Source organism: Sphaerodactylus townsendi, linkage group LG08 (genome assembly GCF_021028975.2).
Source record: "Sphaerodactylus townsendi isolate TG3544 linkage group LG08, MPM_Stown_v2.3, whole genome shotgun sequence".
Taxonomy (NCBI): domain Eukaryota; kingdom Metazoa; phylum Chordata; class Lepidosauria; order Squamata; family Sphaerodactylidae; genus Sphaerodactylus; species Sphaerodactylus townsendi.
This window is the reverse complement of record NC_059432.1, coordinates 28,935,734-29,186,589: the sequence shown is the minus strand read 5'-3', so window position 1 is coordinate 29,186,589 and position 250,856 is coordinate 28,935,734. Positions and strand designations below refer to the sequence as shown.

Here is a 250,856-nt window from a genome sequence, read left to right as displayed (position 1 = left end):
TATCAAAAATACATTTTTGCTTCCCCCCCCCCCCAGGAGTGCGCCTGGTGCGACACGCACCCCCTTCCCCGTGGTAGCTACACCACTGCTTAGTCTGCCTTGGCTTTTGGGGGGTGGGAGAGGCTGGACGGTGGGAGGAGGTAGCAGGAAGGGTATGTTTGGGACCAGGGTGGTCACTGTGTGTGAGGGGAGGCCAGGAGGGCTTGTTGGGGGTGATGCGGAGGGCTTACTTGACTGGCAGATCAGCTGATCCACGGGCTGGGAGGCTGGTTGGGGGGAGGCCAGGAGAACTTGCTGGAAGTGGAGTGGGGCAAGAGGGCTTGTGTAGCCCGGAGCAGCGGTGCCTGTAAAGAGACTCAGGCTTGCAAACTCCTTTTTTCTTCCTCTCCCCACAACAGATACTGTTGGCTAAAGTTGTCGTGGAGTGGGTGCTCCATTGGCTGTTTCTGAAGACACTTTTATTACATTGTTTTTTGCTGAAATGTTTCCAAGCCAGCTTCCATCACAGTGCAGTCATGTTTGAAACATTTTATCATTCCCAGCAAAAAAAATCTGGCCATGTTGCACACCTGTTTTCCATTGCCCAGCTCCCCCTCCACACCTGGTCTGCCATTTTTTTGTGTTCCTCTCCTCACTCCTTTCCCTTTTGCCTGTTTATTTTCATCATTTCATGTGGGGGGGTCTGGTTTGGATGAATCAATGAAGCATCCATTAAATGGATCTACAGACCATCGAAGCAATGAATCAACGAAGCATCATTTCAGTGAATAAGCAAATAACCTCATGGCAGCCATGAAACATTTGGAGGACGTGGGTGGACAAACAATGTGGTACGGGGGGAGGGGATCGAAAATGTTCTAACTGACTTGTGTGGAAAAGGCCATAAATAAATAAATACGAAGGAAACTTCACCATGAAGCAGCCCCAAAAGGCCAATCATTGGTCTATCTGGCTCAATGTTGTTTAATCTGACAACAGCTCTGGGCTGTCAAGCAGAGAAAGGTCTTGCACAGCATCTGCTGCTTGAGGCCTCTGAACTGAAGATGCCTTGGACCGAATCCAGGACTTCCCTCATTCGTGACATAGGATGGAGCCTCTGCATTTGGCAAGCCTCTCCCGCAAGCCCTGTTTCCATTTCATTCTCAGGATGAGTTAAAAGCATGATCCAAAATAATACTGAGTGACTGAGTTTATTGCAGCTGGTTTAAAATATAAAACCATCTGATTTCTCCGTAAGCAGCAGGAAAGGACTGTCCTGAATGATATCACGCGCTTGCACTGAAACATGAAGGCGCATCACATCGCTGCCTCAGAAATGATAGTCTGGTGAATTCAAGGACATATGAAAGAGATGAAGTTGCGCCTGCCAAGCCAGCAGAGGGAAGTGGCGGGCTGTGGTTTTCAGTTTTAATTCGCTGCATTTTATCAGCAGCAGAGCTGTGGACTTTGGTGAACGCATCTTTGAATTCTTAGAAGGCAATTGTCAGTCAGCTTGGTTTTAGAGCATGCAGTATATCTGCATAATTCTCCTGTCTGAGTAACCTATGTGTAAATCTTATTTACCTTTGACTTCCCAGGCCAGAAGGGGGAAAAAGTCTTATGTGCATGCAGGCAGCTCCTGCTATGATCCATACACAATGAGCAAGAAGAAGCAGCAGCAATTATATTTCTATTGCTTGTTCTTGACTAGTCTGATACTGTCTCCTGGAGACTCGATGGAATTCTTCAGCCATGTTAACAAGTTTAGTAAAATTAGGTAATCTGCATGTTCGCCGGTTACTGCTGTTGTAAATGGTCTCCGTCCTTTTCTCGTTCTAACTGATGCACACATAATTACACCTGTCGGATCCTGCCTTTCTTTGCCACATCAAATATAAATGTCTGTCAAGTAAGGACCCAGCTCTTACATCTGCTAAAGTGGACTGGAGGCCAAGACGTATTACGCTAGAATAAAAACTGATTTAAAATACTACAGCTGTTTATTTTTACTGGGTACATTCATTCCACTGTTTACATCGCAGCATTTTAAAAGTTGCTTAACATCCAGCTCCATTTATTTATTGGAGAAAAATATGGCTTTATGGTTGATTGCTTTCTCTTAGCAATGGTCCAAGAAGTTAGTTTGGTCAAGAACATATGCGTCGAAATTATTTTCTTTCACCAAGATTAACTGACCAGTTCAAATAAACTGTGTCCTATTCCTCATTTGCCAAAAATTCAAAGGTTATAACATCCAAAGAAAGATTCATGATGTAGATGCTGAATTCAAGAAGTGGCTATTAGAGGTCATTTACAGTTTGCTAGCAGAACATGGTTGAAAGGAGTCATAGTCAGATAATTATCAAATGTTTTGAAAGTGGCAGAACTCCAAATCTAATGTCCTCACTCTTCTCTAGCACGATTCAAGCCGAGGTCTCAGAGAAGACTCCCTCACATTAGCCATCATTTCTGTGCTATGGACTCTTCTGCACCTTGTACCCCCTGTTTTTTGGTTTGAAAGGTTTCCTCCTTTTTGCTTTTGGTTAATTTATCCCAGACATCTGTGAGCTCTTTTGTAGTGCTGTCTTCCCATTTAATTTGCAGTGGTCAAGCCCAATACATAAAGTTCCCAGATAAAGCCTTCATCTAGGAAAATGTTACCAGTCTTTCGTTCTATGCCAGGGGTCTGCAACCTGTGGCTCTCCAGATGTTCATGGACTACAATTCCCATCAGCCCCTGCCAGCATGGCCAATTGGCCATGCTGGCAGGGGTTGGTGGGAATTGTAGTCTATGAACATCTGGAGAGCCACAGGTTGCAGACCCCTGTTCTATGCTGTCCTAAGCAAATTAAATAACTTCTTAAAAAACAAATCCTGCTCCTTTTCCTTTCCAGAGAGAAAGGCACAGAATGAAGAGCTTTCAGCCACCTGAGTCATAAAGCAGATTTTGCCACAAATAAATGATTTCTCATTTCTGAAAGGCCAATCAGAAGCAAGGTTTGATACAGCTATTTTTCTGACATCCAATAATTCTATTTTTCAAGATTGACAGTCAGACCCAGTCACAGTAAGTGCATGAAGTATGGCAGGCTGTAATCCAAGTTACATTTAATTAAAGCCAGCCTACTTGAACTCAATTTAGAATCCTTTCCAAATTAACACCAATAGCATTGGGATGCACAGTTCTAACATCTGTAATCCTGAACGTGCTTAAAAGTTGAAAATAAATTCCAGTCATCCATTTTCCAAGTTTGCACCAATTCCCAAATCTGCTTTTCTACAATCCTTCCAGAAAGGTCACTCTGAAGCAAGTTTGCATGCTGCGTGGACAAGAATGGAAGCCTGTCCATACCTCCTGCCCTCACGGCACTGTTTTAATATTAGTCTTCTCACAACCATCACTGTTCCTGCTGCAACGTTGGAGACTTTTTGCAGGCTTAAAAATATTTGTTGTAACTTTATAGCAACTGCCTTAAAAAAAATCGCCCTCCAATGGCAAGGCAGGCATAGTTCAAGGGGATAGTTACCAAATAAAACTCATCGGAAATTTCTGAGCGGCCACTTCATTACCAGCGCCAAGGCCTTTGCATTTATAGCAGTAATTAAATGACTCTTGGGTGCTGTGTGGTTTCCGGGCTGTATGGCCGTGTTCTAGCAGCATTCTCTCCTGACGTTTCGCCTGCGTCTGTGGCTGGCATCTTCAGAGGATCTGATGTTGGGAAAGCAAGTGGAGTATATATCTGTTGGAGTGTCCAGGGTGGGTGGGGAAACCTTGTCTGTGAGTAACAAAGGCGGCAACCAGGTCAATAGTTGAGGGCATCTGAATAGAAGTATGAGTAACAATGAAGACTACAGGGTTACTCCCAGGCTATAGTCTTCATTGTTACTCATACTTCTATTCAGATGCCCTCAACTATTGACCTGGTTGCCGCCTTTGTTACTCACAGAAAAGGTTTCCCCACCCACCCTGGACACTCCAACAGATATATACTCCACTTGCTTTCCCAACATCAGATCCTCTGAAGATGCCAGCCACAGACGCAGGCGAAACGTCAGGAGAGAATGCTGCTAGAACATGGCCATACAGCCCGGAAACCACACAGCACCCAAGTGATTCCGGCCGTGAAAGCCTTCGACAATAAATGACTCTTGTTCCTTAGTCAGAGTACTTATGTTAAGGAATGAGTAAAAATCTCATATAAGCCAATTAATAACCAAAGAAAGACCTTCCTTCCTTCCTTCCTTCCTTCCTTCCTTCCTTCCTTCCTTCCTTCCAACTACTATAATTTTGAACTCTGTCTATATGAGTACGTGTCCCACATTCAATGGAAGAGAGCTGCCAAAGACAAAGTCCAATTTCTTGCCTTGTTTGACCACCTGACCAGCAAATCAATTCAGGATTCCCAGGACTGACTGATAATGGAAAATCTTGCTTACTATCAGGGCCCCATCATCAACAAAAGAGATGTGTGCCCCTTGCCAGCACCTTGAAATTTATATGTGGATGGAATAATAAGTGGTGCCTAGGGAAAGCACTGAAATTGCTCCTCTGTCCAAACATTTGACACCCATCTTTTAGATAATGTTACCATTATATCAGCTCAAAAATACAAGTCAAGCTCATTAATTTTTTAATTAACAAACTATGGCACTACATTAACATTGTAACTGCACCTTCTTTGCTTTCACTGATGCAAACTGGGCTATGATGTGATCAAAGTCAGTTTTGTTCTCTTTCTACACTCAGCAGAGCAAGATCACAGAATCTGCCTCGACCCATTGAGGCTATCAAATATGAAAGCATTAGTTTTAACTTGCTGAGTGATCTCTCATGATAATATACACCAGAAAGTGCACACACAGTGAGTGATGGAAACTGTGATGGCTAGCATTATCTGAGAAGATCTAGCAAGGCAGAAAAAGAGAAAGGCTCATTCCGCACATGCAGAATAATGCACTTTCAAACTGCTTTCAGTGCTCTTTGAAGCTGTGCGGAATAGCAAAATCCGCTTGCAAACAGTTGTGAAAGTGGTTTGAAAACGCATTATTTTGCGTGTGCGGAAGGGGCCAAAGATCCAGAACCTACTTCCAAGATGGTCTCTTCTGAGCTGTCTATTTCTCTTTTCTTAAGTCAAACAGAAAACAAAACACACCTTAAACATAGCTTCAAAAATAACTCATCAAGAAGTTGGCAATTTCTCTGATTACAACTGTTGGAGGAAGCATAACAAAATGCACCAGGGTGCTGCTGTGGGAAGGAGATTTTGTGCAGAAAAATATGCAAGAAACAGATCACAAATTGGCTGGACACATTAATGGAAGAAAGGGAGCTTTTTTCTCTCTGGTCCGAAAGGCAATAAAATCAAATGAAAATGCACATCATAAAATGATAGGAGCAATTCCCCATGACTCTAACGCAACCCATGTTTTAAAACATTCACACAGCAATTCAGAATTTGCTTGTTCCAGAATGAAATATTTTGTTGTATAATGATAAAGACGGGGTTGGGTGGGTGCGTATGTTCTCGTCCTCCACCGCTGCACAGAGATTTTTAAAAATACATATTATCTCCATCCAAACAATCGCTTTATACTTTGCTGGAAACTCCCAAAATTAGAGTACCGAAGTAGCATTTATTTTAATATTCTCACATTCAGACCATCCTCTATACAGCCTAACACCCATGTGAAAAATACTGGCCCCCTCCCAAAGCACAACATTATTTGGTTTCATATTTACAATTGCTATCACAGCTGCAAGTGGTCATGGGAAAACTGGTTCAAGGATTTTAAGGCATAACTAAGGAACATTAGGAAAAGGCCATGCTATATGGCTCAACAAAAGGTGCAGAAATAGATCCCAGGAAAACACCATACTTCTCTGACCTCAGAGGCTCCGTGCTTGGATATTATGGTGCTTGGATATTATGCCAAACTCACTTAAAAAGATACATGCCTTACTCAAGGAGATAAATCTTCTGTTTGTGATTTTTCCAAATCTTAAGTTTATTTTTAAGCTAGTGTCTTTATTTTTAAGCTCGTTTATTTTTAAACTAGTTCCAGTTTGAACACAGAGGGAAAGAGACACCCACCTGAGATCCACACAGAGTGCTTCAATAGGGGAAGAGGCCAGCAGTTGGAGAGTAATAACCCACCATTCCTGTGACTAATCATGGAGATGGAGTGGGCTAGACAAGCTTAGGAGGTACCAAAGTACTCTCCAACCTTCACAGTTCTGTACTGAAGCTCTGGAAAGCAGCTCATTGTTCCTCCAGCCTATGTCCTGTTCCAAAACATTCCTTCCTACACTGTGTATTTAATCTCTTCTGCATTCAAATTCAAATTCAAAGACCTTTATTAGGCATCAAGAGAAAATACAGATAAAACTGTGCAGTAGTATGATCCAGAGTTTGACAGAGTAAAACAACTGCTCATAGTTCATGTAGTACAAACTTCAAGAAAATAAGTGAATAAAAGGAGAGCCAGAAACTTATTTCATAATATCGAGCAGGAACTTGGCCACCATTTTCAACTGCCTGGGATCCTCATTGTTCAAGAGGTGGTTCAATTTGGAATATGGAGGGCACAAGTAAGTCGGTGTTGAAAAAAACAAACTAGGTCTGAGATCTATGAATTTTGGGCAGACTAATAGAACATGCTCCAATGATTCCTCAGAGGTTGAGCAATATGGACATGTACACTTTTTCTGTGAGTATGCCATGAATCTCTCCGGGGAAAAGGTAAGAGGGAATGTGTTTGTTCTGGCTCTGGTGAATAACCTCCTAGACTTAGGGTCGAGCAAGGTGTTTAAGTAAGCAGCTGTCCTGCAGTTCCCAGGCATGATTTCAAAGTGAAGGGGGGAAAACAGGCTTTGCTAACTAGGAGTTGATGTTCCTGGTCAAATAGCCGTTCCTTAATATGGTGGCGCAGATCACTGGAGGGAAGCATAAGGAGCTGGTCCCAAGTGAAACCCAGGGAGGAGATCTTAAGCTTGATATGGGCCCACCAGGCAGATGATTGGAGTTTGGAAAGGGAGCAGTGAATGAGACTGTTAGGATCACTGAAAAATCAAAGCCGGATCCAGAATTTAAGGGTGATCCACCATGCCCTTGTTTCCAAGAGATGTTGTCCTGCCTCTAGGCAGAGGGCCGCATAGGGTACACAGTGGGGGACCCTGAAAAGCTTGTATAGAAATTTGGATTGTATTTGGTCCAGAGATATATGCCAAGCTTCAATCCACAGGGGAACCCCGTAGAGAAGTTGTTGGGACACCTTAGCATTAAATACCCTTAGGGCAGCTGGAATAAACTTGCCACCCTTGGAGAAAAAAAAACCTTTCCATGGCTGTGGAAGTAATCTGGCAGCCCTTAACAACAGTTTCCCTATGCTTGGTCCAGCTGGCTTTGTGATGGAGATGAATGCCCAGGTATTTATAGAACTTCACTATCTAGGTACCAGTTGGAGATCTTGAAGGTGCTTGAAAAGACCAGGATCTTAGACTTGAGAGCTCTTCTGCATTCATTGTTCAGTCCCACTGTAGTGTCATTCTAAGGAAAAGAGTTTTGAACTGGAAGCAGTTCTGTAGGAAATAGTGCCTTCCTAGTTTAAAAAAATGAAATAATATTATACAAACTTAAACATGAAAGCATTATATTGGTTGATTTTTTGAATAATACTTTTAATTTTTTTCTCACATAAAAAACGCATATATGGATGCCAACAACAATAGCAACAAAAAACAAGTTAAAACAAACTAAACACCACCCATTACAAACCCTACTCTAAATTCATACATATAATTAAGATAAAAAGTTTTGATATTTTTTGTTTTACTAATATTCTAATACATTCTGCTGTTTTCTTTTAGATTTCAAATCCTGCTTTTGTTTCTCTATTTGAATAGGTTTTCAAAAGGTTAAGCTTTCCCATTTTCTAAAAAGATAAAAAAGCTTTCCTATTTTCTAAAAGTTGTCCAGATTATTGTCCCTGAATAGAGATGTCAGTTTTGCCATTTCTGAATATTCTTTGACTTTCAAAATCCAGTTCTCTTTTGTTGGTATTTCATTGTCTCCATTTTTGTGCAAATAGAGTCCTTGCTGCGGTAGTCATATACATAAAGAGCTGTCTGCATTGATTGGGAATACCATCTCCCATGAGCCCCAACAAAAAAGCCTCAGTTTTTATATTGGTTGATTTTTTTAAAAAAAGAAAAGCTGGAACAACTTGAATTTGATTTGCAATGGATATTGGAACTGGGACTGTTCACATACTGTGTTTATACATGGAAATGTAGCTGGGTTTGTTGAGCTATTTTATCATGTTGCTTTACCAAACTATTTTTTTAAACTCCATAATTTTAAGCAAAATATTGGCCAACGAACTATTTTCTAATATGGTTTACACCTCAAACCTGTGCATATTTGTTTCTTCAAAAGTCAGTCTAACTATGTCCAAGTGCATAGTTGCATAGGATTGCAGGCAGAGCTAATTCGTATAAACAAATAACTTTGAATTTTTATGTAATTGCTGGTGTGTAAAGAAGTCAACATCAGTTCAGTTTCATCAGGGGCAACCTCTATTGCTCCAAAATGAAAAGAGAAGCAATAGAAGACAGGCTTGTCTTCCAGGACTACAGTCATTTTTAGCTTATTGTGGAAACATTTTAGAAATCAGGCTGTTGGGAAAAAAGATCTCAGAGGCTGTTTTTGCATGCCGAAATTGCCCCTCTGTTGGCACGGGGAGTGCCCCAATGCAATCAGGAGTTCCCCACAGCCCTCGGTGCCACAGTATGGTCGCCAGGTTTCTGTCCTGGAGCTGCCCCGTGGCAATGGCTTTGCTCTGCGAATTTCCAGAACCGCAAAGGTTGAGGTCCTTTTGAAATGCCCCTTTGTTGTTCCGGAGGCTTCCACCGACATGTCAAAGTCCTCTGTAGCATAAAAAGGGCCAGTTTTCCTGCCTCGGCGCTCTGGCCCACCCCACCAGTGGACAGGTGCTAAGAAGTGGTGCCCTCCCCCCCTTGCAGGAAAAACCCAGAGGGAGAAACCTTGTGTTTTTATAAAGGAGGGAGAAACGTTGGACAGAAAAGCGGCATGTGCAGGCGCCGCAAACAGGAGAGCAGCGATTCTCTCTCACACACAAGGATTCCAGATTTACATTTTAGACGGGGTGGGGGGTGGGGGTGGAGGACAGCGATCCCGTCACACGTGTAAGACTTTTAAACTGGGTGGTGGTGGTGGTGGTGATTCTTAGTGCCTGATTTGTCATGTGCAATTAAATAGTGAAAGTGAGTGGGGGAATGGGGCGAGATTCAGCCAATCAGAATGCAGGAAACAGAGGCTGCCAGTGCATGCATGAAAGAGAATCTGGAAGAGCTTGCGGTGCTTAAGCTGTGCTTATGGGAAAGCCCTGAGCTTGTGGGAAACCATTCGGGGCTTCTCTCACCAGCCCTGACTTGAGCGAAGGACAGAGCGGGGCAGAAGTGGGGAACTACAAGCAGGGTGAGAATCCCCACAGCAGGTATGCTCCCCGGCTAAGCCACGGAGCATTAGAAAGTGCAAAAACACCCAGAAAATGCCATCCAGAGAATGCTAGGTGTGTCTATATAATACTGGAATTCAAGAGATTGTATTGCTTAATTATGCCTTGAAGTCCAGCTAAGATTAAATACAGCTGGCTGAACTCTAAGATTGTTTATAACTTTGTGTCCTTCAGACTGCAAAACAGCTTCATCGCATTGTGAAGTGCAAGTTTCTGTTACTACATTGCTATGAGGTTGATTTTCCACTTCCAAGAAAAGATACATGCTTCCTTCTGACATCCAAGGGAATGTGTTGTGGGAGAAAGGCTGCCTGTTTCCTATTGCAAGCTAGTAAATGTCATCCTGTTAATGACGGGTCTGAGGTCCAAACCTCAGATGGTAATTTAGCAGCTGGATACAAAACAATTTGCTCAGTATGCTAAGCTAGCTTACAATGGATGGGGTGTCTCAAGCTTTTCTGGGACAGTTATCACTCACAGACTGTGGTCGATGCCCCACAAGCAATTTATCACGTGATACTCACACGAAAAAAACACAGTTTAAGCAAGAACTCCCACTGTTTAAGTGCTGAACACGGATTCATCCCGGTTCTGGCACACGCTCCTCACCTATCCCGTGGTTTTTGCATTGAAGTGCACCTTTTTTTCCCAATCACGCTCCAAAGCCGGATCGGTAGGGAGAAACAGGGGACAAACACAGCTTATTCTTCCCACCTTCGAACCTTCCAGCCAATCAGACCGCAGTGGGTTGTGCGCAGAACACATGCAGCCTTTTTATTTATGTCGCGCTGGGAATGGCTACGAAGGAACATAAATTGGAAGCTATGGTACAATGATTTTGATAAATTGTTTATGCGTAGCTATGTTCAAACGTAAAAACGAGAAGAATAACATGAATTTTCAATCAGGGGCAGAGTAGTGTTTCTGCTCCAGTACAATAGCCAATCAGAAGGTGGGGAAATTCTGCCTATGCATCTACGTGGTGATGTAATTGCGTGAAAAAAAAGTTTTAAAAAGTTCCCGCCCCAACACAACAGCCAATTAGGATGAGGAAGAACAAACCTGCCAAGCAGATTGTGTGTTCATGGGGAGTGTTACATTGTTGGAATCCACGATAGATATCAAGGACTTCACTAGGCACGTGCTGCAGTGGGGAGGGAGAAACCGCAATGAAAGAGTATAGCAAGCAAAGAAATCAGCTGAGTACATGTGAAGACTCTTTGGCCATAGTTTAGCTGGGACTTTTGAACTTGGTCAGGATAATGCATTAAAGTGCATCTCTCTCTCTCTCTCTCTCTCTCTCTCTCTCTCTCTCTCTCTCTCTGTCTGTCTGGTGGATTCTGCACAACACAAATATAGTGGGCTGATGAAGGAAAATATCCCATTTTGGAGAAGAACTTCACACAGGTCTCTTCCCAAAAATGGGCTCAGCCTGTTATATTTATTTCAACCTAAGTTTTACAAAAATTGCGAAACTAGTCATCATTTTGCAAAATCCCGGGTTTCAAACACTTCCTGCTTGCCTCTGTGAACTGCAGTAGCAGGAAGCATCCACTTTCCCCCCTTCTGTCCATCATTTGAGTGGATTCTCTAGAGTCAACTCAAATAGCAGCTCGAGAGAATCCACTCAAATGGCAGCTGCCATGTTCAGATGCGGGGAGATTCTCAGTGTGTGGAGGGGAGATTCTCGGTTGTGGGGGGGATCTCTTGCTGCCCACTATTCAAAGGTCCCAAATACAGGGAGGGGGAAAAATGCTTCCCCGCTTTTTTTCTCGTCTTGTCTGGGTACTGTGTGGCCACAGAGGTCCCCTCGAGGTCTCTGTATCTGGGAAGGGGAAAAAATGGTCTCTGTGCAAAGGAGCTGCAGCGTTTGCTGCTGCTTCTTGAATGGGTAAGCTTCTCATGTGTGACGGGGGAGGAGGGAAATGACTTGAGCATTACACTTGTTATACTTGTTATGAATGAGCTGTGCGGAATGCACCTCCCTCTCACTTTTTGCTGTCAAGTCACACTTGACTTATGGCAACCCTGATTGAATTTTTGATGCAAAAGACGTTCAGAGGTGGTTTGCCAGTTGCCTTCCTCTGCATAGTGACCATGGTATTCTGTGATGGCCTCCCATCCAATTGCTAAGTAGAGCTGACCCTCAGAGGCGGAGCTTCAATGGGGACAGCTGAGGTGGCTCGACCTGGGTGCCACCATTGCAGTTATGGAGCGGAGGAGGGTGTCGGAGCGTGTCGGGCCATTTTGGGGGTGTTGTGGGGCGGGAGGTGGCACAGGGCAGTTCATATCCCAGGCGCAGTTTCCCCTCCCTTTGTCACTGCTGACCCTGCTTAGGTTCCAAGATCTGACAAGATTGGGCAACTTGGGATATCCAGTTCAGGGCGTCTGTAGGAGGATTTTGGATGAGGATCTGTATAAGGATTTATGCAGGATTTGTATAAAGATAAAGTGGTGCAGCTGCTACTTGGTCTGTTGTGCAGGGAGATGGTTCAGCAAACATGTAGTATGACTCTTGAACCTGATTTCCTTGGTCTCAGCATTTGCTGATAATGGATCTTCTGAATAGAAGACGGAGGGCAAGGACCAGAGGCACGCCCTTCTCTGCTGTGCTCAAAGGGATATGATAACTTTTAAAACAGCTGTACGTAACTCCTAGGGATTTTGCACAACACATATAAAAAGGAATGCTTTCACCAGGACACCTCTGCTTTTGTGTTTTCATGAACAAAGTTGAAAGCAAGCTCAAGCAAGTCTATTAAATGATATAATCTTGGTCTGTTCCTGCTTATATATATATATAACTATAAAGGGAGGGTTACTATAACTATAAAGGGAGGGTTACATGGAGATAAAATAACATGGAGATAAAATAACTATATAGGGAGGGTTACATGGAGATAAAATCCTTTCTTTCCTGTTACACATCTACATTACTGTACATTTGGTTACATCTTGGTACCTATCTGTTGTTTCGTGCTCGTGCTTGTGGTGGTGTGCTGGTGGTCTCAAACAAAGAAACAGCGAACATTATAACTTCAGATGTACGGGCTCACTAACATGTAAGCAATAGCTATCTCACTGACCAATAGCTAATCAATAGAGCAGGTCATAAACAGTGACTTCAGCAAATTGTTTACATACAAACAGTTAACCCTTTTATGAATGAGTTGCGACAGACACTTACAAAATCCCAATAGTTCTGCCTGGCTCCTGTTGAAAAGGAGAGCTGCAGAGAAGCAGCCCAGGAGGCCTTATGAGACAGAGATAGGAACCTGATTTTTGTACTACGTTCAAGGGTAGCTAGGGGTGGGCAGGGGGAATCTAGTGCCGTAGCTGGGCAGTAGTGTGCCCATGTTTCTGAGTGTATGCTGAGTGTGTTGTACTTCCTGTTAATATTCACGTGCCCATTCCTCACAACACAAATAAAACACCTTCAGAACATTAACAAAAGCGGGTGGGATGCTGCAGTCCCCTCCCACCCCAATATTTGGAAGATGTTTTATTTTTCTTCCAAGCTTTTTATTTCGAAAACGCTAAATTAGTGACTTTTTTCCTGAAGTTTGTTTTGAAAAAGTTTCCTGCTTGCTTTGTGGAGAGCAGGAGATGTTTTATTTCCCCCATCTTTTGGAAGCTCTTACTTTCATTTTGGCCACAGCTCACACCTACCATTTTCTACGGCTGCAAGATTCTCCATGCTTCTCTCCTTTTGCAGAAGATTCCCAAGGAAGTTTTCTCTGCTTGCAGCTCATTCACCCACAATTTCCATCTAAAAAGTATACAAATAAAATTTGTTTTCATTGCTGATTCGGCTCATGAGTTGTTTTTTCTTTTCTTTTTGCTTTGAGGGAGGTGTCCATATCGTTTCTTTATAGCTTCGAGAACACCTCTATTTCTGGACTCAATTTAGGGTCTCCAAAGCAGTGAATAATTAAAACATTAAAACAAACTTTAAAACGATAAAAAAACAAATAAGCATCCATCTGTGGGATGGGCTGGCCCTTGGAGCAAATAAACTAGCCCTCAAGATTGGGCAACAATCTCAGCTCTTTGAGCTCTGCATGGACCAAAACACCTGAACTTTGAGCTTCCTAAGAGAGGTGATCTCATCCTGTTACCCAAGCAGTGTATAAAGTCCATCAGAGACTTTCAAAACAGCTCTGTCCTTACTGTCCTCTCAGTCTCTCTCCAGAGTTCTTACCTTGACATTCTCAAGGCCTGGATTTTGTTTGGTCTCATCTCAGAATGAAGTCAATAGCCAAGACACTGATTCTGTGCTTGGCCTTGACTATAGCTCAGTGCTTTCAAGGGACACCGCAAGACAATACTATTCCCCCAGCAGCCGAACCAGAGGAAGGCTCTTCTGATTGGGGAATAGGGACCATCCGGGATGGCTTTGAAGCAGTGAATAGCTATTTCGATTCCTTCTTGGAGCTGCTTGGAGGGAAAAATGGAGTCTGTCAATACCGGTGTAGATATGGTAAGCTCTTCTAGTTTTCCTTCCAGTTAGGGCCAACTGAAATGTTTGACCCACCTCCAGGTAAACCAAAATGTTATTCCTTCTCATTTGTGTGTTATTATGTCAGTATTAAAATGAGAATTGATAGTAATGTTCTTACTGTAATTGTAATAGCCACATCACTGTTGTGTTGTGCATTAGTGAATCCAGACTAAGTACGATCCACACCAGTGGCTAACATGTCTTAAAGACTACTTTTGATATACAATCTACCTTTTGAATGCACTATGTTCGTTTCAAATTCAGTTTGCCAAAGTTAGCTGAACACCAAAATGGAAACGGTCAGCTTGACTCTTTGATTAAATATGGATGGGGAGATACAAGGATGCCAGTAATGCAGGGGTATCATCCAGCCAATATTATGTAAACTGTTCTTTCTCCCAAAGTGCAAGCAAAAGCCTTTTCTTTCTTTCTTTCTTTCTTTCTTTCTTTCTTTCTTTCTTTCTTTCTTTCTTTCTTTCTTTCTTTCTTTCTTTCTTTCTTTCTTTCTTTCTTTCTTTCTTTCTTTCTTTCTTTCTTTCTTTCTTTCTTTGACTAGAAATCGTATGTACCAACTAATGCACATCCCATGCCTCTGGGCTGTACATATAGTTTAATGAAACAGGAGTCTAATGGAGATTGACAGATTCTAGCACAGGTTTTCATGAGTCAGAGCTAGGGTCACCAGCTCTAGGTTGGGAACACTGGAGATTTGGGGGGGGGGGTGTCTGGGAAAAGTGGGGGTTGGAGAGGGGAGGGTCTTCAGCAGGGTATAATACCATTGATTCCACCCTGCAGAGCAACCATTTTCTCCAGAAGAACTGCTCTGGATCAGCTGGGAGATCTCCAGGCACCACCTGGAATTTGGCAATCCTTGTCAGAGCTCCCTTCATCCATGTGCACATCCATCAGGTCAATCTATGTCTATCTACCACAGAAGGCGGGGGTGGGGCAAATGTTACAAAGAGAGGTAGGTCTTATCTCTGGATTGGGACTCAGTGACCTAATTTTCAATCAAGAAAGCTGGTGCTGTGAACTTTGCTCCTTTATACAGGGTCAGAGGGACTGATTCCCAGAATTCCTTTCTGAAACCTTCCACTGATATAACTGGGCAGTCTCTCTCTTCTTAATCAACCGAGCAGCGCTATTCAACAGCTCCCTCGGTGTATGGCTAGTTTGGAGCCATTAATCCTTTCTTGTCATGATTTCTGTCTGGCATAGATGAGATGGAGAAAGGAAATGCCGCAAACGCTCCGTTAGGATCCTAAGTCATCCGTGTGTCTTTTAGTTTCTTTTTCAGACTTATGACTATACATTTTGCTCTTGCAATGCAACAGATGCTCGATTAACTCCTAAATTGGTACTAATGAAGTCCCAAGGAGCTGTTCATCAGCTCTCTGCTTATTTTGTCAGATGAGTTTGTTGTTATTTGCCCAGACTCTCTTTTGCAAGTTCCAATAGCTTTGAAGCTTTCAAAACACATTCAAAAACCTGGTATTTTATTACCACAAATACAAAGTGTTACATGTCGTTCAGAGTTCATTCATGTTTTGACTTTTATAGCATGAAACTAAAATACTGACTAAGCAAACAAATGTTTGGAAACATTGGAATTATGTATCCAGAGAACCAGCAGAGATGTCAATCAGAGCAAATTCAAACAGAAATCCAGTGGATCCTTAAAGATTAATGAAATGTATTCATTTTTTTGTGAGTCAAAATACTTCATCAGATGCAAGGAGAGAACAGTGATAGGAAACATATTTATATTTAAAGTTACCTATGACAGAAAGGTGGGAGCGGGGAAATGGCACGAAGAGAGCCCCATTAGCTGTGAGCTTTGACTCATAAATATTTGTGCTGGAATAAATGTTGTTAGAATTTATGTGACCACTAGACTTCTGTTCGGTTAAGTTAAACTGCGCAAGTACATTAATCAGACTGCCATAATTATCTACAGCTTCTTGTACGATTATCCACAGACCTGGGGGTGGGGGAAAGATCCAGTTCCTTTAGTAGAGGTTTAATGTCTGGAAGTGGGCCAATGTAGCTTCTCGTGGAGTGGAGGTCAAAACAATCACCTGATTTACTAACATCCCATGAAGGACAATATTGTGGGGGGTTTTTCTCCAGGCAGTTGGCAACCTGAGCTACTGGTCAAGTGTCCACTCAGTAACAGACCTGGTTTTATTGCCATGTAGTGTGGTGGACATCCACAAGAGCAACATGCAGGTGGAAGGACATATGCCAGCCAAAGGGGGGAGGGGTTGAACCTGCTATGACACAATTCCTGGCACTGTAACAAGGATGAGGTCACCGTGTTCCTCACAATGCTAACAGTGAGCAGGACAATCATTGGAGCTTCTGACTATACTAAAGGGACTTCAGCAGTCTTTTAAGCTTGAGGTCTAGAGCTCTCCCAGGGTTACAACTGATCTCCAGGTTATAGAGATCACTTCCCCCACAGAAAATGGAAGTTTCAGAGTATGAACTGTGGAATAACATTCCCACTGACAGTTCTCCTCTACCCAAACTCTGCCCTCCCCAGGCTGTACCCCAAATTTCCAGGAATTTCCCAACCCAGAGTTGGTAACCCTCGTTAAGCTATTGCAGGTTAAGGTGGCCCCTCCACCCTTCATTCAGCCCCTAGATCTTCACACACAGTAGAATGAGGTGGGAGAATGCGCTGAGATGGTGGAACAGGCTTCCCACAAGATAGCAGGTAGCAAGTATTATTTTTAGATGCTGTCAGTGCTTAAAAAGACATCTTTCCTGCACCCAGAAAACTAGCACCTTTGTCCCTCCCAGCTATGCTACTATTACATGAGGGAATAATTTAAAATGGCGTCCCCATTTGAAGTCTTAAGACCACCTGAGGTCTTAACTGTCACATTTTGTGACATGTAGACCAAGCCTGTGTAAGTCTCCACCAGAGGGGGAATATAGACAATCATTGGCCAACCAATACCTTGCCATGGTGTACAGGTAATCACATGGGCTGTTTAAAGCAGGTTGCAGTTGGGGTAAAGTAACCAACTTTCCCGTCGATATGTTTGTATGCCTCCGTGCAGGAGGTGATCGGAGCCCGCGGAATCAATGTGGGTTGTCGTTGTACCTTCGCATGGAGGCATATCTTATTTTTTATTTACCTCCCACCAGAGGTGTAGCTTGGGGAAATGGAGCCTGGTGCAAAATCTGAGTTTTGCTGCCCCCTTCCCATGTTCGTTTTTGTTTTTTGTATTTTTAGTGTTTTTTCAGTTTTCAGCCTGCAAGGGGCGCAGTTTTTAGGTTAGCAGCATCAACATTTCAGGGTATCTTTAAGAGACTATCCTGATGATGCCATCCAGGTTTGGTGAAGTTTGGTTCAGGGAGTCCAAAGTTATGGACTCTCAAAGGTGTAGCCCCCATCTCCCATTAGCTTCCATTGGAAACAATGGGGAATGGGGCATCCCTTTTGGGAGTCCATAACTTTGGACCCCTTGAACCAAACCTCACCTAACTTGGGTGGTATCATCAGGAGAGTCTCCCAAAAAGTCTCTGAAATTTTGGTGCTGCTAGCCTAAAAACTGCACCCCCTGCAGGCCCCAAACTGAAAAACACTAAAAAATACAAAAAAAACAACCCTGAAATTTTTGCTGCCCCCCTCGGTCCCCTTGTAGCTCTGCCTTTGCCTTCCACCAATGCGTAGCTATGCAGGCATGCACGAGTGAACTCCCATAGCCATCTTGTCTAATAATATGACTCTTTGCACCTGTGTGGCTATGCAGATATCATCCAGGAATTTTATAAAAAATGAATGCACAGCTGAATAAAGGGCCTCCCTGCCCAGCTGTTTGCTCGCAAGCGGCTGCAACCCGGGCTTTAAAAAAAGACCTGTGGATAGCGCGATTCTTGAATATCCTGTTTTGGGGAAAATAACACAGGGCAGACACCTGTGAGGGGCAGGATCTGTGCAAAGTTTCCCCCCAAAATGTGTTTTATACCATTCTTAACCCGCGTTTATTAGCCCACGCAAAAGGGGCCTCAGCACTCTGAGTTAAAGTTAGGATGTGATGAAAATCCTTTCAACTGTCAACTCCTGACCAGAAATCCAAGGATAATTCTCTTCATTATTCGACAAGGTATCATATGTGACCACTTAGCCAGAGGTTGTATGTATATATATTTGTTTATACTCTCCTTTTTATTCCCGTGGGGAGGCAAAGTAGCTTACAACAATCTCCCCATCTCCATTTTGTCCTCTCAACAACCCTGGCCCAAGGTCAACCAGCAAGCTTCCGTAACAGTGGGGATTCATACCTTGGTCTCCCAGATCCTTGTCTGACACTAACTACTGTACACACTGGCTTCCTGGAAAGAATACTGAAGAGACTTACTACTTGATAGATGATCTTTGCTGGTAACCTGATGTCTGAAAGAGCATTTGTTACCTGCTTGTAGATCTCTTTTTTTAAAGGACCAAATGTGACTGATAAGCCCTACCTGTCAAAAAAATTGTGATCACAAAAGAAAAGGGTGCACCTTCAACAGCGAGGAGCAACTGGAAATATAGCAGGAGTAGAAATATCCCTGGATAATATTAAGAGAGGCTTATTCTACCAGCAGATAAATATTGTATTTTTGAAAGCTAGGTGAAGCTCTGCTGGGAATGCCTCCTGTCAGGCTCAAAAGCTGCGACTGTGACAAAGAAAGCCCATTGAAGCATTGAGGGCTCCTTGAATGCTGTATTTCCCTGTCAGGTTTCGGTGCTGGTTTTGATTAATGTACACCCCATAGCTGTGGAAGGAGCCAGTTCTAGGCACCTACCCCTTGCAAGTAGGAATCCATTATTGGCTGCCTCACTTGTATTTTTTTAATTAATAGGCCTTGACCATGCCGTGGTCAAGATTTTATGTGGGAAATCCATTGCCCAGTGTGAGCCTATGTACCCTGTAATTTTTGGAAGTGTCCTGTGCAAATGAGATTCTGAGGCACAGACACCCAGGTAAGCCTGGGGGATAAACAACATGGGGTCAACATGGCCTTGACTTCTTTGCCTCGTTGTGCATATCTGCTGTGGCTCTATTAAAAATTTTATAGCATTCTATTAAATTGAAAATAGATTGTGACCAGTGCAGGCCCATTTGGATGCAGGCCCTTCTCCTCTGCTTCTGGAAACCATGGTTGTTTTCCTCCTTAGCGGTTCTTTCCTGGACATCACTTCAAGACTGGTAACTGTCACCCTTTCCTGAATACCCTATCCATTTTCCTCACAGTCAGCTCTTGTATGCCTGTGTGTGTATGTTCATTGCCTGAAATATATTTCTTGTGTTTATTATTTTTATTGCTTTTATTGTTTCCTAAAGCCTGTTTCAGTTGGGACAACCGCCTGCTCATTTGAGAGTTCTCACCGGGGACGATCATGGCAAACATAGTTTATCGATCCCAGTTACCCCCTCTCGATCTCTATCTCCAGTTCCGCCTGCTCATGAATACATACTTCACAGATGCAAGATTCTGAGGGAAATGAATGATTTCTTGAAACGAAATATTCTTGTTTCTTAATAAACCATTTGTTTATAGTTGCCAGTCTCCCCGGCAGACCTTTGATACTGCCAACCAGAAAAGGCTATCCAGAGCCCATGATAAAGAGATTTCATTTTTAAAATAATGAACAAAAGCTTCACCTACTGACAACCCTGTCAAAAATTACACGTCTGATCTGTGAGTTCCAGCGTGCATGCCAGCTGTATAGTTCCATTTTAAAATTGCCAGATAAATATGGATAAAAGCTAGTTTCACTGACATGAGGCAATTAGCCAATTTAACCCAAATAATAAAGTCTCTTCTGCCTGTCACAAGAATTTCCCCTCTCCACGCTTTTCATTTTGGCCTGTACTTTAGCTGAATCCTTAAAAACTGTGAAGGCAAAACAAAAAAAGATTAAAATGTTCTTTGTCCTTCCATTCCCAGTAGCAAGTGTAGAATATTATCTTCCTTTCTGCCGTGTCAGTGGCACTCTCTCCCCCACCCCTTCCTGTAACCTTCCATGCTTCATACAATCGTGCCCTGCAGGTCAGTGGACCCAAAGGAACAATGTGGGCAGAGCATTAGGAACCTGCAGCAGAAGGAAGGACTCATCAAAAATCTTTCTCCCTTCATCTACAGACAGAGAAGCTATTCTGGTGGAGAAGTTGTTACGTACACATGCATACACACACATATCTCTCTGGTGGAAGTCAGGGGAGATGGGGACTCATGATGCGAAAGGGCATGACTGGCATCACTGACTGAATGACCTAGAAGTGGCATCATCACAATATAGTATTCACCCAAAATTCTACAGTTTGACCCAGAGTTTTGAACAAATGCTAGAGCAGAGGTGTCCAACTCTGGTGCTTCAGATGTTCATGGACTACAGTTCCCATCAACCTCTGCTGGCATGGCCAATTGGGAATTGTAGTCCATGAACATCTGAAGCACCAGAGGATGGACACCCCTGTGCGAGAGCATTGCCCGATGACCCCTCTGGCCCACTTCATTGTGCTCTGGCTGCTACAGGCATTTACAGCACAGAACATTAAGTGCCGGCCACCTGATAGCAAATGACTAGGTGGGAGAGCCATTAACTCTTCTCCATTGGCCTGCCACTTATTGACGGGAAAATATTTTAAAACCAGTTTGCAGCTCAAACCATTCAAATATTAAGGTGAACCACTGAATGGAGGGTATTTTTCTACTTTTTCCCACAGGGACAATATGATGATTCTCATTCCTGTGCGTCCCTAGCTCCTAAACTGTGGTACAGAAATAGTACCCATGCATGACAAGACAAAAAGGGGGGGAAAGGGTGGTTGATGCTGTGAGGTCATTGAGGACAACATTACCCTCATTCTAAAATCCTAATTTTTAAGCCACTTGCTGTTCAGCACCTGCCTAAAGGGCTTTGTGCAATGTTATTCTTTCCATGTAAAACTGTTCATTACTCTGGTCCCCAAGTAAAACTGTTTCCGGTGCCTTGTGTTTGGCCAGAGCAGAGTGGGAGAGTCACAAACAAGGTTTAACAGTTCAAATAAAAGGTTTATTGTTTAGAAGAATGGAGACCCTAACTCCTCCCAAGGTCTGTCTAAAATAAAGTACTTGCTTGACTGGAACAAACTTGAAGCTGTAGATTTTATTCTTTCTTGGCTCCTTTCAAGAAAGTCCACTTTGTCTTTGCTTTCTTTAGGTTCCTTGAGTTTTTTATCTGTATACTAATCTCTGTTAACCTTAACTTTATGCTCTCTATACACCTTGGACGTGACAAATATTGCTGCCTTCCAATTCCATAGGCACCTTGAACTGATTGCCTGGCTGAACAGGGGGATTACTGGGGTAATAAAGGAAGACTGCCTCTTCGGAAACTTCTTAAAGGGACAGGGGCTAACTAAAATTCCCTCACTTAGAAGACTATACAGAGAACGAAACCATTCTAGCTATAGGGGTAACTGGTACTTAATAGGGAAAATAATAAAAGCTTCTGTGGGGGCATGACACTTCATACTAATTTTGTTCTCCCTTGCTTACGTTACAGGAAAAGCACCACTGCCCAGACCAGATTACAAGGCTCCAGAGCCTAATGGTTGCAGTTCCTATTTCCTGGGTCTCAAGGTACCCGAAAGCGTATGTACTGCTAACATCCACTTTTCTGATGAAATAATTTACTAACCAAACAATCAGTGAGAGATAAGCCTTTGACTTTATTAGCAGTTTCCAGATTCTTTTTACCCTCTGGCTTTTGGAAGGGGATAGTAGAGTAGACTACTTCTGCCTTGACAGCCGTTCATGTCATGTTAATAAGTGCCAGCTGTCTGCCTGGGTGTGCCAGAGGTGACTGCTGGCCAATAACGGGAAGCCAAAGGACAATGTATAATCAGATGGCTGTCCATTTCATTTGCGATTTGATTGGCTAGTCACAACTGATTTGATTGGCTAGCTCCCAACTGTTGGTGGCAACCGCAGAAAGCAAGAAAATAATCCTCAGGATGGGAACTGCATTTGAAAGATGCAGAATACAAACTGAGAATTACCTAAATTGGAAAAGGGTTCTTCTAGGGTTCACAGCATTATTTAATTCCCTGCTATGAAAATACGGCCTCTGTGAACGCAGAGGCATTTCCAGTAGAGTGTCTATTCCAGTTCCCCTGACATCTGACATTTTACCCACCCCTGCACTACTAGAGAACTTTTTTGCCGGATTGTAAAAAAAAATAATTATAGTGATTAGAGCATTGGGCTAAAATCTGGGAGACCCAGATTACCATTCTCAAATCTTGCTCTTTTTTTTCATCAGGCTTACTTGTTAACTTGTACTAGTTGTTGGGATTGTTTTTGCAATTGACTATCCTTTGAAGGCTTCTTGTCTGATGCCCTGCTCTGAGAGCCAGCAAGGTGCAGTGTTTAAGAGCAGGTGGACTCTTATCTGGTGGACTTTGATTCCCCATTCCTCCACATGAGCTGCAGACTCTTACCTGGTGGACTGGATTTGTTTTCCCAGTTCTACACATGAATCCTGGTAACCTTGGGCTACTCACAGTCCTTCAGATCTCTCAGAACTCCACCTACCTGACAACAAGGTGTTAATTGTGGGGAAAGGAAGGGAAAAGAGTTTGTAAGCCACCTTGGGACTCCTTACAGAAGAGAAAGACGGGGTATTGATCCAAACTCTTCTTCTTGTCTTCTGAGCGGAGTTCATTAATGTCTAGTTCAGCTAGAGTGGATCCCATTCGTCCTGCAATTTCTATAGCTAGAGAACAGAGGAGTGTAATGTCACAACAATATCAATTTGATCCATTTTCACATGCTAAATTGACATTATGGACCAATTCAGATCTAAAAATTGGGAAGAAATCTTTTTTTACGGATGGCTTGGACCAAGTGTTCTTTTTCCTCTGGACCAGTAGATAGACTCTGATGATGACTTTTTGTCATTTTCTCAGCTGAGGTCTAGCTACGACTTATCAACTTCTGTTAAATGGCAATGTTTACAACTGCGACATCTGTTGGTATCTAAATATGGCCGTGTTGCATTAAATGCCTCAGCATTACCTTGGCTGCTAGAAACTCTAATTGAATCAGTGAAGATCCATTCAATATTTGTCTATAAATATTTGATGTCAATTAGTACCTATGATATTTAGAGTTTCAGGTATAAATGGAATAAGAAGCTGGATTGCAATGACTTTACTGTTTATACCTGGGGTCTCCATGGCAGATCGGGGGGAGGGGGTGGAGGGCAGGGGGCAGATGCCCCAAGCAGCAGGCAGAGGGAGTGTGGCAGCAGGAAGTGATGGAGGCTCGATTGCTTGGAAGAGATGGCTCGTTCTGCAGTGCATGTGCACGCATTCTCCCAGATAGGCTGCAACTACGAGGTGGGAGTGGATGAATTGCCTAGCAGAGTTTGCTCATTCTCCAGCATGCGTGGCTGGTTTCCTTGATGTGGCTTCTCGGAGGTGGGGGAGGCTGAGTTGCCCAGAAGAGATAGCTTGTTCTGCAGCCCCCATTCCCCCAACTAGGCTGATGCTAGGAGGTGAGGGGGAAGGGAGAGAGAGGCCCCAGTATCAGAGGAGAGTCACAGCCCTTGGTAAGCCAGAAGCTGTGGCTGTTAGTCAGACAAGACCATGGCAAATGAAGAGGAGTAGCTAAAGGTTCCTGAGATGTTCAAAGATGTACTGTGCAATGGGAGACATAGAACTTCCAGATAATTTTCCTTGGCCTCGCTAATCTCCCTCCTTCCCCTGCCAAGGCACTTGTTGCTCTTCCACCTGCAGAACCCTCCAATTTCTTGTCTTCCCACTGCCTTTTCAAGGACTGGGTACTAACAGTGGTAGTCTTTGGACAGGCCAGACTTCTGGGAGCGGGGGCTTAGAGAGGGCGTTCTAAACTCTCACAGGGGAGAGGAGTTAGGGGGACTGGTGACCGTTAATAGGCAGCCACCATATTGGGCTGGTAGGTGGGGCTATTCTCAGGTGTGGGGATCCTCAGCTGTGTGGTTCGCACAGAAACACTGAGCTTCCAGTGTGAACTGTGCTGCCTCCTGCCACTGGGACCCCAGCAATCCTGGCTGGCCTCTGCACCCTCTGTGCAAACGGTGGCACAGGCAACATGGGTTCATGTAACCCATTTAAGTTGCTTGTGCAGAATCAGTTGCCGATGCTCTGAAAAACACAATGTTGTAAGTTGAGACGTAAAATGAAGCAGAAGAACCCCCAGGTCACAGGAATTCCGAAGGAGCTGCGTGTTGCTATGGAGAGGGAATCCAAAAAAGCTACATCAGCATTTGGATATTATCCAGCTTAGAACTCATTAATAGGTACCTGGCTTAATGCCAAAGGGTGCTCTTACTGAAGAACAAAGGCAGTATCTGGCTGTTTCAGAGAATATATACATAACAATGCCCCCAATGTTCCTGCAAATTTCTTTCCAAGTGTGCATTGCTGCTGGCCTGCAGAAGCCACTCTCTACGCAGCCTTATGCTTGCGGTGTGCTGCTTCGTCTGTCTTTTATATTGGGCAGTCAGTTAAAAGGATCACTGTCGTTTGGGCATTGCTCCTTAGTTCTGGACTCTTCAAAATGATTAGTCAAAGGAAAGTTGCACAAAGATGTTTCCTGAAGAGTTTTGCAGAGTGTTGGGCTGCCTGCTTCTTTGACACATTCAGGTCAGCGGTAACTAGGAAGGGGCTGGTGGATAATGGGCAATAGATTCTTCTTGTTTAGTTACTGCAGCAGTTAAAAGCCAGAGACACACAAGGGATATTGAGCTTGGTTCATTACCAGGAGCGATGTACGGATAGGCTTACCAAGTGATTAAACTCTCAGTGCAATATACTGTTGCCATCTCATACGCTATGTTTTCTAGAGAAATACAAAATGCTTGCTTATCCTGGCCTGGAGCCTGATTATTGAGTTCTTATAGTTCTTATAGTTCTTATAGAGCTCTGGGTGCTTATAGAGCTCTGGGTGCTTAATTCTGAAAAGAAAAGGGGTTCAAGCCTGTTGCTGCTGACCTGGATAGCTCCAATGAACAAGTCAACCATATGCTTAAATATGAAAACTTGAAACTGCCTCATACCGAGTCAGACCAAGGCCAATATTTTATTTATTTATTTATTTATTTATTTATTTATTCCACTTTTATACCGCCCTCCCCCAAAGGGCTCAGGGCGGTTTACAACATAATTACAGGCAAGTGGATAAACAGGATAAAATGCTAAAAATTAATACCAGTTAAAATGCAGCGCTCCAAATCCATAAATATTTAAAACAGATGGCATTCAACCATTAACTCCTCTAACTCTGAGAGGGGAACAGCGGATCTCAGTTGTTAATGGGCAGCACCTATCAGCCCCAGCCGGCCTCCCCAAAAGCCCGGTGGAATAACCTGCGGTCTTACAGGCCCTGCGAGGAATTCATTTAGGTCCCGGTGAGGGTGTCCTGGACAGCTGGGAGGGAAAGCAGCATTCACACCAGAGCAGGGGGCCAGGGCCTGTGAAAAGCCCTGGCAGCCTGAGTGGCTGACCCAGCCCATCATAGCAGAGGCTGAGGGGATCTCCAGTAGATTGGCCTCTGCCGAGCGCAGAGACCGACGTGGGACATATTGTGTTCTCTGACTACCAGAAGTTGTCCAGGCCTCAAGCAAGTATCTTTCACAGCAACTAGTACCTGATCTGTATAAATGGAGATGCAGGGGTTTGAAACTGGGACATTGCTATTGCCAAGCAGAGGTGCTAAGAAGAGTGTTTATTCTTCTTGTTTAATGTGCAATGCATTGCAGTGGTTAGAGTGTAGGAATAGAATCTGGGAGGCCCAGATTTGCATTCCCACTCCACCGTACCAGCTTGAGGAAGTCATACATTCTCACTCTAACTTACCTCGCAAGGTTGTTGTGGTGATAAAATGGGGAAGGGGAGAATGTTGTAAGTCACCTTGGATCCCCAATTGGGGAGAAAAGTAGGCTATAAATGAAATAAACAAGCAAGCAAACAAACAAACATATTCTGAAAAACTGTGATTTCTGACATCTCTTTGTAATAACAAATCCTTCCTTCTGCTGTTTGCCCTTTTGATGTGTGTGTGCATGTGTACTTATCTGTATCTTAATGTACTTCATTATGCATCAGATGAAGTGGGCTGTGGCTTACAAAAACTTATGCCCCCATACATTTTTCTAGCCTTTAAAGTGACACAAGACTCTTTGGCTGCAGCTAACGAATGTGGCTATCCCTGGAGAATGTGCCCAGCTGAAAGATCTTGGAAAGACTCTTGCCTGAATCCTTGGATAGCCTAAAGGTCTGATTCAGTATAAGGCAACTTCATACGCTGCAGAATGGAATACTTTCAGGGTGGAATTTTGTGTGCAGCATTTAGAACACAGAAGTGAAACATGCAAGAATGCCCTGGGTCTGAATCCTCTTTTCCCTTTCCTCCCCCCTCTGCAGCTGGATCTGGGCATCCCAGCCATGACCAAATGCTGCAACCAGCTGGATATCTGTTATGACACTTGCGGCGCCAATAAATACCGGTGCGACGCCAAATTTCGCTGGTGTTTGCATTCAATCTGCTCTGACCTCAAGCGTAGCCTTGGCTTCGTCTCCAAAGTGGAAGGTGAGTTTTCCATTCAAGCAGACAATGCATAGGTAAATGTGTAGGGCATTCTGAGCACAAGTGGCAAGGATCCTTTCTAGGGCCAACTAGTTATGCCTGGGTGATGTTGTGTTTTGAAAGCAAGCCAGATTAATCTTTTCACCTCCAAATGGCTGTTTTTTTGTCAGCTTATTCCCATCTAGAGCCCTTTTATTTCAGGGGTTCCCTGCTCTGCAAGGAAGGAAAAATCCTGGTGTGAAAATAGGCCAACCGATATATTCAGTACAGAAAAAGTGTCAGAAACTGGCTCACTGGCATTATAAAAAACAAAGCATTAATTTTCCAGCGAGATCTGTAGTATGGAGTGGTTAAGAGCTGCAGTTGGACAAAAAAATTATCTCACAGGTGACCAGTTGGTTTTTTCCCCAGCATAGATCTTAATGAGGAGTCTATATATTTCAATACCCTTTTTTTCCAATAGGAAATTAACCCTAGAAAGGCTGCACTGAACTTCCTTGGGAAGTGATGCCAGCACACTCCTTTTAAAGAAAGCAAACGTGTAAGATAAAGGGACTTTTTCAATGTAATCTTTAAGCATCGTTATTTAAGGCGATAACTTACTTTGATCGGGCATCTCATGCTCAACATGTTCCTTGGAAAGATGTTGTGGAATTCAGCTTCTCTCTCCCAAGTACCACTTAGGTTCAGCCTCTGACAATTAGATGGCTAAGAGGTCACTAAATTACTTTCCAAGAGCAACAATTAAGATAAATGGAGAAGTTCACCCTTCAGTGCTACCCTTCAAGTAGTGTCTGCCGTCACTGGCTTCTTGTCTCATTAGGATGATTAAACATGCGTAGATTTTAGTGCTTATAATTGTATTGGAAAGAGAAAAGATAGCAGCAGCAAGCTCAGATGGTTTATGCTCTAAAAGTATCTGAACCAAGTTGCTCATCCACTCCCCCAAACTCTTTATAATGACTATGTTTCAGTCTCTGCTGCTCATAACAGGGGTGAAAAGGCTGGTTTTCTGCCAGGATTTGTGCTAATATGGTGTCATTAGGGTCCAGTTAATTGGCACCAAGGGCTACCTTCTCAGTGCTCAGTCTCCCATTTGGCTGGAATGGATTTTGTGATGGGCAAGGGAAGAGTGGATCGTCTGTAATATGAGGGAAGGGTTATTTCAGGGCAGTTTGTTCAGTACTGTGTCAGCAGCAGCGGCTCAAGGGCATTTTCTCCCTCATACTGCTTCACTCTGTAAGAACAATATGGCTTCCTGAACTCACACAAGATTACTTACTCTTTCTAGAGTCTGGCCACCATTTTGGTTGCCCTGGTGGCTGAACTCTGGAGAGGAGAAGGAGTATTGGGATCTGGCATGGATGGCTTGCCATGCTCTTCTTGGAGAGGCCAGAAAAAACAGGAAGTGAGGAGAATTGGATGTGGGTAGCAACTGGGCTTTTTTTGGCAGGTAGTGCTCGTGGCAGATGAGATGGGAGGTTGATTTGCTGGTGGCATGTGAAATGGAAAATTGCTACCTACCAAAATCTTCTATCCAGGGTGATTATATCAAGTTGCCTATTGTACTAACCTTTCCCCTTTAATATTATAAATGGTTAATGTGTGATAGACATGTGAGATAGACGGCCACAGTATATTGTATCCCCCCCCCCCCATCTTAAGAACATAAGAACAAGCCTGCTGGATCAGACCAGAGTCCATCTTGTCCAGCACTCTGCTACTCACAGTGGCCCACCAGGTGCCTTTGGGAGCTCACATGCAGGATGTGGAAGCAATGGCCTGCTGCTGCTTAGGCAAGCTATGCTGACTGCAAGGGCCAACTGAATCATATGGCAAATAAGCATTCATTTTCTCCATATGCTTAGTAAAGTTTTGGATTCATACTTCTTTAAATAGCAGCCCCCCCCAACCTTCCCTCCCCCCAACAAATACACAGTTCACAATATACTTCACGTATACATGTTGCCATTAGGCATGGAAAATTGCTGTTAAAAAAAAAAAGAATCCAGTTTAATTGGATGCACGTTGTGGTGTAGTTGGCCCATTCCGCACAAATCTCCTAAAACATTTGTAAATAATTTGTAAAGTGTTTTCATCCCTTCCCTTTTGTTCGTACTCACCCCCTTGAAATGATTCCTGGCTGTCATTTTCTGTTTTTCTCTGTTTTTTTCCCAGTCCGTTGTCAAATTGGTGCTTCTATGCTTCAGTCTTGTACTGCAATTCCCTGAGTCCTCTGTAGTTGATGCTGTGAAATTAAGCCCCCCCCCCCCGCTTAAATCTCAAAAATGTTCTAAAATGCTCCAAAAACAGGGCAAGGGGCTTCTGCAGGCAAAGAGTGAGGTCACAAAATGGTATCTTACAGGGGGCCTTTCCCCACTTACCTTAAGCCCTGTGCTACTCTCCTCAAGTAGCGCGGGGTCCCCCTGCACTCCCCACGACAGGGGCGGTGACAGCGAAGCCGCCCCGACGCTGCCGCTGTCGCGCCTCCTCAGCGCACGGCATCCCTGGCGCTGGAGAAAACGGCGCCTTTTGACAACCCAGCGCCATGAGCACGGAGGTGCCGTGGGAAGACGCAGCCAGGCACGCACCAAGGGATGCTGTAGCGCTGAGAGCCAGTCTTGGCGGCATAGGGGGGATCCTTGTGAGTGGGGAAACGTCCAGGGACAGCACAGGCAAATGAAGCCCTTTTAAAAACACTTCAGCCAAAAGCATCGTTAGAAAAAAGGATGCTTTTAAAATATTTTGAGGCTGGGGAAAAAAACAATGATGGAGACCTTGCAGGAAATGTTTTATTTCCTGCCCCAAAATGTTTTTAAAAGTCTATGCAGAAAGGGCCATAGCTGGAGTAGAATCTGGGAGAGCCAGCTTCAAATCCCCACTCTGCCATGAACCTCACTGAATGACCTCGGACAAGTCAGTCACTCCTGGCCTCACAGGGACTGGTTGTGAGGATAACAAAGAAAAGGGGAGAATGAGATTGTAAGTTGTTTTGTATGCCAGCTGTGGAGGAAAATGGCGTATAAATGTCCTAATAAACAGTAACATGCCAAAGCATTTGTGTGATGGAATATAATTTTAAAACAAACAGAACTGGCACAATTTTTCCAGGAACATCAAATGAGTACTGATGAGACTTGCCATTACTTCTCTTACTGACTCACCCCGACATGAGTCCAAGCAAGGTCTTCGCTTGGACAATTCAAAAGCGTTCGCTAGGTGGTTGGCATCATCACTATTTTAACCTATGAAATGAAAATAGCAAATCACAGTTTGTGTGTAACCCCACTTTGCCTGGGTTTTTCCCCTCTCTTTCCTGCCTTCTAGCTTCCTTGCTTTCTCCTTATCCCAGTGATTCTGGGCCACTACCCACTTACCTCACTAAACTGCAACGCCGCTGCGACCCCACAATGAAAAGCCTCCGTGGCTTCTGACCACGGAGACATTTGTTCCCCACACGTTTGCACGGAACACGGGCAGCAAAGAGCGGGAGTTCAAGGTAATGAGGGGAATGAGCCCGATTGGTCATTTAACGTAAAGGCCATGAGTTACGAAAGTGGGCGGCCAGCGGGTCTCCAGTGTGATTGGCTGGGAAGAGGTGCCAGCTTATGATAGGTTCGCACGAAGCCGCGAGTGCTTAACGCCATCAAAGAGGCGCTTAACAGCTCTATTAAGATCGCCGGGCATTACGCCGGACGCCAGCAGTAAATCGTTGGCTGGCGCTTTTCTGTGGAGACATCGCCACGCAGTGTTTGAAGTGAAAGCAGAAGCCAGCTTCGACGCGACGCCTCTTTGTACTTCCTCATTTACCGGGCAACACATTTTCCCATTTGCTCGGCATCGGCTTTGATCAAGCTGAGACGCGGAAGACGCGGACTTCTCGACCGGATGTCGACATCGTCTAATACGCCATCACTACGCTGCACTTTTAGACGGGGACACCCCACTTAACAAGATGGCGCCCTGTTCTCTGATTGTCGCGGAGCCAAGCGCCAGCCACAGCCAATCAGCCGCGAACAGCCGAGGTTCTCTACTAACCCGCCGCACCCGCTGTTTTAAATAGTTGCTCTTTTAGCGGAGCTAATTTTCCAGCAGCCAGAGGCGGAGAGAGGTAAATCCCGGCAGTCAAGAGTGAGCCGGAGATGGGAGCCCTGCACTGGCTTTTAAAGAGGTGACCCCGCGGCTTATGGTGAGTGGATAGTGACCCTCTGTGGCAGTGGTTTAAGAACTGAGACATCGTAACGAACTGTTGATAACAAATTAGTTGTAAAGCCTAGTTTAAAATAAATTTCCTGTTTACGTCATCCTTCACTTTTGGCTTCTGCAAGGAAAGGGGAGGGAGGGAGGGAGGGAAGGGAGGGGTGGCATGCAAGGCAAGGGGAAAAGGCCCGGCATCTAGATATGGCTCACATACCCTAGCAGAGGGAGGGAGAGGAGGGAGGAGTGGCAGAGAAGGGGAGGGAGGGAGGGGTGGCATGCAAGGGAAGCGGAGAGGTAGATGGGAATCTATTTTATTCCAGAAGACAGTCAGTGGTTCCCTTGATTCTATGCCCTTGGATCAGATTGTTGCAGTGGTAAAATTTAGCAGGTTTGCACTACTTCGGCAGAACTGGTTGTTAAAATGGTGCTTGTATGCAACCAGTTGTTAAATTATTTGAATCCCACCATCAGAACCGATTGTTAAATTATCTGAATCTCATCACTGGATTATTGTTTTATTTATGTTGTCCTGATCATTTTTAATTAGCAGCTATTGTACGCATTTTTTCTAATGCCTGTTGGGTGATCTACATTTGGATGCCACAACTCAACCAAGTTACATAGATCCAATCTGGCTGATTACTGTATTGCCTGAATGCATTCCCCTACCTGCTTCCCTTCTCTTGAATTACTCTCTTCTTGAGTGTCTTTCTTTAAGTATGCCTCCAGTAGTAAATGGCCTCTCTTCCTCTAAGAACCATGCAAATTTATGGCACTACATAGTTCCTCATCCTCATACCCCGAGTCCCCTTTTTCCAGACTCCTTCTAATCATTCTAATACTTAATAAATGTCATGATGGTTGTAAATATTGGCTAGGAAGTTCAGAAGGGAGGAATAGGGAGAAAGGGAGGTGTTCTTCATGGATCATTGCAGGCAGGGCTAAAACACAGTGAAGAAAACCCCACACTTTTCCAAGGGCTGAGGGTTTTAGGGGATTAATCAAAAGCTCATCATCACTCAGTAGGAGGGAGCAGATTGGGCTGTGCTGTTCCTGGGATAGGACCAATGAGCTGCTGTGAAACATTGTACAAATGTCCCATGACAACTGAGCTGCAGCACATTTTTTCACACTGGGCTTCCCCCTGACTTTGCAATCGAAACAGCAATTGAACCCTCGTCTTGTCTCTCTCCAGCTTTTTATTTTTAAGCGCATCAAATATGTTTATGGAGTTAAATGTGCATATATATCCCTTTTTTAAAAAAAAAATAACCAATTGTTTACAAGTGGGGAACTAGTTCCTGGGGGAGAAGAGGTAGCATCATGACTCATGAGTCACAGATTCCAGTCAATCAATGGTATGCACTGATGGCTTCCACATCAAAGACACAGAACCTGCTTCCCCCAAATGTGATCATGGCCAAAGATTTTAGTACTGAACACAAGCTCTTCTGCAGTAGTCCCAGAACTCACATTATATATCTTTGCATGCATTCTTTCCTTTCTTTTTATTTCCTTAGAAGCTTATTGAGTTACAGCAGAAAAAAATATGTCTTCTTCCTTTTTTTTAAACACAAGGGATAGAAGTACTGAGACAATTTTTGCTACCATCAAAGTAATTTTAGGATCATTATTTCTAAGCAAATAAAACAGAAATTCCAAAGTAAGGGTGGTGTCTGGCCCATAACAGGAGGCTCAATATAGTAATTCCTAATAATCTCAATTAAACAGCAACTGAGCCGAACATGGAACAATATGTCAGTCTTATTAAGGCCACAAGAAAAATTCTATCAGAACAAAGACCTGTTCAAAAGATTCCAAATGTATCTGACCAAATTTCACCCATAGAATGGCATTTGAGACACAACATAGTACATTCAACAGTTCTCTTAAAAAATTAAGTGAGGGGTTAATTGATTTTATCTGAGATTGTTTTAATCTGAATAGCTGATCCATAAAGAATATGGGAAACCGCTTTCATTTGCAGGTATCATTATTGCATTAATACTGATGTTCACCATATCCTGTGCCTAGGGGAATAATGCTTAAAGTATGATCAAACTTGTATGACGAATTCTATTTAACCTAAGAGAGCAACCCTTTAACATGAAGAAATCACCTCGTTATAATTAAAGTGTTTTGAAGGTGGCAGAAAGGGACATCTACTTGTGTTTCAGACCATATGTGACAATCTGATGCATCTCTTTCCAGCTTTCTGGCTCCACACTTTGAGTAACTATTAAAATAAATGCCCCCAATGGTTCTCAACCTGTGGGTCGGGACCCCTTTGGGGGGGTCGAATGACCCTTTCACAGGGGTTGCCTAAGACTCTCTGCATCACTGTTCTCCATCTGTAAAATGGATAAATGTTAGGTTGGGGGTCACCACAACATGAGGAACTGTATTAAAGGGTCGCGGCATTAGGAAGGTTGAGAACCATTGCTAGGCTAACATTTTGAAGGCAGAGCTTTCTTTGCTTCAGAAATGGGTGAATCTTTGCCCTGTATCAGTCACATTGCTGCAGCTATTATAAGGTAACCAAAACACTTTTACGATATAGACTCTTTATTTTTACAATTTACTTTTGGATATATCCTAGGAAGTTTTTGAAGAGGAGATGCAAGAGATGTTCTTGTTTCTGGGATGGCAGAGTTATGTTTGTTGTGTGTAGCAGGAAAGAATAACACTACCAGCTAGTAGACAGAAGATCTCTCTCCCCTTTTTTCTCTCTCTTATGATCTGGGGACATATGCTTGTCTATTTATACAATTTTTAAAAATTCTATTCCACCTCTCCAGAGACAAGCTTGAGATGGCTCACAAAGTAAAAAAATACTAAAATCAGAAAAATGACAAGATAATCCAACAGGAATAAAAATAATCCATCAGCATAAAAACAGCATAATACAACAGCAGGAGACTGAGTGGAGTGGGAACATGAGAAGGGCATCAGCAATAGTGTGATGTCACTTCCAGGAAAACTCAAACATGATGTCTGTCCTCTCTAGGAATCACCAGGAATTCAATGGTTTTACTGGGAACCCGATCATGGCACATGATCACTGATGGCTGCCCCCATGTTCCCTATGGGTTTGGCAGCCCTATATGTCTGCCATTAACTGGTTGGCTTGCATCACCGTGTGTCAGAATTACAAAGGTACCTGCAGAGTCAAAAAGTCTGGGGGGAAAAGCAGAACAGTGAATAATTGTGCTAATCCTCCTTTTCCTTTTGCTACAGCATGTGAATCAGTAGCTGACACAGTATTCAACACTGTCTGGACTCTGGGCTGCCGCCCCTTCATGAACAGCCAGAGAAGTGCCTGCATTTGTAACGAAGACGAACGGGATGAACTGTGAGATGAGTCCCCTAAGCTGTCCAGCTGGGAGGATGCTGGCTTCTTGTGTCTCTTGCTCTGAAGAAGCTTGCTCATCTAGTCACTGAACATGGACATAGTTGATTGCAGAGTGGTTAGGGAAGCAGATCATTGCAACCAGCAGATGCATTAATTGCAGCTTGTAGGGCAGGACTGACTGAGAGGGGAAGGCAGAGCTGGATGCTGCTGCGGCCCAACAGTCTGATAATTTCCATCTCTCTCTCAGCATATCTAGACTTAACAGCCCTGTATGAAAAGGTGTGTGTGTGTGTGTGTGAACATTTCATACATGAGAACAGATTAAGACACTGCAGTGCAGTCAGATCCCATAGTCAACGTGTACAGTAAACCTCTTGCCATCACAAGGCACTTATGCCACTACAACTTTTCAAGTGGTGCCAGACCACTCAAGTTTCCCTCACTTCCTGTGCCAGTTTGGGGAAGGGGTTGTGGCTCGGTGGTAGAGCAGTTTCGTGGCATACAGAAGGTCCCAGGTTCAATCCCTGGTTGCTCCAGTTAAGGGTATCAGGTAGTAGGAGATGTTTAAAACCACTGCTTCAGACTCTGAATAGACCATACTGGCTTTGATGGACCAGTGTTCTGATCCAGTATAACGTGGCTTCATGAGTTCAAACCCTGGATCACAAGGTGGGGAACAGTGTCACCAGTCCTGGACTTCAGATGCACAGCAGCCCATTGGTTGAGGGAGTTTACTTTGGTACAAAGAGGGAAAGAACAATAGTACCACAATCCATATTAGTTTTTGGCATTGCCCTTAGTTTTATTCCCAATAAGTTTTTACTCCACTGTGAAAGAAACAACAGATATATCACCTAAGAAAGGAGGAGAGAAAGAAGCAAACAGAGCGGAAGAAGAATTTATAATGCAGGTGGTTATGAAACCTACTTTTATTAAGTTCAAAACAACATCAGAGGTTGCTGGAGAAACATTTTTTACTCTCTGTTCTAGCTATGAAGAGTTACTATTATTGTACAGTGTGAGGAGTTACATAAAGTATATCGATTTTTATAATCCTTCTTCCGAGGTATAATATTCTCCAGATCTTTGTTTCAAAAAGTTGCTCATCCAAATCTCAAGGTCTGCAAACATTTTGCCTGGTGTCATCTTATGAAAAAAACAACAACAACAACGGGATACCATTCCTAAACAGGACCTGCTGCAAATCTTTGTTATCTGACTCCTGGTTATCAGAAATTCTGCTTATTGCACTGCAGTAACATTTTGTGTTTCCCAACCATTTGCATTATATGTGCCTGGTAATGTTGGTATTTTGCTACTTCTCTGTGTTGATACTTCTGTGTTCCCATAAAATAAACACATCTCCCTTTTTTCACGTGGTACATTATCCTCAGGAGCAGAGTTTGCTGGTCCTTCAATTGCCCTCTGATGCTACTGTATTATAAATTTCTCATTCATTGCTTATGATCCCCTGTCAAGATCACAGCTAAGCCAACTAACCAGCAAACTAATCATGGGATAATAGGGCAAAAAGAGAACTACAAGATCAGAACTCATCTTCAGCCTCATCAAAGTTCATAGGAGTTGATACTGAACAGATATTCAATAGATATTGAACATTTGTAGTGAGATCCAGCATAGTGTAATGATTAAGATCAGTGGACTCTGATGGAGTTTTAAATTCAATTTTCCACTTCTCCACATGAAGCCTGCTGGGTGACCTTGGGCCAGCCAGAGTTCTCTCCAAACTCGCGCAGATCATTGGGAGGGAGGCAATGACAAACCACCTCCAAAGTCTCTTGCCTTGAAACCCCTATGAGAGTCATCATAAGTCAGCTGTGACTTGAAGACCCTGTCCATCACCATTGATATAATAAACAATTGATATAATACACGCTTATCAAGCTAAAATCACTACTGTATTGTCGAAGGCTTTCACGGCCGGAATCACTTGGGTGCTGTGTGATTTCCGGGCTGTATGACCGTGTTCTAGCAGCATTCTCTCCTGACGTTTCGCCTGCATCTGTGGCTGGCATCTTCAGAGGATCCTCTGAAGATGCCAGCCACAGATGCAGGCAAAACGTCAGGAGATAATGCTGCTAGAACATGGCCATACAGCCCGGAAACCACACAGCACCCAAATAAAATCACTACTGTTTTCAGCTCTGTAGCTACTGAATCAACACCTGCTTCCAGTGGTTTTTCTTGTCATTCAGGTGCTAGCAGATTGATGCATGTGGCAGATTCCTTAAATAAGCATCCACTTAAGTGCTGAATGATCCCAGCAAATAAAGAGCAATGCTGGAGAATGGAAAGAGAATCAGTATAAAAATAGTTCTGGCACATGTTCTTTGTGGATTGTAGATTAAGATCTCCAGTTTCCACACTGGTGAAATCCATGCAATTTACTCAAGAGGGAAGAGTGGCCTTTAAACTTGAGTTAGCTCTTTCAGCTTCAGTGCTGTGGTCAGTGAAGTCACACAACCATCTTTTTGCAGAATGAAGTTAGCACAATATGACATTTGGGTTTGTATGGGTTAATCAGGTATTGTGAAGGCTTCAGTGTTTGTCAGATGGCAAGTTACCATGCCACTGATTCACATCCAATTTGGGAGATTTTCTAGACATGATGATTTATGACCTGAGCGTGCATTGAAGTACTAACCAGTCTGGCTCCATGTGCTTTCATCCACTGTGGGGAAAAGAAGGAACCTTATGTTGACTATAATGCTTGTAAAATGATCAGATGTGTTCCTTTAAAATGACTGGGACAGGGTAGTAGATATCCCTTCCCCACTTTATTCCATGTCAGTATAGCTTTGTGAGAATAGAATTTAGCTGGATTACCTAGATGTCTTAGATATCATTTGTATAAACACATTGGTGCCATTTTGATCCTGTGCATCAGCAGTGTCTATTAAGGATGATATAAGGATTCATTTGCTGTTAAGCAAGAAGCATTTTAGATGCACATTGTAGGTCTTTGTACACGGAGGTTTTCCCATGGTTTAGGTGCCAACTTGTAGCATTTCTTTTCTCTGAACTTCCTCATGTCCATTTGTTGTCTTACCATGTTTCCTTTGTCATTTTTTCCATACTTTCTCAAACACCTTTGATCCAACTTGAGAAAGCGTGGAGAAACTACCAAGAAACTACAGAATGTGCAGAAGTTTGGTAGGAATAAACATCGCATGTCAACATACAAACCACAGAAAAACTTGGGCATGAAAAGATCCTGAATCTAATTTGGCCTCACTAAAGAACATCACAGGTCATCAGTTTAAAAAAACAGTTTTGGCAGAATATCTACAACTACTTGTTATCACAGGCATATCGGAGCAAGCGCCAGTGAAACAGCACATTTATCTATTCCTCCATATCAATCCTAATGGGACCTCCGGTCAGGATATGGTGAGCCACATGACTGGCTTCCTCTTCCTCCTCTGTCTCAGCCCATCTGCGCATCCGTCGGTGGCAGCCCTGGGCACAGCGAGACCTCTCATCCATCACTCCGCAGACAAGGACACGGCAGTGCAGGAACACTTCCTGAATACAAAGAGAGATGTATATGAAATCTTGCAGTGATGAGGTGAAACCACTCATGCATACTATCAGGAGAACATTTCCTGTTCAGAGTTCTAACCATGAAGTTAATTAAGGGAGTGAGGAACATAGCACTAGGAATAGGAGGCAGTGGTTTGGCAGTAGAGAATCTGCTTGGCATTCCGAAGGGCCCAGGTCCAATCCCTGACATCTTCCCTGAAAAGGATCAGGTAGCGGGCAATCTGAAAGACTTCTGCCTGAGACCAGTGGTCTGATCCAGCTTTGTTGTGTTCAAGGTGATCATGGCACTTGCAGTGAAACCAGAAACTGTTCTATCCGGCTCAGCCAGTTCCCTGGAAGTAACATTTTTGGCTGCTGATGGCAGCTGAGAGAAAAGTAGTAGGTTTTTGGCTTCGTCGCAAATGCCTCTGCATCCACACTGGTTATTAGAGGTATCATTTCATGACTGCAGCATTAAGTGGCAACTTGCACATAGCAGATCAGACATCACAGGCAGAGCTTGGATATCACCAGACATAAGTTCAGACATAATATGTATTAATGTAGAACTAGAACTTGTTCACAAATTCATCTATGAAAGTTACTGAGTGTTAGCAAGACAGTGCAGGACACCAAGATGCAATCAGCCTTCAAATGGCATGTCTTACTGCTTGAAGGTCACTCCAGGGTCAAAAGAATGTGATGGGGCAGAGTATCAGAGAAAGAAAGCAGGGCCCTTCGGGGATAGAGCAGTCTATTAAATCGAATTAATGATAATGATAATAATGATAATGATAACAACAATGACGACAACAACAACAACAACAACAACAACTATGATGATGAGGAGGAGGAGGAGGAGGAGGAGGAGGTGGAGGAGGAGGAGGATGAGGATGATGAGGATGATAATAGGCACAGACCAAGTGAAAATAGAGATAGCGATAAATAAGGAGTACAGACAGGAAGGCTGAGCAAGAGGATAAAGGAGAAAATGAGGGGGAAAACAATGCAAAGAATACATTGGTATCAACCAATAGGATATGGTACCATACATACTCAGGCATAGGGTTGGAGCCAAATGTACAAGCACAAGGGGAGGCCCTACAATATCTACAATGTCCCCTCTTGAGTTGCAGCCCACATGCCATATCCAACACTATTTCTACACAGCTCCCATCCCATAGAAGACTCTGGAGGAGCATGAGGGACACAACAAGAAGGAGAAGGTGAAAAAGACCCCAAATATTGCTCATGAATTTTCTGAATCCAACTGTGTACATAATGATGACCATCCATTGCTGTATCCTTTTGTCACTCAAGCAATATGATGTTAAATTATGACATGACAAAGAAGGAAGTCTCCAATCTATTTTTTCTTGCCTCCTGTTCCCAGCTCCACTTGACAAGTTGTTCATGAGGAAAGGGGAGGAAGAAAACATCCGCGCTCTGATTTACTTCTGCCTCTCTCTCTGGGTATCTTTAAAACATCCAAGGCCTGCACACTACAGCTGCTGCCCATAAATGTGACAGGTGTTTCACTAGTAAACTGTAAAGGGCCAGCTGCTTTATATTTATTTGCTCACCTTGTTGACTTTACCCACAAACTTGAAGACTGAGACCTGGAAGTGTTTGGCAAGATGATCCTTGGATGAATACTGCTTCACTGATTCATCAGAAACACATCTGGCGAAGCAAAGAGTGGGGAAAAGTTAATGGTTTTCACAGCTCTAGGGCCCAGGTTCCAACATATTTGTGTCAGAAGAGGGCAGGGAGTCTGACTTCTCTGGCTTAATAATTATATTCGGATCTTTGGCCGTAACAGCATCCGAGAAGGGCGGGAAAAACAGCAGTGGAGATTGAGGGCATGGCCAGAAACACCAGGCAGCCCAGAGAATGCACAGCGCTAATCTCTCTTTATACACAGTCCTGTGACCCTGGGGGCTTGCTGACATAGCACAATCAAGTCTATCCTCAGGTCACCTTTTGGAGCAATAGAAACTGTGACAGACATAGGTAGTGCTGACTTCAGCATATACTGTCATCGTTCTTTCAAATTATTCTGACAATTCAGAACTAAAGACACCACTTAAAATTATCACAGGGAAATCTGCCCCTCCTGTCTCTGGCTACACAAATATATAGAACTGGAGTGAAACGAAAACAAGTTTGTTTTCCATTATTTATGTTGGAGGGGTCTTTTTTTCCACATTTCTTCAGCTTGAAACTCTGTTTCTCCAGAGTGTCAAAGAGGTTTTGGAAGAAGCATTGTTGCTGTCGACGTTTACACATTTATTTTTTGTCTCTAATAAAGAGGTTTAGCAGGTTTCTGAATTAGTTCACAAACCTGTACAGTCCGACCAGAAGCAACAGCCAGGCAAATGAAACATGTATTGTGCGCACCACGTGAACCAGAACCTCTCTCATACCACCTTCATCTCTTTTGCAAATGATTAAACTCCCGGTTTGCATATACCTCTGAGGTTTCTGGGTTTGGAACACCAAGGAAAGAATTATTCATATCACCATTCTGCAGAGTTTTCATTTGAATATCAACTCAAGCAGGGCCTGTGAGATGCAAACCACTTAGTCAAATGATATTGAAGCTACTGGAACTAATCTGAAGGGAGCAGGCAGAGGGCTGCAAGCATTTTCCCTCCGAAAAGTTCAAGAGGATTCTAAGGACACTAATAGGGCCGCCACGGAGGATTTTGGTGGTAGATGCTCATGGTTTCAGCCATCTGTCCTTTCAAAGAGGAAAACAAAACTTCAGGTTTTGTGCTGACTTATGAAGCAACACAGTGTATTTCTCTCCAACTATCTACTCTCAGGAATGCGGACTTTGGATGCTCTAAAAGCAGCAGTGGTAGGGAAAAGGAAAGGGGAAAGTTGCAGAACGTACAGATCAAGCGCTGGATACGAGCAGAGTTGCCAACCCTGGCTTGGGACATTTCTGGAGAATTGGTGGGAGAGCCTCAGAAGGGTGGGATTTGGGGAAAGGTGGACTTCCGTGGGGTATAATACCATACAGTCCACCTTCCAAAGCATGCATTTACTCCAGGGGAGCTGATCTCTGCAGTTTGGAAACCAGTTGTAATTCCAGGCCCTAGGGTTAGCAGTCCTAAATATGAGTATTTTGAATTTATGGACATGTCCTGAATAGCAAATTAGGGGTGAGCATAACTGAGCTCATTGGACAGGGTGAGAGAGAAAGGAGTGCAGATGCAAACTCATCCCACGACCCATCCACTTTCCCCCTTAATGTAGTTGGTGAACTGTCCACAGCCAGCGTTGTGTAGTGGTTAAGAGCAGGAGGATTCTAATCTGGAGAACCAGGTTTGATTCCCTGCTCCTATACATGAGTGGCAGAGGCTTATCTGGTGAACCAGACGTGTTTCCACACTCCTACATTCCTGCAGGGTGACCTTGGGCTAGTCACAGTTCTCTCAGGACTCTCTCAGCCCAACCCACCTCACAGAGTGTCTGTTGTGGGGAGAGGAAGGAAAAGGAGCTTGCAAGCCACCTTAAGGAGAGAAAGGTGAGATATAAATCCAAAACTTTTCTTCTCTTCTTCTCTTCACAGTACCTCACCCAAAAAATGAAATAGCTTTACAAAATGGCTATGTAAGAATGAGTGAAGGAAAGATCCTTTAGCAGCAGTGGCGTAAGAGGTTAAGAGCTCGTGTATCTAATCTGGAGGAACTGGGTTTGATTCTCTGCTCTGCCACCTGAGCTGTGGAGGCTTATCTGGGGAATTCAGATTAGCCTGTACACTCCCACACACGCCAGCTGGGTGACCTTGGGCTAGTCACAGCTTCTCGGAGCTCTCTCAGCCCCACCTACCTCACGGTGTTTGTTGTGAGGGGGGGAAGGCAAGGAGATTGTAAGCCCCTTTGAGTCTCCTGCAGGAGAGAAAGGGGGATATAAATCCAAACTCTTCTCTTCTTCTCTTCTTTTAGTTGAAACAATGACTTACACCAACGATGACAGCCTGTGATCAGATATCCACCTTAAGAAATTTAACTTGACCCTAGTAATGTGGCTAACAATGTTTTGAAGCAATAAGAAATAGAGAATCTATTCTTTGATATTACATCTCTCTTTGGAGTTTGTAATATGGAAATGTGTACTGAATGTAATGCCTCAACACCACAGCCACTCCTAATAGTTCCAAGTTAATGTTGGAGTCTACAGAATATAATCATGTCATGTTTGAGTGTACAAGCCAACATGTCTGCATGAAGTGACAATGTTCATTAAAAGTGCAGGGATTGCCTCAAGAGCATCCATTTGCATGGATGATCTGATAAAGTTATGGACAGAGGAATGAGAGACACAGAAGTGTAGCACCACTTCTACAGGATTCCTACAGGAGAGAAAGGGGGGATATAAATCCAAACTCCTCCTCCTCCTCCTCCTCCTCCTCCTCCTCCTCTTCTTCTTCTTCTTCTTCTTTACATAGTACTAAAATGATCTATGAACTACTCATCATGAATTTTTCATTTTTAAAATACAATCTTCTAGCAAACTGAGCTTTCTAAAGGCAAAACACAGCTCAGCACAGCTAACACAGCATAAAGTATGTGTGCTTATCGACAACATTTTTGTAGAAATGTCCTACTTGGTGGCTGTTACATCAAATCCAGTGAAGAAATCTGTATTAAAGTGTTATAAGCCATAGACTATGTGTCTGGCAAGTTTCTCATTTATCAAAGAAGTCTTAAGGAGAGCCATTTCTGGAGCTGGAGGCAGCAGGCACTTAAAAAGATCTCTAGGGGGAAATTTACAAATTTATGAGTGGTGCAATACCACCTGTCTTAGTAGACAAGGTAAGCGCCAGATGTTACCGAGGTGTTCATCATCAGGGTCCCTTTGAAGGGACAGCTCTTAATTGATTGCAAAAGATACAATTTAAAGCCATTATCATTAACTGCTTCCAATGAAAGTATCTTGTGTTTCAGACTGATTAAACCAGACACCCCAGGGACAATTCAGTTGATAGAGTTTTGAGTATGAACCACTTTCTTTTTCGTTCCACCACCAGTGTGTAATTTTCATATTTCTGGGTAAATATTTCTTTGGTACATATTTCTTGGTTCCTATTTCTTTAGGAATACCATATCCACTCAGGAGAAAAACACACCATTGAAAGCTTCAGATATTGTTTCTGGTCTACTCCAGGCTGACGAAGGGGATGGTTCTGTGCTGAATGTTTCTGTGCTACTAGACAGGATCCGTGAATTCAGAAAACAAGCATGTCAGAGAAAGGCTGGGCTATTAAGGCAGAAGAGTATGATACACAAGACCAATGGAGAGGACTTTCATCTCTGGGCCTTTCCCCACTTACCTTAAGCCCTGCGCTACTCTCCTCAAGTAGCGTGGGGTCCCAGGGCACTCCCCACGACAGGGGCGGCGACAGTGTAGCCGCCCTGACGCTGCCGCTGTCACGCCCCCTCAGCGCGCGACATCCCTGGCGCTCTTGTAAATGGCGCCTTTTGATGACCCCAAGCAGAGCCAGGGAGTTGTGCTTCCTCTGCCCATTGGCACTATGCCACCGACCTCTAGCATCCTGTTTTAAAGGGTCTAGGCTGGGCCAATCTTGTCGGAAGCTAGGCAGAGTTGGCCCTGGTTAGTACTTGGATGGGAAACTCCTAAGGAAGTCCAGCGTTTCCAGGAAGAAGCAAGCAAGGGCAAACCATCTCTGTCAGTCTTTTGTCTAGAAAACCCTGCAGGGTCACCATAAATCAGTTGCAACTTGATGGCACTTTTCATACTCCCTACCCTCTTATGAAGCTTCCCCACAGGTTTGTGACCCACTAGACCAATATACCCTATTAGTGAAACACATTGTGCCTTTCCAAAAAACCAGTCATCAGATAGGTACAAGTTATTTCACCCCATTTTTGTTCCATAACGTTATTCATTTTCACTTCATTTGTGATTTGTTTGTAACTTTTTAAATCTTTGATTCAGCATCTTTGAGAATAATGCTACTGTTGTTGCTGCCTTTTTCCAACTGATCTCCTCCCCGCCCTTCTCTGGCCTTCCCATGTTTTGAGCTGGACCTGCTGAGGTTGCTTGTGCTGGCTGGTGGCCAGGCAGACAGGTGGGAAAATAATGATAGATCGGCACCCTCAGGTCAATGTTCCACAGAGTGCCCTGAACTTCAGTGCTTCAAATATACCAGAAACAAAGTCCAAGGCATATGTGGAGGCAAAGTGAAGACCAGCCTATTATGGAAAATGGTCAGCTTCAGGGTCAGTGTATCTTCCTGTCAGGGCAATTTTTTTTGTGTGCAGATGTATTTTTGCAACATTGTTTCCCTGCTCCTATACATGAAACCTGCTGGATGACCTTGGGCTAATCACAGTTCTTTAACTTCTCTCAGCCCCACCTACCTCACAAGGTATCTACTGCGGGAAGAGGAAGGGAAGGAGTTTGTAAGCTGCTTTGAGACTCCTTAGGGGAGAGAAAGGCAGAGAATAAACCCAAACTCTTCTTTTTCCTCCTCCATATCTGTCGTTCCTGTTCTTATTTGTAGTGTCCAAATCTAGAACTGCAGAAGACTGGAGACCAAAAGATTGAGTGACCAGTGATATTTAAAAGACAAACATGTCCTGCAGTCCTTTTGCCAAGCTGAAATAAGCTGTGATTTAGTAATGCTGGCAGACCATTAACTGGTTCAGTAAGAGTTTGATCAAAAGCCATTAAACTCATTGCCGCAAATGTACTCTTTGCTTATTCAAAAGAGCTTCTGCAATGTAGTACATCATAGCACTGGACGGTGAACATTTAAAGGTCTTCAGTGGCTGATACTTCAGACTGATGCTATTTGTATTGCACTCTGCTTGCTTGGATGGAGGATTGAAAGACAGAGGTTCTACATTTTTTAGAATAAGAGAGGAAATCTGAGGTTACCATTTGATGGGAAAGGTGTTTCTGGGTCTCATAGATCAAGGAGCTGGACACTGGGGAGTTGGATTTCTTGGCGCGTTTTTCTTAGGGACAGCAACAGCCTGTAGAGAGGTCTGCTTTCCATCTGTTCTGAGGTACTTTTGCCAAGACTCTAACATTCCAGTATATTCTCTCAAGAAAATTAATGCTAAAAAGACTGCCCTGGAACTTCTTCTTTGGAAAGTGGGGTGGGAAATTTGACAATTGTAGGGGTGCAAACTCTTTCTGTTGCCCTTATCAGCTCCACAGAGACTTGTTTTTTTGGCAATCACTGGGATAAAGATTATGAAGCATGGAATGGCCCCAAGTTATAATGAGAATAAAAGTTATAATGAGAACAAAGGCCTGACAAAGAGGATCGAGAAAATAAAGTAACAGATTTGTATAGACTAACCAAGTTGGATGGGTGTCAAAAGACATGTCAGGTCAGTGGGAATCCATTTCACAAGTATCCAGGGTGCAGTCTGGATCAGGACCATTGTGTGTAAAGGAGAAGGGACTTTGCAGTCTCCACTGTACCATTTTCCTAAGCTAAAAAGGACTCTGAGGTATTATTTGCTCCATTGGAGAGGGTGCATTCATACTGATGGGCTACACAGGCAATAGAGCAAATAGCACCCTCTCAGAGCTATTTGGAGTTGGGCGAAATGGTGCGGTGGGAAGACTAAAACCCTTTCTCCCTGCCACACTGTGGTACCAATCCCAATTCCCTAATGTGGTACTTTGGAAATGAGTTCTCTTACAGCTGAAATCCAACTGTGACTAAGCCAAGGTCTGGTTGGAGGCACCTGAACATGCTACACATTGGAAGATGAAGTTTGACCCGGAGTATCAAAGATCAAGAGACGTGGGAAAGATTGTGCTTGGAAACCTCTGACTACCATGATGGTTATTGTGATAAAAATGTAATTATTCAGGTCTACTGAACTTGAGAAGCCTGCTTGCCTAGTTAATCACGGATTTATATATTTGGCCCAAGCATATTGGCCCTTTTCTATGAGGAATTTTTTTTTAACACATGCATATGTTAATACACACATATGCTTTTAAAGGGGCCTGAAAGAAGAGAAGGTTATTTTTGTAGCTCTAGTCATAATGCTTGACCTATTAAAAATGCTGTACACATGCAGAAGTTCTAGGCTTTACCTGAAGCCACATAAGACTTCCTACCTGGGTAAAGCAACCAGTGAAGAGCGCAATTGTGCTAATTGCCTAAACAAGCTCCAATAGTGGGTCACCAGCTGGCCAACACAGAAGACCACATGGCTTTTAGTATGGAAGCCAAATTAATTATCAGCTGTTATAATCAGAGGGTGAGCTACCCTCCTGAAAATGTTGGTGCTTGAGTCACTGATTTACTCCCCCAATGGATACCTCTAGGTCATTTAAAATGAAGTGGGTAGTTCTGCCTGGGTAACTCTGACAGTTGGTGATTGTTGTGACTGGCATCCAATCCTTTCCCTGACTGCCAAAACCTATTTGGCTCTGAGAAAGAGTTGGCACTTTGTGAATCCTCTGTATGTTGGGTGACCCAAACAGCAACAAAACCTGGCTTTTAAATTTCAGATAAATGAAGGGGAACAACCGTGACACTTACCCATCTCGAATTAAATAGTACTTCAAGATTTCATCAATCCTGGATGTAGGGGTTGCATAGCAGCTCTCCACCAATGTCTCAAGACCATTCACATGGACCACCGGCTCAATCCCAAAATACAAAGAATCTCGAAGTTTAAGAGTGGGCAGGGTATCCCTGTAGGGTTCTTCAAATTCTTTGTCTTTGAAAATTTCAAGGGTGAAGGGGAAGACACCCCTGTTGCGACCCATGATCTCCAGTGGTGAGTTCTTAGCATTGGGGACGTAGCCTTCTGAGATGGTGTACCAGCGAGGGTATTCGCAAGTGACAGGGATCAACAGTTTGCCGGTGCGGACGATAATGTCTCCATTGCTACCTGTAGTTTGCTTGGGCAAGCCAGTTACCAAATTGGTGGCAATAATTTTGTCATTCACTACCTGTATCATACAATGAGGAAGAAGAAGGAAACATTGTGACAACAAAGGGACAGAGAAGGCAAAAATGTGTCACATCATTCTTTTCTCTTCCATTTTCTCTTCAAAAGTAGGATAAGCTGTGAGTGAGTGAGTGAGTGAGTGAGTGAGTGTGTGTGTGTGTGTGTGTGTGTGTGTGTGTGTGTGTGTGTGTGTGTGAGGGAGGGAGGGAGGGAGGGAGGGAGGGAGGAAGTGGCCCCAAAGCACCCAGAAAGCTTCCCCAGCAGACTGTGATTCAAAGCTGGGACTCCTAGATACTTGACACCACAGAGTTATAGAATAAGGAACAGGGAACCCCAGCTTTGATTTTCCAGTCTGTCAGGAAACTCACGGTCCACTCTGTTCATCCAACTTGCCTCATGGGGTATTGTGAGGGCAAGTTAGTGGAAGGGAGAACACTCTGAACTCCTTGGGAGAAGCTCAAAAAACGGCAGAAGATAGCCAACTATAGAATAAATTATGCAGGATAGCGCAAACAACATGCATTAGCTCAGTTTGCATAATTCATACGTAGGTCACAGAATCTAGTTCTTTTTGTAGCAAAATGTGGCTTGCCTGGGTAAAGAATTTCAATATTCTGAAGCACAGATCACACAGTCAGTGCTACAACCCAAGCCTGTGTGTGTGTGTGTGTGTGTGTGTGTGTGCACGCGTGCATTTTTATGTTATGTCTTTCTAAGTGAAAGAGACAAGAGAAGACCACTACCATAATGGAAACTAGAGTGTAGAATATTACATCAAATTATAATGTATTGTCAAAGGCTTTCAGGGCCAGAATCACTAGGATGTTGTGGGTTTTCCGGGCTCCAGTAGTATTTTCTCCGGACGTTTCACCTGCATCCTTTGCTGAATGTAACATTTGTTTAATTTTCTTGGTGGGTCTGAAGATTGTTTGGAGGTTTTGTTTCTTCATCAGTTTCCCTATTCGATCAGTGATTCTCTTGATATATGGGAATCATTGTTCAAATAGGGAAACTGATGGAACATAACCTCCAAACAATCTTCAGACCCACCAAGAAAATTCAGCAAATGCTACGTTCAGCAAAGGATAAGAGAGATCCTCTAACTTCTGCAGGGGTTTACCACATACCTTGTAGATGGACAAATCTAAATAGGGACCACGAAACGCAGCATCCAGACATGAATCAAAGAACATGAAAGACATGAAAGACTAATTCAGCCGGAAAAATCAGCAGTAGCAGAGCACGTTATAAACCAAGCTGGTCACAGATTGTTATTTGAAAACACAGAAATTCTGGACCGCTCTGACAGTCACTACTTCAGACTACACAGAGAAGCTATTGAAATCCACAAGCACATGGACAAATTCAACAGAAAGGAAGAAACTATGAACATTGACAAAATTTGGCTGCCAGTATTTAAAAACGCTAGAATCAAGACAATGGTTAATGAACACAACCCAGACTCAGGATGTCTCTCTGCAGGAAGCAATTAAATGGATTGTAAATGAGTACCTACAAGCACAGGCAAACTGCTATGCAAATTTCCTTACTAATTGATTATGCAACTTCAGTGTTTCATACAAATGCTAAAATGGGGGAATTCCACTTAACACATGCAAATTGCACCAGCAAAACTACACCTTTAACAATTTTAACAAATGCAAAGGGTTCTTTCACCCACCCTGGGAGTTTCACAGGTATATAGACTCCACTTTTTTATTACCACCAGATCCTCTGAAGATGCCAGCCACAGATGCAGGTGAAACATCAGGAGAAAATACTACTGGAACATGGCCATGCAGCCTGGAAAACTCACAACATCCTATAACATGATAACATTATTATTTCAAACCCTGGATGTATGGAATGGCACATTCTCACTTATTATGTACCAGTTGCTAAGACCCATTCCTGTGTACTATGGAGTGTGTATTCTTTTACTGATCTTATGGAATACAGACTTCCAGCCGTTTGGCATTGCAGCTTTCTAGTGCTTATCATTTGGAAAATGTAGCATTCTAGGAGGACTGCAGCCACACTCATTTCCTGAATGCACTGCCTTCTTCTCCAATTTCATTGTTCCCTATGAAGACAGAAGGCTAGATATGTTGTTGTACATCAGAATTGGCTCTTGCTTCAGCTGGCTTTAAGTCATACAGATTTAAAACCTACTTTGGGCACCAGAATGTTAAGTCCCATCACTGATGGCATTCCTTCACTCTTTCTTCTGCATGAACAACACACTAATCACACTAGTTCAAGTATGAAAATAGTCTTGGAAATGTGGGTTGAGATTAACACCTGGCTACTGTGAAATGAGGCATTAAAACCAAGCAGAAACAAGGACAGTGAGGGGACTTTGCCAAGCTAATGCAAAGCAGGCTTGCCTTCGAGACAGGATTGGCATGGCCTGCCCAGCTAGAGCACCCTCGCCATCCCTCCCCCTGCTGGATACCTGTAACTGCATCCCACAAGGATCATGATTCAACAAGCCTGTTGCCTCCCAAGGTCAGGGCTGTAAAGCCAGTTCTCAGAGCTGCCAGAAACCCTTATTTGAAATATGCCATTTGCTCTTGCCCAAGACAGTAGCATCTCAACAGCCTGGTGTCATGTATTACCCTAGTCCTGCTCATGTCTTTCCTTTTCCAGCTTTCATCCTCAAGAATAGGAAGGGTTCAACCATGCATTATGAATGCAGTTATGTGGTGGCTTATGGTAGGAGAAACACTGTATACCAAAATCAGAATTCATTAGTAACTCCCTTACCCCAGGGAAGGTTGGGAATTGTAGTTTGGGGCAGGCGGGCCCATTAGGGCTCTCCAAGAAAGAGTGAGAGTGAGTGAGTGAGTGAGTGAGTGAGTGAGTGAGTGAGTGAGTGAGTGAGTGAGTGAGTGAGTGAGTGAGTGAGTGAGTGAGTGAGTGAGTGAGTGAGTGAGTGAGTGAGTGAGTGAGTGAGTGAGTGAGTGAGTGAGTGAGTGGGTGGGTGGGTGGGTGGGTGAGTGAGAGAGAGAGAGAGAGAGAGAGAGAAAGAGAGAGAGAGAGAGATGTTTGCTGCAGATAAGAAACGCTAATAATAGTGCCTACATCTATGGTGGTACCACAGGTCTTCAGGGAGAACTTGATGTTGACATGAGTGCCATTGGACAATCCTTTGCAGGAGCCATTGATGAGTGACAGATCCAACCCTCCAACAAGATCCTTAGGGATGTTCACTTCTATGGAGGTAGATTTGCAGAGAACTGGGACTACAAGAAAAAGTAAATACATTAAGTGAGCTGGACATGTAAATGCATAGCTTTATGAGGAACATCATAGTAGTGAGATGAGTACTCCTTTGATGTTCATATTTCATCAGCTAAAGCTCACCTTGCCTTATGGAAACTTTGATCTGCCCACCTATAAAAGGCTTTGCTTATTTCAGTTTCGAGATTCAACTTCATTTATTCCACAAAGAGCTGTCCTTGCTGTTACATTCCCAGCCCTCAAGATGTGAGCTTACTCTGCTTGCATTGTGCTCTTGGGCTCCAGCAGCTGCCCTAGTATTTTTTTAAAATGATGATGTGTAGTGTTAGAGCAGTGGTTCTCAACCTTCCTAATGCTGCGACCCTTTAAAACAGTTCCTCATGTTGTGGTGACCCCCAACCCTAACATTAATCCACTTTACAGATGGAGAACACTGATGCAGAGAGTCTTAGGCGACCCCTGTGAAAGGGTCGTTCGACCCCCAAAGGGGTCCCAACCCACAGGTTGAGAACCACTGTGTAAGAGCTTTACAAAATCCTAAACTGCTGCAAACTAAGGGCTTTTCCAGATGAGAAGGCTCTAACCATGGCAGCAATTGCCTAGAAAGTTAACACATTATTAACAGAGATATCAAGTCTGGAAGAGCTTGAAGCATGCTGAACATAGAAATCCGAGGCATTTGAGAAAATAATTTCAGGAGGTGTGCGGTTTGCACTGCTCTGCAACAGAGGCAAATCCATGTCTTTCATATGTGGAAAAATACAGATATGGTACTTGGATGTGGACTGGAATATCCAAAAGGACAGAGAGACTTACAGTTAGACATACATCACAGTGCCATCCAGTTCATGACACAGGATGCAATCCAAAGGGACAGCCTCCTGAAAGAAAACCCCATTGACTAAAATGACACGTGGTTCTGAGTAGTGGAACTGTGCCCTGATCTCCTGAAATGTGTAGCATTCACAGTCAACTGCAATTCACCCCAGAATGAGCTTTATAATCAGGCTAGCTCAACTATGAATTTATTCGTTTGTCCACAAAATTATTTACAAAATTTGTATCCTGCCTTTCTGCTCTCACAAGAGCAACCAAGGCAGGTAACAATTTAAAACATACATGAGCGAGCCACATTTTAAAACTATTAAACTCAAACCTCCCCAAAATACATATCATGAAAACAATAAAAAGCAATGAAAATGCATATGTAGCATAAAAATGCATACATAACAATTAAACATGTATAAACCTCCTGTTTTACAAACCTGTTGGAAAGAGCTACCTGCATCAGCTTTTCACTCAGGGTAATGGCTGAACCACTGTATTTCCCAGCTAGAGTGCATCTTATTCTGTTCCCTACCCTTTCTATGCCCCATACCTCTTATTTGATCAATGTTTGCACCCTTTGAGAAAATGAGAACACATTTGAAGATGAAGTCTAATTTCTAATTCTTGAACCTCAAATTGAACCACATACAATACTGTAGGTAAACAAATTGAACTTAAAACAAGTTTAATTCAGTGCATAAAATACAAATCAAGCAACTAGATTCTAATTTATTCAGGAAAAAAATGTAAAGAGTAAAATCCCAACTGTGAACATAAATTTCAATGACATCTTTGCTCTTACTTCTCATTCATGCTGACTGTGATTTGCAGGACTGCCTAGAAGTTACAAAGTTTCTTGCTGTCTCCAGTGAAAAGTCCCTTCCAATCAAGGGGTGACTTTGGTTAGAATTTGCATCAGGGCCTTTTGAGCTGTAACCCGACAGAATCAGCTACCCTCTTACATCTGATGTTGTACACCATGTACAGCCAACACAAAAATTTAACCTTCATATGCTGTTAAAATGTAGCTGATGTAGTTCTGATGCACTGTTTTGGTGACACTGACAGAGACCAGTTCAGCTTGTTATACACTGTGAAAATGTTTAAAGCAAAATAGGGGCCCCTGGGGTGTTAATGTTTGAAAATGGCTGAGCTGGAGGGGATTTTCCAATTCAAACAGGCATTATAGAGACATTTGTAGAAAAAAATCACCAAGCAATCTTGTCATATTTACCCATTTGAATTCAATTAATGAGATTTTTTGCCTCCATGACTATTCAGTGGAGACACATTTCAGTGAAAAAGAGCAGCATTAAAAGTCATATTTAGGGAATTTTCTGGAACACAGCTCCGACTGTCACATAATTTTCAAGCGTGAGGAACAGAAGAGCAATAAACAATTTTTAACGGAGAAAGGTATACTTTTATGATTTCTGTTATCAAGGAAACATTTAGCAAAAGTTCATTTCATGAGGTTATTCAGAACTACGGAAAAAGGTGCTTCTGAGTCTAAACAAAGAGGACTCTTGAGACTGGGGAAAATATGTCGTGTGGTCATAATTTTCTTTTCTCCTGAATGTTACTGTTTGAGTTTAACTCCTTTCAAAATCCACCTGTCTACCCGCAATAACAGTTCTGGAAAGAAAATATCATGGAGTTATAAAATATACCTCCAACCTTAATATCCTAGGAAAGTGTTTCCCCACTCACTTTGCCAAGGGCGCTGTTTAATCAAAAGCAGCAAATAAAGGCAAATGCTGTTTCTTAACTTCTGCTCTGGTAGACACATGAGAGAGAAGGAATCAATGTATATCAAATAAACCCAGGTAGGAGACAGCAACCGTTTCTTGGGGCAATTTGGAAATAACTTCCACGAATGTTTGGAAGATGATAACATTGCGTAGCTGAACTGATCAGCACACAGCCCTTATTTAAGGCATTTATTACGTTGCTCCATTAACTTTTTAATGAACAAGGATTGACGGAGCCATCCATCTTTCCAGGGTCGATAAAATGAGTACCCAGCTTGCAGGAGGTAAAGTGTAGATGACTGGGGAAGGCAATGACAAACCATCTTGTAAACAAAGTCTGCCTTGTAAACAGCATGATGTGATGTCACTGCGTGGGTCAGTAATGAGTGACACGGTGCTTTACCTTTATCTTTTCCAGTAATGCCCAGAACCATTACCTTTATCTTTTTGATTAATCAAGTGAACATGTATGCAATTAGAATTAATTTTTAAAGTTGTGTTCATTCAGTGGGAGACAGGGAGAGGCTTTATGGATGTTTGGGACTACTGTAGGTAGCCATAAATTTTATTTGTATTAATACAAAAGAATGGCTGTTTCTTTCAGATAGTCCCACATAATATCTCTTCATTCCTCTATATACTATTGAGACACTCTTGATTACATGGATAATCCACCCAAACAGGACAGTTGCCTCATACAATACCCTTACAAAGAGAACTGCTTAGAATGAACTTACAGATTCCCTGTAACAGATGTGGGGTAACCTTCTTCACAAGCAACTATTTTGAAGTGGTAATAGAGTGTGGGATAGCATGGTTGTCTACCAATATGGTAGCTTGGACATTAACAAAATGTCTTTCCCGGGGATATTATGATATAGAAGGAGAAGAATTGGCTGATAGAAGGTAACTGTGGCATGAATGTGCAGTTAAGAAAACAGGTGAAGGAAATTTAGACAAATCCCAAATGTCTCCATCAATTTCCTGATCTGAAATGGATTAGTCAGTGAATAAACATCAGATTTTAGTTACTTTACCTTTCACAAGCATCTTCTTCAGAACCTATACTAATTCTTATGAGACAGGAAAGCAAGAGATGCATTTATTCCACAGCTATATTACCATAGACTCCCTGTAAAGTACTAATCGCTCTTACAGATGTTGATTATCTTACCTTGGCAAGTGTGGTTGTCATTGGACAAAACAAGCCCTCGTGGGCACTCACAACGGTAGGTGTTCCCCACTGTGGTGCAAGTATGGCTGCAGCCTCCGTTATTGTTGTGACACCCACCAATTTCTAGGACAGAAAGAACAATCAGATACACCCACCCACACAAAGAACTTTGTTTCTAGTGAATGGATGAACTGGGAATGAATCTGAGAAAATCTCTACCAGCCCAAACAATATCGTATTGGCGCCTTCATTGTGACAGCCAGAAAGGGACATGAACTGTATAGCACTTAGTATAGCACTTAGTCAACAGTCTGCATGTTTGCTATGTGGACTTCATAAGGCACAGTTTGGTCCTCCTTTAAAATGGCTCTGTACATTTCTGTAGCAGCCAGATGAGCCAGATCTCATCAGACTTCAGAAGCTAAGCAGGGTCAGTACTTGGATGGGTGATCACCAGGGAAGACTGGGGCTATCTATGCAGAGGAAGGATATGGCAAACAACCTCTGCTCATCTCTTGTCTTGAAAACTCTATTAGGTGGAACTTCCTGGGGTCACCATGAGCTGGATGTAACTCAGCAGTGGCGTAACTCTGGATGTAACTCAGCAGGAGGTTAAGAGCTCCTATCTAATCTGGAGGAACCGGGTTTGATTCCCAGCTCTGCCGCCTGAGCTGTGGAGGCTTATCTGGGGAATTCAGATTAGCCTGTACACTCCCACACACGCCAGCTGGGTGACCTTGGGCTAGTCACAGCTTCTTGGAGCTCTCTCAGCCCCACCTACCTCACAGGATGTTTGTTGTGAGGGGGGAAGGGAAAGGAGATTGTAAGCCCCTTTGAGTCTCTTACAGGAGAGAAAGGGGGGATATAAATCCAAACTCCTCCTCCTCCTCCTCCTCCTCCTCCTCCTCCTCCTCCTTCTTCTTCTTCTTCTTCTTCTTCTTCTTCTTCTTCTTCTTCTTCTTCTTCTTCTTCTTCTTCTTCTTCTTCTTCTTCTTCAATGGTACTCTTTACCGTTCAAGTTTCAGCATTTACACGTGCACAAAAATGAGGTCAAGGGTAACCTAGTATCTCTGCTTCAGAACCAGTAAAACTGGATGACAATTTGAGGAGGCCTTTGTATGTACTGAGAAACATGAAAGTTCAGAAAAGATTTTCAAAATATTTCACTATCTTTGATGAATGGTCTCTCATTGACTCAAATGAGCTTTAAACTGGTGATCATGCGCTGTGCCTGAACATTCCACTTTTCTGAGATCGTAATGATTCTATCCCATCACCATCCCTTAAGATTTTGCCGTTATGCACTGGGTATTGGGGAGGCCACAAAGTGAATTACTTCCTTCCTGACATGCCTCATAAACTCCGTGAGATATCAATAAATATGAAACCAACCAACCTGATTATATATTGCTTAATAAATTCCCTAGAAAGCATTACGTTTATGAAAAATGTCACCTATTATCTCAGGCCTTCAAAAACATCTATATAACACATATAATCTTCCCATTTGCAGAAGAAGGAACAATTACTCTTCCTAATAAAACAAAATGATTGGAATGAATACCAGCCCTTTCCTCAAAAAGAGCAGAATTTGGGAATAAGAAGTGCCAAGATTAAGCAAGAATAAAATACTTCTGACTGATGTGCATGGGATGGGCATGTATATCTTTTCGTTTATGAAGGACTACCTTCCTTGGTTATGGCAGCCCATTGTTTATTTATTTATTATTAGATTTATACCCCGCCCTTCCCCTCAAGGGCTCAGCATAAATGGAGGAAATACAAGTTAGAGATTCACACTTGCCCACCAATACTGTGTCAGAAAAACTTCACACAACTGAACTTCACACAATTGGGAGGGGGCGTCTCCATTTTCTTGATGCATATTGTCCCTTTTTGGACAAGATAAATGAGACGGGATATCAATCTAACCATTCATTCCAGCTTTCAGTCACTGTGATAGGCAGCCTTCATGAGAAAAGAGACAAGGGAACTAAAATCCTGTTGATTCCCCTGGGTTTCTTTCAGTACTTCTGGAGATAAAATCCTTCTGAGATGGTTGGCTGAAATAGTTGTCAGGGACACTCTGCTCCACATCTGTCTAGCTGAACTCTGCTCAAGGTAGTGCTGCAGGGGGAGAGGAATACTTGATTTCTCATCTCTTGTGCTTGAGAATCCCACTGAGCTCCATCTTGTCTCCTTCCCATATTATTTAACATCCACATAGAATGCTGGAAGACAGCACTGTGTAGACAGCATTCAGGGACTCAAATGTAGGTCTCTGAGATCCGACTCTGACGCTCCAGTCAGTACGATGACCAGACATGTTTCGACCTTAAGGCTCTCCTCAGTGATCTCAAAAAATATATACCCACATACACTAATAAATATACAGATTTTTTTCAAACTAGAACAGGTAACATGTTGAATTTGGGGGTATAAAGCCAAAAAGCAAATAATATGATATTGTCAATTAGCTGATTTGAATAGCAAGTCACTTAAATACACATAAATGGTTTGGCCCTAAGGCTTTCCTCAGTGGTCTCAGAAAATGTATATACGCACATACACCAATAAATGTACAGATTTTTTTCCCCCAAAAATTTATCATGCTTCAATTTGTCTAGGAGCCCTTACCAATCCCCACCTTTTTCACTGCTATGTTAGCTCGGTATAATCTTCTAGTTTCACTCTGTTGCTGGTTTATGCATAGACACCCACCCTAAATAGAATTACAGTGATGATCTATATGTTGTAATATTGGATATTTATTTGGAGGGGGGCTCAGTTACATGTGGAAGACCAACAGCCCAAACGGGGGGGTGGGGGGGAGGTAGTTTGGCTGCGCCCCGGAACAGTACCACTGTGGCAAAGATGTACCATCTCAATGGAGTACTGGGTGGTGCAGCAAACAGTGAGGAAAAAGGTAACCTGCTGCCACCCAGAAAACTCTGTAGGAAAAAGTTACTTATGCCACATGTTTTTGTGGTATGAGTTAGAGGGCTGGGTTGGGGACATTCCTGAGCCAAAAGGCCATTGGAAGCCTTTGGTGCCTCCCCCAGGAACGCCCCTAGCCTACCCCAGCTGTGCTGGTGTCCCCTATTACGCCAGCATAGCTCCAGTGTGGTAGCCTCTTCCGAGTCAGGCGCTGTGGAGCTGTGTGCCATCCGTCCACCAGCATTTTTGTTCTCTCCACCAGTGTAGTGGCCACTTGTGCCGTTGGGGTGGATAAACTTGTCAGCATTGACCCGCGCCATTTCCACAACTCCTTTTGCCGTTCCCTCTGTGGTTTGGGCTGTTAGTACTTAAAAACTGTTTTATTGCTTTTAGTATGGTTGTGGCCTATATCTATGAGATTGATGGGAGCTCCTAGACAAGTCCAGGCCTGATAATTTTTGGGAGCCTTTAATATAAGGTAAGGAGCAACTATTTCTTTCCATTTAAGTGATGTGCTATTCAACCCAGTTAATTTATAACAACATTTTATTTACTTTTTGTTTTATACCCTCAGATTTAACATGTTATCTGTCCTGGATTGGTAAACATCTGTATATATATACATATATACTGTATATATATACTGTATATATATATTGGTGTATGCTTGTATATATCTTCTGAAATCTCTAACAAAGGCTTTAGGGAAGAAGCACATTTGGTCACAATGGTTTATGTGCAAAACTGTATTTTCCCATATGGTGGTTTTAATACTTCTATGAGGCTTTAGTTATTAAACCTTTATGAATTTGTACACATAATAAAGAAACTTCTATTTTGTTATTTTATGTTGGCTCAACTTTTTTGGTTTTTAACCTGCTTTTTGGGGTTGGGTTTGGTTTCTTTCCTTCTTGTTTGACTCTGACTGCTACAACATATTGGCTTTTCTCCTTATTATGAGAATCAAGTGGGATGGAAGATGTCTGGGAGCAGTAATAAACTGGATCAGGGTCAATAAGCTAAAGTTTTATCTAAACAACATTGAAGTGTTGTTGTTTGACCAGTTTAGCCAAGAGCCTTGTGATGGAATGAATGAACAAGATGAATGCTCATCTGTGAAGCCCCTGCCTTGCAACCATAAAAAAAACTAATAGGGCTGTCACTGGACTGAAGAAAAAAATGAAAAGGCACACACATACACATAGGTCACAAAATAATCATAAAATGCGAAATCTCCTGTTATTAAAAACATATTGGTTGTATAAATAGCAAATGTGTCTTTCAGATCTTTTTCTTATTTTTTTGGCTTTGATTTTGGGGATGTGAATTATTCCCCCTTTTTTTCTGTGCCAAATTTTGTACAAATTAACTGTTCCAGAATGCCAATGATGCAACCTGGGATCAGCTCTGCCCAGCACAATTTTATGTATTTCAAATCGGCACATATTCAACAAAGGACATGGACAGAAAGACTTAAGATCGGGGCCTGAAGCCCATCAGCTCCCACCAATGGGTTGTGTGTGTGGGGGTGGGGGGAGACTAACATTCAGACCGATGAAGAGTTCTGAAGAACTTGCCAACTCACAAATTGATTTGTGTTATTTTGGTTGGTCTTAATTAAAAGCATATGGCGGTTGGTGGAATGTTTTGGACCCATCTGCGACCTCTGTGAGCCACATGAGTGGTGGACTCATATCTTGGTGAACTGAATTTGTTTTCCTACTTCTACACATGAAGCCTGCTGGGTGACCTTGGGCTAGTCACAGTTCTTCAGAACTCTCTCAGCCACACCTACCTCACAAGATGTCTACTGTGGGGAGGGGAAGGAAAAAGGAGTTTGTAAGCTACCTTGAGCCTCCCTACAGGAGAGAAAGGAGGGGTTATAAATCCAAACTCTTCTTCTTTCCATCTAAGCCCAACACTCTCATCCCAGCACCTGACTGGCCCTCCACTAACTAGCATCAACATATGAATCATTGTATGCAGGGATTCTAAATCAGTTGCGTCCTTACCCACCCTCACAGGTCTTTCCGTCGTTCCCCAGAACACGCCCCACTCCACATTCACAACGATAGGAATTTTTCAGGTTTATGCAGAACTCACTGCAGCCACCGTTATTCTGTTCACATTCATCGTCATCTGTAGAGGAAGAAAGCAATGGTTTGTTCATAACAGCTAATAAGAAGGACCTGATACCTGTAAACCAACAGACAACAGTTTTATGATCTGAATTAGGGACTCAAAAGGTCATTTTCTCTTCTGGGACGCATAATCAGCTGCTAGTCATGACTTATTGTGATTTATAGAAGAATATCCAGGAGTTTGGTTCCAGTGACAAGACCTGCTCTCACTGTATAAATCTTACATAGACACACATATGCGCATGACTGAAATGAAGACGTATAGGAACCAGATTCCTGGGCCATCTGTAGGTATGTACTGAGATTAAAGTTTTTTGGGCACAGCAGCATCTAGGTGATATTGAGTGCCTCCGAGCTCCAGCCCTGCAGTTAGCGAAAATCGAATGTTCCATTTGGTCTGGCTGCCTGGACGACAATTTCCGTTGTGTAATCACATTGGCAATATCTGTTTATTGCACAAAACACAAGACTGCTCTAAACAACAGACTATCATAACCTTCCAATTGATCCAAGGCTGGAATTGGAATGCAGGAAAGGACAGGGCAAACCAGGCAATAGCTGTAAGGAGCAAACTGTCATAAAAAATACTGTAAAAAGAACCATAAGAAAAAGTTGAACAAGAGCGACTCTTTCATGAATTCTGGAGGTAGGGAGGGGTAGGAAATTCCATGTGATACTGTCTGTTCTACTAGTCTCCCACTGCAGACCCCCGCTTGCTCCTCCCCATGGCTCCCAGGAAAACATAATTCCTTCATGTTTGCCAACCTCACTCTATAGAAAAGATTCTGAATTAGATATTCTCCTGCACATCCCATCTCTCCGCACAGTGATGTCCCAGGGGAGGGAGAAAGTACTGGCATTTCATAGTGTCTTTCTAGTATTTTTGATTGGCTTATGAATATACAGCACCATAGAGCAGACACAGCACATTTATGCAGGTAGTACTATCCCCCTCCGCTGTTTGCTTTGCAGTGGGGTTTTCTTATGATTTTTTTGTTTACACAGGGATCCTTCTTCTGCAAAGTGTCCCTAACTGAGCTGATCCACCATTTTGCCCACCAGTCGCTTGCTTGTTCTTTTCAAACAACCTGCATTTGAGGAGGTTGCCTGCCAATTTTTAAACCATCTTTCATTTAGTGTTACAAGAAACGTAGCTATAGATTTTTAATGGGGTGGATTTGGAGGGTGGGGCCATGCCCCCACCCGCCCCTGGGGGGCAGGGCGATGCCTCCCCAAGCCACGCCCCCAGTTTCAGTGCTTATAAAACAGGGGTAGGGAACCTGCGGCTCTCTAGATGTTCAAGAACTACAATTCCCATCAGCCCCTACCAGCATGGCCAATTGGCCATGCTGACAGAGGCTGATGGGAATTGTAGTTCCTGAACATCTGGAGAGCCACAGGTTCCCTACCCCTGTTATAAAAGCAGCTCTCCTAGGCCAGGGATGGCAGACTCCCCTGCCCCGCCCCCCCACCCCCCCAATCAGCTGGGCTCCCAGCCAGCAGCTGGCAGTCCCTTCTGCCCTTTGCTCCGGGAAGAGGTGTAGCTAGGGAAAATGGAGCCCGGTGAAAAATCTGAATTTTGCGTGCCCCCCCCCCCCCGCCATGGGCGGCCACTGTGATGCTGGAATCCACCCCCAAACAGCATAACTTTCAATGGTGTTTAAACTAGGGAGCCCAGATACTCCTTTTAAATCCACCTTAGAGAATCTGAGGTCCCCAGTTAAAACAACATTGAAAATGATGCTGTTTTGGGGTGGATTATCCCCCACCCTGAAACAGCATCACTTTCAATGTTTAAACTGGGGACCTCAGATTCTCCCTTTAAATCCATGCTGAAATGGGTGGATTTAAAAGGAGAATCTGGGGAAATTTGGGGAGGGTGCCTGCTGTCAGGGGTGCAATTGTTAATCTAGCAGCACCAAACGTTCAGGGTATCTTTAGGAGACTTGCTTGATGATTTCACCCAGGTTTGGTGAAGTTTGGTTCAGGGGGTCCAAAGTTATGGACCCTCAAAGGTGTAGCCCCCATGTTGCATTTGCACCCATTGGAAACAATGGGGGATGGGGCACCCCGTTTGGGAGTCCATAACTTTGGACCCTCTGAACCAAACCTCACCAAACTTGGAATTGTATGGAATTGTATCAGGACCATCTCCCAAACAATCCCTGAAATTGTGGTGCTGCTAGACTAAAAACTGTTCCCCCTGCAGGCTAGAGACTGAAAAACACTTTAAAATACAAAAAACCCACAAACGGGTGGAGCTTCAGACATGCAATGGGGGAGATGAACCCAAGAACCCCCTCCCTTACCTACGTCCTTGAGTGTTACTTTGCTATGGCATGTCAATTGCACAGGGTCTAATGCTCCAGTGATGTTCTAACAATAATTTTTAAAAAGCCCTCCTGCTTGTTCACAACTGATTGACAGAGCTGAAAGACAAACTGATGTGGAGAAGGTTCCCCTAGCAGGAACTCAAAAACCATTTCCCAGCAAGTTATAGAAGCTAGGTGTGTGTTTTACAGACACTCTAATCAAATCTTTTAAAACTGTAGCCTGAGGAGAAAAAGAAAAGAAAAACTGCAGAGAAAGAATGGAACAGAAAGCCACATGCTCCAACCAAGGGATTTCTGTGCCTCTGATAAGGAAATAGAAACAGCATTTATTTATTTATTTATTTATTTATTTATTTATTTATTTATTTATTTATTTATTTATTTATTTATTTATTTATTTATTTATTTAGGGTTTTTTATACCGCCCTACCCCCGAAGGGCTCTGGGCGGTGAACAACAGTTTAAAACATACAATCAAGTCGATTTAAAATAGATACAGCGTTTAAACATATAAAACATATAAAACAGCGTCAGCAACAAAATCCAACTTTAAAAACCTCCGCAAAGGAGGGGGGAGGGGTCCCATAGATGGTGTAGGGACCCTAGAACAAGAACTAGAGTAGAAGGGGGGAGGGAGGGGGGCACATGAGATTATGAGATTATTTAAGCAGGTATTAAGAAATGGGCTGTTTCATCTCCTTCATTTTTCACGAGAAAAGGAAGAAATACTTCCTGAACTTCAAATTAGCAAGGGTTCTTTACATAGAAGAATTATCAAGATTGCCCCCCCCCCAAAAAATCAAGGGAAAAAATGTTTTGTCCTTTCAAATAATGTCAGACTATATGAAACAAAATCTAGGACTAGATGGGACAATGTTATGCACCAGCAGGATTCTTGTTATGCTGTTATAGTCTAAAGTTCAGAAAAAATTGTTAATTTTTTAGAGGTAGCTTACAGGCATGGACTAGGAGGTCAAAATGGCCTGGGAAAGGGGCCATGCAAAAAAGGGGGAATGGGCTTTTACTTTCAAGTGATCTCCTTTGCATAAAAAGAATGTTACTTTTGGGATTGATTCTCAGTTATGCACACATTTTGTCCACTACAGCGGTCACCCTACCCTCTGATTAGAAAATCCCCACGGTTTCTGAAAACTGTTTCAGTGTGAATGTTTCTCTTCCTTTGTAGGGAAAGCAAAGGAGATCCATGTGCACTAGGCTTTCACCTCACTCCTCCCCACCTTCCCATGTCCACACCGCAGCAGTTTCTTCCCACTGTACAGGCCACCATTTCAAAATCATCAGAAGGGCTTTAAAAAAATGTTTAAGGCTGAAACTGACACGATCTTGACATGTTCTGGTGAAGAAAGGCTAGATCAAAGATGCTCCCCCCCTCCCCAAGTATCGGCACCCTCCCCAAATGGATGTTGAATGGAAAGTACATGGAAGTGACAGGGAGCAAAATAGCAGACCGGCTTGCCCAGGGACACTTGGCGGGAAAACAATCCCTGTGTAAAAAAAAAAGGCGGAAAATTCCCTGCAAAGCAGTCATGGGGTAAGTAGTGCATACCTAAATAATAAAAGAAAAACAGGTCCCTTTGGTTTAAGAGGTTTTTGCATTTCTTTTTTTATTGACAATAGGAGACATAGGAATAGCCCTGTTGTAAATCCTTACTATTTTTATGATTAATTTGTTAACGTACTAACCCCTATTGAGTTGCTTAATGGACTTTTGCCTGAGTAATTAAGGCGAGAGAGAGAAAAGGTCGCTGAAACCATAGGCTTCTGAATTGCTTTCATTTTCACTAGGAGCAAAGTACAATTCAATGCTTGACAATGCCAGGGATTAACAGTGGGATGTGTGAACTTTCTATGTTAATTCCAAAGTACAAGGGATAAAAGCCAGCATTCGTGCTGTCTCATGATGTTTGAATGTGAGTTTCCCCTCCTCCTGGATATGACTGTGGGGAAAGAGGTACAGCTGTAGGACCCCCCATTCATGCGCCAGTGAGTTGCACCTGTGATTCTTAATGGTATTGGAAATTCCCTTGAAAACATTCTCTGGTATCCAGTGCTGGGAATTCAGAGGTCATGAGATTTCCATAATGCATCACTGTGTCTCAAACCACCAACTGGGACTCACTCTATCCTTATCAGTTGAAATCCAAGACAGCTGTTAATCACAGAGTTGCACTGACATTATTTACCAACCTCTTCAAATAAGGATTGTTCAGACACCCAGGGGTTCAGCTCATGTCCGGGCCATGAGCAGAGAGATGATTTTTGGTTGAGCAGTTTGCCTGTTTCAAGTAGCTGGAACCTAACTGGTGAGTTATTTTCCACAGATACATACAGTGAAGTGCAGCACAATCAGAAGTATGTTTAGAATTGCAAACCTTCCGGTGTGACCTTGAGATGTACCATAAATGCAACAGATCTCCAGAATACAGATATCAGTACCCTTGGACATAGCAGCTGCTTTGGAGGGTGGACTCTATTGCATAATACTCCAACAAGATCCCTCCCCTTCCCCAAATCCTACCTTCCACAGGTTCCACACTCACAAGGCCAGAAATTTCCCATGCTTAAGTTGACAACCCAAACTATATAATGCATTAATCCCCCTCCCCCACTGACTTTCTTACAATTTGGTGTTTATTTAAAGTTCCAATATATATGTTTTTCTATTTGTTTGTTGGTTTGTTTGTTTGTTTGTTTGTTTGTTTGACTTGTATCCCGCTCATCCACAAAAGGGGTCAGGGCGGCAAACAACAGCTTAAAAACAGATAAAATAGCACAATATAAAACCAAATCCTCTGTACAAGAAATCTTATGGCGTTGGAAATCTATGAGTTGGTTTGGGAGGTGGAGGACTTTTAGATCAGGAAAGCATCCCAAGGGAAACAAATGAAGCCTCAGCTTCCTGAAGCTCCCTCCATGCCATAGTCCCCAACTGAATCGAGGCCCAGCGTACTTGAGAATGTATTTCCTAGCAGCTGCCAATCTGTCTGCGAGAGAAAGGCCAATTACACACAAGGCATCTGCTGTGCGATGGGGGCAACTGTGCATCACCATAAGATTTCTTGTACAGAGCTTTGAGACTTCAGCAAGCTGTGCAGAAGGCACTGGGCTGCCTTCTCAGGTGTAAACAGAGAAATGTGAAAACTCTCTGCAAGCCCACTGTACAAAGAAGAGTCCCAAGGTAAGCGGTCCCTGCATAATCAGCTGAAGAGAATCAGGTTGGGGAAGCTTAAGCCAATTTGGGGCAAAGCATACCATCTAGGTTGGATATAAGCTCATGCAATCAATAAACAGTTTAAATATGTGCATTTTCCCTTCTAAGTAGTCAGTTAATTCAGCTAACTCTGCTCTACCATTCTGAACATAAGCTACTAACAGATTTAGGAACAGGTTAGGGAGGTTGGCTAGGCCTGTGAGGAGACAGAATACCTGTCCTCAATTCTCTTTGTTTAGTGGGTTTTTTTTAAAAAAAAGAACAGATAAATGGTTGCAACATTTGTCTTTGGAATTGTTCCAGTATTAAAACTGATTAACCTAGTTTGCTTTTGTTCTCTCTGAGGCTTTCTAATCCATCCTAAAGCTTGCTGGAGAGATGAAAATTAGATGCTGGGAAGACCCCTCATTCAGTAACAGAAAAAATAGATGCTGAGAAGACCCCTCATCCCAACTTCCACATGGGAAAGCATGACAAAAGAAAACTCTCAGCCCCAATCGAAGCAATAGCACACAGTGTGGGAACAGGCAGGAATGCAACAGGACACTCATGAAAGCATTTTATACTGAATCAGACCATTGGTCAATCAAGGTCAGTATTGTCCACTCAGGCTAGCAGCTGATCTCTAGGGACTCAGAAGGAGTTCTTTCATGTCACCTACAGCCTGGTCCTTTTAAAACCGGAAATGCTAGAATTTGCACCTGCGACCTTCTGCAAGCAAAGCTAAGTCTCTTCCACTGAGTGACAGCCCCTCCCATTCCTGAGGCACTCGCTACTACACCTTCACTTTTTTCAGTTGCAGCAGTGATTTTGCTGAGGCTCCCGGCAGCCCAGAATGTCCCAGCTTCTCACAACTCCTTTTCGTAACAAGACATGCAGTGTGACATCACAGTGTGGCTTGGCAGGGAAAGGGGAAAGAGCCCCTTAAAGAGCTAAGAAGGGTAGTGGTGGGATGAATTTAGCTCTACCCTCTTTTCATGCTGACTGTGGGGAATTGCCTAAATTAGAGTTCCCCAAGCTTTTTGAGCATGCAGGCATCTTTGGAATCCTGACACGACCATGGTAGGTGAAGCAGCCACAACATGATTGCCCCAGCTTAACTTCAGTCACACAGTGAAGATTTTCGTGCAGTGGCAGCAACTGCCATCTGAGGAATATTTTTTTAAAATAATGTGCACAGCCAACCAAATCTATAGCCATTCAAACCTTTCCTGGGCAAAAGGCTCTATCTGGTCCCACCTATGTCCTGAAAACACTTGATGGACTCCAGAAACAGTGTTGGTGAGCCCCACCACACTGGGGATCTCACCCACAACAATCCGACAGATTCCCCTAACTTCAAAGACTTCCCCCACCCTGAGCCTGGTGGTGGGGTGGGAGGAACAAGAGATAGACAAGTTGTGCACACATTGGCTTCCTGATGACCATGCAGCGAAAAGTCCTTATGTGGAAGCAGGCGAAAAGTCTTTATTTAGACACTGATAATTGAATGTGTTCTCCTTTCACTACAATAAACATCTCTGATGTACAATTATAATCACAAATCAACTTACATGCAATTGCTGGGATCTATGGAAAGATAAGAGGGTGTTTTGAAACAGCTTTCCCTATTCTCGGATAGTCAGGTTCTTTTTATCATTTCTGTTTTTCTACAGTCCTTTGAAACCATTCCACCTACTTTTTCATAGCCTTATTATCTGTTTCAGCTTTTATCTCTGCTAGGAAAGGGCAACCACATTCGTGGAAAGGTCGGCCTAAGACTGTAAGAACTAATAACGAGTAAGAAAAGACCCACATGTTGTAATAGCTCCGGGGAAAGGAGAGGAAGAGTGTATCAATAAATAAGTTGCTCCCCCCACCCCTTCCTACTTCCCGTACTTCACGTGCTCTTTCTTTAAGGTCCTTACCAAGGCAGGTCTGCCCATCTGGTCCCAACGTTGTCCCCAAAGAGCAGATGCAGCTTCCAGGCTCCAAACATGAAATGCCACAATCGACCCTGTCACAGATGTCATAGAAATCTGCAGGATGACAACAACTGATTTATTAGAACATAGTATACCCATGGTTTCCACATTCTTAGTCAGGATCCCCAGACCTTTTGATCCTGTAGACTTGTTTGGAATTCGGACATGGCATGGAAGATACAGCTTACAAGAAACGGACCGCAAAGAAAACGTGACGCACGTATGCTGCTCAGTGGCTTCCGTGTATTGTACAATCTAACCAATCGTACAACTGTACTTAAAATGCAATGCTAAATAACATGTTTACATTTACATAACAGGCAACCCCGTCGGGAGGTATTAGCGATATCAGTTCATTCAGTTTGGCACATTCTCTCATTGTTATTTAGTGCATTCCATTCACTTGTACTCTCTCCTCCGGAGTTCACTCAAGACTGTCATTTAAAGGAGCCTTGTCCTCGTTTTTTAAGATTCGTCAAGCCACGAGGTTTTACTTTACTTAGAAGTGTTCTTTGAAGCAGAAGCTATACGCGTTAATGTAGCTTTTCGTATGCCTTCCTCAGTGCTCCATCATAATGTTGTTCTCACAGTGTCTTACAGTCTCTCTTCATGTATTAACAAAATTGTTTCTTTGCGGTCTGTTTCTTGTAAGCTCTTAAAGGGCGCATGTGACCCTTTCATTCATTATGGAAGATACAGCCACAAAATGGCTGGTCCTGAAGGTGAAGCTAGCCACAAAAATGGCTGCCACAGGTTGTGTTCAGTCACATAGTGAAGATCCTTGTGCGGTGATGACAGCTGCTGTCAAAGCAACACTTTTAAAAAATCTGCACAGCCAATCAAATCTCCAATGCTCAATCTAGGAGGCCTGCTGGGCAAAAGCCTCATCGGACCTTGCCCATTTTCTAAAAACACTTGGCAGGCACCAGGAAAGGTGCCAGCACATGCCAAAGCACCCACTGCCACCACACTGGGGATCCCTGCTCTCCATTAGGAACCAAGAGGCAGCAGGCCTAACTATTAGGATGGGTCACTGCTGAATTCCTGTAACAGTGAAAGGTGAAGGAAAGCATTGCAGAGTTTAGTGGGAGAAATGTGTTGAACTCTCCCTGCACCTTTGCTCCTCAAATCTACTTGCCCTGTTTTTGTTTTGTGCCTTTTTTTTTAGTTGAGCTCCAATACTGAAATAATCCCTACCTAGGTTTGTGAACTTTGAGTTTGGAAATACTTAGATATTTGGGGGTGGAGCCTGATGAGGATGGAGTTTGGGGAGGGGAGGGATTTCAGTGGGGTGTAATACCGTAGTACCATAATACCGTAGTACCGTAATACCTATGGAGTGCTTACCTCAAGGCTGTTCGTTGTGCACTGGGCTTGCAGAGGGCTCTCCTCACACTTCTCCGTTTACATGCGAGAAGCAGCCCAGTGCCTACCCTGCAGCTACTTGCTGAAGTTTCAAACAGGCTCTGGTCCTTCTAGTTCTCTTAACCACCTATCAGCTGCTTTAAAGGCACAAAACTCATCATAAGGGGTAGTCTCAGCACTAGAGCTGATATTCTCCTTCCCACTTTCTCTCTCTGGCTGATGCTACCATAAAAGAAGAGAAGAGAAGAGATAAGCTTGTCTGAAATAATGTTTAAAAGCCCCCCCAATCATTGTGAGCGCAGAAGCTGACTGGAAGAGGTGGAGTGGAGCCCTGCTTGTACTGTACCTTGCAAAAGCCCTCTCTGATGATATTTTATAGTAAGAGATTGAGAGATGGATCTCTGGATATGTGCACTTATGCGCACTTAAAGAAGCAGGAAGAAGCAGTAGCGTATCTAGAGGGCGGATGGGGGGTGTCTTAACTACCATGTGCCATTTCTTGCCCCATCCCCATCTCCACATGGAGTTGGGTGTGCCACAGTCAATCTCCACATGGAGATGGGAGTAGCAAAGGCCTGTTTGAGCCATGTGGAGAAGGGCCGGAGTGAGTTGGCTCACCCCATTTGCAGTCTCCACATGGAGGTTGCCAGCCTTTAACTGCGCCAACCTGGCAGGGGTGTGTGTGTGGGGGGGTGGAGCCTGGGTTTGCCCTGGGCACCATTTTAAGTAGGTATGCCCCTGGGAAGGAGCCAGCAGCATAAAGGGGGAGCAAGGGGAAAGGTAAGCAAAGCATGCAAAGCAATGCAAGGGTGTGAGAGACCTGGTTGTGGGTGGAAGGAACATGTCTGGGGCAAAGCTGTGCTGACTGGCATATATTCAGTCTCTGGCAGAGAAGCAAAAATAAATTTGTGCTAGAAGTGGTCTCACTAGCCTTGGGGAGAATGAAAAGTGAAAGCAGGCCTTGAAGAAATATGCTCGTACAAAAACCTTGTTGCAATGAACATTCACCCCCACCACACAGCAAACATGTTGTGCATAATTGGCCATAGAGTCCATCTTCCCAAGTGTTCATTTTCTCTACACAACTTGATCTCTGTCATTTAGTGTTGCCAACCTCCATGTGGTGGCTGGAGATCTCCTGCTATTACATCTGATCTCCAGGCAACAAAGATCAGTTTACCTGGATAAAATGGCTGCTTTGGAAGGTTGACTCTATGGCATTATTCAGCACTGAAGCCTCTACCCTCTCCAAACCCTCCCCTCCTTGGCCCCCATCCCCCAAAATCTCCAAGTATTGTCCAACCAAGAGCTGGCAACCCTAGTGTCACCTGGAGATCAGTTGTAATCCCTGAAGATCTCAAGTCACCACCCGGCGGCTGGCAAACCTACTGCCAGGAAACAAACTGGGAAGATGTGGGCAAGGGGACAAATTCATCCAAGTTTCACCCAAGTTTCATCTTCTCCTTTGCAGGAATTTGACAGCCATAATATTCATCACATGTTCGTTAGTAAATTACAGTAAGATTAACAGGATTAGAAATAAAGCATTAAGACTTTCATTATCTAAGAGGACAGTCACCAGATCATTTACTGTGAGGGATGTCAACTAATTAAAGAATCTGGAACTGTGTAATCATCTGTCCTTCAACTGATAGATTACATTTGCATTTAAGCCTCAATGAGTATGTTTTTCCCAGATCAAATGAAGAGCAAGGCTATTAATTTAATGAACTAACAAAGGCCCCCATTGGCTTGATTTCTGTGGATGAAAGTGTATGTGGGTATTTTTGCGTAGCCTTTCGTGCAATGAGCGATTCCCCATTACATTTCCCCAGGATCAGAATTTGGGGGGATGTTTGCATTGCCGTGGAAGGGAGGTAACAGCCTCCTTGCCCTGTACAAATCCAAGCAGGAATCAACGAAATGTTAGAAGAAATGTCTTTAGTATCTGCTTTTGTACCCTTCATTACAGCTAAAAATAAACAAAAACAAAATCCTAACCAAAATAAGCCTAAGCAAAAGACTGCAAGACTGCATCCACTCAGTTAGCAGAGTGGAATAAAAGATTCTGATTAATATAGGGTTGTAAGGTGTCCCTTATATTTACTGAAAGACCATATACCTCCAGTGGTATGGTATCCTGTTGCCAGCCACTTCCCAAATTGTGACTGATTTAGCACTTTTTGGACAGCTCCTGTAAACATCAGAAAAAAATAGTCCTTGTAGCCTCTGCCCATATGGGGAGTGCCAATCAAAGGTTCTAAAGCAGCTATTGTAGGGAAGATTCAACACTGGAGAGTTTGTACCAATCAGAATAGACATTAAAGGGCTATGCAGATGACAGATGCCTACCTATATTTAGTAGCTACTTATCCATTCTGTTATTAGGTAGAGTTTGCCTCAATGGCAGAGCACCTGCATTGCAAGAAGAAGTCCCTGTTCAATATCTGATATCCAGTTAAAAGGATCAGGTAACAGGTGATATGAAAGAGACCCTGGAGAACTGCTGTCCATCAGAGTAAACAATGTTGACTTTGATGGACCAAAAGGTCTAAAAGGAATAATGTGTGCATATAAGCCACTTATCATGGTTAAGGATGGGGAGAAAGAAGAGTAATGGGAAGGGACAGTACCCTTCACCTAGAGTGGAATTACGCCAGGAGACCTGGGTCTAGGTAAGCAGCTTCCTATTTGCCAACTATTGCAGTGCTGAGGGCTGATAGCCGCAGTAGCACTGAGTCTGTTGTAAAGAAGAATGTTTTTAAAAATATCAAGGATAGTAAATTCTCATCAAGGCAATTGTACCTGTACTCACTGGGCTTTGTATTTACTAGAGGAAAGTTTTACAGGCGCCATGGACTGCCAAAAAGACAAGAAAGGGGGGTTCTAGATCAATTCAAGCCTAAAATTCTTCCTAGAAGTTAAAATGACGGGCAGCCCAATCCAGAGGGAGGGGCAACAGGATTTTGGAGCCAATAGAGAAATGCACCAGGATGTTTGCCCACCTCACTGGTATAAGTGCTACTTACGTTGGCAGGGAGGGCAAACAGGGCGGTAGCTGGGCAATGCTCAGCTCGGCAGCACTTGCTCAGTTCAGCGGTGCCTGATCTGGGAAAGCCTGCTGCCTGAAGAGCCATGCTAGCCTGAAGTTGGACACTGGTGTAGCTGTGGGCAGGCTTGAGGGATTCTACCAGACATTCAGCCTGGGAACACCCCCTGGGTTTATGCTACCCAAAAGGGTGACGTAAATCCATTTTGGGCTATTGAAGGCTTTCAGGCAGTTGGGATTTTCCTGATTTTTGCTGCCTCCTTGTGCCACCTGAAAACCCTCTCCCCAGCGGCCTCCAGATTGGGCTGTAAGGCTATCATACTTTGGTCACATTATGAGAAGAGTCACTGGAAAAGACAGTGGTGCTAAGCAAGGTTGGAAGCAGCAAGAAAAGGGAAGACCCAATATGAGATGGATTGATTCTCTAAAGAAAACCATGATCCTCAGTTTGCCAAACCTGAGCAAGGCTGTTAAGGTTTGGGAGCTCATTAATCAATAGGGTTACCATAAACTGGGAGTAACTTAACAGCATTTTAACACACCCACAATTGCAATGCTACCAATTAGACCGATACCAGAAGTTGAATCCCCTTCCCAGCTTATCATGTGGACAAATTCTGATCCAACTCTGTTGCCTAAATCTTATGTTTTTGTAATGTAATACAGCTATACAATGTTTAATAAGGTATTCTATAAGAAGGTATGTTGCAAAGAATCTTTCAAATTCATTGTGATTAATTCTCTCCCCTCCCCTTCAATCTAGGATGATTTCTCAATATCTGGAACAGATGAGATTGGAAAACCTCCACCTGCAGAATTCTTCCTCTCTTTGGCTATTAGATGCAGACCCTGAACACTGTGAGGCTAAGCCATCCCAGTGCTACTGAACCTCTATTGATTTGGCATACTTGCAGAGGCAAGTCCCTAATCTGTGCAGCCAAAGGTTTGATAAGACTTTTTTAGCAAGAAAAGAAAAAAAATCAATAAATTTATCTTGCAAGGAAGGGAAAAGCATTTTCCAAGGTCAGACATTTATAAAGGTGATATATAGTCGGTGTCTATTTTCCTGCATAGAATCCTGCATAGTTTCTGCTACTAGCTCAATGTATATTTATTTGTATTAAAATAATGCAATTCTCAGTGACTGAGGATGTTAACAAGTTACAGACTTTTTGCATTTTTTTATTGGTACTGTTATTGTTGTTCCGTTTTTATTCCACCATTCCTGAAAATGAATTGGAGCACCGCACATGGTCTCTCTGCTCCATCCAAGCTTATCTGTTCAACGACCTAGTGGTGTAGGTTAGGCTGACAGAGTGATCGGGATAAGGATCATCTGTCTCAGCAGGGATTTGAATTTGGGTCTTCCTGTCATGTGCTACCATCTCTACATTCTCAGTGTTTTTGGAATGACCTTCACTTTCTAAAAAGGTTTGCCATGCAGCTACGATTACCAAGGAGTTCTTTTAGAATTACTGTTGTTATTCATACTACATAGAAGAAATGGCAGCGGAAGGAAATGGCAGCCTTGGAAGGCAAACTTAGTAGTATGTTGTGGAGTCTAGGCAAAATGAAAGTCCACGAGGGGCTACAGAGGGTGGACCCTCTGGGAGTTCTGCCTCTTTTATGGTGTATAATAAATGCATGGAGAAACTGGTTGATGATTAACTATAAAAATACACTAAAGACCTGAGGGTGTTGGCATGCAAGCCTATAGCCAGACTTGGGTGGGGGTGGGGGGGAGGGAGGCATTTCTAAGACCCTACCACTCATTGTTTTGGTATCCTAGCCTGGAATTAATGGAGCAGTGTAAAGGTAGGATGGACACCAATATTAATTCAATGGCTTTAGTATCAAGAAGGTTTTCCTGATACATGTTTCCCCCCTGCCAACTCAAGTATGCACAACAGCAAACAATGCCTTCTCTGAAGGCTCAGCCACTGGAATCTGGATGAAAGCAGCAAAGCCTTGAGAAAGCACCCCGTGTCCGATCTCATAAAGAACTTGTGAATGCCCACACCCTGATTCCCTCAGCAGCCTGGCTAGATCATCTGCACCCCTTCTCTCAAATGTTAATTTAGTCTTAAACCTCCTGTCCAGCCATTAGAGAGCTGTCAACCTTCCAGTGTTCCTTTGTTTTAGCATGCCAAGCTCATCCAGACTCGGAAATGTCCCTGGTCTTAATTTTATCAGCACAGCCCAAAACTCATCAAGATTTGGGTACTCCCAGGTATTAAACCAATCAAGACTTTTTCCACATGCTCGGGAATGGAATTTTGCTTTGTTCAAGAAGATTGCCCCTCTTTTTCCTGTAAGTAGACCCCAAAGGTCAATGGCTGTTGGCACTTGGATTGTTCTTGCACCTGAGAGCAGTGCTGGTATTGTCTCTTGCTCCTTCGGATCTCTTTTGGATCAGTAAATATTGCCCTTCCTTCAATGTCCTCTTCTGTTACCTGTGTTGAGCACCTCTCTATATATTTTGGGCTTTTCAAAACTCTGTGTGTGTTTGCAACCTGTGTGTGTATTTCAAAAAAACTTTAAGAAAACTGTAAACCTCCTTAATTCTGGTTTTGGCACAGATTTCTAAAGGGAGTGACCTCTTTATAAATAAGTGTAGATCTCATTACCCAACTCTTGCATCACCGGTCTGTTCCTAGCTAATTCCGCAATCAAAAAGCAAACAGGCCAGACTAATTTGGGTAACAAGGGGATTGGAAGAATAATGAGACAAGTTTTGGCTTGTGTCCTGGTGTGTCTTCAGGGTGGGTTTTTCTCCTTAACAGTGAGAAAAAAACCTGATGATGATTTTAAGAGGTCCCCCCCACATTTTTTGCTAAAGTGGAATAAAACATAACTGGTTTCTATCTCATACTAACTTAGATATTTAGGGTCAAAAGGTAAGTATGATATACAGAACATCTACATAGAGAAATCTACACGTGATGTCAGGTGGGATAGGAAGGCAGGGGAGAGCGATATGAGGCAGGAAATGTAAATTTGGGATCTCAATTTTGGTAGGTGATGGTGATGACCACATAGGAAAGGGACGAGTTGGAGGAGCTGGATGTGCTATCCCAAGATGTGACATCACATCCTTCCTCTCCCCAAACACCACCCTTTCCAGGCCCTATCATCAAACCTCCAGGAATTTCCCAAGCTAAAGCTGACAGCCCTACATGCAGCATTAGGTACAAGTGCCCACAAAATACAAAATCAAAGCTTCCTTTGAGAGGGTGGAATTAACCGCATGGTCTTTTGGATCCATGCCACGAGGTTCCTTTTTACCTGCATTTGATATCTTATGGTTGCAATGTACGGGGCCCAACATGGTGTTGTGGTTAAGAGCGGTGGACTCTAATCTGGAGAACTGGGTTCGATTCCACCCTCCTCCACATGGGCTCTAATCTGGTGAGCTGGTGTGTTTCCCTGCTCCTACACATGAAGCCTGTGGGGGTGACCTTGGACTAGTCACAGTTCTCTCAGAACTCTCTCAGTCCCACCTATCTCACAAGGTGTTTGTTGTGGGAAGTGCAAGGGAAAAGAATTTGTAAGTCACCTTGAGTCTTTTTCTAGGAGAGAAAGGTGGAGGTGTTTAAATCCAAACTCTTCCTCTTTCTTGAAAGCTTTCCGTAAAGGTATTCTCAAAGGAAAATTATTGGTTTCTATCCCACCAGCTCAGGACACCTGGCTCTCACAGCAGCTTATAAAATCATGCAATTGAAATAAAACCAAGTAAAATCAGATTAAAAGAATGTGTTACTTCACTGAATGGCTTAAGAACAGTCTGCATAAGGTGGCACAGAAAAGAACCTTAGACAGTGACTTAGATGACTTAAAATGGAGATTTATCTTCACTTATGGCACGACCTTTACAGTTTGCCTCCCCTTTACAGCAAATCTGCTGAAAATATTTGATAGACTGCATTTGACTCCCTTAAGGTTGGCTAAGATCTATAAGGCTGAAACTGTAGGGAAAAAAACCGAGGCAGATTTATTTCATATGTGGTGGACCCGTATGCACTAGCTGTACAGCCACTAGCTATTGGAAACAAGTTGTGAAAATTATTTTAGCTTGGCTGAGAAAACAGATATGCAACAAGCCAGAGATACTACTGTTAAATGATCTACTTAATATGCCTAGCAACCTGTTAACAGTTATCTTTCACTGTTTCACATGATTACTGTTGCCAGGTTGGACTTTGGAAAAATGCAATGGGAAAAAAATCCTGAATTACAAGACTTGGTATTGAAAATAAAGCAGATCTGTACCATTGTGAAATTAATTTAACAGCATCCCAGAAAAACAGAGGTGCACTCGGATTAGACCTGCTATAGTCAGTGGCTATATTGATGATGGAACAGGAATAGAATAGAATGAATGAATGAACACCAGAGTTGCCCTGTGCTGATAAAGGATGTCTATGTCCGTGGTTATAAAGCAGAAAGGGATGGGTGTGTATTTTATCTATCTTTGTATTCTATATTTCTTTTCATTGTTGGATTGTCTTAATAGATTAAAATATTTTTTAAAAAATAACAGTCAGCAATGAACCTGGGGCTGTGGTGGCGAACCTTTGGCACTCCAGATGTTATGGACTACAATTCCCATCAGCCCCTGCCAGCATGGCCATGCAAAAGCCTTCCTAAAAAAGAATATCTTGGCTGCCCTCCAGCCATTTCTGGAGGGGATTTCTGAACCAGGTTGCTAACCCTTTCCAGGTGACCTGCCACTTCCATTTTCATCTGAGCAAAGAGAAAAAGAACAGTTTGGACTTATACCCCACCTTTCTCTCCTATAAGGAGACTCAAAGCGGCTTCCAAATTCATTTCCCTTTCCACTTCCCACAACAGATACCTTGTGAGGCAGGTGGTGCTGAGACTGTTCAGAGAGAATTGTGACTTGCCCAAGGACACCCAACAGGTTTCCTGTGTAGGAGTGGGGAAACAAATCTAGTTCACCAGATAAGAGTCTGCCACCCACGTGGAGGAGGGGGGAATCAAACCTGGTTCTCCCGATCAGAGTCCACTACTCTTAGCCACTACACCCCACTGGGAGATCTTAAGAGATCCTGAGCTGAAAGGAAGACACTGTTTCCCAAAGGAAGATAAATTACATTTCTCACATATAAATATACATCCCAATTAGTAGCACAAGAGGAAGCTATTAATTAGATTGCCTGGAGATGCAGAGCTGGATGGGAGAATGGCTTAAAATTAGTTGAAGGATTCAGGGTAAGGGTTTTCTTTTTTCTTTTCCTAATCATATCAGAAAACCTCCCACTGTGAGCTCCTGAAGGCTTTCCTGTGAAGTCAGTAAGGGGCCGCAGGCATTTTTCATTCATGATGTCCAAAGCATCTTTGAATTTTTCACACTCGGTGTGTGTTTGTGAACCTTAATACAGGAAAGAAAATGGATTACAGCTGGATAAAAGCTGCATGTATATTCCATTCTCTGGCCACTTGCACACAAATTGCTTACTCTGTCTTGTATTCCCTTGGCAAGCAGTTTTTCCTCCCACTTCCTCATTGATTTATGGTATTTCTGTGAACCTCCTGGGGTTTTCCTAGATTTTTCTGCAATGTTGCCCACACGTGCTTTGCTGAGATGTTTTGGGAAAGACCGCAGCTAAGCCAGGGGGACTGGCACCCCTGACAATGGAAAAGGCCAGATCTTCTCAACTCTGCACCGTGGTCCAGACCCCAATCTCTCACAATCACTATTCCCCACCCCCACAACCACTAGCAGATTTAAAAAATTGGTAATGAATATATTGTTATAACATTATGAAACAACTTGAAGGACCTGCAAGGACTTGCAGGGAGCATCTCATCATCCCTTGTATCCCCCCCAAAAAAACTCCTGGGATATATATATCACACACACACACATACACACAGACATATATGCACACACATATTTCTTTATATTACCTGGTGCTACCGCAGCTCCCCTCTGTGTGCTGCCCAGGGCAGACACTCCCTTTGCCCCCACCCCGGAATCTGGCCCAGGACCTACCTATTTGCTCTTGCTCAAACGCTCCCCTGGCAGTGTCTGGCAGTGTCTCCTTGGCCAAGTCTGTCTAAGTCATTTGGTGGTTGCTGTCACTTGTGCTGAACTAGACCGAGTTGTGTGATGATCACCACGAGAGTGAACTGGGCCCAGCTGTACAGTGGTTGCATGAGAGGCAGGCCCAGTGATGAGATTCAAATAATTTAACAACTGGTTCAGTTGGTGGGATTCAAATAATTTAACAACTGGCTGTTTAACAAGCACCATTTTAACAACCAGTTCTGCCAGAGTGGTATAAATCTGCTGAATCCCACCCCTGGGCAGGCCCATTTGCTTGGTGGCACTGGGCTGGATCCAGTTGCACAGTGACCATTACTGGGCCCAGTTGTATGATTAGGATTGCCAACCTCCAGGTGGTGGCTGGAGATCTCCCAGAATTACAACTGATCACTAGGCAAAACAGATTAGTTCATCTGGAGAAAATGGCCACCTTGCAAGGTGGACTCTATGATATTATATCCTATTGAAGCCCCTCCCTCTCCAAGCTCTGGCTTCACCCCTAAAATCTCCAGGTATTTTCCAACCCAGAGCTGGCAACTCTAGTGGCTGCCACCACCAGGTGGGCCTAGCTGCTTATTGGCCTCCACTGCTGGGCCAGACCAAGTGATGGGAGTAGTGAATTTCTGATGGTTGATGCTGGGTCGGTCCCTGGTGAGTCCTATCCATCAAGGGACATGACAGGGGAGAAGGAAGGGGCCCTTTCCAGGGCAAGGGATGCCAGGTCTGGCTTGGGAAATTCCTGGGGATTTGGAGCAATGTTTGGAGAGAACATGATTTGGGGAGGAAATGAACTAAATGTGATCCAGTACAGTTCACCCTCTGAAGCTGCCATTTCCTTCAGCTGTACAGCAAACAGTTGTAATTCTATGAGAATTTCACATATATGTTGACAACTATATCCAGGGTAATTTTGCCCTTTAAGTTCACCTTTGCTTGCTCCATGGCTTGGCTTTGCAGAAACCAAGGCTTAGAAGGCTCAGCAATATTGTGTGGTTGCCTAGCAACTTCCAAAGAGGTGACAGAGGGCTCACTAGACATTCTTTTCTTAGAACCACTGGTGTTGTTTGTGTTACTGTTTTAATCCCCCGATGCATTTTTAAAATTTCAGATTTTTCAGCAAACTTGAGACTTCTTTCAGGTTTGTAAAACAATTTCCCCTATCTGTTCCTGGCTCCATTTTTTTGCCAATCTATTAATCCACCTCCTATTGTGTGTTTTATAATTAGATATATCATAGGAATACATGCCTCAGGTTCTCTGAAATTGCATCATTAATTTAAAAAAACCTAGCCCCTTTCATTGCAGTGATATGCATTTCCCCTTGTATGTGAATTGTCTACTGGGTGTGCACTTTCATTCTGAAAGAATACATGCAACAGAAAGGGAGCACTTCCCCTCCTCAGTATGTTCTTTGCTCAGAGAAGTGGCTGTAAAAGAAATAAGGTTGGCTGGTGGTCACTTACGCCCACAGTAAACATGGTAGCAGACACTGGGCCTTGTAAGGCGATAGATGTAATAGCCCTCTGGGCATGCTTTGACATCAATTGTGGTGTTCCAGAGGCAGCAGTTCCCATTGAAAGTAGCACAGCCTTGCCTTTGAACAATGCCATCTGATTCTTGAGGGTGGCTACCATTCAGCCAGATTGGGGCATGGGTCCCACAGTGGTTCTCCGGGATGCAGAAGGTGGGCATAGCATCACCAGCCATTCCAGTGAAGCGGTACCATTCCCCATCAAAAGCACTGTCACACTCTGGTTGGTCGTAAGAGCTGTTGAAATGGTGCTCCGTGTTCCTCCACGGCTCATTCAGAGTGAGGTAGGCCGAGCAAGGGTCAAGAACTGAAACACATGAAAGAGACAGAACTCAGTGACCGCCCTTGAAACAGAAGAGAGAAACATGAGAAACTAAAATCAACAGCGAAAGACAATTGAGACAAACTTTGTGTTATTCTAGTGCACCCACAACCCAGTTTAAGGCTGGAGGTGTATTTTGTTTAAACTGGCTTCTCTTCTGTGGTCAGGGTTAATAGCAGAATTGTTAGTCATTTGGAACCAGTTGCGAGGCACACACACTCAGTCATTGATGTTACATCTTTGCTGCATATAAAATCCACAAGAAATATGACAGATGTTGAGAACTAGACACATATTTAGAACTGCTAGAACATGGCCATACAGCCCAGAAACCACACACCACCCCAATATGACACATACATACATTTCCCCTTTCCATAGGATTGAAACTACTGATATTCGTTTCCCTATATGTGGGTTAAAATTTAGTCAAGAGTTTAGGGCAGGAGTCCCCAGTTATGCCTCTACTCTCAGTTTCACCCGTGATCCCTTAATGGCGGGGCGGGGGGGGATCCATAGGTTATACTTGTGCAGCAAACTGAACCTTATGAGATGGGTCTTCAAAGACAGCTCCCTCCCTTCTCTCTTTCTTTGATTACCTCTCCTCTTGAAACCCAGTAAGAGGATGTTATGTGACACCTCATTTGTGCAATGACCATGTCTTGATCGCCTGTCTCCTGTACTGGGAATTGTGTATATTCTTGAAGGGCATCTTAGGAGACCTATTTCTAACAGAGTTTAATAACATTCTGGAAGGCTTTCAGGATTGAAACCACCAGAGAGATGAATATAATAAAAATATTTATTTCACCTTTCATCTGGACTGCACTTCAACTTCCTTCAGCAGCTTCTGCGGTGGAAGTTTGCAGCTTAAATCTTTGCATACATTTAACACCCGATTAAGCACCAGTTAACTGTGGATGGCTGTGCCCACCATTAAAATCAGATTTATGCTAATATATTTTTTCAGAGGAAGGCAAATTCATTACGTTTCACTGTCATTACAGTAAAGCAGCCAATTGTTCTGATTAAACACATCAAAAGCAAACCAAAAAAAACCCCTTCTCTTCCCTTTAGAGATCTGATTTCCCTCTGGGTTGCTTCTGCCACTGGGCATTGTTAGCATCTCACTTAAATTTTATGCAGTATCTGATGCTGCCTCTATTTGAAAACGAAAATGCATTGCAGTCTGATGAGAAAATAACTGGCTACGGCTGCTGATGATTTGTTGATTCATGCTTCTGTGATTACTGATGCTTTGGCTGCGAACTATATACCTCTTTGCAGGCTAAACTCTTATGTTGGATGCAGATCTGTAACTGATCTGACAGTTTTATTTCTCCTGAAATGTGCCTATGAGGAGCTGCTAATTTGTTTGGAGCAACAAAGAGAACAATGGGCATTTAACCCTTGCTATTTTCTCAAACATTAGTATCCTCAAGCTGCTGCTTGCCTCACAGTAGGGAAAATATACTAACAAAAGTGATGCAGACAATGTAGTGCAGTGGCTAGAACGTTGCTGTTTTCCACAGTGCTTTGGTATTATTTATAGAATGTATGCTCTGCCTTTTTGTTCCATCAGCAGAACTAACAATTTAAAGCAAAATGTTATAAAACTACCATAAAACCCATTCAAAACACACACACCCTGCCAAGTCCAGCAATTAAAATACAGGGCAGGAAGGAGGGGTTGCTGAGGCAGTGCCATACAAAACAAAACAGTCTTCACTCCCTGACACAAGAACTGATTTTAAAAAAGGACAGACATATATTCCTGGAGAGGGAGTTCCAAATTCTGGTAACTATGAGGAGAAGGCCTCTCTTGGGTTGTTATCCATCCAACCTCAACAGGCAGGGGGACTCAAAGCAGGGTCTCAGACCTCAGTGGCTGGATAGATTTCTTTTGGAGGAGGCAGTTCTTAAGGTATGCTGGTCAATATATCATATAGAAGAAGAAGAAGAAGAAGAAGAAGAAGAAGAAGAAGAAGAAGAAGAAGAAGAAGAAGAAGAAGAAGAAGAAGAAGAAGAAGAGTTTGGATTTATATCCCCCCTTTCTCTCCTGCAGGAGACTCAAAGGGGCTGACAATCTCCTTGCCCTTCCCCCCTCACAACAAACACCCTGTGAGGTAGGTGGGACTAAGAGAGCTCCGAGAAGCTGTGACTAGCCCAAGGTCACCCAGCTGGCATGTGTGGGAGTGTACAGGCTAATCTGAATTCCCCAGATAAGCCTCCACAACTCAAGCGGCAGAGCTGGGAATCAAACCCGGTTCCTCCAGATTAGATACATGAGCTCTTAACCTCCTACGCCACTGCTGCTCCTTAAAGGTCAATATCAGCACCTTGAGTTGAGTTGGGACCCACATTGCAACAAAAGCTCTAACGCCCCCCCCCCTCCATTTTTAAGTTTTTATATTTTTGTGCAAACCTGGGGCTTTTCTCAAATTTGCAGAAATATCTGTCTTGTCTGTTCATGGCATCAGTCTCTTGGATTTAAGTATCCAGAATTGGGATGTGTTGAGAATTGTATATATATCGGTCAACTAATCAAAAGAACTCCCCAATGGTCTAATGAGGAATGAAAATGCTCTAGAGGGGATGGAATGTTGAGGGCATCTGACTGTCAGTTCAAGGGAAGGGAACAAGGTGGGCTGGGGGTGCAGAAACCAGCCTGCTCTAGCCTCTGAGTATTTAGAGAATTTTTGGCAGTGGGATTTCCTAATCTGCCCTCCAGAGTTCCCTGACATGTTCATAATATTATGGAACATTAAGGGAAGTTGTTGTTATTATTATTATTATTATTATTATTATTATTATTATTATTATTATTATTATTATTATTATTATTATTATTATTATTTATATTTATAAACCGCCCTCCCCCGAAGGGCTCAGGGTTGCTTGTGTATGTCACTTCAAAGACCTCATGGAAGTTTTTGTGATGGAATGGCACAATGCATGCATGCATGCATGTGTGTGTGTAAGACAGGATGGTTTTATTTAACCCACAAGCATAAGTCACCAAATGGCAAGAACACATCATCAGTAGACTTATAGATAATATCTATTAAGTGCCTGTGACATTTGCACAATCTTAAACATCTTGGAAACTACCAGAACGAGAGATATATTATCTGGGGAAATAAAGACACTCTTTCCGAGAGGCAAGATACAATATTGAATGCTGGGAAAAAAAACACATCTTTGAGTGTCTGGGCTACACAGAGCACATAAGTGACTGTGCTACAAATAGGATTTGTCCAGAAGGAATGCAGAAAGCCACTTTCCAAACTATCTCTCTCCCCACAAAAGGTTTTTACATCTACTTACCCACAGTATTCTCTTGTATGGGCTGGGCTGTGCTGTTCAAGAAGACAGGCAAAACCAGAAACCAGACTATTCCTATTGGCTTTTGCCCCAAGTACCTCAAAGCATCAAAAGAAACCCTCTTAGCACACACCATGGTTTCAACTGGAGGCTCTCCCAATTTCTTAGTTACCCTATTGAATGTTGGAGTTTTGAAGCAAGCTCATGTGATGAGTAACTGGAGGTTTTATCAGAGGAAGCGGCTGAGGGGATACCAAACCCAGCTTTAGCCTTGACCTGCCCACACAAGCTCTGTCTAGCAGAGAGACCAAAGCTATTTTTTCATGCATTTGTGCTGTTTTTGAATCTATACTCCCATTGTTTTGTTGCACACTTGCCCTACAGTGACACCTCAGCTATCTTATCCAGAAGGGACCTCTGAGCAAAGGAATACATGGACATCCTGTGGAGAGGGGGCAGAAGGAAAAATGGCTCCAAGCTATTGTCTTGGTCTTCTATTTCCCCACAACAAATCAGAGAATCTTAATCAGAGGAAATAGTGGGGTGAGGGATGACAAACCTTCATTCCTAAATGTCTAAAATAGGGGAAAATATTCAAATAGTGGGTATCTTTGTGGAGAACTTTTTTTTAAAGTCAAATAAATTTTCATTTTTTTGTGCAGTTCTTTAATTCTGCTTAGTGTTCTGTGAGCTTTTGAAAGCTTATGAGCCAGGGATTCACATGCAGGTTCAACAATGACAAGTAATAGCACACCAGGGGCTTCTGGGGATTTAAGGGAGCTTTTTAAAAGCACACTCCACTCTTTGATTCTTATGGATACTATGATCACGACCAGCTGTTTTTCACATCAATGCAAGTTGTCTCTGGATGGGTCTCTGTAGGAACTGCATCTTCAGTGGGGTTCCCAATGCCACCAAGATTATTAGGCAGGAAAGGAAAATACTGGTAGTTCCAGTTGGTACATTCATACACCATCCTATAATCTTCTTGGCCTAGGAAGTCACATGACATTCGGAGGGACAATCTAGTGCCACTGACTGATAAAAAGGCTCTCTTCGTCTTCTCTTCGTCTAGCTGGTATGAGAGATGCCACCAAGTCCTTCCTCTTGAGTGTACTGCTGTAGGAGGACGTAGTGAAATACCCAACAAACCCCACCTTATCTTTTAAAGCAATACTTGGTGCCGAAACAAATGTTTTGGAAAAATCCATGAGTGTAGATCAGATACTGTAGATCAGGGGTCCCCAAACTACGGCCCGGGGGCCTGATTTGCCATTTATCCGGCCCGCTGGGCAGAAGCGGATCTCCCCCTTCTCTATCTTCCCCAGGTTTACAAACAGCATTAAGCGCGGGCAACTCGCTGCTCATTCCAAGCGGCCGGAGGGGACCGTACCAATGCAGCAAGGGGGAGAGAGAGAAAGGCGGCAGAGCTGCCTTTCTCCTCCTCCCCCCCCTTGCCGCATTGGTATGGTCCCCTCCGACGCAGCTAAATAACAGCGAGTACTTCCAGCGCTTTACCCCAATAAACCTAAGCTTCGAAAAGGCAAACTCCAAGAGGCGGCCCCTGGAGCTTCAGCACCCCAACCCCAGGTTTACAAACAGCCTCAAAGCAGGCGACTCACTGCTCCATTTAAAAGCTGACGGAGGACCAGCCACCAATCGCGGCAAAGGGGGGGGGGAGAGAAAGGCGGTGGAGCTTCAGGGGCTGGATTGGAAGGGGACGGCGAGGGTGGGGGGCTCGGCTTTCAGGGCCGGGTCGAATTGGCGGATGAATGGGTGCCCCAGCGGGCGAAATGCTTGAGGTCCGGCCCCCGGCTGGGCTCTGGCCATGCGTGAACTGGCCCCCTGTTTAAAAAGTTTGGGGACCCCTGCTGTAGATATTTATATTCTGCTGCAGATTTAATAGCAGCTTCCAAGGGATGGAGCTTTAGATCGGGGGTGAACATCCAGCATTGTTACTCTGATCAAAGAAAATGTGGGAAATTTGATCCAGGTTGTCCCATATCATATGGACACCCACACACACTCATACACAAAGACTATGGCCCCTGCACCGGCAGGAATTCTGCTGGTGGAAGGGTGGGGGCCGTTTGCACAGCAGCGTGCGAGCGGCCCCTGGTGAGGCCGGTGCGGGAGAGGCGACTCCGCACGGAGCTGCCTCTTCCCTGTCCCTCTCCCACTCACCTCGTCGCCTTCGTCGCTCTGCTGGCCTCCTAAGACCCGCTCACGCTGCCCTCCGGCCTCCTAAGACCCGTTCACACTGCGCCGGCGGGAACGCGCTGTTTTCCAAAAACCTCTCTCCAGTGCCGCCTGTGCGAACAGCTCCCTGGGGACTGCGTTTTTGCCATCCCCAGGGGGAAGCGCCCGTGCAAATGGCCCGTGCGGAAAGGGCCTATGTGAGAGAGCTGCTTCATGCTGAGAGCCAACGTGGTGTAGTGGTTACGAGCAGAAGGATTCTAATCTGGACAACCAGGTTTGATTTCTATTCCTCCACCTTAGTTTCAGAGGCTCATCTGGTGAACCAGATGTGTTTCCACAGTCTTACATTCCTGCTGGGTGACCTTGGGCTAGTCACAGTTCTTTGGAACTCTCTCAGCCCCACCTACCTCACAAGGTGTCCATTGTGGGGAGAGGAAGGGAAAGGAGTTTGCAAGCCACCTTGAGTCTCCTTACAGAAGAGGAAACTGGGGTATAAATCCAAAATCATCCTCCTCCTCCTCTTCTTATTGAAGCAGATCCTTGGTCCATCAAGTGTAGTGTAGTTTACTCAGATTGGCAGGGGTTTTCCAGGATCTCAGGCGGAGGTCTTTCACATAGCCTACTGTCTTGTTCTTTTCAATTGGAGATGCTGGGATTGAACCTAGGGCCTTCTGCACGCCAAGCAGATGCTCTTTCTCTGAGCCACATGCCTCCCATCACATCTGCCTCACTTCTAAGGAAGGCCGTCTGAAAAAAGACCTGAAGGAGATTGGGTGTGTGGGAAGCAATCGGTCAAGACACTGGTGACTGACTGCCCAGCCAATATGCTAAAAATCATTTTAAAATTGCCTGTTTGTTGTCCAGGGCATGAAAAAACTTTTGGGATGACATAAGGGATATTGTTTAAAAAACTGTATACAAGTGCAAAGGCCTCTACTCATACCTGTTATATGGGTTACACTAAAGGGCAATTACAATGTTATATACAGAGAGGCTAAGAACATTTTTGTTGTGGCTCCCAAGTTCAGGTTCTTTTCCATCTAGTGAAATAGAAAGCAAAAAGCAACATCGTAAAGGCTGAAATATGTCAGACGGGAGATTTAAAAACAACAACAAAGTCCCATTTTCACTGCTTAGCCATTAGAGACTACCAGCCCCACAGAAGACAAACTGCAGCATAAGGGCGGTAAAGAGTCCAGCAAGTCAAGAGAAGTTATGTGTTTGTTGTTCATACCCACTCAGAGGCTGATGCAGTCTTTGATGCAGGATCAAATAAAAAAAGGGACAGGCTTCAGATCAGATGGATTTTCCGATCTGAAGTCCAAGCACACATAATACGTTATTTTTTTGCATTACTTCCAATTTTACTGCCTGCTTCTGTTCATGGCTGCTAGCTGGCATTATTCACTTTGACTCCAGTTGTTTCGTTGTAGTTGAAAAATAGGAAACCATTCTCTCCTTTGGCCTAGCAACTTGGTGCAATTTGAAAACCAAACAAGAACCCTCTAAAATTTGAATAGTCTCCTGCTGATCTGGTTTCGTTTTAAGGCTACACCCGCAAACTTTGGGCTTTGCCTTTGTCTTGAAACAACTTATTCTGCTGCCCTTTCATTTTGTAGCATAGAGCATCCAGCCTGATGCAAAGGTGGAAGATCTGTGACGAACTGATCTGCTCGGCATATACAAGGTTACAGGCAAGCACGTAGGTAAGGGGGGGTTCTCGGGTTTGAAAAAAAACCCCCCATTCATGTCCGAAGCTCCGCCCACCCGTTTGTGGGTTTTTAAAACACTTTTAGTGTTTTTCGGTTTTTGGCCTGCAGGGGGCGCGTTGTTTGGGCTAGCACAGGGGTAGGGAACCTGCAGCTCTCCAGATGTTCAGGAACTACAATTCCCATCAGCCCCTACCAGCATGGCCAATTGTAGCCATGCTGACAGAAAACTGATAGGAATTATGGTTCCTAGTATCTGGAAAGCCTGGAGATTCCACCTGGAAGCTAACAACATAAACTTTTCAGGGATTGTTTGGTGGACTCTCCTGATGATTACTACCCAGGTGTGGTGAGGTTTGGTTAAGGGGGTCCCAAAGTTATGGACTCCCAAAGGGGGTGCCCCATCCTCCATTGTTTAAATGGGAGCTAATAGAAAGTGGGGGCTACACCTTTGAGGGGCCATATAGCTTTGGACACCCTGAACTAAATTTCACCAAACCTGGGAATGCTAACTTATCAGGAGAGTCTCTTACTGATACCACCCAGGTTTTGTGAAGTTTGGTCCAGGGGGGGCCAAAGCTATAGACTTCCAAAGGGAGTGCCCCATCCCCATTGTTTCCAGTAGTGGGAGGTAATAGGAGATGGGGCTACACCTTTGAGGGTCCATAACTTTGGATCCCCTGAACACAACTTCACCAAAACTGGGTGGGATCATTAGGAGAGCCTCCTAAAGATACCCTAAAAGCTTGGTGCTGGTAGCTTAACAATTGCACCCCTGACAGCAGGCACTCCCCAAATTTCCTTTTATAAATCCACCCAGCCCAGGCATGGATTTAAAGGGAGAATCCTGAGGTCCTCAGTTTAGAAGAAGAAAAAAGAAGAGTTTGGTTATATCCTCCCTTTCTCTCCTGTAGGAGACTCAAAGGAGTTTACAATCTCCTTGCCCTTCCCCCCCCTCATAACAAACACCCTGTGAGGTAGGTGGGGCTGAGAGAGCTCCGAAAAGCTGTGACTAGCTCAAGGTCACCCAACTCAGGTGTGTGTGGGAGTGTACCAGGCTAATCTGAATTCCCAGAAGGCCTCCCACAGCTCAAGCGGCAAGAGCGGGGAATCAAACCGGTTCCTCCAGATTAGAAAGCACCTGGTCTTAACCACTACGCATACATTAGAAAGTGATGCTTGTTTCCGCGGTGGGGATAATCCACCCCAAAACAGCATCACTTTCAATTTTATTTAACTGGGGACCCCAGATTCTCCCTTTAAGGTGGATTTAAAAGGAGAATTTGGGCTCTCTAGTTTAAACACCATTGAAAGTGATGCTGTTTGGGGGTGGATTCTAGCACCACAGCGGCTGCCCGGGGGGCGGGGCTCAGATTTTGCACCGGGCTCCATTTTCCCTCTACGCCTCTTCCCAGAGGGGAGGGCAGAAGGAACTGCCAGCTGCTGGCTGGGAGCCCAGCTGGTGGGGGGCAGGGGAGGGCAGGGCGGCGGAGTCTGTTGTCCCTGGCCTTGGAGAGCTGCTTTTATAAGCGCTAGGCCGGGGGCGGGGCTTGGGGAGGCATGGCCACGCCCTAGGGGTGGGGGGGTGGCCCCACCCCGAACCCACCCCATAAAAAATCTATACCTACGTCCCTGGTTACAGGTTCTAATCTGCAAAGAACTCAAGTTAAAAGGATCAGGTAGCTGGTGATGTGAAAGACTTCTGGGTTAGTCACAGTCCTTCTGAACTCTCTCAGCCCCACCTACCTCACAAGGTGTTTGTTATGGGGAGAGGAAGGGAAAGGAGCTTGTAACCCACCTTGAGTCTCCTTACAGGAGGCCCCTTCCGCACATGCAAAATAAAGCGTTTTCAAACCACTTTCACAACTGTTTGCAAGTGGATTTTGCTATTCCGCACAGCTTCAAAGAGCACTGAAAGCAGTTTGAAAGTGCATTGTTCTGCATGTGCGGAATGAGCCAGAGAGAAAAGTGGGGTATAAATCAAAACTCTTCTTCTGCTGCTCTTTAGGATTCAAGATTGTGATTTCTGAACTACTTCTTCCTATTTTAAAGAGTGAAAATGGACTAAACATATTGTTTCCAGTGGGCACTCATGGGTATCATGTTAAAGACTACAGCTTTGGAGCATTTAAACACACATTTTTAGTTCCTGGCGTAAGTTGTCATGTAACTTTCTGTGTGCTTTGTAATAGTCCTTTTGCCCAGTATATATTTTTGTTTTTAGAGAAACTGTTGTTGCAGGGATGGCTGAGCCAGCAGGTATTTTTCTAAATGCGTTGGCCAAAGGAATTGATTTTAAAAGCACCTGCTTGCATGATTCTTCCTCCCGCCCCCAAAACTTTATTCTATTTCCATTCTTTGCCACTAACAAAAAAACTGGAGAAAGCAATGTTTGTTTTACAAAGATAATGCATCTCCCAGAGAAGAAAAAAAAACCTAAATTGAGAATAGAGGTAACGGGGGGTGGGGTGGGCACAGTACTGCCCTCTATTCAAAGAAAATAACTCCTGATCTTTTTGGTTAAATTAATATTTAGACCAATTCAGTTTGCTTGCTTGATAAAGTGTGGCAGAAAGAGGGGGGTGGTGGAAGGGCTGGAAGTGGGGGGGGGGGAAGCACACAGACATCAACTATTTCACCTTGATGAAAGTCTCAATACAGCTATGGAAAGCTTAAGTATTCTTTTACATCACACTGGGTGCTGGCTGCAAAAAAAAAGTATTCACTTCAGGCACAACTTTTTAATTTTTTTTAATCAGTAAAATAAACTGGGTTTAGAAGCTGCAGCATTCTAAGCAGCAGCAAAGTTGTGCATTGTTTTAAAAGTTACCACACTGATGGCACACCTCATGAAATGGCACACCTGCATGACACATGCTGATTGCAGGTAACTAAAACTGTATCTACTCTGGAAGATACTTTCAATGAGCTCTAGAAGAAGTTTGCTTGCTAATTGGAGTCAAGTTTAAGTGAGACATTATTTTTTTAAATATTCGGCCATCAACTAAAGGAACTTGTTTCATACAGGATTTTATATAAAAAGTTACAATATTCATTCTCAAATAGTCCTCAGAACTGGAGAAGAATGAAGAGGAAATTATCCTCCCCTATTTTTGAGAGGGTAAAGTAACTGAGACCTAAGGCATAAGACCTTGGCAAGAAGTAAACTGAGGGAAAAATATATCTTTTCAGTGCAGAATTTCATAAGGTCTACCAGAGTAGAACATTCAATAATGTTTACTTAAAGAGACAAAGTAGAGTTACAGTTACCAGTTGCGTTAAATGCACCATTCAAAAAGCTACAAAAATATGATACTATTAAGGCGCCACCTTAGGTTCTCCAGGATGCAACTGTGCATATTTTAAAACTGTTTCATTAATTTATTTTTAAACATAACATGAGGAAGGTGTTAAAACTGGTGTAATAGCTCCTTCCCATTTGGAAGGGATGAATACAGGAATATTCAATACCCTTCACCAGATCCCACCACTTGCTCATATGTAGTTATTTGCTTTGTGACCAGTTAGTTGATAACACCAGCTTGACAAATCTTTCTCTCTGCAACAAATCCCTTTGAATTATCCAGTCCCCCTGGCTGACGAAGAACAGTTGAGGATGGCTGAAAACTCATCTTCATCCCCAGCCTGCAGTTCCACTCCATCTTGAACTTCTTTCACGTGCTTTCATGATTCTTTACAACAAATTGAATCTTCTCAGGCAATGTAGAAATAGAGGTATTATTCATGTGCAGTCTGACATAGTTGTGTGTTGTTCCAACTAGAAGCAGAGAGGTAATGGTAGCTGGGATCTAGCTCTGGTGACCCCCACCACATACAGTTCAATGTATGGTAATATTGGGCCCCCGGCGCAATATAATATAATGCAACCATGTTGTAGGAATGCAGCACCCGCACAGCACTTTCTAGTTCATCTTACCTGGGGGCTTTCCCCACTTACCATTTGCGGCGCGCTCCTCCCAGCGCGCTCCCGGCACGAGTGATTTATGCCGCGGGGTTGTGTTTCCCACTGCCCCACGCTCTGCGCGGGGCAGTCAGAAGGTGCCGTTCCTTCAGCGCCAAAAATGACACGCGCTGAAGGGGCGGGAGAGCGGCAGCATCGGGGCGGCTGCGTGGTTGCTGCCCTTGCAAGTGGGGAGCGCCGCTGGACCCCACGCTACTTTCCTGGAGTAGCGCGCAGCAAATGGTAAGTGGGGAAAGCCCCCAGCTCACCCTCAGACTCTTGCTTCTGCTTTTGGATCTACCCTCAAAAAAGGGGACTTTGTTTCTACAAGGACCTACACACACACACATCCTCTGTTTTTCTTTGGCTCTCTCCTTTGGAAGAAGCCTGTGTAAATCCTTTAGTGCAGGAAAGGCATTTGAGAGATGGCCTTTCCTACTCACAAATGTAGAAAACTTTTTTTTTCTCCTCTGACCCAGCGACTTCTTTTTTTGCACCTACCAATCTCTAAGCTAGTGGTTCCCATATGTTCTGGTATGGTGAACACCGAGTCCAAATGTATGCAGTGTAAGGACCCACTTAAAAACCAGAGCATTCACAAATCATTAAAACTCCAAAAGTCAGAGATTTGCTTTCACAGTCAGTACCCACAAATTGGGAAATGCTGCTCTAAAGTAATCTAACTTAGGCTGATTCCTCATGGGCCAAAAACAGCAGTGTGAAAACGGTGTGAAAGGGTTTAAAAAGGTGTAAAAGGGTTTATACTGTTTTCACACCATTTTCACACCACTGTTTTTGGCCCATGCGGAATCAGCCTTAGTCTGCAGTGCTTCAGTTCCCCATTTTAAGTCTACAGCTTCAGATTTGGGGCCAGCTCGATACAACTTGTTCTTTCCCCCAATTCTACTTTTCCGTAATGACCATTCAGTGAAACAAACCATCCTGAGACCTTCAAGTTCTAAATATTTTGTGACGAACACTACAATATTTTTGAGGGGGTCATTTTGATTAGCTGGCTCTGATAAAAAGTAATTGTGCAACTTCTGTTTTATTTTTCATCAGAAAAGGTCGATAGGCATTAATTTCCCTAATTATATGTACATACATATTCATTTATATGAACGCAAATTAGGCCAAACCACCATTCTTGACAGGAGCGTGAAATGCTCCGACGGATGGATTGCAATGGTTTCCTTCTTTTCCACTGACTTCTGCATTTTAAGGGCAATGCAGAAAGGGAACACAAGTTATTTTATTCACAACTTTGCATTTTATTTCAGGGACTGAATGCTATGGAGGATTAGATCCATGCATAATGCTGCAGATAGCTACACCTAGGAAAGCTGCTTATGGTACAAGAGTTAGATATGCTGCATCCACACAAATAATCAAATTGTAACACCTTGTAATGGTCTCTCTGCTTAAATGCAAATCCATCGCAAATGCCTTAAAATCGATGAACCATAACAAATCTCCCGGCACCAGATATCTTGAGATTACTGTTAAGAAACTAAATATCCTTCCGAGTCTTATCTCAACAAAGCAGCTCTATAGAGGAAAAATATCAGCAATGGAATACAGCTATAGACACGCTAACATATATAACCTTGCTGTAAATAATCTCATAAAGGGTATAGTTGTTCCTTGGATGGTAAAACAGTTTCTGGGCTCTACCACTGTAGATGACATTCGGGGTTCATATGAACTTTCTTTTATGCAAAAAAAAAATCCCTTCACAAAGAAAACTATATTAAGGGGAAGAGACCAAACTTATCTCCTAATCTGATTTTTCTATAGAAAAAAGCTTATGTAAACCCTCATCTATTAGATTGAAGGGGTTACTCAGACAAAAGGCTTACTTTAACTGAGAACAAGTTAGAGCCTGCCAATCATTTTTAGTCATTTAGCCGATCCCCTTTCTTGTTATAACTCCTGTTCTCCATGGCTGTTGTCCACTCAGGTCCTGAGTATCCTTTTTCACCAGCTGAAAAGCTGATTGGATCCAACCTTTAATAAGCGTTTAGTGTTGCCAGATCTCAGTTGGCAATTCCCAGGAAACTGGGGTGGTGAAGATTTACTGGAAAAGCATCCCATCCCACTCACTGACTCATGCACAGAACTCAAAAACCACTGAAGCCACACATATGAAATTTGGTACACCAGTTCCTTATGTACTCCAGGTGCTCACTAAGAAAGGATTTTTCAAAATATTCAGTTTTACTCGAGTTATTACACATTTACTGTTTTCACTGCTCATCTCTGGTCATCTGCACGAACATTCTAAGGGCAAACCAACCGCTCAGTCCACAGACATGCTGCACGAACATTCTAAGGGTGACAGTTAAACACTACCAGCTTCATGTCTTTCACCAAGGTGCGCCAGATGCACTCTAACACTGCCCTCCACAACGCATGTGAACCTATCCCTTCTACTGAAACCGCTACAGGGAGAAGAGGAATTAAATGCAGAAAGCGCTTTACACACTGCATTATAAAAAGACAACTACAGGAAGCTACTGCAAAATATGCGAAAACAAACCCATCAGTCCACAGACAGGCTGTGAGGAAATATGCTGCATGTCACCCCAAAGTTCACAAACAAGCTGTGAAAAAGTACTCCTCCACCCACCTTCACGTTAACAACACCGCTACAGCCAAATACTAACAACATACATTACAAACCACACTATCCCCTTGGACTACTAAACATTTGTCAGGTTTTGCATATGGACATCAGATTTACTACTGCGGAGACAAGTTTACTGCTCTCAGCCTCCGGTCACCCTGTGCTTGGTGTTGTGCTCTGAAGTGGTGGGATGAGTCCCCAGGAATGTGCTGCAGTGGCAGTACAGTCCAGCTTCCTGCCATTCAATCCTACCCTGAACCTCTTCACAGCCTTCTCACTCATCAGCATCCAATGGCAGAACACTTCCTTTCTGCATCCCGATAATACAACGGCTGCTTCCACATGACGTCTTTTGGAGCCCACCAGGTGAAAGAGAGCAATAACACATTGCATTAGAAAAAGACAACTACAGAAAGCTGCTGCAAAATATGTGAAAACAAACCCATCAGTCCACAGAAAGGCTGTGAGGAAATATGTTGCATGTCACCCCAAAGTGCACAAACAGGCTGTAAAGAAGTATGTTGAATGTCACCCCGAAATTCATAGAGAGCCTGTGATGAAGTATGCGTAGCGAAGCATGGGTGCCCTGCTAGTTGTAAGATATATCTTAGGTGGGAGAGGGTGACTACTAGATTTGGCACAGGAACATCTGAATTTTCAACCATCCAGTACTTAAGAATGACATGACACACCTCTGTAGGTCTTGGATGCAAGATTAGATAAACAGGGAAGGTGAGGGAGAATTCCGGGGACTGAGAGATTGGCAGAGAAGATGAGGGTATCAGATGGTAATAAAAGCAAGAGGTAGCTTTTGACAAAATTGCTATAAATATGTATTTTCAGGGCAAAGTATGTTTAAAGGGACTAATTCCATTTTATATGTACAAGTTGTTAGAAGAAGAAGAGTTGGTTTTTATACACTGTTTTCCTCAACCTTTACGGAATCTCTAAGTGGCTTCCCTTTACAATCGCCTTCCCTTCCCCTCCCCACAAAAGACACCTTGTGTGGCAAATGGAGTTGAGAGCTTTGGGAGAGAACTGTGACCATCCTAAGGTCACCCAGCAGGCTTTATGTGGAGGAGAGGGGAAACAAACCTGGTTTACCAGATTAGAGTCCACTGCTCTTAATCACTACACCATGCTGGCAAAGCCAATCTTTCCAGAGAAGCATTTGCCCATCCATCTGACCCATGAACTCCCATTGGAAAGGCAAGGAGATTTGTGAGTCTCCTCAGTTGCTTGTCTCCATGCAAGCAGATGGATGGTTCAGATGTTACAATACTCTTGCACAAAGGAAATACCAGTCAAGTACACGGTCAGTCATCAGGAACATGCATCATGCCTTTCAAGGCACATGTGCAAGGTGCACAGCTTTATAGATGCACAGTCTAAAAAGTTACACAGTATGACTATCACATATGATTTCCAACACAGGTTGAAGTTCAAAGGACACTTGCCTGGGAGTAAGGCCCACTGAACAACATGGGGTGTACTTCTGAGTAAACCAGCTTAGGATTGCTCCCATTGTGTCTTCAATTTTTTTTTAAATGTATTGAGTGCCCCCAAGATGACTTGATTTGATCTTGATTAACTGGGGAGGTTCAGACATGTTTATTTCTTTATTGTATGTGTGGACAGTTCCCATGTTGAAGCCTGAGAGCTCACTGATCTTACATCTGCTCCCGTTCATGAGGGACAGAGCAATTTCAACACACCAGTTCAAAAACTGAATAGTTATTTATTGTTCCAGAAGTACATTGCTCTTTTATACATATTTAATAAATGATACAGGATTTTACACATGTTCAGTATTTTATTTTTAAGGACTTTTCTCCATGCCCCCTCCCCTCACCCAAACACACGCCAATGATTCTGCTAACAAGACTGTTCATTTTCATTCTTTTAAAATGCTGCATACAACAAGGACCAAACGGATCATTAAAAAAAAAGAATAAAAAGAAAAAAAATCCAAAACAACTTAAAATGGGGGGGGGGAGGAGGAAGAAAGGTGGGGAGAGAAAAACACCTTGGAACATGCATCCATTCGATCCAACATGCCATTGAGGGAGAGGCGGCGGCAACGATCCCGTCTTGTGTTTCCACAGCTGCAAGGCACCTGGCGTCTGGTTTATATTTATTTTGTACACTTTAAAACATGGTTGGGAGCCTCTCGCCTTGACACAGTGAGAAGTAGCAAACTGAAAAGGAAACACCCAACCTTTCTGCAAATCAAGCTTCTCCAGCCTCCATCCTGTCCTTGCAGGCTTTTATCAAACAGGATGGTCAAACGCTGATTCCACTTACTGCAGGATGTGAGACCCACATGGGAAAAAAATCAGCTGGTTTGCCAGAGGTGGAGGGCGAGGAGAGCCATTTCTTTAATTGTTCAAATAAGAAAAGAGTTTGCTATCTCTGTCACCCTACTGAAACCCTGACCCTTGAAGCATCAGAGTGTTCTTTAAAGCTACTTAAAGAGGGCTTGAGAAGCAACATGGAATCCTTCATTTGTCTTCTGCCTCAGGCTTTCGACAAAGGCCAGGCAATCTCAAGACACATAATGCATTCCGCTATACAAACATCAAATTTAATTATCCCTGTTCTACACTGCTGGGTTAGAAAGACATGATTTTGAGCCAATAAAAATATTCCATCCACCCCACCCACCCCGCCCCCATCAAAAAAGCACCCTTTTAATTTGGCAATCCAAGTAGCTATCAGATTTGGGGTGGAATGGGTGGCCAGGGGGCAGGGGCAGAAGTTTGCTCCCTTAAGACTGAATAAGAAATCGTTTCATGCAACATCACCATTTATATCTAGAAGTAGATCCAGGGCAGTGTGATCTACTGAAGTTATTTAAGAGTAATGCAAAGTGTCAATTATCAAACGTTCAGAATAAGAGTCATTCAGTTTATGATTCTGATCAAACTGATCAATGTTGTAATCGTCTAGTAAAAGGAGGGAATCTGGCTGCCAGTAAGTGAACAGAGAGTGGAAAGCTACTCATACTTCCAAAATAAAAAGGGTGTTTCAAATTAATTTTTTTAATAAAAAGACGATGTAGACCCAAACTAGAGTGCATGTTGAGGAAGACAACGAAACACAGTCTGGAGCAGGTGGTAAATGAAGGCAGCGCTCTAGTTCCGATCACCAGTCACAGCTTCTTAAGACAGCTTGATTTTTCTCTTCACTTTTTTTGGTGCACTATTATTATTGATTTTTCAAATAGGGTTGCTCTTTTTTTTTCTGCCCCCCCCAAAAGCTGAGCAGTCTGCTGGTGTATCATCAAGAGGCAGACACTGAACAGCTGGAAAAATATGCCCCTCCTAACATTTGGTTCACGAAATGCCCAACCTTGAAATATATTTTTTCATCTAGAAACAAAGAACGTTTGAATGTGACAATATTCGCCAAGCCCTTTGAAAAGACTTAACGTCCCACAGTGCCTGATCTTTTGATTGAATGCAGTGGCCCCCTCCCCAGCCAAAGATCCTTGTTCTGTTTTACTGGTAAAAAAAGTCCTCTGCCCCCAGGAGATCTCCCAACTTCCACCTGCAATGCTTTACTTGAAGAGGTGAGAGATATGAACAGGTTTGCCATTTCTGCCAGGGATCTGAGGTCCTCAGGTAATCAGTCTTTAGCGCTGATCTGTTGGACAGGCAAATGTACCTGCAAAGGGTCTCGAAGCCTCTTAAGATCCAATTCTGCCTGGAAGTTAAGAAAGACAGAGTTATGAGAACCATCTTGCCCGGTCAATGTTCTACAATTGCTTTGGGACTGAGGCCCTAATTAGTGAAAAATTTAAAACAAATTCTGAGCACAACACATTAGAACCAACTGTATTAAGAAGATACAAACTCAGATGTCCTTTATGTACACTCATTTGAAGCAAAGGCAAGCACATACATTTTCCAACAAACTGCACAGCTTTTCCCTTAATGGAGGCTTTCCTCTGAACTACTTTTAAAAAAGCCACCATTCCCTGGCTGCTAGATATAAACCACCTCAAGGGTCTCGTGCAACTGATCTAATGAAACAAAAAGTGCAAATCAGTTCAGTAAAGTGCAAAGTGAGCCATACATTAAATACAAAGAATACAGCATAAATACCCAAGAGTCATCACTAAATACAACTAGAAATTTCAATACAAACAATTCTGGGGTCTATTAAATATAAGTCCCTCATAAATTACAGTCCAATGGTGTTTGAAGGACTCTGGTTCAATCATATAAATTTTGGTGTGTCACAACCATCAGGTCAGGAGAAGCAATCCAGTATGTGCAGATATTTCAAGTGGCTGGCATGAAACCTACATTATAAACCATTTTTGCAAATACAAGAATTCACTGCTTTAGGTCTCCCCAAAGCACAACTAAGGTTGTGTCTTCTCACACTAAACCCATACAGGTTTCAACACCATTCCAACTTTTTACTGGTGATAAAAGTTAACATGCAATATCTTTAATAAATGTTTAGCTAGTGGGAAAGGACATTCATACTTTCCTTTTCTTGCTGCAAGTGCAACAACCAGCTTTGAGCGGGGGTGGGGGGTGGGGATATCTCCACCCCCACCCCCAGCTGAGAAACAGCTTTCTTTACCTGAGCAATAGCATTCTTGAGTTGATTGTATTTTTCTAGGTCAAAACGTGTCTTTTTGGCTCCTTTATGGAAAAATAATAAGTACTGCCTGTCTCTGGCATCTGGGTATACATACTCCTGTAGAATGTAAGAACGACAGTAGATAAATGATCAGGAAAGAAATTAACAATTATTAAGTACTGTGAGAGGCCTGGGAGGAACAGGGACCATTAGTTTCTCTGCTGACTAAGAATAGAATGGATGACTGTCCCCATCACAGAACATCAGACCTGATCTATAGTGCAGACTTCAGCACAAGTCTACAGTCATTAGCCTAACAGAGCTTCTTTTAGTATGTCTCCAGTGAAGAGACTGTAGGAATCACCAAGTCATAATCTCATCCATACTTGAATTGAAACTGAAGGGCTGAATTATGGTATTTTATTCGCACCACACACAATTGCTTTGCCTCCTCTAGCATGCAGTGGCAAGCAACGTTTTGACAGCTTAGCCGCCTGGAAGAGGGATTTCACGCAGTAGCTCATTAGAGTCACAATAGTCAGGTCATCAAACTCTTTGGTTATGAAAATTATCTGCTCAGTTCAATTAGAGCTCAGTAAGCCTTTGCAAGGGAAACAGCGGGAGACAAAAGAATGGAAGACTGTTTAAGTCCATGTCATCTCCTATCAGAATTATTGCTTAATACTCTATACCAACCATGGGAATCAAAACCCAATCCAAACTGCCCCAGTCATTATGGTTGCTGCCAAGAAGATGAAAAGTTAATGCTGCCAACAAGGCACTGCAATACATATTAGCTAGAATGACAAACAAAAGACGATGTGTCACATGGGGTCACCACAAGTGATACAATAGTGTAGAATCCCAATCGATCTCACTACTGCATTCAAAACTGGGCAGTGGCAATCTACAGGCAGTACAGAAGATGGCAATCCTCCTGCAATGCTCTTATACTAAAAAAATGGTTTATGGCCTCTTAGCTGCTTAGGAAAGTCAAAAGGCAGCTGTAGAAGAGGTGACACAGAGATCTCGATTGAACTTATTTTCTAACCTGATGACATATCTACAATCCTAAGACGGTGATCCTAGAAAAATGTTGAGATTCCTTGGGAATGAATAATATCCTCCCAAATACGTTGGTGACTGCAGCTAAAAGCTTCGGTTCAGAGAGGTTAAAGACTGGTCTCAAAAGAGCAGGATTCCTGTTGTCGGTTGAGATTTCCACTGCAAAAAACCTAGACAACTGCTAAAGTGCTAAAACCACACACAATCACAGATGCCTTACACAGGGAGCCTCTGCAATCCTGAGAAGCATGAAGGAAACAGAAAGGAAACCACCTAAACCTTAAGGGAGGAAATTATCACTGCTATCTTGGAAGGGGATTTGTCAAGAACAGGAAATTGCATCTGAGATGAAATTAAAGTTCTATCTATCCATGCAAGTCACTGCTTGACGTTGCGTTCTCCAAACAACCAAACACACACTTGTAAATCAGGCCAAAGGCCACTATGTGGCTTGCCAGTAATAAGGATGATAAATAATATTTAAGATAGTGGTTTTGAGGAAGGGAAGGAAAAAACAATAAACAAGTCTTACCTGGCGTGTTACTACGAAGTATGCGTACATTGCCATGGCACTACCATATGTGATGAAGTAGGTAACAGGTTCCATAATGTCCCAAGAGTACTCCCACCAGGTGAGTCGGGCCAGAATTCCAAACTGAGTGGCCATGTAAGCCAGCCCACCCCACAGCACCCAGGTGGTCCTCTTTTCCGCTTTTCTGCAGATATCCATTCTAACCTGCACAATGAAAATAGTCAGAGCTAGTATGGTATACTTCTATCACATGTTATTGAAAGTTTTTTTTAAATAAAAAGGTCCAACATAAAAGGAAACAGGCAAATTAAAACAGGTGTTTTCAATACTGACATGATGTGTTGTTAATTTACTCAATGACTGGTATTTTAAGTTTATGTGCAACTTCCATTCTCTCTATGCAGCAATCATTTCTGTTAAATTTCAAAGCAGTTACTTGCAAGTAAGCTCCCGAGCTCATTATGCAAAAGAGAAGCTGGAGGTGCTTACTCATGGGAAGTAGTTCAGTTGGGAAGGGCCGTAGCCTGTTCTGTCAAATTAGAGGCTAAACGGACTTTCCCCAACCAAACGATCTGTCCTAAGAGCAATCTTCAGCTTTCCCTTCTTCTTCAAGCAGAAACTGCTGGCTGGGAAGGGGTTCAGCCTGTCATTTCAAGCACCGGCCTACACCATTTTGCAATTAGGAAACCTGCCCTCAAAGCAATAACCAATGTTCTTCAAACATTGCAAAATCAGAGGGACACTTCCAAACCTTTCCAGCAATAATGCCTGCAATAGAGCCACTCTACCTAGAATGAGGTAAAATACTGTAATTTGAATGAATCCTCTTGACCAATTGAGATTTATCTGAATGGCAACACAGCTGGACCTGTTTACCCAGCTGCTGCTCTCTCATCACAGGAGCTTGGACAACAGGTACTCTTTTGGCAATCTACTAGAGATCATTCCCAAATGCAATCATTCTGAATTGGCTCAACCTCCAAGAAGTTGGGATATGTGAATGTTACCAGGGGAGGAGGGGTGTTGAAGTTATATCACACATTTATTTAGGAAATAACTGACATTAGTCTGGGAAATGCATTTCACACATGACTGTATTATTTCCCCTCTGAACACAGCACCAACACTTGGAACGCACTGAATGTGAATTTTCACTGACAGAATGACATATACTCTTCGGCTCTAAATCCTACTATCAACAAGGCATTACACTCTTATTTTTTGTCAATTGTATTCACTGTTAGCTAACAATCCAATGTACATCCTTGCATCTATTTACTCACTTGTCGGAGCAAATCTGAATGTAACGCAATGAAATAGAGGTCCCAACCTTCTCCAGGGGAGCTAGCTGCTGCTTGAGGTCTTCTAGCCGTCCAACGAGTTCCTTCTCCTTATTCAGCTGGTGTTCCTCAATGCACAGTGTAGTGTACAGCTGTTGAACCAGCGTCTTTACATCGTTCAGCGTGGTTGCATCTTCGTGGCTTAAAAGGTCTAAAGAAGCAGAAGGAACCTTCAGAGCACCGCTTCCTTAAGGAGTTCTCCTTCCAACAACTTATCAGAACTCAAATGACAAACCTGTTCCACACCACGCTGAAATTTACTGTGTCAAGTGAGCAGGAGAGTTGCACTCCCACCCCCGCCCCCGTTTCCAAACGAAGGTGTCCCAAAAGGATCATGGGATATGTTTTATTGTGTCACCTATCATGGAGAACCTTGCTCTCTCAAGTTGCACACAATCAAACACGGAGCTTAGTCATCTCCTTGTACTTACATCCTCTGTGATTAAAAATGAATGAATACTTTCAGTTTAAAATACTTCAGCAGGTCAGTTTTCATCAACAATAGTGAGAGAGACAGGAAGACCAAGGGCCACCGTTCAGTCTTCCATCTCACTATTGGGCCAAGCTTGGATATGACATTCTTCTTTGCTCCACAGGCAAAAATATTTTGCAGCAGAGCTCAAGAAGAAGGGAAAATATAGTAGGCCAATATAGGAAGAATTTGAGCTGCCAGTGCTAAGTACCTGCTGCTTGTGATATCAGATCAATCGCTGTTTGGCCTAAATTGACTTAGCCCAGCAGTACCTGCACTAATCCATTATGCATAAATACATCAGCATAATCAAAAAGAATAAAATATCCCAGTACAAAACACGAGGATGCACTTACAAGTTCAGCAAGGTAGTGAAAAATACAAGGGTACATGCACCTACAGCGACTCTACCGGTTCAATATTACAATGTACACACACTTAGGAATTAGAAAGGAACAAGCAAAAGCTACAGTGACTAAGACTACAGTAAATTCTCTGTCGAGCTACTATCTTAAAGAGGTATTACACACATTTTGTCAAGACAATGCAAACTAAAATATAAAGAACCTTGCATGCAGTAATTTGCAGCACACAATCTTCAGGCTTAGCTTGCCTTTGTAAGTTTCAGTGTAATCTACAAAACAAGCCAAGTTTGACAGACATCAGTTTAGCAGTTACACAACACTAGGCAATGCTCAAGAGATGGAGACAGCACAACATTTGAGCCACACCAATGCCTTCAAGCGCCAGTGCTCTATTTCACAATGTTGAAATAAATGGCAGTGCTTTAATGCAGTTTATATAAAAAGGCTTCATAACACTTGAGAGTCATTCGACATATTTAAAAACATTTAATGATTAAATGGCTGCGTGTTAACCCTTTCTTACCAGAATCAGGTATTTGAGAGACATTCTATAAAGAAGTGTAATGTTGAGATTTCTACTGCTGCTACTTTGCACTGCTGCTGTTCAAATACAGCTGTGATAATATAACCCTATGAAAGATACTCCAGCCTAAGCCCATGGGAGTACCAACAGGCATAGACTGCAGTATCTCTGCCTAGGATTGCAGTGCTATCCCCTTGGAAGAAAGCCAATAAACACTTCTTTTGCTCTTCTACAGAGTCGTCTGCCAATTTAAATACAGCTGACAAACAAACCACATGAAATTAATGGCTTTCATTCGTTCCAAAATAATTTTCATGTAACGTTTAGATTGTGTCTGTATTACAAGATTATAGATTCACAGGCTACTGTGCCAAATATGTGGATTTAATATACATCAGTTCTTCTGTGTGCATCTCATTCTTTGCACACATTTTATAATCTCACATAGGAAAATAATTAAACTTTTGGAGCTGTACAAGGATCTCAAAGTACTATTTTATTCCATAGGACATAATGTCAATGCTTTTTCTTACTGGGTACTTCCTATCCTTTCTACTGAACCCTACTATACGCATTTAGAAGATGAGGAATTCCCTGAGATTTCACTGCCAGTGGACAATTAAACTAACAGTATAATGAGAAAAAAACACCAATAACCTATTTTTATTTCCACTTGTGCAACGTCCCACTTGCAAGGTCCTGAGCCTCTTTAATATTTGTATTTTGGCTTTCTTGCAAAGACATTCCAGAAAGAAACGCAGAACTTACTATAGCTACAAAAAGTCCCACTTTTCAGTCATCTTACACTTAATCCTACACTGAGCCTCTCAAAGATTTCTACTCATACCATTACTCTTTTGGAAGATGAGATTCCCCACTTATAACATCACAAGCATGGGAATGTAGTAACATGGTTCCATCACTGTGGAATAGTAATCAGAATGTTTATACACTGTTAATGGTCTCTACCTAAACCACTTCTAATGAAGCCAAGCTTATCAGATCATATATGAAACTGCAAAACACAACAGCTTCCCTTTTAGGATGAAATGAATGTGCAGCTGTGAACTGCTATCGAGTGCACTTTACATATTGGTATTTTGAAGAATGAGTTTCCTGGTTAAAATGAAGGAAAAGACTACTTAAGAACGTTGTCTTAAATTCAAAGCAGACAAGATGAAGGTAGAAGGATTGTCGATCTTTCCTGTGCTCTCCAACAGTCCTTTCTGACTTCAGGAAAACAAATTCCCAGGAGTTATACTGGGCCGGGGAGGGGAATAGGGGAAAGATCTGCAACCATCAGCACCGTCAGCTGACAGACCATCATTCAACCCTAAATTAATAGTCCAGGTTAGTTTGAGAGTATGAAGGAATGTATACTCACTAAAATAAACCTCAAGATATACAGCTACCATCATTTGCTTGCACAGGTTTTTAGTTAACGCAAGTATTTGACCAAAACTGTCAAAAGCATATATCTGGCTGTGTGTGTGTGAGGCACGGGTGGGAGGTATGTTTCTGTGCCATCAAGTCACAGGCGAATTATGACTACCTTGTCGTTTTCAAGACCAGAGACATTCAGAAGTGATTTGCCATTACCTGCCTCCAAGTCTAGTAGCAATTAAACCTAGTGTTGATCACTATATTGTTGAGATAATTTTCCAAGCCCAAAAGGTACTCATAAACTGTATCAACTTTTTTCCTTGTTGAAATGTGTCCATAAAATGCTGAAACTTGGAAGGAAGAGTTCGAAGCAGAAGCTGCTTTGAGTGCCACAACTCAAACCTTATGGCAGTGAGGGTGAAATGAATAGAAGACTGGACCACTACTAGTAACAGTGGCCAGCTAGATCTGGTCCAGATCATCTTAATACTTTTTTCTTAAATCCTCACTTTAGTTAATATAAGGCAAGATTTAACAGGCCCCCTCTAAGTGAAAGTTAAAACATTTTTTTTTGTTTGAGCCAGGACCTGGTGTGATCTCTGCCTAGTGAAGTTCAACACAGCTTGAAACATTTTATTTCCCAAAAGTTACTATTTAGTTTTGGCTGTTCTAATGATCCCCTCTTGCAATCATTTGTGGACACAGCAAAAGTTCTGTGTCTCTTCAAGGACCTACATGGAGACATTTCAAACAGCTCAACAGAACATTAAAAGTGCATTACAACAGGTTTGTTTGACTGCTGCTGTCGGACTTCTACAGCCAAATCTGCTAAGCGAAACTGTCCATCAATACCTTCCCTCTTCTGTTTATGTTGTTCAAATTACACTTTAGTCAACAGCATGAACACCTAGCTAACATCACTCTTGTTTTTGCTCTGGTAAGCCAATGTGAGGCTAGTTTTTTAAAAAAAGTTTCTCTACTTTTTACCTACTTGTGGTGTTAACAATCTCTGCAACAGGCAGTCAGTTCATCATGACACCAATAAATCTGTTACATACCCAGTGATCTTTGTTCACTACTCTTGGAGTGGATATCCCCATAAGGCATTCTTCTACCAATATATCACATGTCAGAGACCAACAATTTACCACCAGGAGTTCCTTCTACCAGATTGTTTACTAATTCTTCAATATGAAGCTCTTCTTACAGAATTTTTGAAAGATGAAGAATGAGAAGTAGAAGTGAAATAGAGGGCAGCAGGGGGACATATATGGAAGCAGAAGCCATGATTGAAGACTTAGGGTGGGGAAATGGGGTTATATATCTTTGCAACAAACAGTTCCTCTGCCTTTGGAGCCTCGGATACATTGCTCGAACACGTTCCTTTCCTCATTGTAAGGGTCAAAGATAGCATGATCTGTGCAGAATTTTGTACACCTGGGTTAGCAGAAGATGCATTATCAACTTTGTCATCACAGATAAATCATCTTTTTTTCTATATAAAAAAACCTGCTAGATGGAAGGTCTTCCCAAATATGACTTCAGGTTACCTCTCTTTGGTGGACGAACATGATAAGTCAAGTCATTAATTACTAGTTTGAAATCATCAAGGAGTAGAAGATCTATGCCTGTTGAAGAGGCTACTCGTGTGCCATCTGTAAAAAGAAAGTAAGAATGGGTTGTATTGAGAACTGGGAGTCTCTTACAACAATTAACAGTAATACAGCATTTCCTATGAAACTCAGTTTCAGAGGGCAGCCATGTTGGTAAACAAAGCTTCCTCCACCAAATAGTATCTCAAAGCTCACACTCTGAAAAACCTAGCTGGTCACTAAGGTCCTACTAGGCTTGAATCTAGCTATTTCAATTAAACCCAGTGTATGATAGATATATATATATTAGCATCGCTTACATTGCTATATTATACTTCAGCATAAAAGCTTGGGGTTCTGGGTTTCCATTCCATCTAATGCTCTAACGTACTGCCTCAAAACTTTCATCTCCAACTTGGACTTGGCCAGCACAACATATATTTTTTTGCAAAATATTTCATAGTGGCTTAAAATATTTTTCCTGGAATCTGAGCTGCCCTTTTCATACAAGGTGATATGGGTTCAAATCACCTGGCTGTTATATTGGATCAGGGGTAGGGAACCTGCGGCTCTCCAGATGTTCAGGAACTACAATTCCCATCAGCCTCTGTCAGCATGGCCAATTGGCCATGCTGGTAGGGGCTGATGGGAATTGTAGTTCCTGAACATCTGGAGAGCCGCAGGTTCCCTACCCCTGTATTGGATGGATATTTTTGAAAGAAAACAGGCCTAACCCACAGACCAGGTAGGGATCTCTGCATCCCTGAAAAACTTTTAAGGCATGCAGAAAAATAATGCAGAGAGGACTGAATATAATTCAGGAGTAAACAATGTTAAAAGCAGCTGAAAATCTTTGGCTGGAGGGAGGAAAGAAGAGGAAATTAAAAGCTGCTTAAGTCCCTCAATGGTTAGAGAGTCCTAGAGGGGAAGGTTTTGTTTGGTAGAAAAGGATTTCCAAATTGTTTCCCCACCCTCAACAATTTATGACAAGGCCCACCTTCTCTTCACATGCTGCCATCAAATGCAGTAAACATCTCCAGTGGCTATCCTACTTGGCAATCACAGTTTGTGGTGAAAAAAATATGTAGGGTTCTCACATTCTTCAGAAAGCAAAGTAGGTTATTGCTCTGAATGAAGTTCTGTAAGGCCCTTTCCCCACTTACCGTTTGCTGCGCGCTACTCTCCCCAAATAGCACGGGGTCCAGCGGCGCTCCCCACAAGTCCGGCCGGCGACAACACAGCCGCCGTGACTCTGCCGCTTTTGCGTCCCCCCAGCGCGCGTCATTTCTGGCGCTGAAAAAATGGCACCTTTTGAATGGCAGTGGGGAACACGACCCCGCGCCAGAAATGACTCGCGCTGAGAGTGGCGCGCCACAAACGGTAAGTGGGGAAAGGGCCTAAGTCTAACTGTAAGCAAACACTTGACATGCATAGAACTCTTCACTGATGGAAGTGAAACTTTAATCTACATTTCAGTTTTAGTGAGACTGACTCACTAATGTTTAAAACTGTAATCAGTTTAGGTACAAAGCAGTCCAAGATCAGAACACACTTACTACTATCCCTCACCCAACGATTAACCAGCAACAGGTTGTAGTGAGAAAAACACCACAAACTCAAGGCTTGCTCCTATCCTAAGCATGGCTATTTAAAAGTAGATGAAAAGGTTAGAACTTTCCAAGACTGAACTTTATCCTCCTCTTCCATTTCAACATCAGCACTTATTCACAAGACTAGTGCCATACTTTTAACTTGACATGCCATGATGAAAAATGACTTTGCATTAACTTTCTTAACATAAGAAACCGTATCATAGTGATAGTTAACATGCAGAATTTAACTTTGTATTGAAGACATTCCATTGGGTTAGTAATATTAAACAGCACCTGGTGAATAGATGGCAACTCGATCAATTCCCCGGTCCTCTGCTTGTAGCTGTCGTAAGAATACCCCAACAGAGTCTGAGATTGGCTTAAGTGTAAACTGGCAACGCTCGCGGCGGGATGGAAGATTCACAGAAATCACAGGTAACCCGTTTTGATAAACCACTGTTACATCTAGGCAGAAAGAAGGTCAACAGCTAAGACAAATTCTATTCTACAGATGATAGAATTTATGACAAACAAAAAACATGAAGCATGATGTTTCTGAATTTATGAAACAGGAAAGATCCTAGTCTGCATAGATGGTAGAATCTACTGCATCTTCAGTAGGACTAAAACATTGGGTTGGTCTGAGGAGTACATGACTGCAGTAAGCTTCTTTTGAAACAATGCTGATATGGTCACCAGTATGGTCAACAAAGTCTTGGGCAGCAAGGGAAAAATCTCTCTCTGGAACTTGGAGAATGTCTTGCTTTACCAGTTCTCAAAGAGAGACTTCTCAGGCCAAATATTTACTTATCTCCAGTCTCTAGTAATTCGTTCTGGGGCTCATTAGAGGAACGAAAAGTTATGGACTGATGAAGTTAAAGCTAAAAAGCAAAGGCTGCCTTAAAATCACTAATCTACAAAACACAGTTATTTAGCATTAAAAACTTGATCTTTCCTTATCAAGAGATGCTTTCTTTGCACTTGATGTTTTTAGAATTTCTACCTACCAAGGAAGGTGATTTCAACCTTTTTTCTTTCGTAGGAAATCTCTTTTAGTGCCAAAACACACAAAACACACTCCTCAAACCAAAAGCGAACAACTTGCCACCATCTGGTAGAACAGCTGCAGTATTTTTTTTAAAAAAATCTGCTCACTTATCAAAGTCTTCAGTTTCTAGAGGTTGTTCTTTTTTTTTTTTTAATGGTGTCTGCATACTACAAACCCAGTGTTGAAAAGACAGTTTGAGCCTCCAGTACATTTTAGGGAGGATGATGGGCCTACTGAAAAATGCATGAGCGAGCAGTGAAAAGAAATTTCAGGTGTCTGTTCATTAAATCAAGACAACAAGAATACATTTACCTTTATTGAATTTATACACTGCCCTTCAACATCAGTGTTCTAGGGCCGAATGTTACCCTTACATCTAAGTTTCATTTAAAATATTAACATCCTGCTTCCCCTTGAAGGACCAAAAGCAGCTCACAACAAATATGAAAATAAAGCACTAACAGTCACATTCAGTGGCGTAGCGCCAACGGGGGGGACGCGACACCCTGGGCGCGTGCTGCAGGGGGCGTGGCCAGGGCATAGAGGGGGTGGCGCTGGGGGGGGGGCGCAGGGAGCACGTGTGCCCTGGGCACAGTTCCCCCTTGCTCCACCCCGGTCACATTATTAGTCAAGTCAAGTAGTATTTTTTGTTTGAGCCATTGGCTATAACCGTGGTGGCGAACCTTTGGCACTCCAGATGTTATGGACTACAATGCCCATCAGTCCCTGCCAGCATGGTCAACTGGCCATGCTGACAGGGGCTGATGGGAATTGTAGTCCATAACATCTGGAGTGCCAAAGGTTCACCACCACTGGGCTATAACATCCAAAAATACATACAGTTAAAACATTCAGATTAAAATAATAAACTTATCTTTAGGTTAAAATATAAATGAATTACATTCACTATATCCAAATTAAAATGCCCCATCAAATACTTTCCATGTCAGGTGTTTTTACAGCTTCTTCATACTAAACTAAGTTGACCACAAGCTCATTGAGTCATCAGTTCAAACAGTGTTTTAAATACTCTGCTCACATTTTCCTAGCCGCCAGAGCAAGGTCACATTATTATATCTAGCTGGCTGGCCACTGTGTGGACACGGAAAGCAGAACTTCTGGGCAACACACAGGAAAGGGAGGAATTTCTGCTTGCTTGGGGAATACTTCAGATATGCAGGAAAAACATGATTTTACAAATTAACAGAAATACCTCCTCCAATAAGACTCCCAATGAAAACTAACTATACTCTGGCTCAAATAAAGATGTTAATATGGTCGGTTGAAGTGCAGAGGTTGAGAAAATTGTATGCTCCTGCATTAGGATATAGTCCTAATGAGAATTATCATTCACTTTTATGCACTGCCTTTGTCAAAATCATTATTTTGTGCATTACTGAACATGATGCTTTGACACAAGAGCATTTATAGTCCACTGAACTACTCTCATCAGACTTTGAAAAGGAAGGGGGAAGCAGGGCTAGGTAGGCACTAGGACCCAGGTGGGGAATTCTACAATCAAGAATGTCCCACATATTGAATTCTGTGGCAGAGGAATATATAATCCCCCCATCATCTTTTCATGAGACAGAGTACAGGCACTGAATGTGGGCAAGAGCTGAATGTCAGTTAAAGTGGAGAAATTGGTGTGCTCAGTGCCTAACAGTTTACAGCATTTCAAAAAGGCAATTTTTGAGGATTTCTCTGTTCATATCAGCACAACACAGACATTACTAAAGTTGAATGGCAGTTCCTGTAGAGCAGTGGTTCTCAACCCTCCTAATGCCACGACCCTTTACTACAGTTCCTCAGGTTGTGGTGACCCTCAACCATAAAATTATGTTCGTTGCTACTTCATAACTGTAATTTTGCTACTGTTACGATGGTCTTAGGCACCCCCTGTGAAAGGGTTGTTCGACCCCCAAAGGGGTCGCAACCCACAGGTTGAGAACTGCTGCTGTAGAGGGTAGGCTACCCAAAGAAGTGACCCTGATTCTTTAGGAGGGGTGCAAAGTCCTGATGCCAATTTTATCTAGAATGCCAAAATGTTTCTGGAGATATCCATCCTACATTGTGTCCTCTTGACCTAAGCTATCCTGGGTTGGCAACAGACCTTTCAAGAGCATCTCTCAGAACTACTGTTCACCACTCTGCAGAAGTTCCATCTTTCCCATGAGACACCATCCAGAAAATGGTGCTGTGAAAGAATTGCTTTTCTTTGGGGTTATTCAGGTTTCTGTTTGTTTCCCATGACAATATCTCCACGGAACTCCTGGAAGAGGTACTCCAAAGAGACAGAAAGAGTATATAGGGTCACTTCAGTATATAGATGAATCTACTCAGTACCATTTCCCCTTTTCATCAGATCAGAAGAGAAGCAGTGAGATCCTTGAAAGAATTCCTGGAACCATTAAGGACTTGATGAAGATGAAGAACATGTAAATCAATCCAGTAAGATGAAGAAGATGGTAATGTGGAGCTCAGTAGTCCATTCCACTCCATGGACTACTGTATATAATCCATATACACAACCCACATTAAGTTTATCTGAGCAGATGGCCCTATCTTATCATGGCTCAAACAATGAGGCAACATTTTTGACACTGGAGTACATGACAACTACATGATGGGGGGATAATGTTGTTCTTTTGAGTCTGTGATTTTAAAAAATCTGGTGGTTGGAATTTTTTCAGTTGTGCAACCTATTCACTGGCTTTTAATCAAACACAATGTTTGAACACAATTTTACTGAAATGACAGGAGTGAAATCTGTAATCTCATTTCTAATTTTGCCTGAATATGGGCTGCCCTTCAAAATCCTCCCCATTATTAAAAAAATTCAGCCCCCCCCCCCCCCCAAAACCACACACAAATAATTACAGAGGAAGACATAGTTAACAAGTCATTTTGAGAAAGTACAATCGCTGATAAGGGCAAACCAGTAGCAAATGGAAAGTGATGCCATCAAGTATGCCTCTTAGTTAGGATTACATACCCTGCAAATAAATGGCAGAGGAAGCCCAACAGTGCCTGTTCAAAATCACACAAGTTTAAAATCACACATTTAAAATAAGATGCAGAAGATACAAAAACGGCTTTTCACATCAGTTGTGGAACTTTCCTGACAAATTTTCTCTTGCAAACCTAAATAAAGTGTAAGGGTGAGACTACATATTTCTTTTTTTAAAAAAATGTAAACTGCTTTGAGATATTCAACAGTTTCTGCAGGAAAGAATATGACTGTCCTTCAAATACAAGACTGACCTTGAAAAACCAGCCGTAAACCAGGCTGTTAAAATTAATTTTTGAATGCAGAAAGGAAGCAAAAAATAATAATAGCCCATTATTTCTTTCAGCTTTTTGAATCAAGGTTTGTTTTCTTTCAGCCATACCTTTCAGAAGTCATGACATATGAGACAATGACTGAGTTTCCTCACAGATTAAAACCCAAAAAGAAAACTCTTGGAATGGAAATCTTACTAACCAATTTATTTTTGTACTTACCATCAGAGGGCACTATGGTACTGCAATAGACCACTTTCATGCTTTGCCATGGAAGAAGCCTTTGGTGCACCTAGAGGAAAAAACACAGCTAGGTAAGATTTACTAATAAAACAGTAAATGCTGAGATATTTCAGATGACCCATGCAGAGATGCCAATCTAGCCACATCCTACTAGCCGTAACAGGGGAGACAGCAACTCAAGAGAACCTTTTATGAACAGCATTTCTTGCGGCCATCTGTCATTCAGTATGGATATTCTTTATGAGCCAAATGTCATGCTTTGCAAATCCTTCACTACCAAATTTAGAAGCAAAAAAAGGAAATCATTTAAAAGTCATAAAATCTCTAAGCAGCACTTTAGCCAAGCAATAGTTTGGATACCGATCCACAAAGATCAAGGGGGGCAGGGTTGCATTAACCCGTGAAAAAAGATTTGAGCAGAAAATACACTTAGGAAAGAATGACATTAAGAAATGGGTTACCAGCACGTGGAAGTGCTGCATTTTTTTAGAATTCCAGCCAGCACCACTAACCATACTGCTTACTGTGGTATGTTTTGTACCAGCAGTTTGCAGAAGGAGTTATCAGCCACAGGGCTGAAAGATTAATCAGGGAAAGTGTAAAAGGGGGGTTAGCTGGAAGTATGGATTACTTCAGCTTCCAACTAGTCCCGTACATTAATCGCACGAATTCATTTCTGCCTCGAATGGTTTAGACTCGCAATCCACTTTTCTCTCCAAAAGAGCTAAAATCATCTGATCAGAGTCACACGTGACGAATGCATTAACAAGCAATTGAACACCACTTTCACTTATCTGGTAATGAATTTTACTTTTGCCCATGGAAGATAAGAACAGTTTCCTAACTACATCCTTAGATTCCTAGCAAAGGTGTGTTTAGCAGTCAAGATGTGCAAGTGTTTATTTCCCATCTCCCAGATAAAACATTCAGATGAAATCCTTTTTACGGTGCGCGTTGCCTATCTTACGGTTGCAGAATGCAAAGTCAGCCATTGCTAAACCTTACCATCAGCAACAAGAACCTAAATCTCCTGAAATTTTAAAAAGCTAACAAAACTGCTTGAAACTCACAATTGCACAGTGAACTTAAACACATTTATATGGCAATTAGAACTGCTGATTTTTTTAAAAAAATGGCCATTAGAAGCACTTTTTGTATTTCTGACACATAAAACGAAAAAAGGTGGAGCTCGGTTGGTTTTTCAGTACCAACTTAAAGGATCAAAGATGTCTGCACTGACTTGTCAAATCCACATTTGCACCTAACTTTTTCCAAAGGCGAAGGTGTTACTGTGACTGAAAGAGAATGCCACTAAATCCCATAGCTGATATTTACTCAGATTTGGAAAGATTTTTCTTTCTTGCACCTATGGACTCATAATGGCTACTTCTGCAATTAAGAAGGAAATCTAATTTTTCTAATCATTCAGGTAGCCACAGGAACGTTCCAAGAGTCCCTATTTCAAATGGTACATCACCAGCCCCCCAAATAAGAGCAGGTTATTTGCAAAAGCAGTTACAAGGACTAGCCAGTTGCAGCAACATCTAACCCAACTGACTGGAAATTCCTAAAAATGCTCATTACTTGAGATGCCAAATCCTGTAGTTAAAGCAGGGGTCTGCAACCTGTGGCTCTCCAGATGTTCATGGACTACAATTCCAACTGGCCATGCTGGCAGGGGCTGATGGGAATTGTAGTCCATGAACATCTGGAGAGCCACAGGTTGCAGATCCCTGAGTTAGTGTTGGACCAGGATCTGGGAGACCCAGGTTCAAATTCCCATTCTGCCATAAATGCTTGCTGGGTGACCGTGGGCCAGTAACTCTGATGATATGTTCACTGGCAAGAAAAGGGATGAGGGCTGATAATGGATATACTTTAGAAGTTCAGGAACTCAGTGATGGGGTTTTACAGAAAGAGGGAGATTGACAGTCAAAAGCAAGAAGCCTGGACGTGCCTTAAGCTCCCAACCCCACCTCCTCACCCATTTAACGCAGCCGGCCAATAGCAATTATGCTATTATATAGTAAGGCTTCACCAACAGTCTAGAAAACAAAGAAGTCTGAGAATGTTATTACGCAGGTGGGAATGAAGGCAAGTAAGTAGATCAGATGGATTTATGAACAATCTAATCTGGTAGGGTAACAAACCACAGTTCATCATGATGTCTGGATAAGTCCAATGCTGACCTTAATATCTTTCATGCTTCTGCTACACCACATAATCTGGAACATACATGTGCAGGCATGATTCAGCCTTGCAGTTTGCCACGGTACTTCCCAAAACCGGTATTTCAAAAAGCTGGCAAAGCAATTCTGTGTTTTGCTTCTTTAAAAACAGTGCACTGCAACCCCAACTTATACACATGTTTATCTTGACTGACATGCAGATATTTCCCTAAGGAAATATGCTATCAGCCAGGTGCTGGGCAGCTGATATTTGGACTTGTACCTTGAGTTATCATAAAGAGCAGTAAATTATTTGGTTTGGGAATCAGGGGCAACAGTGACAATCTCTCATAGGTAACAGTTTCCTGCAAGTCATATTGGTTCCCAAACAGCATTAGACACAAGCGATCAGTGCTGTCATCTGTATTTTCGGAACAATTGACAGGTTTAAGAAATATCGAAATATTGGAAGAAAATAGCAATTCAGATGGGAAAGGTACTAAAGACAAAAGTACAGTTAAAACCAGAAACCCTTTTGTTGGGATTGACTAAAGACAGAAACATATTAAGGAATGATATTCTTTTTCTTTATGTGATAACGGTGGCTAGGATCGAAATCGCTAAATGTTGGAAAAAGAAAGAAGTACCATCTGTGAGAAATTGGGAAGAAAAACTGCAAGAAACAATGAATTTGGATTTATTAACCTGGAGGCTGAAAGACAATATTGAGAGACTTGAAGAAATTTGGAAGCCATTTAAACAATATTATAAATTATAGTATCTGTTTAAGAATTAGGAAATGGAATGTTTAGAGCTATAGGGACAGGAGTAATAACTTCTGAGAAAAAGTTTTCTTTTTTTTCCCGCCATGCGACTCCATGTTTTACTTTTTAGAGAGAATGGAATAATAATGAGTAAAATGTAGATGAAAGTCTAGTTTACTATATGTATAAATGGAGAGAAATATGTAAATGTGGAGGGGAAAGATTCTTTTTTTAGTTGTCATCTAAAATAGTACAGAAGGTAATAAACAAAGAGAAAGGAGACGTATATATTTTTTTCTTTTTTGAAGTTAACTAATTTATTGAATGAGATATGTTTTGTATTGATTATTGAAATGAACATAAATTGTCTGTTATTTAAAAAAAGAAATATCGACAGCAACGGCTTCTTCTTCAGTGGTTCACTACAATTTCAGGCTTTCAGTAGGAAAACATTCAACTCCAGCCACCATCAAGCAATTTCTTTACAATACTACCATGACCCCACTCGAACCTAGGTTTATTTTTATCCCCTGGAAAAAGAAATGAGATGGTTCTGGGCCCACCCAAAGAAGTGGAATGGCATCCCAAGCTACCCAACCCTAAGGACCTGAAATGGCACAGATTCCTCTTTTCAGCTCCTTTGAGCAGGTTTTAGTTTATGAGCAGCGCAAGCGTTATAGGTTTACACATTCTTCTCTGCAAAGGAATAGATTCCACTCAACCCCCCTCTACTTTCTCTAATTAACATGTATTCTAAGACACCCACATTCTATCCTCTTATATTCCAGTAACTGTCCTTGCCACACTCACAATGTGAGAAAATAACCCTTCCCGGTCAGTCTGAAGCGACCTAACTGGGGTCTTGGCTCTCTGCAGCTGTTGTCCTGACTCACTGGCCCAGAGCTTCAATTCAGCTGTGTATGTTTGCCTATAGGAGCAGGGAGACAGGATCATCAATCCACACTCTGCCTGGCTGCATAGATTCTTAAGGCTGAGACACCTGCTTCACATAACATGTTTGTGAGAACAGAATGGATATACTTTATCAGGAGGTCAGCACACAGCTGCTTGGCCACTTACTGAAAGGCATTTGAAAAGTACTGGTTTTTGAAACAACTGTACAAGACAGTGTAATCGAGAAGCTGTGGCTGGCTGTCACATGCCTTTATCATTGGATCAAGTCTGGAATTTTGATTTTTGGAATGGATCTGATCTATACTTTTCTTTCCTGAAACAAATGTTATGTACTATCAGTAGGGCTTGCCATTGGAGTTAGGGAATGGTTTTCATCGCTATTTCTCACATTATTTTGATTGGACACGTATTAACATTCAAGGCACATTATACAATTCTACTGTAGTGACTAAGCGAGTAAGATATCGTAAGACCAAAAATCACCTCCGCAATGTATAAAAAAGGAGAGTGTAAGTCAACTGTTTTGCATGGTAAGTTCATTTAGACAGTAATAGTACTTTTAGAATTCCCTGATCGTCATACTTGCATACCAGTTCCAGAAGGGCTGAAAAATATGCATGTGTGAATTCAGCCTAAAGCAACTTATTTATAAGAAACATGCAGCCTAATCTGGGTGTTGGGGGGGGGGGGGGACACACAAACTGGCTTGTGGAAGGGATGTGAGCTCACGCCAGGATGTTTGCCCACCCCACTAGAATAAGGGGCACCTAGACCAGTGAAGAGAGCAAACATGCTGACGAGTGGGTGCTGCACAGAAAGCCAAGAGTGCCTGCGGTCCAGGAGCTACACTGTAGGAGAACATGATGGCACAGAAGGGGGTGGGCTGGGGCGTTCCCAGGAGTGGAGCTAACTTTAGTTGGCTTCCATTGGAGTTTCAGCCTGGGGCCACCCCCCTCCCTGGCCAGACTTATGCCATGGAAAATCATGGCGTGAGTGGTTTTTCCAATGGGACTGTCCTGGGTGACTGAGATTTTCATTTTGTGTGTGTGTTTTGCACTGCCTTTACTGCCCCATCCCCAGCTGCTGTGGAGCTCCCATTCCAGTGTGGTGTAGTGGTTAAGAGCAGGTGGATTCTAATCTGGACAACTGGGTTTGATTCCCCACTCCTCCACCTGAGTGGCGGAGGCTTATCTGGTGAACCAGATGTGTTTCCACACTGCCACATTCCTGCTGGGTGACCTTGGGCTAGTCACAGTTCTCTGAGAACTCTCTCAGCCCCACCTACCTCACAAGGTGTCTGTTGTGGGGAGAGGAGGGGAAAGGGCTTGTAAGCCACCTTGAGTCTCCTTACAGGAGAGAAAAGTGGGATATAAATCCAAACTCTTCTTCTTCTGGATTGGGCTGTTAAACAAATCTAATTTTCTGTACTGACAAATAAAAAGGGTATCTCTCCCATCCAAGGTGCGACAGTGCTACATGAAAGAGTGCAGGAACTGCCGTGCCAAATCAGACCCAATGGTCTATGCAATTAATATTTATTTGTTTGTTTGTTTGATGGATCAATTTATTATACCGCCCACCCTCAAAGGGCTCTGGGTGGTGTACAGATAAAACACTTAAAAGTAATAAAAACAATTAAAACAGACAATTTAAAAAATAGAGGCAATATAACTAAAAAAATCTAATGTTGGATGGCAACCCGTAAAACCCCCCAAACTTTCTGGAATCATAAACCGTGGCACGCAAAGATGGTATGACTTCCATTGTAGCTGAACAGAAGCCCACAAGCAGGACATGATAAACCCCCTTCTTCATCCCCAGCGTCTATCAATCATGCAGCTTCTTCCTATGGAAGTTCCTTTATGCTGGAGTTGTAAACCACTTTATTGCTATAAATGTAAGTTAAATACACATACAGGCACACATGAGCAAATCCCAGGGTCACTATATACTGGAATCTTAACTTGGCTCCTCACCAAACTGATCCTTTCCTTCAGAAAGAACTGGGGCAAACATGAGTGGAACCGACAGGTGCTTATAGAAACATACTGAAGGACTCAAAACACAGCAAGGACAATTTGAATCAATGTACTCTTCAGCCTCAAAACCATTCTGATACCCAGCAGAATCTGATTTGGCCAGCATATGTGATCAGCACCTGTGCTTCATCCCTGAGGGCTGTAAGCTAGGTGACCTTCAGGTAAATCCCAGTTTTGTGACTACCTGAGGCTTACAATACTGCTCCAATGACTGTTAAATGAGTGAAATTAGGCCAAGTATCATATTTGTGAGGCACTGCTAATGGATGTCAGATAAGCTTAATAGCGCAGTGACTAAAAACAGTGAGATAAATGAATTCCCAACCCTTCAGTGCTTTTCCTTGTTCTCTCCCCGCCCTTCAATGCCACACAAAAGCAGGCTCCAGCTTATGAAAGTATCAATCCTCTTTGGCCTGAAGGGTGTAGAGTGATTTTACATTCTGATCTTAAAAGACAGAGAACATAACATGTGCTGCCCAAGACTGCAGAAGAATAATGAAGTTTTGAACTCAATAAACCTCTATGATTATTCCAGACTCCATTGATTATATTTCACAACCAATCATTCGATGACATTTAACTAATAAGCAGAACCTTCCAGCATTAGTCCAGGAAGCAATGCAAAATAATTACATCCAGGTTTGAACTGAAGGCATCTATTTACCTTTAGGAACACGGGCCGACAGAAAACTGAAAGGAAACAAAGGTCTTTCCCACATAAGTTGCTTCGAATGTTTCAGGAATGTTTTAAAAATAAAAACCCTTTACCACAATGTTCATCTGTACTCGTTACACAACTAGTGTTTCCCCCCCGCCCCCGTTCATTTTTTAGCCTCTTTGTTGTAGCTTTGTTGCTTAGTTGATGTATCCAAAAACAAACACGCAAACAAACAAAACGAGGAAATGAGGTGAGGGGAAAACTTGAGTGATGGCACAGGGGCTTGGGAAACGGGCCAGCCTTTTGGTGGGTTTGACCGCAATGCAAGGGAAGCTGACTCGGAAACATTTCAGGAAAAAAAGATTTGTTCTTAAGGGGGTTTCAGAAATAACAGCTTAAAAGAAAACCAAAACCAAAAGGGGAAACAACAGTGTGTAACTCCATGGAGGAAATGTTTTATTTCCTTCCTGAAAGTGTTTTAAATAGTGTATGCGGAAAAGGCCACAGACTTATGAGGATTATCATGCTGCTAGAATTGGAAGGTTAAGGAATGAACATTCTGAAACATCCAACTGTTTGGGGGGAAGGGGAGGGGTAATTTGTTCCTCTTTCCTTTCACTTCTTTGTCATTAGGTCTAAAACATGTTTAGTTAATCAGTCAAATATTGGTACTCTGGAGATGATTGGTTCTTAATGCTAACATAGGGAAATTTAAATGTTTCAATGAAAAATTAAAAATATTTTGCTGCATAGTGCCTGAAGTCCCTAAGAATGAAGGCTGTCACACCTGAGCTGAAGTAGAACCAATTAGCTGTCCATCGCTGGGAAGACAAATCTTGCTTCTAGCTCTGCACTTGTGCAGTAAAAATCCATTTTTGGCTCTGACAAACAAGTATCTCAAAACCTCTTGGCCACAGTCCCAGTAACATTACAGGATTGCTGCAAGCTTTCCTAAAGCAATCTCAATTCCTTTGAGTGGGCTAAACTGCATGCCCCCTCTTGGTTCCGAGTTCTTTTTTTTCTTTTCTGCATTCCACTGTTCTTTCGAAAACAGATCCCAGGATATCTTTTAACAAATAGCGCAGAGGTTTTCACAAGTGCAAATATGATGAGCAATTAAGCCACACTGACATAAAGCAGCTGAAAAATAGGAAGGACTACACACGCTAAAGGTGCTTTGCTTTTTCAACTTCATGCAAGGTGGCTCGCTGTGGAATTATTCCCATTAAGAACTAGCATGTGACAATGCGGTGGTATTAAGAATTTAAACAGTTCTTTCCCCTTTTGAACACCGATTAGGGTGGAAAATGAGCTCACTGCAATGGTGGTAGCAGCTCTTCCAAGCACAAAAGGACAAGGAATTCCTTCCTCTTGTGAAAGAAAGAGGTTGAAATTTATTGTCAAAAGCTTTCATGACCGGAATCACTGGGGTGATGTGGTTTCTGGGCTGTATGGCCATGTTCTAGCAGCATTCTCTCCTGACATTTCGCCTGCATCTGTGGCTGGCATCTTCAAAGGATCTGATCCTCTGAATATGCCAGCCACAGATGCAGGCAAAACATCAGGAGAGAATGCTGCTAGAACATGGCCATACAGCCCAGAAACCACACAGCACCCCAGGTTAAAAATTCATGCAAGCAGAGAATGGTTAGCTGTTTATATACACATTGTCCCATTCCTAGGAGAGGCCAGTCCACAAGCCAAATGACATAGAGTCTAGTTTTTTTAAAAAATCATGCAACAAGCTGAGTAAGTCCTTAAGCGCCCACCCTTGAGTATGTATCCCAGACACCTGGGGCATGTTTAGTCTTGATATCAAACTCTATGATGATTCCATTTGGCCCTCAAACTGTAGCTCTGCATGCATGCATTTAGTTAAGATGTTTCTGATAAACCACAGTAAACCTAAAACAACTATTCTTATTTAAAATATATTAGATTTTAAGTATCTCTTACCACCTTTAATTGCCTGGACTCTGGGATGATGGGCAGTACAATCCTGGGGGGGGGTGGGGGGAGGTAATTGTGTTGCAGCCAGGGATGGCTTAGCTGCCCTGCCACCTAAGGGGCAGCCAATAAGCCTACAGTGACGCTGCTTCTTCCCCAGTGAACAGGGCCTATGCAGCTCAATAAGATGCCCCACTGATGGGGGCTCTGATGGGCTGAAATGGCTCAGGAAGCTGACTAAAATTGCCCCTGCCTAGCAGAACGGCCCCTTCGGTGCCAGCATGGGCTCGTTCCAGAGAAATGCTGCCACCCTGGCTGCGCCGGGATACAGGCATTGCACTGTTGCACAGCTCCCCAACACTGGCATAAGCGCCTCTGCACTGGCATAAATGCCCCTTATGCTGACACAAGTGGCACTGGCATTTACACTGGGAACAGGGTTGTGCTGCCTTCTATGCAGCCCCCCCCCCCATTGTACTGTTATCTGTTCAGTTATCTATTTTACCACTTGTTGAGTTGAACTCAACTGGGTGAAAAACTAGTGTTTTTTACTTAAGGGGTTGAAGGACCTGCTTAATGAAGAAGTGAGCAAGAGGTGCTTGGTGTTCCCGTACACCCACTTCTGCAAAGTGAGTTGGAGAGTAAGGGAGAAGATCTTCTTCCACAAAGTGTTATATTTCTTATAACAAATTCCAGAGGTGCACCATTATTAGCCCACCATAGCAAAGGTAATGGATCCCCTGTGATGCCAATATGGTAGCAGTGACACTAACCTAGGAATTGTAATGAGCCTCAGTGCTATCTTTGCCAATTTATTTGCTCACTTAACTGAATTCCAGCACCTGCCATCAGGAGCTCACTCAGTGCAATAGCACCGGTACTAATGCCATTCTGGTTGTATGAACAGAACCCCCCGCCCCCCCACACACACGCATTTCCATGAAGGAAAATGATCACACAAATCTGACACCTAAAATGGCATGCAGTGGCTAGCTAGCAGAGCATACACACCTCTTGCTACAGACCCGAAAGTCACCACTCTAAAACAAAAAGGTGTCTGCAGATGCAAATGGGACCATGCATTTCTCTTCTGCTGCAGATATGAAATTAGCTTGGAAGATTGTGTTACTGTGATAACTTAGTATCTGCCATGGTATAGAAACACATGTTCACTGTGCTTAGAGTACATGCATGAGAGATACACAGAAGTATCACAGGCCTTATTGTAACTCCTGCATTTATGGCCATTTTGGGTACAAACTCCAACCTTTTAGAGTCTGTGGGCACTTCTGCAATTCTGACACAGGGCAAGGAGCCAACCACCACAAAATGTCAGCCAGTGAGGTTATGTAGAACTCGAATGTATACCTCTACAGCATTTCAGGCAGAAGCTCTGCTTAACATGACGCCTTCTAAAGTAAACACATTTTAAAAATATTTTATTTCCCATACACAGATTACTTTCAGCAGCTCAATAATGATCCTAGTGTTCTGGAGGCAGCTGCTGCACAGCAATGTTGTTTTGAATCTGCGCTGTCCATCAGATCTCCAATCAGAAGCCCTCGTGGGCAAAACCCCTATTAGCCCCACCCACTTTCTAAAAACACCGGTTGGGCACCAGGAAAGGTGTTAGTGGGAACCATGGTGGCCATGAGTGCCATGTTTGGGACCCTGTGGTTTAGAGTTTCCAGCCCATAATTTCCTTTAATTATTTTGCTACAGAATCTTTAATTACTGTTAAGGGGAAAAACATTATTCAAGGAAGACAGGGACAAATTGCACACACGTTTTCTTCATACACGAGAGCTTTCAGGACTGGTTTCTAAGCTGGAATACTACTCCAAGTCTTTCACTTGGTTGCAAATGTTTTTAGTTTTTTTTAAAAGGGAGGCAGACTTTTTTTTCTAATTGGGAAAGGGCTGCAGGGCCAACAAACAAGGGAGCATCAGAGCTACTAATCCACAGAGGTCCAGTCAAGGTTCTGCTGTTATCTGCTGTACTCTGAAGACTCAGGCAAATAGAAACTCACAGCCAGCATGCATAAAAGGAGAACTCTGACAGAGAGACTCGCTCTTGCAAAATGATGAAGAGCCATTTTATTGCTACACACATCTGACACATTACTCTGGCAGCCTGGAAAAGAAGGCTCCTATGTGGTTTTGCCTCAGCCCACAGTAAGATATGGAAGCTCCAATCACACCTTTGCCATCCATATTGTTCTTCATCCCCCACTGGGTCTAGTATGTAAGTAATTAATATTCTAGTAGCCCTATTTCCACATCACATGGGACCATATCCAGCATATACTCAACTTTTCTTTGTACACTTGTTGAATAATTCTTCAGTCATACTCAATGCAAGCATAGCTGAATATGTGATTTAAATTCCACATTTTATCCTGGTACTGATCCATAGTTTTATTTTTCATGTGCATGCATGTTGGCTTTTTTCCTCATGAAGAGATGTATGCATGTACATTCAAGCTCTACACGGATTCACTGCAAGGGGTGTGAACTTGACTAGTGATCTGATGCATTTTGTGCATCTGTGGGAATGTAGACAAAAATCACAGTGAGATTTTTCTCAGCAAGTGCTTCTAAGTAAGCTGTTTAAGTGTCTAGAAGGACAGCTCTGTACAAGTCAGGCATTTCATTTTTCTTAAGTAATTTCATCCAGATGTAATGCCTGCACAGAGGCCGCAACATAGCATGTCTTCTTAGCAGGTCTCTCAGCCACAGAGCCTCTTCTTTTCTGGTAGGTGCCTGTCCCTCTGCCAAGAAGAATACTAGGAAAGTATATCATGCCTTTCTGGCTTGTTTCAAATTACGATTGTCGCTTCACACACAGCAGTTTGCATGTGCAGATGAGACACAGACATGTGTCAAGGCCAACTTCTAAACCAGACTGGGGAGGGTAATTGCCCTCTCCAAGAGGAAAGAACGTTAGCTGAGCGGTAGAGCAAATGATTTCATGCAGAAGGTATCAACTTGAATCACTGACTGAAGTGGTGTTTGGAAAGAGTTGTAAGGGCCTTGGGGAACTACCACCAAGGTAGGCAGCACTAGGTTAGACAGATCTATGTTCTGACTCATGATAAGTGAGCTTCACAGAACCTGCAATTGGAGAAGCCATCCACTCACAATCAGGGATGCAACAGCAGCTGTAACACTGGGCACACAGCACCTTTTTAGTAGCCTCCAGAACAGAGTGTGACTGAGCGTTTCCAGTTCTAGCCTACTCATAAATTCTGCCTAGTTAACTAGAGCAATGAAAAATAGTGGATTGCCTTATGTGTCATGACATCATGCTTTAACAGAATTACAGTTTGGGGTGATTTATCGTACTTGTCTTGTTTTCCTGACAAGGGGAGACACTAATTTCTCTCTTTCAAAAGCAAACTCGGTTATTCAGTGGTATAACAAGGGGAAGGCGATTCTTATTTTTAGATGAGTCAGGGAGCAGAGAAAATTCCAGCAAGGGATGCCAAAATCATAAGATACATGACCTAAATATTAGGCCGCTCCTATTATTCCCGGTTAGAGAACAGGAGGCCTCTGTTTGGCACCATGACTATGTTTTAAATGTGATTGTTCTGCAAGATGCAATAGTCATACTGCAAAGTAACCATATGGTATTTTAAACACTTTAATAAACTTTAATATTGACTGGAGTTAATGAGTCAAATTCATTGTTCTAATCTACAAATAGTTCAGATAGGAATTAAAGGGACATGTGTTTCTACACCTAATGTCATAATGAAACTAATTCCAAAGACATCTGTATTGTAAGTTCAGCAAAATTTCAAGGTATATCTCAACTTGCTTTTAAAAATAACTCTTTTATATTTGTAAACTTTGTAAAATTTGTAAACAGAGCCCCTAGGGGATGGGGCGGTATAAAAATGTAAACAATAAATAAATAAATAAACACTATGTCATCACAAAAGCATAATGAATAAGGTTTTAGCCATTTCTTAATGAAGAGAAATAGGAGTAAGAGACCCAAAAGAAAGAGGGAATGTGGTGACAGTGGCATATCTAAGGTATGGCAGGTATGGCACGTACCCTGGGTGCCACTTGAAGCTGGGCACGATCCCCCACCTGGGATCCAGACCCGGTCAGACCTAGGCAGCGGCTATTTCCCCTTGTGCCTGACTTGCTTTGCACCTGAGACCATCGACAGATGCACCGCTCAACCTACTCAATGCCATGAAGTGAACTTGAGACACAGGGTCAGCCAGGGACTTGCTGGGCCCCAAAATGGACCCAAGGCTCAGCTTCACAAAAGCATGGAGGAGGGAAGCCTGCTGTTCCAGGTGTGGTTGGCAGAGTGCTGATGAGGCTGCGAGATCAAGACTCCACGTCAAGCCAGGAAGGAGGAGGAGGGGAGTAGGGCAGACGCCAAAGTCATCTCCTATACACATGTAAGGGGCAAGAATTGCCCTCCCTCTTCCGACTGGGTGCCTCTCCAGCAAAGCAGGGCTTGTAAAGAAGGCATGGGGGGATGGGGGAGATGTCAATCACCGCTTTTGTGGTGCTCCCCCCATTATGCTCCCTCTCTCCTTTTCTCTCTCCCCTCACTCTGGTGGCAGCATAATTACAGCAACTGAGTAAGGTGCCTCTTCCGCCACTGTTGTCTCCAGGAGTTCCATCGGGTGGGCAAGGTTGCACACCTGTCCTTACCACACTGTGCTACTTCCCCAGAGGCCCACTCGGCAGCCCCTCCTCCTGCCATTCCAGTCAACAGAGTGGGGCAGAGTGAGGCATGCATTGAAAGGCCATCCTACCTTGCCTGCTGGCAAAGGTGTGAATGTGTGAAAATGCCTGTAAGCTGGGCTGAGCAACAGCCTGGCTGCCCCCTGGCTTGCCCTCCCTGTTCCAGCCTAGTTGCTGGTTGCTTTCTCAGGCAACCTGCAGCACTGGCTTTTCCCACTCCCGGCCAGGACAGGCTTACCTAAGGGTAATGCTGGGTTCTGGAGTGGGGGTGGGGGTCTATTTTCCATAGATATACCCCTATGTGGGGAGAATCTTATTTAAAAATGTAATAAAGTTGTCTCTGTTGTTCAGTATCCACAATCTGTTGGCCGTCGGAAATAAAGAAATGCCTTACTTGGATGAGACTTGACTGCATACTTATGGATGCATTATGGAACTTGGGTTAGGGAAAAACCTTCAACTATCTGGGCCAAAATTGGCTTGATGTAAAAATTATCCTGTCAAAATATGCCAGCACTTAAAAATAAGAAGCTGCTTTGACAGAGCAGCAACGGAGCCATGTGGATTTCAAGGTAGACTGGACAGAGTTATTTAAAGGGCATCTTTTGAGGGTCAAGGAGATAATCCTAACACATCTTATTAAAGAACACGCATAATTCTTAAACACAATGCTATCTTGGAAAAGTTCGAATTGCTGGATCTTCATTTGCCAAATTATAGATCTAGGAAAAACTCAACATATGGATATGACAGACCTCCACAAATCCCAGGTGTCTATTTTTCATTGATTTTATTGCAGTTTCTTTTGTCAATGTTTAATGGAAGTACAAAGCTGATTTATCATTACACCTCAGAATAACGTAAAGAGTATGTCAAAAATAAACATGCATAAGGGTTTTGCCAAAAAATCCTAGTCCAAGGGATTTTCAGGATGGGCCAGCAAAACACAAAATTACAAAACCCTGGGGTATTAATCCTCACACCTCTGACTTTGTAGCTGCCACCAGCTCCCTTTTGCTACCCAAAAAAAAACAGAAGTCAAGGGGCAAATTTCCAACCTTCCTGGGACTGGACTAGGGGGTAGACAACTTGCTGCGTGAGTTTCACAAAACAATTAACTGGACAGAAGTTGCCACAAAGAACCAGGTACTAGAATTAGAATGAAGCGATCTGAAGACAAAACACCATGTGAAGATGGAGGTCCACCTTCTCATGGAGGCCCAGATCACAAAAATAACAGTTGGTGTTTTTCTACTTTTGGCAGCTTAGGCAACTGACCCCCCAGCTGTCCCACCAGCCATGGTGATCCATGCAGCAGTTTCCTACAGGCTAGACAACTGTAACTCATTTTATGCACAGCTACCCTTGAGGCTGCTCTGGAAACTCCAGCTGGTCCAGAACATAGCTGCCTGGATCTTCAACAGGAAACCTTAGGAGCATATACCCAACTGGTGCTCTGTCAGCTGCACTGGCTCCAGGTGGCATATCAGATCAGTTTCAAGGTTTTGGTGTTAGCCTTTAAATCCCTAAAGGGTCTGGGGCCTTCATAGCTACGAGACTGCCTCTCCCAGTATAGCTCTCCAAAGGCACTGTATCTAGCAAACAGCAACCTATAGGAGGCTCCACGCCTGTGTATCCAGCCTAGTGGAATGCTATTTCAAGTGAGACCGGGGCCCTGTAGAACTTGTGTCAATTTCAGTAAAACGGACCATTGGATACTTACTGGGAAGGGTCCTTCTCCTGGGGGTAGTAGACCACCTTGGATGGGTGCTTTCTTGCCCTTTATCCGGGAGGCAGGAAATGATGTTTTTAAACTTCCTGTCTGGTCTTCGTCCTCTACTCTGGCAGTATCCATTTGACATAGCCGTAAATCTTAGAATCATGACAACAAAGGTAACACAACACATAACAGAAAAACCACCAACAGGTGGAACAAACGTAATCTATGGTTTTAACTATATACAGGTAACTATCTAACCTGATCTATTCCACGTTGAGAGGAGGTAAGCACCACTGGATGATATGTCTAAGGGAGGGCCAAGGTGGTCTACTACCCCCAGGAGAAGGACCCTTCCCAGTAAGTATCCAATGGTCCGTTCTCCTGGAGGTGTAGACCACCTTGGATGGGACCTCCTATAGCAGTGTCCTCCAAAACGGGAGGGTTAGATATGATCATCCAGGATGTGCTCCAGAACCCTCCTTCCAAAGGCGGATTCTGCTGCTGTCCATGTATGAAGTTTATAATGTTTTATGAATGTGGAGGGAGAAGACCATATTGCTGCTTTACAAATGTCTTCTACCGAAGCTCGATTCCGAAAGGCTGCATTAGTTGAAGAACATCTAATGGAATGAGCCGTGATGCCTTGTGGTATTGGCAAGTTTGTTGTCTTGTGTGCCTCTATTATGCATGCTTTGAGTGTAGAACTTATAGAAGCCGATGACATCTGGTGTCCTATATTTGGTGTTGAAATGTTAATGAATAGACTGTCAGATTGCCTGATATTTTCTGTGCGAATGATGAAGGCCTTTACTGCCCTGCGTGCGTCCAAGTTGTGCCATAACCTTTCCGTGGGATGAGTATGCCTCGGGCAAAAGTTAGGAATGACAATTTCCTGTTTTAGGTGGAAGCTGGAACAGGCTTTTGGTTTGAAGGTCGGGTCTGTGCGCAATACAACCCTATCCGGGTGGAATACGCAGAAGTTGGGGTTAACTGATAGGGCTCTCAATTCCGAGACCCGTCTGGCCGACATGATGGCTACAAGGAACAACGTTTTCATTCTCAGCCATTTGAGGTGGATTGTTTGTAGTGGTTCGAAAGGAGGTTTGGTTAAAGCCGACAGTACGGTGTGTAGTTTCCATGAAGGAAATCTGTGGGCTACTGGTGGTTGCTTTTGGGACACCCCTTTTAAAAATCTCACTACATCTGGGTGACGTGAAACTGGTACCCCCTGGATTTTGGGCCAGACTGTGGTCAGAGCCGCTATTTGGCGTCTTAGGGTAGCACTCCTCAGGCCCAATTCGAAGCCTTCTTGTAGAAATTCAAGGATCGAAGTTATCTTGGGTGACGTAGGATCAACGTGATGTTTGGATGCCCACTGCACAAAGGTTTTCCACGATGCATTATATATTCGCATGGTTGCTGGTCGGCGAGAGGCCATTAGCGTCTCAGTAACTTTGTCTGAATACCCTTTGTTTCTCAGTCCCGTTCAACAACCATGCGGTCAGTTGGAACCATTCTGGATCCGGGTGTCTTATGGGTCCTTGCGTGAGTAGGTGAGGAATGTTTGGTAGACTGAAGGCTGGTTTCACTGCTAATTGTTGAATGACGGAAAACCACGGTCTTCTTGGCCATGCTGGAGCTACCAGGATGATCCTTGCTTGCTCTGTCATGATCCTGCGTAATAGCTTTGGGATCACCGGGATTGGAGGAAAGGCGTACATCAAGGTGTTGGGCCAGTATGTAGTCAGAGCATCTGTCGCGAAGGCTTTTGGATCGAAGTACCTCAAGACGTATTTGGGTGTCTGATGGTTGTCTTTGGTGGCAAAGAGGTCTATGGATGGATTCCCATATTTCTGACAGATCTGCTGGAATATTCTGGGTTCCAGTTTCCATTCTGCGTCCTGGATCGTCATGCGACTGAGCCAATCCGCTTGGACATTCATTTTCCCCTGTATGTATTCGGCCTGAATGGACAGGGAGTTGGTCTCTGCCCAGCTGAGAATTTTGTTGACCTCTTGATGGAGCTGTGGGGATCTCGATCCGCCCTGGTGATTGAGGTAAGTCTTGGCTGATATGTTGTCTGTCCAGATCACCACGTGCCTTTGTTTTAGTACTTTCTGGAAGCTCATTAGTGCCAGCCTGATGGCTCTTATCTCCAATAAGTTGATTGGAAGTGTTGTTTCTTTGTGAGTCCATTTTCCTTGGATGATTTTGCCGTCGAGGGTGGCTCCCCATCCCGACAGACTGGCGTCTGTGTACAGTTGTGGTCTTTTCGGGAAGAGGTACACCTTTCCCTGGCTCAGGTGTTCTCTGACCATCCACCAACTGAGTTCTGCCTTCAGAGTTTGTGGTATATAGAGCGATTTGTCGTGTTTTTCCAAAATGTTGTTCTGATAGGGTCTGAGAAAGTTTTGTAGGGGCCTTGCGTGAAATCTGGCCCATTGCAGGAGATCGATGGTGGAGATCATCAGCCCGAGAAGACTGGTCAGTTGGAGTAGAGAGTACCTGGAGCTGCGAATCACTGATGCGACTGTTCGTTGAATTTTTGTTATCTTTTTGTTGGGGATGAAGAAGGAGTTCTTGGCTGTTGAAATCAGTGCTCCTAGGTGTTCCATTTCCATCTTGGGGTTCAAGGAACTCTTTTCCTTGTTGATCACGAAGCCGTGTTGTTCCAGCACCTCCATCACCAGAGTCAGATCCCTGATGGCTTCCTCCTGAGATCTTGAACGAATAAGTATATCGTCGAGATAAGGATGTAGGTGTACACCTCTCAGACGAAGAAACACAATCGGAGCCAGTAACACCTTTGAGAAAACTCTCGGGGCTGTGGCTAGCCCGAAGGGTAAGGCTCTGAATTGGAAGTGATGGTGCTGGAAGGCAAATCTGAGGAACTTGCGGTGTGATAGGTGAATCGGTTTGAGACACGATGGAACGAACCTGGGTTTTGGAATTTGATTGAATTCTATTATGTAGCCTTGAGCTATTACATCCTGAGTCCAGCGGTCCACGTGACTTCCCTGCCAGGCTGTCTGGAACAGCTGAAGTCGTCCCCCTATCGGAATGGATTGATAGTCATGCTCTGTTGATTTTTTCGGAATTTGTAAATTTTCCACCCCTACCGGTGGGTCTGAAGGAAGATCTGCCTCGAAAGGACTGGTTTTGCCAGTTGCTCTTCCTGTTGTCCCAGCTTGATCTTTTGTTATCTTTGTTGAACCTGAGAAGAGTTCTCTGAGTGCGGAAGAATGCTCTGGAGGAACGGGCCGGGGAGGTGGCTCTGACGAATTTTGGTAGAGTCTTCCTTTTATCTTTCCCTTCAATTAGGATTTGGTCGAGTTCTTGTCCAAAGAGACGTTCTCCTTGAAAGGCGTAACCTGCTACCACAATTTTGGAGTGTTGATCCGCTTGCCAGGCGCTGAGCCATGAATTTCTTCTGGCAACGGTTGAGGTTGCGATTGCTCTGGCTGCGTAGGACATGGCGTCTAGGGTGGCATCCAAGATAAAGGAACTGGTCAAGAGGATGCGTTGTATGCCTTCCCTGGTGCCTGTTTGTTCGATTGGAATCATGTCCAGGAGTCTTTTAAGCCATGCCAGTGAAGCCCTGGCCAGAATTGAGAACGCCACTAGGGCTCTAATGTTGGCTGCCATCCATTCATGGGAACGTCTGAGAGCCGCGTCAGATCTCTTGTCTATTGGTTCCCGAGGGGAGCCATCTCCTTCTTTATTCACTAGCCCTGTTGTTTGCAGTCCTACCATGGGTGAATCTACCAAAGGAATTCTGAGCATCTTGTTAAAGAATTCAGGCATGACATATAATTTCTTGGCGATAGCCGGTAAACCTTTGCTGGAGGCTGGATTGTCCCATTCTTTTCTGATACGATTTTCAAAAAGTTCAGGAACTGGAAAACAGACCGGGCCGTCATTATCAGTTGGAAAATATGTTTGGCTTCCTTTGGGTCTGCCCTTTATATTTTGTTTGGCAGAAGGGTTAGTGCCTGGGGGGTCTAAGGCATTTTCTGAATCTTGTAATTCCAAGGCAGCAATGGCCTTGGAAAGTAAGGGGGCCAGGTCATCCACCTTGAAAAATCTATGTGATTGTTCTGGGGTCTCAGTGATAGTTTCCTCTGTATCTGAAAATCTACTTTGAACTTGTTCCTCCTCCTCCTCCTCTTCCCCCTCACTGGCGCTACCCTCCCCTGGGAAGGAGAGAGGGTTTCTAAATTGTGATTGACGGTGCCTGGAGGAGGACTGAAGAGGAGGGTTGGAACTAACCCTGCTCCTAACAGTAGGTTCTAAATGCTTGGTTTTGGCTGAGGATTTTTTAAAAGCTGCATAGACCGCTTTGGACAAGAGATGGACAAAGTCCTGCGGAGAAAATTCCTGCCAGCCAGGCAGGGTTCCTTCCATGCCCCCCTCCAAGGATTGTGTTCGTCCTGCACAGGAAGAGCGCACGCTCCCTGGGGACTCCGCACGTTCTGTTCTGGCCCTCCCCGAGTCAGGGGGGGGCGGGGAAAAGCGATCGCGGTGGGAGCATTGTGCTCTATAGGAGGGCCCTTGCTCCGTTTGAGGTGCCGCGGTTTGTTCTTCGCTCTGGTGATCGTCGTTGCAATCGGAGGGAGAGGGCTCAGGCGCGTTAGCGCTCTTCTTTTTCCCCCGCGCCTTTTTCTGGGGAGGGGGGCGTGTCTCTTCGTCCCGTTCTCGGTCGGCCCAGTGGCCGCCTGAACGGGCTCCGTCGCCCTCCTCCAAGCAAGCCCCGCGGCTGCTGGAGTGGGAAGAGAGGCTGCGGGCTACCGAGGCTCTTGTGCCCTCCGCAGTGGTCCTAGAAAAGGTTTCTCTTTCAGGAGAAAAGGACTTGTTCGCCATCTTGTGGAGAAAAAGGGTGCCAAAACTCTAAGCCTAAAGTGAAACTAGCTCTAAGCCTAAAGTGAAACTAGCTCTAAGCCTAAAGTGAAACTAGCTTTGTACTCTAGTTTTCTTTTCCCAATCACACAAAAAACAAGTAGGGAGAGGGTTAGGAGTAGACTAGTACAACTCACATACAATACAGAACAAAGAACTGCCGAGGACTGGAGATAGAATCAATACTCCAAGGAGCGACCAGAGATCCTTGCACTCCCGATTAGGCAGGAAAAGATACTGCCAGAGTAGAGGACGAAGACCAGACAGGAAGTTTAAAAACATCATTTCCTGCCTCCCGGATAAAGGGCAAGAAAGCACCCATCCAAGGTGGTCTACACCTCCAGGAGAACTGAGCTGTTCCACCAGGCCTATGGTTGAGGGGAGTGATGTTGGCTTGCCTCGCTTTCTCCACCCTCCCCACCTTCCCTGTTAGGGTCTTATTACTGTTGGTATGGTGCCTAAACTGGAAGCTAGTTTTAAACTTGTAGTTTTATATATATATATATATAAAGGGGTTTTTTGGTAAGTTATTGTAGGTTGAATGTTGTGAGCTGCCTGGAGCCTGTTTCAATGGGAAAGGTTGGCATAACACTCTAATAAAATAAAAGAGTAAATATGATTAAAGTGATTTATTAAAACTATGCAAGAATAATTCTAAAAAGAACAATAGGCAAAGAGGATTACAATAACAAAGGCTAAATCAAAAGAACTAACTGCATAGTAATAGCATTGGTTCAGATTACCAGATGTTATCCTTCCAGCTGAAATCCTCCAGGATTCAAAGTCCACTTGTTCTGAAAGTCAGCATGGGCAGACAGCATTTCTGACCCATAAAGCAAGTACCAAAGCACAAATATGAAGGTGGATCAGGAGCCATGAACACAGTATCAAGAACATATCTGCCTGAAAATCCTAAACTTTATAGCCAGGGGTTTGAGTTGGCCTGTGCCTGTTGACCAATCGGATCTGTGGCTATTGATGTCATGTAACCCTGTTGCTATTCAAATGACCAGAAATCAGAGTAAGATAAAGTGGGGGGATTTATCTGCAGGCTACCCCCACCCCACTACTCACAGTAAGATAAAGTGGGGGGATTTATCTGCAGGCTACCCCCACCCCACTACTCACAGTCAACAAGGCTCATAATGTTATCTGCTAATTAAATGGAATGCAACTCCACTGTTCTCAGCCTTACAGCCCAATGGGGAAAGAGATAGGCAGTGCCTGAGCTTGGTACCCCCGTGGCAACCACACCACCTCCAATGGAACTCTGGGTGACGGTAACTTGCTGCTATTTTGAAAACTCCATAGAAAAAAGTGACTTAACGCCACATGTTTTAGTGGTGTAAGTCAGAGGGCTGTGTCAAAGGGATTCCCAGCCAAAAAGTCTTTGGAAGCAGACAACAGTCAGTTTCTCCCCCAGGGACTCACCTAACCTGCCCCCAGTTGCACCAGTGTCCCCTTTCATGCCCAAGAAGCTCCTGGGTGGCAGCCTCTTCTGGGTCAGGAGCAGCAGAGCTGTGTTACACTCAACCACCAATGTGTTCATCCTCTCCACCAGTGTATTTGCCCCTTATGCTGGCAGCGTGGGCAAACACACTGGCAGGGCCCATGTCACTTCCACGACTGCTCCCCCACCCCAGATTTGGCTGCCTGAGACTTAGAGGTGAGGCAGGAAAGAGACTCCCTCCTTCCAGCACCTGGGTTCTTATCTCAATTGCAAAAGGTCACAGCTTTACTGAATCTCAAGCAACAGAACAGTGATTTTTCAATTTAAACTTTTCTGAAAGCTGAACCAGTGTTTAAGAGAACATGAAACTGCACTAAAGGGCTCAGTTTCTTGACAGTTCTTATCGATTGTGGATTTTTCAACATTTATATAATTCAATAATGGCAGATGAATTTCTTAAACAGCTACTTTCTTAAAATAAGAAATTTAATTTCTGAAACAGCTACTTTCTGTACTGGATCCAATATCCATCTAAACTGAATGCTTTAAAGCAACAGGTCTGTAAGGAATCGTGGAGAAGTCTTATAAAGGTTAGATGTTAGCTTTTGTTTGGCATGTGACAACCTGACCTAGATAGCCCAGGGTAGCCTGATCTCATCAGATATCAGAAGCTAAGCAGAGCTGGCACTGGATAGTATTTGGATAGGAGAATACCAAGGAATACCATGGTGACAACGCAGAAGAAGGCAATGGCAAACTGCCTCTGACTATGGTTGCTATAAGTGGAATGCAACTGGACAGTTTAAAAAAGACAACCTAACTTTCCTATATTATTTATATACTACAAAATCTATGTTACAAAATTAATAAAGTTATGCGAACATGAAAAGGCATGATGATTAGGTCAAGGCAGTAGTAATTATAAGATTAATAATTAGAAATTAGAAAATGTGATAATTAAAAATTAGAAAATGTAATTATTTAATTTTAAAACCCTAAAGTTTTAGATGTCATTTTCTGTCCTGGCTTGAGAAAGACTATGATTCATTCACAGTACTCTGATAATGAGGTTAAACAATTACACAAACACATTCCAATTCATCTCAAGGCTTGGGATCATTTCGTGTTTTACAAGGATTTCTTTTATTTAGAAAGTATGCATGCCGCCTCTCCAGACCTGCTTGATATTTCAACATATTTCCTGGGAAAGGTACTTGTTACGGTATATGGCCCATTGACATTGTGGGCACCTTTCTACCTCTGCTCAGTAGTCAATTACCAGGCTTCTGACCAGAGCTCAGAATGCCATTGGCAGCAGCAGAAATGTACAAGGAAGATCTCAGAATAGTGCAGATGCTAGTCATATATTTATCACCACCAAAAGAATCACAGCCAATGTTTACAAACTGAACTCTTCAGTACAATCCCATCCTTCAGTCCTGTTTGCTTAATAGGCACATTTCCCATCAAATAAAAAAAAAAGTTTGGAATTGCTGCAACAGAAACTGCATGGAGAGTTGAACTGAAATTTCAGGATCAATAGGATTTTTTTTTCTGTAGATGTTGCAAACACAATTCCCTCTCAAAAAAACTCTCAGGCGGTTTCCGCACAGCCAAGGGAGAGACCCCAGGCTATGGGGCCGTTCGCACAAACGGCCCCATGGGATGTGCAGCTGTGGGAGCAAGCTCCGCACAGCCGCGTATTCCCCTCCCCGCCCCCAAATGCCTCGTTACCTTCTGCTGGCAGCTGCGTCGCTCTATCGTCGCTCTGAGGGAAGGGGACACGCCCCCATGGCCACAGCGACGGCTGAAGCATGGAGACCAGGGGGCATGTCCCCTTCCCTCCTCAGAGCGACGATAGAGTGATGCGGCTGCCAGCAGAAGGTAACAAGGCATTTGGGGCTGGGGAGGGGAGGGGAAAACGCCGGCTTCCACCTGCTACTGTTCGCATGGCAGCAGATGGAAGCCAGCGTTTGCAGGAAAACTCGCTCCCCAAGCAAGTTTTGAATACACAGTTTTGGCGGGCACAGAGCGCTGCTACATCGATTTGGCAGCGGCACCTGTGCGAAGGGTCCCCGCCAAAACGGTGTTTTACCAGGCTGAAGCTGTTGCTTTCAGCCCATGCAGAAACCGCCTCAGTTTCTTTTAGGTCTGCCAATATTCTTCCATTTCACAACCTATATTTACAGAAGCATGTAACTGGGTACTCACATTCCACCTGAATAAGATCTGGGGTCATCTCTGACCTAACACCTTATGGAAGGACTGGGAGACTAGTTAATTTACACAACTGAATCAACCTCCCAGAATAATAGCTGCACAACGAAAATACAATAAAAGTTCTATCTAAGAAATAAGTGAGTATGCCTTTTGCAAGAATTGTTTCAGTTTTGCTGCTACAGAAAGATGCTACTGTGTCTTCCAGAAGAGCTTATGATTAAATACAACATAAAAGTGATGGTTCTAAAAAGCCATAGTGCCATTTTCATTATTGTGAAAAGATAAACAGTTGGAACAAGTACTCAACAGGTTGCAATTCAACACATCGGAGAATAAGGAATAAGGTACTGTCATTACAAGGTAGTCTTTGAAACAGAGTTGAAGCTATTGATCTTGATATTTGGAAACAAAAAATCAAAGCAATTGAATTCTTCTATAGTAGTCTGCACAATGTAATAATATAGTTGATGACAGACTGCCACTATAGCTCATGGACACTCACTTGACTTCTTCAACAATCATTCCTTACAGCACTCCTGTTCCTACTTCAGAGAGAAGAATTTGTGGGCAAAAAACTCAGAATGCTCCGATATGTTTTTCTCTGCAGTGCCATTCACTCTTATTAAATCCAAACGAAATGCTACCAAAATCCAACCCGAAAATCTTTGCAGAATAAGCAAAGAAATCAGATGACCAGATATCAAAGAAAAGAAAGGATCCAGGTACATTTTAACTGACCCTGTCTTCCACTTGCTTGACTGACCATAGACATTGATCAGTTAAGGGAAATGCAGGTGCAGATAGCAGAAACATCCCCATGACTGAAGACAACACTAGTTTATGAACTCCTGTTTTGTTGAAGCCAGGGGATCAGCCAAAGTTTAGCATCTGTTCTCCATGCCATATACTTCTTCAACAAAAAGCCATGAAAAACATGAGTCAGCCCATCTAAACTGGGCAGTATGCTAGTCTTAACTAAGCACTTGGTCAGGAACTAGCGAAAGAACCTGAGGCCTAGAGGCAGTTCCATGAATGACTCCACATTGCTTCTGAAGTCTACATATAATCACTGCAATTGTCTATGCTTTTACTATTTTCATAAATGTTGTTAACATCTACAAAATATTTAGAAGAAATTATGATAAAGTTCTGAGCTACCTAAAAACTCAGAAAACCTTGGAGTGGTTAATAACAGGAACAGAAATAAAAGAAGAGATGTAAAAGATACAGAAAATTTGAAGCCACAAAATAATTTTCTTTTTTCTCTTTATGAAAAACTGAAAAATTTGGAGAAATAACGATACATGCAATATTTGCCTATCAAATCTAAACGTTGTTTTGGTCATTTAGTATAAAATCCAAAATTTATAACTTAGCATATAGAATTGTACTCCTTGACATAATTATGGAATTTAAAAGTATAAAAAGCATTTTTACAAGCAAAATTTCAAATACACCTAACAAGAGATTGCTGAAAAATACTGCTCCCTAGGATACCTTAGCACATGTAACTTAATTTTTGCCATCTGAGAAAGGGTGGGGGGAGCAGTTTCAATTTAGGAAAAACTTATAGAAAGAAGTTTGTTTCCCAGTATTCCCCAAATATCCCAATTTTTCCATAAGAAAAAAAATCTATCAAAGAAAATCCATTTATGCATGTGAAATCTTAATTTTATCTAACAGTTCAACTAATAAAAGCTTGATAAATGAGTTTTTTAAAGCTTGAAACTGGTCTTATATACAAAACAAAGCTAGTATATATCCAAGTTAATTTGACTCCAGATAATTCAAAGTGTCTTTGAGAGACAGTAAGATATTTCAGACCATGGCTCTTGAGGGTGTGTTTTTCCCCCAGATTTAAGGAATCCCAAACCCTGCTAAATCTGTGCAGATTGCTCCAACAGCTGCAGGCAGAAAGACTGAAGGAAGACATAAACAATCATTGTTTATTGCTTCTCTGCTCCAAAGCATTCCTCCCACCCACCTGGACCATTTATCAACCGTTCGATGAAGACAAAAATATCTAAATTGAAAATGTTATTTGCATACAGGTATACAATACTACTAGTATTTGGACAACCAATATCTATTTTTTTCTATTTTGTTCTGAACATCTAAGAACGTGTAGATAAAGTAATACAAATTATATCAATAAAAGCTTCATCAGCGCCACGTATTTCTTCAGAAAATGCATATGTCACCTGCCCAGGGGTCCACTTAGGCAGCTGACAAAGAAAAAGCAAATTCTTGACATAGCGCCATCTGTGGATACATAAATCCAAAAGTCGGGCCATGGACAGAAATGACGTCCTTTCTACAAATGTGACAGAAGCCCAAGACTTACTGAAAAATCTGAAATAAAATATTTTAGTGGGGTTAAAATCCATCAAAATAATATTATTAGTCTACAAACACTGGTTTCTATCAGTGAGGGGGAAAGGGCCTTTCTAGGGTTATTTGGGTTGTCAATCTAACCTTCCTCCCCTCCCTCCTGCTCTAGAAGGAAGACTCATCAGGGCTAGGGCCAGAAACAACCACAAACAACCTGTGACCTTGCCATCTACACAACCTACTCAGACGTGATAATGGCTACAACCTGATTTCACATAACTCACCTGGTGGCAATGCCTGCACAGTCTGGTCTTACCAGGCCCAGAAGTTGCCGTCACACAAACCACCTGACCAACTTGCTACCACGCTACTATTACAACTTGGCCAGACTTTTACTATGTAAAAGCTGGAAGGAGGAGAAAAGGAGGGAAAGCTGAAAACCAGTATGTGTAGTGATTAGACTGGGATTTGGGAGATTCAGGTTTGAAACTCCAGTTTGCCATGGAAGCTTGCCGGGTGACTTTATACCAAGTACTCTCTCTCTCACCCTTATCTAGTTCATAGGGTTGTTGTGAGGATTAAATAGAGGAGAACAATGTAAGCTACTCTGGGTTTGTATTGTTTATTTTATTTATTTATTTATTTATTGTTTCGATTTCTATACCGCCCGATCCCCGAAGGGCTCCGGGCGGTGAACAACAATGACAAACAAGGAGCGAATCATACATAAGAGAACAAATACATACATAAGAGAACAAATCCATCCAATTAAAAGCAATAAAATATCTTAAAACTTCTTAAAACAGCGGTTAATAATTAGTGAATAAATAAATAAATAAATAAATAAATAAATAAATAAATAAATAAGCAAATGGCATCCAAAGGACCCCAATTTAAAACCTACCCCCGGAAAGGGAGCGGCCCCTCAATATGAGGGGGGGGGGCCTGATGGAACAACACAAGGGCAAAGAGCAGAGAGCAGAGAACGAGGAGGGGGCAAAAATGGGAAAAATGTAGGATATATAAAAGGAAAATAACAAATAACGCTGAAGACGGGGGCAGAAAAAAAGATGGTGAGTGGAAAGGAGTAAGCAGGGGAAAGAGAAGGGGATATGAGGGTTGTCAGGAGAAGAGCAGGTTGAAATAGTGTGGGAAAGAGATATAGCATAACATGAAATGATCCCCATAAAGTTCTTGTGGCTTGCCGCTTGTACAATCATAAAAAACAATAAAGTAAGATCAATCAATATGATGGGAAGCCATAAGCATTCATCACAACTCAAGTACTGAAAGCAAAATATAATATTTTACAGGAATGTGGCCTATTTGCTACTATAACACTTTGTACCATTTGAACCTCAAATTTTCACATAGATGGCAAATCTGCCATTGCAGACAGAAGAATAACTGCTGTTCCCACAGACCCCCCCCCCCCCCCCCCCAATACCCCAGTTAGGCCACCTTAATTCCTTCAGCTTAATAACATTCTTCTGAAGTTGAAAAGACCTCATCAACCACAGTAAAGCTACAAAGGTCAGACAGAAGTGATGCAAGAGTAGCTACATAAAGCTGAAATGGAAACTGACTCACATTGTGTGACTGGTCATAATTTTACAACTCTCAATAGGCTGTAATGTCATCCCAGCAGTCTCTCGCTTTCATAGGCTCCCAAATACACGGCAGCCTGATGGGAAGAAAGAAAGCCTTCTGACTGTTTTGACACAAACCCAGATATATTCTGAAAACAGAAAACCAGGAACAGGAGTCCTTACAAATCCTCATCATGGCTTTAGACAAGAAAACTATTTCTGGGGCACTCAAAAGCATCTACCTGTCTCCTGAAAGGCATTATGTTTTATCTTCCATCTACAGATGGGGAAATGAGGTCAACAGAGAATTGTCCAAAACGGGCGGGGGGGGGGGGGCAAGCAGAACATACAAGGCGATATGTAGGAGATTTGAGAAGCCAATGAAAATCCTCTATGTTTTCAAGGAAGTGGAACAAATCCCTATCACTTCTCTCTGCACAATCTTTTGTTTATTTATCCAAGGCACATACAAAAAGAGGGGGGAAAATGCATGTTCTTTGTGGGGAAGAAATGTCAAGGTGGGCACAGGCTAAAAGCTCGTTACCTTTTTTCTAATCAATCATCAAGCTAATTTACTCAACCACAGAGAGAGTTGTACCAATGCAATTTTCTCTGTACTTTTCAATGATTTGTTCATTCATCTACTCCTTCCCAACATGGCAAAGCCCATAGTTAGTTGACGAACTGGTGTAGCCACTCACACACACTGACAAGCAAACTAAAGCAGAACTAAACGCACATCATTCAATAATGTATATTCATCACTATTATTCATGTGCTTACTTTGTCACCAAGGCCCAACTTCCCCCTCAATCTAGGACACACGCTGCTGTGTACAGTTTGACCTTTAAACCTTTGAATACCATTGTACCTCCCTAAAAGGTAGAGAAAGGGTTTTAAAAACGCCATGATTGACTGCCTCTTACAAAGCCAGAATCTACTTTGCAAACTCTTTTGGTCCACGGTTCTCAATGTAACCAACATTTATGAACTGGAATATCATTTGGAATAAGGTAATCTATGTACTATACCACCTCAAGCTAAGTAAAAGCACTTGCAAGAACTGCTGTTCCAGTTAGCTTCTTGAACACAAACTATTGGGTACAAAAAAAATAATATTTCTTAAAACAGAGCAAAAGATGCAGCTTTACTATATTTGTACTTGTTTTAGTAGTGACCAACTCAAGTAGAACACATGCAGAACAAGTTAATTTGCTTTCTTCATTAGTAGCAATATCTGGTCTTGAACGGAAAGTGGTAGTTCTCTTCAACTATTCGACCAAACTCAATCTTTCTGTAAAAATATACTTGATGAGTAACAGAACTATTTTAGTATCCGCCAAATGCACGAAACAATTATTAGAATAGTTTCACAAGAGAAATTGGTATCCCTTATACCTACCATTTTACCGTAATTGAAATCTGAGTGGGTAATACAGCAAAATCAAGAAATTTTCAAATGTTTGATTAATAAATCCTATGCTGTAATATAGGTTTAGAAATATATTTTTACAAGAATGAGCAATACACTGCTTGCTTCATCAGAACACACATCCATCTCAGCAAGGCATCTAAACATTTGTCTTTTATGAAATATTTACATAGCTGCACTGGAGCAACAGCCAGAAAAGAAAAATTTGGGGGAACTGCTTGACACAGATTCTAACCTAGTGCTGATGGACAGCAAGAGAGAAAGGGAGATTTGCTATGCAATAATAGCAAATGTACACGAATGTTCTCTGTTCTTGGCTGCGTGCCTGTTTAAAATTGGCAAGCCTATTTCTAGCTGAAAAAGATGCTCTGTCCAGGTAAAATCAAGTGTTACAATGACCAATGAGTCCTTATGAAAGATGGAACAGCACTTATACAATTGGCACATCTGCTTATAAGAACAGTCAATCACTTTCATGACTTAGCACATGATTGGAATGTGAACCCACAAACAATATCATTTTGAGCAATACTAATTGCTTTGGTAGTATTCTACAGCCATGCATAAAAGCCTTCTGACTGTATTCTAGGCATAGGTTTAATTTCTTTGAAGTCTCTGACATCCTATGCATACGGAAACATCGCAACAGAACAACAACAAGGTACCTTGGGTTTTCTGCTTTTAAGGAAGAGAAATTATATTAAGACACATCCTGAAGACTACAGCTAATTTAGCCAAAATGTCTTGGTGATAGCACAGCGGCACCAAAACCAGTGGTAAATTGGTTTTTAAAAGGGGGGTCAGTTAAGTCCAAAACAAGCCCCACCCCAAACCAAGCAGTTCATTTTGCTGTTGAACAGACATTACAAAATTGTCATATGTGCTAAGGGAATCTTCAAAAATGTTACAGTTAAACAAATCTATCTGCAGAATAATTCTTACAACTTGCAATGTTCAAGACTCTGGGGTAATCCAACAGTAATCTAATAGTGATCCCCGGCCCCAAACACATATGGCTGGCATCCTCCAGAGCCAGAACCTTTTCAGTCCTGGCTCCTACATGGTGGAAAGAGCTGCCGGTCAACATCAGAGCTTTATGGGACATTATACATATGTTTCGCCAGGCCTACAACTAAAGCCCTAGGCTTTAGTTTACTGAGTCATGCTGGCCCCCAAAAGTATACTCCCCCTTCATGAGGGGTGCTTTGTAGGAGAAAGTACTGTCCCCAGTCCAGCAGGGCATACCAGGTCTGGACTCTAGAGACGATAGCAGGGCTTCTTTCCCCATGGGCCCCAGGGACCCTGACTGGGGTGGGGTGGGGCGGGGAATGGACCCTGGTTGACTAAGGATGCACTTAAAAGACAGCTACCCAGTTCTAACAAACAAAACCCCATGGAGATTGATAGTGATTCTGACTCAAATGAGGAAGGTGAATTCCTCTCTGAGGATGAGGAGCAAGGGGAAGATGTGCAGGTGCCAATGCAAGCAGTACACTTCTTTAAAGCTGAGGATTATCAGTAACTCCTCAGCTATCTTTGCAGCTATAAATATCAAGAATTCCGAAGGGGAAAACCCAATACCAACTTAAAATCTACTCATACTGGGGGGCAGATTCCCAACTTGGGGACTGGTAAGAAGGTCTTTCCCCTTCCTGAATTGTTGAGCACCCATGGCAAACAGGCAATTCTCTTCCCTTGTCAAGAAACTATATGACTTACCCACATACGTCAATAATATTCTAAAGGTACCACTACTGGATACTCCCATGGTGGCTCTACAGTTGCCAGGGTCTGCCATCAAGGACAGTCTAGACCAGAGATCTAACTTAACCCTGTGCAAGGCCCATGAGGCCATTGCAATGTCAATTCGTGCCACAACCACCACTTCCCTGGTCTCCAAAGTAGCCATAGAGCGGTCCCACAAGATATTCCAATTGCTCTCTGAGGACAATTGCCACCTCCACAAGGGAACAGCCCAGCTCCTGAAGGGCTCAGCTTTCTCTGCAGATGCCACCCTGGATGCTGTCACCATCTCAACCAGAGCTATGGCATTGGCTGTGGTTGCCCGCCACCTGTTGTGGCTCAGAGCATGGCCCACCAATTACCACTTCAAGACCACAGTGGTGGCTTATCCCTTCCAGGGGGATAAGGTATTTGGAGAACCCCTCAACAAGATCCTTGTAGAAGGAAAGGGGACAGTGAAATATTTGCCAAGAAATCTTAGATGTCAAGACAAGACACCCAGGCCAGTCTTCTTCCTTTTGTTCCAACTACATACTACCCAGACTTAAATAGGAGTAGCATTGTGGGGGCTAGCGCAGCAATAAGGGCCAGTTTACTCCCAGGGATGACAGAAATGATCCAGACAGTAAATTCAAACAGGAATGACTATGCTTCCATAGCAGGAACTCCCAGTGGGAGGATGACTGTGCCACTTCAAGGATGCTTGAATCCTATACAAAGTCTATCAGTGGGCCATACAAGTTGACTCCATGAGTTACACCATAGTTATTATTTATTTTATCTTATTTTTCTAACTTTTGTACTTATCTATGCCAATAAAAGATGATGATGATGATGATGATGATGATGATGATGATGATGATGATGATGATGATGATGATGATGATGATAATGATGAGTTACACCATAGAGTTGACCCACCTGCCTCCAGATTGGCTGATAATGTCCCCCCTTCTCCTTCAAACAGGAAAAACATGACAGGACTCTATTGGCTATCCAACACCTGATTAACATCCATACGATAGAACTCGTTCCAGAGTCCGAAATAGTCTCCAGCATCTACTCAATAGTCTGGGAAGAACTGGTAAAGGCAGAAAGGCGAATAGAAGTTCCTGTGACCAAGGAGATGTCAGGGCAGCTTTGTCTTTATCCTTGACGAGAATCCACACAACATCAATAAGAAGGCTTTAGAAGCAGACATTGGTGCAATGGCTACTTAGGAAATTCCCCTCTGTTGCTACAGACTGCAATGTGCTCTTAACAGTTCATGGTCTCAACTGTGCATGCTGGCAACTTGCTCTCAAGCATTCAATTCTGACTGAAGTCACTGCACCACTAGTCAAATCTTGCTTGTTCTATATTAACATACTTGGCTCAGTCTTTGTATTTCTGCCAAAAGAACTATGGAGCCTGAAAAAAAAATCCATGCACTTATTAAATCTCTCTTCATGCATTTTATTTCCACCTGAAATTAACCTTGTGGGATTTGAAAGCTTGCATTTTTTAAAAAATCATGAAGTTCTTTTAGTTTTTCAACTTGACAAGTTGAAGTTTCCTCCACTCTCCATTCACATCTTGGTTGTTCCTCCCCTTCCTCAAAATATACTGATATAAAAGACTAGTCAAGAGCTATGTTACTGGAGAAAGATTCATGCTTGGCAGAATTTTTTTTCCTCATACGTCTGGGACCTACACACTGAGTCTATTGGCTTTGTCTTACAACATCTCAGTTTTCATTTTCCATTGTGCAATATATGTGTTCAAATATTTCTCCGGCTTCACGTTATACTAACAGCATATTTATAACGGTTATAACTTTAAAAAGGCTTAGCTACCTACTACTTAACAATATCAAAACATGAGTTAAGTGGAAAATTGTGTCCCATTAGTTCCTCAATACATTTCTAAAAGCCCAAGTGTGTACCAGGCATGGAAAAACACCCCCTCCATCACTTTACCTTTCCTGAAAGAATAATGAATTTACATGGAGTGAAATTTCCTTTTGCCATAACGTTTTCTACTCAATTTCTCATAGGAAAGAGAGTGGGTACTTAGGGCTTACAGCACTGAGCCATGAAACCCTAGTTCAAAGCTTGCCTCTACCACAGACTCTAGGCTGTCTTATGCAGGTACTCTAAGGTACAATCCCTTTTTAAAATATGAGGATAACTAAACTGACATGCCTTACAGTGGTGTCATGTACACAATTCAATCATGTATGTGAACCACTTCAAATACCTGAAACCTCACACAAGTGTAAATAATTAAAGGAGTGGGGTGCTGTGTGGTTTCCAGTCTGTATGGCTGTGTTCTAGCAGCATTTTCTCCTGAGATTTCGCCTGCATCTGTGGCTGGCATCTTCAGAGGAGATGATCATTCCATCATTCCTCTGAAGATGCCAGCCACAGATGCAGGTGAAACGTCAGGAGAAAATGCTACTAGAACACAGCCATACAGCCCGGAAACCACACAGCACTCCAGTGATTCCGGCAGTGAAAGCCTTCGACAATACAATTAAAGGAGTCCTTCTAGAAGCTTTTATTCGTCCAGTTCCCTTAATCTTGACCAAGCCCTTCATCCAGTTGCTTTCATAAGTTTCTCTCTCTCTCTTCACTATCTGTAAACACATGTTTCAGGTACTCTTACTCATTTCTGCATTAAAAATGTACATTCTATTTTGCCCACTATTTCCTACTAGAAGGAAAAATCTGTACACCTGGCTTCTGTTACACAGACATTGCAGATAAGGTATGCTGGATGAAAGAGCCCAATTTAGGGAACACAGAGTGATGCAGTGGTTACAGGAATGAACTAGAACCTCTGAGACTTGGGTTCAACGCCCCACCTCTGCCACAGGTGACTTTGGCCAAACTCATGGGCTGTTGTGTGGATAAAATGGGAGGGAAAAAGAGAACCACATGGCTAAGTTCTTTGGGGGGACAGGTGGGATAACAATAGATGGGTACATTTATCGGTTCAAATGTTCTTAGATTATCTTTGTCCTCAATAGCAACAAAAGTCATTTGGTTTTTAAAGTTGGCCCCAACCCTCCTTCAATCATCGTGAGAACATGGGAAGAATTAATTCCATCAGTTGACTTGGAACACTAAGGAACTGTATCTCAACTGATACAGGCAAAGAAAACTGTGACATCATAACCACTGAACAGAAACCAAAAAGTGTTATATGGAAAGATATCCCCTGTCTGCATTTCCAGACATAAAGGAAATGGAAGAAGCCCGTGGGATCTTCTCAAAGATTTGACCTCTGTGTGAAGTACCAGAACATCCTCTTTTAGGAATACAATCCTTTCTATTCAGGCAGAACTGCAAACTGCCAGAATTTTAATGGGTCCACATTAAAATGATGGCTTCCGACCAGCTAGCAATCTCTACTAGCTTTCCAAGAGGTAACCTCACTATCGCTCTAAGAAAACAAAAGTATTTAAGAATAAAAGAGAAAACAAAAACATGCATGCTGGTGTTCTATGACAGGAACCTAAATAATAGGGTATTGTACAAATGTGTGCACTCTCTCACATGCTTATCAGGACAAACACAGCCTTAAAATATCAGAGTGAAACATAGCTGGGTTATGCTGCTAACTGCATACCATATTTGCAGCTGTTTAGTCAGGTGTCACTAATGAGCCACTAAATATCTTTTATGCACGAAGACAATGCCCTTGCTATATTTGCTACCATTCCCTCAACCCCACCTTCAGAAGTCCTCTGACATGGCAGCATCCCAGCAATACTGACCAGTTCTCCCTCAAAGACAAAAATTGAGAGGAAGATATAGTACAAGCTGTCTGTTGTGGGTTTTCCAGGCTGCGTGGTACCACACCACAGCCACACAGCTCTGACAACCCACAGCAACAATTGATTCTAGCCATGAAAGCCTTCAACAATTCATACAGTACAAGCCCTTTCTGGATAGCAGGAAAAACACAGTCTCCTACATGACTGGTGCTAGCTTCAACGTAGAACTTTCAGCCAAATATCTTACCATAACACAAAAGATTGTGGGGGTGAGGGCGGAAATACTAGGGCTTGTAGGGATAATCCTGATTTAATATTTTGATCCTGAATAATATTTAGGCAACTCACCACCTATAAATGTTTCAAATTAGAAACTTCTACTAACCTCTAAACGCCCTTTAAAGATAGAGAGTTAAATCCAAAGGATGTGTTTTATTGATTTAAAACACTTCCACCCACAAGATACAAGTTTTCCTTTCTCTCTGAAGTCCACTACTTTAAATGCTGCTTCCAAAGGACACTCAGGGGCAGTGGGGAGGGGGTTAAGTGGGAGTCATCAATCCCTCTACTGATGGAAAATGACATTTGCATCTAACTGACAAAGTAGAAGTGTCACGGAACCTCAATAGCTGTTCTTTCAGCCCTTACCAGCTTCTAGTACATAACATATTCTCAAGGACAACATTCAGGAACGAAGGTTTCCTCTCATAAAATCAAAATAATGATGTGCATACAGACAACGGATGAGAGAACTTGCTCATATGAAGCAGGCCAAATAGAAACTTTAGTGCATTCTCTTTTTTATTGCCCCCCCAAAACCTTCACAAGAAGAAAACATTGGAATCAAATGTTGTCAAAGTGTGAGGGGTCATCCGATGACCATAAAATTTACCGTATATACTCGTGTATAAGTCAAGCCGCATATAAGTCGAGGCACCTAATTTTACCACAAAAAACTTGGAAAACTTATTGACTCGCATATAAGTTGAGGGTGGGAAATGCAGCAGCTACTGGTAAATTTCAAAAATAAAAATAGATACCTATAAAATTACATTAATTGAGGCATCAGTAAGTTAAATGTTTTTGAATATTTATTTCAAAGAAAAACAGTAAACTAGCTCTGTAAGTGGAAAAGAGGGTCAACAAAAACAATATGGTCTCAACAATAACTTTAAAAGTACAAGAACCTTAGCTCAATCAGCAACCAAGCTAAAACACAAGAGTTAAAATCCTTCAAAACTGGATTTTTGGTCAGGGGGAAGAATGTTTATGTTAGCAGTACCAACATTTCAGAGTATCTTTAGGAGACCTTTTAAAAAATATTTTTAAAAATATATTTTAGGGTTTTTAGTTTGTCGGCCACCAGGGGGCGCAGTTTTTAGGCTAGGGGCACCAAAATTCCAGGGATTTTACAAGAGTTTTCTGATGATACCACCCAGGTTTGGTGAAGTTTGTTTCAGGGGGTCCAAAGTTATGGACCCTCAAAAGGGTAGCCCCATCTACTATTAGCTTCCATTGGAAACAATGGGGGATGGGAGCACCACCTTTGGTGATCTATAACTTTGCACCCCCTAAACAAAACTTTACCAAACTTGGGTGGTATCATCACGAGAGTTTCTTGTAAAATCCCTGGAATTTTGGTGCCCCTAGCCTAAAAACTGCGCCCACTGGTGGCCGACAAATTAAAAACCCTAAAATATTTTTTTTATACACCTCACTCGTGTATAAGTTGAGGGGGGCTTTATCAGCACAAAAAATGTGCTGAAAAATTCGACTTATATGCGAGTATATACCACTCTCTTTTAAACTATTCAAATGAAGCTTCCTGTGAAATGGTAGCCAAATTTCTCTTTGATGTAATTAATGCTTCGGTATGAAATACGGGTTATGCAACCATTAACCATTAAGCAACAGTGAAAGTCTGATTGATTTTATATAGAATTATATATTTTAGGCTGTGACTTTGCAATTTTTTATATGCCAATAAAGGCTTTGCATGCATGCAAGTAGAAGTGTCACCGAACCTAAATAGCTGTTCTTTCAGTCCTCACCAGCTTCCAATACATAACATATTCACAAGGACAACGTTCAGGAACAAAGGTTTCCTCTCATAAAATCAAAACAATGATGTGCATACAGACAGATACAACACAAAGAATATCCTAAAAAATACCAAGAGACGCTGACATAGTCCTTTACTGACCCACCCTAATTATGGACAGTTCTGAAAATGAAACTGCGACTTAAGTTTCCAGTTGTACAGAAGGTTAATACACTCAGTTGAAGGAAATTTGTTACATTGGGTGCCTTGCACAATATGCTTTTTTAGTTCAGGAATGTTTTGAAGGTGGTGTATGAAAACAACCCAGACTGGCTTGATTTCATCAGATCTCAGAAGCCAAGCAAGATCAGCTCTGCTTAGTACTTGGATGGGAAATACCAGGTTCAGTATGCAGAGGACGGCAAACTACCTCTGTTAATCTCTTCCCTTGAAAACCTTACTGGGCTCCCATAAGTCAGCTGCGACTTGACAGCACTTTACACACACCACAGTTTTAATAGCCTTGGGCTGGAGTCATAAACTATGAATGCACATTAGTTATTAAACAAAGCTGCAGAAGACGACTAAATGGAGTGCTTTGGGGTGTATACTGAAGCAGAAATCCTGAGGATTGACCATTTCTCTCACTGGCTTGTGAAGCAAAAAGGGGGACTTCCCCAATTTTGACCCCCCCTCCAGCACAAATAGAAGGACAAATGACCTCAATCTCACGGCCCACCTTTAAAGACACATATGTGCACTTTTTATATTCCTTCTCAGCTGATCTCCTGACACTGAGTGGCCAGAAGCAATTCACATAACACTCGAGTCAATATTAAATATGAAAGTCAATATTAAAAAGCAGCTTTGGAAATCAGCACAGGGAACTTCTGAGCTGAAGAACTCAATATGTGCAAACTCTCATGAATACACTCTTCTGGATTGCCCACACTCAATTTTGGGTCATGTCGTAGTATGATGTTTTTAATAACTGCTAGGAAGTCAATTTCTGGATAGTCAAGAGGATATACTGCATCTGTGGTAAAGTACACTCAAGGCTGAACTACTTGTACTTCTTTAGGAATGCTTCTGGCAGTGCTGCTGAGAATCAGTTCTTTGCATCTATTCAGCACCTTGTAAAATACTTGCATATTAAGGGTACACAATAGGCATTTGTTTTCACTTTGCTCCTTATCTACACCTTCTAGTCCAGCGATGGCGAACCTTTTCCAGACCGAGTGCCCAAATTGCAATCCAAAACCCACTTATTTATCGCAAAGTGCCAACACGGCAATTTAACCTGAATACTGAGGTTTTAGTTTAGAAAAAATGGTTGGCTCTGAAGCGTGCGTTACTCTGGAGTAAGCTTGGTGGTAGTCGGTGGTTTTGATTTGAAGCAACCATGCAACTCTTCGGACAGATAAATCACGACCCTAGGAGGGTTTACTCAGAAGCAAGCCCCATTGCTAGAAACCGAGCTTACTCCCAGGTAAAGGCTTTAGTTCTTTGCATGAAAATCAGTGGAGTTTAACAGCACTTAACAGGGTTACCTACACTGCATCCTCAAAACTAGATCTTAGGTTTAATGCTAATAATCGAGCCCAGCGGTCCAGGCCAGCCTAGATGTGGGGGGGGCCGATTCCCCCCCACATGACGAACTCTACACGTGCCCACAGAGAGGGCTCTGAGTGCCACCTCTGGCACCCGTGCCATAGGTTCGCCACCACTGCTCTAGTTGAACCCTAAAGGGGAATCTTCCTTATACAGCTGCATTTCAGAGCTTCATGGTTTAAACCATCACACTGCTGTTTTTCCTCATCGGAAATATCAACCTGGCTCCTAAAGCATGAAAGCTGTGAAATCCAGCTGCATAAGAAAACTGTCTTACCGTGCAGTGGCTAGTCAGTAGGACGAATTCTGTTCCTCACCTCTGCCCAGATTGTCTCCCTAGGCTGTATTGAAATGAAGCTGCAAGCTTCCATGCATCCTACCAGTATACCAGAGTCTGCTCTGCTGCTAGAATTCTTTATTTATGCCCAGTCCTCAATCTATGGGATCACTCATATGACTAGCTCAGGAAAAAGATACCGGCAGAGGGGGGGCACCAAAGGAAGCCAAGGATGCCAGAGTGCAAAGCAGGGTTTTTAAATAGCTTAAAAGTTCACATACAAAAATTCAGCATGTTCAGCACAACTGTACTTTCAAGTCCCTTTTGAAAACTACATGTTTTTTTGGCACTTATGCAGGAAGTTCTATCCAGCAATGAGCTCCAGATTTATAAATAAGGGAAGTTAGTAAAAACTGAGAGGCTAGCAAAACATCAGTACAGAAAGCAACAGGCAATGTTTATAAACTTGTTCTATAAAAAAGGTGGTCTCCTTGACTTGGCCAACAGGACTCTGTTTCCATTTGATCTCTCGGTGATGTGTCACATTAATTCTATGATCTGCCTTGGAAAACCACAGTAATAAACTGTCAGACCAGAAATAGAAAGATGGCAATGGCTTGAAAGTCACTACATTCAGCGTGGACTGATGCCAAGAAGTGTCATGCTTGACTGAAGAACCTGCTGCCCAGCGATAAAAGGTGTATTTGAGTCACAGAAGACTACACTATCAAACCATGTGTCATATGGATTTCTCTCTTTCCAAACTATATACCACAGCTATTGAACAGACACAATTGCCCGTAACATGAATCTCTGAGAGTGGCATGTCAGCTGAGTAGAACATCAGCTTCGAAATGCTAAAATTTACACATAAATAAAAATATAAATGATTTTGCTTTTTAAAAAAAGCTCAAAGAAATTTTGAAAATACACACAAGGTGATGTACAAAAGAATAATTTGTGCTATATACTGCCAGGTCAAAAAGTTTACTGCAAAACTTTAGTAACACAGCCAAATATGACAATGTTTTCCTTGACGTACAAAATGAATTCCAAGTCAGCACAGCAGAAAAAAAAATTGAACCATAGTACAAAAGGAAAAGCTTTAGATGTTGGCAGATGTGTCCACTATTGACATGGAATTACAAAAACACAGATAAGCACTCAGCTTTATTCTTAACACTGTTAGGAATGACATTATGTTAATAAATCATCTGTGTTCACTGAACAGTTGCCGAAGAAACTATCAGAAAATAAACAGTGAACAGCTAGATGTATAAATCCAGATCCCTGCTATGAGAAGGGTATCTGTTCTATGTCAGGTGAGAAAGAAGAGGAGGAGAACACAGGGTGGTTGTGCCCTGTCTGTGCGGAATCCCATCCACAGAAATTAGCACTGCTGTGCATGGCCGTGCCCATCTAGCCAACTGTATGGCAGGAACTGAGACAGGCTAGAGCAGGGGTAGGGAACCTGGGGCTCTCCAGATGTTCAGGAACTACAATTCCCATCAGCCTCTTGTCAGCATGGCCAATTGGCCATGCTGGTAGGGGCTAATGGGAATTGTAGTTCCTGAACATCTGGAGAGCCGCAGGTTCCCTACCCCTGGGCTAGAGAGTGGTCAAATTAGGCATACTAGTAAGGGCGCTTCTTCCCTCGGGTCCACGATGAACCTGAAAAGAGGCATGGCTGAAGGCAGATCAGGGGTCTGGTGCCCTTGGCTGCCCTGTATTCTAGTCCTCATATTTTAGTTCTGGAATCACAGCATTCTCGGCTGCCGGTTAAACAGAACTGGAACGAAATTTTATCCACAGGTCAGACTGATTAAGATAACCTGATCTTCTCACACTCTTCTTTAGCAAAAACAGGCGGGGAAGAAAGTTGAGGGTTATGCAACTGATAAGGCAATATGTGGTAGAGGCTGGTGTTCCTACCTATTCCTTTACCACATATTGCCTTAAAAATTCTCTTGACTTGGTTATCACCAACAGGTAGGTAGGAGTGTGGGGGGAGAGATGCTGCCAGCAGCTGGGTCCCATGCGTTATATGTGCTTCATGAGGATGCTATACTCAAATTAAGTTGACAATAAATTTTCCCTTCTCAAGTGGGCCTAGGTTCTCCTCTTCTTCTCATTCTGCCTGAACTCTGCACTCCAGAAACAATTTCTTCAAAATAGTATAATACTCATTTTTTGACTGTATCACTTGAATATGTGGTGGAGTTCTAGGTCATGTTCATGCCGACTACAGCAAAATATGAATTAGATATACATTAAATATGTTTGATAACAGAATTCTTCCTCTTCTTTGGAGAAGATGGTAATGGATGGATTATTACAAAGCTTAATCATGCATTTGTTATTGGATTCATGAGTTGTATTGCTAGAGCAGTGAGCAACTTATGCTCTTTCAGCACAATATTTCTATGCAGGATCACAGAGCCTAGGAAAACTTACTTGTCCTTGGGTCACTACAAATCAATAACCAGGTGGCCTCCAGTAAGTTAAGAGCCAGGGGTTTCTCTCAATTGGTAAGAGGTGCTGAGTGATTTCAGCCACTGTCAAATTTATAAGAATACTAGCATACCCGGCCACGCTACGCTGTGGCTCAGCCTACCTTTGCGGTTCTCGATGGGGGGCGGCTGGCTTCCTTCTTCCTCACCTCCGTTGGTGGCTTTTTCCGGCTGACAGTCTGGTCCCCCCTGTCCCGTCCCGTCCCGTCCCTTCCCGTCCCCTCCCATCCCGACCCTGGTCAGGGCCGGGACTGTGTCAAATAGGCTGGGTCTCCGCTGTTCCGGACGGTTGGTTCCCTCCTCCTGCCCTCCTGTCGGTGCTTTATGAGGCGGCACACTTTTGCGGGGGGGAGGGTCGGTCCCACCTTCAACCCTCTGGGTTCTGGTTTCTGCAGCACCAGCGGCCTTGCTGGGCCTGGCGGCGCCGGGTGCCTTGCTTTGGGCCCTGGTTTCGAGGTGTCGCACATGTGCAGTGAAGGCGACCCTCTGTTTTTGTGTTTTACCTGACTCAGGTGTGTCGTGTGAGGGTTGGACGTAGTGGAAAACACGCTCGCAGACCTAAGTGGCAGCATGTGCAAGTTTGGGGGCATTTGGTCCAGGCGTTTCGGTGTTAGGGCGTGACTAACAAAGTCACGGTTACATTTTTATATATATAGATGCTGGGTAAACAAAGTCTCCATCCAAAGATTAAAATTACAGGGTTCCAGGTGCATGACCTCAGAAAGCATCTGGATTTAAATTTATATCACAACTGCTAAATATGATTTCTAGTCACTGCTGTCCACATGCAGCTGGATAGCTTAATTTATTTTTAAAAACCTATTAAAATTGGACATTTCTGCTATTATAGCTGCCAATGTAAGCACAATTAATGTTTGCTGAGAAAGTCAGTCAATATCAGTGTCTCTGCTAATAAGCATCTTATCTGTAAACAGATGGATACAAATTATACTTAAGTCTAGCACCTGACCTGTACAGAATAAATGTGCTGTAGAAGTACTTGAACTCTTCTGTCTAAAATACCTAATCTGACAAGTGTCTATGTGAGCCATCAAGTCACTGCTGACTTATGGTGACACCATAAGATTTTCAAGGCAAGAGAGCTTAGAGCATGGTTTGACATTGCCTGCCTTTGCACAGGCTGAAAGAGTTCTGAGAGAACTGTGACTGGCTCAAAGTCACCCAGCAGGTTTCATGTGGAGAAGCAGAGAACCGAACTCAGTTGTCCAGGTTAGAGTTCTGGTGCTCTTAACCCCTACACCATGCTGGTTCTCAATTTGACAAGTACGTTATTTATATAAAACATTTATTAGCTGCCTATCTCTTTTGCAGAACTCAAGCTGGCTTACAATACAAATAAAACATTATTAAAAAAACAAAACAAAAACACTATTATAAAATTTATAAAAGTTAGTTTGACAACTCCAATGAGAACTGCCAATAGTAAAAGCGAAGTAAATCAATATGCAAGAGACAGCATGGAATAGTGGTTAAGGAGTCAGACTAGGTCCTGTGAAACTCAGTTTCAAACCCTCCCTTGCACCACCGTGGAAGTTTGCTGGGTGGTCCTGGGCCAGTCACGTGCTCTCAGCCCTGACCTGACTGGTGTTGGATGGAAGACCTCCAAGAAATAACAGGGTCGTGATGCACAGGCAAACCACCTCTGAACATCTCTTGCCTTGAAAACTGTATGGGGTTGCCCACAAGTCTACTTTGACTTGAGAGCAAAAAAAAATGCAGTCATAAATAAGACTGTCTTCTGAAGATCAACAATAAGAGGGTCAGGAGCAGAGTTCCATAACTCTGAGGTTCCCACTGAAAAGGCGCTCTCTTGTGTACCTGCCAACTGAGCATCTTTAATTGGTGGGACTGGGAAGAGGGCACGTCCCCGTAGTTCACAGGCAGAAATGTATGGGAGAAGACAATTCTTCAGATATACTGGTCTCAAATCATTTTGGTTTTTAAGGACAAAACCAGCACCTTGAATTGGCCTTGGGAGCAGACCAGTAGCCAGTGTAATTGCTGTAGCATTGGAGATATACCCTCTCAATAGCTACCCCTGCCCAGCAATGTTCCCATAGCATTCTGAACTCGCTGCCACTTCTAAACATTCTTCAAGGGTATCCCCTGTGCACTGCAATAGTCCATAAGAACATAAGAACATAAGAACATAAGAACATGCCAGCTGGATCAGACCAAAGTCCATCTAGTCCAGCTCTCTGCTACTCGCAGTGGCCCACCAGGTGCCTTTGGGAGCTCACATGCAGGATGTAAACACAATGGCCTTCTGCTGCTGTTGCTCCCGATCACCTGGTCTGTTAAGGCATTTGCAATCTCAGATCAAAGAGGATCAAGATTGGTAGCCATAAATCGACTTCTCCTCCATAAATCTGTCCAAGCCCCTTTTAAAGCTATCCAGGTTAGTGGCCATCACCACCTCCTGTGGCAGCATATTCCAAACACCAATCACACGTTGCGTGAAGAAGTGTTTCCTTTTATTAGTTCTAATTCTTCCCCCCAGCATTTTCAATGAATGCCCCCTGGTTCTAGTATTGTGAGAAAGAGAGAAAAATTTCTCTCTGTCAACATTTTCTACCCCATGCATAATTTTGTAGACTTCAATCATATCCCCCCTCAGCCGCCTCCTCTCCAAACTAAAGAGTCCCAAACGCTGCAGCCTCTCCTCATAGGGAAGGTGCTCCAGTCCCTCAATCATCCTTGTTGCCCTTCTCTGCACTTTTTCTATCTCCTCAATATCCTTTTTGAGATGCGGCGACCAGAACTGGACACAGTACTCCAAGTGCGGTCGCACCACTGTTTTATATAAGGGCATGACAATCTTTGCAGTTTTATTCTCAATTCCTTTTCTAATGATCCCCAGCATAGAGTTTGCCTTTTTCACAGCTGCCATGCATTGAGTTGACATCCCATGGAACTATCAACTAAGATGCCTAAATCCCTTTCCTGGTCTGTGACTGATAGCACTGACCCCTGTAGCGTGTATGTGAAGTTTGGATTTTTTGCCCCTATGTGCATCACTTTACATTTTGCTACATTGAACTGCATTTGCCATTTCTGAGCCCACTCATCTAATTTATCAAGGTCCGCTTGGAGCTCTTGTAATCCTTTGTGGTTCTCACCACCCTACATAATTTGGTATCATCTGCAAACTTGGCCACCACGCTACCCACCCCTACTTCCAGGTCATTTATGAATAGGTTAAAGAGCACTGGTCCCGACATCTCTCCATTGTGAGAACTTCCCATTTACACCCACTCTTTGTTTCCTGTTTCTCAACCAGTTTTTAATCCATAGGAGGACTTCCCCTCTTATTCCTTCATTGCTGAGTTTTCTCAACAGTCTCTGGTGAGGAACTTTGTCAAAAGCCTTTTGGAAATCCAAGTAGACAATGTCCACCGGTTCACCCCTGTCCACATGCCTGTTTACACCCTCAAAGAACTCTAGTAAGTTTGTAAGACAGGATTTGCCTCTGCAAAGCCATGCTGACTCTTTCTCAGCAGGTCTTGCTTTTCTACATGTTTTATAATTTTATCTTTAATGATAGATTCTACTAATTTACCAGGAACAGATGTCAAACTGACTGATCTGTAATTTCGGGTCCCCCCTAGATCCTTTCTTAAAGATTGGTGTGACATTGGCCATCTTCCAGTCTTCAGGGATGGAGCCTGATTTCAGGGATAAGTTGCATATTAAAGTGAGAAGATCAGCAATTTCATGCTTGAGCTCTTTAAGAACTCTTGGGTGAATGAAATCTGGGCCAGGGGATTTGGTAACATTTAGTTTATCAATGGCTGCCAGAACTTCTTCCTTGTCTACCACTATCTTCGCTAGTTCCTCGGATTCGCCTCCTAAGAAGCTTGGTTCAGGTGCAGGAATGTTCCTCACCTACTCTTGGGTGAAGACAGATGCAAAGAATTCATTCAGCTTCTCTGCAATCTCCCTGCCATCTTTTAGCACACCCTTTGCTCCTTTGTCATCTAACGGGCCTACCGCTTCCCTTGCTGGCTTCCTGCTTTTGATGTACTTGAAGAACTGTTTGTTGCTGGTCTTGATGTTCGCAGCCATGCGTTCCTCATAATCCTTTTTTGCCTCCCTTACAGCTAACTTGCTTCTCTTTTGCCACCATTTGTGTTCCCTCTCATATTCTTCATCAGCCAAACTGGACTTCCATTTTCTAAAAGACATTTTCTTTTTTCTGATAATTTCCTCAACCTCTCTTGTTAACCATGGTGGCTTTCTTTTGGACTGGGCGCTGCCTTTCCTAACCTGTGGAACACATTCCAGCTGAGCTTTTATTACTGTGTTTTTAAATAACCTCTAAGCATCCTGGACAGTTTTGACTCTCTTGATTTTCCCTTTCAGCTTCCTGCGCACTATCCCCCTCATCTTTGAGAAATTTCCCTTTCTGAAGGCGAATGTAACTACATTAGTAGTTGCCACTTGTTCGCATGCTGAGATACTGAATCTGACAGCATTGTGGTCGCTGTTCCCTATCGGCTCAACAATACTGACTTCCTGCACCTGGTCCTGGGTCCCACATAGAATTAGATCTAGGATCACCTCTCCCCTGGTTGGTTCCACAACCATCTGCTCTAAGCCACAGTCATTTAGCATATCCAGGAATGCTCTCTCCTTACTATGACCTGAACATGCATTTTTCCAGTTTATATGGGGATAGTTAAAATCACCCATTACCACTACATTTTTGTTTTTGTTGGCCTCTCTAATTTCTTTTTCCATCTCAGAATCCTCTTGTGCACTTTGGTCAGGGGGACGATAATATATTCCTAATATTAAACTGTCCTTCACACCTGGTATTGATATCCACAGTGATTCTGTAGGGGAGGGGAACCAGCTCCCCTTGCATTGTCAAAGTCCAGATGTAACTAAGGCATGGCTCATCATGGCTAGATCTGACTGACCCAGGAATGGAAACAGGTGATACATCAGCCAGTGTGTATTATTATAAATAATATATCAGAAACAAGGCACAGACTATTGTTCACAGACTATATTTGGAAATAAAGTGTTCAGAATGTACTGAATATATACTGGATAGTTGATAAACATTATAGAAATCTTATTGCGAAGTTATGTGTCCTAAATCCAATCAGCTGCTTTTTCTAGGGGGAAAAAATGGAGAGTATACAGGAGATCAAGAAACAAGTCTACATTTATGCTAGCTCTACGTGATAAATAACTTAGTAGAAACTCTGCCAGGTTTTTTTTTCCTGCTCATGAATGGATGCTTTTGAAAAGGCATATGTGGTCACCAAGATAGGCATGTATGTCTGACCATTTAATAAGTCTTGTGAAACACTGTAATTTTAACTGTATATAAATTGCTATGGAGAGCATGTTTATACAACTAAGCCACCAAATTAAGGATGGATTAAATACCTCACATGGAGGTGAATAACACTATTTACAGTTCATAGAATTTTAAAGGCATCGAATAAGTGAGACAGTATTTATTATTGAATCAACAGGCACCACAGAAAGTATGCAAGATTTCCAGCTACAAAGAAAATCAGGCAGCACAGAATGACAGAGTTTCGAGTTATATACATAGCAAGGTGACAAACAAATGCAAGCACTGTGCAATTTACGACAGAGAGCAGATTTACACATAATACTTCCAAAGGAAAGAACAGAAACAATCTACAAACCCCCTTTAACAGTGTTTCAGGTGGGTTGCCATGTTAGTCTCTAGAAAAAGTCCAGTGGCATTTTAGAGACTAAACAACTATTTTGGCATTAACTTCCATGAATCAAAGTTCACTTCATCAGATGCACGAAACGTACAATCATAAGGTTGATGAATTTGTATTAAGGGCTCCAGAGAACAGAAAGAGAAAACAGATTGGATCTTGATTTAATAGATCAGATCTTGAAACGGTCCATTGGTAGACTTACCCTGAAGGGGCCTTCTCCTGGACGGCGACGAGGGCATCCTGATTGGGTGATTCCCAACTCATTCTCAGGGAGGCAGGACCAACTTTGTTGTCACTTCCTGTAGAGGGGTTGGGCACCCATTTCGGATCCAGTATTTTGACTAGCATAGTAGTATAAGAGAGTAGCTCCAGACAGAAGTATGTGGAACAAAACATTAGGAAGTAACAACGGAATCTGAGACAAAGAACAGTAACTGGCAACGTGCCTAACAATATAACTAGGTGCGTTTAGGGGGAGAAGTAGCTAACTAAACCAGTTCCCCTAAGACTATAGCTGACTTGGCTAGGTGAAGTGTCATTTGGAATTCGGTGATATCTCAGGGAGGGCCAGGATGCCCTCGTCGCCGTCCAGGAGAAGGCCCCTTCAGGGTAAGTCTACCAATGGACCGTTCTCCTGGAGGCGAGGCTCGGGCATCCTGATTGGGACCTCCCCGAGCAGTGTCCCTAATGGGTGGGGTTAATCACCGAAAATGTGTTCTAAGACTCGGCGGCAGAATGCTGTGTCATTGTCGGCCATGGATTGGAGTCTGTAGTGTCTAATAAATGATGTACTGGAGGACCATGTGGCTGCTTTGCATATGTCCTCTATGGGTATTTGACGTCTGAAGGCTGCGTTGGTGGCAGCGCTTCTGGTGGAATGTGCAGTGATTCCCGGTGGGATGGGAATGTTGGCTGACCTGTATGCCTCTGAAATGCATGACCTAATGTTGGAACTGATGGCTGCCCTTGACATTTGTGCTCCCAGGTTGGGGGCAGACACATTAATGAACAGGGACTCGGTTTTTCTAACGTCCTCGGTACGGATAATGTACGCCTTGAGAGTTCTCCTGACATCTAGGGTATGCCAAAGTATTTCTTTGGGATGTTTGGGAGAAGGGAAGAATGACGGCAGCACGATGTCTTGTTTTAGGTGAAAGGATGACCCTACCTTTGGTAGGAAGGTGGGGTCCAGCCTCATGACTACCTTGTTTTTGTGAAAAACGCAGAGTTGTGAGTTCACTGAGAGAGCGCGTAGTTCTGAGACTCTTCTGGCGGAAGTGATTGCCACTAAGAATAATAGTTTCATCCTGATCCATCTTAGTGGTGCCGATTGTACTGGTTCAAAAGGCGGTTTAGTAAGAGCGTTTAGCACGATGTTCAGTTTCCACGACGGGAAGCGGTGGATGACTGGAGGTTGAGATTGACGGACTCCTTTAAGGAATCTGAGTATGTCTGGGTGTCTTGAGGCGCGGACGCCCTGGAGTCGGTTCCAGACGGTGGATAGTGCTGCCATTTGTCTCTTCAGAGTTGCGCTCCTGAGGCCTCTTTCTGACCCCTCCTGCAGAAAGGCCAGGACCTGGGAAACCTTAGGGTTGATGGGGTCAACGTGGTGGTGGTTGGCCCACCTGGCAAAGGATCTCCACGAAGAGTCGTAGATGCGTGTGGTAGATGGACGTCGGGAGGCCATGATGGTATTTATCACCTTTAGTGAGTAACCCTTCTTCTCTAGCGACGCGCGTTCAAGTGCCATGCGGTTAAGCAGAACCACTGGGGGTTGCGGTGTAGGATGGGTCCCTGGGACAGCATGTCTGGGGGAGTAGGAAGTCGAAGAGGAGGAGCGATGGACAGCTGAAGAATGGATGAAAACCACGGTCTTCTCGGCCACCATGGTGCAACCAGGATCACGTCTGCTTCCTCCTTCCATATTTTCCTCAGGAGTTTCGGTATGACCGGAACCGGTGGGAAGGCGTATAGTAGGTCCGCTGGCCAGGGGGATGTCAGCGCATCGGTGGCCGCCGCTCTGGGATGATGATATCTGGTGAAGAAGGTTGGTAGTTGATGGTTCTTCTCTGATGCGAAGAGGTCTATCTGGGCAGTCCCGAACTGGTGGCTGATCTGGAGGAAGATGGATGGATGAAGTTTCCATTCCGCTTCCAGGATGGTTTGTCTGCTCAACCAGTCGGCCTCTATGTTGAGGTTCCCTTTGATGTGTTCTGCTGACAGAGACTGCAGGTGTTGTTCTGCCCAGGACAGGATGTTGGCGGCCTCCTGGTGTAGCTGGAGGGATCTGGAGCCCCCCTGATGGTTGAGATGTGCCTTGGCTGCAATGTTGTCCGTTCTCACCAGTACGTGGCGGTTGCGGATGTGTTCTTGGAATTGTTGGAGTGCTAGACGAATGGCCATCATCTCCAGAAGGTTGATGGGGAGCTGGGTCTGGGCGGGAGTCCAGATGCCTTGGGCGGCTTGGCCCTGGAGGGAGGCTCCCCAGCCCCGAAGACTGGCGTCTGTGAAAATCTGTACTCTTTCGTCGTGAAGGTAGACCTTGCCTGTGGACATGTTCTTGAGGTGCGACCACCAGGTGAGGCTCTGTTTGACCGTCGTCGGGATGATTACTGTCTTGTCTATTTTTTGCATTATGAGCCATTGGTAGGGTCTCAGAAACCTCTGGAGGATTCGCGCATGGAATCGTCCCCACTGGAGCATGTCTATTATGGATATGAGGAGGCCCATCAACTTGGCTAACTGAAGAAGGGAAGTCTTCCTGGCTGTTATGAAGGAAGTCGAGAGTCTCTGAATTTTGAGGGCCTTCGCGTGAGGAATGAAGAGTGCGTTGCGCTGAGTGTCTATTATGGCTCCTAGGTGCTCCATGCGCGTGGTGGGTCGCAGTGAGCTTTTTGGCAAATTGATTAAGAAACCATGATAGAGCAGAGTTTTCATCACCGACCGTACATCTTCTCCCGCTTTTTCCTTGGAGGGCGACCTGAGCAAGATGTCGTCGAGGTAGGGGTGTACGTGAGTGCCCTGTTCTCGGAGGGCCGTGATGGGTGCTAGGAGCACCTTTGTGAAAACTCTCGGGGCGGTGGCGAGGCCAAATGGGAGCGCCCGGTACTGATAGTGTTCTTTTCCTACTGCGAATCTCAGGAAGCATCGATGCCGTGGATTTATGGGTATGCGCAGATATGCCCCGGTGAGGTCTAGCGACGTGAGATGGTCCCCCGGACGAAGATTTTCTACGATGGATCGTAGGGTTTCCATTTTGAACCGTCGCAGGCGGATGGCTCTGTTCACATACCGTAAATTCAGGATGGCGCGCCACTCTCCGTTCTTTTTGGGTACAGTAAAGAAGTGGGAGTAGACTCCGCAGGAACGCTCCGAGTGCGGCACTGGTTCGATTGCCTTGATCTGGAGAAGATGATGAATGGCTTCCTGTGTTCTCAGTTTCTTTACTGGATTGCGCAGTGTGGGGAAGGCTTGGAATCGCGGTTTTGGGATTCTGTAGAACTCTATGAGGTAGCCGGTGGTTACCACCTCTCGAGTCCATTGGTCGACGTGGCCGCCTGTCCAGCGCTGGTGGAATCTCTGCAGGCGCCCGCCGACTGGGATGTCGTGATGGTCAGGACCTGGCAGGTCGGTCGGGCTGGAAGGATTTGCCCCCCCTGCCCTGTCTGAAGTTGGAGGTACGAAAGGAAGAATTATTATTGGAGTTGTTGTTGTTGTTGGGGCGTCTGCGGAAGGAGGTGGTGTTGGACCAACGTCTGCCGTCCCTGGGAGCACGTGCTAGTGTGCGCTGTGACCTGAAAGTGGTGTAGGGTCTGAAGGAGGAGGTTTGGTCTGATCTAACATACCTGGGCATGGTTTTCTTGTTTCCTTTTGACTCCACCAGAACTGCATCTAACTCCTTTCCAAACAGGCGCGACCCATGGTAGTCGTAAGCTGCGACCACTTGCTTAGAATGGAAGTCGGCCTGCCAGGCCTTAAGCCATGCCTGTCTCCTAACCAAAACTCCCAGGCCCATGTCATGCGGGAAGTTAAGGATGCAAGTGCGTCAAAGGTGTGAGCTTCAGCCCAGCCCAGAAGAGACGGCCGACAGCAACATTCTCTCCATTCCCTCTCTAATCCCTATGGTGTTCTGGCGGGATGATGGGATAAGATCCTTTCTGGCCCAGACTATGGCAGCTGCCCTGCAAGCCCATGGGGTGGCGAAGAGGAATGCCAGGTGTACTGACTGGAGAGGGCTAGGCGGTGAAGTGGCACATTCTCTTTTAAGAATGACCTCCCCCTTTCGGGTCCGAGGGGATCTTTAGGGTGTCCCTCTCCATCTTTGAGTGACCAGGCCTCCCTGACTGAACAGCCACTACAGGGGCGTCGGCTAGAGGGGTTTGAGTGATGGCGTGGATATGGTCTCGAAGCACCTAGCGCTTCTTAAGTACCGAAGGGCAGCCTTTGCTAGCTTCTAAACTGAGCCATTCTCTCTCACCTAATTCTCCTCCTTGGAAGTACTCAGGTAGAGGGAAAACTTCGAGGGGGATTCCCTCCGCTCGGGAGGAAAAAAAATTCTTTCTTCCCTTTGGGACAGCCCTTTTAGGCTTTTTTTTGGAGTCTGAGGGGGCTTCGATGGGTCTTCAGCTGCCTGGGCCTCATCATGCAATTCTTAACTTGCTTCGATATAGTTTTAAAGTAACATGAGGGGCAGTTCCTCTTGCTTAAAAGAATCGCTTCTTTCTGCATTGTCTACCAGCAGGTTCAATGCAGGGGTTCCCTCATTTTCTGGAGAAATGCTCAACAAGAAATTTCTTACCATCTCCTCATTGCCGAGTTCCCTCGGCCTGAGGAGTTTGACTGGAATTCTATAGCTACGGAGGTGGAATTGGGGGGGGGGGACTGGCACGGGACCCTGAGGGAGCAAACTGGAGCTGTACCCTCTCCTCGCGTCTATCCCTACCGCCTGGATCTGTTAAGCCCCTGCTGTGGGCTTTTCTTCGCTTCTGTCTATCATACAGAGAAATCTCCTCCCTCATTCTTTTAGTAAATAAATGCATTAGTTGTGCCGGGGAAGTATTGGCCCATGAGGTTGGAGCTCCAGTTAGGAAAGCGCCTCCCCCCCGGCGCTTTGCCCAAGCCGATCTTGCTCTGGATCTTGCGGGTGCCTCTCTGTTTCCTCCGCCGCTGAGTTGCTCTGGCTGGAGGGACTGCAGACTTCCTCGGCGTGGCCCATGTCTTCCCCGCCCCCTCTCTCTCGGGTGCAGAGGAACCCAGTATGCTCCGGGTCTCCTGCAATCCCCTCCGTCCTGGGTGGTTGGGGTGCGGAGGCAGTTGCGGAGCCTCTGCCAGCCACGCCCTGGGTAAGGACGCTTGGTGCCTCCCGTTCGCCATCCGGCCCGGAGCTCCTCCCTCCTGGGGTTTTCGGGCGCTTGGCGGGAGCGTTTACTGCCTTTTTTCTTTGGGCGCGGGCCACCGCTTGACTGGTGGTTTTCCCGATTTTGGAGCCAAGGGCCCAGCGGCAGTCACGATGTCGCCAGCTAGAGCTGGAGCTGCCCGAGCCGGGTGGTCAGCTTCTAGTGCTCTCTGCGGCCGATTTTCCAAAGGAGTCGGGCGGGGGAGGTGAAAAAGATCGCAGTGAGGCCATTAAGAGCCTTTGCGAGGACCTCTAGTTTGGCAGGAAATAGTAGACACGCAGGGGGGGAGAAACGAGATGAACTAACACTTACTGAAATTTGTAGAAGACAAAGAAGTCACAGAGTGAAGGAAGTGAGAATTTTAAGAATCTATCCAAAGAAGCTTGGAGCTCTGTCCAAGCCCTGCTCTCCCTTAGCTAGGCAGGAACAATACTGGATCCGAAATGGGTGCCCAACCCCTCTACAGGAAGTGACAACAAAGTTGGTCCTGCCTCCCTGAGAATGAGTTGGGAATCACCCAATCAGGATGCCCGAGCCTCGCCTCCAGGAGAACTGCTCAGTTTGCAAATTATTTATTAGGAATGAGTGAGCACAATTCTCAGCTGTTAACAGGCAAAGTAAGATTAATGTTAAATCTGATCTAGAAAAGGGGGAAAAAACTGGCTTAACTAATTAACATCTATAAAAGTGGAGTCCTGAACTAGATAACCCAGGCTAGGCTGACCTAGTTAGACCTTAGAGGGGAAGCAGTGTTGGCCCTTTTTAGCATCTGGATGGGAGACCATCAAGTCCAGAAATGCTACATGGAGGCAAGCAACAACCAGTTACCTCAGTCAGCTCTTGCCTTGAAAAACCCTACGAGATTACCGTAATTCAACATCAAGTTGATACTAACAATCAGGAGAATGGTTCTGGATTTTAGATACGCTAAGTTGCTGTTCAAGTCATGAGAAATGTCAAAGAAACTTTTAGACTTTCAGCCAACAAAACCATCAAGTTCTGTTTCGGTCAAGACTGCAGAAACAAACCCAGAACCTTTTATTTCCTTACTATTTTGTCCTGGTTATCAGAGTTGCCTTTCAACACTATACTCTACAAGTGGGGGCCTACGAGAAACCTGCAGGAGCCGCTGTCCCATTTCCTCCCACCTCTGCTTCCTCTCCTCTTCCCCTTCTTCTCTTGGTCTCTCACTCTTTCTCTCTCCTGCCACCCCTTTTGTTATTCTTTCATTTATGTCTGTCACTTTTTCTATCTTTCTGCCTCCCACCCCTCTACTATTACTATCTTTCTGCCCCACCCCAACACTCTCTGTTCCTGCCCCCATCATCCTCAGCCTTCCATTTGCTTCCTTCCTGCCCCTGCCCTCCCCCCGCCCACAGCAGCAGTGGCAGAAGCAGCTTTCCTGAATCACAATCGATCTCCCAACCGCAGGAATCAGTTCCCTTCAGGGCTGTCAGCTCCACGTTGGGAAATGCCTTGAGATTTGGGGATGGAGCCCTGGGAGGGTGAGGTTTGGGGAGGGAAGTGACCTCAGCAGCATATAATTGTTGGAGTTTACCACACAGAGTAGCAGCTAACGCACTGATTAAAAGGGCAAGAGGCAAATGTTTATTAGGAAGTACATTTAGGACAGGAAAGAGGGAAAGATAGCACACTGCTATCTTGCTAGCTAGGAAGAGTCTCTGCTATGGACTTCCGAGAAGACGCAGGACATTAGACCTGAGAGTATCAGTTTAAGGAGACAAGAGGTGACACCAAAGGACAGAGGGGTCCCTCTGTCCTCTCTAGCTGACCACTTGCCCACCCCTGCTGGATCTTCTTCTCAGCTTCTTTGCACATTAGACATTGCTGCATCCAACAATAACGCTGTGTAGTCCATCCTCCAATGTATCCATTTTCTCCAGGGAAACTGATTTCTGTCATCAGTTGTGATTCTGAGTCATCTCCAACCTTTGTTTTCCTGGGGAAAATGGATGTTTTGGAGGGTGACGTCTATGTCACGAGGTCCCTTCCGCTCTTCCAACCTGAACCTCCCCAGCTTCACCCCTCAAATCTCCAGGAATTACCCACCATGGAGTTGGCAACCCTATCTTCTTCCCAGCCAGCAGCCAACTTACTTTTATCTGCCTCTTCGTCTTAAATTTTCTATCAATACCCCTAGCCTCTACCTTGGAAAATGACAGTCTTTCTTCACAGTGGGGACCACATCAGCTTATATTAGTCTCCTCTCCTCCTTTTCATCTGCACAACAATCCTATGAGGTATGTTAGGATGAAAGTATATGACTAGTCCTAAATCACCCAGTGAGCTTCCACAACAAGATGAGGATTCAAACCTGAGTCTACCATATCTTGCTCTGAAGCTCTAGCTGATATATGACACTGGCTTTAATAGGGTGGCTGTTGTTGAATAGTGACAAACAGTCAGGCCTAGTTAAGTCATGCAAGTCAGGTGGTATCAAGTCACCCAGTGGTTGCTACAATGACTAGGGTTGATAACCTCCAGGTGAGGGTAGACTCTGTGGCATTATAATCTGCTGAGTCGTCTTACCTCCCCAAATCCTGGCCTCCTCAGATTTCACCACAAAAACTCCAGAAACAACCCTAGCCAGGCCTGGCCCTAAGGAATCCTCCGTCAAAGGTCTAAATAGGCTTGGATAAGTACCCTACCACCAGCGCTTCTTTTTACTCACAGAAACTGAAGCCCAGAGTGTTGTAGTTGCCTCATAACAATCACTGAAGGATTTCACATGTTTCTGCCAACCTGGTCTCGCCTGTTCACAGCTCCAGGCACTGGTTTTAAGTATTCAAAAATTTGGCAGACTTTGCTATTAGAATATAATTTTTTTAACATAAGTAGAACCTGAAGGCACTACTGTGATTCTAGCTTATGCTTTGGACATCACTGCTGGCAACAAGCACCCTATGATAACTGGTACATCTAGTAGTCTTTTTTTTTACTACTGAACAACAGGACTTTTGATAAGAGATCTATAAATAAATAAACAGCAGGGAATCCCATTAATGATTGGAGCAGCATGACTTTCATCTTGAAAGTAAAACCAATTCAATGGGAGGTTTATATTTCAATCCAAAGCCTACACCACCTCTGCTACCACAATAAGAAAATAATCAACTCAAACATAGGGTGAGTAGGCTTGCATTCCAATTTCTGGTGAAGTCTCTTTCAAGGAATGACTCATTTCTCCAATTTCATTCATGCAGCTTTTATTTTAACCAGTATTCAGCAGAATACTCCTTCAGAAGGCTCTTAGTAATAACAGAGGGATACCAGAACTGTGTACTGTAGTACAACTACAGTAAACAAACAAAACTAACGCTTTTATAAGAGAGGGAAAATGACAGAAAATCTGCTTGTAGAAGAAGAGCGTTTTTTTCCCCATTGTGCCTCCTAGTGAAACATATTTCAGTGGGATTTAAACATGCTGTTTACAGAAATAGATACTGGTAAAAATTATATACATAGAAAATTTGTGCTAGATGACGCCCAAGAGCTGAACATTCCCTTCTGAACACAGATTTCCCTGCGATGGCACAAAATTGAGTAATATGCAAGTGAGCAGGTTTCCAAAACACCAGCCTACAAAATCCAAACTTCACAGTGCCAAACAAAAAATATCACCAAGGCTGTAACACTTGCAGCCAGTCCTAACCCGTGGGTCTTGGGCCCTTCACAGAAAAATAAAGAGGAAGGTAGGACAGAATTTCAGAAAATTTCATACTGCACGAAATAATGCATGGCCAAACTCATCTGGACCTTGAATCAATAAGTCTTTGCCATTTAAAGTCAGACTTCTTAGGAATAAAAACTGCCATTCAATATTGCATTTCGGCTGATTCCTACTTTCTCCATATTGACACCGCTATTTAAAAAAAGATAGCAGTTATTGATTTCTATGAGCGAAGGAAATGGATTGACAATTTAAGTAATCAAATCCTATCATGCCCCCTTTTGATCCTACTTCATCGACATAGGATTATGCAGTTTCAGAGCTTTAAATGCAAAGTGAAATTTGTAGAGCAAGTGTACTAACCTAGCCACTTGTATACCGTAAATTCTGTATGCAGCATAGGCCAGGCCTACTGACCAACACTGAAAGTCTGTGCAACTAATTTGTGGCACACTGTGAATGTTTCAGTACATCTAGAATCCCACATAAGGGAACAGCCAGGGCGGATTTTTAATAAACACCCCTCTCCCCAGCTAGTGGGAAAACAGTGAAACTAGGCTTGTGGGTAGGGAGTGGAGCAGCTTGTAGGCCTCAAGACCTCATGCACAGACCTCAGGCCTTGCTGCCAATTGAACTACAAGCCTATTTTGCCCAGGCAACACCCTCCCCGCCCCCAACCTCAGGACTGGACTCAGGGAAAATGAAGGCAAAACAGGCCCCAGTTGGTGTCAAGGAGGCAGGGGTTTAACAGAGAGCACATAAAGGCTGGAAGACGTTCACTCCTTGAAGCTGGGCAATTGTGGAGTTGGTTTTGGAGAAGTTGATCCCTCACTCTACTAGAATCAAGTATTGAGATAAGAATAGGAAGCTTTGTGTCGCTATTTTCCATCTTCTCTTCTCTTCCGTGTGAGTTTTGTCCTGTGTAGTTGCTCTGTGCAGCCTTTCTGCATTAATTCTGCCCACTTTTTATGATGTATCTCTTAGTTACTCAACATTATGGTATTAGATCAATAAACCTTTGTTCACTCTGCCTGGATCCTTCACACCTTATATTTGGTCAGATATCTGAAAAAGAAGGGGCTTGGTGGGAGCACTGCGCCCCCTCTAGTAAGGCTTTAGAACCGGAGGGGTAGAAGCCAATTAAGGCTGCTCTTGAATTAATAGGAGAAGGAACAAAGCAGCGCCATACTTGCTCCATATGGCAGCAGCAAATCCAGGTTGACTATGGCACATCTACAGATTACTGTAGCACATTTTACATGGGGCTTTCCTTGAAAATGATCAAGCAGCTGGTGCAAAATGCAGAAGACCATGGACCATAATGCTCTGATTCTAAGGTAAGAACATAAGAACTAGCCAGCTGGACCAGACCAGAGTCCATCTAGTCCAGCATTCTGCTACTCGCAGTGGCCCACCAGGTGCCTTTGGGAGCTCACATGCAGGATGTGAAAGCAATGGCCTTCTGCTGCTGCTGCTCCTGAGCACCTGTAGGTACCTTCCCTGGCTGCTTGTTTGTGTCTAATTCCAAGTGCTGCTGATTACATTTAAAGCTCTTCATGACCTGTGGTCCCCATGACTGAAGAAGATCATCGTGTGATATCCCTATACATAATTCACGAAGGGTTTGGAATGTCCAACAACAAACCCCCAGACAATGGGTGTGCAGGACTACCATTGGTTGGAGGTGTATCCCTCATATTCCCTCCCATTGGTTGGAGGTGCATCCCGCATATTCCAATCTTGCAGGCCTTGGTAGGCAAGTGGGGGGAGAAGAACGACCCATTGGTTACTCACCGTGAAGGGGTCTTCTGCTGGATTAAGGGAGGCATCTTGATGGGTGTTTCCCAACCGGATCTCAGGGAGGCAGGACTTAACCAAAGTTGTCACTTCCTGTGGTCCGAGTGGGCGTCACCTTCCCTCTTCAGTAGACACCTGTCCAAGCAGTGAGAAGGCTTCCCTCGGAAATAACATGAACATTGAACCACAACAGAAGTAACAACGATAAGATAGACAACAGGGTTATAACTATGATGAACTAGAAGAAACCCAACACTGAACTATTAGGAACTTGGGAGTGTTACGGCTGCCTAGCCGAACCTTGCAGTGGAACTATTGTGATAGGAGAGTGCGGAGAAAATTGGAGGCTAATGATGATCCCGGGAGGGCCAAGATGCCTCCCTTAATCCAGCAGAAGACCCCTTCACGGTGAGTAACCAATGGGTCGTTCTACTGGATGAGGGAGGCATCTTGATGGGACCTCCCAGAGCAGTGTCCCAAATCGGGTGGGTCAGGATCAGTCTCCAATAATGTGTTCCAACACTCTCCTGCCAAAAACAGCTTCTGAAGCTGCCATGGAGTGAATTTTGTAGTGTCTAACGAAGGAGGAAATCGAGGACCAAGTGGCCGCTCTGCAAATGTCTGATACTGAGGTCTGACTTTTAAAGGCTGCGTTAGTTGCTGCACTGCGTGTGGAATGGGCCACTATCCCGTGAGGAACTGGCTGGTTGGAGGCTTTATATGCCTCTATGATACAGGCTTTAATTGTGCGGCTAATAGCTGCTTTTGACATCGGGTGGCCCAGGTTCGGAGTAGAGATGTTAATGAACATTTGGTTGGACTTGCGGATGGGTTCGGTTCTTATTAGGAACGCTTTAAGGGATCTACGCACGTCCAGGTTATGCCAAAGTCTTTCCTTTGGATGAGAGGGATCAGGGCAAAAGTTGGGTACCACGATGTCTTGGGAGACGTGAAAGGAGGAGTTGACCTTCGGGACAAAGGTGGGGTCCGGTTTTAGGACGACCCTATCCCTGTGGAACAGACATCTATCTTTGTCCACTGATAAGGCGTGTATTTCGGAAACCCGTCTGGCTGAGGTGATGGCCATGAGAAAAAGCGTTTTCATGCGCAGCCACTTGGGATGGATCGTTTGGACCGGCTCAAACGGGGATTTTGTGAGGGCTGACAACACCAGGTGCAGGCGCCAGGTGGGAAACCGGTGCACTGTGGGTGGTTGGAGTTGGGTTACTCCCTTCAGGAACCGGATGATGTCCGGATGGTGTGAAAGAGGCAGCCCGTGGACTGGTTGGCAGACGGTGGTCAGAGCCGCGATCTGTCTTCTAAGGGTGGCGCTGCGAAGTCCCTGTTCAAAACCTTCTTGTAGGAAACAGAGGATTTGAGCTATGCTAGGTAGTTCGGGATTGACGGCTTTCCTTTTACACCATCTAGTGAAGCTCTTCCACGAAGAGTTGTAGATTTTGTTGGTGGAATTTCGACGTGAAGCTAAGAGGGTGGTGGTCACCTGATCCGAGTAGCCCTTCCCTTTTAAGAGTCTCCGTTCAATAGCCAGGCGGTTAGTTTGAACCACTGCGGTTTGGGATGACAGATGGGGCCCTGGATCAGCATGTCTCGTGGAGTTGGAAGTGTCAGCGCTGTGTCGACAGATAGGTCGAGAATGGACGAAAGCCACGGACGACGTGGCCAAAAAGGTGCCACTAGGATCACCAGGGCTTTTTCCGATATGATCTTCCGAAGAACCTTGGGGAGGATCGGTGTTGGGGGAAAGGCATACAGTAGTGATCTGGGCCAGGGTGTTGATAGAGCATCCACCCCCGTGGCCTCCGGATGGTGAAATCTGGACATGAAGGCCGGAATCTGACGGTTGCTCTCCGACGCAAACAGGTCCAGCTGTGGTTGGCCAAAGTGGTGCGTGATCATCTGGAAAATGGAGGGATTGAGTTGCCATTCGGCCTCCTGGATAGTCTGGCGGCTCAGCCAGTCCGCGGAGATGTTGAGACGCCCCTGGATGTGTTCCGCGGTGAGTGAGAGCAGATTTTGTTCTGACCAGCAGAGGATGCTCATCGCTTCCTGATGGAGGAGGGAGGATCTGGATCCTCCTTGATTGTTCAGATATGCTTTGGCCGACACATTGTCTGTGCGGACCAGTATGTGAGAGCCCTTTATGATTGGGAGGAAGTTTTGAAGGGCCAGGAATATGGCTTTGGTCTCCAGAAGGTTGATGGGGAGTTTGGCTTGTTGCTGGGACCATCGTCCTTGGATGAATTGGTCGTTGAGTGTGGCTCCCCAACCGAGAAGGCTTGCGTCGGTGAAGATCTCCATGCGTTTTTGGGGAAGGTAGACTTTCCCCTTGGAAAGGTTGCGTTTTACGGTCCACCACTTGAGATTGGCTTTCAGGTGGTTGGGTAGAGTCAGGTATCGATCTTCCTTGGTTATTATTTGGTACTGGAAAGGTCGAAGAAAGGTTTGGAGGGGGCGTGCGTGGAATCTGCCCCACTGAAGCATGTCGAACACTGATACCATGGTGCCTAGAACACTGGCCAGATGGAGTAGAGAGGATTTCTTGGCTGATATGATCAGGTTCACGGATTTCCGGATTTTGTCGACTTTTTCTGCCGGGATGAAAAGAGAGTTCAGGGACGTGTCGATGAGTGCTCCCAGGTGTTCCATCCTTTGGGATGGGATCGTGTTGCTTTTGGGCACATTGATCAAAAATCCGTGTTGACGGAGAACTGCCTGGGTTTGGGCGACATCCTTTACCGCTTGCTGCTGGGAGGTAGATCTGATCAGGATGTCGTCCAGATATGGGTGGACGTGGATGGCTTGTTGGCGAAGAAGTATGATGGGGGCCAGGAGGACTTTGGAGAAAGCTCTCGGGGCGGTGGAGAGTCCGAACGGCAAAGCCCTGAATTGATACTGTCGTTCCCCCACTGCAAAGCGCAGGAACTGGCGGTGAGAGTGTTTTATGGGGATGTGTAAGTAAGCCTCGGTTAGATCCAGGGAGGTCAGGTAGTCCCCGGGTCTTAGGTGTTCTACGATGGAGCGAAGCGTTTCCATCCTGAAGTGTTGGAGCTTGATGTGCTGATTGATGAACCGCAGGTTTAGAATGGCTCTCCAATCTCCGTTTCTTTTGGGAACGGTAAAGAAGTGAGAGAACACTCCAGAGCTTCTCTCTGCAGGTGGTATAAGTTCTATAGCTCTGATGGCTAGAAGGTGTTGGATGGCCTTCTGTGTTCGCTCTGCTTTGACTAGATTGGAATTGACAGGAAAGGAGCGAAACCGAGGAAGTGGGATTTGTTTGAACTCTATGGAGTAGCCCGAATGAATGACCTCCTTGGTCCAAGCATCCACGTGTTCTCCCATCCACTGTTCCCGGAATTCCTGTAGGCTGACACCCGACAGGGTGTTGTAGTCAGGATTTGTTGTTGTTGCTGGAGTTCTTGTCGTTTCCGAAGGTTTTTCCTGATCTGGATTGAGGACGAAAGGAATGATTGAAATTGCCCTGGTTGGTTCTTTTGCGAAACCCCTGTTGAGGTTGCCATCGTCTACCGTCCCTGGGTGTCCTGGCAAGGGTTTTGTGAGAGCGGAAGGTAGAGGGTTTGGAAGCGTTGGATTCTGCCCTGTAGAATTTTGGCATGGCCTTCTTCTTGTCTTTGGTCTCCACTAGGATCCTTTCCAATTCCTGTCCGAAGAGAATTCCACCTTGAAAGGAAAATCCGGCCACCAGTTGTTTAGAGTGTTGGTCAGCTTGCCAGGACCGGAGCCATGCGATGCGTCTGGGGACTGATGCCATGGCTATGGCGCGGGCGACTGCAATGAATGCATCGAAGTTAGAGTCTGCCAGGAATGAAACCGTTAACAGAATGCGTTCTACTCCCTCTCTTACCCCTTGTTGGGAGGGAGGGATCATGTCTAGGAGTTTTCGGAGCCAGACTATACCCGCTCTGGCCATGGTGGCCGACGATGCTAGGATTTTAAAGGCCATGGCCAGAACCTCATGGAGTCTTTTGGAGACCACGTCCGTGCGTTTGTCCAAGGGGTCTCTTATGTTGCCGTCGCCGTCCTGGGAGACGAGGCCTCCCGATTGGAGTGCTGCTATAGGGGCGTCCACTAGCGGTGAAGTCAACAGACTTTGGATGTAGTCTGGGGAGGCATAGAGCTTTTTGAAGCTGGATGGGAACCCTTTGCTTGCAGTGGGGTTAGCCCATTCCTTCCTAGCGCGTCTTTCGAAGTATTCTGGGATAGGAAGGAAGCCCTTGGAGGGTTCCCCTTGGGGGAAAATCTTTTGGTTCCCTTTGGGGCATCCCTTGATGGGTTTGGAGGGAGCAGATGACGGGGATGGGTCGACAGCATCATCTGAATCCTTCAGTTCCAAGGCGGTGATTGCCTTTGAGATTAACAGGGAGATGTCCTCTGTCTTAAAAAATCTGGGGGCTTGTTCAATTACCTCAGGGTTTTCCTGCTCTGGGTCAGAAAAATGATCAGACTCTGCACATTCCCCTTCGCTAATTTCCTCCTCCCCAGGGAAGACTAAGGGGTCCCTATTATGGGTGCTGGAACGGGAGGATCTGGGGGGGGAAGGGGAGGTGGAGGGTGATCTGCCCCGCCTGTGAAATTCCTTGTGGTAGGATCTAATTTCTTCTCTCATGGATTTCTTAAAAAGATCCACCAACTCCTGGGCAGAGGCTTGTTGCCATCCCCCTGGTAAGAGGGACCCAGAGGATCGCCCCTCCCCCGCGTCACGGTCTTGCCTGGGAGGCTGAGAAGCCTCGGTGGAGTCCTCCGTGGTTCCCTCCGTTTCTGCGCTCACCGCAGCCCTCTCCGGGTCGCTGGCGCCGGTCTCCGTGGCAACAGGGCTCTGAGGTCTTCCCTCAGTCCTGTGCTCCGAGCTGCGGTGGGGAGGAGTGGTTTCCCGGTCCACTCTGCGCAGCTGCGGCTGGTTGGAGGCTTCTGCCGGCCGGCGAGGCTCGTTGGCGCTGGGAGGTTCCTTTCGCGCCTTTTTTCCAGCGCTCGCTCCAGCGACGGTTTCTTGCCGAGCCTTTTTGGCAGCCGGCTCTTTCGTTTTCCCTGCAGCCTTCCGCGGCTGCTGGGTCGCACTTGAGTCTGGTGCGGGGGAGCGCGCCTTGTGCGCTGCCCTAGTCCTCTCTGCCGAGGACTGGGAAAAAATCTCCCTCTCGGGAGAAAAGCGGCTGGAGGGGCCCCATTGCGCCATAGCCGCCTTTGAAGAAGAGCCTGGGAGGGGGGAGGAAGGGGGGGAGGAGGGGGGGAGAAGGGAAACGAAGGTCCCGTTCCTGGCTAAGGAGGGGAAGAAACAACCTGTTTCCCAGCGTCTCCCAGGCAGACAAGACAGACAAAACAAACAAGGGGTACAAACCAACAGAAAAGGAAGAATAAGGAACTCTAAAGCAGGAGCTCAGACGAGTGCTGCTCTCCCTGTGAAGGCAGGGAAGAATACTGAAGAGGGAAGGTGATGCCCACTCGGACCACAGGAAGTGACAACTTTGGTTAAGTCCTGCCTCCCTGAGATCCGGTTGGGAAACACCCATCAAGATGCCTCCCTCATCCAGTAGAACAAAGGATTGCCCCCTCCTCCCTTCCCTGTTTCCCAAGCCATGCTTAAAAAACAGGGGGGACAGCCCTCTCGTGCCCACCCTCTCCCCCCCCATCTAGAGCCCATTTCATTTCATTTTAAAATGGACTTTACTGCTAGTTAACAATAATGTGTTACATATCTGCAAGGTTAAGAACTAGGGTTCAGATATGCATTTAACTCTCTGCTAACGTCTAGCCTTGAGAATTTTGGAAGAACACACCCAAGTCTACCACACTGAACAATTCATCCAAAAAAGGAAGTCTAAAGCTTCAACGCTTCATCTACTTGCTGAAGTAGCAATTTAAAGACGAAACTTTTGGCAGTGCTGTACCATCACTCTTGAACTGCTTGTTCCAGTGGCTAAGTGCCAAGGCACTTGCCGTGTTAACTGTAACACCGTCCATCGCACACGTAGCCTTATAGTGAGTGGTTATCCCACAAAAATCTGATACCTGCGTTCTGCGAAGGTTTTCAAGGAAGAGCAAGAGGATGGGAGGGGGATAAGGCTTGCATCAGAAGGCCTGCCAGGCTGCCAAATCCCAGTAAATATGATTCCACCACTCTTTAGAATTACATAACATAGATATTTGTCTTCAACTTACAGGAATAGTTGGTTTACTATGTCATTATCAGCAGAAGCATGAAGTCATGCCCTTTTAACTACACATCCAAGAGTGTATATCAGGCAAAACATTAAGTACTAGTTCACAAGCTTCAGCTCAGCCCTTTGGAAGTCATTCTCTTCCGATGATGTGGAGTAGGAAGAAGCAAAAACTGGCTGAGGGAAAGACAGTAAGCAGTAGCAGAGAACCTTGTATGGCCATTGTCTAGTGTGATCTTGAAATCAGGTGGTATATAGTCAGGGTCTGGGTCATCAAGGGGCAGGGACTCAGAGCCTTGCATCACTCTTTGAAAATCCTAAATCCTAAAATAAGTGAACTCAAGTAAGGTTTTATATAATTGGCACACAGGCAATTAAATGGGCTCCCTGAGACAAAGATTATTTCAGTCTACATCAATACGTTTAGTGTGCAGCAGACTCCAAGATCACCCCAAATACACAAATAACTGTTATTTAACTGAACAACACTGACCTCTAATTCACATTCTCAGATTGGCCAGATCATTGCATCCTGCATCTTCCCAATGTCTGCAGTAGTGCCAGTTCACAGTATTTGCTCAGATCCACACTGGATCTAGCTTAAACATTATTTTCCAAGCTACCTGCAAAGACATCCCTTCCTTGGATTCACTGAAATGTCCTTTCGACAAACTGAAGAAAGGAGTGTCAGGGAGGATGCGCAACTGCCTCCTCTCTGGATACTTATGCATAATTTATCAAATCATTTATGCCTGCTAGTCTCATTTGCGGCAGAATGCTAATGTACCAACTTCCAGAAGAACAACTGCAAAATACCACTGTCTCCCACATCAAGAAATACACAAATGGTTTAGCAATGTTAAAACATGGATACTTCTTGTTTAGCTTAGTTAACAAGACTCATTCACTGTGGAAGCTATCCCTTACTGAACTGCAAACATATTTCCCAGGGATGGAAATTTAGCTAGAGCATCAAAAGGAACAAGAAAATCTACCAAACATTTACTCTCAACAGAAAAAAATAACTTCATTCTTCCACTACAAAGAACTAACTTCATGCTCCGCCAGGCCTACAATTGAAGATGCTGATCCTAAATTCCAATATTGTGGCCTCCAAGTTTATACCCCTCCTCTCTCACCCATACGATCCAGAAGTGGAGTGGGAGCAAGATTGATGTGGGTAAGGTGTTTCAAATCACCATCTGTGTAGCTGTTGCATATCGGAGTGTTTAAACCTACTAATTTATTAATACGGATTGATATGACTGTTTTAAGCATGTATGTTAGCTGCCCTGAGCCTGTCTTGGCCGGGGAGAGCAGGATATTAAGTTAAATAAAATAAATAATAAAATAATGTGGATTAAATTGTGAAAGTGAGGCTGCTGGCTATAAGACAATTCCAGCATTATTCTTTAGAAACACTTCAGTCAAGAGCACATAGGGATGCACACAGATTTTGTACAAATGCCTTGTTTCTCATCTCACATAATCCGAATTAATTTTTTTCACCTTTTCAACCCAGGGTTGGACGCTGCACTAGTACAGCCACTCATTACCAGAACATGACAAGATTGTTACACACAAGGCACTATCAGTTTGTGATATTTCTGTTCTTTAAAAATCATGCTTATGACAATTGCAGATAAAAGCACCTGCTGATTTAAGTTTCATGCTTCAGCAACTCTATAGCCTACAGAAACAAAACCATTTTCCAACAGAGCCCCATCTATTTATAATCTACCCAACACATCTAAATTCTTGCTAGCAAAAAGTGGCATGGGTCTTAAATTAATGTGCAAAGTTAATGGCCAGTTATGTAGAAGGTGTTTGCTGCGTGGTGGAGGCAAATGTCTGCTGCATCAAGTTTTCTTGTATGGATGTATTTCCTCCAGCCCCGTTTTCACCTTCCACTCTCTCTGCGGCAAGCAAATCCACTTATAGCACAATGCCAGAGCAGGACAGATTTGCCAGAGGGCACAGCTTTGCTCCAAACCTCTTCCCTCCACCTGCAGCAAGCCCGTCTAGTCTTACCCCCCCCCCACCTACTATCTCATGCAGCTTTGCACTCTTCCCCCTCGCCCTCCTCCCTGTTACCAACTACTTCCCACGTCTTTCCCTGCCGTATCATTTCTATTGCCCGTAGCCTCCCTGCTCCTGCATACCTTTAGATTTAAAAAAATTTAAATAACCATATTGATAAGATCAATAAATCAATATTTTCACATTTTTTAAAATGTAAAAATAATTAGACTGATCAATCAGTCCAAACACCTGATTTGCTCCTGCATCTGATCAGTATACTGGGGCATCTCCAGTCTCATAATTTTAAGCACAAGCAACCAGGGATTTCAGACTACACCGGGAAAAGTCCATGGGTCTTGACACTTGGGTTCACAGCACGTTGCAAGATGTACGATCATGAAAGTGGGGAGCTTAGCAAACGGCAGTTCACATGGTCCTTTTGCTGTTTGCATGCCATTACTCCTCCCTCCTTTCCTGACATAAAAAGTCAATCAGTGTTCACTCACACGGTCAGGAGTTCGAGCCCCCTGTGGGTCAGATATCCTGGCAGCTGGCTCATGGTCAACTCAGCCAGCCAGCCATTCCTTGGTCGGTAAATGAGTACCTAGCACATAGCTAGGGGGTAAAAAATAGCCGGGGAAAGCAATGGCAAACTACCCCACAAAAAAAGGCTTGCCTATGAAATCACTGCTTGCAGTGGCACCCCAGGGTCGAACATGACTGAAGGGGAACCTTTACCTTTTTTTAGTTTGCCTTTTTTAATGTTGATGTATTGGCATAACAATAGATTGATATATTGATAGAATTATAGGTACAAATTAAAGAGTATGTTGAAAATTAAATCACACATGCATGATAGAGAGTTCATGAAACATCGCCCCCTTGAACGCAAGCAAAAAACCAGCTGATGGGTAATGCCTGCCCCACTGCAAACTGGGAAGTGGATAATAATGCCAAACACGCCCCGAAACAAAGTGTCCCTAGCCAATTCTCTTTGAAGTCTCAGGAACCTTGCCATGCTTAATTGGCCAAATGTGTTGTATGTAATATAAAGTAGCGCAACCCCAAAGAGAGTTACTCCACTCTCCATTTGTTTCAATGGGCTTAAACTGAAGTAACTCTGCACAGGATTGCACTGTTAGCGCTTTTGATGAACTGTTTTAAACTGCATGATCTAACCTGAGACTCAGGGAGAAAGACAGACTATAAATCAAGTAAACCATCACAGAAGGTTTCATTTTGGCCTACCGGTAAATAACCTTCACTTATATGAAAATCTTAATATGTAGAAACTTACTAGCAAGAAAATAGAAAAAAACTTAATTATAGCATATATGCAACCATACAGAAAGAACCATAATTCCCTGTGAACTGCACATCAAATTCTAATGTGGATTCCTCAGAGGCTTTAGTAGAGGCATATGGTGCCACCACATTAATTCAAATTCTGCCACACCCTTAGCAATCATGGGGAAGAAACAGAGCTAGCCAGAATATTAGTTCAGTTCACAGATAAGACTGTTAAAACTCATCCAGGATGCAGGACTGAACTGGGAGTTGCCAGCCTAGTTTCTATCAGGAACCTTCCAGAAACAGGACATGATCACCCCAGAGAGATCTACTCACCTCTGAAGTTATTCCCATCGGGAGAAGATTATTTTGTTTGTACAAAAATAATGCAGAGGCTCTTCTCTTCCTCATGCCCATACCCGGACACATATTCAACAACAGAAGGCAAATGAAAACAAGATCCCAAATACATGGCTGACAGGTAAGCAGGCAGAATACTGTGCTCATGCTACCAATACATCTGGGAAGAAGGGATTTTTGAGTCTCATACTCATTCATCCATCTATTTGCTGCAGCATCAACCCATTACAGTGGGCCAATTATCAGTATTACAATCATTTCAGTTCTATGTTCTTGTGCAAGTATCAGCAAACTATAGTCCTCTGAAACTATCACCACTAAGATCCACAAAATCTTGTCCATAATCTAAGGTAAATCAAGCTGCTCCTTCAGATTCTAAGAAACACCTTAAGTTTTGTTCCTAGATAACTGTGAGCATTTCTCAATACTTGACAACGCAACTGTTTGTAAGTGTAGCCTAACTACCTTTTTACCACATAAATTCTCAAACAAAGCAAAAGGTCATTAGCAAGAGTTGATCAATACCCAGATTCTACTTTAGTGTTCAACATGAAATAGTAATGAAAACGGGGTGTGAAAATTCTTTCACTTTCGCTCTATTTGCCACCACTAACCTTGGAAGCCAATTTAGATTTTCCAGGTGATTTCAGAAGAACAATGTATGTGCAGTCAGCCAATTCCTTAAATTACAATGTACACATTCACAATGTGATTTATAAGTGGTATTTTCCTCTGTTAAACATGTTTAGTTTCCAAAATACACATAAATGCATCCTGATACATTTAAACTACAGCTGGCCCATTTTATGCAAAGCCACCATCCGCAGTAATTATAAATTCTGTCCCACATTTAATTTGTACTTAGGAAATTAAACATGACTAACAAGTGGTCTTGAGAGATCATTCCTGCAACACTAGGCAATTGTGCACGTACTACTGATGTCTGTACTACTGATGTCAGGTGATCGGGAGCAACAGCCGCAGAAGGCCATTGCGTTCACATCCTACATGTGAGCTCCCAAAGGCACCTGGTGGGCCACTGCGAGTAGCAGAGAGCTGGACTAGATGGACTTTGGTCTGATCCAGCTGGCTTGTTCTTATGTTCTTATGTTCTTATGTTCTTACATACTACTGATCCTGGGCTCTCTATATGCACTGAGTATGGTTTGAAAGCTTATTCTGTAAAAGTCTTTGTAGAATTTAGCCCTGTTTCATGTTTGCACTTCCACAAGCCTGTGTGAAAGTCTAAAGACAGCTAGTAGTCCAGCAAGTTGTCAATCCTAGTCTAGAGCATGTCTGTACTTGCTTGTACTGTTATTGCCCTAGTCAGAAGAAAGGAATTCAGGCATTCACATGGTCAGATAAACTTGCGTTATACAGAGTCAGGCCATGGTCAAGAGCGGTGGATTCTAATCTGGTGAACCAAGTTTGTTTCCCCACTCCTCCACATGAAGCCTGCAGGGTGATCTTGGGCTAGTCATAGTTGTCTCAGAACTCTCTGAGTCCCACCTACCTCACAAGGTGTCTGCTGTGGGGAGAGGAAGGGAAGGAGTTTGTAAGCCGCTTTGAGACTCCTTACAGTTGAGAAAAGTGGGTTATACATCCAAACTCTTCTTCCACTCTGACTGGAAGCAGCTCTCTATAGTGCAAGGTATCACCTAACTTGACCCTTTTAGCTAGAGAATCGAGCTTTGGACATTCCACTTGCCAGACAGATGCACTACCACTGAGCCTCATCCTACTCCCTCAGCAGAACAGTGCAGGAAAAGTTTTGCAGGGCTGAATACAGTCCTTGAGACATATGTTGCCTATCCCAAGAGAAAACCATTTATGCTGGGCAGCAATACTGGGAGGGGGAGGGGGAAGAACTGTTTTAAGAGATAGACAAGCACTGTCAAACTAGAGAAAACGTTAGGCAAAAAACCCCATTCATACGAAAGTATGAGCATGACAATACAAGTGCCAGACCATTTTAATTAAATTGGAATTATGCAGTTTCTCATTTAACTGCATCAAGAAGCATCAAAAGAAAACTGCTAGCAATAAGCTTCGACCAACTTATGTCCTTGCAGAAAAGCATCCCTGGACTCTGCTGCTCAATTTTTAAAGAAAGAAGGCAGCCAGTAGGAGCAGTGAGCCTTTATTTATTTGAAGTATTTATATCCCCACCTTCTTCACAGGCATGCCAGGACCTGAGGTTTTGATCTGACCTGAGGTTATGCCTGTGAAACACGCTCATTTCCCACTTTTAGCTCCTCCTTACAGAGGATAGGAAGTGTGAAACAAAACGCAAACTAGCATTCAGAGACAATCTGATAATGGAAATAAAAGTTGTAGCTTCCAAGCAGCACAGCCAGTCACCTTGCAGTAGCAGCATGAAGGTTACTAGCAGAGCTCCAGCGTTTGTACTGCCAGGGTTCTTCGCATCCACCGCTGCTTGCTTTGCTGAGCGCATGATGTATGACAGACAGGGAGATACTCAAGCTGGATGGTGGAATACTCTCTGAATGCTAAGCAGGGAAGCAACGCTATAAAGGCCGGAATCCCCGCTCCCTCGACACTCATAGAATTCCTTCCCTCGATGCAGGCTGCAGTTATACCGAAGGATTTACAATGCATGTAGTTAATGCAATTTATTGTAAAAAACTTTTCTTTCACCTTCTCCTCAGGATGTCTGGGAATTACTTTTTTGGTGCAGAGAACTCCCACGCTACACCTGAAAAGATAAGGCACAATCCCATTTTGGTAAGAGAGTACTGAAGCTTACCCAATTTAGAATCATGCACATGTTTCTGCATTTTTCATGTTTTAGAATCTGTCCACTAATCTAAACATTTGACAGCTCTATTAAGATTCATGCCAGCTACATCTGAGTAATGGGGTTTTTGCCTGATATATAAGGATTATTTTGGAGAGCAAGAATTCATATTTAAATGCTTTCCCTGGAACTTTGTGGATTGACCTGCTAGCATAATATGTTGTACATTTGTAATTCAGTCTTTCAACAGTATATTTGCTGTATTTTCTTTTAGCAAAAAGGTAACTGCATTATTGCCAAAGCGGAAAAATGGCATAAAATGTGTTTAACCCTGGATTTTTTTTTAAAAAAAGCATTTTTCACAATTCCAAGGATACTGAACTTGTACTCCAAGCAGGTTCACACACAAATAAAGTGTTTCAAAATACTATGTTTATACAACTGTTTATACAACTGTTATACTATGTTTATACAAGTAACATCATATTCAATCCAATATTTCTTTTCCTTCATTCACTTTCCTTCTTCCCACCCAGTAAGTCAGTAGTTAATCTTCCACTTGTACTTAAAAATATTATCCATTTTTGAAACTGTCACAATTTCACATCACATTTTAAAAGTTTTACACTCCATCTTTAAGGCAAACATTCAATGGAGGCAGCTTAAACTCAACAACACCTACACCTTATGAGCATAATATTTGATTCCATCAACCACAAACCCACAAGAAGTTCCAACTGGCCAAACCCTGATACAATACAGGCATGTTTCTGTATCTCACTGTATCTCAATCTAATCAGGCCACGTTCACAAAACAGCACAAAAAAGATGTTCTAAGTTAAATACGAGTTAGGGTGAACTGTTGCAGTTTGTAAAACCTTGAAAGCAACTAGTTTTGATACTTATTTCCCCTGCTTTTAATATTGTTTTGTTATTCTGCTCATAGTAAAGCAGAAAATATCTTTCAAGCATTATGTTACTGTTGCACCTGCATGGTTGGAATTTATTGTACTAGGAAAACAAGGCCAATAGCTACCATTAGTGCAAGCTCAGAAATCCACTGCTTTAAACCCTTTACTTGCTCTTGACATCTCTATACAGAAAGTTTGAGTTGACTCAGCTTTTTTGTAAAGGTATCTATATCCTTTCCCACCAAAAGATCTAAGTGAAATTATGAATTCATCCGCTATATCACAGTGCAAACAAAAAACCAGAAAGCCAGTTTCTAACTCTCAATGAAAAAGGAACTTGTTTTTAATCAGTGTTAACACATTCCATGTAATGAACACAAATATTCTTCAAGCTGAACAAATTTGACCATAAATGGTTAATGCATTCCAGACACTGTTGTAATTGTACAACCATTGTGCCAAGGTTACTATGCAGAGTTTCAGGATAGAGGAGAAAGCTAAACGTTGACATATAACATCTGGGTTCAGATCCAGTGGTGGGATCCAAAACATTTTATAACAGGTCCCAATGGTGGTGGGATTCAAACAGTGGCACCGCCGCACACATGCATCTCCAGTCCCTATTGGGCAGGGAGATTGCTTTAGTAACCCCTTCTTGGCACTCAGAAAAAATTAGTAACCACTTCTAGAGAAGTGGTGAGAACTGGTTGGATTCCACCTCTGTTCAGATCCCAACTTCATCCTCAAGTGCACCATGGAAATTATTGGCTCTCATCCTCAGTTCCCTACCTGGGAGGTGAATGTACACACTAAACACTTCCCTAAATCTCTTAAGGCAGGGCAAATAAATAAAATTATGTACGACTGCCTGGCTCCATAAAGAACTCACATCTTTTAAGACAGCACATCATAACACACAAATCTATGGGAAAGCATTCCACAGAAGTCAGTTTGAGGCATAAATTATTTTCAGCAGCATTACTGTTCTTCCTTTTAGATTTGTGTGTGTGTGCATGAGAGAGAGAGAGAAATTTTCTTTCACAACCTCAGACTCTTCTGCTGAACATTATTTATAGCTTTCAGGTAGGCTGAATGACAAGAGGGTACACTCGCAGAAAAAAACTCCAGACAGTAAAATAATCACAGTATATTTAGACATTCATGATTTTCTGGCTCTTATCCATCATGCAGAAGCTATTCTCCAACATCTCTGCAGGGTGCTTTAAGATTTAAGAAATTAAAAACAGAAAGCACATCTCATCAAAGAACTCAATAGATGTCTAACTGAATTGTAGACTGAGATATGATACTGGTTGGCTTCCCCTTTCAGTACTGAATGGCAGATGAGTGACAATGAATGGAGGAGCCACTTCCGCACAAAGAATCCATTCTTCAGAGAGCTGGAAGGAATCCAGTGAGCAAAAGAGAGGGGAGAAGAAGATAACCAGTCCATACCTGTTCCTCTTTATTTTATCAAATTAGTTACTTTGGTAGCTTCCAGTTAACCCACTCGATGTTAAATGCTCTAAAATGATCCGTGGTCCACTCAATATGGCTTCCAAAAAACAGAATGGAAGGGCCCCTCCAGCCACTCTACTGCCAAGAATACATTTTAGTTTAGCAACAAATAACCATCCTGTTATGAGCCATACCATCAAAGATGGGCAATAACATACAAGATCAGGGGTCCCCAAACTATAGCCCGGTGGCCAAATGTGGCCCCCTGAAGGCATTTATCCGGCCCGCCAGGCATGGCGGCGATGGCTCCATTCATGTGCAGTGGGGGCTCGAGGGAGAGGAGGAACCGGCCCCAACGGCTGTTGATTGCAGTTACATGATTGCACCCCCAAATCTTCATGAATTTTCTGACCCAGAGTTGGAAACCTTACATGTGGCAATGCCTGTTCCGCCCTTCCCTCTCAGCTACTCCATGTGTTGCTCTCAGGCTTTCTGCTCCGCCTCACTCCCCTTGGCATCAGCCAGGCCGGCGAATCGCTCTCTGGCTGCTAGGGAGGAAAGAACCCAGGAAGATACCTGATCCTGGGTTAGATGGAATGTTTCATTGGGAAAGTTCTGCTTCTTTTTTTTTTTTACAGGGGAAGGTATTCCACAGCCTCCCCAACAATATTTGGAGCCCACCCTGTACTTGACATACTTTGGTCACTGTTCTAAAAATAGACCATGACAGAAAGGCTGAAAGGTGAAATCAAACATTTTACAATCATTTGTGCATAGGAATTTGTTCATAGTTTTTTTTAGTCCGGCCCTCCAACAGTCTGAGGGACAGTGAACTGGCCCCCTGTTTAAAAAGTTTGGGGACCCCTGTACAAGATGTACACGCTAAGCTTACAGACAGACTAGATCAGATGCTAGATGGCCAGTGAATTAAACCTCCTGTGCATTTTCAATTGGTAAATAGCAGCAACAGGACCCCCCGTTTGGACCTGTGCTTTGGCAATGGGGCTTACAGTACTGTGCAGAGTTACACCAGTCTAAGCCCACTGAAAGGCATGGGCTTAACCTGGAATAACTCTCCTTAGGATTCCACTGTAAACCTATTCCTCACCCTCTCCCATCTCAAAAAAATCCCACAGAAAGGCTTTTTTTGCTTCATTTTGAGTAAACAGGCAAGTTGACCATATGTTATTCAGGTGGCCTGTATATTAAACCGGCCATCTGTCAATCAAAATGTCTTAGAAGATCCATTCTTAGGTCTCCCTGAAGTCCATCTTTCCTCAAAGGCATATTTCATTCTTGTTGAAAAACTATCTTTCCAGAGTTTTACAGAGAATCTGAATTCGGTCAACTTCTTTTGCTTAAGGCGTTGACACACCAGCGTCAGAGTGGGGTGGGGAAGATAGCTATTCGGAATGAGAAAGCAATAGTAAAAACAGCTCCAGTTATTTTTACAGCCATTAACATTTTTCACTGTACAAGCTGAAAGCAATGACACGGGCTATAAAATAGCCTGTTTCAAGATGTGAAGTAGTTACTGCCACAGTCTGTGAAGTGACCCAATATGGTCTACTATACAGTGCTCTGCACTTAACTAGACAGGTTATCAGTATTCTGGGAGGAAAGGGTTTTTGACGGTTTATGTATTAATTCCGTGAAATATCAATTTTATCCTCTGGCACAGAGCCCAGTCAGTTTATCACTGCTTTCAAGTTAGCCAAGTACCTATCATGATGGGAGGAAGGGTGTTTACAGACTACCATGAATCTGGTTCTCAAGACATGAACAGAACAATGACCCTGAACGCCAGAACATGATCCCCACAGCAGTTGTGCTGGTATGGAACTTATTCCTCTCTGCCCAGTAGAAATGAAATATTGTCACCCACTAATACAAGAACACAGTCAAATGCACACGCTAGACATCAATGCAGTGGCTCAACCACCCACTTCTGCTCTGACTCAAAAACAGGGAGACCAATTTGGCCTTCCCCCAACTGTCTGTCCAGCTTTGTCCCATATAATTTTATGGGAGAGATTGAGAATCAGGTCTCCTTCCACCCCAAAGCTCATTTCAGGTTCTATTTCTTGTTCAGAGTACAAGATGAAACTAGAATGGGGCTGCTGAACTTGCATCTGACCACAGAAGGGCATCTGCATGACCCATAAGGCAGACCCTATTCAGAGCAAGAAGGGTCGATAAGACCAAATGCATCAAACCTGCCGGGCCTGGCTATGTTAGGTCTCAAAACCTTAAGCCAATAAACAGATTCTGAAGTATCAATCAGCAGTGTTAATTGATGAGGTATTGAAGCATCATGCTTGGCAAAGCCAGTTCTAATGAAGCTGGAATTTACAGACCCATTTATCCCCTAACAAATCCTCCTTCCCAACTTCCCAGAGACAGCCTCTGGAACCGAGACCGCCCCAAGGTTAGCAACAGATAGCAAAGGATCCACCTGGTCTTTTGCCCATAACAAGATAACAGTTGTAACTCTTTTCTCACGGGACAGGAGATGTAGGGGATGCCTAGTTTACTACAAAGCATGCAAAGCCATAAACCATAGGTCAAGGAAAGAATGCACAGGTGGCAGTGGTAACATATAACAGGCTGGTTACATATGTCAAAGAGGCACTGGTTGGTTATATCTGGCAGTTACATGATTTCAAGAATACATCTTGTTTACTCAGATACGCATCCCCCTGACAGGCTACTTGTCTCTTTGCATAGAAATATCTTTAAAATGCTGCAATATCATGCATGTCTGCCCTTTTGTAAGTGACTTCAGCTCCATTCACTAGTGCCTTCTCTCAAGGCAGAGGGAGTACCTAGGCAGGTGAGGTGGGTGAATAGAACACAAGTGGAATGCCATGAGGAACTGACAATATTGAATGGAGTCACTGTCACTCTCACTTGTTCTTCCCACCTTTTCCCTTTCCCCCCTCACACCATATCTTCTTCCCACCTCTTCTCCCTTCCTGTCTTATGTGGAAAACAAAGGGGATGAACCAGGCAGTTTGACCTGATATGCCTGGTGAAAGACTGCAAAGGGGATGGGGGAGATGAGATATGGGGGTCAGGGGTCGGAACTAGGACTTGAGCACGTTTTGGGAGGGGGGTCTAGCACATCACCCACTGGACTTTAGCACCCCTGAAACAGAGCACAGAACAAAGCAAGCATTCAAAGAACAACCTCAGAATATTACAAGAGACACACATATCTAATAACCAGGTAATTTGTTCTTTGCAGAACACTTAACCTGCTTTCATCTAAATGTGAAAGCTTAAATTACAAAATTGATAGAATAACAAAGTATTTAAAGCTGTTCACAGCTTCGGTTATTTCAGACAAGAGATTAACAAATGCTCAACACTGCCTTACCTTGCCTGAAGGGGCAGAAGCAGCTTTAAAATGTCACTGTTTAATACGAGCAATTCAGGAAATGGTGAAGCAACGATATAGCTACCTAAAAATGTAAGTTTTCCATAAAAACAGCAAGTGTTCGATAAGAACAGCAAGATCCTTAAGACTGGAATCTATATCTATAAACGCGAAATACCACTGACTGACTGACTGACTGACTGACTGACTGACTGACAGACTGACTGACAGACTGACTGACAGACTGACTGACTGACTGACTGACTGACGGCCTGGCCTGGCCTGGCCTGGCCGGCTCCCAAATTAACCTGCATCTTGCTCAATCAACTAGTCTGTACAACCTATGATCCATAAAGCTGAGAGCAGACTACCAGTCATACATTTTGCTGTCTCAGGCAAACGGCAAACTTTTAAGGTTTGTTAACTTGCCACAGCAGACTGCTCACTCTGGATGCCTCATAAGTTGCGCAAGCTTCAACTAGTTAAACTTGTAAGGGCCACTGAACTGGATCTTGCTCTAAAAGAGCAATGCCTCCTTTACACAGTCCCAACGGTGTTGGAGCCTCGTCCACCTCTACAATCCCACATCTTCTGAGCACGTGTGCAAATTTAATTGCCCTGTGCACAGAACCAAGTACACAAGGCCTTTCCCTCCATCAATAATACAGTACATTTTAAAAACAGATAAGCACAGCACACTGCACCTTTATTAATCATTAAGGGCAAACAGAGGCTACAAAATTTTGAGAGCCAGTTCTCAGAGCCGCTTAGCAAAGGAAAGAGGAGGCACTGGGTAGAGAAAAAATAATGTTCTGTATCACATTCACTGAACTAGTAGGATTTCCATCATACTGGTGGGGGCTGCAGATCTCCCACAATTATAGTTTGATCTGTACACAACAGAAATAAGTTCCCCTGGAGAAAATGGCTGATTTGGAGGATGGACTTTGGTATCGTACCTTGCTGAGGTCCTTCCCCTCTCTAAACCTCGCCCTCTCCAGGCTCCGCCCCAAAAATCTCCAGGTATTTCCCAACCCAGAGCTGACAACCCTATAAACAACCTATCTTGTTGTACAATATAACCAATGACAGGGCTAGTATGCAAGGTCTATGACTTCGGTTTAGGGCAAAAACTGTGCATATATTAAAATAAAACCAACGATAAACAGTACGACAACTAAAAGAAGAAGAAGAGTCAGTAAATAAATACACCTACTTGGATATGTATTTCAAGAGTTTTTAAGATCATCTGTTACCTGTTAAGATCTGCTGTTACCTGAAATGATGGGGTCTGCCATTTTTTAGAATGGGGGAATAAGCAAGGACAGATCTGGCATAGTGAGAGGCCAGAAACACGAGGTCTTGGTCACCAAAATTTATGAAGATGGGCTTCTGCAAGAAATTCGCAGGAAACAAGGGTAAACGTTCAGCAAATTTTATTAAATGGGCAAAAATAACGAATCACAAATCAAAGCAGCAGAGAATTCACACAGTCTTAAGATATACATAGTGTTGAGGGGGGAAAGTTGGAAAAGTGAGAGATTTGGGGGAAATAAAGGCAATAATTACCTGCTCTAGAAGAGGACTGGTCCAATGAGCAGAGTTCAGCAACCCACACTAAGCTCCAGTAGAAGAAAGGCAAAGTGCTGGGAACACTACTAGCCAAACACTACTAGTCCAGGGAAATACTGAACATTGAGTGTTGGTTGAGGGGCTAGTTATAGGGAGAAACAGGTCCTCAGGTTATGCTAAGTGACCCTAATCTCTCAGGACAAAAGAGGCTTTCGTCTTCCGGAAGGAAGACAAGAGAAGGACATTTAACTTAAGTGTTGGACACTTAAGTTAAACGGTGCATAATTAAACTTTACGGTTTGGCACTTGGTTTAATATTCTAAGCCAAGGTGTGCCCGGAGATAGTTAGCTTTTTAGGGTGAAGCTCATTTAATAACAACTTTGAGACATAGCCAATATAGTTAAAAGTGGTCTTGGGAGAGGTTAGTCAGAAACTAGAAGATGAGATTAGTATTTTGGCAGGAACTCTTGATGAAATCCTTCTTAGGCTTTGCCTGATGGCGCATGTGAGCCAGGGCTGGAGTTGGGAACTGACTTTGTAGGTTGGACATTATTGTCTTTTTCTAATCTCCGCAGAAAAAGGTGAGGCAAGTTATTTTGCAAAACTGATGTTGGTGAGGCCTAGTCCAGGCAGTTTTTTCGGTCCTTATAGATAACACTGAGCCAGTGCAGAGGATAGCCCGTCTTGGCATTGAAATCCTAGGCCACACTACAAGGTTGGTGGGATGGGTAGGAGCATGGCTTCGAAAGCAAACTCCCCTGTCCCACCCACCATGGGCCTGTCTGGTAACACTCCAATACTCAGAAAAAGGATACCTAGCTGACACCTAGGGTACACCGATCTAGCATCTCAGCCTTGCAAATAATGAGCAGCAGATTTAACATTGTGAAGTCTTCTTTCAGATAAGTAGGGAGAGGTGAAATGGTTTGTTAAGATGCTATTCGTGTGTAATATGCCTAGGTTCTGAATGGCTTCATTCTTGCAAGTCATGTTTCATGCCAAGTGATGATAAAGAGGCTCATTTATCTTACCTCTGATAACAGACTCTTCAGAAGGAGGACATCTTCAGTTATCAGCATGACAATCATTCGGAATCCCTGATTAAAGTCAGGACATTTATCTCATGGCATATTTTCCAACTGATTATATACTCAGACCCTTCATAGGTAAGATGCTGCATGCACAGCTGCAGTGCAAACTATGCATAGGAAAAAGTGGTACAGCTCTCAGAATGGAAAGAATTTATCTCTTTCTCTCATTAAGAACGGCAGCGGTAGGAGAAAGCCCCAAAGGGATGCTATTACCACAAGCTAATTGTTAATGGGGGATTTAGGAGACACTGGGATGAGTTTTATTTTAAATAAAGCCCAAAGGAATGCAATTCTCCATCTCCATCTTTTGAAGCTGTATAGGATTGATGCACAAAGCAGTGTACTTTGCAAAAAAAATTACACTGGCAAACAATAAAACTCGCAACACTTGCACATTCCCCTACTGCTGCTGGTGTACCGCTCACCCCGCTGCCCAACTGCTTCCCTGGTTGAGCTGGAGAAGGCAGTCTCGGAGGTGGTGTTGGAGGTTTTCAGTGGTGTTGATCTGGGGGATTTCAATCTCCATGTTGAGGATGCCTTGGATGGTCCAGCTGGTACCTCATGGATGCCATGGCAACCATGGGGCTGTCTCAGTTTGTTTCTGGCTCAACACACTCAGCTGGACATGCTTTCGACCTGATATTTGTGACAGGGCAGGTTGGAGGTGATTGTTATTTGGGGGACTCAAGATCTGTCCCTTGTCATACCCTGTTTTCCTGAAAATAAGACAACCTCTGAAAATAAGACGTAGTAGAGGTTTTGCTGAAGTGCTAAATATAAAGCATCCCCCGAAAGTAAGAAGTAGCAAAGTTTTTGTTTGGAAGCATGCCCGTCAAACAGAACACCAGAGCATGCAGCTGTGGAGCGGAAAAGTAAGACATCCCCTGAAAATAAGACATAGCGCATCTTTGGGAGCAAAAATTAATGTAAGACACTGTCTTATTTTCGGGAAAACATGGTAGATGGATCATTACCTAGTGAAGCTGGAGCTTCAGATGTCACTCCTCCACTGCAGGGGTGGGGCCCCCGATTAAAATGGTCCACTCCTGGAGGATGATGGAATCCCAAAGATTCCTGAGAACTGGGGAGGGGGGGGGAGGTTCTGACAACCTCAAATGCCCAAAATTTTTCTAAATATGTGATCAAATATAGATCATAATGTCTAAGTGTATTGACTGCAACTGTGTAATTTAAGCAGGTTTGATGCTGCGTCTCAAATGTTCTGCAGTGATAACACATGATATTTTTAGCCGTTTTAAAATAAATTTAAAAAGTAGTTTACATGAAATACCAGTTTCCTGACATAATGCTAATGATTTAAGATTCCTCGTTCTTTAGCAACATTGCAATTAGCAACAGTGATCTTGGGAGACAACTGCTGGACCACCATAGCAGAAAATCAGGGCATAGTCTGTGAAAAACAATGCAATAAAGATTTAGGGTGCCCTTTAAGAAAAAAGCTTACACATGCTCATTTCTCTTGGAATGTTACTGGCAGGGCAAGTGTAATAAACTTGGCTCATAAATCCAACCATTTAATTAGCAAACTGCCGTTTACTGGCAAATCTGTTGACCAAAAATACAGAAACCTCCTCATGCAGACAAATTAAGCTATTAATTTTCAACTCTGTGTTCTTAAGGTAGGATACTATTTTTTAAATGAATTTAAAAAGGCAACTTCCATTACATTCTCCCTGTGTAGAAAACCATATGTTAAATTATAGAAAACGTAGGAAAATACAAAGCTGAATTATTTATTAAGATTTCATAAGCTACACTTCATGAGCATAATTTAATATGCCACATTTAAAAACTATGGAAACTATCTAAAAACTAGTTTCTTATCCCACACTTTATGCAGAAATAAAGAAAAATCAACAGCAAAGCGGACTACACAGATTAAATCCGTATTAAGTAGGAGATGCTGAATTAATATGTTACTCTGCCCAAATTCATAAGGAGCTCCTTCTTTGCCTCCCAAGTTATTGCTGATGATGTGCAGGAATAGCAAAATTTGTCTAGCTGATATAGTAATGGAAGCTTAGTGCAAACTTGTCATACTTTAAACATCACTACCAGTGATATAGTTTTTGAATTAGAAAATTCCTCTAATGAAAAGTAAATGTTTAATTAGTGTCACCCTAAGAAGGCAAATTCACTCTGTACAAGCCTTGACCGTTTACAAGAACTGCCTTATCTGTCATATTTAGACCATCTAACAAGACATGTTAAGCATCAAACACAAATGCCCTGACAATTGTAAACAGACTATGTGTACATACGTGAGGCGGAAACTTTTCCATGGGGAAAAACGTTGGCAGATTTCCCACCCCCACATAGCTGGCCACAATAACACATCTATTTTGACAGCTAGCGCTATCTCCCCCTCTAGCTTCATACACGGAATGAAGCAAAACAATTTCAGCTTCCTTTTCTAACCTTTCATTTCATGTGGGGTCCCCCTGGAAAACTAACTTGATCTATTTCTCAGAGGGGTTTTTTTTTTCCAGTTTCACAGATGCCTCAACAAGCAAGCGCAGGATTATAATTCACGTTCTGTTTACTCCTGGACAGTCTTCTTAAAGTAACATCAATAGGATTAATATATAGCAAATAGTTTAATGTAATGTAGATCTTAAACACTATTACACACTACTAGAGTTTACATCTCACTGAAGTTCTTCCATTGTACAAATACTACAGAAGTCTCTCTGTTCCTCTTCCCTTATCCCTCCCCAAAGATTTTGCATCCCTATAAATACACCTTTTTCTCTATCAACAGAAAAAAATTCTTTAGAGGTTCCACCAATAAAATCCATATTTTACCCTCTATTCAACTGTACTATAAGTTTCTGTACTGTCAAAGTACCCATTCAATGTTTTTAAATTTAGAAAACCTGTTATAGAAACACACTATCATGATTAATTAATTAACACAACTAGATGAAATTCAGGTCACAGAGATTTGCTCTGAAATGACTAAAAAATATTGCTTTAGAGCTCTGGGTTCTTTATCAACCACCACATGATCAAGCCTTATTGAGATTTATATAATCATCTGTATCTGTGTATTGAGCGGTGGTTCTCAACCTGGGGGTCGGGACTCCTTTGGGGGTCGAACGACCCTTTAACAGGGGTCGCCTAAGACTCTCTGCACCAATGTTCTCCATTTGTAAAATGGATAAATGTTAGGGTTGGGGGTCACCACAACATGAGGAACTGTATTAAAGGGTCGCGGCATTAGGAAGATTGAGAACCACTGAGCTACATCCAGGAGTTGTGTCAAGATTTTTTTTTCCAAATCAACACTAAGGCAATTATACAACAAAGGATGCAGCAAGCTTAACAGTGGACAATCAGCAAACATTCACTATCTGATTGTGAGCTCAACAAGGATGCATTCAGCAAGCAGTGAACAGCTCTAACAGCAGTCAAATAGTTTTGCAGTTGTTTGCTTGTCAGAACCTAGCTGATTCTCTAAGCTGGATTCCAGTCTCCTAGAGAGAGAGAGTTTTTTCCTAGCTCTCTCTGCAAACGCCAAGAAGTTGGGGTAGACAGAACAGAAGCAATCCATTTCTTCCCCCCTCAACCCAGATTGAAAATGTGGCTCACAAAGGGCAGGAGTAATTTCCTCCTTATCCCTACAGCGCAAGTTGAGAGTTGGAGCAAGGGGAGAAGTGAAACCAGCTGGGCTTCTGATCAACCAGTCCCCATTTGCTGCATCTCAGGCACGAACTAGATGATACCACATCCCAGGAACCATCATAGCAAAGCACATCCTATTTAATTAGTTTTTTTAAATGCCCCAGAGTCCATGGCACAGGAAGAGGGGATGAGGGGCACCTGCCATCTCCCCCACCCATACCACTTTCAACAGCCAAAACCGTCAAGCTGAAATGCTCACAAAAATGACCCGGAGAGGAGTCCTCCATCCCTTGTGTTGTGGTCTCCAACAAGACTGGGCCCCTTAAAAGGAAAATACAAGATCTAAAATGGCTCTACTGTATCATGTAGTTCAGTCCTCAGTGTTTCCAAGGTGGGAAATCAGAAGAAACCAACTTTTCTGTGATCAGCTGGAAAATAATTCTTGCTTCCCAATCCCCTAAAACATTTGCTAGATATAGAGCAAAATCTCTCCAGCAGAAGATCAGAGACCAATTCCTCTGATGTAGCCTACAAGAATTTTTTTAAAATTCAAGCTCTCTAATGGGGAGGAAGGTCTGAGCGTGCATTCCTAAGCACACATACCACAAATATGTCAGTCCTGTGGGACAAAAGAGTCCACTTTTGAGTGTATAATGTTAAAATATGCTGTGGAGCTTCCTCGGGATCTGCCTCACCAAGGCAACCTAAGCCAATCCACTGCTTCTTGACCTTGAGTCAATACAAAGCAAAGCAGAAAAGAAAAATCTGTGAATGGTACATGCCTTATAAAATTCTCCCACTGCAAATACCACATCATTTCAAAGACCTCAACGTGTTCCTGTTGAAATATACAAATAAAAGAAACATAGCAGTTTTGTGTTCTTCAATTCCTTTTACAAACTCATAGTTACTACTGCTACCACTTTCACAGTATTTGTGTGCTACTAGCAAGAAATGAAGGGTGCAGGTATACAGTACACCTCTAAGGGAAAGTTAACAGTATGCACGAACAGCAGTCCTTTACACCTGAAAATGTGAAAATAAAAACTCAACAAAAGCATTTTTGAAAAATGTACCTTACAGGTATATCCATCTGAGCTGGAAATGTGACTCACCACTGCAAATGCATTCTGAGACTAAGCTGAATTTGTCACTACGTGAAATGGTTTATAGAGCCCAACTGCCAGACCAACTCTGGCAGGACACACAGCTTACTTGATACCAGCTACTTGGCATCACAGCTCAAGTATAAAATTTCACAATAAAGCCTCAATTTAGTTACATTCCCATATGCTCCATCTGTCCCTGGCGTAATCACCACCATCCCTGTTGTGTTTTTTTGGTGGAGATTTTGGGTTGCTGCCTAAAATTCTCATGCACTTACATGGAAACACGCACGCACGATCACAATGAACTGATATACCAATGTCCTTCCATTTCCCCTTCCTTGAACGACATACTTATCCAGGGAAGAAGCACTGCAAACTACATTTGAGTTGCAATTTTTTCAAAAATACATTAACCATTGTGAAAGATTATATATTTTACTAAACTATTTTGTTAGCCACCCAGAACAGTTTCACAAAAGCCCTGCTTCAGAAATAGGTACAAGCCAGGCTGTTGAAGTGGAATGGGACACAGAAGGTAGCTGGCCGAGAAGACCCTTCAGCAGTAGAACACCAATGGCAGGGTGAGGCAACGGTGTAGTGGTTAAGAGCAGGTGGATTCTAATCTGGACAACTGGCTTGGATTCCCCACTCCTCCACCTTAGTGGCAGAGGCTCATCTGGTGAACCAGATGTGTTTCCATAGTCTTACATTCCTGCTGGGTAACCTCGGGCTAGTCACAGTTCTTCGGAACTCTCTCAGCCCCACCTACCTCACAAGGTGTCTGTTGTGGGGAGAGGGAGGAAAAGGAGTTTGTAAGCCACTTGAGTCTCCTTACAGGAGAGAAAGGTGGGGTATAAATACAAACTCTTCTTCTTCTTTGACAGCCATCCTTGATAGCCAAAACCATCTGCATTTTTCATCTTTGGAATGTTACAGAGGATGAGTTACCAGCAGCAATTAACAATACATTGCTATCAGTTACGTGAGTTTTCTGGGGAAGTTTGAACTGGAAAGTTTTCCAGAAAGTTTTCCTACGTAATGTTAGCAACAGGATACAAATACAGCATGTACAAGCCTGGATCCACTTATAACCACTGGAGTCTGTCCATGCTTCGTATTAAAAATATGGTGTCAGATTTTTTCCCCCAGAACATTCTCCAATGACATCACTGATTGCTATAATATTTTAGGTGAATCGGGATCTTTGACAATTTTGCACAGAATTAGAAGTGACATTAAATATTTTTGGACAATTATGAAGGTTTTTCTTTTTTCCTTATTAGAGACGCTTCTCCATGCTTTTAAATCAATGAGGGAACCTAGAGAATCACATCACAGAGCCAAGCCTTCTTTTTCACTATTTGAGTTGCTACACAACAATATACTAATTTCCTTGCAGAAGCTTGGAGGAGTTTTTATGGTTAAAGTTCCTATAAAATGGCTGCCTTACAACGCAATCATGTTGCTTCAGCAAAATTTTCCCTATGGTTGAGTTTATGTAAGATCTCTTAATGGCTGACTCCCCTGAACCCTTTCCAATAATTGTCAAAACTGAAAGTAAACAGTCCCTGGAGCCAAAGACAATCCAAGCATAGTTTACAAAACCAGTGAAAACAGCAGTGTAGACTAGAAATGAATGTTAATAGTTTCAGTGACAGTCCAGACATTAGATTTTTAAACTTTCCTATACAATCTCATGACAGAAGTACAGGTCCAACAATATAGGTTCAAAAAGCAAGCTTTTTGATAGGCAAAAATCAAGTAAAATGCAAGTACCCTGTTTCCCCGAATATAAGACATCCCCGGAAAATAAGACGTAGTAGAGGTTTTGCTGAAGTGCGAAATATAAGGCATCCCCCAAAAGTAAGACGTAGCAAAGTTTTTGTTTGGAAGCATGCCTGACGAACAGAACACAGAAAAATAAGACATCCCCTGAAAATAAGACATGGTGCATCTTTGGGAGCAAAAATTAATATAAGACACTGTCTTATATTCGGGGAAACACGGTAATATCGGCTTCGTGCATTTTATGATGCCATAAATTTATCCTGTAACTATAGTACAGTTTCTACAAAACACTATCTGTCTCTCCCACTCCTATTAGTGATAGTTTTGATTTTTAGAAACGAGGTTTGGTTCAGACAGAATGCAAAACTCTAGCTAAGTTTAGTATGATAGTGAAACTGGGAGCTTAACTTAGTATATCAACCACAGTTACTCTTAGCTATGTTTTCACTTTATACACAAACACAGTATCGTGACTTAATGCTGGCTTGTTTCCCAGTGTTGTATCATGTCAGACCAGGTAAAGTGATGCCCAGTAAAAGGGGCTCAAAAATCAAAACCATTCTACTTTTACTGCCCCTCACAAGCAATTCTCCCTCTTCCTATTCTTAAAGGTGAACTCTTTATCCTTTCATGAATCAATCAAAAGGAGTCTTAACGTTTCACCACACCAAGCAGAGGTATGTCAGGGGAGATCTAGACCAGGGTCTGCGACCTGCAGCTCTGGAGCCGCATGTGGCTCTTTCAGCTTTATACTGTGGCTCCGTGTGACCTGGAGGTTGTAGGGTAGCATGTGCATGTCCCTCCAGCCCTCCAGAGCAGTGCTGGAAGGAAAGGTGAGTGGAGGGGCCGAACCGGAGGCAGCTCCGGGCTTTTCGCATCCCCTCCACTCACCTCTCCTTCCAGCGCTTCTTGGAGGGCTGGAGGGACATGCCCACGCTGCCCTCTGACCCCTGGAGGTCGGAGGGTAGCGTGGGCATGTCCCTCCAGAGCAGCCGCCATCCCCCCCTCTGCCATCCCCCCAGCCGCTATCTCCCCTCTGCCCCACGGAGCAGAGAGGGTTTCCCTGCCAGGTGCCGCTGCCTCCTGGAATGTCTTTTGATTTGATGAGAAAAGAGTTAAATGTAAGCGGATGAGGCACAGATTTACAGTTCTGCAGTAGTACCAATAGGAATCAAGCTGACCTCTCAGATTGCCCAACTAGGATTCACTAAGAAGTTTAGGATAATGGACCCCCACAGGGCTGAACAGGAACACAGAAGTATTGTCACATTACATATGCTAATTTTTTTGCATTTCCTATCTTTATGGATACCTCCTAGCTCAGTGGTTCTCAACCTTTCTAATGCCGCGACCTTTAATACAGTTCCTCATGTTGTGGTGACCCCCAACCCTAACATTTATCCATTTTACAGATGGAGAACACTGATGCAGAGAGTCTTAGGCGACCCCTGTGAAAGGATTGTTCAACCCACAAAGGGGTCCCGACCCCCAGGTTGAGAACCACTGTCCTAGGTGATTTTTTGGGGTCAATTGAAGGCAACGATAAAATCTAAAATCTCATCTAACCTAGCTGATTAATTCACTTCATTTATACATCACCTTTCTTTCCAATGGGATTCAAAACAGCTTGCATCACTGTCCTCTCTATCTTATCTTCACAACAACCCTGTGAGGTAGGCTAGATCAAGAGCAGGCAACTGGTCTAAGATCTCTCAGCAAGCTTCCATGGTGGAATGGCAATTTGAATCTAGGCCTCCTAGATTTCAGTGTGACACCAACTGCTACACCATGCTGATGTACTTTTTGCATTGTATCTCTGCAACCTGACTCCAACTGGTCCTTCTTAGCAAACCCACCTCCAATTTTGTGATCTGCACATAATGGCTGATGACTTTCATTCCATCTGTATCTGAATAAGTAAATTCTGACTCCCAAAAGGTATAATTCTGCAACATTTTGTTGGTCCTAAAGGTGGAATGGACTTCAATTTAGCTCTACTACTTCTGACGAGCACAACTACTCACTTGAAATGTTCAATTAGGGACTGTGATGCAAGTTGGGATAGAAAGCCGTAGAGCAAAAACCATTCAGAAGTAGGGCCTGCGAAGGCAACCTAGCATGAATGGGTGTCTGAGAGCTGAGCCCTTGTTTTGCAAAATAACTGTAGTTAACGTAAAACATGGTTTCATTTATGTGCAAACCAGGCCAAGACTCTCTGCATCAGTGTTCTCCATCTGTAAAATGGATTAAATGTTAGGGTTGGAGGTCACCACAACATGAGGAACTGTATTAAAGGCATTAAGAAGGTTGGGAACCACTGCTATATAGCAACCCTGGCAGTGTTCACACCCTGGAGATGGTGGGACACAGTTCCTTACATAGATATTGTGCAATGACAGCATTAACTCCATTTAATGCACTGTTCTGAAGGAATCACTGGGATAAGAGAATGGAGAGGGAACCACCCACGTAACACATCAAATAATGTCTGTATTGTGTATATTTTCTTAACATTTGCACGTGCGTGTACTTTGAAGAAACAACACCTTCTTTGAAAGTTCACTGAAAAGATGCATTTGGTCTGTATGATTTGTATTACTTTGGTCTGGCTGGTATTTTATGTTTGCAAACTTGGCTATTAAATAAAGCAGAGTTGTCTTCATTAGCGTGTGTGTGTGTGTGTGTGCGTGCGTGCGTGCGTGCGTGCGTGTGTGCGTGTGTGCGCGTGTGTGCGTGTGTGCGTGTTTCCAGTAAGATATTGTATTTGAAGTGCCAAAAACAGCTATTGAAACTAATCACAAAAGACACTGCTGCCTATATGGACTTCAGAGCTGGTGTCTGAGCAACAGAAAAGATTACAAAGCAGCATGACGCTTTGCAAATTAAACCTTACCAGAATATCCATAAAATCTGCTGTTTTTCTTTTGCAATATAGCTTGCACATTTATAGCAGGCATACTGCAAAAACCAATAAAGTGACATTCTTTAGATATTTGTGGTTTGGCTGTGTGCAAACATCCTGCCAAACCTAGTACAAAATATAAGGGAATTCCTATGTTTATTCAGGGAGGTTCCAGTTGACAAGACTCTACTTAATGAGGGCTTTTCTATGCAGGCAATGGGGTAGCGCTGTTACAAACAGATTCACAAACTTTATTCGATAAATTTTTAGGGATTGTGGAGGACATACTAGACTAATTCTCACAGAACTAACAGTGCATCATGGAACATTACATTATATATACACAAACAAGCTATGGGATGCAACAAAAATTTTGCACTAAGTTGTAAAAACAGATTAGGATCGCCCTTCAGTAGTGCAGAAAGGCACAAGATCATTTTTGGTAAGAAAGGCTGTCTCAAAAACAAAGAATATCCTGATCCTGCACAACAAACACATTTCACGCTCATATTCTACAGTTTACGCATGAAACATTCTAGTCTCAACAGAATTCACAACACATTTTAATGTACAAATTCCAACATTCTTTTTTGCAACCGGACCCATGTTTGCCCCTAACATGTTAAAAGGCTGCATCTTTTTTTGAGAGAGAGACTCTAAAGTTGCAATTAAATCTTTCCACAAAAAAGAGGGGGGGGGTCCCTTATTCAGTAATGCACCTCATTCCATACTTTTGACTTCTCACTTTATTAGAGTGCATCTTCATTTGAAACTTTTATGTGCCATCATGCATAAGATAAGGTGAGAATGGATGTAAGTATGACCACATATTGATTAGCCAGTAATTTCCTGCCTGAAGTTGAACCCATCCTCCCACTAAGGGGTACCACAAAGGCATGGGGGCCAAAGGCTGGCATAAGAACAAGACACTGCTCCCCACAAAATGGATGCCTCTCCAAGGGTTTTGGGATCCACCTTGTGTCAAGCCAAGGCAGGAAGGCAGTTGGTTGATGAATTTTTTCTTTGGCCTTTAGATGTGCCTGGTTGAACTATGGGACTAGTTAATTCCCATTGTGTTAACCTAGGGTGGTTTAATCAGCACTCCAAGCAGACAATTTACTCCCTCTATATGTATCCATCCCAGCAATCAATCAGTATTCAAGAGAATAATCCAGACATTCTCGTAGGTAGTGATGACTCATCAAATGTCGCTTCTCTTTTTGTCAGAGCCCCAGAAAAGCAATAATTTTTTGTCTCTGGCTTTCCCGCCACCTTACTTCATACCACCTCAGGATCCTTTCTGGGGTATAAATTTTGGACCTCTAGCCATTCATGGGTGTGTGTGTGTCTTGGATCTGTTAATTAACCACCACTGGTATGTGAGCTTTCCCTTTTGCTCCTGGAAATGCTGATCATTTTCTTTTCTTTGTCACTGATTTCCCTGGACATCCCTTCAAGACTGGAAACTATCATCCACCCCTGAAACCCTACTTAACTTCCCCACTTTTCTCTTAGCTTTTGTACACTTTTTGTGCATGTTCATTGATTAAAATATATTTCTTGTTTTACTATTTTCATGTTTAATAAAATCAATTTCAATTATACAACTGCTGGCTCATTTGAGAGTTTTCATCCAGGATTATCCTGGTATGCATAGGATATCAATCTCAGTTCCGCCCTCTTGTTCTCTGTGCTCAGTTAATACCCAGCTAAAGTGGAGACTGCCTACTTCGGATAACAAGCTTGTGACAGGGACCCTAGGCATTATATGCAAGTAGCGTGACAACTAACTGCAGACTGGTATCCCAAACGATAAAAGAATTGGACCTCACAGAATAAGGGAGCAAGTATTTGCCATTTTAATGCCCAAAGCAAGTGCCCATCAAAAGCAGACAAAAATTCAAGTCCCTGAAACAGAAACACAGACAGATGTACAAGTAGTGCCCAACCAAGCAGCTGGGCTAAAGGTCCAGCAAATGGTCACATTGCCAATGAAGGAATGATGCAGCACAGGAACACAGACTTGAACCTGTTTTCTCATGAGAAGTCAAGTTAGTCAGATTCAAGGGAAGACCACAAGGCTGACATAGATTCAGGTGGAGGTGTATTAGTTCCCATTATCATCTGAGAGGGAGCTGAGTTAGCAAGCTAGGCCTGTATCCTGCCCAGGTGGCATCTATGGGTAACAGATGCTGTTTCAGTGGTGCAGAAGGTAGGTGCTGGAGCTTGAATGAAAGAAGTCCCGATTAGGAATCCTTTGAGCTCTATACCAGCACAAGCACATCACAATTTGTTGACTCGTTTCTTTTCTTCCTGTTCCAAGAGGCTTGGCTATCAAGCAATGTACAGCTCCTTCTCTTCAGTGAATTAGTTCAAAAATCCCCATGCGGGGGGGTGGGGACTGTGAACAGCAGGGCTGTAAAAGACAAGAATTGCAGTTTGTGACACTTCTATTTGTGCTCCACACAGAAGCCATTTACAACAGCCATAAAAGTGACCATTTACCCCTGGTTAATAGAGTTTAACAATAGATTTAATTGTAATTCAGTAATGTTTATTGTACAGTGTACAATCACTCCACCTCTTTGAAGAATCAAAAGTGTTTTTGTTTATGAGGAGAGCAAACATGTCTAATGAAAAATACATTAATTCATAGCTCTATGGTAGAGTCATTATATGCCAGTACTTAACATTAAAGGCCTACCACCTGCTAGTGTGACCCTTGTCTTTCCTTGGTTATTTAAACCGGCCAGAGGGAGGGCTAGCTGACAGAGCCCAAGAAGTAGTCAATACTTCTTTCCTTGAGAGTGGGGGGGGGGGGTGTTGTTCAATTGTGCAGTCTTAAAAAAGGTTGTGATGCACCAGTTTCTAAAGAAGCCCACTGTTGACCCAGGAGATATTAACAATTATCAGTCACCAATGTTCCATTCTTGAGTAAGGTCACTGAACTGGCAGTGACTGTAAAATGTCAAGCTTCCCTGGACTGTTCTGATCCTCTCCAATTTGGTTTTAGGTCTACCTATGGGATTAAACAGAGTTAGTCACCCTGGTGGGATTCTCTTGGACCTCTCAGCAATTTTTGATAACCATGATATCCTTCAAGATACCTTTCCAGACTGGGATTGGGAGGCACTGCTTTGCAGTTGTTCTGGTCCTACCTGGAAGGTAGGTTTTCAGAAGGTGGTACTGGGAGATTGATGCTGAGCCCCTTGGCCTTTGAGGTCCAGCAAAATGCAATCTTATCTTCTTTGTTCTTTAACCACTGGGTGAGATTGTGTGGAGATTTGGGCTGGAATCTTAAAAAAAACAGTTTTTAAGATGTGATTTTATTATACACTTGTTATTTGTTAAACACCTTGGTAGATCTGATGAGATTAGAAAGGTGAGGTATAAATTTCATAAAATACAGAAATGAATGAAAATTAAATCACTGGAAACTAGATTTTCTGAGGTCATGCTGTGCTAAACAATAACTAGTGATGTGAAACAACAAAATAGCACCTTGTCAAGGGTGATAAAATACTTCAACCAGCCTTGTTTAAGATAATACTGATGCTTATCCTAGAGCAGCTTGTTTAATAAGGCCACCTGATGGAAGGTAAACTCTGAACTCAGTATTTCCCAGTGAACAGGTCTAGTGATGGTAAAGGGAATGAAGGGTCAATTCTGTTTCAGTCCATGTATCCTTTTCAAAATGCAGACTGAATGGTTCCTTAGCTAAAAATAACTGCCCATAAAAAATTCTGTCTGCACAAGCTGGAGGAGGAGGTATTTGGACCTTGTTATTTTATTTTGGTTCTAATCTGTAATGTTGAATTATTACTGTAAGCTGCCTGGAATCAAGAGGACAGAAAAAAATAAATATTTCAATAAAGGAATTAAATAACTGGCCATTTTCTCCCGATATGTGCGGGACTCCAGCAACCTCACGTCATACAGTTCAAAGAAAGCCCTGTTGCTTGGTTTTGCTGACTGTAATGAAGTCAAGGTCTTAGCACACGTAACATGATAAAGGAAGTGTATATACAACAAAACCAAAATTCCCACTTTTACATTGGATTTTTTTTGCCTAGCACAAAAGTTATTCATTACTGCCTATGATGACTGAGGCTGAGATTAAGTTTGGGAGAGCCACTCTTATCTCACCTCAATCTCGGGTTCTTTTCCCTCCTATTAAACTCCAGACCAGCTGATTTCTCGAAGATTTATTGTAAAAGTTCAAAACAAAGAAATAAAACATAAATGCATTTAGAGAAATTGACCAGCTGAATGCTTCTTGTGGATCTCTTGGGACCTCCAGTCAAGAGGTGCTTCTCTTAGCTTAGCCCAGGGGTAGGGAACCTGCGGCTCTCCAGATGTTCAGGAACTACAATTCCCATCAGCCCCTACCAGCATGGCCAATTGGCCATGCTGACAGAGGCTGATGGGAATTGTAGTTCCTGAACATCTGGAGAGCCGCAGGTTCCCTACCCCTGGCTTAGCCCATGATAGAGTCACCTAGGCTTTGTTCCCTCACTCTCCAAGAAAACTTTTCCCGCTCGCCATGAGGTTTCCAAAACCTTTGAAGTTTCATCCTAGCACCTCTGCATAGTTTCCTGTCCTCCCTCCAGGAGATCAAAAGGCAAAGATGCTTTTCACAGTCATATGTGACTTCCCTTTACTGTAGCGATAGCATCTTCCATGACACGCCCCCTTTTGGGATGAAGTCTGTAAACTCCATGTTCACATACTTCAGCTTCCTAATAATACTGGTTGCCTAATATCACATGTTTCTAGCTAATACATAGTTCAACTAACTATTTTCCATCACACTGCCAATGAATAGAAATCTGCCAAAAAATGGTTGTGGATCAACTTGCCAAGAAAAAGGTTAAAAATGGATATTAACCCTTTCTATCAGTTGGGACTGCAGGGCATTCTCATTAGAGCTGAACTCCTAATGAAGAGCTACTTCATTAGGTATTTAGCTGCCTTAGCGGTAGGTATTTAGCTAGCTTTCATCTCCAGCAATTGGGCAAATGGTCTTGATGGGGAAAAAAAAAGACATCTTCGTAAAACGTTAATTGGCTCCCTCGTCCGTACCCACAGACAAGAAGGACTTGAAAGGTTCAATCTAAAACTGATTTATTCTACAAGACTCTTTCAGCTACTCAAATTAAAAATAGGTTGGCAGGACTTTTTTTTCCCAGTCTACTATTTATAATTCAATTCTTTCCAAAACATAAAACATTCATTGATTTGCATTATGAGTTAATGGCAGAGACCATTTGCATTTCTTGCCTAAAGCAGATCTATATGGAAAGTGTTGTATGGTCATGCTTTGGATTCCAGCAAGAACAGACACCTCTGCATTATTGCAGTTGAGATATTCAGAGGGTACACTACAGATCTGGCACATAGGAAATAAGGGATTCTTATTGACAAACATCACCCATTCAGATGGAGACAGTTCACATTAAGGGGCTTTTTCATGTTTCAACATCTATCTTGGATGCAGTTATTTTAATTATCTTTTGGCCTTTGGTTTTTAGCCTATGGCCCTGAACAGGTTGTTCCTAACCAGTCAGAGATAATTTTACAACTAATTTATCTGTTTGAACAGTATATTAAGTGCCAGTTAATACTGTGTTTATGTGAACTCACATTGACATGTGTATAATTTTGAACACTCAGTACAGGGTCCAAATATTAGATTATCTAGCAAAGTATCAGTACACATTCATTTTAATCAATCTCTACTAATGTGTTCCAAATACAATGTTAAAGGTTTAGAAATATACAAGAGTGCTGCAAAAGGCTTGCCATAGAAGTCTGCCTCCTGAAGCAGCTGACCTCTGTGTGCTTCTTTGGTCCATGGGTAGTCCACCAGGGTACCAGCCTACCCTGCAAGGATGGTGGGGAGGGGAGATGATCACAAATACTATTTCTGAAAATTCCATCTTAAGTTATTTAAATGCATCATCCAGTGGACCATTTCAAGACCATTAACTGTGACGAAGTGTTCATTAATTCTTGAACATTAGAAGATGCTTCACGCCTCAACTTTTTCCCTAGTCAAAACAAATTTAAGCGTGCATTCTCTCTCCGGGAAAAGTGTTCAATTTACTTCTAATAGATCCACTCCTATCTATTTTTTGCCTTTAAATCCTTACAGGATTGCCATAAGCTGGCTGTGACTTGATCACACTTTCCACCACCAGACAGGTTCATCCAGGTCAAAGAGACACACTTTCCTGTAGGCTTCTGTCAGACATTTCCTTGCTGAGACCTTTTCCCTCTTAACCAGGGGTCTTCAAACTATGGCCCTCCAGATGTTCATAGACTACAATTCCCATGAGCCCTACCACTTGGCCATGCTGGCAGGGGCTGATGGGAATTGTAGTCCATAGTTTGAAGACCCCTGCTCTTAACATTACAGCCGGGAGGGTGTGGGGGAGGAGGCAAGAACAGTCTTTGGGGCCTTTCTTTCCTGTCCCAAAGGAAACAATTAACAATTCAAATTGGAGATTAGAACCAGGGGGTATTCATTGAAAATGCTGGGGGGAAGAATTAGAACTAATAAAAGGAAACACTTCTTCACGCAACGTGTGATTGGTGTTTGGAATATGCTGCCACAGGAGGTGGTGATGGCCACTAACCTGGATAGCTTTAAAAAGGGCTTGGACAGATTTATGGAGGAGAAGTTGATCTATGGCTACCAATCTTGATCCTCCTTGATCTCAGATTGCAAATGCCTTAAAAGACCAGGTGATCGGGAGCAGTAGCAGCAGCAGCAGGCCATTGCTTTCACATCCTGCATGTGAGCTCCCAAAGGCACCTGGTGGGCCACTGCGAGTAGCAGAGTGCTGGACTAGATGGACTCTGGTCTGATCCAGCAGGCTAGTTCTATGTTCTTATGAGATCCCAATTTATTTAAATGCAAGTTCTACCATGAACCTGCAAGAAAGAGCTTAGTTTCACAAAGCTAGGGCACATGTATACACATTTTTGTTTTCTTGATGGGGTTAATACTAGAAGCTGGAGCCCTCTCATGCACATTTGCATTTATCATAAACATTTTACCATTGCCCTACCTGTGTGCTGTGCATCCAAAATGTTGCCTATAGGGGTGATTACCCAAATTATTGCCAGTGAAAGAACTATTCTAAGGATACTAGTGATTTTGACTAGATGTTGTAAGACTACTGGCCTTCAAAGTAGGACAAAAACTTACAGCACTAACCATCACAGTTAGGTATAAATGGATTTGAATGCAGAACTACAAATAGACTTATTATAAAGGAAGCAAATGAAAAGTAAGCAGGGCTGAGAATTATTAGGTACTGTTCGTTAAACATGGGAATACAATATGTTTAGACTCTGTACAACAGTATGTATTTTTATAATAATAATCTTCCAAACTAGTAACTCTTATTAGTATAATCATAAGAAAATTAGTATAATAAATTAGTATAATAATCTACAAATTAGCATAACAATCTTTCAAATAAGTAACAGAGGCAGTTTTAACAAATCTTTAGTTCTTGGATTTCCTCAACACAGTATGTCTTACTGCCGTTAACATTTTGTGATGCATATTAAAGATTTAAGAGTCTTCAGTAATATATTCTTAACCTAAATACAGTCAGAGTTTTAGATTCAATTGTTTTACCACCATTTTTTAAACATGCAAGTACTTGTGCGGTTCACGAAAGCCAGCAAAAATCAAGACTGGACACTAACTATCCTGGCTAGTTGGGTTACTGTATACTGTAATTCCCTGAAACACACTGAACACACTCTTTCTTCAATGCAATCCCCACTCTTGAACCTGAAAAATCCCACATTATAAAGGGGATCTGAGGTGCCTCTTGAAGATCAGATGGGCACCCTACAGTCCAAATATCAACAGAGAACAATTGAGAGAACAATTGAGGGCCTATGCAATTGACACAACATTCATCATGGCAGAGGTATGTCTGAGTTCAAATACGGTACATCTGAAAAAGTTAATTTCATAATTTCAGAAATGGGATGGCATTTACTAAATGTAACTATCTACTAGTATCTCAACTGCTGTATCAGTTCAGATGATGATTGAAAAATTTTATCCATGTAATTTCATTACATTAGGAAAGTTATTTCTTGCCCCACCCCCCTCCTTGAGAGTGCCTTCACTGCCAATATCACTAGTGAGAGAATGTCACATTGACAGTATTATTTCAACTAATTCACACAAGTGACCAGCTAATCAGTGAGATCTAAATCACAAGAGCACTTCTTATACTCAGCAGATAGTAATTAGTAGTGGAGAGCATACAAGAATTAAATGGATTTCCAAGGCTCATTTCCACACCTCAAAACCAAATCTACTGTGATTTCCACACCTCAAAACCAAATCTACTGTGAGCAACTAAAACACAATGCCGTTTTCTTGAAGATAGAAGGAAAAACAACAGTAGCATAAGCCAAGATGCAAAAAAAAATACTATGTCTGAAACGCAGCAGGGACAGGTTAAGGAAATATTTACTATCACATTTGCTACTGTTTCTTTTGCTTTCTAGACTTTTGCTACTGTTTCTTTTGCTTTCCTTTATACAAGAAAACACTGTAACTGAAAAACACAATACAACTTCTTCAAAAGATTCATGAAGGGAAAGAAGTATTTAGCCATTTTAATTTAAGCATCAATTACAGTGTTTTTTGTAAAGACCTTTAGTGTTAAAGGTCTTTACAATTCTAAAATGTCTCTAAATAAGTCTCTATGAGTATCTATCATAAAATAAATCTTCAGTAGTTTCACTTCACTGCTTGTTTTTCATTATTACATCCAATGCTTCACATTCACTAGATTTTATTCAACAATGGGCCAGCCAAACAGATAACCACTAATATGAGATGCACACTGAACACGCAAAAGCACCACCCTGTTGATGTTTCACTTGGACAAATGGACTTTCCGTGGATTTACAACAATCTTTAGTTCAAATCTATGCCCATGGTGGCGAACCTATGGCACTCCAGATGTTCAAGGACTACAATTCCCATCAGCCCCTGCCAGTGTGGCCAATTGGCCAGGCTGGCAGGGGCTGATGGGGATTGTAGTTTATGAACATCTGGAGTACCATAGGTTCGCCACCACTGTAAGTATTTTGGGCAATCAGTAAAAGAAGAAACCTAACACAAATCTCCTCAAGGAACAGGATTTCAGGTTTTCCTCAATTTCATTCAAGAATGATAATTTCCAGTGCACAAACTATTGAACATCAAGGTTACAACTAGCAGAAAAGTGTAGGAATTGTGATGATTCACTTTAGAAAATATTCTTATATACTGGATCAGTCTGAATAAGTGGGTACTTGCCTCTCACCACCCCCAGACTATTTTATGAGTAACTGATCATGGGTTCTAGGGTGAATAAACATCAAAGATTTTTTTTCATGCAAACACCGCAACAAAGAAATACAAGGCCTGGTGGTCCAAAAGAATTTGGAGATAATTATGAAATTACTGCAAAGTGAACTATCTGTTTATATATTTCTCACTGTAAAACTAATCTGAAAATTCATTATTCTAAAAATGAAACATTCATCAGGCTATAAATATTAAGATTATGCCAGCTAAAATGAGTCTTTATGTAGAAAACCGTGATTTAAATCAAGTCTTACTGACTAGAGATATAAATTATGATTTAAATTGATTTGATTTAAATCAAATGTATCCTGATTGGTTCGACATCAATTTTATTCTTTAGTTGCCTAAACACCTCAAACTGCCTTAAACTGAATCAAGTATGCTGCCAGCTAGTCCAGCATCATTTATACTGCCTGGTAGTCCATCAGACACTCCTTCCCAACTCTGCTCCCTGAGATTCTATCATAGGAGGGACCATTAATTGCGGGAAGCTTATTCATGCAACACAGGTCTTCCATCCCTGAACTATGCTCCTGCTAAGCGACTCTCTGCATATAGTGACTACATTTTTTACAAAAAGGTTTCTATACATATATGTTAACAAACTTCCAAATTAAGTTTCAATTCCCATCTCCTCCTAAAACTCCAGCATCTAAAATACATTCTTGCGTTCTATTTCTGAACACTGATTCTAAAGACTGCTGTTCCATCCTGCCTAATGTAAGAGTGACAAAGAAAAGGCATTTTGGCAAAAGTTCACGAGACCTTGCTGAGCTAGCCCTTCTGTTATATCATTAAGTCTCATGTACAATTAAGTTAATGACATCTGGAACCTCAATCCAAAGTGGCAGCATTATCTCTAAAGCAAGCAAGCAAGCGGTGAGGAGTATTCAAACATTACTGTGCATCTTAGCTTTCATTTCTCTTCTCTCAACTTCAGCCTCTGAAGATCTTCCTAAACATCATTCCTTCTGCTGTTTCAGCATTTTCAGATGATGCATAACACTAGCTCAGCCTGCGAATGCGCCAATCAGTGCTGCAGTTTTCCCTCTGGCATGCTACAGTAACAGCAGTTTATCAATAGGAAGCAACACTCATCCGTGCTAATACTTTAATTCAGAGATAGATTTTTTTCCAGTGCTAATTTGGATGAACTTTGCTTCTACGAACCCTTCTTTACAAAAAAAACCAAACACCCCTGCTTCATACAAGTTAACCCTTGCCTTCACAGTGCCCAAGTTTAAAATTTATGAGGATATTTTAGGAGAAAAAAAGAACAAAAATTATTCATATAATCAAATATAGAAAAGAATCTATTGTTGTTTGTAATACAAATACACTGAAACCAAGGATTTCCTACGTTCACCTTTGCAACAAACAGCTTCCCTTATAAAAAATTATTTGTGCATTTCCATACTACTACAAATTGTATTAGTCAGGCATGGTAAAAATAATATTCTCTTACTGAGGCAAGTCAAAAGGGTTTCTTCAAACATGCCAGACTATGTTTTTACCTCCAGCAGAACAAGACAGTCCTTTTGATAGGTTTGATTTAAAGAAAGCAAGTTGTTTCTATGCAATCTCAACATAGGCTAACTACTAGAATTCAGGTAAGCGACTCACACTTCTATGAAGTAGAGTTATTTCAAAAGAAGACCATCTCAATAAAATTTTACCCAGAGGCACAAGGCCAAACTGCAGCATAACTATGTGTATTCATATTACCTGCTTTGCATATGCAAGCTGACCCCAATGCTGTCTAGATGCCTAGAAATAAGATAAAATAATGAACATATTGAACGTATTGAACATAATGAACGTTCATTCACTATTTCACTGACAATTTGCCAAAGTGTTAAGTCTTACCCTCAGATTTATAACTATGTGCCTTTTGGCAGACTCCTATACTAACCTGAAGAGCAAATCTCAAGAAATGAACCTCATTCTACCTCCACACTCATTGTTTCTTAAAAGCTTGCCCTATCATTAAGAGGAGTCAACTCATTATTTATTTACAATACTGCTATCTGTGGAGGCGCTTAGCCAAGCTAAGGACTGCACCTGCAAGAAAGCAAGAGAAGACTGAGGAATAAGTAAAATAGAGCAACTCAACATTTAAGGAATAGCAAGGAGTACAAGAAGAAGAAGAAGAAGAAGAAGAAGAAGAAGAAGAAGAAGAAGAAGAAGAAGAAGAAGAAGAAGAAGAAGAAGAAGAAGAAGAAGAAGAAGAAGAAGAAGAAGAAGAAGAAGAAGAAGAAGAAGAAGAAGAAGGGAAGAAGAAGAAGAAGAAGGGAAGAGTTTCGATTTATATCGCCCTTTCTCTCCTGCAGGAGACTCAAAGGAGACTTACAATCTCCTTGCTCCTTCCCCCCTCACAACAAACACGCCTGTGAGGTAGGTGGGAGCTGAGAGAGCTATCCGAGAAGCTTTGTGAGCTAGCCCAAGGTCACACCCAGCTGGGGCGTGTGTGGGAGGTGTACAGGCTAATCCCCTGAATTCCCAGAGAAGCTCTCTTCACAGCTCCAGGCAGCAGAAGCTGGCCAGGGGAAATCAAACCCGGTTCCTCCAGATTAGATACACGAGCTCTTAACCTCCTACGCCACTGCTGCTCCTCATTAAGCACGTCATTCTAGACACATTGGAAGTAAATTTGGCCATATAAGGATCAAGAAATTAATTTGTCAAAATGTAGAGAAATAAGAGGGAAATCTACATATCAAAAATATTGCCAGGGAAACCCTCTTTACTTTATCTTCCTACCTCCCTTTGCAATCTGAAGAGATACAATCAACATATTATATAATGCTGCTGATCATGTACTTTGGCTTTCATTTTTGGCTTGCCTGTATTTCAAGTTGTGAAAGCTTCTAAATTTTACATGAACAAAACCAAGATTCTCACTTCCCACTGATGTACAATATTTTTACCCTTGCTACACCATGGCAAGCAAGAATTGTGCAGAACACACAAGGATACAGGCATAAGTACCACAGTTGAGATGAAAGGTTTTTCCACTGTAGTCCTACAAGGTAGCTACCCTACCAGCTTCTAACAATATTTGGACAATGCACCAATTATTCAGTGTCCATTTTAGAACTCTCTCAACAAGAATCTAATACTCACAAAACAATTTTTAAAACCTTGCTGCACAACATATCATCCATTCTTTTTAAACATTTATACAGCAGAATTCCATAGTCTTGCACTTTGTTGAATGCCTTTCATTGCTACTGGACATGGCTGTAATACCTTAAAAGTACCGCACTTCCTCCGTGAAGCAAAAACAAGCAGGCTGGGTCAGACTCATTCCTTGCAGTAATCTAATACTGGAGAAGAGAAAGCTGTAGAACAGCATGTTGCCACTCCTGCCAAAACAACTTCAACATTTTCATTCTCTGCAGCTCATCCTAGGCAATAAAGCCCCCCACTCTCTGTGATGATAATCCTGACCTTGCTAAGAGACAACACCACTCCCCCAACCCGAGGCAGTTCCTCAGCAACAGCAGCCACTTAACACAAGCCAGGACCAGATCCTACAACAAACTCCAATGCCACATTTGTTCCCATAGTCCAGTGGTGGCGAACCTTTGGCACTCCAGATGTTATGGACTACAATTCCCATCAGCCCCTGCCAATTGGCCATGCTGGGAGGGGCTGATGGGAATTGTAGTCCATAACATCTGGAGTGCCAAAGGTTCGCCACTACGGCCATAGTCACTCAATCAGCACTATCATGGGGCACAGTAACATCAGCTATACCAGCAAGGACTCAGACATCCCAGCAAAATAGTTGTCGCTACATGCCAACCAAAGGCCTTCTGGTCAAATAGGTAGACCTCAGTGCAAAGGAATAAACACATATCTGACATTTTAAAAATGGCAGCATTCAAAACTGGCAGAAGAACATTTCAGTCTCCCAGGATACTCAACTGCTAACCTGAACATCACTTTGCTTCAAACATGTGGACACTAACGGGAGATTTGTTAAATGCAAGAGAAACAGGCTGCAATTCTTGTGTGCAAAAAACTTAGTTGACAAGATAAAAGTGATGATTCTGTTTAGCAGTAATTGGGGATAACAGCATTTCATTCCTTTTAAAAATTAGATTGATGTTTACAGTGAGTTAATTTTTTTTGCCTGCCTTCTAACCCAGATTAATATAATCAAACCTGTTGTAAACTCTTATTTCACTGGCTTTTGACCCAACTGTTTATCTTTTTTTCTCCCTCTGTGTCCATATGTATATCTTCCAACTAAAGAAACATGTCATGCATTTGATGAAGTGGGCTCTAGTCCACAAGCTTTTCTTTCATAATAAACCTATTAGACTTAAAGGTGCCAGAAACACTCCTTTCTGATTTTATGGATGGTTTTAGAGTCGTTTTATTCTTCCCAGAAGGAAGAATAATCAATGGCTGCAGCATGGAGCTTCACCAATGCAAACGCAGATTAACACAGAACTCTTCAAGTGAGTACACAGTACTATGTACAATATGAAAGGTCACACTAATGAAATATAGCATATAGCAACTGGTCATAAGGCAGGCCTGGAACTTCATAACCCACTGCCAATAGCTGAATTTACATTGTAACTGCTTATCAGAGATCACAAAAATTAAGACGCCATAGCAACGACACTGACTGTTGCCAACTAGATATCAGTAAATTACTAGGACAGACTACACACATACACCCACCGGAGATCGGACAGTACTGACTTTTTCCTTACTGATTAACTCTAGAATTTTACATACACCAATGGAGGTAGGAAGCAGGGCCTGATTTTTGTCAAGCCTGCAAGCGTTTCATTCCAACCTCACCTACAGGTATATTTTCAAGAAGGTGAAGTCAATCCCAGGTTACTGCTGAGTGTGCCCATATAACTTGCAATCACATGCATGACTGGAACAAGTTTTTACACATACTATTAAAATATTGTAAAGGTGTATTGCAAATGAGTCATACATATACCACAAAGGCCAAAGATGTTGAAGACTTCCAGACTGTTGAAGAAAACAAAAAGAATTCTTTAAAAAAAATCTTACTACATGGGATAAAATTTGTGTTTAAATTCTGAGAGTATTTTCTTTTGCCACAGCAAATTTTACAGTAGACTTCCCAGAGGCAATACCTTAAACAGAAGTAGAGTATTACACTCTGCACCATATAAAGATGTTAGTTCAGTCAGTTGAGGGGCAGCAGTTGAGAAAATTATATGCTTCCACATTAGAATATAGTCCCCAAAAATATGGGAATTATCATTATTTTCACGCACTTGTGTCGAAACCATTATTTTGTGCATTATTGAGCATGGTACTTTGATATAAGAGCATTTTTGATGTCAAAATGTATTTTTACATTCAAACTTGCAAACAGATGGGGGAGGAGGTGGAAGATGGGAGATGGGATATTTTGAGGTGGAAGAATGCCAGACAACTGGGTACAGCATACTCTTCAAGCTTGTGTAGTGGCCCAGAAATGTAGTGTAAGTCTAAGTACAATTATGCAGCATAATCAGAATATTAATATATTTTGAAGCAGGATATGTTTTGGAAAAATCACAAGCCTACTGTTACATACTGAATATTTCAACGCGCGAAACTTACTGCATCTTTCATCCATTTCTTAGTACCATTCAGGTTTTGCAAACTTAACAACTTCAATTAATTTTATTCCAGTCCCAAATCACTAACCCATGCCTATACTTCCCAAACTACCTGTTATCAAAGAAAGCATGATTATAAAGTTATATATTTCCCACTTCTTTCTACAGGCACTTGATTTATTGCCAAACACTTATCAATAGAACTTCAGCTTCATCTATGCTAGTTCGCTCATTTTAAGAGTTCTCTGTTAAAACATTTGTAAGTTTCTCTCAGAATCACACAAATGTAATTATATTAATGCTAAAGTTCTCTGCTATTTTATGATCATGAGACCTTCACACATACAAGCTATCCTCTTTTTTCTTTCAGTTGTTTCAAAACCTTTACAAATATTACTCTACTAATTCTATACAGCTAAATACCAGCAGTATGACAAACACTGCTTAAGTTCCATTACAGGTGTAATTGCAGTATCAGAATCCGCATTGAGTCCAAAGTGGTGGTAGACTATATGGTCCAAAACGCACTCATCCCTCTTTAAAACAAAGTTTTTTCTGTTGTGGAACAAGTTCATCCCATCACACCAACCCAGTCACAGAGCCAAACGCAGCTTTTAAAACGTTTTTGTTTGTCGCTCCAAGAGATTCACCCAAACACAATACCTTGGAGAACTTCTGGCACTGAACCATTCAGAATTCTTGATAACTTGTTGGTTCTAAAATTTTAGTGTTTTTTAAATTGCTACCATTCAACTCACACAGCAATCCCAGCACAGTGACTTGACAGTGGCAAGCTCATAATGCCACATCGCTGGGCACTACAGCTGAGCTCATTAGAGATCCAGAGAGACTTTTCTTAAGCCTTTTAACTTGTTTGTGTGTTACAGCACTCAAAGATGCACATATTTGCACTTGCAATATCCTCTTCAAATTCTTACATAGCCACTTCTAGACAATTCAGTTTAAGCCAAACCTTTCGACAAATGAATATAAAATAGAACCAGAACAGATAAGTGGCCATTCAGTATTTATTAAGTTAAATGCAAATGAAAACTGAGAATGCCCAGTATTTATTCAGCAGTTTTAGATTTAGCAGCTAGTAGAAAAATAGAGACTTATCACGTGAGTTGCTAAAAATTGTTTTGAGTACTCATCATCAGAACTACAGCAGATCAAATACAAATAGCATGACAGTGCTTCATGGTTCCAACAAACATTCTCTAAACTGGGGAAGGAAAAATTCTGATGAGCTGGTCACCCAGGTGTCTGTTCCATCCCAGCACGATAGTTGGCAATGTTTACAATAGTTTGCCAGCCATGTTCTTGTTCTCTAATAGTCACTTACAACTATTATGATTATATTCTCCCTTTACCCTTTTATTTATAAAAAACACTAACTTGAAAATAAACTTACTGACGACTTCTTATCACTGCAGACACTTCGTCCACCACTAAACGATGGTCTCGTGCAGTGGTGGGATCCAAAAATTTTAATAACAGGTTCCAATGGTGGTGGGATTCAAACAGTGGCACAGCCACACACACGCACCTCCAGTCCCTATTGGGCAGGGAGGTTGCTTTAGTAACCCCTTCTCAGCACTCAGAAAAAATTAGTAACCACTTCCAGAGAAGTGGTGAGAACTGGTTGGACCCCACCTCTGGTCTCGAGCCAGTGGAAATAGAAGTAAGGCAAAGGAACGGGAATAAAGCAGCAAGCACACTCAGAAAGCAGTGATGCAGGGGAAAGTAGAATTCAGAGCAGCTGGAAGACCCCATTGCTCCCTTCTCTCCCAACAGCACAGGGAACCCCCTGCCAGTCAGTATAATGAATCTTGCAACCCTTCTATGATTCCAAAGATCCACTAAGAACACAAATAGTACTAATCCCTTCAACAACCTAGCTGCCAATCCCAGCCGTTCTCATTACACACCTCTAAAACCAAATGAAGGAGAGGGGAAGGACTCCCACTGGAACAATCTTTACCTCATTCCATAGAGTGTAAAATGAAACAGCTGGCTTCACAAACATGGTTGTCTGTGCTAATGCACAAGCAGACAGTTTTTGCAGGGGAGGAGGGGAAGGGAGTAAGTATAGCCAGTGAGGGCTGATCTCAAGAAGTTACCTAATAAGAAATGTCTACTAGAGAAATGGGAAACCTGGAGAAGGCTAATGAGTGACAGAAAGACAGCAACTGGCAGCAACTGGCAGAACAAACAGCCACACTGCAAGGAACATCCAAGTAAAAAATTAGTATATAATCACATTCCTTGTTCTCTTCCTCCTTTTAGGCACACAGCGCTGTTCTCTTCACAACATACGTTTTAGATTTACAAAGCTCTTTGTCTGTAATTTTTAGTTTTGTACATGAAATAGCAGCCACCAATTCCTGTATCGCAGTTCACTACTGCGTGTATGAACCAGAAAATGTACACCAGGGAGAAAGGTGGTATCAGTTCAGAAATAACTTTCAGCCATTAGGCAGACAAAATTGTTATATACACATTTGTACAGAGCAAGCACACGACAAGTACAAACATACAAGAATGGTTGCAAGTCTGTTAGACTTTGGAAGTACACACATTTAAAATGCGTGGTTAAAAAGTTTTTTGATCACAACCATACCATTATTGTATTTTTATTATACAAAAAAAGATACTTTTCTTGCAACATAAGATGTTCATATACTCATTCTGTCCGTTTATGTGTATGTAAAGTGCCATCAAGTCATAGCCGACTTATGTTAATCCAACAGGGTTTTCAAGGCAAGCGACTAACAGAGCAGGCTGGCCATTGTCTTTCTCTACACCACAACCCTGGTATTCTTTGTTGGTACACCGTTTAAGCACTAATCAGGGCCAACCCTGCTTCGCGTCTGAGATCTGACAAGATCAATCTGGCCTGGGCCATTCTGGAAGTTCACATATATAACTGGTAATCTTTTTAACTGGCAGGGAGAAAAAGTTAAACAGTGATCATAATATGCAACAATGTATGTAGGTGTTGTCATTCCCCTGAGAAGTGGAATCAATGTACAAAAATCTCCAAATGAGTAGCGAAAAAATAAACCACTAGCTTGCAAAACAATAGGTCAGACCATTGTCACTGTGTATAACTGAAATGTTCACACGAACCCATGATATAGTACAGTCAGCTATATCACGGTGTGCATATAGGATCTACTTATATCAAGTAGCCTCCTCACATCAGAATCTTCTTATACATGTAAGATTAAATGGAAGTCAGCTCCATATAATCCTCTGAACCTCTGATCAGATCTTTAACCATTTAGTTACTGTTTTCAACGTTATATTACCACCAGCTCAAAAATATTGCTAAACACTCCAATTCATCCACTAGGAGGTGACAGTTCCCTAGTAAACAGAAACTCTGGCGACACATCTGTTGAGCTCTCACAATACATCTGCTAATTGAATTAACTGTTAGCTGCAAAGCAAGTCTTCGAGAGTATGTCTGCCTGCAAATTTACTTTTAGCCCCAAGTCCTGCGCCAAGTGGAGTTGTGGGAAAGTTCTTGCACAAATAAAAAGACAAAGAGACGAGGAAAGTAATAAAATTATTTTAGAACAAAAGCAATGAGGAAGCCATCCCTACACACCATCCCTACTCCTAATACCCTTTCATCTCCAGTACTACAGCAGATGTGTTACATCACAGGTGTCAAACTCGCGGCCCTCCAGATGTTATGGACTACAGTTCCCATCATCCCCTGCCGGCATCATGCTGGCAGGGGATGATGGGAACTGTAGTCCATAACATCTGGAGGGCCGCGAGTTTGACACCTATGTGTTACATGAATGCAAGAGAAAACAGTTACTGCACTACATGCAAAAATCAGAGGCAATCAAGATGCAAATCTGGATCCATTATAGTTCCTATATGGATGCTTCCTCGTGGGCATATAGCAGTGGTTCTCAACCTGGGGGTCGGGACCCCTTTGGGGGTCGAACGACTCTTTCACAGGGGTCGCCTAAGACTCTCTGCATCAGTGTTCTCCATCTGTAAAATGGATAAATGTTAGGGTTGGGGGTCACCACAACATGAGGAACTGGATTAAAGGGTCGTGGCATTAGGAAGGCTGAGAACCACAGGAACGCCGAAACCAAACGCATTCTTCATGTCATGATCTGCTGGAGCAGAAGCGTTTTTATACTGTACAAATAAGCTGATGAAGGCCATCCTGCAAAGAAGAGCCAGGCAGGCTGAGGAAAAAACGGCACATGCTTGGCCACAGCTCTGTTTGTTGTTGCCTGGAAACAAAGTAAATAAAAGAAGCTCACTGGCATCATTTCTTTCTTTATATTCATTACAGGAACAACAGCATACCTAAGTGGCAGTGACCTATGCCACTCACAAGGGCAAACCAAACTTGCTTTACTAAAGTACAACTAGCGTCCATCCGTAGGTGATAAAACAGCAGTATCCACTCTATCACTCTGATTTCTCCAACCTAAGTGCAGCCAGGTCAAGTGGATGAGGCTGTTTCACATGACAGCCCCAGTTAAAGATTTGTGGACAAGTCAAGGACCTCTGGCAGGCTTCTAGCACATACTATACCAAACGAACTACAGAAATGACAAAATTTTGACCATGTATAACCTGAAAGATCAATGGAAGGTACCATTTGTTGTGTATACAGGATGACTGCTCCCAGAAACCTAATATAACCTTGAAACCAAATGAAGAGCATTTTTAAAAATACAGCAAAGAGGTTATCCTTGAATATGATTGTAGCAAGGAAGATACAAACAAACTGCATGAAGATATAACTTTCTATAGTTCACCTATGGTTCTTCAAATATCTGCTGAACATAATAAATACTTCTGTATGGCCACTCTCACCAAACACAACTTTCCTAACAGTTTAGGCAGAGTTACAAAGTCCGTTTGTGGACAACTGAGATTAGCATCATATAGAAAGTCTTTCATCAAAAGGGCTTTCTTTTTACAATCTGATACAGGGGCAGTGCAGTCCTTCACAGAGTTAAGCCTACAGCACACAAACTGAGCACATAGGATGCCACCAAAAACCTCTTTCTCCAACTGTTTTACACTGTTATCACTCACTTCAGCCAACTAATGTTTTGCTACTAGAACATGAAAGGCGATGAACAAAGCATACAGAATTGGAGTAAGTTGTGCTTTCTCTCTGAGGAAGCTGTCAAGTATTGCAATATAATCCCCTTGCAATTTTGCAACGTTTCTTTTTTTCAGCGGCTGGTTAATATGTCAAGAGTGCAGATTTTTAAAGTTTTCCAGCTTCTCCAGCTGGAAATTACAAGGACTGCTTTATAGGAACAGATCTTCAGTTCATACCATGTACAACTCAACAGCTAGCTGAAAATTCATTTCTGCATAGTAGTCTCACAAACCATGTCACATGAAAAAGATCCCATTGGGGGGGGGGGAGCAAAACAGAAGTAATACAGTAGTCAAAAATTAACTTATTCTTGAATTTAGTTGCATTTTCAGTATTCATAAAGAGAACTATAAGTGTTTCTAAATTGGCAGAATAAAACATTCAAAGTTATAGATTTGGTAAAACTGTGAAAAATACACTGTGGGCATCCTCCTTCTATCTTAAGAATGACTACAGCCTATGTTTGATTAACTTGATCTGCTCATCTTAATGAAACATGAGCAGCAACTTTAGACCATGGAAGACAAACCAAGAATTTGGACAGACTGTAGAGAACCCTTTAGGGAATTTTCAGGAGTGCATGGGCACACACACAAGCTAGCATAAACAATGTGCAAGCTTGCAATACGACTTTACCAAACGCATACTGAATCCCCTGAAGAGTGAATCCCCAGTGTGATGAACATCAACAGTGTAATTAAATGTAACCTTAAAGAAGAGGAAGGCAACTAGGAAGACCAAACTGTTAAGAACAGAGGGATTGAGGCTTCTGCAACAAGCATTAAATGCACATGCCCCTCTAACTGAACTATGGGCTTAGTGGCACTGTGTGGAGTAAACAAACTTTCAGATTACCTGGCCATTCATTCCGGCCTTAACTGATGGCTTGCTCGTTAAGGTACACCGATGTACTTTTTGCATTTGACAGCTTGACACCTCCAACTCCAACAGGGGAGAGGAGTTGCACATATTCCGCATTCAGGCCACCCTGGCTGCATTGACTATGCTTCTAACAAATAACTTTACCCGGAGAAGGGGGGGGGGGGGTGAGAGAGAGACCGCACTTCTCCCACAACTGTGAGGAATCACTGGCTGCTGGCTGGCACTCAGTCACAATATTGATCGAAGGACCTTGAGGGCCGGGGGACCCTGTGCCATCCCTCATCTCCCTTTCTCAATCAAGGAGAGAGCAATGACAGGACCGGCATCTTCCCCAGCCTCTGGAATGAAGCGAAATTGGGGTGAAGCCAATGCCCCATGAGCTTCCCCAGGGAAAAATGCACCCCACCCACCAGCACCCCGCCTGTCAATCAGCCAAGTTCAGCCAGCCGCACGCGAGGAGGTCCGCCGGGGCTGTGCTGGGCTAAGGAGGGATGCAACACCGGGGCGAGGGATCTTCCTCCAAGTCACTGCAGCAGCGGCGGCATCTCCCTGCTCCGCCTCTGCTCCCCGCACGCCGCAGCGGCCGCTCTGCTTTTTCCCCTCTGCCTTTCCGCATTGGGCTGCTGAAGGCGCCGGAGAGGAGGAGGAGGGAACCCCAGCGGGGAAAGGAGGAAGGAAAGCGGGAAGGGGGTCGCCCTTGCAGCGAGCGGGCGGTCCCTCCGCCGTCGGGGCGGACTCTGCGCGAGGACTGGGCTGGGCTCCCGGCCGGAGGCGAGGAAAGAAGGGCGGCACCGCCAGCCTCGTCCCGCGCTCTCCCCCGCCGGGTCCCAGCCTCGGCACCACCTGCTCGCTCTCCACCCGCGCGGGGACTCACCGTTCTGTGTCGCGGCGGCTGCTGGCGGTGCCTGCCCAGCGCTGGGAAGCAGCCGGCGGCTGTCAGCGCCGCCGCCGCCCCTCCTCCGCCTCCGCCGGGAGTCCGGGAGAGGAGGAGGAGCAGCAGCGATCTGCCCGCGGTGGCCGCCATCGCTCGACTGGAAGTCGCCCCGCGCTCCGGCAGGCAGCGCTGCGGGGGTTGCCGGAAGGGGGCGGGGAGGAGTCTCCCCTCGCCTCCGCCCCTTCTCTCCGCCCCACCCCCGCGCCCGACCGTCAGCCAATCGCGCGGCCCTCCCCGCTGAAGGGCGCGGGCACCGCTTGTCACTCCTACTGCCTCCGCCGTCCACCAATGGCCTGGGCGCATCGAATTAGGGAGGCGGAACAAGAACAGTTGGAAAGCTGTCTGTCATAGGAGGGGAGTGGGCCAGGTCTACTTTGTGGAACCACATTGTTCAGGTGAAGATGGGTTGCAGGTTATAGTTTGGCATGGCGGTGAGACTTAATGAATCTTTTTAGTGAGGAAGGGACCAGTGCTAGGTAATAAGCCACAACTGTCAAACTCTTATGCAGAACTGGTCTGGTGGATTTTGTTCCTAACGTTTCGGCTGCATCTGTGACTGGCATCTTCAGAGGTGTTATGCAGAAGGTTCTCCAGGAACAAAGCAACTGCCCCCTGAAAGGCAAGAAAAGTATGTGGGAAAATGGATGTCTTTGGCAACAGGATTTATTGATAGTTTACTTTGGTGTCATGGAAGAGCATAGTGTTCCCTCTCATGCAACTAGTTGCAGACTGAAGCGCCAAGCATTTGCAGTCGATTTTTTTGAGAAGCACTGGCCTCTTCTGCGCATGCAAGAATAATACACTTTCAATCCACTTTCACAATTGTTTGTAAGTGGATTTTGCTGTTCCGCACAGCTGCAAAGTGCATTGAAAGTGCATTATTCTGCATGTGCCGAAGAGGCCACTGAATTACTGTGCAAAAAATGCAATGCATGCAGGTCAGTTCTATTAGATGGTTGACGCACTGAGGCACATTCTGCACAGCATGTTTATAACGGGTTGCAATTGTAATAAATGAACTGGTTTTCCATGGAAAATGAATTCAGTTATAACGATTGCAACTCATTATAAATATGCTGTGCAGAATGAGCCTGAGTTTCAGCAGTAGAGCCAGTTTCACTTCGGGTGAGGAACTGACTTGTAAAGGGAACCGGGAGGAAGACATCCTGGTGTAGCAACAGGGACTTGCAGAACATCCCCTTTTCAAGGCTTTAGAAACGGTTTGTGTAAGACTTTTGTGAGAAGCAAGTTAAAGTTAGTTGGATGTGGACTTTTGTTCAGATCTCAGCACAGTTCTGGGTTCTGCCCAGGGCAAGCCACTGTCTTTCAGTTTACGTTCCTGACTGTTATATGGGGCAAGAATAATGACTCAGCCAGGTCTATAATTGTAAGCATTAATATCCCACTGAAAGAACACTATCTAAATAGAGTCTAGGATAATGTAAATCTAAATAATATATAACATTGCTGCTGGATTCCTCCAGCAATATTCCACTGAGACTAAGAAAATCCTCAGGATCTTCCAGTTTTTTCCATGAATTCTTGGTTTGTATGATTTGTTTTCCGGTGTATATCCCTCCACATTTAAAAAATATTTAAAACATCAAAATCAACCACTAGAAGAAAATCCAGATTAAAAGTGTAACTGTTTCAAATTCATAATACTAACAGGTTTCAACAAAATATCAAACATCCAGAATAAAACAAGTTTTCCCCCAAACGTTTATCTAAATAACCAAAACCTGGGGAGAATTGACAGCCGTCTCTTGGGAAGAAATTGCATTTTGAGACATGATTTCCCTGAGGGCTGAATATAAGAAACAGTTGTTAAGGTCTCAGAGGGTCCTGTAATTGCAAAATAGCTACTTTATGCCCTCCTGGAGAGTTTTGCCTCTTTGGCATTCTTACTAAGCTTGATGGCTTTATGCCTCCCAGTGACCGCTCAAGTCCCTCGGGTTTTTCAGGAATGCTTTCCCTCTGGTAGCTCTCTGATAAAACTGCCTTTCCAAAAAGGGTTAGGTTAGTGCTGTTCACACTTTCTGAATGTTGCCTTTGTGTCCCTTTCACGTATCTCCTTTCTGGGACCTGCAGGCAAACAGCAGCTCTCTTCCAGAGATAACCGTGCACATTACCTTCTGCAGTGTGCATCTCTGTGGATTGTTTACAGTGATGCATCTGTGGACTGGAGTACTGATCCCAACGTTAGAATCAGAACGAGAATAGAACGTGAGATCCAGTGCAGAGAAGTGGTTCCGTTGTTGGATTAAGATTTGGGAATCCCTAGTTCAACTTCTCACTCTTTCTTGAAGCTCACGGAATGACCTGGGCCAGTAATTCTTCCTCAGGCTACGTATTCTCTGTAATAGGCTACTCTGCCTCAGGATAAAATGGGGAACCATTAATGCCACCCTGAACTCTGTCTTAATATAGTAGAATGATAATAAAATGTCCCTTGTTAGAAGTTGAATAAAATTGTACAGTAGGGTATTTTTTATTGTTTATTGTTTTATTTTTTCAAAATTTATATCCCACCTCACAAAGGCCACCCCAGCAGCTAACAAATTATGGCATACATGATATAATCATATTTTGGAAATCATTAAAATTGACACACACACCCCAAAAAAAGCCCAATAAAGCCAGAGCTAAAATACATACAAAAATATAAAAACAGCAACTAAAATATTGGTCAGAGAGCAGGGATCACTGAGGGAATGCCAAACAAAACAAACATTTTCATCCAGTCCCGTGGTGGAACATGGCAGCTGAAGGGAACAGACACGTATCCCTGGGGTTCCAGAGGTTCCGCACCACAACTGAAAAAACCCTCATCTGGTTTTGGCCCCCGGTTAATCCCAAAGCAGGGCCTCAAAAGGTAGTTGTAGTTGGGTGGGTTCATATTATTGTTTGGTTTTACATTGTGAGCTGCCTCAAGCTGGTCTCTGAAAAGGCAAAACACACATTTTCAACATAAAATAACAAAGCAGCAGCTCTTATTCAGCTCCCTTCTGTTCAAGTCACGTTGGGATGATGTGGTTGATAGGGTATAGTCCAGGGGTGTCAAACTCATTTGTTATGAGGGCCAGATATGACATAAATGTGACTGGCACTAAGACCAAGGGGCTGCCTCAGCCCCCCGAAGGCTCACTAGCCCAGATTGGTCTGGGGGGGAGGTGGATCACTGGGTCAGATTGAGAGGGAGGGATGGTTGCCTGGGCTGGTAAGCCCAGAGCAGCCTTGCCAGCCCCACTGCAGGTTCACCATGTTTGACACCACCATGTTTGATACCCTTGCATGTCTGACATGCCTGGTGCAGTCCCTTCCATAAATCTGGTCCGGATCACTGCAAGTCATCTTGAACGCATGAATCTACCTTATTGGCCATCCAGGTCAGTACTGTCTACTCAGACTGGCAGTGGTTGTCCACTATCCTTGGTAGAGGTCTTTCACCTAACCTATAACCTGATCTTTTCAACTGGAGGTATCAGAGATTGAACCTGGGACCTTCTGCATGCCAAGGAGATGCACTACTGAACCAGGCTCATCCCAGGGAATACAACCCACCCAGGTCTCAGAGTGGAAAGAAAATACCATCTGCTTCAAGATCCTGTCCCAAACTGAAACATTGTCCTTCCCCAGAATCCATACTATATAGCTTGTCAGGTTGGGTAAACATTGTGTTGCAAATAAAAGCAGAAGTAGTGTTCAGATGGGTGCAAAGTCTTATACACCTCCTTCCTTTGTGCATTCCTTCCGTTCATTCAGAAATGTTTCTCCGGGATGCTGGCGGCTGCCTAAGTTTGCTGGAACCTTTGCTGGAATCACCAAGTAAGAAGTTTGCTGGAATCACCAAGTAAGAAACAGCTACAAGGGCCTCTGTGAGTGAAGCATCTGGGCAAATTAAGATAAAGCTCAGTTAAAGACACAAAATAGCTGTCTGTGATGGATGTCCTTGTTGACAGATTTGGTCAGGAGCTTTTAAGCACACTTCCATCTATTTATGATTGATCAGTACAAACCTGGTGTGGTTGCACTATTTGATGAACACTGTGGGGTTGTGAAGTGGGACCACTGTTTGTAAAAGGAACAGAGACGACCACAGTCAAAAGGATTCCAATTCTAATGTAAAGGAACTAGCACTAAAGCCCATTTTAAATTAAAATAAAATGGGCTCGAGAAGAGGAGGAGGGAGGGTGGGGCAAGGAAGGCTCCTGGGTTGTGGGAAGGAAGGGGGGTGGGGGGGATGAGATGAAACGTCATGAGTCCTGCACACCCATTGGCTGGAGGTTCGTCATCAGGAATTCCATCCTAGGCAATTATGTATAAAGATTGCAGGAATACCACAAGCAATCAGCAGAGACTTTTGGAAGATCCCCCATCCTCGGTTTTCAGAGGAATAGGTACTGTTTCTTTAGAACTGCCTGGGGGAACTGCTAGCCATGCAGAACAATATGAAGGAATGAAAATAAGATGGACATTTAACACTGCAGTACAGCAGGCTGTTGAGATCAACAGTACAACACTACAGCCTCCAAGCAAAATCTGCACACAGCATGGGCATCAGGCTACAGTGAAGGATCCAGATTTCAATGCCATACCGAAACAGGTGGGATGGAGCTGCTTTGGCACATTTTTGCCATGCAGAGACAAAATCCAGACAGTTTCTGCTCAGAGTGATGAAGATGTCCTGTTTGACCCTTGGATGCTATTTATCCTCAATGGAAGCATGATGCTCCAAGCTACCTATAAAGATGCAAATCAGTGCTTATCGCAGGAGCTCTTGACTCAATCATATCATTTGCCATCTGACACATGAAATGAGGCACCCCTGTGCTAAATCAAGCAGTACACAGGGCAATGAGCAAAGCCCGCAGGCTGTTTTTAAGGGGGTCTGGGAACTTGAGGAAACAGCCTAGCTACTACTGATGCAGTCGTTTCATAAAATATTCAGTGCATTTTAAAATCGCCATAGAATTGCAATAAGAATCATTAAGTCATCCGCTCAATACAAATTGTATGAATATTCTACATTAATACAATAGTTCATGAGAAGGTCACCAAGCCACGGGAAGAGGAATGGAAGCACATATGGCAATACAATATTCCAAAAAACCCAGTTTTTATCAGTCAAAATAATGTATTGTTGAAGGCTTTCACGGGCGGAATCACTGGGGTGCTGTGTGGTTTCCGGGCTGTATGGCCGTGTTCTAGTTTTGCCTGCGTCTGTGGCTGGCATCTTCAGATCCTCTGTACGGGCATAATCCTTCACAAGCTTTTTGATTATTTAGTTACATTCAGGAGATTTATGCCTGGCTCCAAACTCTGCTCAGGGGACATACTCAGTTACAAATAATTGTTGGACAAACTTCCATATTGTGTGTATATAATTTAGAAAATAACTTTACATTTTAAACTAACTTTCAAGAGCACACAGAGAAATAAAGTGCGATTTCAATAGCGTACAGTGATGTCTGCATGTGGCTCTTTTATCGTGATAACCGAATCTCCAAATTCACCATGTTCGGTCTTGTCCCTCACTGTAGCAAAGAAGTCACCCGATGTTTGTGCCTCCCTGATTTCCCTGAACCAGCCAACCTATTCTGGAAGTACCTGGACTTGGCAACTTTTGTCCTTCTCTATATTCTGCCCCTTGTTATTATCTCGGTCACCTATGTGAGCGTTGCTAAGAGGCTCTGGTTCCGCAATGCCGTCGGGGACGTGACCGTCGAGCAATACTTCGCCCTTCAGCGGAAGAAGAAGGCAACCATTAAGATGCTGATATTGGTGGTGGTCATCTTTGCCGTCTGCTGGTTCCCCTTGAACTGCTACGTCGTCCTTCTCTCCAGCCAAGTTATCCGCAGCAACAACGGGCTCTATTTCGCTTTCCATTGGCTTGCCATGAGCAGCACCTGCTACAATCCTTTCATTTACTGCTGGTTCAATGAGAATTTCAGGGCGGAGCTCAAGAGCTGCCTCAAGGTGTGTCAGAAGATCCCGGGCTTCAAGGGCCAAGGGCCGCCTCCTTCTACAGCTCTGTCCTACAGAATGGCCTGGCCAGACAATAGCAACTCCAAGGGGTCACCCGCAGCCTATCGGCATCCCAGTTCCAATTGGGGAAAACTGCCTTGGCATCTGTTGAACCTATAGTTGCTATGGGTTGAACGCTGTAGCAAAGTAAGCAATGGTAGGTGGCCCTTAGCAGTTAGGATTGTGTGTGAGCCTAGAGAAGAAGAGAGAGAATGATTTCCCAGAGTACCATGTTTCCCCGAAAATAAGACACTTAGGTCGATTCCGCACTTGCGTTATCAACCTAAGTTCGAGCTGCGCTGTAGATCTGATTTGACCAAAGGAATGGCAGTGTGTTTTCGTTATAGATACCCCTCAGCAGAGATTGAATAGCTTTGTTCAAGTGCCCATCAGAGCTCTGATGAGATGAGTTTCTGTCTAGTTGAAAGGAGGGAACCTCATGTCTGTGTCTCTTTCTCTGTGTAAGAGAGAGAGAGAGAGAGAGAGAGAAGAAATTGCAGTTTTGATGCTGCAGGAGACAGAAAAACAATGAGTCACTGCTTTGAGTTGGCTGAAGCACCTTGAGGGGTGCAGGATTTCTCTCCCTGGGAGCTGATGTGGAGCAGTGAATCTGCTGCCTTGTGGGACAGCCTCAACTTGTGCTCTACCTATATATTTATAAACACTCCAAAAATGCTCTAAGTCTTCAGTGCTCTCTCTTCCAAAGAGAACCAACCCTGCTTAATTATGTAGTACATTTTTCTTCCACCTTCCCGCCAAGGAGCTCAAGTTAGTGTACATTATTCTCACCTTCTCCATTTTGTCCACACTAATCACCCTATGAGGTGAGTGAGGTTAAGAGAGTGTGCGAGCCAATTGGAGGCGTAGCTAGGGAAAATGGAGTCCGGTGCAAAATCTGAGTTTCTCCCCTATGGCATGTCACGTGGTTAGGAGCGGCAGACTCTAATCTGGTGAACCAAGTTCAATTACTCACTCCTCCACATGAAGCCTACTGAGTGACTTTGGGCCAATCACAGTTCTCTCAGAATCCTCTCAATCTCACTTTCCTCACAAGGTGCCTGCAAGGAGTGGAGGGAAGGGAAGCCTCTTGGAGACTCCTTATGATAGAGAAAAGTGGAGTATAAAGACCAATTCTTTTTCTTTTTTTCTGGCTCTGTGTCAGAGTGAGAATTTGAGCCTACGTCTCTGAGATTCTAGTCCAACACTCTGACCACTACAGCCTACCTTTTACTGGAGAAGTGGGACATATAGCAGTATTTAACATTGGAAGTGATGTCACGCTAGGAATTAACACAACATGTGCAGGATAAATGGGTAATGTAGTGTGTGGAAATTACTTGGAAAGGTTATTCATTTGGCTTACTTTCCGAAGAAGTATTTTTCTTCTTTTCTTGTGTACTTGCCTTTTAATTTATTAAAAGGTGCAATTTGGCAATAAAAGTATGAGTTTCGTTTCTGGAAATCACCCTAGAAATCGATCCATTAAAGTAATTGTTTTAAATGGTTTAAAGAAACGTACTAGGAGTTCTTACGTGTACTACAATTCTGGCTGTGAGTGGAATAACGTTTGTCTCAAAAGCATTTGGATTTGTCCCATCTCACACTAGCTTTAATAAAAAGTGAAAAATAATTGGTTTCCTGATTAGAAAGAACCGGATCATAACCATATCAGCTACAGGCAGTTTAAGTGTTTGGGGGTCTGCCATTGTTTGTGGACAGCTCTACATACAATTTCTCTTTTCCCTAGCCTGATAACATTCCCATGCCAACCAATTGTGCATGTTAATGCTTTCTGATAGAGGCATTATGCCATACTCTGTACCTAGATATGTGTGTATATGTATATACTTACTGGACATTTGTTGCACCATATTTTATCCTGAGCCAATTTCACTGTAACCAGCTGTTGGATCTGGCTCTTGCGAAACTGGGTGGTATGAAACAAAGACTGAGAAGGACCAAGGTAAAGGCAGTTCACAGTCAACAAGAACAAGTCTACTAGTTATTCAGACCAGTGAGAAATCCAAACACTGTCTCTAAAATATATATTTGAGCAAATAATAAAAAAATATTTATATGGATTAAGATACATACATGAATACCAAGTCACAACCAATTATGGCAGCCCTATCAAGGGTACATTAAGGTACATTAGAAGCAGAGGTAGTTTGCTATTGCCTTCCAAAGAGTCTTCCTTGGAGGTCTTCTGTCCAAGTACTAACCCTGCTTAGCTTCCAAAATCTGACAAAATCAGGCTACACTATTCCGCCTTCCCTCTTGAACTGGGGTACAACCATATAATACACCCCTCCTTTTACAAGCTACAGACTGGGCAACTTGCGCCAAGACCCAATGCTGGCTGCTATTACAAGACTTATACTTGCTGCACCAGCAACATATTGGGGGTAAGGTTGCCAGTGGGACAGGACAAATATTCCTGTAATAGAGGTTTAGTGAGTAGAAATGGGCAGCTGAAGCTTTGCATGGCATGAAGGTAAATAAGATCACCTGGTAAATGATAGCCCATTAAGCTTCTGTTAAAGGCAGACTAGTTGGCAACCAAATAAGAGTAATGACTGTATTATAATCAGTTTTATAGACTTATGTACTAGGAATGCATGCTAAAAAGAGAAATCCGTTTGCTTTTTAAAAAACTGGTGCACTATCCTTTGTTGATGAATTGCTAGTTATTACAAGTTATAACAGAGAAAACAATCACTTACTGCTGATTACAAATTTGACTGGACTGTATCCAAGATCTGGCTGTTGGACCTTACTATGCACTGCAGTGGATTTAGTGGTATCCTGATCTCCAATTGTTTCATGTATAAGTGCTGTCAAGTCACAACCAGATTTAGGTGACCCCAGCAAGGGGCTTTCAAGACAAGTGAGAAGCAGAGGTGGTTTGTCATTGCTTCCCTCTGCAGAGCCTTCCTTGACGGTCCCCTATCCAAGTACCAACCCTGCTTAACTTCAAAAATCTGACAAGGTCAGGCTGTATCGTGCCTCCTCCCCTCCAATCTCTGCACCAATATTTTCTATTTTCAGCAGAACTCCCTTCTAAGTGATAATCTGAACCAAGGCACACTTACTTGGAAGGAAGTTTCCATTAGGATTAATGGAGCACTTCTAAGTAAATATGTTAGGTTCAAATTAGCAATGCAGCATGGTTGGGTAGTCAAGCTGTTGACTACATAATGATTAGTATAGTCAACAGCTGCGTCGATGTGGGCTGGCTTTCAAGGCATGGAATTTAGGCCAAAAGCTGAAACCTACATGTTGGCGAGATAAACTAAGACTTTGGTGTACAAAACTGTTCAGATAGGCACAGGAGGAAGTAAATTAAATCAAGCCTAGAATAGCTTTATTCTTCCTATGGGAAAATGAAGAGGAAGGCCAAAGGACAAAGTTGGGAACATGGCTTAACTTTTCAAAGTCTGTAAAACTCTTGATAAGAGTCCTCCATAGACCCTGAGTCACCCTCAGAAACAAGGAACCAGCTGTGAAAATGCTGTTTGCAAGAAAAATATAATTGCCTCAGACGTTATCTTCTATTGCTGGTGGTTTTCTGACCCATAGTTTCTCTAAATACAGTAGCAGGGATTGAAATTAGGTGGAAATTCTACACACATTACATTTCTGCCGATAAATGCTATAACATTTATTTACATTTACTGAGGAAAATCAGTAGATAGTGTGGTGAGGCACTTCTGGGAGATGCTGTAGAACAGTGGCTCTCAATCTGGGGTATTCATACCCCCAGGGCGACAGGGCAGAGTATTTGGGGGTATGCAAAAAAAATCATGTAATGGATTTGCTAATATGAGGGTACAGTATTAGGGAAATGGCTTGCCAAGGGGTATGTGAGTGAAAAAAGGTTGGGAACTGTTGTAGAGCCTGCAGGGCCAGCAAATCAATCAAAAGCAGATTGCTACAGACCACAGGTGGATCACTGTGGATCAGAAATGACAGAACCTCATTACGTGAAAGCTAAAAAATTACAAAAAGACATCTCCCGGCATCATAAGAGGCAAAAGGAAGTTAGGACATCAGGGAGAGTTGGTCCGAACAAGACTTTGCTAATGAGATCCCTTTAGCTCTGCTAGAGTGAGTTTGGCAACTCTTGAGACTCTTGTGGGGGCCTGGGCATAAAGGAAAGTTCCCATATGAAGCTAGATTGGCAACAATGAATGAAAGTACACTTGCACATAGGAACAAATAGGAACTTGGAAGGAACTGAGGGAGGCATCTTATTTCTCATTCCCACGCTATTTTCTCTTTCTCTTTCCTGAAAGCCCCTAGCCTCTCCCCCTTTACTGCTTCCTTCTCTCCTTTTAGGGTTTCCAATCTCCAGGTGAGGCCTGGAGACCTCCTGAAATTGCTACTGATTCCTCCCTTGGAGAAAATGGCTGCTTTGGGAGATAGACACTATGGCATCATATCTGAGGCCCCTCACCAAATCCCACCATACCTAGACTCCATCCCAAAATCTCCAGGAATTTCCCAACCCTAGCCCCAATCCTGGCCCCAAATGAGCCCTCCCTCAAAGGCCTAAACAACCTTGGAAAAGACCCTCCACCCTCCCCATGACTTTTACTCACAGAAACTCCAAGTCTGCAATGCTATGGTCACCTGGAAATGGTCACTGAGGCAATCAATTTCTTAAAGCTGCTGCTAAACAGGTGCTGTTTCTATCATTTGCATTTTTTGTACATACCAGATTTTTCTTCAAACCGAGGGCATTTTTCAGGTATGTAGAAAGATCTGTTTTGCCCATTCACAGCCCTGCTTACCATATTTAAGTGCCCTCAGATTTAGCCAACTTGGTTATTAGTATATAGATAAAGAAATACAGGTTATCCTGAATTATAAGGGACAAGGAGGTATCAGAACAAGGACAGCATACCTTCAAACATTATACATTGGACTCTATACTTGAGCAGCCTGAGATTGGGTAGGCTGTTCCTCTTTGGTGGAATGGAACTTGATCATCCAGCAGGTCATGTGCCAAGTACCAGGGTTGTACTTTCTGAGGAAAAATAGAGGCAGAGGGAACCACATGTAGTATCACCACATTCTTATTACCAGTCCTTTCATTGATCATGAAGGTATGTATCCAACCATGTTCTTCTGGCTTGGATTAGACACTGCAGGAAGTTAAATATTCCAGTCACTCAGCATGGAGTCTGCACTAATATACAATCAACACTTTCTAATCTATATTTGGTCACACATTGATTTCTCATCAGTTATAAGCTAGTATGAAGTTAGAGCAATTTGCACCAATAAAGGCTGGCAGTCACAAACTTATGGTGTGCTGCAGATTCTTAGGTTTGAAATGAAAATGGTATTTTTGAGCGTTCAGTTGCAGAGTTTCTAGCTGTGAAATGGTTACACATGAGAGGCTCTGGGAGCACTAATAACATTTTGAGCCTGTGAGGAAACAATGAGGTATGGCATCACCTGGGAGCCAACTAGCTCAATATTTTCCTTTCAAATCTAAGAATCTGCAGAACACCATAAGTTTGTGTGTCAGGTATTTGCCGCTAGGAATAGTACTGATAGGACACAGTGCTACAGAGGAAACTGAGAGACAGGTCCTACGTATCTGTACATTGTATTGAAACTGCCTCAGAGGAGACTGAAAGACAAGTCCCACATATTTATATATTGTTTTGAAACTGTCAAAGTGTTGTAGCGAGGTCCCACATAACTGAATGCTGTGCTGAAACTTCAGAGGACTGTTTTGTGTAGATAGTAGTAAAGTATTCTAAGTTTTTGTAAGATATTCAGTCTTGTGATTGCCAACCTTGATTGATGCAAATTGCTCTAACTTGGCTTTTGTTTCATTGACCCCCTCCCCCCTCCCCGTATTGCAATATGGTGGATTTGCCAGTGTGAAGCTGCAAATCCAGTACTGCAGAGCAATGCAATTTTTGGCCTTAGAGCCTGCACAATTTGTGTGAGTCTGCTAGCATGCTTTTCTGCACTGTGCTGGTTATTGGTTAATTTTTGTTTACATATTTACAACAACAAAGAACCTTTATTGGCATAGCAATATTATATACACAAGTCCACTTAACCAAATAGAGAGAAACAAAAATAAATATGCAGGAAAATAAGTCTGATGTTCAGGATTTGCTCCTAGAGCGTTGTTTCATATATCCAAAATCCAAAAATTTGGCGACTGCATCATTTGCGTTACTACTGGGGCTGTCCAACAGAAAGGTAATCTTTTGCAAGACAGATGCATACTCTTTTTTGAGTAGCAAGGATGACAAGTATTTGACTCTGGGTACAGCATAAAGTGGACAATAAAGTAAAATATGATCTATAGAGTCTACAGAGTTCCCGTTGCATATGCATAGCCTTTGATGGTAAGGGGTTTTAGTGAATCTCCCTGTTGATATGGCTGATGGAAGGGCATTGCAATGGGCCAACATCATTGCTCTACGGAGACTGGGCACGGTTATCTGGTACATATTTACATTTTTGGCTTTTTGTGTCTATTAAATTCTATGTTAAAGATTGTAATGTTGTTGTATTGTATACTACCTTGGAAGCTTGCGTTGAAAACCAGGTTTAAAATCTGTGTGATAAATGTCTACATCAGGGGTAGGGAACCTGCGGCTCTCCAGATGTTCAGGAACTACAATTCCCATCAGCCCCTACCAGCATGGCCAACTGGCCATGCTGACAGAGGCTGATGGGAATTGTAGTTCCTGAACATCTGGAGAGCCGCAGGTTCCCTACCCCTGGTCTACATTGTGGGATCTTCTGCCACTCACTTCTTGATTTGATGCATTCTTTTTGTAATGAAAGATTGTTTCATTGTTATAAAATATTTAATAGCCTCCCAGCACCAGCATTTGGAGGTTTACTCCCTCCATGTATGGATGCTTTAGTCACCATGGTTCATTGATGGGTTTATCCTCCATGAATCAGCCTCTCTAATCCTCCTTTAATACCATCTATGATCAAGGCCGTTACTATATCCACTGGCAGTGAATTCCACAATATAATTAATGGTTCCTTTTCTCTGTCCTCAACCTATTGCTCATGGATGCTCATGAGTATTTCAGTGCTGTCAAGTCGCTTTAGTGTCATGGCAACCCTATCAATCAATGTCCTCCACAACATCCCATTGTTAACGACCTTGTTCAGGTCTTGCAAACTGAGGGTCATGGCTTCCTTTATTCAGTCGATCCATCTCACGTTGGGTCTTCCTCTTTTCTTGCTGCCTTCAACCTTTCCTAGCATTATTATCTCTTACAGTGACTTTTCTTCTTATGTCAACAAAGTACAGTAGCCTCAGTTTAGTCATTTTAGCTTTTTAAGGATACTTCATTCTGGATTTGATCTAGAACCCACTTAGTTGTTAGTCTGTAACACTCTTCCAACACCACATTTCAAAGGAATTTACTTTCTTATGGGAAGCTTACTTCATTGTCTAGTTTTCACACCCATACATAGTAATAGGGAATACTATGAATTAACTTGATCTTGGTTGCCAGTGACACATCCTTACACTGAAGAATCTTTTCTGCCTCCTTCATGGCTGCCCTTCCTAGTTTCAGTCTCCTTCTGTTTTCTTGGCTGCTGCCTCCCTTTTGGTTGATGATGGAGCAAAGGAATAGAAATTCTTTAATAACTTCCATTTCTTCATGGACTACCTCCAAGCTGAGCAATTCTCCAGTAGTCAATACTTTTGTCTTCATGATGCTTAGCTGCAGTCTTGCTTTAGCACTTTCTCCTTTAATTTTCACCAGTAGTCATTTTAAGTCTTCACTCTTTTCTGTCAGTAATATAGTATCATCAGCATATGTCATGTTGTTAGTTTCCCTCCCCCACAGTTTTCACTCCTCCTTCACCTAAATCTAATCCAGTTTTCCTTCTATGTTCCGCATACAGATTGAAGAGATAAAATACATCCTTGTCTAACACCTTTGCCAAACATAAACTATTCTATTCCTCCATATTCTTTAACCTCTTGTCCAGAGTACAGGTTGTGCATCAAAACAGTCAGATGGCATGCCCGTTTCTTTTAAAATCAGCCATAGATTTTCACAGTCCACACAGTCAAGAGCTTTGCTGTAATCTATGAAACACAAGCTGAATCCTAGACAGGGAGAAAAATGTTCTTTGATCCATTTTCTCCACCCTGTGCATAATTTCATAAACACTGTGTTTAAATTTTCTTCCCAATGTCCATGTTTACAGTTGATTGCTTTCTGCCCCTACATAATTGATTTTGAGCTATACTGGACCGCACTGATGCCTTTCTTGCCTGCTAGTTTGATGATCCTTGGATGAAGATTGATCTGCTGATTTTTCAATGATTTTTCAAGGTAGAAGAAGATGAACAGAGAGCAAGATGGGTTGACAGACATACAGGGCATTATCATGAATTTAATTCTTTAGAGCAGTGGTTCCCAACCTGGGGTACACGTACCCCCCAGGGGTATGCAGGAGAGCATTTGGGGGTACATGAAAAAATTGCATAATGAGTTTGCTAATATGGGGGTACAATGTTAGGAAAATGGGTTGCCAAGAGGTACATGAGTGAAAAAAAAGTTGGGAACCACTGCTTTAGAGAATTGTACCTTTGATACTGAATTAAATTTCAGGGAGCCAAATCAAGAGAAGGGTGATCCATACCCAGAAATTGTTCTCACCTGTAGGACTTTGCTGAAAAAGAATTTGCAACTGAGCATTTAGTGCTTTCAAAATAGAATAACCATGGGAGACCCCTACTGTGTTGTCCAGTGTGGAGCATACATCCTTCTGCTGAGCTCTGCCCCAAACTCACAGCATTACACTTTAGAAAAAATGAAAGGCTAAGATGAAGCTCTCTTTACTATGAAGGTGCTAATCAGCACTCTTGTATGCAAATCTAATATGACATCTGTCCAAATTATCAAGGGCCGTTTCCGCACGGCCAAAAGCAGCGACGCGATGACGTCGCAAATTGCGACGCATCCCAAAAAAAGCGTTCACACAGACAGGCGGAGCTGCGGGCGTCCATAGCAGCCAGAAATGTATGACGGTTACGCACGGAAGCGCTCTTGGCGGGCGTCAGGCGATGTTAGCCTGCGCGCGAAGCCCGATGCAGGCCCGACGCCATTTTGCCGAACAGCTCCGTGGCGGCTGTTAGCTACGAGTCTGGTCGTTCGATGCGTCACATAGAGAGGGGAAAAGAGTGGTTTTAAGCGTTTTCTGAATGCACCGTCTTAGCGCCGGTTTGGCGTTTTGGCGACGGTAGCGACTGCGCACCCTCAGCCGCTTGGCGCGAGCAGGCGCTCTGCGGCTCTGACGCTTCTTTTTTTTCCGTTCGCGTGACGTCATATTTTGCCCGTGCGGAAACGGCCAAGGATTGTTAAAATACTGTTCTCAATGGGTATTTAGGTGAGTTGAAAGGTGGTGATTGTAAATCAGAACTTAAATGCTGTGATATTATTTTAAAATCAAGACAAAATTGCTGATTCCCTTTAATGATTGTCTCGCTGGAAAAATGAAAACGTTACAGATATTTAATTAGTTTATAAAGCAGCCATCTTAATTTTTTAAAATAGTGTGGTTTGCAGAATGTTCACAAGTGTCTTCTAATTAGTTCTTTTTGTTTTTTGAAGTGTCAGTATAATCATGAGTTCACTTCAGTAATAAAATCCCATGACACACTAGATATCTAAAATACATCTCTGTAAATCCTTACCTAGTCAGTATATCTATTGCTGGTTTTTCTCCTTAATCAGAGCCAAATCAGTTTCCAATTAATAAAAACACAATCAGATAACAACGTACAAAAAGAGACAGCAAGAAGCAATCTATCTTGGAGCTGGTTTGGAATCCAGTAGGCGAATTGCCCAGGCCATGGGCCACAATTTAAAAGCCAAGAGCCTTTTGTCTCACAATTCCTGACCACTCTCAAGATATCAGCTGAAACAACTAAAGCAAACAAAAGCAAAGATAAGTTGCTGCAACTGGTATCAGTGTCCTCCCAATCCATCCTTGCTTTCTCAGTTCTAAATTATCCAAACACTACTGATGTACAAGTAATATGTCCACAGAATGGTAAAAACATATACAGAAAGGTAAGCCTTTCCTTCCAAACAGTTATGCACCACAGTTTTTGTCTTTGGGTTGCTAGGCATACAAATAGATCTGTGATGTGGCAGGGTGCATCTGTTGTAATGGCTGCTAAGGTTACAAAGCTGCTGATGCCTCTTTAACCCTCCCATGCAATTCTTAGTGAAGCAATATATGCAAGTTCCCCAAATACAGTGTCTCACCTTTTCCTCTCTCTGGACTTTGTGATAGGTACCTCTTCCAGCTTATACCAGCAAACTAGTTTAGGAGAAGGCAGTGAGACAGATAGACTTGGAAAAGTGTGAGTAGAGTAAACTATGAGAACAAAGACCTTTTCTGAGATCATCCTGAAACATGTGCCCTATGCTGAAATCTGTTCTGGGTCCAACCCTGCTACCTCTCTGACAAATTTTCTGACTTTCCTTGCGAGCATACAAAAGTAACACAACTGTATATGTGCATACAGAGACACACACTGCTCCTTTCTCCCATCTGTCCACATTTTCATTGATTCTTGCATAGAATATTTTCTGCTCCTCAAACTGGCAAGGATGTGTTCTATATCGTTTCTCTGCTTTGGATGATTATTATCGCTGCTCCTGTTGCCTTATGATAACAGCAAGAATTTTAAAGGAAAGCACAATGGGAGACTTTATGATAATTACCCCATAGTGGAGCCTCAGATGCGCTAGACTGCTAGTCTGCAATTTACTTAACATGCTAATTAATATGACCCTTGACTTAGCGGTAATTATTGTGCATTACCGTTCCCTCATACGTTTTGGCAACATGCTTGTTTGGTAATATTAACTTCAATACTTCAGGTTTTTTTTAAGCATCTGCAAATTGCCACATAGTTCTGTGTCTAACACCTTCTTTGAGCCACTCCAAAGGAGAGTGGAATCCTAGAGGATGAATCCCAGCATGGTGGTAATCATGGGAAATCAAAACTTTTCAGTAATGTCCTATTTTCTGGTACTCCAGTAAGCTGATAGGGAACGCAGTTTCATCTAGAAGGGCACAGCAAAATGGATCGTACAGCAGGGAAAGAATGGGAAGAAAGCTGTGCTTCAAAAGGGAGGAGGGTTTTTCACGGCGTGGCATCCATAACGAGTTCTCGCACCACAATGGGTACAAGAGTTTATTATAAAAGCAGCAAATACTGGATAAGCTGGAATCCCATGAATGGAATGCAAGGTTATCAGACTGTGGTATAGAGATGGAATCTGGGACTGTCTCCTCCAGAATTCCTTCCCTGGGGGAGAAAACCTTAGAAGAGAGTGGGAGAGGAGTTACAACACCCCCTCCTGCTCCTTCCAGTAACTTCTCTCAGGTTGTCTTAGGTAAGGTCTCTCCCCTGGTGCAGCTTTTGAAGGCTGCCTAGGGGCAGAGTAATTCTGGCCCCAGCCACTCCCTCTGTCCTGGGGGATAGGCCTACAGGAATGGCAAGCCACAGACCCAATGGGCAGTTGCCTCCTAGGATCCCTTTCCCTCTTCCTCTCCTTTCCTGAGAAAGTCTTATTGGGCTTCTCCTCTGGCCCCTGCTGGCGTAAGGAGGTCACTGCAGCCTGTTCCCTCCCCTGACCTTCCAAAGGAGCCTTCCTGACACCCACTGCTAGACAGGACAGATTCTTGCTTGTGACAGGTTTAACTGCGGCCAGCCTCAGGCATTGGCTGCTGCAGTGCTGCTGGTGATTTGACATCCCCTACTCTAAGGTTGCCAATTTCCAAGTGATACCTGGAGATCTCCCACTATCACAGTTGCTCTGCAGATGACAAAGATCTGCAGAGACCCCAAGACCCCTGGGGAAAAAATGGCTGCTTTGGAGGGTGGACTCTAAGGCATTGTGCCTTGCTGAAATCCCTCTTCAAACTCTGTAAACTGCTCTGCGCCTGTAAAACCTCCAGGTATTTCCCAACCAAAGCTGACGCTAGCCTTCTCATCAGGTGGTCTTTTTGTGGCTGTCTCCACTGGCCCTTCCTGTTGGAGGTAACAATGTCTAGTGTGCAAAGGAACTGAAAAGACTCAGCAGAGAGCAGTCAAGTGGTCAGTTAGGGCTGTAAGGTCAGAGACCCTTCAATCCTTTTGTGTCACCTCTTGTCTGTTCTTAGACTTAGGTCTCAGTTCCTCCTTCTTCTCAGAAGTCTTTTCTTCCTCCACACAATCAGTTGGACAACTAGAGTCTCTCAGCCTTCCTGTCTGAAATGTAGTTCTATAATAAACATTTAACTTTATCTTTAATCAGTGAGTCTGTTGCTTCCCTGCATAATTAGCACTCTGCCAGCACTTCACACCTGGCCGCTGCCTTCTTTGACCTGCTTGGCATCTCTGGGCATTGAAGTAAATACTATTCCTGATCAATCAGTTTGGGTTTCTGCAGTCCTCCTTTGATGGCTCCCCTGCGGTTGTTTGGAGACCTCCATCTCCTCAGAAGTATGTGCCAGCGGAGGAGGCCTGACCGGGGACAAAGTTCTTTCTCTACTCAGGCAACCTTCAGAGCTGGTTCTAAGCAAACTTCCTATAACATACGCATGGGCTTTTCAATAAACATCAAATCCCAGGTTCCTTTTCATATGCTTAGCTTGTCCTTTTATGCTGACCCACAAATTGGAGTTTCTTCAGACCTTGGATATCTACTGACATAGCCCAGTTGGATGTTGATTTCATCAAGATTTCATCTTCACAGTCCTCTTATGGGAGTGTCATTATCACCCCCTCTGTCAAGTTTTAGTTCTCTGAACAGGAATTTTCTTAATCTCTGTACATGGTGACTTCATTTTCCTAAGAACTTACACCTTAATGCATTCTTCCTAAGTAAAAACAACACGTGCCTGCTTTTAAAAGAACACGGTCTTATCACTTAATAATATGCAAGGACCACAGGCAACTTAAAGTTGCACAGAAGTAGTCTCTTTCCACCTGACAGTCTATCACAGGAAACCTGATGGCCAGGAGCTATTCACTGGCCCCCTTCCTATCTTCTTCATCCCAGAACTCATTCATAGACTTATGGCTGTCTTGCTCATGCCAGCAGGCGTAATGCTTTGTCCTGTATGGTACTAGAAAGAAGCATGATACTTTGCATTTCCATATCCTACAGAGAAGTGATAGGAAACACATTTCAGTCTCTAACTTTCTTATCTCCAGATATGGGTAAAATTCTCAAGATTATACCTCTAGCCCCCGGGGTCCCTTCCACAAACACATTCAGACAAGACAGGAAAATGCCTGGACATTCCAGAGGGATGCAAGTAGGAGAAATTCCAGAGGGACCAGGCTAGGAGAAAAATAAATACTTCATGCAGCCATGCACTCCATGTAGTGAACTAAAGCTGTTGTCTCAGGGTTTGCTTCCCCTTACTGGCCCACTCTGCTTTGATCCAAAATAGACTCCTGTGTTGCACATGACCAGGCTGACTATTTCATATTGAGCCTCCTACTATTATAGTGGCTTTTATTAACTCTGGGTTAAGAAGGGAACTGAGGAATCCTGGTTATTTCAATGAGACAATCCAGTCCTTTCATCAACACTGATCTCTCTCGTGTCTCTGTGTATGTTTGTTTCCTTGTTCCCATGTGGGAAAGAATTAAGGCACTAATCCTGCCGGGGCGTATGGACTGTTGCCCAGTTTTAGCTTCTTATCACTTCCAAGCAAAGTCCTGCCCTTTCCTGCCTAGTCTCAGTAACGCCCTAGATAACAGAGTTGCTTAGAAGGGGGGAAAACCCTACAAGGAACCCTTTGCAAAGGCCCTGAGTTGGCATAGCTGTGGGCAAAAACACTTGCTGAACCTAAGACCCTCCATTTGGACCATTCACACAAACACTGTCTAACTATTGTATTTAGATAAGCTCTCTGTTGGTCATCTATCCACATAGGCACTCTCCTGCAGAGGCGGAGAGCTCATGGGAACATGTGGGGTCACGTGTCCCTAGGCGCATGCCAGCTGGCCACATGGGGGCGGCTGGAGCAGGTGTTGCCCTGGGCGTCATTCCCCCACACACACACACCTCTGCTCTCTCGCTCTGTTCAGCTGCCAATCCCCTATTAAATGAATATTTGAAGCTGACCTTCGCTGAATCAGACCACTGACCTATCAGTATCATCTAGTCCAGTGATAGTAAACCTTTTTGAGACCAAATGCCCAAATTGCAACCCAAAACCCACTTATTTATCTCAAAGTGCCAACACAGAAATTTAACCTGAATAGAGGTTTTAGTTTAGAAAAAAATGGTTGGCTCCAAGGCATGCATTACTCGGGAGTAAGCTTGGTGGCAGTCGTTGGCTTTGCTTTGAAGCAACCATGCAACTCTTTGAACGGGTGAATCATGACCCTAGGAGGGTTTACTCAGAAGCAAGCCCCATTGCCAGCAACTGAGCTTACTCCCAGGTAAAGGATCGCGCTTTAGTTCTTCCCATGAAAATCAGTGGGGTTTAACAGCGCTTAACAGGGTTACCTACACTGCTTCCCCAAAACTAGGTGTTAGGTTTAATGCTAATAATTGAACCCAGCGGCCCAGGCCAGTCCAGATGTGTGGGGGGGGGGCGATTTCCACCCCACATGATGAACTCTGTGCGTGCCCACAGAGAGGGCTCCGAGTGCCACCTCGGGCACCCATGCCATAAGTTCGCCACCACTGATCTAGTCAGACTGGTAGTGGGTCTCCAGGGTCATACAGAGAGGGGTCTTTCACATCCCCTATATCCAGGTCCTTTTTAAATTGGAGATACCAGGCATTGAACCTGGGATCTTCTGCATGCCAAACAGATGCTCTGCCACTGGGCTATGGCCACTTCCTCACTGTCCATGAGAAAATGGAAAGTTAAAGCAAATGCAGGTAGATAGAAATAAAAACCAGACTGTTGCTGCAGACAAGGTGGTCCTACCAAATAATAAAGAGTGAGGCATATTCAATTCCTATCACAAGTTGGAGATAATTCCATTTGGATCAGTCATCCTTACAAGATTAATGTGTGTTTTGATTAGATTTTGGATTGTATCCTGAATCACATCTCTGCAGCAGAGGGTCCAGAGTCTCAATCAGAATAGTCGCAAGTACTTTATTAGGTGACATCTCAGACCTTGAAGGTGGAGCGCTGGAGTTCAGGAACAATGTAATATTGGATAAGGAGCTGAAAAGTCAACAGGGTTACTTTCAGTGAGGTGAGAATTTTGGGGAAATTGCTGGGGAATATATAAAATGTGAGCAAGCAATCAAATAGATGCGTGCCTTTCAGAAGACAGAGATTGGTTTGTTCATCACAAATTTTCCCATTCAAAATTGTGTGCCTGCTTTTCATCAGAAGTCCCCAGTTCCTCTACTCTAATGCAGTCATGGCCTGTTCCATCTGTGACAGTACATTGCCGCAGAGGGAACGAGCCATGAATGCATGACTGCAGAGGTGTCATTGCATGTGTAAATTTGAACATTAGAAGCCCTGTTGGGAGTATTTTATTCCTGAGTTTGTACTTGTAAAACAACAGGGACAAATGACATTCATTGATAATGATGGATCTGGATTGCTTCCAGTTGTAGGAAATATTTGTCATATTTTTAGATATTGCTAATATTAAGAAGTATTCATCCCACCACCCTTTTTAATAGCTTAATCACCATCTTCTTTTTATTCATTTCCTCTGCCTTTACCATCTGTTCTATGTCTCCCTGCTGGAAAGAGGATAAGAAGCAGGCCAAAATGATGACTCATCTTTTTGTACACTATCACCAAGTTCTCTAGGTCTTCAATAGCTTACTGAGCAGACTTCTGGATCTTCTGCTGTTCTATTCAGAAACAGGAAGTTTTACTTTCTGGAACAAGGTTTGAGAATCCTAGGCAAGTAACCGTTAGTGTTATAGCCTCTTAGCCTTTCTGTCAAATTTGACTATGTATGTCAAATTGGTGTCATGGCTTCTGCTTCAAACAGTGACAGAAAGGCTAGAGGTGGACTCTGGGGAAGTAAACATAAAAATCCCATTTGCTTTGTCAAAACACACTCTTTTCAAAGGTTGCTACATTTTAATGGCTCTGCTCCTGAGTATAATACATGGGAATCAAGCAGGTAAAGTTTTCATTCGTCCATCTGGTTAATATCCATGTGTCAACTGCTGTTAAAAGTACAAGAGAAGAGCCAAAGGAAAAAAGGTAGCAATTCAACACACTGAGAAAGATGGTACGAAATTCTGGACACAAGGTCAATGATTTTTACCACTCAGGAGAATCAGCACACTGATTTTCCAAAGCTCACCACTTCTCTCACCCCTCTGAAGATGTCCAAAGACAAACCCAGAGGCTATTAATCAATATATATATATGCAAGCAAAGCACTCTAAATTCTCTTTTTCTCCCATAAGAGAAGTGGATATCAGGCCAACCCTGATAAGTACTCAGTCCAAATGGATGGGTCAGATGTAAACACAGCAGTAATCAACAGAATACACAACACAAAACACAAGCCCTGGGCTGTATAATACAGTACAACTGTAAACAAGTACAATATTCACATGAATCAGCAAAGCCAGCAAATAATACAGGCCTTTCCCAATAAACAATTAAAAAGTCTCTATATAGGGAGAATAGGCCAGGCCAAGCTTTAAAAAAAAGTCTGAAGTTACAAGTGTGTTGTAGCTACCAAGGGTCAAACTAGAGATGGTACTGGCAAATCATGGATCGATGTCATGTTTTTTTTAAAAAAAATGTAAATAGCTACCATCTGTTCCAAGTTACAAAAACAGCACCCTCGCACCCGCACCATGGTCCCGATCCAAATTTGGAAGCATGTAGCTACTACGAATAAATTTCAAAGGCTCAGAGATCCATTTCCAGAATCTCTTCTGGTTTGGCCCTAAGTCTGACTCCTGTCCCAAGTCTTTCTTCAGCAAGCACTCATTGGCTTTAAGCCAGAATGGGGACAATAGTACCAATTTGTCTTATAGAGATGATAAAAGAATTGCTGATGAAAGAACTGCTGAAGTAAAGTAGGCAAAGTGCTTTGAAACACTTGTACCACAATACAGAAATGCAGAGTACAGTTATTATGCCTCTTCAAGCCATTAACACTAAAGCACACAGGATGTCATCTGTTTTTTTGCTGGAAATGCATCTTGTATCTACGGCCAGAATGGGGGCATCTGTTACGTTCAGCTGAGATGTGTGTTTTTTTCCCTAAAATTAAGCTTTTAAAATGTCCCTTATTAAAGGCCATCCGTTAGCCTCTCAGAATTATCCTCCTTTTCCTGAAACACACGGAACGGAGTCCAGTGTGACGGAGCAGTCAGTGTTTACATGCATTCATCTAAAACAATACAGTTGGTTTTGAGTTTGTAAATATTATTCGGAGTTTGACTGTCGGGTAGCCCTATCCATGAGCTGGGCACCTAGCTGTGGCACTGCAGCAGTGCCCAGCTGCTTTACCCAAAGAGGCTTCTTGATGGTGTGGGGAGGTTGAAAAGCCTCCCTGCCGCTGAGAAGCCCCAATTGACTGCACTGCACTTTCCCAGCCAAAAGCCTGGCTTAAGGGCAGATTCCAGCCCCCTGGCATACCACCAGCAAAGGCCGGGAGGGAACTGACTAATGTTGGGCCCTTCCCCATCCTGCCCCTACTAAGCTGGTGGCAGCAGGGCTTTGACGTTCAGCATGGCATTCCAAGGTCCGGGGGGGGGGGGGGCAGTCGCACGGCAGCATAATCACCCCCCTACCAGGCTAAGTGTCCCAGGGAAGATATCCATTGGCACAGCTAGCGCTCTGCTGTCTGAGGAGAATCCCCCCCCCCTTTGGATGGAGCTCGTGATCATTCTGAATTGGCATTTTCCCCTATTCCCCCCTCCCTCCATTTTTTTTAGCTTGGCTTGGCCTGGCAGCTTATGAGCAACAAAAAGGGGGTTAATTATTTTTAATGACTGGATATTTCTCTTCAGTCTTTGGGATACCATTCCCATCACATTCCAGAGGAGGTGCAGAGACAGCTTGAAGTTGAAATACTTTAAAATTTTATGAGAGGGAGAACAAGAGAACCGGGAATCTTTCTCACTCTGCCATAACGTTCATTCCAGTCACTATCTTTCAGCCTTACCTTATCTCACATGATTGTGCTGAGGGTGAAATGTGGGGAGCCTAGCACACTGCCAGGGGTTCACCAGAGGCAGGACAGAATATGTTAAACCAAATAACTAAATATGCAATGTTTGTTGGGAGGAGATTTGATGCAGAATTAAGTTAAGCTGTCTGCTTGCTTCCAGTGTACTCTGCTTGAATATTTGAAATGGAACATTGCAAAGACCCCTTAAGTCCTCACTCTTCTCACAAAGAAACATGCCTTAGAGCAGCGATGGCGAGCCTTTTCGAGACCGAGTGCCCAAATTGCAACCCAAAACTCACTTATTTATCGCAAAGTGCCAACACGGTAATTTAACCTGAATACTGAGGTTTTCGTTTAGAAAAAATGGTTGGCTCCAAGGCGTGCGTTACTCAGGAGTAAGCTTGGTCGTGTCAGTGGCTTTGCTTTGAAGCAACCATGCAACTCTTCCAACGGGTGAATCACGACCCTAGGAGGGTTTACTTAGAAGCAAGCCCCATTGCCAGCAACCAAGCTTATTCCCAGGTAAAGGATCGTGCTTTAGTTTAACAGCGCTTAACAGGGTTACCTACACTGCTTCCCCAAAACTAGGTCTTAGGTTTAATGCTAATTATCGAGCCCAGTGGCCCAGGCCAGTCTAGATGTGGGAGGGGGGGCGCATGCCCACAGAGAGGGCTCTGAGTGTCACCTCTGGCACCCGTCCCATAGGTTCGCCATCACTGCCTTAGAGCTTCATTCTACTTACTTTTTTGTAACAATATGCTTACTTCCTCTTCTGGCCTTGACACCTACCCTTTCTTTCAAATAAACTATTTATTTACTTCTGAAATACTTGTGGAAAAGAAGAGAAAACTGTTATGGCACACAGCAACATTCATTCAATTTGTTACAAGGACAGCTTTTCCTAATCAAGAAAAGTAATGTTCTGTGAGATGTCATATTTTAACGATCTCAACAGCATAATTATATTCTTCTCGACACACTGAAGACTGTGGACTTGGAAGGATTGTGACTGCTTAGGATTCACATTTGGAGATTCCCAGTCCAACGCATGGAGTCCCTGACACCTGTGGTAGAAAGAGTACCAGAAACATGTGGGTAATTTCCAAATAAGAATAGAAGGCAGAGACAGTTCAGAGATCATTATTCCGGGTCCCATGTATTCTTGCAATAGAAGGAGTTTGGTTAATGGAAGGATCACATAGAAGGAACAGGCAATGAAATGGCAGAGGAAATCTACTGCTATTGCATGATTAAGATTCATACTAGAAAAAGTAATTTCAGTGTTGTCTCCTATTCAAGAAAAAAGATTTTTGTAATACAGCTCAGTAGAAACCACAATGCAATATTTTGCTCTGATGGAAAAAGAGAAACTGTTACAAACAGGAAACAAAATTATATAGGAAATATAAATTTCCGCATGATTATACTGACATCTTGAGTACTCAGTGCAATTCTGGCAGCCTTGCCTAAGAAAAAGAACAGCAGAATTCTTGGGTACTCTATGGGCCCGAATTCCACTGAAAATTTAATCTAGATACAACCAAGTTTCAAAAGAATCGGCACCTTTTCATCCAGGTTCCAACATCCTCACTGCAGCATGTTTCTAGTAAAGACGTCTAGGCCTGCCCCGTGGGGGGATGCCTGCTGTCAGGAGTGCAAAACAGCAGCACCAAAATTTCGGAGTATCTTTAGGAGACCCTCCTGATGATATCACCCAGGTTTGGTGAAGTTTGGTTCATGGGGGCCAAAGTTATGGACCCTCAAATGTGTAGCCCCCATCTGCTATTAGCTCGTATTGGAGTGTTTTTTCAAAAAGGTGCATATACAAGCAGGTCCAAGAAAATCCCATGATAAGGTGGGTGGGGAGCGCCAGAAACGGGACTGATCTGTGTTCTGTGGTTTGGCAGTGGGGAGTTTGTGAGGAAACCTACATATTTCGGGTGACTATCCCAGGATTAATCGCCAGTGGGAAATCGCCCTATATTTACCCCAGGGGCGTACCTAGCCATACCAGGGGCGTACATTATTTGTTTAATTTTTTTTTCAGTACCAATAGATTTCTTTAAAATATTGGTGAATTTCTGTTTGTCTCATAATATATAGAGCAGCTTATATAATATACGTTTGTGTGTGTGTTGTGTGTGTATTTTATAAAATCCCATTTTCACAAAAATGGCCAGACATAATTTTAAAAAGAGGTATTTTGACAAATCCAATTATTTCTTAGCTATGTGGAGCTGAGAGCCAGCATGGTGCGGTTGTTAAGAGTGGCGGACTCTAATCTGGAGAACTGGGTCTGTTTCCCCACTCCTTCACATGAACCCTGCTGGGTGAACTTGGGCTACTCACAGCTCTCTCAGACCACTCTCAGCCCCACTTACCTCACAAGGTGTCCACTGTGGGGAAGGGAAGGTAAACCACTTTGAAACTCCTTAAAGGCAGAGAAAAGTGGGATATAAAAAACCCCTCCTCCTCCTCCTCTTCTCCTCCTCCTCCTCTTCCTCCTCCTCCTCCTCTTCTTCTTCTTTACATTCTCCCTTAAACAACAACAACAACAAAATAATGCTTTTGCCCCAAGATTTAAGTTGTCTGAAACCATTCACAGATATGCCAGAACACTAGTCAAAATGTTCCAAGGAATTTAGTTCAATTTTGCTCTACACTTTTGAGAGTTCATTGTATTTTTTAAAAATTGGTGGATTTCCCCCCTACAGAATATTTTCATGGATCAAGCTTTATATATTCTAATTGTGCTTTTGGCCCTCTCTTGTGGCATAAATCAAAGGAAACTAATGAGGCTACTATTAGCTTTCCATGTCAGGCTCCCTCAATGTGGAAATGCTTATGTGTCCTGCAGGAACAGATGGCATTATCCCTCTCTGGCTTTATTGTACTGCAAATACCTCTCTGCCAACTTGTAGAATTGTTTGTGCAGCAATGATTGCTCTGGGAAAAAAAAGAAGACGATGAAGCAGCAGATGTATAATAAAATATCTGGTTGGTATTGTGATCTTCCTTTTCAGTAAACTCAAGGCAGGAAGTGAAATGAAAGATAAAGCTTCCTTTAAGAAGTAGGTCTTCCAGAGACTGTCGAGATTTATCAAAGATATTTAATACAAAATAGAAAATAGTCACATAGCTAATGAGTCTTAACCCATGCAGTTATAATTAGCACTGGCGGAATCTTAGGGGGAAAGAGATTTGTGGATCATTAGCAGTTTTTTAAATTGCCATAATTTGCAATGGATATTATTTGCAACAAATCGTTCAACCTGCTCTAGTTCTAATGAGTTTTTGGGAAATGGGAATCCTAATCCTTTCCCTCTTTCCGCAACCTTCATTACATAACAAGTCTTTTCTCACCACACAGTACGAAGTAAAAACTGCATAATACTTGTCATGTATTTATTGTTACCGAATATATCTAGTCACCCAATTGACCTTGGAACCTAACCTGCAGAGATAACTGGCCTGTAGCTCAGTTCTACTCTCTGTTTCATGTTAACAGCAAAAGTTGTAGACAATTGTATGGATCAACTGGCAGGAGGGAGAGAAAGAGATCTCAGGATGGGGGGGAGGGGGGACCTGGTGGTTAAAAAAATAGCATCACATATAGCAAAATGAGGGGTCAACCAGCTGGCAGAGGTTACTTTGAGGGTGTAGATTGCTGGGTGTAGTGCTGCCACCTCCAGGTTGAGTAGAGTCAGGGAGGGTGGGGTTTGGGGAGGGGAGGGGAGGGGAGGGACTTCAGTCACATATAGTGCCATAGAGTTCACCTTCCTAAGCAGCCATTTACTCTACGGGGACAGATCTCTCTCGTCTGGAGATCCGTTGTAATTCTGAGAGATCTCCAGGTCCAATCAGGGGCTGGCAACTCTAGCTATAGTTCCATGTAAGCAGAAGAGTGGTCCAGCAAATCAAGAACTAAGCTTGAACCTTTCTCTCTGATTGGGTAGTATTTAATTTGCTGGAATTTTTATACAGAAATGCATTAAAAGTGAGATTATTCCCCCATGGTGTGAAGCTGTAGAGCCCATTTTGCAGACTTCTACTACTACTTAATTCTATTTCATGTGTAGAACAGATCTCATCTTCCGCTCCATCGTGGAAGCCATATTTTATTTCCTTCCTTTTGGAAGAACCAATATACTAGTGCTATCCACAAGAGAAATTGGAAAGCACCTTCACTTCCACTGGAGTCTACTCTGTTTCACACTCTGGCTTCTCCTGGCCTTACCCCAGTACCAGAATCTTTGACATCAGAGCAGGCAACTGGAAGTGTCAGATCATTCATACCCAAATTATTGCTCAAGCACTCTAGAAATACCTGTAGAGGAAACAGTATGCTATTGCCAAGGAACTAAACCACAAGGGAGATTAGGGAGAGACTTAATTACTCCTCTAGAGAGGAAGCACCTGCAGATGTAAGAAATGTGAACAGTTACATATTCCTCTCTTGTGGACCTAGCTTGGATTGGGATTTGGGCCCCACTTAACTGGCTGTAACCTTATACTTCTTCTTTTAAGAAGCACCTTGGAAGCTGATGTCACTGTACACTTTGTATTCATGTATCCAAGTACAGAACATCTCCACATTTTGTCATGCTTTTATAGTACTCTGAAGCAGCAGCTATAGCTGGGAGATGACCACGTCTAGTTTCAAAGCATTCTAAAGAGAAATGTATACATATTTATAAAGTGAGAGCATGTTGCAGCGGTTAGAGTGTCAGATTAGGGTCTGGGAGACCCAGGTTGAAATCCCTGCTCAGGCTGACCTCTAGTGTTGACAGAATGACCTTGGCAAATGTCAGCAGATTCTGAGGTCTAGGAAGAATGTGACATCACTTCCAAATGGTGCTCTAGGAATGTCCCATACTCTCTTTTGTAAAGACAATAGAGACAGGAGAAAATGCCCACAGCATAACAATGCAGGGCATTTCCCAGCCATTTTCCTTGAGGACAAGGGGCTTACTTACTTTAGGCAGGCAAAATGGCAAGCCCCTAACCTACATCACAATCACAGTGTTGTTGTGAGGATAAAAGTGGCCCCTCTGGGGAGAAAAAATAGGGAATATAAAAATTAAAAACAAATATTTACTGAATAGTATATACAGAACCTTTCAAAACTGACAAGAGGCAGGCACATTTTTCACTTGTATATCCTATCTGCATACAAAATGTGAAGTAAGAACCAGTTGTCTGGCTTCAGGGCTTACAATACAGGCATTGTGCATTAGCCAGAGGTTCTTTCATCATGCTATACATGTGGACTTAATCCTATTTTCATTATTTACTTGCTGCCACAGGGCCTATACGTTAGTGCATCTCCTTCATAGATTTCCAAATTTTTGCTGAAGTCATCTCTGTGGAGCTGTTTAAATTAAAAGAGTCACATATTGTTTTTAGATGGAGGGGAGCAGGATGGTTCAAAAGTACAAGCTGAGAAGAAAATCTGTTTCTGCAGCATTGTAGGTTCCAGTTCTGGGGTAATTTTCCAATAAGGAGCTGTTCTGGATTCCAAGATGGAAGCAGTGGACAAATTATAGGCCTTTGTAGTTGCTTTTTATATTTAAACCTTGTTTGCTAGCTAAGTTATATCTACAAATCCTAAGTGTAACCTCTTTCTGTGGGTTCTGTGGGGCAGTACTTGGAAGGAGTTGCAAAGAACTAATTTTAAACAAAATGGTTTACTTTCTTAACACATAACATATAACATCAACATTTAACATCACATTTCATGGTCCTGTTCAGGTTGCATTTTCAAGTCCTTATATTTACAGTCTACTGATACTGCCAAGTCCAATTCTTCTTTGCAAGTGGGTTGGCTCCTGAAGACTCCAAGGGCTTGATGAACAGGCTTCAACATGATGAAGGTTTCCAGGAGAACTCTCACCCATTACAACCACAAAAAGAAACCCTGAAACAATAAACTCCAACATTTACAACATAGCAAAAATAAACAACTACCTTCCCAGTAGTTCCCAACAATATTGCAGTTTACCTTAACAAGGTGTTAAGGGCTTATAGAAATCAAGGTCCGAGTCTGGTAGCCTTGTCTCCTCCAACTACATGAGGTCTGCTGCCTCGTGCTGCTCTGAGTCTCCACCCTTTACTGGGTCAACCCATTCTGAGCATGGGGGTTACATAAGCACGGCAATAACACAACCCAAGCAGCCTGACTTGTGAAGGTTCCTTCCAGGGCATCGACATATTCATATTCCAGGAAGCAGCATCCAGTTTTTCTGGAAGGATCATCAACATCATGTGTTATTTATAGAAGTGTCTAAAATATATGAGGCATTGCATAGGAATAAAAGGAAATAGACCC

At 43.1% G+C, this 250,856-nt stretch overlaps 4 protein-coding genes across 7 annotated transcripts; 2 read left to right on the top strand and 2 right to left on the bottom strand.

Moving 5' to 3' along the window:
* Nucleotides 1-13,718: 13,718 nt before the first annotated feature.
* On the top strand, nt 13,719-35,558 carry PLA2G12B (phospholipase A2 group XIIB). 2 transcript variants are annotated; one of them, XM_048505027.1, is made up of 4 exons: nt 13,719-13,996; nt 21,567-21,643; nt 26,470-26,635; nt 34,070-35,558. In XM_048505027.1, exons 1-4 carry the CDS (start codon nt 13,762-13,764, stop codon nt 34,186-34,188), a joined length of 597 nt encoding a protein of 198 aa, XP_048360984.1. In that variant the 5' UTR covers nt 13,719-13,761; the 3' UTR covers nt 34,189-35,558. The 2 variants fall into 2 exon arrangements, with proteins under 2 accessions (XP_048360984.1, XP_048360983.1); XM_048505026.1 differs by having other exon boundaries at nt 21,567-21,655.
* A 787-nt stretch (nt 35,559-36,345) lies between these two features.
* On the bottom strand, nt 36,346-82,090 carry OIT3 (oncoprotein induced transcript 3). The gene is made up of 9 exons (XM_048506875.1): nt 81,958-82,090; nt 78,241-78,615; nt 66,237-66,347; nt 58,640-58,762; nt 53,687-53,809; nt 49,775-49,935; nt 46,276-46,691; nt 39,311-39,410; nt 36,346-37,730 (listed from the first exon to the last, which is right to left on the bottom strand). Exons 1-9 carry the CDS (start codon nt 82,088-82,090, stop codon nt 37,551-37,553), a joined length of 1,722 nt encoding a protein of 573 aa, XP_048362832.1. The 3' UTR covers nt 36,346-37,550.
* A 12,077-nt stretch (nt 82,091-94,167) lies between these two features.
* Nucleotides 94,168-220,475, bottom strand: MCU (mitochondrial calcium uniporter). 3 transcript variants are annotated; one of them, XM_048506183.1, is made up of 8 exons: nt 220,279-220,475; nt 110,462-110,531; nt 106,204-106,374; nt 104,276-104,380; nt 99,973-100,133; nt 98,643-98,846; nt 97,046-97,162; nt 94,168-96,154 (listed from the first exon to the last, which is right to left on the bottom strand). In XM_048506183.1, the coding sequence occupies exons 1-8, from the start codon at nt 220,426-220,428 to the stop codon at nt 96,077-96,079; spliced, it is 1,056 nt and encodes a 351-aa protein (XP_048362140.1). In that variant the 5' UTR covers nt 220,429-220,475; the 3' UTR covers nt 94,168-96,076. The 3 variants fall into 3 exon arrangements, 2 of the variants coding, with proteins under 2 accessions (XP_048362140.1, XP_048362141.1); XM_048506184.1 differs by lacking the exon at nt 220,279-220,475 and adding an exon at nt 215,349-215,384; XR_007245288.1 differs by having other exon boundaries at nt 96,129-96,154; nt 99,926-100,133.
* A 5,338-nt stretch (nt 220,476-225,813) lies between these two features.
* Nucleotides 225,814-226,627, top strand: LOC125438431 (probable G-protein coupled receptor 83). Its single transcript, XM_048506874.1, is given in 2 exon segments — nt 225,814-226,423; nt 226,426-226,627. Coding segments are annotated over 2 exon segments (684 nt in total). The 3' UTR covers nt 226,500-226,627.
* Nucleotides 226,628-250,856: the final 24,229 nt, after the last annotated feature.

What these genes read in the sequence shown, in the direction of transcription:
- PLA2G12B (XM_048505026.1), top strand. Translation starts at nt 13,762, where the DNA reads ATGAAGTCAATAGCCAAGACACTGATTCTGTGCTTGGCCTTGACTATA. An exon ending in TCAATACCGGTGTAGATATG is followed by an intron (nt 13,997 to 21,566) that starts GTAAGCTCTTCT and finishes CTTACGTTACAG; the next exon opens with GAAAAGCACCACTGCCCAGA. An exon ending in GTCTCAAGGTACCCGAAAGC is followed by an intron (nt 21,656 to 26,469) that starts GTATGTACTGCT and finishes CCCCCTCTGCAG; the next exon opens with CTGGATCTGGGCATCCCAGC.
- OIT3 (XM_048506875.1), bottom strand. Translation starts at nt 82,090, where the DNA reads ATGGTGTGTGCTAAGAGGGTTTCTTTTGATGCTTTGAGGTACTTGGGG. An exon ending in CTACCATGTTTACTGTGGGC is followed by an intron (nt 66,348 to 78,240) that starts GTAAGTGACCAC and finishes GTCATCCTGCAG; the next exon opens with ATTTCTATGACATCTGTGAC. An exon ending in TTGTGGGTAAAGTCAACAAG is followed by an intron (nt 37,731 to 39,310) that starts GTGAGCAAATAA and finishes CTTTGTATTCAG; the next exon opens with GAAGTGTTCCTGCACTGCCG.
- MCU (XM_048506183.1), bottom strand. Translation starts at nt 220,428, where the DNA reads ATGGCGGCCACCGCGGGCAGATCGCTGCTGCTCCTCCTCCTCTCCCGG. An exon ending in TACCATAGTGCCCTCTGATG is followed by an intron (nt 106,375 to 110,461) that starts GTAAGTACAAAA and finishes CTTTCTGCCTAG; the next exon opens with ATGTAACAGTGGTTTATCAA. An exon ending in ACTTCGTAGTAACACGCCAG is followed by an intron (nt 97,163 to 98,642) that starts GTAAGACTTGTT and finishes TACATTCTACAG; the next exon opens with GAGTATGTATACCCAGATGC.